General features: G+C 34.2%; 2 protein-coding genes and 2 pseudogenes across 2 annotated transcripts; 2 read left to right on the top strand and 2 right to left on the bottom strand.

Moving 5' to 3' along the window:
- Window positions 1–329: 329 nt before the first annotated feature.
- On the bottom strand, window positions 330–136,761 carry PK2-R2 (Pyrokinin 2 receptor 2). Its single transcript, XM_073962533.1, has 9 exons — window positions 136,444–136,761; window positions 59,175–59,220; window positions 27,922–28,682; window positions 20,016–20,181; window positions 13,826–13,958; window positions 8,524–8,722; window positions 2,171–2,385; window positions 1,653–1,763; window positions 330–1,565 (listed from the first exon to the last, which is right to left on the bottom strand). The coding sequence occupies exons 3-9, from the start codon at window positions 28,457–28,459 to the stop codon at window positions 597–599; spliced, it is 2,331 nt and encodes a 776-aa protein (XP_073818634.1). The 5' UTR covers window positions 28,460–28,682; window positions 59,175–59,220; window positions 136,444–136,761; the 3' UTR covers window positions 330–596.
- Window positions 136,762–199,260: 62,499 nt separating this feature from the next.
- On the top strand, window positions 199,261–224,712 carry LOC141393615 (NADH-ubiquinone oxidoreductase chain 2-like; annotated as a pseudogene).
- Window positions 224,713–233,695: 8,983 nt separating this feature from the next.
- Window positions 233,696–235,241, top strand: LOC141393608 (NADH-ubiquinone oxidoreductase chain 6-like; annotated as a pseudogene).
- Window positions 235,242–236,742: 1,501 nt separating this feature from the next.
- Window positions 236,743–238,751, bottom strand: LOC141393607 (NADH-ubiquinone oxidoreductase chain 1-like). The gene is made up of 2 exons (XM_073966820.1): window positions 237,117–238,751; window positions 236,743–237,068 (listed from the first exon to the last, which is right to left on the bottom strand). The coding sequence occupies exons 1-2, from the start codon at window positions 237,374–237,376 to the stop codon at window positions 236,834–236,836; spliced, it is 495 nt and encodes a 164-aa protein (XP_073822921.1). The 5' UTR covers window positions 237,377–238,751; the 3' UTR covers window positions 236,743–236,833.
- Between the last annotated feature and the right edge of the window lie 5,042 nt (window positions 238,752–243,793).

Genomic DNA, 243,793 nt, shown 5'->3' with positions numbered 1-243,793 from the left:
TTCAATTGTTTTTATTTTGAATCAAACAAACATTTCCTACAACAACAGGAGTTTGATACTAATTCGAACGAATTTGAATTCGAATCGTCTTAGAGAAACAGACCATTAATAATCTAAAATGTTCCCAAAAATCGACCAATCATATAAGCTTATCTAGAAGTCATTTGAAATAAAATAAATGTTGAAAAGAAATACTCATTTACAAACCACTGTGCCATTGATACATCTCGCTCCCTGTACTATATACTTCCTTTCCTATGGGTATGTGTGTATCCTTTTGTTAAAATATGTATGTAGCTTTCTTTTGTGTTTTACTTTTATGCTTTACGTTTATTTTTTCTTCGTTTTTCTTCGTTTTTTTATATTTTTGTTTCTTCTTTGCAGTCTTATCTAAATTGATTCATTTCCAGGTCATCTTCTTTATTATGAACAACCGGTTCATCACCATTATCATTTATTCTTCTTCTTACTTCGATGCCATTATGAAAACCAGCCATCATAACATCCATGCTGGAGGTGTGGGTGGTGGTAGCTGCCGACGCTCTATTATGGCATTGAGACATTCTCAGGGATGAGAAATCATGCACCATCGGTCATCATAAGGCGTGCGGTGTACGATAACCTAACGAAGATTCTGAATGATGATTTAATGCAAGTTCGGATTCCAGAACTTGATGCTGTGACGGTGTTGTATTGTAGACCACTTTCATTAGAGCTGTGGCAGGTTTGTTTGCCTCATCTAGAGCTTCGATTGTATCGTAAGAGCCTTTGGTGGTGTTGTTGGTGTTGCTATTGCTACAGTAGGAAATGTGATGTTTATTTGCCGGTTTTCTTTTGGTACGCCATTTGAATTTCTCGGCCAGAGAATTGAGTGTCTTGGACGAACGATCTTTCTGATAATGATGGGCGGTGGGTTTCATGAGTTCTACCCTTGGCATGGATTGTACAACAAAGGCGTCATCATGACGCCGTGTGATGATGCGTGATAGCTTGAGTCTGGAACGACTAGGTCTGTCTATACTCAATTCGGCTATGGAATTCATCGGCTGTATGGGTTGGGTGGCCACCATTGTGGCCGCCATTATATGGGGACCCATGGGTTTGGAATACAGCTCAGTTTCATGCATGTTTGAGTTACGTTTTTTATCCTCACGCCAAAGCTGTGCATTGGATTGGGTCGATGAATCGATGGAAATACAATCATCAGCACCCCTTGATCTCTGGCGGCGCATACCTTTTAGGCGACAATTACCACCACTGGTTCCGCTACCTATATCACATTCCATAAGAGAATTGGCATCACCCACCGATGATAGTTGAGATATTTGTGTTTGCAGCATACGATGACCGGGACCTGGAGTATTGGTGGCCAATGTAGACTGCGAACCCATTGACATGCAGCGTCCTCGATATTGGGAATTCCTGGCTGTACTGCAATGATGTGTTCCCTTCATTGTGGAATTGGCGCTATCCGTCCCTGTACCTCTGGAGCCGTTTACCATGGCATTGCCTCCGCCACTGCCGCTGTTAATGGTCGTCGTAGTTGTGGTCGTCCTTATGCTATCCTGTAGAGAAAGATGATGGCTTGGGTCACGATATTGCAATTGGACAACACGATAAGAGCTATAGTGCTCAAGGGCATTATTATTCACCGTGGTATGATGTAGGCGCAGTGAGCCATTGCCGTGCCTTAGCAGTGCACTGTAGTTGTGATTTTGTGCCTGACTTTTGCCGCCCGAGAAAAATTGACGAGCCAGTGTGACCTGTAAGTGACACAAGAAAAACAAAAAAGACAAACAAGAAAACAAGCCAGAAAAAAAGAAGCGTACAAACACACAGCCATACATAGCCATTTGAAATGAATTGTAAATTGCCCAGGGCAATGGTGAAAGAGAAAGGAAAGGCAAAGTTAAGTTAAATAAAGTTGTTAGTTGCAATGGTGGTTAAGGAAATATGAAAAGTTAAAAGTAAAATTTAGAATTTAGTTGTTGTGGTGCGGGTTATTGTTGTTCGTAGTGGTGGTGGAAGTTGTGGTCAAATAGTTCAATTCCAATAGTAGGTGCCAAAGTTCAAGCCAAAGAAGAATAAAAGAAAATGAAGGAAAAAACAAGACAAGACAATTGTTAGTGTTGTACGAGCTATGAATGTTAGTATGTGCCGCTTGTTGTACCTTGAATGCTTCACGGAATTTATGACTCATTATGTTGTACAGCAGTGGATTAATGCAGGTGGACAAAAAGTACAACACTCCTGATGTATAATCCAAGATGTGAAAAATATCATTGAAAAGTTCCGACTGAATGCCAGATGTTGAGCCATACACAGCCATCAAACGTTGAGCATGAAAGGGGGCCCAACACAGAAAGAAGGCCACTGCAACAGCAACTGTAAAGGGAAATAAAACAAAAGAAAAAGAGAGATTATAAGTATTATGAAATTTCTGCGAAACTTTCCTAAGAGGATTATTTGCATAATTAGATGGAGGAGATTTTGTAAAAAAATGATATGCGGATAAAATGTGTGTATTTTAAAGGAAATTTTACGTTAAAGTACATCATTAGTAACCAGAAAAATTATTCACAGGAATACCCAAAGGAAAAAATAGCTTATTTTTACATTAGAATTTTAGGAAGCCCGAGAAGGTGCATATAACAAGTTTATGTTTATTTAATCTTTAACTTGTGAGGTGAACAAATTGGGCATCATTTGTGATGTAAAACATTACATAAAAAAACACGAATTTTGATTAATTGAGATGATACAGAATTAGGAACATTTTATATACTCTAGAAAATAAGAGATTCTTTTTAGAACATGCCGTCATTTGAGTAAAAAGCTTCGATAACTCTCAAACGGATCAACCGAATTGGTTCAAACTTTCCATTTTCTTTGATAAAAGTACAAAAATCATCGATAGTACATAAATATCGCTTAAATGCAGCTTACGATCTATTAGAGGATCGTTTAATTTTTTTACCAAATTCACTCCTTGTTGTAATGTTTATACCCTCAGCATTTACGCTAACGAGGGTATATACAATTTGATACGACCAACAAGTAAAAAAGTATCAGTCAGCTTTGCCGACAGAGATATACCCTCAGCCTACGTGAATTGAAACTTTCATCGACGGTCAGATCGAATGTATTTGTGGTCTTTTCATTATTTTGTGACCTTTTTTTGGACATTTGAACTTGCCGACGAAAATATGGATTAGGAATGGACCGACAAAGTCCATTTTCGATAGATATCGCGCCCACTAGTCATTTCAGTTGGTCATCGTATAACTTATGGATCAGTATGACAGGAAGAATGGACTTGTCAACAGAAAACATATTACCGCTGTAAGCAGGATAACAACGAACAGCATCGGTATACATTTCCAAAGGATTTTCGAACAGACCTTAAACTTCATTTGACACAATTGTTGAACTTTTGTGGAGGAGGTACCCTAAGGTACCTCCATTTTAGAAGTTAAACTAAATTTGGACCAAATATTAGGAAATCCAAATGTTAGACCAAATTTGTTCAAGAGATATCGTGCATACTATTTATGTGACATTTTTAAATATTCGAGGGAATTGGAGTATTGCCCATCTTCGAGCTGAAAGTATGACAAAATATGAGGAAACCCAAATTTTGGATCAAATCGGTTAGTTCGAGAGTTATCGTGCTCTCCAGCCACTACATATGGTGCCATATGGGGATTTTTACACCTTTCGGGCTGTTTTCTCAAGAAGTATGGACTTGCCCCTAAAAAAAAACTTTTACCGTCGTAATTGCGGCAGCACATGCAAGTTGCTTCAACAGAAATCAAAGTGATTCAGAAACGGGTCTTAAAGTGAACTTATCTTTAATTTTATGTGATAGGTGCCCGAAGGAGTGGACAAACATAGTCCATATTCGAACCTGATCTATATCTAGTATATATATTAGGATGTGTAAAGTATGGACCAAATCGGTCACTCCCTTGAAGAGTTATCATGCGAACAATTTTTCCGAACATTTTTGAACTTTTGTGGGGGAGGTACCTGAAGGAGTGGACCGATATGGATTATGTTTGAATGTGAATATGAATTTAAACTATATTTTGGCAAAATATTACGAAGGCCAAATTGTGTACCAAATCGGTTGATCCGTTCGAGAGTTATCTTGCGCTCCAACCACTACACAGAGTGTCATGGGGTTTTTTGCATCTTTCAGGCTATTTGCTCAGGAAGTATGGACTTGCCCCTGATGAGACATGTACCGTCGTAAGCGGGGCAGCGAATACAAGTTGCTACAATAAAAATCAAAGTGATTCGAGAGCAGGTATTAAAGTGAACTTTTTTTGTTTTTGTGTGGGAGGTACCCGAAGGAGTTTACGGATTGAGTTTGGATGTACAGGAAGGAGTGAACCGATATAACCCATCTTCGAACTTAAACTAAGTTTGGAAAAAATATTACGAAAGCCAAATTTTGGACAAAGTCGGTTCATCCGTTATCGTGCTCACCAGCCAGACAGACAGACAGACAGACGGACGGACATTTCTAAATCGACTCCAAATTGTCTGAAACACATTTCGTCCAAACATACTTGGGGTCTAAAACCATTATTTTGGTGAGGCACATTTTGTCCGTATGAAAGTATCGTCGTTAGCATAAATGCTGAGGGTATAAAAATCCTCGCGGACCCTATTATGGCGGTAAACTTTTTTCTGGCCCAAGTTCATAGTTCCTGAGATAATGGGACTAACTAAAATGACTGATTAGCACTTAAAGTTTCTTCCAAACATGTATCAAGATCCAAGAATGCCTATATCGGACAACATCATCGGTTACCTCTCTCAAAAAAGTTTTAACTATCGCTTAAGTACAGCTTACGGTCTATTAGAGTATAGTTTATATTTTTTTACCGAATGCATTACTTGCTGTCATGTTTATGCCACTGTGGGTTGGCACATTAACAATCGAAAGGAATGACTCAAATAAGATCCATTTCAAAGATGGACAATGTCGGTCCATTCCTCAAGTATCTCATCCGCAAAATTTAAACACTTGAGAGCTTTAGAGAGGTTAAAGTTACGTCTCGGATCGTTTTGAAATTTTAATGGCGGGTAGTTTTTGTCATCATGACAACAACATTATACGATGGTTGCACGATCTGGCTTTTCTTACGTAGTCTCCAGCAGGTGTTATACACTTTTTCAGGCGCTCCAACCATTGTCGTTTTTCGAATTTCTCAGGAGACTTCAGGCAAACAAATTGTAGTGTACCACTCATAATTTAACGTCCTACGTCCCTCAAGCCGTGTATTCGCCTGATGGTCAGTTTTGCTTCGAAGTGCTTCTTACATGAAGAACTTTCGTTGGATTTGGCTTGTCTTGACCCACACGGTCGATTGCTTCTTTGTTTCGGATTCCTAAAAGTTCGAAAATATTCGCTTAAACGGTACGCGCGTTATCTCATAAACGGAACAACCGATTTGGTCCAACCTTTGGATCTAGAGATATTGTGTCAAAACTTAGTTTATGTTCGAAAATGAGACCTATAGGTCCATTCTTTAGGGTACTACTCACACAAATGATCAACATTTTGTTTAAGTGCGGTTAAAAGTCTGTGGGAGAATCCTTTGGAAATTTTAACGAAGGTACTCATAGTAGCCCTGTTTACAGCAATATGATGTTTTTTGTGGACAAGTCCATGATTCCTGATATAATGGCCATATCGAGAGGAATAACTCCAAGACACACTTCCAAAATGGACTATGTCGGTCCATTCCTTTAGGTACCTCCCTCGCAAAACTTTTTAGATTTTATCCTAATCCGTAGACCTCATAAATAAATCCCTTTTTGGGAAAAAGGTGTTTCAATTCACATTGGCTGATTGTATATCTCTGTTGCCAGTCGCCATTTGAATCTATTTTTTGGACAGTTTGACCGTCTATAGCCTATACATACTCAGGATATAGCACTATAAAAACTGTTTTAATGAATTCAATCGTGGCCGACACTAGCCAAGAAACAAAGGTCGAGGGGCACGCCCACAAACGGCCGTTGTGTCAGAAAAAAAGTAAGATAGAGACGTCCTTGGGCATTTCTTCCTTCAACTTACATTTGATATTGTATGAACACCTGGCCGCAATAATGGATTTTCCTCGTTAGATCCAGCAAAATTAGACAATCGCTCAAAAAGAGGCTCTTGTGGATTGGTGCAAAGAAATAGTGAATAAAAACGATAGTTGTGCTTCAAACGACGTTTATAAGATCATCACAGACGACGAATCTTGGATCTATGCTTAGAAGCCCGAAACAAACCAGGAATCGACCATTTAGGTCTTTGAAAGCGAGCCAAATCCAACGAAAGTTCTTCATGTAAGAAGCACATCGAAGCAAATTGTCGCCTGTTTCTTCGACAAACCTGACCGTGTGGCGACAGTACGGCTTCAGAAATGCAGGACGTTAATTCTAAGTGGTACACTACAATTTGTTTGCCAGAAGTCTCCTGAGGATTTCGAAAAACGAACAAGAAAAGACGAATCTTGAAGGGGCGAGCTCCCACACATCGATTCAAACAAGCGTATGTTACACCGGACAAAACGTGGAATTGATGGGTCATCCGCCGTACAGCCCTGTCTGGGGATCCAATGACTTTATTTGATTCCAGCATATCAAGAAAAAAGGCGTGGTTAACGATTTTCGATGCTGTAAAAGCGTTTAAAAACCATGTTTTGGAGTTGTCTAAATCGGATGGAAAAAGGGTTTAAAACCAGAATGGTAAATCTTGTAGAGAATTTTCACAGCTATAATATTTTCTATAGTTCCATTTCGATAGAACTTGCGGTTTCCAAGCAAAATCGTAAAAACCTAAAAACCCTCTAAAAATGTCAAGTTGAATTACGATTTATTTAAAAAGCGCTCCGGCGATTTTGTTTTTGTTTTGTTTTTATCTTTGAGCATTGTAGTTTCCGATTTCGCAAAAACTTCAAAGGTGTAAGCACCTTCCATTTAAAGTTGGTTCAAGAGCACCGTGAGCATACATACTAAATTTATGATTGAAATTCAAAAATCTCTTTCATATCTCCAATTTTGGAAAACAAATAAAAAGTATACAAATAGTTTTCTTTTCATCTAAACTCGATGTAAAATGCCATTCTCTTTCAATAGCACAACTATCAAAAACACTCGGTTGACATTCAAAAATTGTTGTGTCGATAACTTTAACTACTTGGTTGGCTTCAACTTGTCTAAAATAGTTTAAAAATATTATAACTGAAAGTTTACATACTTTTTCTGAGGCTTATATTCTCTCACCAAGTTTGACTGCCTCTAGTTTTGTGCAATAAAAGAACAAAACCAACATGTGTTGATATTGTGTATCCTTTCAAAACTTTGCTGCTATCACTTGTTTCCTACCAAGATTTTCTTTCCGTACTTTGTTAAGCAAATACGAAAGTTTTGCACATCTTCTTCACAATAGTTTTGGTGTTAAACTGCTTGGGAGTGGTTTATGCTGTTCTTTTGTTTGCACAGTCACGCAACGACAAAATGTTACGGTCCATAAAATTTGTTTGAGAATATAAATTTAAGAAAAACTGGCAAAAAGCAAGTAACTTTATGAAATCTACCTACAATCTGAAATGGAAAAAAATGGATAAACCATTGTAGGTGGTCACCCTGCAACCGCTATTTGGTTATAATACTTGGTACAGAACATTTGTCTCCCTACATTTTTCATATCGCACTGTTGTTGGAAGAGATCCTTTCGTATTTAAAGGTAAATGGAATTTTTAAATGCTGTATGAGCTTTGTGGAAATCTTAAATTTCAACATGTCTTGTAAAATTTTTAAACGTGTAGAGTTATCAAGGTAGCAATATAGTCAATAAAAAAGGTTTCTCCTGTGTCTTCTCCAGAATTTGTTGCAAGGTTAAGATCGGGCCTATCTATAGTGGATTTGCCAGGTTTAAAGGTACATTGATAAGGCCCAATCTGTTAATTGACCACATGCTTCAGTTGTTCACATATTTCGGGAAATTATGCTTTGTAACAGAAATTTGATCAGGAATATGTGATGCCGAGTTAATAAATACAACACGTGTCTTCATTTTTATGTGAAAACTTTAACGAAGAATATCCATTTATTATTTATGGAAAATAAATTGCACTCAGTCACTTTACTTTATTATCGAAGAAAAAGGAAACTACATCAAACTATGTACCACACTAAAAGGGAAGTACATAAAATGAAACAAGGTTCCGGGTCACCAAGTCACATAAAATTGAACATAAAAAAGGAGTTTCTTAAAAGCAATGCTTGTGAGCATTCCAGATACACATGTATGGCTGCCTATTCATATACGGGACATATAGGGGTTACACGTGTGGGATGTAAATATGTGACACATATTGATTTATCCACAGTTCATTCGTTTGCTAGTTCATACTTCATCCATATCTTGCCACACATATTCGTATAGCAAGAAATGCATAAAACAATTTACGTTTTTTATTTATTTTCTGTTTTTTCTTTTTTTCCATTACTTACTTAACATTCTTATAACACGCGTTTGAGCACTGATGCCACGATTCACAACATAGTAACGTTGGGGAGCTGTTTGCAATAAACGGCTGCGTTTTAATTTTACACCAATCAAAACGTAGAGCACGCAGATGGCAGTCATGGGTCCACCAAAAAATATAAAGCCCGACACGGCAAATACATGGGCGAAGAAGTCATTGTTTATCTGGAAATAAAGAAAAGGGATACGATATGAAATCTATAGGAGGGGCATATAATGTTGGGTTTGGATAATTTTTTTTTCAACAAAAACCGTACACCATGCAATTATGTTAAAGGAAAACAGAGTAGTAAACATACATTGGGATGGAGAAGAATAAAATACAAATTGATCAAGGAAATAAATAAAACAAGTAAAAATACGTTAAGTTCGGCCGGAATGAACATTTTATACCCTCCACCATAAACTATTCTTAATTAAAATGGAATAATTAGTTTCTTTTCCTGTCCAAAATTTTAGGTGCAAATATTTTTCGACCACGGATAACGCAGATGCCTAAATTTTCTAATGTAAAAAAAATTGTTCACTCAAATGATACCTTTATATGTGGGCTATATCAAAGTGTTTGCCTATGTTAAAAATGTTTGGTGAAAAAGTCTTTTGACTGCAGGAAACGGTTAGTTCGGTCAATAAATGCACCAAATATTGGGAGGTACTGTTTTATGGGTCTATACCCAAATATAGACCTATGTTGACTGCGGAGAAGTTTCGTGACTGCATGGAACATCAAATATCAAATTACGGGTAGTTCAGTCCAAAAGTGTGGGCAAAGCCGTTAAACTAACGAAACTCGAGAGGTACCTTTATATGGGGCTACACCTAAGCATGAACCTATTATGAAAATTTTTGGTAAATATGTGTTAAGACCCCTAAGATTCTCAAATGTCAAATAACAGCTACTTCGGTTAAAAACTTTAGCTAAAACCCTAAAATACCGAAATCGGGAGGTACCGTTATATTCGGGCTATACTTAAACTAGAACATATGTTAACAGTTGTTGGTGGAATAATATTGTGACCCCTAAGAACCTTAAATTCCAAATTACAGTTCGGTTATTTTAATATTTTATCCAAAATACCAAAAAACGGGAGGTACCGTTATATGGGGGCTATATCTAAACATAGACTTTTGTTGACAGTTTTTGGTGGAGTAGTGTTGTGACACCTAAGAACCTCGATTGCCAAATTACAGTTTGTTCGGTTACAAATTGTAGCGAGCTATACCAAAAAATGGGCCGATATAGCCCATTTACGAAATTTGCGGACGCTAGAGTGATTACAACAGATGGACTCAGAATTGTATCCTGAACAAGAATATATCGCTCATTTACTCAAAGAGTGGCATAACTCAATGTGTTTCAGACGAAATGTGTTTCAGACAATTTGGAGTTGATTTAGCCATGTCCGTCCGTCTGTCTGTCTGGCTGGCTGGAGCGCACAATAACTCTGGAACGGATTACACGTTTCGGTCCAAAATTTGGCTTTCGTAATATTTTGTCCAAACTTAGTTTTAGTTCGAAGATAAGCCATATCGGTCCACTCCTTCAGTTACCTCCCCCACAAAAATTCAAAAATGTTCGGAAAAATTGTGGGCACGATAACTCTTGAAGTAAGTGACCAATTTGATCAATACTTTACACATCCTAATATATCTACCAGATATAGATCAGGTTCAAATATGGACTATATTTGTCCACTCCTTCAGGTACCTCCCACATAAAATTTCGGATAAGTTCACTTTAATACCTGCTCTCGAATCACTTTGATTTTTGTTGAAGTAACTTGCATTCGCTGCCTCAATTACGACGGTAATAGTTTTTTTCAGGTGCAAGTCCATACTTCTTGATAAAACAGTCCGAAAGGTGTAAAAAATTCCTATGACACCATATGTAGTGGATGGAGAGCACTATAACTCTCGAACTGATCAACTGATTTGGCCAAAAACATAGTTTCAGTTCGAACAGACCCAACTTAGGATCTTTTAATATTTTATCCAAATTTAGTTTTATTTCAAAAATGACCCATATCGGCCCTCTCCTTAGGGTACCTCCCGCAAAAAGTTCAACATTCGTCCTTAAGTGCAGTTTAGGATCTGTTCGAAGATCCTATGGAAATGTATACCAATACTGTTCGTTGTGGTCCTGTTGAAAGCGATATTATGTTTTTCGTGGACAAGTCCACGCTTCCTGATATACTGGTCAAAATTATATACGAAGACCCACTGAAATGACTAGTGGGTGCGACATCTGTTGAAATGATATGACTCTCAAAATAAAATTCACTTCCATAATGGACTATGTTCGGCAAGTTCAAATGTCACGCATGCTGAGGGTATATCTCTGTCGGCAAAGCCGACTGATACTCTTTTACTTGTTTCTACGACATTCACTTTATCTTATGTCAAATTTTCATTCTCATACCTTTAAAACTCATCGAGTTATTCACTACGAGTTTGACGTAATTCAACAAAAAGTTTTTTGAGTTTATGGAGCACTAAACACTTCAAATCATGCTTGATCTTGCACAGAAATTTAGCCCTGATATCTGGCTAGCTGTTTACAAATATGGTCGGAGTAGAGATTTTCGTTTTTGTGTAATAATCTTTTTATGTTGGGAAGTCCAATTTCAGTCGCCAACTTACAACGCATTTTTCTCAAAACTGCATTTTTTGAGATGGTGGAGGGCAAGGCGAATTTAACAAGGTAATCCAAAAGGCGAATTCGGGCGCATTCAGGCCCTAATCTTCCTCCCAAGATCATAGGTTTTGTGAGGGATTTTTGGCCGCCGTAAATACTTTCAAACCCACTTTCTTCCCCATTATTTTTACAAGGGCATGTCGCACTTAGTTTCTAGTTATTTTATGACCACTAGAATAACTAGTTATTCTGTGGCCACTAGAAGTTGAAAAGTAAGGTGACAAAATTCTATTTTTAGAACAGTTGATGTAGAGAAAATTGTTTTTGATTTCACCACACTTCTTACTTTTATTTTACTTTATTTTATTTCGCTGTCTGCCCGAGTTGAAACCACGAATCCTCTTATTTCTAGCCAAAGACACTACACTCTGTGCCACGCACACGAATATTAAGGGTTGCTTAAGAACTTAAATGTGCAGTGCACATGTGCACCACGAACTGTTGTTTTTTAATTAACAAAAACTCGCGTGCCGACGATGAGCGTTGAACACACAAAGCTAGGATTTATAGTCGGACACACACACTGCACAGTGGTCCCACCTGTATGAGAAGGTGCGACAAAAATATTTATAATCGACGGATCAATCTGATTTTTTCAGTATATGTTAAAAATAAGTAAAAAATACTTTAGCCGAAAAAAACATCAATATGGGTCCAGTTTTTCCTATAGCCCCCATGTAGCGGTAACACCCGATTTCATGTATTTCGAAGATTTTATCAATATTTTCGGCTCGAATTGGTTGTAATTTGCCATTTGGAGTTCTCAATGATCAGTAACCTTCTGCGCCAAATATTGTGGTCTTAAGTCCAGGTTTCGGTATAGCCCTCATATTACGGTACCTCGCGATTTCAGGTATTTTGAAGATTTTATCAACATTTTCGGTCCGAATTGGTTGTAATTTGCCATTTGGAGTTCTCAATGATCAAAAACCTTCTGCGCCAAAAATTGTGGTCTTAGCTCCAGGTTTCGGTATAGCCTTCATATTACGGTACCTCCCTTTTTAGTTATTTCGAGGTTTTTATCTACATTTTTGGTTCGAATTGGTCGTAATTTGCTATTTGGAGTTCATAGTGGTCAAAAAACGTCTCCGGCTGGTATCGTGGACACGAAAGGAAACAAATTATTCCATTTGAGGTCAGAATATTTCATGGTAGGGGATATAATAAAATTCGGTGCGACCGAACTTTACATTTTTACTTGCTTTTCATATTATATGTAGCATCATACACATATCAAAAATATACACATGTAAAAAATACTCTCATGAGTAGATCCCAAAACAAAAATGTCTAAATCTTTAAAGAAAAAACCAAAACAAAGAAGAAACTGAGAATACAGTGATACGGCACATTCATTGAAACGACCAGAGCCTTCGTCAGTATTTTTAATGTCACACACGGCATGCAAATATATACAGCTGCAACTAAATTTTTTGTAAACTAGACTCTATTTCGAGATTTGCGAACGATGGCGAAGTTAGTAAAACTCAACTCCAATTTTAAGGGCTTGGAGAAAAAGTCCACAAAAAAAGTATTATAAAAAATGTGATTTCCAGAACGTTTTATGCGAATAATGTGTACAAATTTTTATGTAAATGTAATTAAAAAACCTTGTACTAAAACATCCATTTCGGAAAAAATTATTTTATCCTTTCAATTTTGAGTTACTTGCCTTGTAAGAAGTCACAGCCTTTCTGATGTTTTTAAAGTTTTTAAGATATCATACGTAAATGTCAACTTTTTCTGTTTTGCTTTATTAAATACCGTTAGAAATTACAAAAACAGTATTGGAATATTAAAATATGATATGTTTAGAGACAATTTGCTGAATTGTCGCAGAGTTTTGCTGATATCGATTTTTCGATTTTCGTCGCAGGTTGGGACCAGTGTGCACTGTACCACCGTCCTCATTACTTAGTGAATAGTAAAGTAAGTAGGTTTGCCTTGTAATTTGTTTAAGAAGTAACCCATTACTTTTCAGATTACTTGTAATGCGAAAAGAAGCTTGTTTACATTACTTTATAATAGGTTACGTAATTACTAACGGAACCGAATTTTTGTTGGGAAGACATAAGTTGGTATTATTGTATTACCTTCTTTCTTTTACCATGGTGGAGGGTATAATAAAAATTTTGACATTTGGAAGATATCGAATAAACAATCCGTTATTAATTTCATTGCATTACCCAAAGACTGCGCATCAATCACATTGATAGCAATATTCCTTCACCAATGTTTGAGTAAACCTTAAAATAGATTTTATGCTTTACATTGTCATATTTTTACAAAAATATATGAGTAATAACTACATCCATGTTTATATATTTTCGTAAAGTTTTCCACTTGTTACCTTATTAAATATAAAATATTTAATGTAATATGTTATAAAGATAAAATTCTAATGGGAAATTTAAACAAAATATCGAATAATCGACCCATTTATTATATATGTATGTTTCTTGCTCCACCCTAGTGTATGCTTTTTCACTGTTTTCTTTCCATCAACATATGTATCTATGTATTATTGTTGTCTCTAATTTCGAATGATGGTTAGAGTTTAGTAGCTTACTTACCGTACACTCTGTGCCGCCATAGGATGCCACAACGGAAAATTGCATTGCTTGTGGCATTGCCAGTACAAACGCGGTCAGCCAGATGGCAAATATAAATTTAACAGCCCGTGATAATTTCGACATGGTGTGTTGGCTGAAAAGAACAACAACATCAACAAAAGTGGTTTAAATAAATATTAAATCTATGGTAAATGAAATAAAAACACTTCAGAGAGGGAGGCGTTGTAGGTTGGGAAATAGTGTTTGTTTAGTACATATGTATGTTTTGCTAATTTAATTATGGTTTTAAAAAGTTTGCTTGGGAAAGAGGTACAAATTGCAAAATTTAAATTGTTATGTGTTTTTTGTTGTTTTAGTATAATTTATTTTGTAATAAAATATTTATTCATGTGTTGAACAATATTTAATTTACAATAAAATTTTAATTGGCTATTTTACACCTCGTGTTTAGTTTTTAATAATATACACACATATATGTGTTAGATACATTATGATTAAATTTTAAATTAGAAACCTATTAAATATTTTTGTAATAACAATACATTTTCGACGAGTTTTAAATAATGGTTAAATAAACTACCAATTATATCAAAACGCAATAACAAATTAATTTGAACCTCATTTTGGTATGTATTTTATATTCGTAGTTCAGCTCTGCTAAATGTGTAGATGAATTAAAATATTATTTTTTCACAATAGAAGTTCTCAAGAAAAAAACTGTAAAGATATGTAACCAATAAAATATGTTTTTTTTTTGGCCACAGTCAGGGACTGTCGACATTAGACAGACATACTGCTTTATTCAGAAAACCAGTCCTATTACACTGTGCAACACTGAAAATGCAAACAACTTTTAATATGCATTATTTGAAAACGCATATTGAGACTATAAAAACGCTAGCAGGGTTTTGTCTCATTGATCTCATCTATACCGGGCTAAAACTAGAGTTTTTTGCATTTTTCGGGTTTATATCTCAGAAACGATTAGGAATTTGGCCTTGCTGTCTTTGGAAATACTGTAGCCCTAAGCTAGTGGCACGCATCTTTTGAACAGACTACATAAGAAAAACTCCATCTAGGCTATCAAAATCGATCAAATATAGACAATTTTACATAATTGCTGAAATTTTGGTCAGTATCCGCTAAACTAGTGAGAGTTGAAACGAGTAGCCTTTTGCAAAAATCCTCCAAATGAAGTTCTCAGCAATTCGTCAGAACATTCTGAAGCTCTAAAAAGCTTTCTTCATGTTATTTTCACTGTATTTTGCATCATATCCCTGGTTACAAAAAATACGAAGAAATGCAAAAGGGAGAGCATGAGCGAGTTTAACTCGTTTTAGGTGGTGTATTTGTATTTTTGAAATATATATAAGAATGTGAATACTTTTTCTTATATGTATTTTCAATAAAATGTTGTTTGTGTTTATATATTGTAATAATTATACTATGGACCCTTTTAGGGATTTTGTTTATCATGGTAACTTGGAACCGCGCCGAAAACTCGTTGATAGGAAAAGGTAATGATTTTGATTTTTCGGGACACCCTAATTTTGAACCACACCAAAACGTGAATAATTTCCTTAATGCGTGGAAAAATAAATTATTTCAGGCAATTCTGCAGAAAAAGTTTTTGTTTTAAATCCTATAAAGTATAGAAAGCGGATGGTAACCCTATATAAGTCAGTTCGATATATTTTCTAGAAGTATTTTTTCCCCGCCTTCCCATGTAAGTCCAACAACTTTGCGTCGGCGCTCTTTTTAGAATCCTACAGTATCGTGACTGCAGCATTTATTGAGGTCCATCGGAGACTTTCTACTTAATCTGATCCCTAGTGAATGTTTCTATATCCTTGTACCAATTTGAGTACCATTGCACAGCAGCTCTGCTTATCTTAAGTCAGTTCAGTATAACGAACTAAATAAAGTTAATATTCCCTAGATCTAAATTATTTTGAACTCCTGCATTTGTGAACAAAGGAGATATCAAAGTGTATGCATTTGACCTTCTCTTTCTCTCTCACTCAAATAAAAGTTCTGCTATGAATCCTTGGACCCCGAAGAGCTAAAACGCAAAACTTGTCGTTACATTATTTCCGTTTGGCAATGTCATTGGGTACTTAAATACGATATGTCCATAGGTCACAAAGCCCGCTACCGAGTATTACATTTTTGACAGTACCTATTTTCAGATCGCTTGATAGGTTGTTGATTGATTCTCACAGAATTTCAACTACGTCTTAAAACAACGTTTCAGAACTCAAATAAGCTGACAGTAACTCGATTCCCTAAGGGAGGAAGGGAGAGTCAATCTTGTACTGGTTACCAAAAAAAATTGTGACCGTATCATAGACTAATGAATTTATAGACCACGGATTACCCAATTTTTCCGCGGTCAAGTAACTCAAACCCGAAAACTCAAAATAGTTCGAAGACGATTTTTGGGGAAAATGGCAATATTTATACCCTCAGCATTTATGCTAACGAGGGTGGGTATATACACTTTCATACGGGCAAAATGTGCCACATCGAAATAATGATTTTAGACCCCAAGTATGTTTGGACGAAATGTGTTTCAGACAATTTGGAGTTGATTTAGCCATGTCCGTCGGTCTGTCTGGCTGGAGCGCACGATAACTCTCGAGCGGATCAACCGATTAGGTCCAAAATTTGGCTTTCGTAATATTTTGTCCAAACTTAGTTTAAGTTCGAAGATGGGTTATATCGGTCCACTCCTTCCGGTACCTACCCCCCCAAAAGTTCGGAAATGTTGTGCGCACGATAACTCTGAAAGGAAGTAACCGATTTGGTCCATGCTTTGCACATCGTGAAATTTCTACCAGACTTAGATGAGTTTCTAATATGGACTCAATCGGTCCACTCCTTCGGGTACCTCCCACACACAATTTCGGAAAAGTTCAGTTTAGGGCCTGCTCTCGAATCGCTTTGATTTTTGTTGTAGCAACTTATATTCACTGCCCCCCATACGACGGTACAAGTTTCATCAGGGGCAAGTCCATACTTCCTGAGAAAATAGCCTGAATGGTGCAAAAAACCCCTATGACACCGTGTGTAGCGGTAGGAGCGCAAATAACTCTCGAACGGCACAAAAAGTTGGCCTTAGTAATATTTTGTGCAAACTTAGTTTAAGTTCGTAGATGAGCCATATTAGTACACTCCTTCAGGTACCTCCCCACTAAAGTTCAAAAATGTTCGAAAAAATTGTGCGTACGATAACTCTTTATGGGAGTGACGAATTTGGTCCATACTTTACACATCCTAATATATCTACCAGGTATATGTCAGGTTCGAATATGGACTATAATTGTCCACTCCGTCGGGTACCACCCACACACATTTTTGGATAAATTCACTTTAAGACCTGAACTCGGATTTGATTTTTGTTGAAGCAACTTGCATTCACTGCCTCAATTACGACAGTAAAGTTTTTTCAAGGGCAAGTCCATATTTCTTGAGAAAAAAAGCCCGAAAGTTGTAAAAACCCCCTATGACACCATATTCACTACTGGAGAGTTCGAACCGAATACTGTGTTCGTCCACACTTTAGATATCGTAATATTTCATCGAATATTAGATGAAATTCGAAGGTGGAAGTAGTGGACCTTCCGATACCTCCCCCACAAAAGTTCGAAAATATTCGCTAAAATGGTACTCTAAATATTGTCGAAACTCAGTTTAAAAAAAGCCCTATCAATCGATGTCCCCGCAAATTTTTGCGCTTTAACCCTATCCATATTATTTTGAAAACCCCCCCTAAATACGTAAGTTTTTTGGAAAAAGAAGTATTTCAATCCACACAGGCTGAGGGTACATCTCTGTCGGCAATGTCGACTGATACTTTTTACTTGTTCTTTATACTCGTAAATTCGCGAATTGTATGTTTATATTTACTGTACCTATCGGTCGAGAGAATATGTGGTCATTAGCGAATTCGCGAAAGTTACAGACTGTTTTTTAATGAATTTGTCTGTGAGAATTGTATTTGTTTGCTAAAAGTATTTATTCAAACAAAGCAAATTTAACTATTAAATAGAAAAGTATCAAAAGGGCTTTAGTAATCGAAGTCGGTGCGGAAATTTTTTTCACCGAATCGAACTAAAACACGCTTTTTCGTTATCAGGATAATATTCCGCGCATGGTACTGGCGTGGTATTTTTTGGTTGTACCCCCAGTGTGTATAGTATAGACGAAAGCGGTCACTCCTTTCGAGAGTTATCGTGCGCACAATTTTTCCGAATATTTTTGAACTTTTATGGGGGACGCACCTGAAGGAGTGGACCGATATGGTTTATCTTCGAACTTAAACTAAGTTTGGACAAAATATTACAAAGGCCAAATTTTGGATCGAATCGGCAGATCCGATCGAGAGTATTCCAAGCACTAGCCTTTCAGGCTATTTTCTCTGGAAGTATGGACATTTCTCAGATGAAACCGTCGAATGGGGGCGGTGAACACAAGTTGTTACAACAAAAATCAAAACTATTTGAGAGCATATCCTAAACTGAATTGTTTCGAAATTTTTTGTGGGAGGTACCCGAAGAAGTGGACCGATTGAGTCCATATTGGAATCTCATTTATGTCTGGTACAAATTTCACGATGTGCAAAGTATGGACCAAACCGGTTACTCCCTTCAAGATTTACCGTGCGCACAACGAACTTTCGTGGGGAAAGTACCGAAGGAGTGGACCGATATGGCCCATATTCGAACTTAAGCTATGTTTGGACAAAATATTACGAAGGCCAAATTTGGACCAAATCGGCTAATCCGTTCGACGGACATTGCTAAATCTACTCCAAATTATCTGAAACGGAATTCGTCCAAACATACTTGGGGTCTAAAACCATTATTTCGATGAGGCACATTTTTCGCGTATGAAAGTGTATATACCCTCGTTAGCATAAATGCTGAGGGTATAATAATTGGTCGTACCGCCCCAAAAAGCTCATAAAACTTAAATTGAAGTAAATTAAGTTCAATTAGTCACAGATTATAAATTCGGTAGTACCTCACAGAACTATTTGAAATTTATATTGCTATAGGTTGAAGTTAGGTAATTAGATAAAATATTTTTACATTAATTACACTGTGCAACAAAGTTCATTTTTTCAAAATGATGTGAAAGACCGTATAGATTATGAAAGTAGAGCTAAAAGTATGAGAAATGCGTGTCGGCGTTTTTAAAGTTTACATCGGAAAGTAACCTTAGTAGGCAAGGAAAATTCCGCACATTTCTATTTGTTTGCGAAATATTAGAGTTAAGATATCTTGAAATTCTTGCATTTAAGGTATATAGTGTCTTTGGTAACTTTACTTAGGAATATATCGCACCTGTTCAACAAAAGAGTAGTAACTCAAAATTTAGATATTTCACTTTTCATCAAAAACATAATAATCAACTCCACCTACTGTAAAAATTTCTCATTTTTTGTCTACTCCTTCGCAAAAAAAGTTATGTGTCAACAAAAGAGACTTATTTCTAGTTGCGCCTTCGTGTTTCAGGGATTTTCATTGCGATTTTTTTAACAAAAGAGTAGTATTTCGAATTGTCTTTATGTTATCAAAATATGAGCTTTTATGTCTTCCTATCAGTTAAATAGGTCAAACACCAGGAAAAAAAACTAGAAAAATTAAAAAATATTGTTTTTTAACTGTTTTTTTTTTAATTTAATATTTTGAAAAGTGAATTTTTCTTGGTAATTCTTTATGATATTTTTTCATTTTTCTAGTGCTTCTCTTTTTAAGAACCTCCAAAGTTTAAGAATTTATTATGCCACAAATTTTCATTTTCATACTCCCAAACCTTTCATCAAATTGTGAGAATTTCCTCATTAGGGCTTGTCTATGGTGGTTTGTTAGTAAAGTTCTTTTTTTTTAGATTTTTGTTTCTGTTCACAAATTGAGGTTGATTACAGTTTATAAACGAAGTTTAATGAAATGTTATGGGACTTTTGGCATGAACAGTTCTTTGATGTGTGCAACAACAAGAATATGTTGTTGTTGTAGTTGATGACGCTTGCAGACCACCAAACTTTAGTAAATCCCTTATAAATATAAATTATAAATCCCTTTCATATTACCTACAATCATTGTCATCAGCATCAATATTAGTAGATTATGGCACAACATTTCTAGGAAATAATTTCTTATTTTTTATGTCATTTTGCACTTACCGAAATGGATGACAAATTGCTATATAACGTTCCACTGTAAATGCTGTTATGGTCAAGACAGTTGCATTGGCAGCTGTCTCCGATAGAACACCTTCCATGACACACAGCACATCATCGAATGGATACGAATATGGATACCATAGATTGTATAAATCCTGGGGCATACCTGCAAATGAAAGGTAACGAAAGATGAGCTCACAATTCAACATATGTACATATATCTTAAATGCAATTAACTTGTATTTGAGATTTCAAATATTATGGAAATAAATACTGAATCAGAGGAAAGAATATTGTTATTATCAATGGTAAGTAGAGAAAGGAGAAAAAAGTTTTTAATATATATTAAGTTTTTTTCAGTTTCTAACGCATTGAAATAATCATTTGCGACAAATATAATACATAGTCTTGATTAGTATAAAATTCTGAGTCCGTCTAGCCGTGTTCGGCGGTCCGTCTCTTGTAATCACTCTAGCGTCCACAAAATTAAACTAGATTGCAAAATTTTTATATTCGAGTGTCTCTTTTTCATATGTAGGTCTAGTTCGAAGTTGTGCTATATCGGTCCTTGTTTTGGTATAGCTCTAGATCTAGATTTTAGGTATTTTGATGATTATACCTAAATTCTACAACCGAACTAACCTTACAGTGAACCAAAATAACTTCCCTAGAGATTCTCATCCTAACCTAATCCATTGAGAGAGAGGAAATTCATTATCTGTTGAGAGACCGCAGCCAATAATGTATTTTGAATTTTCCATAAGCCATATGCCTTATGGCCTTTCAAAATAGATTTCACGAAATTTGCCGATGTAGTTTAAATCCAGCAAAGTTTATGATATTTTGTATCAAGGATACCTCATATAATCGGTTACACCCCCTCCTCTGTTATTAGTTTTCCTCACGGAACTTTCTCATAAGCGCGAATTAATGTTTCTACATTCCAGCATATCATCAATACATTCAACCAAGATGGAAGAAATTCCTGTGTTGCGGAGAGCGTTTTTATACCCTACACCACACTGTGGTAAGGGATATTATGTCTTTGTGCATTTGTATGTAACATACGAAAGGAAGCGAGATAGACCCATACTTTCTTTTGGAGATATACTAGAATCACTTTCTGAGTCGATTTATGTATGTATGTCCGTCCGCTCGTTCGCAACGTACAGGTCGCATTTATTGTCCGATTCAGCTAAAATTATGAAATATCATTTTTTAGCCGTCGGAAACGCTTTCTTTGAAAATCAATTCAGATTTGGATATAGCTCCCATATATATTTTCTGCCGATTTCATGCTGCACTAAAAGCGCTATATACGCTATATTCGTTTCATTTCAATGGCACATTTCAAATGTTTACTTGTTACTTCATTTTATTTGACATTCTTCGAATATCCTGGGATATGTTTGTATATCCTGTTTTGTACACTTATAAGGTATCTTTCAAAATGTTGCTTCAATGAAGTCCCGTTATATTTTTTATAATTTTCTTTCTAAAAGCTTAAAAGAGATAATTCTTTTTGGAAATGAAAGCCCTTGGTGAGTATATTAAGAATCCCAAAGGACAGATCCGCCGTGAGTCGAACTTCCGCGTTATGGCGTGATGGAGTTTTCGCTAGCGACCCTGTAAGGTATCAGGAATTTGCATTATATCTTTGTTCACTGTTGTTTTTGCTTATTTTTGAGATGATTGTTGTCAATGAGAGCCGCATCTAACATTTTCTGAGCGACATTTTCAGAACATTTCGAAGCTGAAAAATGTCACCTTGTGGTACTTTTATAACGGCTCTTAAAATAAAGGACGAAAAGGACATTGAAGGAAGCTAGTTAGAAGGTCGAAGTGCTCTACGAAAATACTCCTCATTCGATTTGACTGCAGAACAAAGATATAACGCTAATTCCTGATGGCTTACAGGGTCTCTAGCAAAAACTTCATCACGCCATAACGCGGAAGTTCTACTCACGGCGGATCTTTTCTTCGGGGTTCTTAATATACTCACCAAGGGCTTTCATCTCCAAAAGGAATTTTTAGGTGTTTCGGTTGAATTCGCATTTAAACGAATTCATCCGTCACACTTATTCTTGAGCTCGAGTCGTCATAAAATTGGGGAAGGGTTCTTTGTTTCAATACAAAGAACTAAGAGAACTGATGAGTCCAAGTAATCAATTTTAACTACATCACACTTTAAACTTGTTGTTTTTAAATTTGAAAGCAACAAATATGGGATTAAGTTTGACTTACATGCAAATAGTAAGAACAAAGTATATATTTTAAGGGTGGGTGCCACCGTCCAATGGTATGCACAACCTCCTTGCACGCTGAAGGTCGTGGGTTCGATTCCCCGGCCAGTCAACATCAAAATTTTCAAGTATGCGATGTTTGTGGAACAATTATATATATTATATATATTTAAAGGGTTTTGAAATTTTTTGGGTGTATGAACCGACAAAAATATGGATTTGGATAGAAGCTCAAAAAGGCGGGGAAGGTATCGAAAGGAATGGGCCGACATATTCCATTTCGAAAGTGGATCTTATTTATGTTTGGATCTAAACATAAATATGTTTGCAACAGTCCCTAACATTATATGTTTGCTGCAGTTTTCAAAATATATTTTTCTGCGTGTATATACCCTCGTTAGCATAAATGCTGAGGGTATAATTATCGAAGCAACACTTTTTGTTGAAAGATACTTCATAAGTGTACAGAACAAGATATAAAAACATATCCCAGTATATACGACGAATGTCAACTAAATTGAAGTAACAAATAAAAATTTGAAATGTGGTATTGAAATGAATCTGTATCTGTAGTGTATGTCCGATTTCTTATTTGGTACACCAAACACGCTATATTTTGATGAAATTTGGAATGCGTGACGCGATTTCGTCTAGAAATAAGTGTCCCGAATTAAATTTAAATTGTAGAGATTTGTATAGATCTATTTGACTTATTGACAGTGGTGTAGGATATCATATAGTCGGCCCCTTTCATCTTTGATTCTATTATTACCGGTTTTGGGTGGTTTCTAAACCGAGAAAGAGCACTAAGGTAAAGTTTGGATGTCCCATATTCTTCTCAACGTATCCAACCACCTCGTGTAAGGCGGCAGTTTATACAGATTTGCCTGAGATCGGATTTTTAGGATTCTTCTTGTAACCCAATAACATTTCTATCGTTTTTAATATAAAGGAATTAAGAATAGTTTTTAGGTAGACCGTATGACTGGATTTTTCGGTTCAGGGTATGTGCGAAAAGCGCAGACAAGACTTAAATTTCTCTGTGGCAGTATCTTTAACAAAGGCTGGTCCCGCCGACTTTTACCTCTGAAAGCTGTTTATCAACTTTTGAAGTCGTGACAGACTTGTTAATCTATCAGATGTTCATTCTCTACAGTGCGGGTTTGATTATGGCTTGCTGTTGGCAAAACACCATCAATGTACGAGAAACTGGTGAAATGCATTTCTGATAGCATATCCAAAGTTGCTAGTCTACGAATAGTCGCTTACGGATATCTTGCAAAAGGTGTCCGCTTCTTTTACTCCCTCAATAGACTGACTAAAGCTGACCCAAGACTTGAAATTAACCTTATTCCGTCCGTCAGTCTGGCTGGCGCACACGATAAATCTCCATTGGTCTCAACCTACATCAAGTTCGAAGATGGACCATATCGGTCCATTTTTGATCTACTCCTTTGCAAAATCGTAGCATAAAGTCATGTCTCGTATCGTGTTGAACTTTTCTGCAGCTGGTTATACTTGCGACAGCATGTTCATATTTCTTGATATAATGACCAAAAAGCTCAAAACAAAAACCTTGCAGGTACCAAATAAAATGTCCGATGACCGCGATAACTTAGGAATTGAATACCCGCTTTGGCCGAATTGTAAAATTACTTTCAAACGATCATCAAGTTAAAAGTCCATTTCGAAAAACACCCAGCAAAAATTCAGATCCGTTAGCCATTATGTTGTCCATTACAAAGTAATGAAATAAGCTACTTTCTGCATTACTAAAAAAGTAATGGGTTATTTCTTGAAAATTGTACAAAACAAAACTACGTATTTTACTTTTTACGAAGTAATGAGTACGGTGGCACAGAGCGTGTGTGTCCCACTACAAATCCTAGGGTTGTGTGTTCAACGCTCACCGGCGACACGCGAATTTTTTGTTGACAAAATAAAGAACAGATGGTGGTGCACATGTAAGAGTTTAAACCACAGCCGACCAAGAAGAGGGCACACAAAATTCTCAATATTTGCAAATTTTGACAGTGTGTTAGTAACGTTGTATGCACGCATGCTGCAAAACAAAAACAAATCAAAACATTTGTGTGCTCTTTCGTTGTGTTCGGGCCGTGTGTGTGTGAATTGCCGAAAAACTTCGTAACTTTAACAATACCAAAGCACGACATTGGTTTAAACAACACTTAATTACAAATCAAATGTTCTCACGATTAGCTCCAGCAGAGAGCAAAATAAAATAAAATAAAATAAAATAAAATAAAATAAAATAAAATAAAATAAAATAAAATAAAATAAAATAAAATAAAATAAAATAAAATAAAATAAAATAAAATAAAATAAAATAAAATAAAATAAAATAAAATAAAATAAAATAAAATAAAATAAAATAAAATAAAATAAAATAAAATAAAATAAAATAAAATAAAATAAAATAAAATAAAATAAAATAAAATAAAATAAAATAAAATAAAATAAAATAAAATAAAATAAAATAAAATAAAATAAAATAAAATAAAATAAAATAAAATAAAATAAAATAAAATAAAATAAAATAAAATAAAATAAAATAAAATAAAATAAAATAAAATAAAATAAAATAAAATAAAATAAAATAAAATAAAATAAAATAAAATAAAATAAAATAAAATAAAATAAAATAAAATAAAATAAAATAAAATAAAATAAAATAAAATAAAATAAAATAAAATAAAATAAAATAAAATAAAATAAAATAAAATAAAATAAAATAAAATAAAAAAATAAAATAAAATAAAATAAAACAAAAGAAAAATATCAAGTGTATTGAAATTGAAAACAAATTCCAAATTAAGTGTTCTAAAAGTGGAACATATGTTTTTTGACATTTAAATTTGTGGTTCCCAGAGCTCATAAAACATCTTCACCAAAAATTGTCAACATAGGTTCAGGATTGCGCCCATATAACGGTATCTTCCTATTATTGGAATTTCGAGAATTTTAGATACTGTTTTACCGAACTACCTCTTGTTTGACAAAAAAACTAAAATTGTCAACAAAGGTCTATGTTTTGGTATAGCCTCTATGTAACGGTACTTACCAATTATTGGTATTTTTAGAATTTTAACTAATTTTGGCCGAACTACCTGTTTTTTAACATTTTACGTTCAAAGTGGTCACAACATTAATAATAATTGTTCCACAAACATTCCAGAAGGGACAAGGGAGACTTCTCTCAAAATTACTCTACCAAAAATTGCCAACTGTCAGGAGTTGCCAACTGTCAGGAGTTTCTCACATGTGTTGACCTATATATCTGTAATTTGACATTATAAAGCAGCCTTCGGCAGCCCGCTGCGTTCAAAGGTATTCCAAGCCATGTCTGAATTTGGTATCCCCGCAAAGCTCATCCGGCTTTGTAAAATGACTTTAACTGACACGAGGTCCTCAGTTAAAATAGGAAAGAACCTCTCCGAAGAGTTTGGTACCAAAAGAGGTTTCAGACAAGGAGACAGACTTTCGTGTGATCTCTTCAACGTCCTGCTGGAAAAGGTTATACGAGAGGCAAACGTCAAAAGAAGTGGCACAATCTACACCAATAGTCACATGTTACTTGCTTATGCTGATGATATAGACATCATGGGCCGTTCAGTAAAAGAAGTAACTGCTACCTTTATGAAGGTCGAAAGAGAATCTGGTAAAGTGGGTCTGGCGGTAAACGGTGAGAAGACCAATTTGATGGTGCCGACGCGCAATGCGTCCATTGAGCTCGGACCGAATGTAGAAGTTGGTTCCTATAATATTGAGGTAGTAAAAGACTTTGTCTACCTCGGCACCTCCGTAAACACAACAAACGGCATCAGTTGTGAAATAGAAAGAAGAATTGTATTGGCCAACAGATGCTACTTTGGTTTAAGTAAGCAATTTAAAAAAAAAAACTTCTCGTCAAACAAAAAAAAAAAAAAAACGCTCTACTAAACACTGATACTACCCGTGCTGATGTATGGCTCCGAAGCCTGGGTACTTGCGCAAGCAGACATGGCAGTGCTTGGTGTGTTTGAGAGAAAAATTCTTCGAAAGATCTACGGACCAATCTGCGTTGACGGTGAATATCGATGTCGCATGAACCACGAGTTGTATCTGCTGTACAACGACATCAATATTGTTAAACGTATCGAGATGCAGCGATTGCGTTGGCTAGGCCATATCATCAGAATGAACGATGATGAACCCGCTAAAAAGACGTATAAATACGGACAGCTTGGCGGTGCATGCAGGCCAAGGAATAGATGGCGCAAACAAGTGGATGACGAGATGAAAAGGCGCGGTATTCCATTGTGCGAAGCAACAAATAGAGAGAAATGGAGATCTTTTCATAGTTCGGCCTATGGAAAAAATGTTCTGTAATGGGCCAGCTAAGTAAGTAAGTAAGTTTTCGTTGGGGTCGTTCCCGTTGGGCTTTTGTTTACACATGTTGGTTAAAAGTCTATTTTTGCATAAAATTACTCTAACATGGAATAACTCTACTAAACACGCTTCGATTTTGTTGGAATTTGTTTTAAAAGATAGGTATAATTTCGCTCTTCAAGGAAACATATATTTTTAAGGGGGACAGACCCGGTTACTTCGGATATTTTAGCCGGTTCGTCTAAGTATCATGTGTTGTTTAGAACAGCTATATCTCAAGAATTGTTCCTTCTAGGAAAAAAATTATAAAGACCAAACTTGTAGATAATTTTTCTTTAGCCACTTTTTGATTATATCAACCGTTTTCAAAAAAATAAATCCGAAACCCTAAAAAACCTTAAAATTTGACCTTTGACCCCGAATAACTTTTTTGCACACAAGGGATCGATAGGGACTTTTAGGACGTTGCTTATATTGGCAAACCATAGCTCTCCACCAAAATTCAGCTTTGTGCGAATTTTTGCTATTTTATCCTGCCTTACATTTTGTTCTATTTCCGCAACATGTTGAATCTATATGACGTGTAAAAGATTCAAAATGCTGTCATTCAACAGGTTACAATTGCTCCATTTTTTGGCAAAGTTGAAAACGCACGCAACCATTAGATAATTAAAACTACATGGAAGTCTTTACGATTGTAGGTCACACGAAATTAATTAAACATTTTTGGGGGGTCATGATTAATTGCTTACGATTCGCAGAAATATATGTGTTTTTGGGTATAATTTGATGATGTCAGCTTTGAGTTAATTGATATTATCCTGGAAGCTCAAATAAGTGAAGTACTATTTGTTATTCAATGAAGATTACGGATAACAGTTATTTAGACGAAGAAGATAATTGGCTAATGGAAATATAATTGATATAAGTAATAGAAGTGAGTAATTTGTCCCCCAATTTTTTATTGCATGAATAATAAAGTAAAGCGAAATGTTGATGTGGTGTAAGGTATATAACAACTAGACAGTGGCGTTGACGTTGGCGTCTGCCTTTTGTGGTCTGATGTATTTTATTATTATGCTTTTAAGATGTTCTTCCATGGTTTTACCCCAAATTCTCCTACATCTATCGAATTGATTATTTGCTTTCAACGTTAAAGGTTTTTCTTTCAGTGAATCGACAAGCATTCTCTCACATACCGGTTATTATTAACGTATATTATTTAATTTTATTTTATATTATATTTAAAATATAAAACTGTTTTCCCCACTTACCCGACAATAATAGAATCAAATCCGACACAGCCAAATTGAAGAGATAAAAATTCGTTGCGGTATGCATTATTTTATTGCGCGATATCACAATGCACGTTATCAGATTACCAAGGACACCAGCGATAAAAATCAACGAATAGCACACAGTCAATGTGGTCAGCAGCGGCAGTGGTGCACGTTCTGGCACAATGTGTTCCCTCTGTATGGCCGTAATTAAATTCGTTAAATTATCCGCAGATATATTCAACATTTGGCTCATATTCTGTTGTAACCATTCGCTGTTTAACAGCAAAGCCTTGGGTGATGGCATTGCATCCCATTGCCAGTGAATGGATGAAGAAGCATCGCTTCCAGCAGCAGCAGCTGTTGGTAGGTAACTCATGGAGGAACTAAATGATGCAGAGGATGAAAATAGATTGGCGGGTAATTGGGAGGAGGATGCAGATGATGATGCGGCAGCCATATTTTGTAGTTCATCGTTGGCATACAAAATGGAATAACTTTGATTGACATCATTGTTCGATAGTAACATTTCCATGTTTCGTTGGAAATTGAGCAGCTGTTGATGTTGCCAATTGATGGTGGTCACCACATTAGTTTGTTTTTTTAGTTGCTTTGAACTTAAGAGAGAAATAAAATGGAAGAAAACGATATATTGCTGGTTGTTTTCAGTAGTAGTTGATAGAGTTGGTTGGGAAGCCTTAAAGGCCGTTTTTCAATTTACATTCATTTTTATTGCTGCAGTTGAAAGAGTTGTGTTCCTGCAATGAAGAAAAGAAGGAAATGATAAATTATTATTAACATCATGTCGCTAATTTACTCAGAGAGTGGCATAACTCAGAAAACTCGTTTTCGGAGTTAGCAAATTATATTTTTTCTACGACTTCTACTTTATTTTCTGTCAAGTTTTCATGCTGATCGAGCTCATCGAGTTACAGCTCATTTACTACGAGTTTGGCATTGGAAATTGAAAATATCTTTGGTCCCACGGTCGGAAAATTCAGCCTTCATAATGTAATATTCGACAACGGAATAAGGCTGATCGGCAATAAACGTGTTAATTAGCAGCATCAGGTTCTAACACTTCGACATGGTACAGTAGTGACACTTACAAGGGAAGGTATCACAAAAATACTAATATGTGGAACTAAAATTTTTATCAATAGGTCCTAGTGACCTAATAACTCTATAACAAAAATGTTGCAGTCCTAGGTCCACAAAAATAGTAAAAATAAACTGAGTTTTGAAAACGTTGGCATGTTTTGAAGCTATTTGCATCTTTAAATTCTTAAAATGATGACATGCATTTTTGAGTGCATCCACTGTTCGTGGATGTCTCCAGATGAAAGAACAGAAAACAGATCGATCATGTTGTGAAAGACGGAAGACACTCTTCCAGTCTATGCCTCTCAACTCTTATCCTCTGCTGGAAGGTGGTACTACCACCACCTCGTACCATGTCCCGATAATGTGAAAGGGCAGCAAAAGGTACACGAGAGTACCAAAAACCACCACTTAGAATCCATGGTACCATTTGAGGTGTCATAGAGATTCTGAAGAGAAGAATCCTACAGTCAGCGCCAAGGAAAATATCGAAAGAAGAGGATAGAGTAGCTGGAAAACACCAGCGTCAGAAAGCCGGGGTATTCAGAGTCAGAATAAAATCCAAACATTTCAGTAGGGTGTAAAACATCAGACTAATGATTATGATGCAGGCACATTCTGCTGCAAGGATGATGAAGAGAATCAGTTATCAGATTATCTTCATTATCGTTGCATACAGATAGCGTACTGAGGATCTGGAAGCAGAATTTTATCAAGATGTTGGTATCAAAAATGCAATTAATCGGCCTAAGAACAATAAGGCAGCAGTAGCTAGTGTATCAAGGGGGCCCTTCAGTAAACGGTGGTAAGACCAAGTTTATGGTATCACCACACTAGACGTCCAATTGACCAACTGTCAACGTTAAAAGTAAAATTTTGAGGTTAAGTAAATTACTTTATTTAGCTCGGACGGCAATATATAAAACAAGTGAGCAAAGGCTATAGTCGGGACGGGGCCGACCATGTGATACCCTACACCACTACCCCTGTGCATAAGCTTTTCACTGGTAAACATTTCTTTTAGGGAATATAAACCGACTACCACCAAAAATAATATGCCTCTTTGTCTCTGGGACCCCCATAAGCAACCAAAATTTCGTGACCATCCGATCAAAATTACGACCTGTAGCTTGATTGCAAAAAATGGAAGAATTGGATGCATTACCGACTATTGTGGTATCTCCCTTGTTTGACCACATTCGCCAACCTGCTTTACACCAATGTAAAGGTAATATTTTCTTCTTCCATTGACAGGCATTGTCGTTGGAATACCCCTATTAGAAGCCAATATATTCACAAAGAATAAAACTTTGAATTCGTCTCCAAATGAGTTTTTCCCCATTCCGACCCCTAAATATTATCCGGCTATCACCAAAATCAATATGCTTCTTCCTATGTGGGACCCGCATCAACTTCCAAAAAATTCGTGACGATCCGATTAAAATTGCGACCTGTAGCGTGATTACAAACAAATCGGGAAATGGGATGCATTACCGACTATTGCGATATCTTTGCTATTTGACCACCTACGACAACCTAATTTACATCGTTGTAAAGGTGATATCTTCTACTTTCCTTGCCAGGTTTTGCTTTTGATATACCTCTTAAAGAAACAGAGATATTGGCTTTGAAATAAAACGTAGACCTTTTCTCCAAATAAGTTTTTGCCCATTCCGACCCCTGAATATTATCCGACCATCATCAAAATCAATAGGCTTCTTTCTTTTTGGGACCCCCATTAACCCCCAAAATTTCGTGAACATCCGATCAAAATTGCGACCTGTAGCGTGATTACAAAAAAATCGGAAAATGGAATGCATTATCGGCTATTGCCATATCTTTGCTATTTGACCATCTACGACAACCTAATTTACATCGTTGTAAAGGTAATATTTTCTTCTTTCCTTTCCAGGGTTTGCTTTTGATATACCTCTTAAAGAAACAGAGATATTGGCTTTGAAATAAAATGTTGACTTTTCTCCAAATAAGTGTTTGCCCATTCCGACCCCTTAATATTATCCGACCATCATTAAAATCAGTAGGCTTCTTCCTCTGTGGGACCCCCATTAACCCCTAAACTTTCGTGACGATCCGATCAAAATTGCGACCTCTGGCGTGATTACAAAAAATCGGAAATGGGATGCATTATCGACTGTTGCCATATCTCTGCTATTTGACCACCTACGACAACCTACTTTACATCGTTGTAAAGGTGATATTTTCTACATTCCTTTCCAGGTTTTGCTTTTGATATACCTCTTAAAGAAACAGAGATATTGGCTTTGAAATAAAATGTTGACTTTTCTCCAAATAAGTGTTTGCCCATTCCGACCCCTAAATATTATCCGACCATCACCAAAATCAATATGCTTCTTCATCTGTGAGACCCCCATTAACCCTGAAATTTTCGTGACGATCCGATCAATATTGCGACCTGTAGCGTGATTTCCAAAAAAATAGAAAAATGGGATGTATTACCGACTATTACGATATCTCCGTTATTTGGTTACCTACGCCGACCTAGTTTGCATCATTGTAAAGACGGGATCTTTTACTTTCATAGTCAGGCTTTGCTTTTGGAAAATTTTTAACCAAAGCTGTGATATTTGTCAATATAATTAAAATCGCAAAAATGAAAATTAGGGTTTTATTTGCTACTATTGCGATATCTTCGTTGTTTGATCACCTACGTGCACCTACTTTACATCATTAGAAAGGCGATATTTTCTGCTTTCATTGTCAGGTTTTGCTTTTGGTATACCCCATATAGAAGCTGAGATATTGGCTTTGGAAAAAAACGTTGTCTTTTTATCTACCTAAGTTTTTTGCCCTTTCCGACCCCTAAATATTATCCGACCATCACCAAAATCAATAGGCTTCTTCCCCTCCGGGACCCCCATCAACATCCAAAATTTCGTGACGATCCGATCAAAATTGCGGCCTGTAGCGTGATTACAAGGTTTAGATGGACAGACGGACAGACGGACGGACGGACGGACTGACGGACGGACACACATAGCCAGATCGACTCAGCTCGTCGAGACATTTATTTTGATATATATAAGTATGGGTCTACGAACATTATTTCGATGCGTTACAAACTTTTTGGCCAAAACCAACTTATAATACCCTCCCCACATAGTGATGTAGGGTATAACAAAGAACATCAGTTTTGAAATAAAAAGAAACAAGTTACAAGTAAAAAAGTATCAGTCGGCTTTACCCTCAGCCTTTGTGGATTGAAATACTTATATGTATTTAGGGGGGTTTTCAAAATTTTGGGCGTATGAACCGACAAAAATATGGATAGAATTAGCCTACGAATAACATAATATCGCTATAAACAGGAAGGACCCTCGAACAGACCCTTAACCACACAAAAATGTTGAACATTTGTGTGGTGGTACCCCAAGGTTCGGACATATATGGCCCAAATTTGAATATAAACTTAGTTTCGACAATATTTAGAGATCCAAAGTTTGGACCAAATCGGTTGCTACGTCTGTGAGATATCGCGCGTACCATTTTAGCGAATATTTTCGAACTTTTGTGGGGGAGGTACCGGAAGGAGTGGACCTATAAGCACCACCTTCGAATAGCATCTAATATTCGAAGAAATATTACGATATCCAAAGTGTGGACGAACGTAGTATTCTGTTCGAGCTCTCCAGTCATATGGCGCCATAGGGGCTTTTTACAACTTTCGGGCTGTTTTCTCAAGAAGTATGGAGTTGCCCCCTGAAAAAACTTTTACTGTCGTAATTGAGGCTGCGAATGCAAGTTGCTTGAACAAAAATCAAAGTGATTCGAGAGCAGGTCTCAAAGTGAATTCATCCAAAAATTTGTGTGGAAGGTACCCGAATGAGTGGACAAATATAGTCCATATTCGACCTGACATATATCTGGTAGATGTATTAGAATGTGTAAAGTATGGACCAAATCGGTGTCTCCCAGCAAGAGTTATCGTTCGCACAATTTTTCCGAACATGTTTGATCTTTTGTGGGGGAGGTACCTGAAGGAGTGGACCGATATGGCTTATTTTTGAACTTAAACTAAGGTTGGATTGTCATCTCAAGCGCGATGGGGAGGTCTAGTAAGCGTGAAGATCCTAAGAGCGATACCGGCGGTAGCGTAGCTACTGGTAGGGCCACCCATGCCGGTAAGGTCGATGGTGAACGCTGAAGCTAAGAACAATCCACAACGTGGGAAGTCAACGGTACAAGTTATATGCAACTGCGGCGGATGAACTGATCACAACAATGCGACGTCTGTCTCATATTGAGCGGTCACAAACAGCGTCTGAACTCCAGGAGGAGCGGCTGGATATAGAAAAGGAAAATTCTCAACCCTTCAGAAGGCAACGGGAAACCACTGAAGTAATCTCCCTGGAAAACCATACAATTATGATCACAAACCAAAATACACGGCCCTTAGTCTCCGGCAATACAAGGGTGCTAAGAATCCCCGGAGGTAAAACTAAAACAAAACTTAATATTGGTACATGGAATGTACGCAGTCTTTACGAAGCTGGAAAACTAGCTAATACCTTAACTGAAATGCACAGACTCCAAATTGATATACTTGGAATATGCGAAACGTGGTGGCCAGATTGTGGAGAATTTATATCGCAAAACTCGAAAATGTTTTACTCAGGCAATCTCAACAAAACCCATAGGAATGGGGTTGGAATAATTGTAACAGACCGTATAGCAAAATGTGTTACAGGATTTGTACCAAAATCAGACAGAACCATGATGATAAGAATTGATGCCAAGCCAATTACAATTAATGTTATTCAAGTTTACGCGCCAACGTCGGACAAAAGTAACGAAGAAGTAGAAGCATTTTACGATGAAATCGAAGAATTGCTACAACTAACAAAACAGCATGAGATAACCATTATACAAGGCGACTTTAACGCAAAGGTTGGACGAGAAGTAGTGGCCGGTGTTACTGGACAATATGGATTAGGAGAAAGGAATGAGAGAGGCGACAGGCTAATCCAATTCTGTCAGGAATATAAAATGAAAATAACAAATACCCTGTTTTGCTTACCACCTAGAAGACTCTACACCTGGAAATCCCCCCAGGACAGAAATGGAAATATAATAAGAAACCAAATTGACTTTATTATTGTTAATAAACGCTACGCTACTTCAATTGCGAAAACATCAACATATCCTGGAGCAGACGTACCATCAGATCACAATCTTCTTATGGCAAACATATACACCAAACTTAGTGCACCAGTGAAGAAAAACCAACACCGTAAACTTGACATTGGGAAACTTGACGACCCAGCTACTAAATCAAGCATAAGAGACCTCATAAACTTAGAATTGAATAACGTTAATAGGAATGATGTGGAACATATTTGGGGCGAAGTCAAAAATACTCTTCAAACCATAGGACAAAACAATCTGGGAAATTACAAAAGATCAAAACACAAAGGCTGGATGACAAATGAAATACAAGAACTCCTTAGCGAAAGACGACGATACAAAAACTCGAATTACGAAATGTATTGGGAATTAAACAGGGAGATTCAAATGAAAATTCGAGCTGCAAAAATCAGACATATTAATAGCCAATGCCAGGAGATCGAAAAATTACAAAACTTACACGATGATTTTAATTTACACAAGAAATTGAAAGAAGCAGCTGGTATATATCATAGAACTATGTCGCCAGTTCTGTATAACAATAATAATGAACCAGCTTTTGAGAATGCAGAGAAACAAGCAATTTGGAAGAACTACATTCAAAGCCTATTTACAGACGTCAACAGATCAAGTTTTAATACCCAATCAGCACAAGCGATGACTGGAACAAACATTACTAAGAGCGAGTTAGAATCTGCGATCACATCTCTGAAAAATAGGAAAGCAACAGGACCGGATGAAATTCCTTCAGAAATGCTAAAACTCATAGATGAAAATAATATTGACCTGCTAACAAGGTTAATGAATCATGTATATAATACAGGACACTACCCTCAAGACTGGCTAAAATCAACTTTTAAAGCAATTCCTAAGAAAAGTCATGCGAAACACTGTGGTGACCACCGACTCATCAGCTTAATGAGCCACGCTCTTAAAATATTCCTTAAAATTATACACAACAGAATTTATAAAAAATGTGAACAAGCTATGGGTGTAAATCAATTCGGCTTCAAAGAAGGCATGGGGACGAGGGAAGCATTATACTGTGTTCAGGTCCTTATTCAAAAATGTCGAGAGGCTAACAAGGACATTTTTTTATGCTTCATCGACTATGAGAAAGCATTTGACACAGTGAACCATGACAAATTAATGGAAATACTTTCGTCAATTGGGATAGATGACAAAGAACTCAGGTGCATTCGGAGTCTGTACTGGCATCAAACTGCACAGATTGATGTCAACGGCAATCTTACCGACGATATACTGATATCAAGAGGGGTCAGGCAAGGCTGTATCTTATCTCCGTTGCTGTTTAACATATACTCAGAGAGAATTTTCCAAGAATCCGTCAAAAATATAAAAGAAGGAATAAAACTAAACGGTACTTATATTAACAACATCCGATATGCAGATGACACCACAGTATTAGCCGATAGTATATCCGGACTTCAAAAACTAGTAAATGCACTCACTTCACGCAGCGAATCATATGGTCTTAAAATTAACACACAGAAAACAAAACTGATGATTGTTAGTAAGAAAAATTCGCACAATGAAACAATGTTAAAAATAAACAACGCACACGTCGAAAGAGTACAAAGTTTTAAATACCTCGGGGTTCTAATTAATGACCAATGGGATCCCTCAAAGGAAATAAGATGTCGTATAGAAATGGCAAGAGATGCATTCTTCAAATATAAAAAAGTTTTGACCAACCATGATATAAACATTGAGACAAAAGTACGATTTATTAAATGTTATGTATGGTCAGTCTTATTATACGCTGCAGAAGTCTGGACCATTAAAGCTGCTGACATAAAAAGACTAGAAGCCTTCGAAATGTGGATTTATCGAAGAGTATTAAAAATACCTTGGACTGCACACGTCACAAATCTCGAAGTACTGACAAAAATGAACCAACGGAGAGAACTTGTATCTGTCATCAAAAAACGAAAAACGGCATACTTAGGACACATCATGCGACATGGAAAGTATAAGCTCCTGCAGGCAATACTTAAAATGACCATTGAAGGACGCCGTACCAGAGGCAGAAAAGAGATGACTTGGATAAAAAACATAGAAGACTGGACAAATATCAACAACACGGCTAATCTTCTCAGTATATCAAGAAATAGAAGCAGTTTTGAAAGAATTATCAATAATTTATAAATGTCATGAAAAAATATCACATTTGTAATCTATGTAATTGCAATGAAATATGCTACAATTGTATGGTCGCTTATATTCGAATACCGAATTTGCAAATAAAGAAGAAGAAACTAAGGTTGCACAAAATATTACGAAGACCAAATTTTGGACCGAATCGGCAAATCCGTTCAAGAGTTATCTTGAGCTCCAACCACTACACACGGTATAATAGGGATTTTTTGCACCTTTAAGGCTATTTTCTCAGGAAGTATGGACTTGCCCCTGATGAAACTTGTACCTTCGTATGGGAGCAGTGAATACAAATTGCTACAACAAAAATCAAAGCAATTCGAGTGCAGGCCCTAAACTGCACTTTTCCGAAATTTTGTGTGAGAGGTACCCTAAGGAGTGGACCGATTGAGTTCATATTGAAACCTTATCTCAGTCTGGTACAGTTTTCAAGATGGGCAAAGTATGGACCAAATCGGTTACTCCCTTCAAGAGTTATCGTGTGCACAAATTTTCCGAACATTTTCGAACTTTTGTGGGGGAGATACCCGAAGGAGGGGACCGATATAGCTCATCTTCGAACTTAAACTAAGTTTGGACAAAATATTACGAAAGCCAAAATTTGAACCGAATCGTTCGAGACTTATCATGCGCACCAGCCAGCCAGACAGACACGCGGACATTGCTAAATCGACTCCAAATTGTCTGAAACACATTTCGTCCAAACATACTTGGGGTCTAAATCCATTATTTCAATGAGGCACATTTTGCCCGTATGAAAGTGTATATACCCTCGTTAGCATAAATGCTGAGGGTATAAAGATCCCAGCAAAAATTCGGATCCAGTAGTCATTACGTAACCCATTACAAAGTAATGTAAACAAGCTTCTTTTCCCATTACAAGTAATCTGAAAAGTAATGGGATACTTCTTAAAAAAATTACAAGGCAAACCTACTTACTTTGCTCCTCACTAAGTAATGAGGACAGTGGCACAGTGAGTGTGTGTCCGACTATAAATCCTAGGGTTGTGTGTTCAACGCTCACTGTCGGCACGCGAGTTTTTTTTTAATTAAAAAATAACAGTTCGTGGTGCACATGTGCACTGTACATTTAAGTTCTTAAGCAACCCTTAATGTACGTGTGCGTGGCATAGTATGTAGTGTCTTTGGCTAGAAATCAGGGGGTTCGTGTGTTCAACTCGCACAGCAAGCGAAATAAAATAAAGTAAAATAAAAGTAAAAAGTGGTGTGATGAAATTAAAAAAAATCTCTACATCAACTGTTCTAAAAATAGAATTTTTTTCAACTTACTTTTCAACTTCTAGTGGCCACAGAATAACTAGTTATTCTAGTGGTCATAAAATAACTACAAACTGAGTGCGACATGCCCTTGTAAAAATAATGGGGAAGAAAGGGGGTTTGCGAGTAGTTACGGCTGCCAAAAATCCCTTACAAAACCCATGATTTTGGGAGGACTTTTTTTGCTGGGATCTTTTCTTGGAAACATTCCCGCTTTGTTATAACCTCCACCATATGGAGGGTATAATTAAATTTGTCATCCCGTTTGTAACACATCGAAATATTATTGATCAGCATAAAATTCGATGTCGATTTAACCATGTCCGTCTGTCGTCCGTCCGTCTGTCTGTCTGTTGAACTCAAGATGCAGCTCGCAATTTTAAAGATAAAGAGTCAATATTTGGTATAGAAGTTTTTATTACTTGCAGGATGCTTGGTATTGAAAAATGGTTTTGATATAGCCCCCATAGAACGGTACCTCCCGATTTTCGGTTTTTTAAGGTTGTAGCTTCATTATCCTATCAAAATGGCTGAAATTTGGTATTTAGTTATCGTTGGGTGTATAAAACTTTCCACCTGAAATTTGTTGGTATAAGTCCACGCATTCATATAGCCCCCATAGAACGGTACCTCCCGATACTCGGTATTTTGAAGGTTTTATCTTCATTATCCCACCAAAATGGTTGACATTTGGTAATTAGGCGGAGCTAAGTACTTTCGTAGATGAAAGGAAAGTAATTATTCCATACTCTTTCAATTTAATTTTGGTGGAGGGTACAAAAAGTTCGGTTCGGCCGAACTAACGTTTTCTTACTTGTTTTTTATTAAAAGTGTGGTTAAGATATCATAATTTGCAATTTTGTGGCTTCTAATATCAAATCCAGCCATTTTATCTGTGTATGTTCCCATCCATTACACCCGGAAAATTAAGTTATTTTAATATAAATCTAAAAAGTTAATCTACTAGTTTGAAAGAATAACTTTTTTCCTTAAAGGAATTTTGATCCGGCGAAAGTTAATGCCTGCATATTATCTTGATACATTAGTTTTTTACGAACATGACTTTTACAATAATGTTTTCAAATCCCCGCAAAGACTTGTTTCTTGTCTTTGTCTTCAACGGAGTTTTGGATAATTTAAATTTGAAAACATATCATCACAATTCACGCACCAATAACTACAGTTTATCACAGCAGACAAAGTACCTTCTTGCGTATGAGAAATGAGCCATTATAGCTCGCTCATACGACACAATGAAAATTTATGGAGATGGTTATTTCGGTTACAAGCCATTAACATTGCTGGCAAAATTGATAAAAAATAAACCGTTAGCCATTAGTCGCCCACACAAGCAGCTCGTAACCGACCAAACATTAAAAAGGTTATTTAGATCTGTTGCCAGTCTGAAGACACAACAAAAACAGATTTAAATGAAAAATGATATACTAATTTTGTACATAAATCATTTTCTTAAAATAAAGAAAAAAACAGAATATGTGAATGGAATTTAAGAATTTAATATTAATGCAATTCATTCTTAGAAATATTTTTTTCGTTTAATATTCACTGCTTTGGCGAATTATTTATTCTATGCAATAAAACACTAAATTTCGTATTGCACATAAATAGACTGTCTTTTGTATATAGATAATTCATTACTTCTTTATGAGGACAAAAAGCACTAACTTAGCATTGTATATTTATGGCCTGGTCTGATTCTTCTACCTGCACTGGTTACATTTAACTCACCGAGTCAATAAACTTTCCCATCATCTTCTTGTTGACATTAATTGGCTTTTCTTAAAACATATTTTCAGTTTAGTTTTATTATCCGTCAACATTAATTTGCAACACTGACGTTGGCAACGAAGTGAATGACCATTGAAAAGAAGATTTACGGGTTGAAAAACTAAATAAATAAATTCATTTGACATCTAGAAGGTTAGTTTAAGATTTTAAATGAAGTGTAAAAGAAAATAACACTCTCTGAAAAGCTAAGATACAAATATTTACACTTCATTGTTTAAGGGGCTATAGTCTTTTGTACTCAATAAAGGTATATGCTAAGATTTTTGCAGCAGGAGATTCTAAGTTTGATGGCTGATTTTTCGATGCGTAGTAACTAAATAATAACATTCACAAGTTCCTACTCTCTCTATCTCCCTTTAATTAAATGTTTTCCTTAAAGCATTCCATTTTCAATTATTTTCAAATTTTTATATAATATATATTACATATATATATATACATATTATGTATCATAAAAACAAAAACATTTGGGAAATTTGCGGTTACTGAATTTTTAGATATCTTGTCAGAGTATTTTTTTTGCTTTAAATTATGCATGGTTATTATAATCAAAATTCTTATAAAATTCTAGGCCTCTTGTTCGTTGGATATACAATCTGCTACTTCTACTCCACACCACTACAGCACATCTTTAACCTGAACATTCTATTTTACTTTGTGTGATTAAGATTTTAAATATATAATTTCTTATGATAATAATGAAAAGGTAATTCATTACAGCCATTAAAAATAATGCCTTGTGTACATAACCTCAAAACATACCAACATTGAAGACAAGGACAAAGGTTTACCAAAGTGTATCCAAGCCTACATTCTCAAGCACATTGTTGTGCATTCATGCATTTTAACATAACAATATTTGAGAAAGCCATCACAAGACACAACATGGTATTCATGGTACCCCTGTGTGCGTGTGTGTACTCGTATGTTTGTGAGTAAATGTGCAAAAATATAAATATGATAAGCATAAAGCCTAAAGAATTACAATTTCTATTTATTCAATGTTCCTAAGCTAATCTAAAAGGAGAGCCTTTTATGCCTGCTTTTAGAAGAACGTGTAGTCGAATATAATGTTTGCAAAGTATTCCATAGACAAATTCAACATAGGACTATGGCAAAATCTGTAGAAGAATGCTTAGTTTGTGAGGTTAGAAAAGTATTCAACGAATGTTTGGTGCAGCAAATACGTGAAATCGGCCGAAAATATATATGGGGGCTATATCCAAATCCGAACCAATTTCGATATAATTTGGCACATTTTCTTATACCCTCAGCCTTTAGGCTAGAAAGGGTATATATACTTTCATACGGGCAAAATGTGCCTCATCGAAATAATGCTTTTAGACCTCAAGTATGTTTGGACGAAATGTGGTTCAGACAATTTGGAGTTGATTTAGCAATGTCCGTCCGTCTGTCTGTCTGGCTGGCTGGTGCGCACGATAACTCTCGAACGGATGAACCGATTTGGTTCAAAATTTGGCTTTCGTAATAATTTGTCCAAACTTAGTTTAAGTTCGAAGATGAGATATATCGGTCCACTCCTTCCGGTACCTCCCACACAAATGTTCCAAAATGTTCGGAAAATTTGTGCGCACCATAACTCTTGAAGGGAGTAACCGATTTGGTCCATACTTTGCGCATCGTGAAATTTCTAACAGACTTAGATGAGGTTCCAATATGGACTCAATCGGCCCACTCCTTCGGGTACCTCAGACACAAAATTTCGGATAAGTTCAGTTTATGATCTGCTCTCGTATCGCTTTGATTTTTGTTGCAACAACTTGTATTCACTTCCCCCCATACGACGGTAAAAGTTTCATCAGGGGCAAGTCCATACTTCCTGAGAAAATAACCGGAAAGTTGCAAAAGATAACTCTCGAACGGATCTGTCGATTCTATCCAAAATTTGGCCTTCGTAATATTTTATCAAAATATTGTTTATATTCGAAGATGGGCTATATCGGTCCACTCCTTCAGGTACCTCCCCACAAAACTTCAAAAATGTTCGGAAAAATTTTGCGCACGATAACTCTTGAAGGTAGCGACCGATGTAATCCATACTTTGCACATCCTAATATATCTACCAGATATAGGCCAGGTTGGAATATGGTCCATACTTTGCGCATCGTGAAATTTCTAACAGACCGATTATTTTCAAATCGCTTACTACCGAACAGCGAATCACCGAGTTCCCGATCATTCTAGCAACGAATCCCCAAGCCGGTCGTTATCCCGTCTACTACTGAACACCGAATCATCCAGTTTCAGGGCATCTACGAATCGCCGCATCCGAATCTAATAATGAGCCGTTGGGTCCTACCACTCCACCAGCCATATATCTCACGACACTTCCAACCACCAATACTCAATTCAAGTTGCCGATAACCAGCTTCAATTCAATTAATCGAAGAACGCACTGTTCTCGGTACTCTAAACTCGTATATTCCTTCCACGCCCTCACGATACCTAGCATTTCAGTCTGCACCTCCTAATCTAATTAATATCAAGTTGTGGTTATATATACAAAAGTTAGCTACTTATGTGGCACAATTCATTCAGTTGCCAACATACATTTCTAACCTCATTCCTAACTTAATTTATTTTTTACATAATGTTTTCTTTTCTTTGTTACTTTTCTTTTGACAGCATTCAAGAAAGAGCTTCCGAAAACAACCGAACTTTTACAAAACCAATGAAACCTACAAACACCATTTGTAGCCATGGATAGCGTTTCAGATATTTCACAATACATTTGTTTTATAGGTAATCCTGCAATTCGACTTCAAAACATCGATTACAGTGTTGGCTGGGGAATTTAAGGTCAAAGAAGTTTTTTTTTTTTAATTTCCCAATAAACAATTAAGCCAAAAATATTAACTTTCATGATCTTTAATAATTGTCACTAATTAAACTTTTCACAACTTAAACAATATTTTCTTTTGTTTTCCCCTCGCTGAAAATTCCACATAATTCCATCATTGTCATGATGCTGCATAATTAATTAATTAGTTTGCATTTCCCATTTATTGTTGTTAATTTTGCACATTGTTCGTCGTGTTCATGCGTATCCTTCAATTGACTTATAAAAGTCTCTGTTATTATTGTTTTAGTTTGGACTATTAATATCAGCTACGCATTATGCGGAAAAGGAGTGGCTTAAAAGTTAATTAAGGTAAACACTTGAAAAAATCAATTAAAGGGGATTTCCGTAATTTATTGCCGTCGCTGTTCATGAAGTTGAATAAACAAATCTATTATCCTTAATTTTAAAGTGGGCGTAATTGTGGGGAAAGTAAACTGTTCATTGTGGACTTAAATTATAACATTAAACTATGTAGTTTGGTTATTTTGGCGCGAATTTATCCACTGGATAGTTGTATTATGCAGTGTTAAATACTGTGAATTTATTTAAATGATAAATTTCATGCACTGTCGAAAAACTGCGTAGTTTTTGCTTTCATAAAGACCGGAAAGTTGTTTTACTTTTTTTATACCCTCAGCCTTTAGGCTATGGAGGGTATATACACTTTGATACGATGAAAATGTGCCTTATCGAAATAATGGTTTTAGACCCCAAGTATGTTTGGACGAAATGTGTTTCAGACAATTTGGAGTCGATCTAGCCATGTCCGTCCGTCTGTCTGTCTGTTTGTCCTGCTGGCTGGAGCGCACGATAACTCTCGAACGGATGAACCAATTCGGTTCAAATTTTGGCTTTCGTAATATTTTGCCCAAACTTAGTTTAAGTTCGAAGATGGGCTATATCGGTCCACTCCTTCCGGTACCTCCCCCACAAAAGTTCGAAAATGTTCGGAAAGTTTGTGCGCACGATAACTCTTGAAGGGAGTGACCGATGTAGTCCATACTTTGTATATCGTAAACTTTCTACCAGGGTAATATGATGTTCCAATATGGTCTCAATAGGTCCACTCCTTCGGGTACCTCCCACACAAAATTTCGGAAAAGTTCAGCTTAGGGTCATCTCTCGAATCGGTTTGATTTTTGTTTTAGCAACTTGTATTCACTGCCCTCCATACGACGGTACAAGTACCATCAGAGGCAAGTCCATACTTCCTGAGAAAATATCATGAAAGTTGCAAAAAACCCCTATGACACCGTGTGAGGTGGTTGGAGCTCAAGATAACTCTCGAACGGATCTGCCGATTCCAAAATATGGCCTTAGTAATATTTTGTCCAAACATAGTTTAAGTTTGAAGATAAGCCATATCGGTCCACTCCTTCAGGTACCTCCCCCACAAAAGTTCAAAAATGTTTGGAAAAATTGTTTGTACGGTAACTATTGAAGGGAGTGGCCGAATTGGTCTATACGTTACACATCCTAATATATCTACCAGATATAGATCAGGTTCAAATATGGACTATATTTGTCCACTCCATCCGGTACCTCCAAACACAAAATTTCGGATAAGTTCACTTTAAGACCTAATATCGAATCACTTTGATTTTTGTTGAAGCAACTTGCATTCGCTGCCTCAATTATGAAGGGAAAAGTTTTTTTAAGGGCAAGTCCATACTTCTTGAGCAAACAGCCCGAAGAGTGTTATAACCCCCTATGGCACCATATGTTGTGGCTAGAGATCCACTTCCATAAAGGTCAATGTCGATCCATTCCTTTTAGTATCTCCTCCGCAAAACTTTTGATCTTTAATCCTAATCAACATTGTTGTCGGTTCAAACGACCACAACTTTTAAAACCCACTAAATACATACGTATTTTGGGAAAAAATTGTTTCAATATACACAGGCTGATGGTATATCTCTGTCGGCAAAGCCGACTGATACATTTTTACTTGTTTTTTGTTGCTTTTAAACAATTATATTCAGAATAAAAATATAAAATATCTGCAAGGAGTGAATATGAGAATATCTCAGCCTACCCTGGTGCAAGGTAAGTGGAAACATTGAAATTTTGTTCATAGTAAAGTTTACTTTTCGACTGTATATCTTTGCAGTTCTCATATGCTGTCGAAACGAAATTTTATATTTATTTACAAGAAGAACGAAAGTTTTTAATTAAATTGAATTCTGAGATACTACGGCTGGACTTTACCATTGCTTCATCATTTACATTTTGCAAATAAAATAAAAACTTTAAATAACTGCAATTTGGTTGAAGAGTAGATGAAAGTAAGTGAGCCATATATCAATACAAATTGTTTCTTCTTTACAAAATGGAAATGGAAGAAAAACTTTTGGCAGGATACAAATATTGGTGTAATTTACGCAATCAGTTGTTCTTAATCGACAATAGAACACTGTAACGTTGTAAGAAAGGGAAGGCATATGTATTCTCATATTTGTATCTGTAGTGGAATTCTATAACAAATTTGTTTTTTGTGTATCGACGAAAATCAGTAAAACTAAAACGTCATAAATTGAAAAGTACAAATAATTGTTGACAACACTTTTACAAGCGGTAGGATGGTAGCAAAAACTTTATTTTGGTAGCTAACTTAGTCTTGTGTCAGACATTGAAAAAAGCATAAGAAAATATTTTAGCTTTTAGGAGATAGCGGAGGTGAATGAGCTCCTTTCTTACCCAAAAGCTCAAAACATGTTTATGCAAATTGTCATAGTCTGGCACAAGACTTACTAAAGTTTATTACTGAAATTATAAGCATGCTACATCTTAGCGTCCAAATTATACTTCGAAAAATATACATATTTAAAGATATGGGTTTGATGTAATTGAAAATCAACTGCGGACAAAATGATTTTGATAATTACGATATGTGTATATTTTAAAAATACAAATAAATTAAAACTGATTACATAAAGAAGCCTAATGATTCAATCAACAACCCGATCGTTTTCCTCGATGGAAAACCTTCTATGTGTATATAATATGTTTTTTTCTTAAAAGCAGAACACGGTGTGCCTTAACCAAATTTAAATGGAAGGTGCTTACACCTGTGACATTTTTGCATATTCTGAAACTACAATCCTCATAGATGAGAAATATCAAGAAACAAAAAAATCGCCGGAGAGATTTTCAAACAAATCGCGATTTAAGTTCACATTGTTAGGGTTTCTTTAGGTTTTCTCGAGTTTGCTTGGAAACCGCGAAATCTATGTAAATAGGCCTAAAGAAAATGTTGTAGCTGTGAAAATTCTCCACAAGACTAATCTTTATGATATTTTCGTAGGTTTAACTGTTTTTGAGATATAGAAGTTCAAATTGAGACAATGCACTGCAGTTGTGTTCATAGATAAGAAAAAAAAACAGAAAAAATCGCCTGAGGGAATTTTAAATAAATCGCGATCAAATTCACAATTTTAGGTTTTTTTTTAGGTTTTCACGATTTTGCTTGGAAACCGTAGCTGTGAATTCTCTACAAGACTGACCTTTCGGTTTTTTCGTAGGTTTTACCATGTTTGAGATATAGGGGTTCAGTTTAAATTTTTAGGTTTTTATCTTAAGTCTTCAAGATTTTGCTTGGAAACCGCTAATCATATAAAAATGGAACTAAAATAATGTTGAAGCTGTGAAAATTCTCTACAAGATTGGATGATTTAGTTTTTCCTAGGTTGTACCATTTTCAAGATATATAAGTTTAATTTGGAAATTGAAGTAATGACATTTTTTTTAAGAAGGCGATACAGTCAATGCATTTTCTCAATTTGAACTTATATATCTCAAGAACGGTAAAACATACGAAAATATCATATAGGTCAATCTTGTGGAAAATTTTCACAGCTATATGAAGGCGTGAACCTATATCGACAAAATTCTTGTGAAAAGTTGTATAGCCCCACCGGAGGAATATTGAGGCCACAACTTTCAAAATACCGAAAATCGGGAAGTACATTTCTATGGGGGCTATACGAAGGCGTGGACCTATACCGACAAAATTCTAGGGGAAAGTTGTATAGCCCCAACGAAGACTAAATATCAAATTTCAGCCATTTCGGAGGAATATTGAGGCCACAACCTTCAAAATACCGAAAATCGGGAGGTACTGTTCTATGGGAGCTATATGAAGGCGTGGACCTATACCGACAAAATTCTAGGGGAAAGTTGTATAGCCCCAACGAAGACTAAATACAAAATTTCAGCCATTTCGGAGGAATATTGACGCCACAACCTTCAAAATACCGAAAATCGGGAGGTACTGTGGTGTGGACCTATGCCGCCAAAATTCTAGGGGAAAGTTGTATAGCTCCAACGAAGGCTAAATACCAAATTTCAGCCATTTCGGAGGAATATTGAGGACACAACGTTCAAAATACCGAAAATCTGGAGGTATCGTTCTATGGGGGCTATATGAAGGCGTGGACCTATACCGATAAAATTCTGGGGGAAAGTTGTGTACCCCCAACGAAGACTATGTACCAAATTTTAGCCATTTCGGTGTGATAATGAAGCTAAAACCTTAAAATACCGAAAATCGGGTGGTACCGTTCTATAGGGCCTATATCAATCGATATAGCCCATTTGCAATACCAAACATCCTAGGAGTAATAGAAACTTCTATACCAAATTACAAAGCTCTATCATAAAAATTGCGAGCTGTATCTTGATTTCAACCGACTGACGGACATGGTTATACCGACTTAGAATTTTACCCTGATAGGGTGTCCGATGAATATTTCGATGTGTTACAAACGGAATGACAAATTTAATTATACCCTCCATATTATGATGGAGGGTATAAACATGACATAAACGCATGTTTATATTCAGAGTATAATAAAGCGGACTTCACGGTGGTAAGAATGGAATTGGAAAATGGTAAACAGTTCTTTATCGCCTCTTGATACATTCCCCCATCCAATACCTTCATCATTAGCAGCAATGCAAACGCAAGACATACCCTGTAGGGTAGCACAGAAATCAACGACAGGGGGAGAGTCAGTTCTAGACTTAATTAATACTAACAATGTTACCACATGTATTGGAGGTACTAACCCAACTTTTGCTTTTCCAAGCTCGCATAATTTTAGGGGGTGGCAGGAGGTCATTGACCCACTTTGGTATCCGATAAACGTCAACTCGAAATAGCTAACAGGATAGTATCCGATAACATTTTTTTTCAAAGATCACAATTGAATACTATTCATGATATCTGAAAAAGCAACGCCAATTAAATGTTTTCGCAATCTTAAAAAAAGAACGAACACACCAAACTCAATAGGATTTTTTGTCGACAGTCAAGCGGCGCTCTTTGTTTTGATATAGTCTTCTAAAAAATTACACTTTGATCTTATTCGATGATACTTATTAGTTTTTTCGAGAAATGATAAGATATGGCTTTTTGGAAGACTATTTTATAAGCAGGGGCTGGATTCTTGTTCTATGAAAATTCGAAATGAAAAATATTTTCTTTTTTTTCATTTGACATTTTTCTCCTTTATAAAATTTTTCATTTCAAATTTTCATAGAACAAGAATGGAGCCCCAGTCTCCTATAGGTAAAAACAAATCCGTCCAAATTTGGTCGAGATTTTCTATAAAGAAATACTTGTTCATCAATGAAAAGCCTTGCATATGCCATAAATGGCAAAAGTCGGACAGTGTGTGTTTTGAATATTTTAAAACGTTTAAATTAGCTTTGATAATGGTACTTACCCAATATTATTCAAATTGAATTTAAGGTCTGTAGTGCGATTCTCTAACTCATTTTTTGAGTTACCGACAAATGTCGGTAAAATTAAAACGGAAAATTATAAATGAAAAGTTGAAATAAAAGTTGACAACACTGTTGCTATCGGTAGTACTTTACGACTACTTTCTTTTCGTCGCTAACTTACCGAAAAATATCGTTAATTACCGAATTATAAGCATTTTAATTTTACCGATATTTGTCGGTAAATCAAAAAATGATTTAGATAATCGCACTACTGGTCTCAGAAATATTTACCGCAGGTAGTCCTTGTGGTCTCAACTATTATTGTTGATTTAAAAAAGGACAAAGAGTAATTGGCACCTACATTAACAACATAGTTTCGTAGGGTATATGTGTTGTGTATTAGCAAGGAGAGTAAAACATAATTGTCATGCTTTTCTGATGGTTTTAGAATGTTTCCATTCTTTTATATTTGTTCACGTACACCAACTTGTTGCATATTATTCGATTATAATTCACATCCCACAAATCTATAGAAAACGTTAGTGCTAAGAGTTTGGAAAAGTCGTTCAAAATAAAGATGCCGCCGATTTTGATACGGAGGAAATTTGAAAATGCTTGATGAAGCACTTCAAAATGACTAAAATAATCATGTTTAATATCAGTTATTCAATCAGAGTAATTGATTCTTCTCACTGAAATTGTTTAAGTTATCACAGTTTCTTAGCCTCCTTCAACCATTTTGTTTATTGGAAATTTTTTAAATTACTGTGAAGACAACAAAATGACTTATTTTAAGTGATTAGCTACTAAATCACAAACTTTCACTATTCCTTTCTTCTAAATTAAATTTATTGAAATACACCAACAAAAATAATAATATTAAATTATATTGTTACAATTGTAATTCAATACAAGAAGACCAGAAAAACACATTAGAAATGGACATTTGTAATGTTAGCTTAAAGCTGTTATTGCTGATGCGAAATGACGAAAAAAAAACCCATGCAACAAATCGTTGACAATAATAAATCACTAATGAAATTTTTGGGAACAAATACCAAATACAAAGATTTGTTTGTTTGTTCAGTGTGTGAGTCCCCTACTACGATGTAATCTTCATCAGATATTGCAAAGTGTCGACTAACGCTCAAAGGCCCGATAACCATAAATAAGAAGGAAATTACCAGTAATAAAACAACATTGATTTTATTGTGTACAAAAACACACACACATACACATGTACAGAGTATGTAGTACATACGCACATAAATAAGACACGAACCAAAGAAATCCCATAACGGATAATTATTGGTCTCAGTATAAAGCCTTTGGTGCAATGAATTGAGTCAGAGAGCTTGGTAGAAAAAGTAAAAAAGAACTCTCCTAATGGACGCATAGAACAATATAAGAAAATAAAATGAGGATCAAATTAGTAAAAATATATATATTCAGTTTTCGGAAAAATATATCTCAAATTTGGTAAATAAAAAGCTTTATTAAAATACCAACACTAGCCCGGGTTGCTGACCGGTCGATTTGGTTTTTAATGGCAACTTCTTAGTTATTCATTGAGAATTTTAAATTTATCAACATATTTTATTTGTAGCCGTTCCTTTCTCTAAAGGAATTTGTCGGATTTTTCCTGTATTTATCTTAACGATATCTATTTATGAATGTAAACAAGTAAACAAGTATCAGTCGGCTTTGCCGACAAAGATATACCCTCAGCCTGTATATTGAAACAATTTTTTAGGGGTTTTTAAACATTTTGGGAATTTGGACCGACAAAAATGTTCATTAGGATTAGAGATCATACGTTTTGCGGAGGAGATACTAAAAGGAATGGATCTACATTGACCTTTATGGAAGTGTATCTCCAGCCACTACATATGGTGCCATAGGGGGTTTTTACACCCTTCGGGATGTTTGCTCAAGAAGTATGGACTTACCCCTGAAAAAAGTTTAACATCGTAATTGAGGCAGCGAATGCAAGTTGCTTCAACAAAAATCAAAGTGATTCGATAGCAGGTCTTAAAGTGAACTTTTCCGAAATTTTGTGTGGGAGGTACCGGATGGAGTGGACAAATATAGTCCATATTTGAACTTGATCTATATCTAGTAGGTATATTAGGATGTGTAAAGTATGGATCAATTCGGCCACTCCCTTCAAGAGTTACCGTATGAACAAATTTTCCGACCATTTTTGAACATTTGTGGGTGAGGTACCTGAAGGAGTGGGCCTATATGGCTCATCATCAACCCTAAACTATGTTTGGACAAAGTATTACCAAGGCCAAATTTTGGACCGTATCGGCAGATCCGTTCTAGAGTTATCTTGCACTCCAACCACCTCACACGGTGTCATAGGAACTTTAAGGCTATTTTCTCAGGAAGTATGGACTTGCCCCTAATCAAACTTGTACCGTCGTATGGAGGGTAGTGAATATAAGTTGCTAAAAGCGATGCGAGAGATGGCCCTAAACTGAACTTTTCCGAAATTTTGTGTGGGAGGTACCCGAAGGAGGGGGCCGGTTGAGTCTATATTGACACATTATCTAAGTTTGGTACGCATTTACGATGGGAAAAGTATGGACCAAATCGGTTACTCCCTTCAAGAGTTATAGTGCGCACAAATTTTCCGAACATTTTCGAACTTTTGTGGGGGAGGTACCGGAAGGAGTGGACCGATATAGTCCATCTTCGAACTTAAACTAAGTTTGGACAAAATATTGCGAAAGCCAAGTTTTGAAATGAATCGGTTTATTCGTTCGGCAGTTATCGTGCGCACCAGCTAGCCAGCCAGACAGACGGACGGGCATTGCTCATTCGTCTCCAAAGTGTCTGAAACACATTTCGTCCAAACATACCTGGGGTATAAAACCATTATTTCGATGAGGCACATTTTGCCCGTATGAAATTGTATATACCCTTGTTAGCATAAATGATGAGGGTATAAATATTCAAAATACCGAAACATTAAGAAGTGCCGTTGCATGGGGACTATCCCCAAAACGTGGAACGAACTTCCCAATTTTTTGCTCTCGACATTGTGAACTATAAATATGAACTATAAGTATTTGTACCAAAATTTATCTGAAAACGCTAACTCCTTTTATATTTGGCCACTGTTTATTTGAACTCGCAACATAGTGCAGGGTTTTTTGAGGTTATGCGCCATTATCTCGGGAACTATGGTATTGCCCTCGAAAAAATTACAATAACGTAACGGGAGCCGCACGAACATCCTGTTACAAAAAATTTCATAACGATTCGTGAGTTGGAAAGCTTTCCAATAGGAAAGCCTGTCAATGGAAGAAGAAAAGATCACCTTTGCATTGATCCATAATATATTGGTTAAGTCTTACGATTTTATCAATTTTTTGTAATTGCGCTTTAGGTCACAGTTTCGATCGGTTGGTCACAAAATTTTGGTGGTTAATGTGGGTCTCAAAGAGAAAGAAGCTTATTGATTTTAGTGAGAGTCGGATAATATTCAGAAGTCAGAATGACAAAAAAAATATATATTGCAGAAAAATTCAAAGTTTTCTCCTCTTTTAGAAGGGGTATTCGAAAAGGAAATCTTGTCAATGGAAGAAGAAATTATAGTCGGTATTACATCCCATTTTCAATTTTCTGATTTGACTTGTAATGCCGAATATCGCAGCTTTGCATCGACGTAGAGACGGAGCGGCCCTGGCTTTTTTATTATGTTGGGTCAGATAGCCCGAATTCATTTGGTATACAATAACTTTACAATCGCCCTAAAAAATGTTTACAAGTGAATAGCTTATACCCAGTGTAGTGGAGTAGGGTATCACATAGTCGACCCCGTACCGCCTATAGCCTCTGCTCACTTGTTTATACCCTCAGTCTTTGGGAGGGTATATACACTTTCATACGGATAAAATGTGCATCATCAAAATCATCGACGAAATAAGTATCAAACAATCAGTCGATTTAGCAATGTCCGTCTGTCTGGCTAGCTGAAGCGCACGATAGCTCTGGAAACTATCAGTAAATTTAGCAATGTCCGGAAAAGTTCAATTTAGAACCTGCTCTCGAATCACTTTGATTTTAGTTGTAAACATTTTTATTCACTGTCCTCTATACGGCAGTGCATGTTCCATCAGAGCAAGTCTATACTTTTTGCGAAAATAGCCTGAAAGTTGCCAAACATCTCTATTGCACCGTGTGTAGTGGTTGGTGCGCAAGATAACTCTCGAACGGATCTACCGATTAGTTCCAAAAATTCACCTTCGTAATCTTTTGCCCAAATTTAGTTAAAGTTCAAAGATAAGCCAAATCGGTCCAATCGGGAGTAACCGATTTGGTCCATACTTTTCGTATCGTAATATCTCTACAGGACTTAGATCAGGTTCGAATATGGACTATATAGGTCTATTCCTTTGAGTATTTTCCACACAAAATTTGTGAAGAGTTCTGTTTAGGGCATATTCTCAAACCGTTTTGCTTCTTTTTGTAACAACTTGTATTCGCTGCCTACATACCAACAGTACACGTTTTTGTAGGGGGAAGTCCGAAAGGTTTAAACTACCTATGGCACCATGTGTAATGGCTGTAGCACACGATAACTCTCGAACGGATCAGCCGAATCGTTCAAAATTTGGACGTCGAATTTCTTTGGTTTTTGTTGTAACAACTTGTTTTCGCTTTCCCATTACGACGGTACATGTTTTTTTTCAGAGGTAAGTAGTTACTTATTGAGATAATGGTCCAAAAAGACTGCCGGCACCAACTAGACTGGATGGTACATAATATAAAACTCGAAGGGAGAAACTGATTTGATCCAAACGTTGTACATCGTATTATATAGAGGTCAGAAGTATTGTGTGTTGCTTCGACCAAGCTTTGTTACTTGTTTATAAATATATAATCCACAAATATTGTCTTATTTCCTTTACACATTATTTAACTAACATTTGTTTATTTTCCACAGTATCACATTTCAATAACAAAGACATGTTCATTCACATACCAATGCCTGTAACAAATTTTCCTCGTAAATTTTCTATTTGTTCTTGAAATTGTTTTTCTTGGCAGTAACTGAAAATTACGAGCTGCCATTTCCCATGGCGAGAAAGAACTACAACTAACGAAAGACAAATTGCAGGAAAATAATCCATGGGTAATGTTTCGTATATATCCGTGCCTTTACCATTCCCAAAATTCTTTAACATATCCTACCATGTCATGTCATAAATGATTTTGATTTCATTTTCTTTTTGTCTCCACGTCCTCCGCAATTACATTACGAACGATGTTTTGTTTTGCTTTAAACACAAAATGTATTTGTTTTGTTAAGGCATTTTTATCTAACGGCATAAAACTGATACCTTTACTCAGCTATTGACTTTGGTATGATGAATTCTTATATTTCCATTAGTATGGTGTTTAAAGGAGCAGCCAATCAAAAATCTTTACATAGAGATTTAACGTTTGCTTAAGTTTGAAGTTAAGTAGGGTATATGAAGGTAATGTAACTTGAGATGTGTATAATATTTTCATCACTCGGAAAAAATTGTATAATAGGGAACAAAAATACATATCGTCGGTGTCATGCTTAAGCGTTCCATACGCCATTTTCCCGTTTTGAGATAATCGCATTTTAATGTTTGGCGTCATATCTGCGTGGAGCTGACTAAAGATAATATTTATATTTTTAACTTGAATTATTAATATTAGTGAAGGAATATAAAATATATAGAGAATTTTTTAAAAATAGAATTTTTGTTGATTTGTTCCATATGACACAAAAGTGAAATATTGTACACCATACGGAACAAAGTGGCAAAAACATGTTTCCATCTTTGCCTCAATAAATTAAAACCTTCTAAATCGAAAATTAAAGTTCTGATTTTTAATTGTGTTTTTAAACTTGTTAGTTTTTTAAATAATTATTTCATAACAGAAAAAATTAAGCTTTCGCGCCGAAGCGTGGATATCTCGGAAACTAGAGCAGATAGGAGAAAGCCGGGCAAAAATTCAGAAAGAGCATACCGGAAAACCCTAGAAACCACCTTAATCTCAAAAAGTCAAAAATGGCGTATGGAACACTTAAGCATGACACCGAAGACATGTATGTACATACATATGTAACCAACCAAAGTTTGCAAAGTTATTTTTCCTGGTTAACTTAAATTTTCATACTACATTAATATTTGTTTCGCTTTTGGGGAAAGCTTAGCTGAATGTTATCGGATGCGTGCTCAGGCTACGAATTGTGTAAGTAGGACCTCTAACAACAAAGCAACATCTAATCAAGCAAAAATCATATTCTAAAAGACAGGACGAATATCCGGTATTGGTATGTGCTTGTTTGCTGACACTATGGTTCAAATCGTTGTTTTTGTAGTCACATATGTACGAGTATACCGAAGCTCTCAACGTAATGAGAAATGTGGCTCAAGTTCCTCCTTCTGTTTAAAAGTGGTAAATATTTCTTTCCATAACCAGAAACTTGTCAATACGCGTTATGTGTGCTGGCAGCTTTGCTTACTTCAATATAATTGGTAATTCATTTTTGTTTCACAAAATTTGACATTTTCCTACACCGGGTAAGCATGTAGCAGCCACATTGTCACATTTTCCATTTATATTATTAAAACAACAAAGTCACATTCTACCCTAATTGCAAAAAGTCTATTAAGGATATAAAAACACGACAATATCCTTTGGCATACTCATGTCACTTTAATATTTAATAAAGTTTGCCGAAAAAACAAAACCCACACAAGTCCAACCTACACCGTTTTGGCAAACATTGGGGTTTAAGGCAATTTTAATGTTTCCATCCCACGTTAGGAAATTATGTCACCTTTTATGACACACATACATACGTACATATACACCTACTTTAGGCCTTCCTTTAACAAAATTCAGTATGGTATTGGGATATGTATGTGAAAGTGCAGTGTAAGATAATAACATTATTTCTAGGAAAATGTTTTGAAACGAAAAAAAAAAAACAAATTCCAAATACATTCCATTAACAGGTTTACCCCACAACCGATACCAATTGGTTTTTCTATTTAAGCCTAAAGCACTATGTGAATGGTTTGTTTCTGTGTTTGAACGATTTAGTACTTTTCGTATATTTATGGTACTTACATATTTCATAACGCTACACTCCAGGTCTATCCCTACATTCAATAACAAATATAAAAATATAATTACTAAACGGTAGTCAAGTTTAGTAATTATACCCTGCTCCACAATGTGGGAAGGGTATTATAAGTTTGTTTTGCTAAAAATGCATGTAACACCGCGAAATATTCGTCGTAGACCCCCAATATGGTACACCATTTTTCATATCTTGACGAGATAAAGCGATACAGTGATGTCTGTCCGTCCGTCCGTGTGTCTTTCCATTATAAATTGTAATCCAACTCCAGGCCGCAATTATGAACCGATCGTCACGAAATTTCGTATATATGTCGGCTTCAAATCAGAATAGAACGCTATTTTAATTGGTGATGATAGTGAAATATTTAGCGGGTGAAATGGACCAAAAACAAAATTTTTACCCGATTTTGTAGCTGCTCTGTAGGTCGCAATAATAGTTCAATCGAAGGGAAATTTTAAATTAGGTTTGAGTTCATGACCAAGAAAAAGCTTGCAATTTTAGATGATCAGATAATATTTAGAACGTTAAATGGACCAAAACTTTTGTGTGAAAATTGTAAATATTTTTAGTGTACAGCCTGTATTTTTATTCTCGGAAGACCCATTTCGGTCCAGTAACCGATATTTGGAAGAGGAACTCTTTACCTTTCCATTGATGTCAATTAAGTTGACGTACACTAGCGATCATCTGAATAGGTTTGAATTTTTTTCTTTTTATATGTTAAGGTATCTTCTGATGTGTTCGCATTGCAGATCCATACTATTTACTTTTTGAGAGTCCTATACTATGCCAACATTCCCAAGAAAAAACTTGACGGTGTTGCCATATTTTCGGAAAATACCCCAATTATAATAAAAATGTACAAAAAAAGTGTCCAATTTTTGCGATCATCAGAATAGGATTGAACCAAATAAAATTGAAAAATTGTACTACCCATGCAAATATTGCGCAATTTTTTGGTTTAGTTTAGTAAAATGGAACATTCTGATGAATCCTACAACAAATTTGACCTGCTTTATTAGGATCGTGGGTTCAATTCTCAACATGGAAAAGTTACCAAGAACTTTCAGATAAAATCAAGAAATGTGTTTACAAAACGTTTGCTTTAAATGACTTTTTGATTTCGTTGGAGCTCCAAGTGTAGACATATTATTAGGATCGATAAATTAGAAAGGTCATTGAAAGTAGTTGGTATTTTAGCTCAAGTTTCATTTTTTAACTATCCTTGCAGTACACATTTAAGTATTATCATGCTCACAAATCTACCGTAGTTGACCACATGTATCATAAATGTCCGAAAATTGGTCTGGAAGAATGTTTCTTTGACGACAATAACGTAGAAAATTGTAAATCAAATTTAAGTCAAAGGGGCATGATATCGCCTACTTTTATGGTTCAATGCTGACAAAATTTTCGACGAGTAAGAGTTTAGGTCAAGGAAGATGCCAATAATTTTGTATGATGATCGGATAGTATTTAGGGGGTGAAATCGAGTATAGCTATGTGTAAAAATCCAAAATTTAGTTTTGTTCCATATTTTAATTTTTAAAGGATATAAATCCGACAAAACTGCTTACATGGGAAAATAGCTCCTGAAATTTCCTTTGATGTTAATATCATTAAGATAGTCGTAAATAACTGAACTATTTCGTAGCATATACACTTCGATTCATGTCAATAGCACATTTCAAATTGCTTTTTTTACTTCAGTTTAGTCGATATCCTGGAAAAAAAAGTTTATATATCTTGGTTTGTAATTTTATGAAGTATCTTTCAACAAAAAGTTTGGCTTCTTTCAAAAAGCTCAAAATTTGTACGGTTTAAAGTGTTTCATCGGAATAGCACATTCTTTAATAACTTGAGTAAAACTGCACATATTGAATGCTACTGTAACGATTATTTAAAATTGGAATAAATAAAAGCTATTTCAAGTTTAAAACGCTAAAATTGGTCGAACTCTGACTTTAATACAGGAGAAATAAGACCTTATGAAAGCTGTGGACTTTAATTGTCTATAATATGTTAAAAATTTGGCATAAATTGACAGTTTCTTCTTAGTTTTATAAAAAAACTAAAGAAAAACGAAGGAATGCAGAGAGATGGTGCAAATAAACTTGAAATTCAAGTGAAAATTGGGTATTTTTGATCGAGAATCTTCAAATTCCTACGACTCCTATTTCATAATACGGGTCAATGTTGGCATTAAGATAAATTAATTATTAAAATATTAGGTGATTGTTATTGCTCTGGGTTTGAGCCAACATAATATAAAGAAAAAACGAGATCATTCCTATACACAGATGGAAATAGGTTAGATTTCTGACACAGACATAAACTGGAGATAAGCCTAAATTTTGTATCGCAATATTTTGTATTTTCCGATTCCATGAGGCTGCCACCTCGGCAATGCAGATGGTCTACTAAGTTCTACTCGTCCAGGAGATCCAAGAAGTGAAAGTTTCTGCCATCGAGAACCTGCAAATAATGATTTTTTTGCCTCCGGAAATGTCTACTGGCTTTTCCTTATAATACTCATCATACCTGCCGCAGAAATTCCGCCTATTTTCTTTCTGTGTATAGGAATGATCTCGTTTTTTCTTTATAGTATATTGGCTCAGATCCAGAGCAATAACAATCACCTGGTATTTTAATGATTAATTTATCTTAATGCTACAGTTTATCGCCGAGTTCGAACGGCGTGTCTTAAGACACCACTTGTAGAGAAGTTTTACATGGCTGAAATACTCAGGAAATGTCGCCAACATTACTGAGAGGTATTTTGCCACCGTTGAAAATTTGATGGTGATTAGTCGGGGAATCGGACCCACCACCTTCTGCGTGCAAGGCGGTTGTGCATACCATTACACCACGGTGGCACCCAAAAGTAGTATAGTATAAGTAGTATAAGATTAAAAATATTAATGGTTTCTTTAAAAAGATGTGAAAAAATATTTTTTTTTACCTGCTTTACTAGGGACGACCCCTTAATATAAAGTACATGCTACATGGGACTAAAATTATTTATATGTTGCTTGATATCTTAACCTGCGTTAAAATATACAGTTTTTCCCTTATACATACTTTCACGTCTCTTAAACAGTACAAAAGTAGTGGAGTAGGGTACCATAAAGTCGGCCCCGTCCGACTATAGCCTTTTCTTACTTGTTTTCGTATACTTATGGAACTTACATATTTTCACAACCACATCCCTACGCACCAACAGCGACCTTAATACCAAATTTTCTAATCCCAACTCTATTTCTTAAAACAATGTCAAAGTTAGTACCATTTGGTACTTTTCGTATACATAACCACTAATTTCCGAACTTACTTTCTTATCTCCATTCTACACACCAACACTGTTCCTAATACTAAAATTAAAAATTCCAGTTCCTTATTTTAGCAAATACCAAACGGTTCCAAATTTATTACCACTTATAACTTTTCAATTTCCGAAACTACCTCCATATATTAACTCCACTCTTAATTTCAAATTTTAGGATTCCAGCTCTACCCGATCACACAAATCAAAATATACCAAATTTAGTACCATTTATTAAAAATAAATATGAATTTCCAAAACCTCCTCCATATCTCAATCCTATACTGTAAAAGTAATCTTAATTCCAAATTTTAGGATTCGAGCTCTATCCTTTCACCCAAATTGAAATTGTACCCAAATTTAGTACCATTTGTTACTTTTCATACACATAAGATGAGCTTCCAAAACTACATCCATATCTCTATCCTACACTTCAAGCGTAATTGTAGGTCTTAATTTCACGCTTCTAGTCGTTCGCCCAACTCCAAAATGTACCAAATTTAACTCCTTTTAAGAAGTTAATTACAAAAAATTTACATTTTCGGATTTCCAGGGCTTGGAGATATTCTTTGCTGAAAAATTAACATATTTTTAAACAGTAGTGGTAATATTTCAAGGAAGATATTTCACATTAAACAAATTGCTAGCATAATATAGACACTTACTGAACATTTACAGTATTCCATAAGTAATTATTTCCACATTAAAGATCTGAAAGAAAAGGAGAAAAAATAATTTTCGCTTTTTATTATTTTAATTCATGTACATAGTTGTATGAAAAATTCAAATTAAATGGACCGCAATATTCACATGAGTAGTTTAATTACAATTTATGGTAAATTATTGATATTAAAAACCATTGTTTACCGAAAAAAATCAAAATTCCATTGATTGACATGTCATGCATCTGGTGAAAATAATAAAATAATTTTATGCATTTCATTTTTCTTATTTGTTTCTCATAAATATTATTATTAAGGACATAAATGCTTTTTATTATCATTTATTACGAAAACAGTTGCCATAAACTGCAGACTTTGTTCGAAATCCCAAAAATATTATTCTTTAAATTTTTAAAGGGTAGAAATAGAAATATGTATGAACGTATGTGTACGTATGATTGTAATATCATTTCAATGACATTATTAAAAATTCCTAACAAAAAAGTATGGTAGACGAATTTATATGGTCATTGTTTTGTTGCAATGTCCAAAGAATAAAAAAAAAGACTACAAGTGAGAGATTCGAAGACAAATGACCCTTCGATCAAAGTTGAATAAATTCATAAACATTGGCGGCAATACCCATTGGCCATGCTCGTGGCTGCAGACAATTGCTGGGATTTGAATTTGCAATTTGTGCTCAAATGAAGCAGGCAATCTAATCTAAAAAAGAGCAATAACAAAAACTGAACAGAAATTGAACAAGAAAAACTACAACTGACCACACAATGTACTTTATATTCTGATTGAACTAAACGCCAAGAATACTATCTTGTGATTTGAAGTGTTTGTTTGTGAGGAAAATGCAGAAATTCTAAGAACAAAAAATGTTTTGTTTTCTTTTAACAAAAAATTCAAACTATCGTAAAATTCCTGGAAATTACTTTCTTGTTATCCAAAGTTCAAAGAATGTTATCTGTGTTCACATGCCAACAATTGTTAAAATATGTTGCCTTAAAAACACCCACAAGAAATAGTGTGAACAATTTGTTAAAAGTTTTCAAATGTATTAAAGTTCAAGGAGGTGAATGGAAATAGTAAATAGTGTGGTGAAAATCTTACTCCCTGATTAAAACTCAAAAGTGTTGCGGAGGAGGTACCTCAAAAGAATACATCAACAAAGTCCATTTTGAAAGTGGAATAGCGCGCCCTCCAGTCATTTCAGTTTATCACTGTATAACTTAGAGGTTTTGGACCACTATGTTAGAAAGCATGGACTTGTCCACAAAAAACATAATATCGCTGTAAGCAAGACCACAAAGAGTAGCGTCGGTATAATTTTCCAAAGGTTCTTCGAACAGACACTAACGTACACTTAAAGACAAATGTCGAACTTTTTTTGAAGTTAAACTACATTTGGTAAAATTTAGGAGATCCAATTTGCGTGATATAGCGCGTACCATTTTAGTGACATTTTTTAACTTTTGGGAAGGTGTGGACCGATAGTGTCCATTTTCGAATCTAAAGTAAGTTTAAACAAAATATCACGAAGGCCAAATTTTGAATCGCATCGGTCAATCCTTTCGGTAGTTATTGTGCGCTCCAGCTTCTACATAGGGATTTTTTACGGCTCTCGGGCCATTTTATCAGGAAGTATGGGCTTGCCCCTGAAAACACTTGTACCGTCGTAATGGGGGCAGCGAATGCAATTTGATACAATAAACAAGTAAAAAAGTATCAGTCGGCTTTGCCGACAGAGATATACCCTCAGCCTATGTGAATTGGAACTTTCATCTACGGACAGATCGAATGTATTTAGGGTATTTTCAGAATTTTGTGGCACTTTTTGGACATTCGAACTTGCCGACAAAAATGTGGATTAGGATTAAAGTTCAAAAGTTTGGCGGGGAATGAAATGGACCGACATAGTGCATTACGGAAGTGGATCTTATTTTGAGAGTCATATCTTTTCAAAAGATATCGCGCCCACTAGTCATTTCAGTGCACTTGGACACAAATCTTGAAATTTTGTGGGAGAGGTATCCGAAGGAGAGGACCGATATGGGCAATTTTAGAAGTTAAACTAAGTTTGGACAAAATATGACGAAGGCCAAATTTTGGACCAAATCGGTCTATCAGTTCGAGGGTTATTGTGCTCTCCAACTACTACATATGGTGTCATAGGGGGTTTTTACAAATTTCGGGCTGTTTTCCCAAGAAGTATGGACCTGCCACTGAAAAAAACATTTACCGTTGTAATTGAGACAGCGATTGCAAGTTGCGTCAAAAGAAATCGAAGTTAGTCAAGAGTAGGTCTTAAAGTTAACTTATCCGAAAACTAGATTTTACAAACAGTTTGAAGGCAATTATTATATATGTTCTTTTACTATTGGATGGATTTGAAAACGCAAATAAATCAATTTGTTGGCATTAAAAACATAATTGTCATATTGAAAGTTAATGCTAACAAGTAAAAAAGTATCAGTCGGCTTTGCCGACAGATATATACCCTCAGCCTGTATATATTGAAACAATTTTCTCCCAAAAAACGTATGTATTTAGGGGTTTTTAAAAATGTTGGGAATTTGAACCGACAAAAATGTTCATTAGGATTAGAGATCAAAAGTTTTGCGGAGGAGATACTAAAAGGAATGGATCCACATTGACCATTATGAAAGTGGATCTCCAGCCACTACCATAGGGGGTTTTTACACCCTTCGGGATGTTTGCTCAAGAAGTATGGACGTACCCCTGAAAAAACGTATACCATCGTAATTGAGGCAGCGAATGGAATGCTTCAACAAAAATCAAAACGAATCGAGAGCAGGTCATAAACTGAACTTTTCCGAAATTTAGTATGGGAGGTACTCGAAGGCGTGGACCGATTAAGTCCATATTGGAACCTCATCTAAGTTTGGTTTGGAACTTTTGTTGAGGATGTACCGGAAGGAGTGGACCGATATTACACATATTCTTAAACTAAGTTTGGACAAAATATTTCGAAACCTATTCGAGAGTTATCTTGCGCACCAGCCAGACAGACAGACGGAAGGACGATGAGATTAGTCCCAGCAAGAGTTATCGTGCGCACAGTTGTTCCGAATATTTTTTAACTTAAACTAAGTTTGGACAAAATATTACGAAGTCCAAATTTTGGACCAAATCGATTCATTCGTTCGAGAGTTATCGTGCGCTCCAGCCATAAAAAATGATGCCATCATTTTCGTGCCAGTTTCTCAGAAAGTAGGGGCTAGCCTCTAAATAAACTGGTACCGTCGTAATGAGGCAGCGAATACAAGTTATTACAACAAAAATCATAGCTATTTGAGAGGAGCTGTTGTGTGAGAGGTACCCGAAGGGTTGACCAATAGAATGCATAATATGTCTGGTAGAAACGTTAACAATAGTCAAAGTATGTACCAGATCGTTTAGTTCCTTCATGTGTTATCGTGCGCACAATTTTACCGAGCATTTTCGAACTTTTGTGGGGGAGGTACCTGAAGGACTGGACCGATATGGCTCATTATTGAACTTTAACTAAAACGGTTTATTTGTTCGAGTGTTGTAGTGCACTTTAGCGTCTGCAAAAATTGAACTACACCGCTATATTTTTGCACCAGTGTGTATTATTTGCATAGACGGGTCGACATCGAATATGGTCTACTTCTTTGTATAGACCCCATATAACGATAATTCTGGATTTTAGGTATGTTGCGGATTTAAGCTGCATTTTTTTTGTCCGAACTAGCTGTAATTTGACAGTGTTCACTAAACTTCTTCACCAAAAATTGTCCACATAGATTTGGTATAGCCTTATTTATAACAATACCTCCCGATTTTAGATACTTCTAAGATATTAGCTAAAATTTTTTACCGAACTGTAATTGTAATTTGACATTTGAGGTTCCTAGTGGTCTGGAAGAATGTTTCTTAGACGACTGTAAAGTAGAAAATTGTAAATCAAATTTATGTCAAAGGGCCATGATATCGCCGACTTTTATAGTGCTGTATAACTTCAGTAGTCCATTCTTTTGTACTTATTCATGTTTGTTTTATGACTTGTGAACAGAAAAAAACTTTTTGACCTGACTATATAGGTATTACAGCACTATAAAAGTCGGCGATATCATGCCAATTTGACATAAATTTGAAGCATTCTTCCAGACCAATTTTCGAACATTTATGATACATGTGGTCAACTATGGTAGATTTCTGAGTTTCTGATAGTTAAAAAATGAAACTTGAACTAAAATACCAACTATTTTCAATGGCCTTTCTAATTTATCGATCCTTATAATATCTCTACACTTGGTATTTGCTTTCAGACAATTTTCGAAGCTCGGAAGAGATCTAACGAAATCAAAAAGTCATTTAAAGCAGGTTTATAAAACGTTTTTGTTGGAATGTTTCTTGATTTTATCTGAAAGTTCTTGGTAACTTTTTCAGGTTGAGAATTGAACCCACGTTCCTAAAAAAGCGGGTCAAATTTGTTGTAGGATTTATCAGAATGTTCCATTTTACTAAACTAAACCAAAAAACTGCGCAATATTTGCATGGGTAGTAAAATTTTTTAATTTTATTTGATTCAAACCTATTCGGATGATCGCAAAAATTGGACGCTTTTTTGTACATTTTTTATTATAATTGAGATATTTTCCGAAAATATGGCAACACCGTCAAGTTTTTTCTTGGGAATGTTGACATAGGATAGTACTCTCAAAAAGTAAATAGTATGGATCAGCAATACAAACACATCAGAAGATACCTTAACATATAAAAAGAAAAAAATTCAAACCTATTCAGATGATCGCTAGTGTATGTCTGAATTTGCTCTAATTTGGAAATTTAGGGTTCGAAGTAGTCAAACAAACTACTTCACCAAAATTATAAGACATAGATCCACGTTTTGGTATAGTCCCAAATTTCAGGTATTTTCAAGTTTTTAGCTGAAAACTGAAATGAGGTATTTGTGGTTCTCAATAGGAGATAGATGAGTTACGCAAACAGCCACAAAATCCATACTTATGTACAAGTGGCCTCCGCCAAGAAAAGCCCGTACCTAAGAAACAAGGTGGCAATCTTAGTTTATTATTCTATGCGCTCTCCATTGAAAGGGGGATCAGGTATCATGTGTCAATTCCATAGTCGAAATCTTTTTTCCACCGTCTTAGTCTGGTGTACCCGTTAAATTGATATATTGATTGAATGATATCAGTTAAAATACAAGCCTTTTTTGATTAAATTGATTTTCAAATATGTTCATTGTTTATCAAAATGGGAATAGTAATTTAATTGTTGTAGCCACTTTGACAAGTTGGAGAAAGGATCTGACCAAGTCATATTTATATAAGGTATTTTTACTTTCTTTGTAAATTTGGTTTTCAAAATGTAAATGAAATTTGAAACTTCGAAAGTTTTTACCTACGAGAGTTCTGAATGCATTTACATTTTGATTCAAATTTGTTATATTTTATAGGATTTTCAAAATGTATTTATGTTTTCCTGACAAAAAAATTTGGAACGACCCTATTATTCAATATTTTCTTTGACAATTAATTTCCAATAAAAACAATGTTGTTTTTGTAAATATGTTAGTTGTTGTAATTCATGCATATACCTTATATAAATTTGACTTGGGCCTGACAAAGCGAGCATGACAGTGGAGGGCTACAACCGGAAAAGGATGAAGATACATTTAAGTATCCTATCCATATAGGACAAATGTTATTGACAAATTAAAAAATATAGAAAAAATAGTAATTATTCAATTAATTAATCCTAGTTTAACATAAAAAAAACATGAAAATCGAACAGTACCATTATTGATAAAAATTGATTTTAAATATTAAATCGTGAAAATAAAATAAAATAAAATAAAATAAAATAAAATAAAATAAAATAAAATAAAATAAAATAAAATAAAATAAAATAAAATAAAATAAAATAAAATAAAATAAAATAAAATAAAATAAAATAAAATAAAATAAAATAAAATAAAATAAAATAAAATAAAATAAAATAAAATAAAATAAAATAAAATAAAATAAAATAAAATAAAATAAAATAAAATAAAATAAAATAAAATAAAATAAAATAAAATAAAATAAAATAAAATAAAATAAAATAAAATAAAATAAAATAAAATAAAATAAAATAAAATAAAATAAAATAAAATAAAATAAAATAAAATAAAATAAAATAAAATAAAATAAAATAAAATAAAATAAAATAAAATAAAATAAAATAAAATAAAATAAAATAAAATAAAATAAAATAAAATAAAATAAAATAAAATAAAATAAAATAAAATAAAATAAAATAAAATAAAATAAAATAAAATAAAATAAAATAAAATAAAATAAAATAAAATAAAATAAAATAAAATAAAATAAAATAAAATAAAATAAAATAAAATAAAATAAAATAAAATAAAATAAAATAAAATAAAATAAAATAAAATAAAATAAAATAAAATAAAATAAAATAAAATAAAATAAAATAAAATAAAATAAAATAAAATAAAATAAAATAAAATAAAATAAAATAAAATAAAATAAAATAAAATAAAATAAAATAAAATAAAATAAAATAAAATAAAATAAAATAAAATAAAATAAAATAAAATAAAATAAAATAAAATAAAATAAAATAAAATAAAATAAAATAAAATAAAATAAAATAAAATAAAATAAAATAAAATAAAATAAAATAAAATAAAATAAAATAAAATAAAATAAAATAAAATAAAATAAAATAAAATAAAATAAAATAAAATAAAATAAAATAAAATAAAATAAAATAAAATAAAATAAAATAAAATAAAATAAAATAAAATAAAATAAAATAAAATAAAATAAAATAAAATAAAATAAAATAAAATAAAATAAAATAAAATAAAATAAAATAAAATAAAATAAAATAAAATAAAATAAAATAAAATAAAATAAAATAAAATAAAATAAAATAAAATAAAATAAAATAAAATAAAATAAAATAAAATAAAATAAAATAAAATAAAATAAAATAAAATAAAATAAAATAAAATAAAATAAAATAAAATAAAATAAAATAAAATAAAATAAAATAAAATAAAATAAAATAAAATAAAATAAAATAAAATAAAATAAAATAAAATAAAATAAAATAAAATAAAATAAAATAAAATAAAATAAAATAAAATAAAATAAAATAAAATAAAATAAAATAAAATAAAATAAAATAAAATAAAATAAAATAAAATAAAATAAAATAAAATAAAATAAAATAAAATAAAATAAAATAAAATAAAATAAAATAAAATAAAATAAAATAAAATAAAATAAAATAAAATAAAATAAAATAAAATAAAATAAAATAAAATAAAATAAAATAAAATAAAATAAAATAAAATAAAATAAAATAAAATAAAATAAAATAAAATAAAATAAAATAAAATAAAATAAAATAAAATAAAATAAAATAAAATAAAATAAAATAAAATAAAATAAAATAAAATAAAATAAAATAAAATAAAATAAAATAAAATAAAATAAAATAAAATAAAATAAAATAAAATAAAATAAAATAAAATAAAATAAAATAATAAAGTAAAACAGAATAAATTAAAAAATTTATAAAATAAAACAAAATAAATTAAAAAAATTAATAAAGTAAAACAAAATAAAGCAAAATAAATTTAAAAAATTAATAAAGTAAAATAAAATAAAATTAAGTGCAATGAAATAAAATAAATATAAAAAAATAAAACAAAAAAAAAATATAATAAAAAAGTGAAATAAAATAAAATAAAATAAAATAAAATAAAATAAAATAAAATAAAATAAAATAAAATAAAATAAAATAAAATAAAATAAAATAAAATAAAATAAAATAAAATAAAATAAAAATAAACTGTCAAATAGTTTAGTCTAAGTGTAATATAGAGAAATATCGATTTGTGGGATGATTCGGAGTTTGGAAGTTCGGAATGGGGGGCTTCGCAGGGTGAAAGTTTAAAGTGTGGGAATTCGGAGTGGGGTGGTTGGTTCGAAGAAGTGTGGTTCGTAGGGTGGAAGTTAGGAAAAATTACATCGATCCTAACAATTTCTTATCATAAACGCATTTTCACTATTTCCGAACAAAATCTAGCATCGTATCGGTTTATAGACTTTACTTGTCTTAACAATGTACATTGGCAAAGACGAAGTTTACCTCGCAAATTTTAGGTAAACTTATCAAAATTTGGTCTGCAAAAAAAAAACATGCAAAATTTTCTGTGGAAAGTTAAAGCAAAATTTTGTGCAAAATCTTAGCAAAACACACTTTGCAGTTACAATTTTTCACTTAGCCGGAGATAACGTTTGTGGAACAGAAATCAAAAAGAGATCAAAATTTTTTTGAAAACTTAAGAAACTCAACTTATCATTACCAACTTATCACTAAAAAAAAATAAGGGTTCTGTGGAACAAAAAAAAAAAAAAAAAAAAAAAAATTGCGAATTTTCAAAAATATTGCCAAGTGCAAAATGAAAAGTTTATAAGTTGTTCCGTGGAAGAGGGCCCAGGCCGCAATTATGGACCGATCGCCACGAAATTTGGTATGGAGGTATGTTTCACATTAGAATAGATCGCCATTGTTATTTGTGATGATCGTGAAATATTTTAGGGGTAAAATGGACCAAAAACAAAATTGTTATCCGAATTTGTATCTGCTCTATACTCGTAAGTTGCAATCACAGCCCGATCAGCGCGAAATTTTAAATAAGGTGTGAGCTTAAGACAGAGATGAAGATTGCAATTTCGCATGATTGTGAGATAGTTTTTAGCAGGTGAAATGGACCGAAACTTTTGTGTGAAAATTGGAAAACATTTTAATATATATCTTATATCTTTATTCCTCGTAGACACATTCCGTCCACGTGAGTTATTTTTGAAAGACGATCTCTCGATCTTTAAATAGATGCCAATTATGTTGATGTACGTGCTCAGATAACAGAATTACAGCCTAATATACAGAAATTCCACAGTTTTAATTGTGTGTATAGTAACCATCCCTTGTCCCTTATGGGATGTTTGTGGAACAATTATATATATATAGTAACCATCGAAATATTGGAAGTTTTCATTGATCGATTCGAAAAAATCACCGAAAACTATTTCTAAACTTCTCAACATTATCTAAACTTTTCAACGAGATTATCGAAATAATGATTTTAGACCTCAAATATGTTTGGACGAAATCCATGTCAGACAATTTGGAGTCGACTGGCTGTTGCGCACAATAACTCTCTAAGAATCAACCTATTTGGTTCAAATTTTAGTGCTCGCAAATTTTGTCCAAACTTAGATTAAGTTCGAAGATGGACCATATCGGTTTACCACTTCCGTTAATTACCCCCACAAAAGTTAAAAATTGTTCGCTAAGATTATTCGCACCATAGTTCCAGAAGGGAAATATTACTGCCATGCATATATCAGATTCGAATATGGACTATATCGGCCAACCCCTTTGCGAAAATTGTAGTTTAAAAGCTCTTCTCGAACCGTTTTGAATTTGTTTTTTTGGCAAGTCCATACTTCCTGAGACCTCGAAGGGAGAAACCGGTTTGGTCTTAATTTTTTACATCGTATTTTTTCTTAGAGACTTGGATGACGTCCGAATATGGAACACTCCTTCGGGTGCCTCCCACACAAATTTTGGAAAGAGAGCAGTTTACGGACTCGTCTCGGATTGTTTCATTTTTTTGTCTTTATGGCCCTTGTTACGACTGTAAAATTTTTTTGGGGGTCAAAGTCCATTCTTCTTAGGAAATTGGTCCAAAATTAAAAAAACCATAGAAACGTTATAAGTTTTGATTTACTTATTTTCTTTGTGTCCGAGGCTGAGGGTATATCTCCGTCGGCAAAGCTGATACTTTCTAATTTGTTTTGATAAAAGCCCCTATTGGTCATTTTACATACGAAAATAATACCTTACGATGCCAGTAATGACGGCGTATATATGTATGTTGTATATCTCTGTTATGTTACCATGTATATCAACTAATGTATGTATGACCGCACGGCTTAAATATGTCGCAATCATATAAAAGAAATTCCTTGGAAAATAGTGCCGAGGTGTAGTGGAGTGGATATCAAATGGTCGGCTCTGTCCGACTATAACCCTCTGCACCTACCTATAATTTATGGAGACAACATGGAGCGCACGCGCAACAAAATAATATTAAAAACTGATTATAAGGCATAGGCAACAAGCAGTGTCGCAGGCGACATTTGAAATTTTTTTTTGGAAAGTTTGGCCGTTTTTAGTCTTAGCGTACTCAGGACAGTTTGACATGCGACCATGTGTTGGGTTGCTTACAGTGGCTTGATTGAGACACCTCCTACTGCTGTTTTTTTTTCGGTTTCATACGCATTGTTCCATGATTCGTCAACTGGATCCATCTTATAAACGTCTTCGAGATTTCTTGCACCGAAATTTCAACACGGGATCCAACGAGAAAAACCCCATTTTGCATTTTTGCTAAGTGTTCATGCAATATCAAATGTTAGTTGGTGGAATAAATGTCCAAAGATGTCTATATCATACGGTATATAACATGGCGATCTTACATTATCCGTTCACACACGCCTTATTTTTTTCTCGCACAATGGCCATTTTTGAACGACCTTCACGAACTTAGTTCTTTTGGCGAGTGTCAGCCACGATTGAATTCATTAAAACTGTTTTTCATATTGCTATAGGATGGTGCTTCATCGACATACAAAGATTTAATTTGATTGAGGCACAACTCCTGATTATCCACGTCGAGAATTGAAAAAAATTATACGACGAAAATGTTCGCAAGTAAATATAATTTTTTTGCAAACTGTTTTTTTCAAGTCACTTAAAACAACCCAGCACATGGGTGTATGTCAAACTGTCCTGTTCTAAAAACTATCAAACTTTCCAAAAAATTTCAAATGACGCCTGGTGACAATGCGTGTTGCCTAGGCCAGAAAGTTTTCTAGTGCCTCTCGTATATCTCATGAGCATGCCCATATAACAAAGAAGACGTTTTTAAATATTTCTTCCTTATTTGAGAATAAAAACCGATATTACGTTTGCGGATCGCCCAATTTTGTGAACGCGAACATATTTGAAACCATATTTTTTCCTAAACCCTTTTACCAATAATCGTACTTATTTCTTCGATTTTTTTTAATTTTTTCGAAGGGAAGTACAAAATAAATTTGGTTTTTACCATCTACAGTTCGGCCTGGTCGGCCTGGTCGGCCAATTTTTTACTTTTTTAAGAATCAATCTTTTTAATTACACATTACTACCTTTGGCAATAAAATAAAACGTTATTAGACTAGTTTACCATCAAATGTTTGCATAAATATGTCATATCCTTTTGAATTGGCAAGGAAAGAGAGCAGAAGCGTTTTCAATTAAAACATATTGATCAACAATCGCCTACATTTTCCGGTTTCCGAAGTGAACCATAAATATGCGGATGTATTATAATTAAAAAAATGTTATGATATATGAAAGCATTTAGTTGCATCATCTATCATGTTACAATATAAGTTTACTCTGAGTTAACTCTATATAAATAATAGTGGATTTCCAATAAGTTGGTTTCTAGCAAACAATGTACCTTCAGCCAACGATAACCTCTAAGGCGATTTTATCATCAACTTGGTGCTCATATTAAAAGGCACAATTGACAATTATGTACGCTGCAAGTTTGTTGCTCAGTCACGTTATTTGCGAATTTTAATTGGTATTGCTATGCATGCATTTGAGATTGTGTATGTATGTATATGAGTATTTGCTTGAATATTTACAAGTAAATGTAAAGGATTATGCAAAGGCCAGATTATTTGGTTTGACTGAAGAGAAATTGATTTTGCGAAGTTTAATCAACATAGCATTTCTAATTAGTGTTTGTTAATAACGCAACTGATAAACTGAATTTAAGAGTACTGTAAAATACACAAATGTACAAATACGTCGATATCGTAATGCTATTACAAGTAAAGAAGTTTTCTCGGAAATACATCAAGTACTGCGTCCTATGACAACAGCACGACACGTGTAGTGTAAGTAGAGTGTGATTTTTGTTTGGCGAGAGAGGTGACTTTGTTTTTAAGAAGCTTACTTAAACAACAGTAACAGATGTTGGTAATTCTTCTTCCTACATTAAAGGAGATGTTGTTTTGTGGAGTAACGAGGGGTACATTGGTTTCTTTGCAAGTCATTTACAATCAGACTCAATTTGACAGGCTTTGCCTCAATACACATTTTCAAATAAAACTAAAAACGTTTCTTCCCATATTTAGATTACGGTTATCACTTATTGGCATTTTTATACCTTCAGCCTTTAGACTAAATATGGTATATACAACAGGGATATAAGAAAAAAAATACCACGCCAACACCAAATATTGTCCTGAGAAGGAATATCCATTTTCAGGTCGATATTGTGAAAAAAGTTCCAGAACCGAAAGCGATTTTTAAACGACTTTAGATAATTTTAACAAGAGTATACATATATTTTATACATACATCAAGTAAGCATAAATAGAGTGATTTGGCAAAAATTGCGTATTATATTCAAGAATTTATTCAACTTCAATACAAAATGACTTATTTAAAAACTATTTTTTCCGGGCCGAACTTTTCATGAAATATTTTGAACTACTGTGGAAAAATTAGTTTTCTTTCTGTAACGAAAGTTCCCATGTCCACAATGTTGCGTGGAAGTAAATTTATATAGGGGCTATAACACAATATTGGTCTATATGTGCAATTGTTTATTCTTCTTCTTTATTTGCTTATTCGATTTTCGATTATACAATTACATCTATTCTATTTTCATTTAAAATCAGATATTCTTTTACATTTGACAGATAATAAATATTATTTATGATTTGACTAATGTATTCTCTACTTCGTAGTGTGTTGATAAGGTTATCTGCGTTGTCCATTGCTCTCTGTATATTTTTGAGCCAAGTTGTTTTTTTTCTACTACTGGAATTTCTAACTTCTATTTTTGCTAGGAGAATTTCATGAAGTTGGTTATATTTGGGATTCAAAATAATGTGTCCTAGGTATGCACTCTTTTGCTTTTTGATATTTTTTATTAGTTTTCTGGTAAGATTAATTCTTTTGAGAATCTCTTCGTTTGATATGTGAGCTGTCCAGGGTAGTTTTAGTATTCTTCTGTAGACCCATATATCAAATGCCTTGAGCCTTTTAATGTCTACATTGAGAATTGTTTATTGAAATGTTTTCAATCACTGGGAACCATAAAAATGCCACAGGACATAAAATTTTGCTCAAAAATTAAGAAAAACTTTAAATCGTTGGTACCGTTGCATATTGGTTCAGAATCATAATTCTTGTTTTTTTTTTTTTTTTTGACAGATAAACTTTCAGCTTTCCGACACATTAAAAGCCACCAAATTCGGTCTAGCGTTTGCTTTTTTATATTATGCATCAAAATATGAGTGTTTTTGAGTTTTTCATATGTTCTAACTATGAGTATATAAAAAGGTCAAACCCCAATGAACAAATCATAAAAATATAAAAAATTAACCAATTAAAAAAAATTTAAAACTTTTTCCTTGAGTTTTCATTAAACAAAAAACTCATATTGTCTGCTCCGTCTGAAAAGGTCGTAAGTCCCTTTCAATAAATTTTTCTGGAGGAAGAAAAACATTCCAACGCTTTCTGTATTAAAGATTTTATTATGGTGGTAAAGGCAGTATTTTTCGTTTATTTATTCCGCTTCAATACCTGTACTTTGTTTGATAAAATTCCGTCGCGTTTGAGAAATAAAATGGATGTCTTTGGACTTACGACCTTTTCCTTGTACAGTTTTGTATTTTTGTAGGGACTTACGACATTTTCCTACAATTTACGGACGTTTTTAAAATAAAATATTTATACTTTACAAAACAATGTGGAAAGGGTATTATAAGTTTGTTTTGCCCAATATTCGTGTAACATCGCGAAGTATTCGTCGTAGATCCCCTCCCCTTGCCATTTTTTCATATCTTGACGAGATAAAGCGATCTAGCTATGTGTGTCCGTACATCCATTAAAAATTGTAATAAAACTACAAGCCTCAATTTTGGACCGATCGCCACGAAATTTTGTGGAGAGGTCGGGTTTCGACCAGAAGTGACCCCATTAAATGTTGGTTATGATCGAAAGGTGTGAAATGGACCAACCCCTCAATTTTTACCCGACTTTGTAGCTGTCCTGTAGATCGCAGTAATATTCCGATCGGAACGAAATTTTAAGAATGATTTGAGTTTAAGACAAATTATTAGCGGGCTTAATGGACCAAAACTTTTGTGTGAAATCTTATATATAAAAGACAATGTGTGTATGTTTGTATGTTCCGCATAGACTCAAAAACGGCTGAACCATTTTTTTTTAAAAATTTCAGAGAATATACATGGAACAACCTAGGTGAAAATAAGCTTTATATTTTTTGAATTTCGGAGGGGGCGGGGGCAGGCCCCATCGGTCAGAAAATTAATATGCGAGGCAACGGTTGTTGAATCTCCAACCCTAAATACTTATTCCATGTAATTTTCAGATTATGCACAGGGATGTCCCTTGGTTTAAGTAGGCTATATATGTATTTTGTTGAATTTCGGAGTAGCGGGTTACACCTGTGCCCTATTTTTGAAATGCGCTATATATAAAACTTACGAACGATTCCGTTTCCCCAATCCTGGGTACATATTTAAGCAATAAGACCTGACCAGAGTAAAATTCTAAGTCGGTATAACCATGACCGTCTGTCCGTCTTTTGAAATTAAGATACAGCTCGCAATTTTTAAGATAGATCTTCGTGATTTGGTATAGAAGTTTCTATTACTTCTAGGATGTTTGGTATTGACGTCATCAGAGCTTTCAGAATCACCCTTAAAACCATAGGGAACTAGACCCATGACACCATCGTCTAATTCCATTCCAAATTCATACTGCTCTTTGTTAGCAAAAATCATGATGCCTTCTTAGTATAATATCATTTCAATCAATTATTATTTTAGAATCATTTAATAACCACAAATTACCATTTGATAAAGTTAAGTAAGATATACGACAGTAAAAACAGTAAAAATTTCGATTTTTTTTAAAAAAAATTTTCAATATATGAGGTATTTGAACACATACAGCATCCCAATTTGTATCAATGAAAAGGCCAGAAGTCAATCTTTCATAATCGGTTCGCTTATAGGGGAAAATAGATTTCAAATGTAAATTTTCGTTGCAATATAGAAATTATCACATTTTTGTTCAAAAGTGTGGTCCACAGGCTCCGCCAAATATCATCAGATTATCATCCATAGGTGTAGGCTAGTTCTTTACATTGTACCCCAACCATGGATGACGTTAAACATTATATCTGAACTACATTAGCTGTAGTATTCTTTTAAAGTATACATTTCCCTATGGACTTACGACCTTTTCGTACTCAAATTTGTACGTTTTGTGGACTTACGACCTTTTCCGACAAGGGCAAAACGCCACATACTACCATTTTCTTTATATCATACGACGTGTTTTGACTTGTACTATCATCCTGTAACAAAAACGCGATTTCCAAAAAAAGAGGATTTACGACCTTTTCCGACGGAGCAGACGATATATTAAAACAAATTTTCATTTGTGTCAAAAATATAATTTATATGGAAACAGTATGGGAAAACACATATTTTTACTCATGTATGCTCTGTTACAGAACCTGCAAGAAGCTACTATTTTTTACTAAGATACCCTCAGCATTTATGCTAAAGTGGGTACTTTCATACAGGCAAAATGTGCCTCATCGAAATAATGGTTTTAGACCCCAAGTATGTTTAGACGAAATGGGTTTCAGACAATTTGGAGTCGATTGAGCAATCTCTTTCCGCCTGTCTCTCTGGCTGGAGCGCACGATAACTCTCGAACGGATCAACCGATTCGATCCAAAATTTGGCTTTCGTAATATTTTTCCCTAACTTAGTTTAAGTTCGAAGATGGGCTATATCGGTCCACTCCTTTCGGCAGCTCCCCCAGAAAAGTTCGAAAATGTTCGGAAAATTTGTGCGCACGATAACTCTTGAAGAAAGTAACCGATTTGACACATACTTTGCACGTCGTGAAATTTCTACTAAACATAGAGAAGGTTCCAAAAAGGACTCAATCGATCCAATCCTTCGGGTACCTCCCACACAAAATTTCGGATATGTTCAGATTAGGACCTGCTCTCGAATCGCTTTGATATTTGTTGCAACAACTTGTATTCTTTGCTTCCATACGACGATACAAGTTTCATCAGGGGCAAGTCCATACTTCCTGAGAAAATAGCCTGAAAGATGCAAAAAGCCCGTGTGTAGTAGATGGAGCGCACGACAACTTTCGAACTGATCTGCCGATTCGGTCCAAAATTTGGCCTTCGTAATATTTGTCGTTTAAATTCGAAGATAAGCCATATCGGTCCACTCCTTCGGGTACCTCTCCCACAAAAGTTCAAAAATGTTCGGAAAAATTGTTCGGACGATAACTCTTGAAGGGAGTGACCGATGTAATCCATATCCTGCACATCCTAATATATCTACCAGATATAGATCAGGTTCGAATATGGACTATATTCGTCTCATCCTTCTGGTACCTCTCACACCAAATTTCGGAAAACTTCAGTTTAGGGCCTGTTCACGAATCGCTTTGATTTTTGTTGCAACAACTTGTACTCTTTGCCCTCCATACGACGGTATAAGTTTCATCAGGGGCAAGTCCATACTTCCTGTGAAGATAGCCTGAAAGATGCAAAAAAAACCTATAACACCGTGTGTAATGGTTGGAGCGCAAGATAAATCTCGAACGGATCTGCCAATTCGGTCAAAAATTTGACCTTCGTAATATTTGTCCAAACATAGTTTAAGTTCGAAGATAAACCATGTCGGTCCACTCCTTCAGGTACCTCCCTCACAAAATTCAAAAATCTTCGTAAAAAATATGCGCACGATAACTCTTTAAGGGAGTGACTTATATAGATCAGGTTCGAATATGGACTATATTTGTCTACTCCTTTGGGTACCTCCCACACAAAATTTCGGATAAGTTAACTTTTAGACCTGTCCTCGAATAACTTTAATTTTTGTTGAAGCGATTTGCATTCGCTACCTCCATTACGACGGTAAAAGTTTTTTCAGGGGCAAGTCCATATTTCTGAGGAAAACAGCCCGAAATGTGTAAAAAGTCCCTATGTGGCTGCCAGAGAGCACGATAACTCACGAACTGTTCTACCTATTTGGTCCAACATTTGATCTTCGTCATATCATATCCAAACTTAGTTTCATGGGCAATACCGGTCCCCAACTTCCGGTACTTCTCCCCAATATTTAAAAATGTCACTAAAATGCTAGGACGATATCACTTGAATGGGGCAACCAATTTGGTCCAAACGTTGGATCTCCTAATATTTTGTCAAAATTTTGTTTAACTTCTAAAATGGCCCATATCGGTCCTCCCTAAGGTACCTCCCCCACAAAGGTCCAACATTTGTGTCTTAGTGAAGTTAATTCCTAATCCATAATTTCGGCAAGTTAAAATGTCCAAAAAGGGCCACAAAGTTCGGAAGAGACCTTAAATACATTCGATCTGTCCGTAGGTGAAATTTTCACTTCACATTGGCTGAGGGTATATATTTGTCGGCAAAGCCGACTGACACGTTTTTACTTGTTCCGGAAAAAATTGTAAAAATTAGTAGATTCTTGCAGTTCTGGAACAGTTTTAAACGGACGGAATCGGACGGGTACACAAGTATATATAGGCGGGGCATTGTTCCATGCTGTTCCCTAAAAGTTCTAGTCCACTAAACTTGGAATTTCACTAAAATTTAGTACCTGAGGAGAAATAAAATATCTCACTTCTTAAAAACGTTACGGTAATTTGTTGAATTAAATGTTAAAGGTAACAATCATATCTACCTAACAAAAATTTGCGAAACATTTTTCGTCTTTAGGATCTAATGTTTTGCTCCTAAGCAAAGCATTCCAGTATATATTTTCAGATTTTTGTTGACTAACCGTCCCAGAGTTCGGACATACATACAACTTTTGCGTGGATCAACAACATTATTTTTACGATTTATATCTATATTTCTTTTATTGTTCATTATAAATGTTAAATTAACATACTGTCTTTGGACTATACTATTTCCATTCCCTTAAATTGTCATCGTTGGTTCCCACTTTTTAAGTAGTCAATTTAAACTATGAACGAAACTGTACGAAAACGTCGATTACTTTTAACAGTTGAGACAACAACAAAAAATATACGCATTTTTTATAAATGTTTTTACACAATATTAAATTTTTCCTATTTTAGAAAATAATTAAAGTTTAAAAAATAAAAAAAAATTAAATGAAAAGGCAACAGAAAACAGTTTGAAATATATATATATAAGGCCAAAGTCAACTGCCACTTCGATTTAAGGAATTGTAAATAAATAGACTTCGGAGTGTTGCTCTATAAATAAAGTGATATATTTTTTTCAATGATCAAACTTACAACTATTTACAAACATTATTACCTATAAATAAAGAAACGACAATTAAAGTCTATTACTTCACTTTCAATTCCTTTTTATGTGCTCCTCACTTTTATCTGACTTAAAACTTTGTGTTAATCCAAATTTGTTTACTTTTCTATCGCTCTCTCATTTTCTCTCTTCATCATTTTATTATGTCTCAGTTGTTTATTCCACATATGTTTTTATCTGTCTTTTGTTTATTATAATTTAAGGAATTGCCGGCAGAGTGCGTTAGTGTCGTTTCTTTACATCCCCCCCCCCTAAGGGAAGATGATTTTGAATGTTTATTTTGATTTGTGTTGCGAACTTTTTTCCTCCTTCTTTTTTCCATCTTGTTCGTGTTGTGTATGAGCTGGAATAAGTTTTGTAATATGGAACATATTAGACTCGGACTTTTTGTGACCAGTGTTTATTTTGTATATTGATTTTGATATCTTCTCTGTAATTTCATATGGTCCTATTCTTAATTCATCTAGTTTTTTCCTATTCAATTTGTTTCCATTTTCTACATACACAAAATCTCCAATGTTGAACTCGAAATACTTCCGGCTTTTATCAAAAAGACTTTTGTTATAATTATGGGATTTAATGGTATTTTCCAATGCTATTCTTTTATCTCTTATCCAATGGTCTTCTGTTGTTTCAAGTTTTAGTTCGCTTGGTAATATAGTTACATTTTCGCCATACAATAGATATCTGGGAGCAAAACCAGTAACTGAGTGTTCTGTATCATTATACATATTGACACATTCTTTTGCTATCGTTGACCAAGCTATCTTTCTATCTCCCTCATTTATTTTACATCTTATTTTATTTACCAATGTTTGATTAAGTCGTTCATTTAATCCGTTTGAGAACGGTGCATTAACCGCAGTAAATATGATTGGTATTGATTTCTTATTCAAAAAACTTTTGAATTCATTTGAATTTATTCCAGGATATTGGTCAGTTAGCAACATACCAATGTCCTCTGTATCTGCTATTCTATTTACTAGTTTTATAAAATCATTTGAGTTCTGAGTTTTTGATGTTAATATAAATGCATATCTCGTAAAATGGTCTACTAGGAGATGTAGATATTTCTTTGTTGACCTTGAACCTCCAAATCCTCCAATGGTATCTATAGAAATTATTGCAAAAGGTTTTTTGGCTGGGCCCAAATGAGACATGAGACCCAGTCTGTCATGTCCTCTTGATTTATTTTTTATGCAAATATCACATTTTCTGCAGATTTGGTTGATGTTTTTCATCATATTTCTCGCCGTGTATAATGGACTGATCTTCTTTTGCAGTTGGTTTACACCAATGTGGCAAAAGTGTTCATGTATTCTTTTTATAAGTTTGACACTAAAATCTTCAGACAGAATAATTTTCTCTTTTGTATTGACTCTTTTAAAATATACTTTTTGCCTCTGAATTAGCTTATTTTTTGTGTTCAAAACTTCTTCGTTGTTTTCTTGGTCTGCCCAAATTTCTTCTAATCTTATTAAATTCACTATTTTTAGTTTTTCTTCTTTATTTTCCTCAGTGTTTAAAACTGGGTTTCTGCTTAAACAGTCGGCTTCCATATTATTTTTTCCTGGAGCATATTTTATTTTAAAATCATATTGTGACAAATAAAATACCAGATCACCCAGCTCTTCATCCGTTATTGACTTCAAATTCATATGTTCAAGTGGTTTATGATCTGAATAAACTGTAAATGATTTACCTATGAGCCAATATTGCCAATATCTTACCGCTTCTTTGATGGCTAAACATTCTAAATAAATAGCTTTTTTCTTCTTTTGGACTTCATTCAGTTTTTTGGAGAAATATGCTACTGGTTTTTTCTTAACAGATTATGAAGTGGGTCTAAAATTATAGCTCTTTCCCGTATGTATTCATGATAAAAATTTATTTTCCCTAGAAATTGTCTCACATTTTTCTGATTTTTTGGGACAGGAAAATTCCTTATAGAAATCAAGTTATCTTTTATTGGTCTGATTGAATTATTTTGAATTATATGACCAAGATATCGTATCATGTTTGATGCAAATGTGCACTTTTTAAACTTCAACCTGAAGCCTTCAATTTTTATTGCTTCCAGCAATCTTCTTAAATGGTCGACGTGTTCCGAAAAAGATTTTGAAAATATAAGAATGTCATCGATGAAATTTACTGCAAAATCTGTAAGTTCATGTTTTCTTAATATGTTACTCAGTATTCGCTGAAATATTGCTGGCGATGTTTTTAGGCCAAAAGGCAACACTGTCCATTGATAATGACCCTCTTGTGTTACGAAACCAGTTTTTTGTCTGTCTTCAATTCTTAGGGGTATAGACCAAAAAGCCGAATTTATATCAAGTGTCGAATAAAATTTACAATTTCTTGTTTTTATCATTAGATCTTGTATCAATGGGAATGGCTGAGCTTGAGGCACTACAATTTTATTTAGATCTCTGAAATCAATACATAGTCTTGATTTTTTATTGTCTTCCTTTTTAAACGCTAAAGTCACTGGTGCAGCAAACGGGCTGTATGACTCTTCTATTAGATTCTTGTCCAACAACTTTGCTATTTGCTCTTCTATTTCTTTCTTATCATTTATTGTACATCTGTAAGGCCTCTTGCTACAATATTTGTCCATTATGAGGTCTATCCTTGCTTCATAGTCTTTTACTGTGCCAATATCATACTTATCTTTGGCAAAAATTGATTTATATTTTTCAATTAATTTATGTATCTCCAGTTTCTTGTTATCATCTACGTGATCTATTTTTACGACAAAATCTTCTTTTTCTGTATGTTCATTGAAGTTTATTTCAATTTTTGTTTTGTCAGACGTTTCTCCTTCTTTTCCTTTATTTTCATAATCATCGCAAAGTCTTTCAATTTTATTTTGTTCTTGTAGATATGGGAGATCTTTCTGGGATATTTTTAAGTTTTCATCTTGAATCAATTTAAATGTTTTAATCATATCTAATCCAATCAAAAATTCATATTGAAAATTTTTATCATCTATAATATAAACATTCACATTTTTCTCCATTTCAAATATTTTTATTCTCAAAGTTGTCAATCCATTTGTTTTCTTCACACCATTAATCGTTATTATTTTGTCTTGATTTGAAATATTAGCTTCATTGTTTCTTAATTTCAGCAACTTTGAATTTATCAATGAAACATTAGATCCTGAGTCGTATATTCCAAATACTTCAAGTTTATTTTCTAATAATAGTTTGACTTTTATTAATGGTGTGATTAATAGTTTTTTTCATCGGTATTATTTAATTCAGCCTCAATTACAGAATTATTCACAGTTTTAATTTGGTATTTTCTTCCTTTATCATTTTCATTTGATTTAAACCAACATGTTGATTCAGAATGGTAGCGATTTTTCTTGTTTAGGCCCTCACAAATTCTGCATGGCTGTTTATTTTCAACTTTCGGTTTATTATCAAATTTCATATTTCTTTTATAGCCAAAACCTCTATTATTTGCCAAGTGCTCCAGTCTTCCAATATTATTAAACAAATCTTTTGTTTCCAATATTTCTTCTCTATTTATTCTGTCAGAAATATAGTCTGGTAAACCAGCTGCTATTATGTCAATTAATGTTCCTTGATCTATTGAGGATCTCACTTCAAGCATAAGTTTTTCTTTTTTTAGCGCATATTCCAGTAGAGAACCTGTTTGGTATTTAAATGATAAAGCGTACTTGCTACTTGACCATCCTTTGTTAGCATATGTGGCACAAAAGTTTTCTTTCCAGGTACCCCATTCCGAGTTTAAAGTATTTTTTATGATCATTGCACTATACCAGTCTATGCAAGATCTGACCAGGAAAACCTTTAAAATTTCGATTTTCTCCTCGTTTCTTGAAATTTCTAATCTTTCACATTCTTTTTCAAAATCATCTAACCACTGATTTGCATTACCTTTTCCACTGTATTTTTCGATAACAAATTTTTCTGCCAATTTTCTTAGACATGGTCTCTCGTTACTTTTTTGGTTATTCATTATCATTTGAAAAGCCTTTGCCATTTGATCTGCTATTGTGTTCTCTGATATACTTGTATTACTCTCTCTATCGTTGTCAGTTTTTTCTTCTGGGTATGCACCCCCAATCACCAAGTTTTCATCCGCATCACAGTATTCTTTTTTCATATTTTCTGTCATCTTAATCCACACATTTCTTGTTTGATATCTTTTCTTTAATGTGTTTTTGATATTTGCGTAAACCGCCGATCCTAAAATGCTCGCATGTTGTCCTACCGGTTGCAGTTCTCTTGGTACTACGTAACTTTTACCATCTTCAGTCTTAATTGAGGTTATACAAATCACGTTTGTTTTTCCATCCTCTGCTGCCTTTACAACAAATGTAAAATGTAACTTCTCCATGTTATTTATTCCTCGACCAAAATTGTCGTTTTATAAGGCCAAAGTCAACTGCCACTTCGATTTAAGGAATTGTAAATAAATAGACTTCGGAGTGTTGCTCTATAAATAAAGTGATATATTTTTTTCAATGATCAAACTTACAACTATTTACAAACATTATTACCTATAAATAAAGAAACGACAATTAAAGTCTATTACTTCACTTTCAATTCCTTTTTATGTGCTCCTCACTTTTATCTGACTTAAAACTTTGTGTTAATCCAAATTTGTTTACTTTTCTATCGCTCTCTCATTTTCTCTCTTCATCATTTTATTATGTCTCAGTTGTTTATTCCACATATGTTTTTATCTGTCTTTTGTTTATTATAATTTAAGGAATTGCCGGCAGAGTGCGTTAGTGTCGTTTCTTTACATATATATGACACCGATTCTCTTTGTACATCCCTAATTTATGTGTTAACAAAATGTATATTTACAAGATCTCAAGCAAAGAATTCTCTCTTATAAAATTTTAAATATGCTTGTTTTGTTTTGGTTGGAGTTTCAATCTCATTTGATTGTTTTTAAGTCTGGAGTATTACCCCAATGACTTTAACTTCATCATTACTTTCTGTTACAGAGAGTATTTTTTTTCAAAACGAACTGACAGTGTTGCAAAATTTTGCTGATCGCTACCAATATCATGGTTTCATCCCGGCAAGGGAATTATCAATTGGCTTTTCAGCTTTTTGAAATAATGCATTTCTAAGCGAAAAACCGAACTCTTTAAGAGACTAGTATTCTCAAATAAATGAGAATCACACTTACTTTTTGGCTTTCCCAAAAAACATCAGAACAAAAATATTTGCAAACAACTATCGCACTTGTATCGTGCACATTATCCAATTAATTGCAAGATAATATTGTATATGTATTATATTTTTAGTGTTCGTTTCCGTAAAGCCCCCTATAAAAATGGTACTCATGTTTTACTAATTTTGATAGTCTTAAAGTTATTTCAGAAGCACCATTTGAATTTGCTGTAATTTGCCACTGTGGAATTCCAGGGAGAAGAATGCCTTATTGAACAAATAATAATAATAAAGATACACCGACCTTTTCTACTTTTTAATAGTACATACATACATACTAACAACATTTATAGTGTTAAGGTAAGTTATAATAGCTCTGGCACGTTTTTGTTTTCTTTCCATATGAAGATACATACATGGCGTGTTGTTTTAGTCACACTTCAAAAAATGTTTACAGTCGTTGTTGTTGTTGTTTAATTAACATAAAGAAACGAAATATTGATGAACCAGACACAGAAGTTGTTCGAATTAACCATTTAGGTAAACCTGTATTCAAAACGAAGCATTTGAAATAGTTTCGATGCTAGTTTAATGAATGAATTTCAGGTTCACAAATAATGCTCAATACATTTGTACATGTATATGAAAATTTAATACATGGTTTTAAACACACATCTTAATAAAGATCATGTGTACTTTTGGAGTCAAAAACAGCTGTGTTCAATTGTATTTTTTTACATCTTAAGGCTTTGTCTCAAATCCTGTAATAAATTAAATGAAAAAAATTGTCTTCGATGCTATTAAAATATATTTAATGCTAATTAAATTAATTCATTGCTTTTGATCTACTCAAGATATGCCAATGGAAGTGTTTCGTTTACGGAAACAAATAGCTGCTGAGACTAATGCCACACATAGTGAGTGATTAACATACAATGTGTCACGATGTTGAATTTATATGAAATAAATTAATATGAAACGGTTTCTGTATTTTTTGCTGACGTTTTGAATTTTGTAAGAAGAAAATTTCATTTAATACGTAATTTAATTGTGTTTGGAAATAATATTGTATATCATAAACAAGTTGTAATGTTCTTTAGAAATTTTAAATTGTAAAATCTGAAATTGGCTTTTCAAAGAGTTTTCTTATGTTTGACCCTTTTAAGTGTTTTTGTGTGGCAATTCGTATGCTAATAATATGAAAACCAAGATTTATATTTATATTGAGTGCTGTGAAATTTTATTTTGTGATAATGCCGACCTTGTTCTTAGTTAACAACAAGCATTGAGATATTTGGAAATTTACATAACACTGTATAAATATAACTTCATTAATTTATGCTGCTAAAGACAGCGACTGAATAGTGTTTGTGTTATTCTACTCATAAAAATTTATGAACTTTCATAGACTAGACATTGTGTGAAAATTGGTGTCGACATATTTTATTTGTTAAACCAAAAATATCTAAGGAATTTTTAATTTCGGGATTCAATGGAGAAGTAGTAGGCCGTTTTCCTCTTCAATAAAGTTAAGAGCGCCAGAAAAATCTCTCCATGTTCTTGTCATTGGTCAATTGTTTTGATTCGATAAAGTAAACAAAGCAGCCATATTTTGGAATAGTTTGTCTAAGGACCCTCACTATACTGATAACATTTTGCAACAGCCAATCTGGGGGTGAGAAATTCCAAAATGGGGGTGTATTCGGTTCGGCAGATCAAAAACACAAAAAAAGATAAAAACCTGATTTCGAGAATATTAACGATTTAGCCATATTTACTAACTTACTTATATCCTTATTTAGTTATAATAATATTCCTCACTATTTGTTGCAACTTTGGGGCTTTTATCTACTAACCGAATACTACCATCCCCACATGGAGTTTCCCAACCGCAGACCATTAGCCGAAAATTGTTGCGCAGTGTAATGCGAATAGAAATAATGGCTGTTTTTTTACACATCTGGTGTTAAGGCCACACGAGGTATGTAACCACCCAATAGCGCAAATTGGACATTTTCTTTAATAATATCATACTGTTGAGTATTTTTTGCCAGACAACCATATTTATTTACCACTTCTACACTGTCACCATAATTTTCATTTATGAACAAATTTGCACATTTTAATGGTCGGTCTTTGCTTTATGAAGTCAAACAAATACGTTTTTTTCGCACGAAGAAGGAGTACACAATAAATAAAAATGCTAATAATTTCAGTTATAAGTGCAATCACGACAGGCACAATCGATTACTTATAAATACGTTGATTGTCCTTTATACGAAGCCACACAACACCCACGAAGTGTGAATCTTGCAAGTGTGGCCTCTTAAGACCCTGCATAAAAAAATAAGTACCTTACTGTAATGCAAGCAAAGTAACATGCCGCAGCCTGTATAAATAAGTTGTAATTGTATGTATGTGGCTCAGTTATTCAAAAATACAAGCATGCGCTTGTGTCTGCCTGCCTGCACATAAAGATGTCAAAAGTGTTGTCGTAAATCAGACAGGATAGCCATTGGCGTTAAAAGTCGAAAAGGTAGTCTACCATTAAAGCAAGACAAGCCTTTATATCTGCAGTGGACATACATATGTACGTGTAAAGTGCATGTGCGGCATAAAAAGAACGACCATAAAGGTAAGTTATGACTTAAATATTACTAATTGACAGTTTGGTTGTGGCACTTTTTATATTTGTTGAGGGCATATATTTATTCTTAAGTTAAAATATTTCTTATGTACAAGTAAAAGAGTATCAGCCGTCTTTGTCGACAGAGATATAACCTCAGCATATGTGAATTAAAAATGTTATCAATGGTCAGATTGAATGTATTTAGGGTCTTTTCACAATTTTGTGGCCCTTTTTGGCCATTTGAACTTGCCGACAAAAATGTGGATCAGGATTAAAGTTGAAAAGTGTTGCGGAGGAAGTCAATGTGAAACACATTGAAATGTATGCTCACTTGCTCTCAGCAAGCGCTCACTGTCTATTTCTAACATGTAAACACATTTATAAATGGTGTTTTTTTATTGAAGGGCACAGAAACAAGTAAAACAGCCTGTGTATATTGAAACAATTTTTTCCCAAAAAAACGTATGTTTTTAGGGGGTTTTAAAAATTTTGGTCGTTGATGTATTCAAAAAACTCACAAAAATATATGAAGACTGAACACCAAATTTCTGTAATTTTGGGTGGATAATGTGGCTAAAACCTTAAAAACCCGAAAATCGGGAAGTACCGTTATATGGGGTCTATATCAAAACGTGGACCTATGTCCATAATTTTATCGGAAAAGTTGTTTGTAAAGTGAAAACCCCGCATATCAAAATTCAACCAATTTGGTTGATAAGTTTAGCTAAAATATTTAAAATACCGAAACATTAAGAAGTACCGTTGCATGGGGACTATCCAAAAACGTGGACCGACCTTCCCAATTTTTTGCTCTCGACATTGTTAGTGAACTATAAGTATTTATACCAAAATTCATCTGCCAACTTATTTTATATTTGGCCACCATTTATTTGAACTCGGGACATAGTGCAGCGTTTTTTGAGGTTATGCGCCATTATCTCGGGAACTATGGACCTGCCCTCGAAAAAAAATACAATTACGTAACGGGGCCCGCACGAACATCCTGTTACAATAAATTTCATAACGATTCGTGAGGTGTCACTAAACTACACTTATTTCAAATTTTGTGTGGGAGGTACCTGAAGGAGTGGACCGATAAAATCATATTCGTACCTGATGTATGCCTAGAGGTAGTATTACCACATGCAAAGTTTGGTTCAATTCGGTTACTCCATTCGAGTGTTATCGTGCGCACAAATTTTGCGACAATTTTTAAACATTTGCGGGGAGGTACCTGAAAGAGTGGACCTACATATATGGCTCATCTTTGAACTTAAATCAAATCTGGACAAAATATTTCCATACCCAAAATTTGAACGGAATCGATTGATCCGTTCGAGAGTTATCTTGCGCACCAGCCAGCCAGACAGACAGACGGACGGACATTGCTAGATCTACTCAAAATTGTCTGAAAAACATTTCGCCCAAGTCAAAGTTTGACATAAATTCAATGCAATTGACACATTATGTTACCATCAGCTGGGCTGATAATGCTACCTTCTTATTGTATCATGGCCTAAAGGCTGAGGGTATACAAAAGCAAAGCAACAAAGACACATAGGTATGGGTGTTTTTTAAGCTAGATTGAACTTTAAATTGTAAAAAGTAACACAATAAATTAAATTTTGATGAAACTTTTTTTATTTGTTTCAGTATACTCTGACAAATCATCATGAATAGACTCACGCTTGAACAACGCTACGAAATTATCCAAATTTACTTTAAAATCAGTCGTCGATTCGCGCAACTTATAGACGACTTCGTCATTTGTATGGCGTACATAATCGTCCATCTGAACAAGCGGATTTTTGGCTTAACGGGTTTGTTAATAAGCAAAATTGCCGCATATGGAGTGAGACCAATCCACAAGAGACCCTACAGACTCCATTACATCCAGAAAAATGCACCGTATGGTGCGGTTTTCACGCTGGTGGCATCATCGGACCTTATTTCTTCAAAAATGAGGCCGGAGCTCGCGTTACGGTCAATGGAGATCGTTACCGCACCATGATCAATGATTTTTTGTTTGAAAATATGGTTGACATTGATCCGGAGGAGATGTGGTTTCAACAGGATGGCGCTACGTGCCATACGGCGAACGCAACCATCGACTTATTGAAATCAAAATTTGGCGATAAGTTGATTTCGAGAAGTGGACCTGTCAATTGGCCTCCAAGGTCGTGCGATTTGACACCTCTCGATTATCTACTGTGGGGCTACGTGAAGTCACTGGTTTATGCTGATAAACCAGCAACAATTGATGCCTTGGAGGCCAGCATTGTTCGTGTTATTCGTGACATACGGCCAGCAGTGCTCGAAAAAGTGGCCAAAAATTGGACGTCCAGAATGCACTTCGTCAGCCGCCGAACAGCCGCGGTGCCCATATGCCCGAAATCATTTTCAAATGTTAATGTCACGTATTGATCTTTCGAATAAAAAAAAAATTTTTGATTACAATTAAATTTTTGTGTTATTTTTTACAATTTCAAGTTCTATCGGGCTTAAAAAAATACCCTTTACATACAAAATTCCAAGGAAGTACAAAACACACTTTAATAAAAGAAAAACTGAATGAAATAAATTATAAAAAGTCGCACTTTTAAAAAGACAAAATTATATAGAAACATCGTTGAACGCTTCTTCTTAGTTGTGAAATAAAACACATTTTCATCAAAGTTGAAATCATCAGCGGGAAATCGGCATCTCTAATAAATCTAATCACTCACTTTACCGTCTTTACTCAACGATGTTCTCTAGAACACTGATGAAAAAGACCAACATCATTAATATGTACCATTTTTTTCTTTTCCTCTTCGCTTGCTACGTTGGTGAAAAACAACAAGGCACGAAACACACGTGTTTTGGACATTACACTATGCACAGCTCTTTATTATAAACCAGCATTCCGTAGCTGCGAGAGTCCTGTTGTTACTCTCTTTGACAAAAATCCTCTCCACCCATAAAAAATATGTTGGTACCCAAACATATTAATTTGAGATATGTTACAAATTATGTTTGGATCCAAATATATATTTGTTTGCAATCAGTCTCAAACAAATATTTGTTTTGATCCAAACCTATTTCTAACATATATTTTTCTGTGTGTACGGAAACATAATGTCGCTGTAAATAGGGCCACAACGAACATCATCGGTATACATTTCCAAAGGATCTTCGAACAGAACCTAAACTGCACTTAGACACAAATGTTGAACTTTTGTGTCGGAGGTACCCTAAGGAGAGGACCAACTGGACAAAATTTGCACAAAATATTAGGACATCCAAAGGTTGGACCAAATTGGTTACCCCGATTATGAGATATGGTGCTTAAAATGGTATGAAATTTTTTTAAATATTGGAGGAAGTACCGGAATTTGTGGACGGGTATTGCCCATCTTCGAACTAAAACTATGTTTGGAGAAAATATGACGAATGCCAAATTTTGGACCAAATCGGTTGATCATATGGTTCCACACGGGCTTTTTTACACATTTCGGGCTTTTTTCTCAAAAAGTATGGACTTGTCCGTGAAAAAAAACTTTTACCGTCGTTATTTAGGCAGCGAATGCAAGTTTCTTCAACAAAAAAAAAAAAACACAGGAAAAAAGTGTTGTTACCGTGTGTTGGCTTTCAGAGCCAAACTCTTTACATTCAAAGGCAGCACTAAGCGTTTGCCATGAAAGCACAATTATATGGGAAAATCCCCATTGTTGTTGTAAAAAAAAAAACAAAAAAAAATGCATTTGAAAGAAGAAAAGTTCGAGGACAGCGAAGCCGCTCCACATCACATATGTCTGAAGAGCCTTTACCGAAGGCGAAAAATTCATGTCACATAGTGGTGGGTGTGTGAGTTCGAATTGTCGGCTTTCCTTTTTCACTTCCATTATTGATCATTAAGCTCGATTCCAATGAGAAATTAATTAAAAACAAGTTAAAAAAGTGTCAGTCGGCTTTGCCGACAGAGATATACCCTGAGCCAATGTGAATTGAAACTTTCATCTACGGACAGATCGAATGTATTTAGGGTTTCTTCACAATTTTGTGGCCCTTTTTGAACATTTGAACTTGCCGTAAAAAGGTGGATTAGGAATTAACACAAATGTTGAACTGTTGTGGGGGAAGTACCCTTAGGCAGGACCGATGGGCCATTTTAGAAGTTAACTAAATTTTGACAAAATATTAGGAGATCCAAAGTTTGGACCAAATTGGTTGCACCACTCAAGTGATATCGTCCTAACATTTTAGTTTCATTTTTTAAATATTGGGGAGAAGTACCGGAAGTTGGGGACGGGTATTGCCCCATGAAACCAAGTTTGGATAAAATATAACGAAGACCAATTGTTGCACCAAATCGGTAGAACAATTGGAGAGCCACATATGGTGACATAGGTTTTTTTACACCTTTCGGGATGTTTTCCAACCACTACACACGGCACCTTTCAGGCTATTTTCTCAGGAAGTATTGAATTGCCCCTTATGAAACTTGTACCGTCGTATGGTGGACAGCAAATACAAGTTGCTACAACAAAAATCAAAGCGATTCGAGAGCAGGTCCTAAACTGAACTTCTCGAAATTTTGTGTGGGAGGTACCGGAAGGAGTGGACCGATATAACCCATCTTCGAACTTAAACTAAGTTTGGACAAAATGTTACGAAAGCCAAATTTTGAACCGAATCGGTTGCTCCGTTCGAGAGTTATCGTGCGCACCAGCCAGACAGACAGACGGACAGACTCCAAATTGTCTGAAACACATTTCGTCCAAACATACTTGGGGTCTAAAACCATTATTTCGATGAGGCACATTTTGCCCGTATGAAAGTGTAGCATAAATGCTGAGGGTATAATTAATACTAAATATGATCTTCGCCTAAAAAGGCAAAATTTTAAAATAAAAATCAAAGTTATTCGAGAGCTGCACTTAAATTGAACTTAACCGAAATTTTGTGCCGGAGGTATCGAAAGGAGTTTACAAATATAGTCGATATTCGATCCTGATCTATATCTGGTAGATATATTATGATGTGTAATGTATGGACAAATCGGTCACTCCCTTCAAGAGTTACCGTGCGCACAATATTTCCGAACATTTTTGAACTTTTGTGGGGAAGTACCTGAAGGAGTGGACCGATATGGCTTATCTTCGAATTTAAACTAACTTAGGCCAAATTTTGGACCGAGTCGGCATATGCGTTCCACAGTTATCTTGTGCTCCAGTCTCTACACACGGTGTCATAGGGTTTTTTTTTGCACCTTTCAGGCTATTTTCTTAGGAAGTATGGACTTGCCTCTGACGAAACTTGTACCGTCGTATGGCAGGCAGTGAATACAAAATGTTACAACAAAAGTCAAAGCGATTCGAGAGCAGGTCTTAAGCTGAACTTTTCGAAATTTTGTGTGGAAGGATACCCGAAGGAGTGGACCAATTGAGTCCATATTGAAACCTTATCTATGTGTGGTACACATTTCACAATGTGCAAAGTGTGTACTAAATTGGTTACTTCCTTCAAGAGTTGTCGTGCGCACAAATTTTCCGAACATTTTTGAACTTATGTGGGGGTGGTACCTGAAGGAGTGGATTGATGTTACCCATCTTCGAACTTAAACTAAGGTTAGACAAAATATCACGAAAGCCACCGAATCGGTTGATCCGTTCCAGAGTTATCGTGTACTCCAGCCAGCTAGACATAAATGCTGAGGGTAGCATAAATGCTGAGGGTAAAAAAATATAAAAAAAGTATTGAATTGGGACAGAATAAAGAGGTGACAGCAATTGGGTCTCCATGAGCGCAGGACTTTATAATGAAATAATTTAGGAATATCGTTTAAAGCGGAATATCATTTATGTGAACGTTTTCATCTTAATGTTTTCTATTTTTAATACGAAATCTATTTTAGGAATACTTATCACCCCCACTATAATATCATTGACTGGTGATGCCTTTAAAGTTTATCCATTTTAAGATGTGAACATGTTACCCATAACAACCAAACAGATGTCATAAAACTTGTTTGTATTGGTTTTTGGCATTTGTTGATATCATATTTATTTGGCTTCCTGAATGCATGGCTTTTCTCTTTGTTTGATATATTTTTTTCGTTTCTCCCCTTCTTAACTACTGGCACATTACAATAGGATATTTCATATATCCCTACTTTTGGTGATTGTTCGTTTCATTGTTGAAACTTCTTGTGAAAAGAACTGCAAACTGCTGTCGATGCCTTGACAAAACAACAACTTGATTCGTTGAAGAGTGTAAATCTTTGACAACTTGGCAGTTACAAGTGGAGTTTAGACGAAAAAATCTTATTTTGTTCTTTTGTCACCATTGCTGTTGTTGTCGCAAACCAAGTGATTGGCAATACTGTTTTCAACAAAGCAGAACTAATTCTTTGGAAGAAAAAGTTTAGTTTTAAGTTTTTTAAATGTTATTTCAAGTTTTTCACAATATTAGACACTGATAATTGGATAAGAAAAACATGTGTTCACACATAGTGATATTATAAAAAATCTTCTGTAAATATAAACAAAGTTCTTTCCTCTTGGGAATATTAAAAATCAAACTTTTAAAAAATTGTAATTTCGACGCCTCCAAACAATAGTATGCTAAGTCGACTTAGCATGTTTTCAAGTTCTTTACATTTTTATATTTAACGTCCTTTAACTTAAATTCTGTCAAATTTTGGTAATGATCGGACAATCCGAACAGAAGTTATAAACAAATATTTCCTTAGCATAGTACTGAAGGTCAAAGAAATTTCCAAACTTTGAGAGCTTCTCCTGCAAAACTATTATTTGGAGGTGTCGAACGTCCTTTAACTTAAATTCTGTCTAATTTTGGTAATGATCGGTCAATCCGAACAGAAGTTATAAACAAATATTGACTTAGCATAGTACTGAAGTTCAAAAAAAAATTCCAAACTTGGAGAGCTTCTCCTGCAAAACTCACTTTTTAGACTTAGCATACTATTATTTGGAGGTGTCGATTTGTCAAACTGTATATTTGTCTGGGAAAAACTTTAACTAAGTAAATATATTGAGAAAAAATAGAAAATGTTTGCAATTAAAGAAGTAAAACAAAAATCAGTCAGCTTTTCCGAAAAGAAAAACAAAGCTGCCGATTTGTTTAAAATCTTTATTCTTTAAGGCTGGTTTTAAATTACAAATAGAAAAGAATATGCTTAAAAAAGTAGGCTAATATATGAGCGTTGGATGGGAAAAATTTGCTGTGTTTTGTATGTAACAGAGAAGTTTTAAACGCCGTTTTCGATATAGATATCCGTCTGTCTGTCGGGCTGGTGAGGACGATAACTCTAACAACCGATTCAAACCAAATTTTGCATTTCGTAATATCTTGCTTACACGTACTTTAAGTTCGAAGATGGACCATATCGGTCCACTCCCTCAGGTGCGGTACAATTTTTTCCGGAGTAAGTCAATACTTCCCAAAAGCTCTAAAACCCTGCCGGCACATACTAAACTGTCTGTTGTGCAAGATAACTCTAAAACTTTTTCAAAAATCTCTTCCTTATGTTAAAATTTAACATTTCGGGCCCTTTATGAACATGTTTGGAATATACGGCATAATTATTGTGCTTGCTTTGGTTTTGCTTTTTTGTCAGAGGCTGAGGGGACATCTCCGTCAGCACAGCTGACTGATACTTTCTTATTTGCTTAACCTAAAATGGCCAAAGTTTCCGCACAAAGATTTTTTTTAAAAAATCGCCCGGTGAATCGTGCTAAAGCAGTACATTTGATCGAAATGCATTCATAGTTATTGTTGAAGAACAACAGTTCCCGCGTTACAATACCCCAAACATACGCCTCACCATATGTTAAATTCTTAGTGAAATCGGACATTTTTTCAAAATGATGTTTTTGATTTCCTTTTTTTGTTGCTGTGGTGATACTGCTCATCAGCAAAACATTTGAGTATATTTTCAGATTTGTTGACTAATGGTTCCAGAGATAGTTGAATGGTTGAAAAGGTCGAATTCTGTAAAAACTCTATACCAAAAAAAAAAAAAAACAAGTAAAAAAGTTTTTATACCCTCCACCATAACAAAAATGTCGAATCACAGATAGTTCGATTAACAAATGTAGCTGTACTCCACAAAAACTCTAAAGTCGGGTAGTAAAACAATGTATCTAAAATGTCTTGAATCGGGCGGCAAATTTATATGGAGCTAAATCAAAACATGGTACAATAATTTTAGGAGAAAAGGTTCTGTGACCATTGGGAAACTCAAACGTCTGTGAAAAAATATAGATGAAATTGTCCAAATACCTAAAATCGAAAGTTGTTGTTATATAGAGCTATACAAAAGCATGGATCTTTGTTGAAAGTGTGGATGGAATACCAAAACACCTAATGTTGTACCTTTATATGGGGGCTTATACCAAAAACATAGACCTGTATTGCAAATTTTCAGTTTGCCAAACATTTTTCAAAATGCCAAAAATTGGGAGAAGCTGTTATATGAGGGCTATAACAAAACAGGGACCTATAGTGACCATTTTTGGTGGGGACGTCTTGTCATCACTTGGAACATCAAATGTCAAATTATAGATAGTTCTGTCAAAAAATCTAGCTAAAATCATCGTTATGTGGGGGCTAACCAAAATTTGGACTTATTTTGAAAATTTTTTGTGGAGGTGTTTTTTGACCACTGGGAATGTTACAGGTAATTCCTTTAAACAAAATTAGCTAAAATATTCTAAATACCGAAAATCGGGAGGTACCGTTATTTGGGCGATATACATAGGTGAACTTGGAACTATGTTGACTATGTTTGATGGAGATGTTTTGTGGTCATTGGGAATATCGAGTTTTAAATTTCAGGTGATTCGCTCAAAAAATTTAGCTAAAATCCTCAAAATACCGAAAATCGGGAGGTACCTTTATATGGGGGCTATACCAAAATTTTAACGTAAATTAACAGTTTTTGGTGGATATGTTTTGTGGCCACTGTAGCTAAAATCCCCAAAATACCGAAAATCGGGAGGTACCTTTATAAGGAGGCTGTACTAAAACATGGACCTATGTTGACGGTTTTTGGTGGAGATGTTTTGTGACCACTGGGAACCTCAAATGTAAAATTACAGGTAGTTCGGTCACATCATGTAGCTTAAATTCCCAAAATACGGAAAATCGGGAGGTACCGTTTTATTGGGCCCATATTAAAACATGGACCTGTGTTGACAGTCTTTGGTGGAGATGTTTTGTGACCACTGGGAACCTCAAATGAAAAATGCAGGTGTTTCGGTCAAATAATGTAACTAAAATCCCCAAAATACCGGAAATCGGGGGGTACCGTTATATGGGCCTATACTAAAACATGGAGCTATATTGACAGTTTTTAGTGGAGATATTTTGTGACCACTGGGAACCTCAAATGTAAAATTGCAGGTAGTTCGGTCAAATAATGTAGCTAAAATCTACAAAATACCGAAAATCCGGAGGTACCGTTATGGAGGCTATGGACATATGCCCATATCTTTTGGAATATTAGCTTGTTGATCACTAGGAACGCTGAATGTCAAATTATAGCTAACTCGGTATGAAAATGTGACTAAAAACGGCAAAATACCTGAAATCGGACGGTAACGTTATATTGGGGCTATACCAAATCGTTGACCGATATAGGTCATCATCGAACTTGACCTGCCTGCAAACAAAAGACGCATCTTCCCAAAATGTCAGCGTTCTATCTCCATTTTTGTGGATGCTACAGTGATTACCACAGACGGACGGATTGCCAAGCATAGATCGACTTAAAATTTCTACCCTGATCAAGAATATTTATACTTTATAGCATCGTCAGGCGATTAGGCGCCCGTGTGCGCTCATTTACCGTTGCTCTCTCCACACACACAAGTCAACCCATTGAAAAAGCATGCACTCACACAATGGCACCCCGTAAAGTATGCAATAGAGAAGTATGGTGCCTGACCCTTATAGGGTCGCAAATGATTATTTCAATGCGTTACAAACGGAAAAACAAACTTAATATGCCCTCCATACTATGGTGGAGGGTATAAAAATACTCATTACATCATTAGTATCCGTCCAATTTTTTTTCCATCTATACTAATAAAGACAACGGAAATGCCACAGATCCACTCCTAGAATATGGTAGACGAAGTAAAGACAGCAATAAACCGGCCAAAGCAAAAAAGACCGCTTGAGCCAATGGTTTACCATCCGAGCTTTAACAGATAGAAGTCGACTTGCTGATAAGGTATATATTGCAGGAGAAAGGTGAGCATTGGGCCGACCCCAAAAAAAAACAAAAAATTTTGGATTGGAACTCCTACCCCCTAAATTTGTTTTCCATTAACGTTAACCCGTACCATACGGGCGATCTTTGTTTCCATAGTAATTTGTATGGGCCAAAGGTACATTTTCACGAAAATTTTGTAGCCGCCTCATTTATGGTCCAATCGATAATTTTTTTTAGCAGTTTATTGTGTTGGCTAATAAACGAATCGTACATACATTTGGGCATTTTGGGTCGTATGTAGCTATATCGAAATCTGATCCGATTTTCACAATTTTTTTAGGAATTTTTTTATCAACAAAGAAGAACTGGTAAAAATTGTTCATCATTGGGCCAAGAGAATTTTCGTGATAATGCACCTTTGGTCACTTTTTCAAAACAGTGTTTCGTAAACGGCAATTTGAGACCAAACTACGTAATATTTTTATGAAATATATTACAGAAAATTTTTAAGATAACCCCTTTATATATACATTTGTAATATAAATTAAAAAAATGGTGTTTAAATAGTTAAAGTTCCACAACCTCATCTCATTAGTAATTACTTATATTTATTTTTATTGTGCTAATATTTCCTTTCATTGTAATATTTCTGGACATTTTTTTTTAACCAAAGAAAACGCCTAACGGAAATTTCCGCCATTAAAACATACCAAACATGTAATGCGTATGTGTTTTTTTTTTTTTGTTTGACAAGAGTAAAATACCTCAGTTAGCAGAACAAAAAAATAAATAATTATATTTCGTATTGTATTGACGAAATGCCATCAAAATGTAATAAATCGAAAATGATAATTACACAACAACAACGTAATGAGACAACAAAGTGAATGCGACACATTAATGTGGCGCCAAAGTTCATGAACAAACAAATCGATTTTCGGTTTAGTTTTTTTGTGGAATATTTGATTAACTTCATTTTTGTCGCAGTAATCGAAAATAGAAATAGCGTGATGCGGAATGAGAATGGGAATAGAAGTGTCCTAAAAATAAATGTTTTGGTACAAATGGTTTTGCACGAATGTTCTTATTAAATGTTTTGCTTTTGGCTTCTCAATATGGAGAAATACCGGATTCTAAGTTGGATTTGGGAGAATTTGCCAATATACCAAACCGTTTCTATTTAAATTTTCATAAATTCACACAATACTTATATATACAGTGATACCTTGTTTGAACTCTCACCTTATTTAGGCTTCAATTAAGAAACGAATTATTCCACCGTTTTGCTTAATTTGTGCTAAAGATATTCCACAGATAATGTATTTTTTCTTATCTAATTTTTCTCCTTATGTTCCACAAATTTCCTTCTCTCATCCTAAGACACGAAAAGCAATTAATGGTCATCTTTATTGGGCGTTTCTATGTCCGTCTTTTGCTAGTGCAATTAAAAGCACACACACAAGCCATGTCAATTTTCTTCATACGCCTCAAAACACACAAACAGATATTGGGTTTAAAATTAGCCATAAATTTTGGTTAATAATTCTAATTAGTTTCAGTATATGAGAAGACTTATATTGAAACCAATAAATGTCATAGCAGGCGAGTAATAGAGACAATAAGAACGAAACAATGGAAGGAGAATAAGAAGACATCAAAAAGAGAAAATTTCCTAATGAAAACGCATAAATAAATACAAACAATAACAACAACAACGACAACAGGAACGATGAAACGCAACAGAGGCACTCGATTCAACTTAGCGCTTCAAAAGGTTAAAGACTCTGACGATAATTATTTTGCGGTCTAATGTTTGCTCGAATTCCAAAATGTCAATAACTGCCGAGATTCAAATGTAAGCTGTCATTAAATTCGACCTTAAAATTTAATTCAAGTTCAAGAAACCCAAATTCTGAGCGGTTTTTTGTGTGTGTTTGCATTGTCTTGCATTTAAATTGGTTAGTCATATTTTAAATCTGATAATTGGCAGTGACTAAGTTTTATCCTCACAAAAAACAAAAAAAAAAAAAACTTGAGCTACTGGAAATACCTGGAGTAGCAATTTAAAATCACGTTTTGTTATTAGCGGAGAGAAAATTATTTTAGAAAATAACCATGTGTAAATTATGGGTAAAACCGGGTTCAAATATGAGAATTTTGAAAAATTATAATTAAAATATACTCGTATATATAATAAAACAAAAAGGTAAAATGCACCTTTTGCGGACTGGCTCAAATTGACAGTATTTAAAGTTTACAATATTTTCTTGTAGACAATTTCGTACGTTCAACTGTGAATTTAATCCAAACTTTAAAAACGTATATTAATATCTATAACTGCAGAATATACAAACCGCGCCTTGTCGTCTCTTCATCCACTTGTTTGCGCCATCTATTCTTTGGTCTGCCCATTCTGCGTGCACAGCCATGTGGCTCCAATTTATACGCCTTTTTAGCGGGTTCATCATCGCTCATTCTTATTATATGGCCTAGCCAACGCAATCGCTGCATCTCGATACGTTAACCAATATTGATGTCGTTGTATAACATATACAGCTCGTGGTTCATACGACGTCGATATTCACCGTCAACGCAGATTGGTCCGTAGATCTTTCGAAGAATTTTTCTCTCAACTACGCCAAGCACTGCCTTATCTGCTTGCGTACCCAGGCTTCGGAACCATACATCAGAACGGGTAGTATCAGTGTTTTGTAAAGCGTTATTTTTGTTTGACGAGTTGTGGCTTTTTTTTTAAAGTGCTTATTTAAGCCAAAGTAGCATCTGTTGGCCAATACAATTCTTCTTTTTATTTCACAACTGATGTCGTTTGTTGTGTTTACGGCGGTATACGAAGCCTTTTACTACCTCAAAATTATAGGAACCAACTTCAAAATTATAGGAACCAACTTCACCCACTTCCGATCTCAATGGACGCATTGCGCATCGACACCATCAGCTTGGTCTTCCCGCCGTTTACCGCCAGACCCACTTTAGCAGATTCTGCTTCGACCTTCATAAAGGTATCGGTTACTTCTTTTACTGATCGTCCCATGATGTCTATATCATCAGCATAAGCAAGTAACATGTGGCTATTGGTGTAGATTGTGCCACTTCTTTTGACGTTTGTCTCTCGTATAACCTTTTCTAGCAGGAGAGGTTCTTTCCTATTTTAACTGAAGATTTAGTGTCAGTTAGAGTCATTTTACAATGCCGAATGAGCCTTGCGGGGAGACCAAATTCAGACATTGCTTGGAATAACTTTGAACGTAGCGGGCTTTCGAAGGCTGCTTTATAATCGACAAAAAGGTGTCGATCTGCATCTCTTGGGTCTTCTCCAGGATTTGCCGCAGGGTAAATATCTGGTCAATGGTGGACTTGCCAGGTCTAAAGCCGCATTGGTATGGACCAATTACTTAGTCGTTCGCACAATATCCCTGACACTATCTTGTAGGCAATGGGGAGAGCATAAAGTCGTATCTCATTTCTTATGGACGGGTCACAGGATGGTAAGGTTCCAATCGTCAGGTACGCGTTCTTCCTGCTAGATGGAGCTAACTAGCTGATGCATAAACCTTATTAGCGTGTCTCCTCCGGCTTTAAACAGCTCGGCTGGTAGGCCATCAGCTCATGTTGCCTTATTATTCTTCTGACGGTTTATTGCTGTCTTTACCTCATCTTGGCTGGGCGGTATACATTCAATACCATCTTCGGGATTGGATCTTCGCTGGATACCAACAGATTTGAAAAATGCTCTTTCCATATCCTGAGCGCACTATATCAATCAGTTACCAAATTACCTTGCTGGTCTCCACAGGAGGAGGTGCCTGTACCAAGGCCATCAGTTTGATGCTTCACTCTTTGGTAGAATTTTCGGACTTCATTCTGGCTCCTGTACATCTCGATTTTTTGCTTTATTTGCAACGTTTAGACGGGTACGTACCTTTGCTGCAACAAGGTAGTGGTCCGAATCAATGTTTGCACCTCGGAACAATTGTACATCCAACACGCTCGATGACTGTCTTCCATCTATCACAACATGATCAATTTGATTACTTGTTCTTTGATCTGGAGACAGCCAAGTGCTCTTATGAATATCGAGATGTTGAAATCTGGTGCTGCTAACTACCATGTTTTTTGCCGCTGCGAAGTCTATCAGCCTCATACCATTGTCAGATGTTTCACTGTGGAGACTGAATTTTCCGACTGTTGGGCCAAAGATATTTTCCTTTCAAATGTTGGCATTAAAATCGCCTAGAATAATTTTAATGTCATGGGCAGGACAACGGTCATATGTTTCTTCTAAGCGCTCGTAAAATATATCTTTGGTCTATTCGTCTTCGTCTTCAGTGGGGGCATGAGCACAAATAAAGCTGAGGTTGCAGAATTTTGCTTTTATTCGAATTGTAGCAAGCCTTTCATTCACGGGTGTGAAGCTGGAGACCAGAAGTTTTAACCTCCGACCAACTACAAATCCGAACCCAAACTCATGCTCTATGTCATGGCAGCTATAATACAGTGCGTCACCTTTAGGTGTTGTTGTGACGCCATTCCCATTCCATCGTGTTTCCTGTATGGCAGTAATGTCGGCCTTGTACTTTTCAAGTACATCTGCCAATGCATAAACTGCACCTTCTCTATAAAGAGTGTGAAAATTCCAGTTGCAGATTCGCAGATCATGGTCCTTAAAACGTTTTCGGGGTTCGCCAACTTTAGAGGGATTTGTTTTTCTTTACTTTTGTTTTTTCATAGTAGGCGGCTTTTTCTAGGGGAGGGTTAGTATCGTTCTTATGAGTGAACGCGCGGTAACATGTGCCTACCTTTAACGGGTGTTAAAGGCAGCTCCCCAGGTGACACCACGGGGAGGTCAGTGTCAACTTGAGATGAGAGAGGGACCAATATAAATCCTGGACTTTGCCATGTTAAAGCCGGTCAGGACCGTTCCTTGGTATCTCTTATACCCTACGTCACCCGGAGTGGACATATGTATATAGCCCATATTCTATGTCTCGTAGAAATATTACGATTTGCAATGTATGGACTACATCCGTTACTGCCTTCAGGAATTATCATGGGCGCAAATTTTCCGAATATTTTCGAACTTTTGTGGGAGAGGTACCTAAAGGAATGGAAGGAAATGGCTCACCTTCGGACTTAAACTAAGTTTAGGCAACATATTACCATGGCCAAATTTTAGACCGAATCGGCAGATCCATTCCAGAGTTAACGTGCGCTCCAACCACTACACATTGTGCCGTAGGGAATTTTTACACCTTTCGGGCTATTTGCTCAGGAAGTGTGGACTCGCCCCTGATAAAACTTGTACCTTCGTAAAGGAGGCAGCGAATACAAGTTGCTACAACAGAAATCAAAGGAATCGGAGAGTGGGTATTCAACTGAACTTTTCCAAAATTTTGTGTGGGAGGTACCCGAAGGAGTGGACCTATAGATTCCATATTGGAACCTCATCTATGTCCGGTAGAAATTTCACGATGTGCAATGTATGGATCAAATCGGTTACTCCCTTCAAGATTTATCGTACACATTTTCGAACTTTTGTGGGGATGATACCGGAAGGAGTGGACCAATATAACTCATCTTCGAACTTAAACTAAGTTTGGACAAAATATTACGAAACCCAAATTTTGGACGGAATCGGTTGATCTGTTCGAGAGTTATCGTGCGCATCAGTCAGCAAAACAGACAGACGGACGTACGGACATGGCAAACTCAACTTCAAATTGTCTGAAACGGATTTCGTCCAAAAATACTTGGGGTTTAAGAGCATTATTTCGATGAGGCACATTTTGCCCGTATGAAAGTGTATATCGTTAGAATAAATGCTGAGGGTATAAACAATATTTGATAAATGTTTCGGAAATTCCGATGAAATAATTTCTAATCATTGGTTATTGAACGAAATGTTTAATTATTGTTATTATTACATATTATAAACCAGTTTTAAGACAAGACTGCTATAAGCACCCAAGAAATAATTAACTTATTAATAAATTATTAATATGTTTAAATGATTTTAAATATATTTTTTGTCATATTTGTGCATAATAAATATATGCAAAATAATGCAAGAATATCAGAGTTGTATATTTGAATGTTTGAAAAATAAGCAAAATCCGAAGTCTATAAACAATGAACTAATAAAATTAATAATTATAAAATTTTTAAAATTACATAGTTTAATCTCAGAAATTATATTTAAGATGATATTTAAAGATTTTTATATTTTAAAGGTCGATTTAATAAATCATCGAATAATAAGAGTAATGATTGTGCTTGGTATGTTTTTGTTGAATTCTGTGATCTGACTTCTTCCACGCAAAGAGATGTAGACAGCAATCACTTGCAACCATCACTCAACTACTTCAGTGGCATCAAACACTGGCAAGAACGGAAAGTCGGGCAAACGCATGGACTCACTCTAAAAATATCATCACAAGTAAGCATTGGCCAAATATTTTGTGTGTTCCATCCAAAAGAATTAATATTTAATACCCTGAACAACAAGTGGTGTAGGCTATTAAAAATAGAATAGAGATTTATGAAGTATTCTTTTTAAGATACTACAGAAGATATTTATGATATTTCTCCATAGAAACAGTTCTTGAAATATATTACAACAATATTTTAAGAATTGTATATTTACCAATGCCTACCAATTAGTAGAGATAAACAGCAAGTCGTGATTACTTATGATCTGTTCATCGCATAAACAATTTCGATTTCAAACAAATATCTCATTTTATTCATTAGCTGTTGTATTGATAAACACTTTGGCATATGGGTCACATGCGCAACAGAAATTTGTGCTTGCAGAGTAGCAAAGTATAAAACCAAAAACATTCAAGAAAATAGTTGCATTACAACACCCAAACGCCCACAAAACTTTTGAAACATGTAGCCGCAACTGTGTATGTTACAATTTCAGCCGGCATAGGTATAATATTGCTCCACAACCACACTTCTCATCAAATGCCTGTGAAACATTGAAGAAAAACGTTTTTTTTTTTCTATTGAGCAGGAAAATGAATGTCTGAAATACTTAATGTCTGTATTTGTGAAATGTTTATATTTTGTTAGACACACATCATTCGTCACCATCAGTACAATTATGAAAAGAGATTGAATGAGGAGGCAAATAAAATTGTTGCGTCTAGCACAATATTTCTAAACAAAAACAAGTACAAGATTGTCGCTTAAGTGCCCAGTTGCCAGAAATTCTTACTTGTTATATTTTTGACCGGAAGATTTGTATACCCTACATCACTATGAGCGTGGTTGGTTTTGGTCCAAAAGTTTGCAACGCATCGAAATAATGGTCGTAAGCTGGGTACACATTGTCAGCTTTGTTGTTGCTTGCTAGTGTGGCCGTTCATTTTTATCATTCATCATGCAAACGCAAAATGTTTTGTGGTTGCTGGATGGTTGGATAGTTATCGATACTTGAAAAATATCGACATTCAAAACTGACAATGTGTACTGCTCTTAGCACATCGAACTAATCATTTGCGACCATATAAAGTACATATATATTGGGATTTCTGAGTGATATCGAACACTTTTTCAAAATTAAGTTTTTGATTTCCAACATTCAGCAACATTTTAGTATATTTTCAGATTTTTTTAACTAAAGGTTGCAGAGGTATCGCGACTTGAAAAAGTCGAATTCTGTATAAACTATATACAGAAAATAGAATTTTTTTTTTTGTATTTTTATACCCTCAGCCTTTAGGCTAAAGAGGGTATTTACACTTTGATACGACCAAAAATGTGCCTCATCGAAATAATGGTTTTAGACCCCAAGTATGTTTGTACGATATCCGTTTCAGACATTTTTGAGTAGATCTAGCAATGTCCGTCTGTCTGTCTGTCTGGCTGGCTGGTGCGCACGATAACTCTCGAACGGATCAATCGATTCGGTTCAAATTTTGGTATCGAAATATTTTGTCCAGATTCGATTTAAGTTCGAAGATGGGCCATATAGGTCCACTCCTTCAGGTACCTCCCCCACAAATTTTCAAAAATTGCCGCCAAACTTGTGCGTACGATAACTCTTGTAGGGAATAAACGATTTGGTCCATACTTTGCACATCGTGTAATTTCTACCAAACTTAGATGAGGTTCCAATATGGACTCAATCGGTCAACTCCTTCGAGTACCTCCCACACAAAATTTCGGAAAAGTTTAGTTTAGGACCTGGTCTCGAATCGCTTTGATTTTTGTTTACACAAGTTGTATCCGCTGTCCTCTATACGACGCTGTATGTTTCATTAGGGGCAAGTCCATACTTCCTGAGAAAATAGCCTGAAAGTTACAAAAAACCCTATGACACCGTGTATAGTGGTTGGAGCGCACGATAACATTCGAACAGATCTGCCGATTTGGTCCAAAATTTGGCTTTCATAATACTTTGTCCAAACTTAGTTGAAGTTCAAAGATGGACTATATCGGTCCACTCCTTCCGGTACCTCCCCCACAAAAGTTCGAAAATGTTCGGAAATTTGTGCGTACAATAACTCTTGAAGGGAGTAACCGATTTGGTCCATACTATGCACTCTATGAAATTTCTACCAGACTTAGATGAGGTTCCAATATGGTAAACTCCTTCGAGTACCTCCCACACATAATCTCGGAAAGGTTCAGTTTAGGACCTGCTCTCGAATCGCCTTGGTTTTTGTTGTAACATCTTGTATTCACTGTCCCCTATACGAAGGTAGAAGTTTCCTCAGGGGCAAGTCCATACTTCCTGAAAAATAGCTTGAAAGTTGAAAAACAAACCTTATGTATTTAGGATGTTTCAAAATTTTGGCCGTATGAACCGAAAAAAATTTTGATTAGGATTAAGGTTCAAAAATTTTGAAGAAAAGTTACTTAAAGGAATGGACCGACATAGACCATTGGGGTGCCATAGGGAGTTTTTACACCCTACGGGCTGTTTTCAGAAGAAGTATGGACGTGCCCCTGAAACAACTTTTACCATCGTGATTGAGGCACCGATTGTAAGTTGCTTCAACAAAAATCAAAGTGATTCAATAGCAGGACTTAAGGTGAACTTATCCAAAATTTTGTGTGGGAGGTACGGGATGGAGTGGACAAATATAGTCCATATTCGAACCTGATCTATATCTGGTAGACATTATGAGAATGTGTAAAGTATGGACCAAATCGGTCACTCTCATCAAGAGTTACTGTGCGCACAATTTTTCCGAATATTTTTGAACTTTTGTGGGGTAGGTACCTGAAGGAGTGGACCGATATGGCTTATCTACGAATTTAAACTAAGTTTGGAAACAATATGACGAAGGCCAAATTTTGGCCGGAATCGGCATTCCCGTTCGAGAATTATCTTGCGCTTCCACCCATAAACATGGTGCCATAGGGTTTGTTTTTCAACTTTCAGGCTATTTTTTCAGGAAGTATGGACTTGCCCCTTTGTGTCCAAACTTAGTTTAAGTTTGAAGATAAGCCAGATCGGTCCACTTCTTCAGGTTTCTCCCCCACAAAAGTTAAAAAATGTACAGAAAAATTATGCGCACAATAACTCTTTGAAGGGAGTGACCGATTTCGTCCATTTTTTACACATCCTAAGATATCTGTCAGATATTCACTCCTTAAGGTACCTTCCACACAAAATTTCGGATAAGTTTACTTTAAGACCTGCTCACGCATCACTATGACTTTTGTTGAAGCAAAGTACATTCGCCGCCTCAATTACGATTGTAAAATTTTTTTCAGGGGCAAGTCCATACTTTTTTAGAAAACAGACCGAAAGGTGCAAAAAAACCCCTATGACACCGTGTGTCGTGGCTGGAGAACAGGATAACTGTCCATCTGATCAACCGATTTGCTCCAAAATTTGGCCTTCGTCATATTTTGTCCAAATTTATTTTCAGTTCGAAAATGGACAATACCGGTCCACAACTTCCGATACTTCTCCCCAATATCTTAAAATGTCACTGAAATGGTATGCCCGATATTCGTTGAACGTGCCAACCAATTTGGTCCAAACTTTGGATCTCCTAATATTTTGTCCAAATTTGGTTTAAATTCTAAAATGAACCATATCGGTCCTCTCCTTAGGGTAACTCCCCCGCAAAAGTTCAACATTTGTGCAGTTTAGGGTCCGTTCGAAGATCTTTTGGAAATGTATACCGATGCAGTTCGTTGGAGTCCTCTTTACAGGGATATTATGTTTTCCGTGGACAAAGCCGTTTTTCCTGGAATACTGGTCCAGAAGTTATACGATGACTAGTGGGCGCTATATTTGCCGAAAAGATATGGCTCCCAAAATAAGATACACTTCAATAAGGCACTATGTCGGTCCATACCTTCAAATACCTCCTCCGCAAAACTTTTGAATTTTTGTCCTAATCCACATATTTGTCGGAAAATTCAAACGTCCAAAAAGGGCCACAAGTATCTGAAAATAGCGTAGATAAAAGTTTCAATTCATATAGGCTGAGGATTATCTTAGATTTCTCGTATTTTCTGGACCAAACACGCTATATATGTAGGTCCATGTTTTGATATAGCCCCCACATAACGGTACCTGCCGATTTTCGGTATTTTGAGGATGTTAGGCACAATTTTTCACCAAACTGGCTGTAATTTGACATTTAAGGTTCATAGGGGTCACAACACTTCTCCACCAAAAATTGTTAACATAAGTCCATTTTTAGCGGTACCGCCTGATTAGGGGATTTAGTGGATTTTACCTAAAGTTTTTAACCGAACTGACTCTAGTTTGGCATTTGAGGTTCTTAGGGGGTCACAACACTTCTTCACCAAAAAACACACAAAATAGGCCCGTATTAAGTTAGAGCCGCCATTTAATACTAATTAATTATACTATATAAGTTCGGAATAATTTTTGGCCTGGCCGAACTTAATACCTTTTTACTTGTTTGTTTATTTTGCTATTTTTATCTCTTATTCTTATTTATCTAGAGGCTATTGAGGAGTAAAGAAGCGTCTTAAATGTCATTAACAAAAGTGTTTGTGGAATTTCATTTACAAGATATCTTCGCATCTATTGGATTATTCTAAGAGAAGAACCTGATAGTAAAAGTAGTTCGGCTGAACTTTAAATCAATACCAAATGTGGCGATTATGGTTATTGCGATAGGCGGTCAACTATCCTAATTTTAATATTTTTAAACTTTTATTTTAAAGATAATTATCTATGCTTCTTTTTGGTGTATTAGAAACACGTAACCTGCTAGTCAAGAAGACCAGTGTCTTTTTATCGTAGTATCTTTACCCGTGAAAATCCTATGCACAGGGCTTGTGGTGTAAGGTATCACATAATCGGCCTCTTCCGACTATAGCTTGTGCTCACTTCTTATTTCTACACCACTACTGGGGACTATTTTATTTATTTAAATATATATTTTATAATAAACTTTTAGCTAAAATCACTAGCGACTACGGCTATCGGCTTTATGTATATTTAAATTTGGTGTGAAATATACAAAATAATGATATATAAAAAACTACATTTTATAATGGAGACTTAAAAGACTGAGGAAATTTTAGATGTTGGTGATGTTTTGATGAGATGGATTGTTTCCAATGCATTGTCAGTTGAAGAGCACCTTGATCGAAGGTTATGAAGCGCTGGACATTCGACGATTAGATGATGCGTCGACAAGAGGGAAATTCTGTAATAACTACATAAGTATTGGTGGCGATTCTTTCTTGAAAAGTTGTGAATCCGTTAAGCAGCAATTGGATAATCTCGATCGTGTATTTTATTTATTTTGATGAATATTTGTGGTTGAGGGCACTGGGGAGACAAGTTATATCCCTGTACCTACATATATTTTTTTATGAAATATTGTTTTTTTTTTAACTAAGACTTTTTGTGAAATAATAACGAGTCATCTGCACATCGATAAAATATGCTTATGCCTCAAAACAATCCCTAGATATGGTTCTAAATATTTTATACTTTGATCTAATTTCATAATTTAAAATACTTTAGCGGGGGAATTAGAAAGTAGACTACTGAAATACAAATTATTGCATAAAAATTAAAAATATGGAGTTTTTATGTCTAACACGGGCTCGTAAAATGTTAATGTATTTTGATTTTTGCATAATACAGTGTTTTATTGCTTTTGGAATTATGGAGTCATAAAATGCAAATCATTTATTAATTCATATTTTATATAATCTTGTGATGTCTAAATATACATTTTAATTATTCTTGTCATACTGGATTTAGTAGATACAACATTCTTAAAATTAGCAATTAGTGACATGTTGTTAAGAAATTCAAAATTTGTCGCACCTTCTTTGGAAAGACTAATATTATTCTTGAACTCGTACTGAACTCATTTTTAATCAAATCCATCCAATTATGGCTTTTTATTTATTTTTTTTTTATTTTTTTTTTTTTTTTGAAAAGAATTTGCAAAATTTTACCAACGAATAAAATTCCATGGCCTTAATAAAAATCAATTTCACGGATATACTCAATGCATAAATACCTAGAATAAGAAGTTGTATTCTATGTTTTCTCATGTAACACCAACGCAGTATGAGGTACTGATCATGAGAGCGAGCACCTGCTTGTTGTTTTGTTTTTGTTTTCTTTATGATACAACAATAGAAAATTTTATTGAATTTATGTCTGATGTTTAATTTAATTAACAATCATGGACATAAATCAATCATTATTTTTCCCATGTTTTGATGGTTTTTTATGTGTTGTTGTGTGTGTGTGTGTGATAATGTTAGATCAATTTTATCCTATTAAATTTCAACAGAAGCAAATTGTACATTTTTATTCTCAATTTAAAATTTAATTAACCTTCAAAATAATTGAAATGATGAGATAATACTTTGTTGATGTTGATTATTTCAAAATTTATGGATGAAATTTTTAACAAATAAACAACAGTTAAAAATATTAAATATACATACATATATGTAATATGTTGTGGGACCGCAGAAACTACATATTATGTGTTTAATTCAGCTAAAGCCCACATTTTCCATGCTTCGAATTCATGGCTATAATTTCGGTTGTAGCCACAAATCCTCATAGATGCACTTACTCTAGCACAACAAGAAACAAATGATGACTCTGTGTAGATATGCCGCCCAGTGAGAGCAAACAGAAAACTACAATGAAAAATTGTCTGCATCTTGCTAAATCAGATGAACGCCGGAGTGAGCGATAATCATATATACTCTCCATCATAATATGGAGCGTATAATTACACTATGCAACACTCAAAATGCAAACAACTTCTAGCATAGATTTTTTGAAAGTACATATTTAGACTACAAAAACCCTAGTAGGGTTTTGTCCTGTCAGATCCAGTTCGGATTTTATGGCCTCATCTAAACCGGACTAAATCTACACTTTTTTGCATTTATCAGGCCTTTATCTCAGAAACGAATAGGAATTTGTCCTTGCTGTCTTTAGCAATATTGTAGCCCTATACTAGTAGAACTTAAACCACATAAGAAAAACTCCATCTAGGGCATCAAAATCTATAAAGTATAGGAAATTTTACATAATTTCTGAAATTCTGGTCAGTATCGGCTAAACTATTGGGAGTTGCACCAAGTAACCTTTTGCAAAAATCATCCAAATAAAGTTGTCAACAATTCCTTAGAACATTCTGAAACTCTAAAATGCTTACTTCATGTTGTTTCAGAGGTATTTTGCATCATATCTTTTACAGCACGTATTTCAAACACAGTTCACACCAATAGTTTATTCTCGCATTTCGGATTTCACTACATTATTGACATTTTTATTAAATCGTCGTTGAAAAATACATCTTTGTGTTTATTTCAGCTTGAGTCCATATTTTGTTGTAATTCAATTGTTTGAATAACAACAAAATATTTTAAAGTGGATATGAAATTGATTAGTTGCGGGCGAAGGGTAGGGAATACTATAGTTTCAGTTGTCACCAAACAACTTCATCAGTTCCCTTTTGAAAAATGTACTGAAAACAACGGCATAGAGGCATTTTACAACAATGACATGTACTGAAGAGCTGTGTATTACATTCCAGGGAATATTTTTCCAAAAGAAAATATTCAGAAAAAATTAACGGTTTTGGAGATATGGTGCGACATGTATAAAAGTTGTGGAATTTTTGCATATATTTTGAAATTTGAGGCAATAAATGTAGTTTTTCGAGTTCAATACTTCTCCAAATATTTTATTCTTGTCCTTATCTACAAATTTGCTTCAGAGGTCAGAAGAAGATTCGTATTGGTTTCAGAGATATAGCCCCGAATTTCTTTAAAAACTCAATATTTAACCGTGTGAAGATGGAGCCATAAAATCCGAGCTTGATCTGACACAACAAAACTCAACTAGGGTTTCTTGTCGTTTGGGTCTGTACTTTCAAAAAATCCTCAGTTCGAATTTTTTGCACAAGATCACCTTAAAAATGTTGCACAGTGTTATATTTGTCATTCCTTTGTAACACAAGACCCCATAACAAATCTAAGTCGAAATAGCCATGTCACTCCGTCTTTTGAAATCAAGATGCATATTGCAGTTTTTAAGATAAAACTTTATAATTTGGTATAGAAATCTATATTATTTCTAGGACATTTGGTATTGAAAATGGGCAATATCATTCCACGTTCTGATATAGCCCCCATAGAACGATACCTCCAGATTTTCCGTATTTTGTAGAATTTAGCCTCATTATCACACCGAAATGGCTGCAATTTGGTATTTAGTCTTCGTAAAGGGTATCAAATATTTCAGAAGGTCCAAGTCTTCATGTTCTTTAAGACAAATTCGACACAAACCACTCTGGCGAAGATACAAAGCGCTCTGTTAATGCTTTTGCTAACAGCACGTTAGCAGAGCACTGTTAAAACTAACAGAGCTATTCAAAAATGTCTTTCTTTGTTAAAAATATCTTTTTAGGGTCTTTTAGGACAACAGGACAACATGGGTACCATTGTAAAGCTTATAGAGACAGCTGTGCTCTGAGCTAATAAAATCTTTAAAAAATATTGCCCAATGTCGCAAAAAGTATTCCTATTGCAGGGTTTATCCCAAAAAAGGATAAAAAAAGGATAGCTGTCTCGCTAAGCTTTCCAATGGTACCCCTTAAAGGCCATAAACAGGATATTTTTTTTATAAAGAAAACAATTTTTGCTCTGTTAACGCGCTGTTAGCAAAAGCTTTAACAAAGCGCTTTGTGTCCGCTATAGTGTTTGTGTCTTCTCTAATTAAATACGAATTTATCATAATGGACATTACGTCTTCATATAAAAAATCATTAAATTCTGAGTCGATATAACCATGTCCGTCTGTCTGTTGAAATCAAGATAGAGCCCGCAATTTTTATACCCTTAGCATTTATGCTAACGAGGGTATATACACTCTCATACGGGCAAAATGTGCCTCATCGAAATAATGGTTTTAGATCCCAAGTATGTTTAGACGAAATCCGTTTCAGAAAATTTTGAGTCGATTTAGCAATATCCGTCCGTCTGTTTGTCTGTCTGTCTGGCTGGTGCGCACGATAACTCTCGAACAGATCAACCGACTCGGTCCAAAATTTGGCTTTCGTAATATTTTGTCCAAACTTAGTTTAAGTTCGAAGATGGACAGATATAACCCATCTTCGAACTTAAACTATGTTTGGACTCCTTCCGGTAACTCCCCCACAAAAGTTCGAAAATGCTCCGAAAATTTGTGTGCACGTTAACTATTGAAAGGGGTTACCGATTTGGTCCAAACTTTGCACATCACGAACTTTGTATCAGACATAGATGAGGTTCCAATATGGACTCAATCGGTCTACTCCTTCGGGTACCACTCACACAAAATTTCGGAAAAGTTCAGTTTAGAAGCTGCTCTCGAATCGCTTTGATTTTTGTTGTAACAGCTTGTATTCACTGCCCCCTATACGATGGTACAAGTTTCATCAAGGGCAAGTCCATACTTCCTGAGAAAATAGCCTTAAAGTTGCAAAAAGCCCATGTGGCACTGTGTGTAGTGGTTGAAACGCAAGATAACTCTCGAACGGTTTTGCCGATTCGGTCCAAAATTTGGCCTTCGTAATATTTTGTTCAAACTTAGTTTAAGTTCGAAGATAAGCCATATTGGTCCACTGCTTCAGGTACCTCCCCCACAAAAATTCAAAAATGTTCGGAAAAAATATGACCACGACCATGTGACCTCTTGAAGGGAGTGAGCGATTTGGTCCATACTTTACACATCCTAATATATTTACCAGATATAGATCAGGTATGAATATTGACTATATTTGTCCACTCCGTCGGGAACCTCCCACACAAAATTTAGGATAAGTTCACTTTAATACCTGTTCTCGAATCACTTTGATTTTTGTTGAAGCAACTTGAATTTGCTGCCTCAATTACGAAGGTAAAATTTTTTTTCAGTGGTATGTGGCTGGAGAGCGCGACAACTCCCGAACCGATCAACCAATTAGGTCCAAACTTTGGATCTCCTAATATTTTGTCCAAATTTCGTTTAACTTCTAATATGGCCCATATAGGTCCTCTTCTTAAGGTACCTCCCCCATAAAAGTACAACGTTTGTGCCTAAGTACAGTTTACCCCCAGTTTTTGTAAAAATTTTTATTCTTCTCACACGAATTGTCAAATTTTGTAGATCGATTTACTCGCTTTAACGCAAATGTAGAGCTCTGATTTTTAAATGAGGAATCCTTAATGATATATGGAACGGGTATACGGAAAATTAGATGTGTATGTCATCTGGGGGCTGAGCAATGAATGCCTAAATTATTACGAATATAGACGAACGAACAAAAATAAGTTACAAAAACTGGGGGTAAGTCTCTATTCGAAGATAGTTTGTAAATGCATACCGATGGCGTTCGTTGTGGTCATGTCTAGAACTATATTATGTTTTCCGTGGACAAAGCCATACTTCCTGGCATACTGGTCCAAAATTTATACGATGACCCACTGAAATGACCAGTGAGCGCGATATCTATCGTATATATCGTAAAGATATGACTCCCTAAATAAGATCCACTTCCATAATGGACTATGTCGGTCCATTCCTTCAAGTACCTCCTCCGCAACACTTGTTAACTTTAATCCTAATCATCATTTTTGTCGGCAAGTTTAAATGTCAAAAAAGGGCCACTCAATTCTGGAAAGAACCCAGACATAGACTGAGTATATCTCTGTCGACAAAGTGATACTTTTTTACTTGTTAAGATAGTATTTGTAATTTGGTACAGATGTTTCTATTGCTCCTACGTTTTGATATAGCCCACATAGAACTGTAACTCCTGATTTTCGTTATTTCGAATGGTGTACCGTCAATATCCCACCGAAATGGCTCAAATTTTGTATTTAGTCCACCGAAACGACTGAATTTTTCATTGGGGGTGCAAAACTTTCCACCTGAAATTTTCGGTATTTTGAAGGTTGTTGAAGGTTTCCAACCGAAATGTCTAAATGTCGAGGATTTTTTTTTTCGAACCGAGATTGCAAAAACTAGTTCAAGAAGATTTTCCATATCGATCCATTCTCTCGGGTACATTTCCACAACAGTAAAAAATTAAGTCCGAAGTGACGATTAATTTCAGGGATAGTTGATGAAAAACCAAATGTAGCTAAAACCTGCAAAATACCGAAAATCGGAAGTTCAAGACCGTCCGTCCGTCCGTCGGTTGAAATCGCAATTTTCAAGATAGAGCTTAGTAATTTGATATAGAAGTTTCTATTACTCCTAAGATGTTTGGTATTGAAAATGGGCTATATCGGTCCACGTTTTGATATACCCTCATAGAATGGTACCACCCGATTTTCGATATTTTGAATGTTTTAGCCTCATTATTACCCCGAAATACTGAAATTTGGTACTTATTCTTCGTTGGGGATACAAAATTTCCCCACAAAAAATGTTTCCACGTTTCGATAAAGCCCCCATAGAACGGCACCTACCGATTTTCGTAATTCTGAAGGTTGTGACGTCAATATCCCACCGAAAAACTGAAGTTTGTTATTTAGTCTTCCAAGGGGTTATAAAATATGCCAGAAGGGAATTATCAATATAGGTCCGCCAGTTTCTATATTCCCCATAGAAGCATACCTCTTGATTTTCAGTATTTTGAAGGTTTTACCGAAAGATCGGAAATTTAGTATTTAGTCTTCTTTGAGTCTACAAACTTTCCGCCAGGAATTTGTAGGAACGGTACCTCCCGAATTTCGGTATTTTAAAGTAAAACAATGTGTCTAGTTTTACCGAACTTGCTGAAATTTGTTATTTAGTCTTCTTCATAATCGGAAAGAAACTATTTGTCCCATTTTACTACAATACAACTCATGGTGGAGGGTATAATAAGTTTGACCTGGCCGAATTTAACGCCGTTCTTACAGTAAGGGTTGTTTAAATACATACATGTACAATATAATTTCTTAGTAATTTTATGAACAAAATTGTGTAAACCATTATATATGTATGTACTGGCTGATAATGCGGAGTATAACGAGCACTCATTACCCGGTAATGCATGACATGTGCTTAACAATTTATTGTTGGGAAGTAGAATTCATTGGAGGTCCAGTTTTTGGAATAGACCGCATTGGTCCAGGTTTTGGCACATCCCCATATAACTGTTCCACCCGAATTCAGGTATTTTGAATTTGTAATTAATTAAATTTTCAGACCGAGTTAGAATGTATTTAGGCTTCCTCGAGGTTAAAAACGTACCTACCAAAATATATATCTATATCTTGTCCACGTTTTGGAATAGCCCCCATATAACGGTACCACCCGATTTCAGGTATTTTGACGTTTGTAGCTATATTTTCAGACCTAATTAGCTATTATTAAACATTTTGCGGATTCTCGTATGTATCTTTCAAAAATTATGGTCCTAGGGCATCACATGTTTGGCCCGTTCTGACTATATACCTTTCTTACTCATTTAAATAAAATATTTAATACAGCTAAAATTTGAAGAAATATATAAAAAATTTATTATGCAAAAAATATCAAATTCAATGGCGTGGCAAAACAAATTAGGCATAATTGGCAATAAATTATAAAAATCAGGAAATTTGAAGATAACCATAACATTTATAACGCATTTATCGCCTTCAATTTATAAACGACGGAATGTAGTCTGATATTTATAAATCGAAATATTTATGAATATGAATATGATTTTGAAAAGATTTTGCAAAAAGGTTATGGTTTGCAAACTAGCATACAAATATGGCGAAAAAACCGGACGATAGATATTGTAAAATAAATCAAAATAAATATTATTTCACACCGATTAAAAATATTAATATTTTAAGAGATCTAAAAATAGTTTGAGGCTTTAATAATAGTTTGCCGACAAACTTTCATCTATGGACAGATCAAATGCCGGCTTTAAATCAAAATCTTTATCCCAAAGACTATGTATTTAGGGGTTTTCAGAATTTTGTGGGCCTGCTTGGACGACAACATATGGATTTGAATTAAAGCTCAAAAGCGGAGGAGGTATCTGAAGGAATGTTCCACATTGTCCAATTTGTAATTTGATCATATTTTGGTAGACATTCCTTTCGTTGGATATTGCGTTCACCAGGAGTTTCAGTTGGTTACATTACCTAAGTTTGGACAAAATATTACGAGGGACAAATTTTGGACCAAATCGGTTGATCCATTCGAGATGTATCGTGCGCTGCATCTATCCCGATAGACAAACGGACGGTCATGGTTAAATCGACAAATTATCTGAATTTCGTCCAAACCCACTTGGGGCCTAAGCTAATTTTTTGTATGAGGCACATTTTGGTCGTATGATCAGCCTAAAGGCTGAGGGTAGAAAAAAATGCATTTAACAAATGTTATTAACATAAAAACGTATATTCAGGGTTTCTCTTGAAACCAAATAGTATGCGAAACAGTAATCTTCACGATAACATTCGCTTGGACCAAGTTTTCCAATTTTATTCTGTAATAAATAAAACTTGTTTTAAACAAATGTTGAGCAGACACATAATAGATTAATTTATTGGCACATATTTTATGTAATTAAACTGAAATAGATTTATTATAATGTGAAATACCACTTTTCATTGACTCACATAATTATGTTGTGTTTGTAGAAAACAAGAAAATAATATAAGAAACGATAACCACAATATTGACATAAATGCTGATGAAATATATGCCAATTATCAACATAGACAAGATAAATTTTGATTTTGGTTAAAATGAAATATTCATATATCATTGTCTGTAGACACAAACACACACACATATCTCTTCAGCATAGACTAAATATTAAATATTTTATCAAATGTCAACCATTTGCTTGTCACTTCAACAATAACAACAACAACAACTACTAAAACATAATAACCCCGACCCTTTTGTAAGTTTACATCTTAACATAGGCAACCAACACAGTATAAATCTCAATGTCACTTGTCTATCAAAAATAGCAGAGAATAGAAATACACAAATATAAATAATGAAAAGCTATGAAACTCTTTGCTTTGTCGATATCAGCGACAGGTGATACCTTGCGATGGCGGAGAAAATTACCCCACTCACATAAGCAGAAACAGGTGGGGAATTTTATTAATGGCATTGCTGTGACAGCTTATGTGACACCGTATGACACCGAGTCAATAGTTTGTAATATACAGCAGCATAGGCAGGTGGGGTGAATGGAAATTCCAAAATTGCTCCTGTGGACATGAGTCAAGAGCTTGTAATATACACAAATATTACAAAAACTTGTGAGGTTGCGGAGAAAAATTCCAAAAACATTCTTGTGTTCTTAACTATAATAGATGTGAATTATTATATGGTCTTAATTTATTTTTTTCCCATATTTTTATAATTTAAAGCATTAACAATATTTAAGTTTGTATGTAATTTCATTTGAGAAGAACCAATTACTCTGTAAATTACATTACATTGCAGTAGATATTGCATAAATTGACATTGTCACAATTGCAACAACCGCAAACTGATTTTTTCACATGTAAAAGTCAAAATTGAAAATAAATTAAAACTGTACACTTGTTGTGGGGCATAATAAATTATTGTCGTCTGATATAGCGTTTCCTCCTCCTCTCCTGTCATGAGTGATATTTGTATTAACAATATTTATGCGGAGAAACACAAATGTTTTCATTTATAAAAAATCGAAAACGATGCGAAAAATCTTATGGTACATTTCATAGCCTTCTTTGTGCGGAAACAAGACGAAAAAAATCCATAATTCTTCCTATGCGAGTATTACAAGAACACTAATTTGGCGGGGTTTTTAGGGCTTTCGGGATATTACACTGTGCAACACTTTAAATTCCATAATTATATCACAAAACATAATCTGTTAAGGGTGTTGTGTTTCGACAATTTTGTAGTTGTTCTGTTGCTTTTGTTGCAAATCACAGTAATATAGCGGTTAGATAAATGACTACTGCCTAAAGTGGGTACAATATTTCCTTGGTTTGCGTGAAATAACCCATTTAGATTTGGGTTCATTATCAAGATTTAGCTCATTATCAGGATTTATTTGCTAAATTCGGTCATTATCCGCCAGACTTAAAATACAAAATTAAATCCTCATATTGAATGGATTTGCTCTCAATTTGGTTGACATCCTCGTATTTAACATTGTTAGTACCAGAAAATCAGCCCAATTGTAGGTGTAGGATATAAACATCATCTGACTGGGATTTAAATCTTCCAAAGGTTTGTATATCTAAATGCAGTGAACATTTTTCTTGATTTTCTACATCCAGTAAGGATTTATAGTGTAAATCAGATATAAAGTACTGCATATTCTTCCCATGACACCAAATATCGACCACAAAGACTACCTGCAATTAAAATCCGGAGTTAACTGCACCTTCGTGCGGGACGTATATGATATCTCGGGAAGCATTCGCTTCCTCTAGAAATATCTTTGGTTTAGCCATGATCACGAGGACAATCCGTTATTGAAATTTCAACACGATCATAGAAATGAAAATGAAAGCGTCATTATGTCTGGATTGCATTGAAGTAAAATGGAACAGTTATTATTATTTTGCTTATGAAGTTAAGGCGTCGACACATAAGAAGCGTGGTATACTTGCTTAAGTCATATCTGGTAAATGACTAAAGACCAAGTTCGGCCTAATTCAAATGTGATTCTGAAATCTTTTTAGGTCGAACTTGGTCTTTAGTCTTTTATCAGATATGACTTCAGCAAGAATGTCATGCTTCTAATGTGTCGAGGCCTTTACTAAGCTCTTTTGTACCGGCAAGGCTTATTCCTAGAGGAAGTTGGATATGCTAATTGAAAAATATCACATTCTTGTAAACAAAATTTAATACCAATGAGACACCCATGTTTTCTACAATTTTTTTTCCATTTAATCCAAAAACCTATATGTGATTTTTTTGGCGATCTTACTTACTTAACTGGCCCATTGCAGAACATTTGTTCTATAAGCCGTCTAAGAAAAGATCTCCAATTCTCTCTGTTTACTGCTTCGCTTTCTTGAATACCACGCCTTTTCATCTCTTCATCCACTTGACTGCTCAATCTAAGCTTAGGCTTGGTAATTCTGCGTGTACCGCCATATGGCACGTATTTATACGTCTTTTTAGCGGGTTCATCATCACTCATTCTTATGATAAGGCCTAGCCAACGCAATCTTGCATCTCGATACGTTTATCTATACTAATGTCGTTGTATAGCAGATACAGCTCGTGGTTCATACGACGTCGATATTCACCACCAACGCAGATTGGTCCATAGATCTTTCGAAGAAATTTTTTCTCAAACACACCAAGCACTACAAGATTCGCAGATAATGGTCCTTAAAACGTTTGCGGGGTTCGTCAACTTTAGATGGGTTTGTTTTTCTTTTCTTTCGTTTTTTCATAGTAGGCTGTTTTTTCTAGGGGAGGGTTACTAACCCGACGACCAAACCCAAGTTTTTAGCGTTCTTATGGGTGAACGCGCGGCACATGTTAACTCACTACATTTAACGGGTGTTAAAGGCAGCTCCCCAGGTGACACCACGGGAAGGTCAGTGTCCACTTGAGATGAAAGAGGGACCAAGATAAATCCTGGGCTTTGCCATGTTAAAGCCGGTCAGGACCGTTTCTTGGTATATTCCATCCCCTACGTTTTGGCGATCGGTTAACGTTAATCGGTGCCACCCGGACGATCTTTTTTCCATAGTAATTTGTATAGGGCCACAGATGAATTTTTACGAAAATTCTCTAAAAGCCGCATTTACAGTCCAATCGATGAACATTTTTTACCAGTTCATTGTTGGGCTAGAAAACGAATCGTACAAAACATTTTGAAAATCGGATCGGATTTTGCGGATTAAGATAGCGCTTGTGGAGACGTTTTTCATGGCTGAAATACTCAAGATATGTTGCCAATATTGCGCTAAAGGGTATATTAGAGTGGTTTTAAACAAGTAAAAAAGTATCAGTCAGCTTTGCCGACAGAGATATACCCTCAGCCCAAAAACGTATGTATTTAGGGGTTTTTAAAAATTTTGGGAATTTGAACCGACAAAAATGTTCATTAGGATTAGAGATCAAAAGTTTTGCGGAGGAGATACTAAAAGGAAGTGGATCTCCAGCTACTACATATGGTGCTATAGGGGGTTTTTACACCCTTCGGGATGTTTGCTCAAGAAGTATGGACTTGCCCCTGAAAAAACGTTTACCATCGTAATTGAGGCAGCGAATGCAATTCGCGATTCGAGAGATGGTCCTAAACTGAATTTTTCTGAAATTTTGTGTGGGAGGTACCCGAAGGAGTGGGCCGATTGAGTCTATATTGAAACATTATCTAAGTCTGGTACAATTTTTACGATGGGCAAAGTATGGACCAAATCGGTTACTTCCTTCAAGAGTTATCGTGCGCACAAATTTTCCCAACATTTTCGAACTTTTGTGGGGGAGGTACCGGAAGGAGTGGACCGATATAGACCATCTTCGAACTTAAACTAAGTTTGAGCAAAATATTACAAAAGCCAAAATTTTAACTGAATCGGTTCATCCCTTCGAGATTTATCGTGCGCTCCAGCCAGGCAGACAGACAGACGGACGGACATTGCTCAATCGACTCCAAATTGTCTGAAACACATTTCGTCCAAACATACTTGAGGTCTAAAACCATTATTTCGATGAGGCACATTTTGCCCGTATGAAAGTGTATATCACCAATATTTTTGAAAATTTAACATAGCTGAAGCCAAGGTTTACCCTTTTAGAATACGCGACTTGTGATTCTATATTATACAAATTAAATATTTTTGGATAAAATGAAATGTTTTTGGACGTTGCAAAAAATATTGGCCTTAAAAGATAATTTGCGTGGAAGCTGTGGCTATATTTATATTAAACAAGTGAGCAAAGGCTATAGTCGGGACGGGGCCAACCATGTGATACCCTACACCACTACCCCTGTGCATAAACTTTTCACTGGTAAACATTTCTTTTAGGGAATATAATCCGACTACCACCAAAAATAATATGTCTGTTTCTCTCTGGGACCCCCATAAGCAACCAAAATTTCGTGACCATCCGATTAAAATTACGACCTGTAGCTTGATTGCAAAAAATAGAAGAATTGGATGCATTACCGACTATTGTGGTATCTCCCGTGTTTGACCATCTTCGCCAACCTGCTTTACACCAATGTAAAAGTAATATTTTCTTCTTCCATTGACAGGCTTTGCCGTTGGAATACCCCTACTAGAAGCCGATATATTCACAAAGAATAAAACTTTGAATTTGTCTCCAAATGAGTTTTTCCCCATTCCGACACCTACATATTATCCGACTATCACCAAAATCAATAGGCTTCTTCCTCTGTGGGGCCCCCATCTACCGCCAAAAATTTCGTCACTATCCGATCAAAATTCCAACTTGTAGCGTGATTACAAAAAATGGAAATATTTTGTATATTACTGAATTTTGCAATATCTCGGTTTGCTCACTTACGCCAACATACTTTGCATCAATATAAACGAGATATTTTCTTCTTCCATTGACGGGTATTCCTTTTGGAATACTCCAACCAGAAGCGGAGATATTCGCATAAAAAAACGTTGACTTTTCTCCACATAAGCTTTTCGCTTAGTCCGACTCCTGAATATTATCCGACCATCACCAAACTAAATAGGCTTCTTCCTCTGTGGGACCCGCATCAACTCTCAAAAAATTCGTGACGATCCGATCAAAATTGCGACCTGTAGCGTGATTATAAAAAAATCGGAAAATGGGATGCATTATCTACTATTGCCATATCTCTGCTATTTGACCACCTACGACAACCTGCTTTACATCCTTGTAAAGGTGATATTTTCTACTTTCCTTGCAGGTTTTGCTTTAGATATACCTCTTAAAGAAACAGAGATATTGGCTTTGAAATAAAACGTTGACCTTTCCCCAAATAAGTGTTTGCCCATTCAGACCCCTGAATATTATCCGACCATCATCAAAATCAATAGGCTTCTTTCTCTTTGGGACCCCCATTAACCCCCAAAATTTCGTGACGATCCGATCAAAATTGCGACCTGTATCGTGATTACAAAAAAATCGGTAAATGGGATGCATTATCGACTATTGCCATATCTCTGCTATTTGACCACCTACGACAACCTACTTTACATCGTTGTAAAAGTGATATTTTCTACTTTCCTTGCCAGGTCTTGCTTTTGATGTACCTCTTAAAGAAACAGAGATATTGGCTTTAAAATAAAATGTTGACTTTTCTCCAAATAAGTGTTTGCCCAGTCCGACCCCTAATAATTATCCGACCATCACCAAAATCAATAGGCTTCTTCATCTATGAGACCCCCATTAACAATCAAATTTTCGTGACGATCCGATCAAAATTGCTACCTGTAGCGTGATTTCCAAAAAAATAGAAAAATGAGATGTATTATCGACTATTGCGATATCTCCGTTATTTGGTTACCTACGCCGACCTAGTTTACATCATTGTAAAGACGGGATCTTCTACTTTCAGAGTCAGATTTTGCTTTTGGAAAGTTCCCAACCAAAGCTGTGATATTCGTCAATATAATTAAAATCGCAAAAATGAAAATTGGGGTTTATTTGCTACTATTGTAATATCTTCGTTGTTTGTTCACCTACGAGCAACTGCTTTACATCATTAGAAAGGTGATTTTTTCTCCTTTCATTGTCGTGTTTTGCTTTTGGTATACCCCATATAGAAGCTGAGATATTCGCTTTGGAAAAAAACGTTGTCATTTTATCCACCTAAGTTTTTTGCCCTTTCCGACCCCTAAATATTATCCGACCATCACCAAAATCAATAGGCTTCTTCCACTCCGGGACCCCTATCAACATGCAAAATTTCGTGACGATCCGATCAAAATTGCGACCTGTAGCGTGATTACAAGGTTTAGATGGACAGACGGACAGACGGACGGACGGACGGACTGACGGACGGACACACATAGCCAGATCGACTCAGCTCGTCGAGACATTCATTTTGGTATATATAAGTATGGGTCTGCGACCATTATTTCGATGCGTTACAAACTTTTTGGCCAAAACCAACTTATAATACCCTCTCCACATAGTGGTGTAGGGTATAAAAAGGGTTAAACGATCGGATCGGGACGCGTACAAAAGTACATATGGACTGAAAGAGGACACTCTCGGGCATCTACCTGTAAATATCAAACTTTGTTTAATATTGTTCTCTAAAAGTTCTACTCCAATTAAATAGGAATTTAACTAAAATTAGTACCTGAGGAAAAATAAAATAACTCACTACATGTAAACGCCACGTTAATTTATTGCAACGGTTCTTAAAGGCAACAACCCTACCTACAGCTGTGTTCAAAATAATAGGAGTGCTCATTCACACCAAGGAAATGGTCGAATAAACATGGTTAAACTTACCCATTTTGGTTTATTTTGAATTTGTTTAACATTGTTGACATCCCAACAGTTTATTTGTTTCAGCAGAAATGTGACAATTTGTTTTAAATTATTTACGGTTTACACCAACATTATAAATCGCCTTCAAATTTGTTGTTCAAAAAAATAGGAGTTCGGAAGAAAAAGGACAATAAAAATATTTTTAGTTGAGTTTAAAATCAAAATTGTCTATATTTTAGTTGACAGTAGTGAATCCAATAGATTTTATGAGATTTGATGGCTGTTTGAAAACAAAAGTTCTTTTGGAGTAGCCTGAAAACAGGTGATTGTCCTTGCAGCGATTTTTTCCATAAATTGAGCACTTATTGGGTAACTCAATGGATTTTGTAGACAGAATTTAAGTGATTAGAGTTTTTTGATGCTCTGGCTGTTATCTCGAACAATATATAATGATCGGTATCCCGGAAATTCGTGTATTTTGACAATTGAGACAAGTTAAAGCCGGTTTCCATTAATTCTTTACGTAAGGATCGGATAAAAAAGCGTATCTATAGGCATTAATTTCTCGATCAAGTGATGTTTTGAGGTGCTTAACATCTTAACTGCACGCAGAATTCATTATATGGTTCATTTTTGAATAATTGGATGATTGGCACATATGAGACATTTTTCAAAACGCTTTGTTGATAAGGTAACTTTAAGGACAAACTTTTGAAGTTGGCCTAAGATTATTTTTATTAGGTTTCGGATCGTATAATAAACAGTTTTCTAATGAAGCTAACCTAAATAAAGTATTTTTGAGTGAAATACGTAAGTTTATATTGAAAAATATATTACGGCGTATACCAACCATAGTGCAATCCCAGCCTGCCTATCACTAAATGGTTCAAAGTACATTTCAACCGTTCACGTTTTAAACATTTTTTAAAATGAAGCAAAATTGATTGCATACACAAGGTTAGCATCCTAAAGACTTCCAAATATTATTTGGTTGGTGAATAAATTCCTTATAGATACGCTTTTTTGGCCGATCCTTACCTTAAGGACTAAGGTAAACTGTCTTAAACTTTGCTCAAGGATCAAAATACCCAAATTTATAGGATACGAATCATTATATATTGTTAGAGATAACATCCATAGCATCAAACAAATCTAATCGTTAAAGCTTTTGTCTACAAAATTCATTGAGTTGCCCAATAAGTGCTCAATTTATGGAACAAATTTCTGCAAGGACAATCGCCTGTTTTTTGGCTACCTCCAAAGGACTTTTGTTTTCAAACAGCATTCAAATCTCATAAAATCTATTGGATTTACTACTATTAACTAAAATATTGAAAATTTTGATCCTAAATTCAACTAAAACTATTTTTATCGTCATTTTTCTTCCACACTCCTATTTTTTTGAACAAAAACTTTAAACACGATTTATAATGTTGGTGTAAACAGTAAATAATTTAAAACAGATTGCCACATTTCTGCTGATGAATGAACTGTTGGGATGTCAACAATGTTAAACAAATTCAAAATAAACCAAAATGGGTAATTTTAACCATATTTTTTGACAATTTTCTTTTTTTTGTATGGGCGCTCCTATTATTTTGAACGCAACTGTATATAAAAAACAATGAACAGAATATCTGTTATAGTTTCCGAGAAATATCTATTTCTTTCTCTAGAAATTAATAAAAATGACATATTTTCTATAACTGGGCAACAATTGGCGTCTTTAGTTTCCAATAGTTTGATCTAATTTTTTGGTTTCCTTAGTTTCAATATGTTTACTATCAAACCCCATACAGAAATTAGCAATAGATGGCGACAAAAAATTTGAGTTTTGGCCAGGAAAGTCGATGCACTGTCAAAAATGTGATATTGTCTGGCAATGGAATCGAAATTTGGTATTCAGTGTACAAGGCGGTGTACCTAACATTGTACTACGATGGAATCCATAAATTATTATTGTTTTATAACTTAAAATTGAAATATCCACTGTATACTTGTTGTGTCTTCTATACGCTGGAGAACGAAAATGCCTAACTACAGCCATCTCTGAGAAACATTTGGATAAATCTACCGCTATAAAAAATAGTATATACTTTAAACAAGCGGGAGTAAAAAAGGGAAAAATAAAAGAGGGAGTAATGTTTTGTTTTAGTACGTGAAACATGAGTTAATCTTTTTTGTAAATACCTACAAGGTATGTAACTCCTTACAATGTATGTATCTTGTTTGTTTGTTTAACTGCTACAATATTCTCCTTACATTGCAATTTAAACTGTGCTGAGACGTGATACACTTTATTTTAAATTATTATACATTTGATGAATAAAATAAAAATGTAATTTAGAAATTCTGTTTTTATTTTATTTAAATTATTCACGTTTAATACGAAATTCTTTCTGAGGTGTAATTTACTAAAAAACATTGTCCAACAAAATAGCAAGAGAATAAAATAACACACAGTTTGGTGATGGTTGGTGTCCTTTTAGTGTCCAAAACTTGAGGTAATAAATTTTACTTACGTCTTTTTTGTAAGTGAAATTCGCTGTTCTAAATGTAGTTGAAAGTTTCGAAAAGAGTATCCTTGAAAAATGTTGGCCACACCAATCTTTCGCTTGTATATGGATGTGTGTGCTTTGTGTTTGTAGACACCTACACAATAATATATGAATTGCCGATGTAACTGGCAATAGGCCTAGTTTATTGCTGCTGCTGGCACTGCTGTCTAAGCCAATACCAATTCCTGAGACATTACTGGTGTGTCAGTTATTTTGGGTGGATTTTACGTTGTGTACCCCCTAGTGATTTTGTTTGTTGTTGTGAAATGGTTATTGTTGTGCTTGCTGGGACTATTATTGTGTGTTTTTGTATTAATTTAAACTTTGGTAATAAACAAAATGGTTATGTGGCACATTGAATTTAGGAGCTTTAGTTATTTATTTAATTTTTTCACTTTCCGCTTGTGTGTAGGTGGGTGGTTGTTTGAACGGGAATTGGGTGTTGTGGTGTTTAAATCACTTCGTTTATTTTGTGGTTGGATATTTTCTCAAAGTTATATTTACAACTTTTTTTGCTTTTTACAATTCTTTTAACTTTGGCACCAATTTGTTGGTAGGTTTTATAAATATTTAATGTATTTTTTCTATTGTAGATTAATTTGGGTGTCACGTTCTATTTTATTATTCTACTTCTTTCACAAGTTTTCATTGAATTTCTGTGAGGAAAAAAATAAGAAAAGAGAGAAATAAATAAATTTTTCTTGTCAGCGAGTTTCGTGTTTTTCTTTTTTTATATCAAATAAGAAGGCTTTTGTGAGGTAAAAAAACGCCTTTGTATGTTATAATATTTCAGTCAGGTTTATTATTGTTTTGCATTTTTTAATGAATTCCTTATGACTATTCCATGTTGTGAGTTTAAAAAATTAAATTCACTGCTATTTTAGAGCTGTTATTGCTGAAATTGCATTGCATTTATTTGTTGTTTTTAGTTTAATATTTTTTTTTTTTAAATAAAAGAAATTATGAAATTAATAATTAATTATTTCTATTCTAATGAATTTCGGCGAATAATTTAATGTCATGTGGTTAATTTCGGGTTTATTTATATATTTATTTGATTTTGCCAATTAACAGATAAATAATAATTGGAAAACCTGCCTCTAAAAAACCAGATATTAAAGTATATTTTTTATGCAACCAAATTGGGAATCAAAATTATTCCAGCCCGTTATTCGAGTTCGATACTTTGAAGAGTTACAATTTTTTGACATTTATTTTCCTAGAAGTTTAAATAAATCGGTGTGAACAGCAAATAATATAAGAATAACGGTACCCAGACATAACTCCCATAATGATTTTGAGAGTGAAAACTTTGAAAATATTTTTTTAAAAAATCGCGGAACTTTTTTAAAAATATTTTCGCTTGCGGCTCTTTTCGTTTTTCAGAACGTATTTGCGAATTTTAACAAAAACTTTTTATTTTCTTAATTTATATTTTCCTGTAGGCAGAATTTTTCGTTTAAAATTGGTTTGAAGGCAAATTTTGAATACAGTTCGATTTGTATTGGCTACTACTTATTTTGTACTTAATTTTCCCAAAAATTTTAAATTATAATTTATATAAATTCATTAATATTTAAAAATTATATAAAAAATCACTTAAATTTTAAAAACGGATATAACTCCCATTGGGACTTATGTCTGCTAGGGGTGGTCGGACATAGCTCCCAAAGAAGTTGGGAGTTATATAACATATAAGATGGGTTTTATTTTTTATTGCTGCTGTATATAAATCTAATCTCTCAATGATCATTAAAATAATACACCAATTTTCTTCATTTAATATGACAAATTCAAAATTAATGAATTTAAAACGTTTTAAGCCGATGCACTAAAATCACAAAACAAACACAACAACCGAACTTTTGATTTCATTTTTATTAGCTATTCATTAACCCCAAAATTAACACTTTGTATTTTTGTTTCTTTACGAATTAACATTCGCTGCTTTTGTTGTTGTTTTTCGGCGTTATAATTTACTTTTTTTGGTTGGGCTATTATTTATTTTTTGTTGCATTTATTATGAGTGTCTGCCTCAAAGTGTTGTTTTTGTCTTGTCGAGGGGCTTTTAATTACCCTCTAAATACGTGTTTAGAATTAGGCAGAGTGAAAGAGAGATGTTATGTTTCAAATGAGTAATTTATTTACAACTAAAAAGTTATTTTGTGATCTTCCCAAAAGTAGAATGATTTATATTGTTAATTAGTGTATAAGATTAAATTAAAATGTTCATGGCAATATTTTGACACATTTATCTATCTATCATTAAGTAATTTGTACACCGTTTCACTGACTGGAAATACTTAATTTTGGATCAACTATTTGCTTGAAGCAGTAAAACCCTGTTTAGAGTAGACTTTTTTACCTGGTCAACCTATTTTATATATTTTACCTATATGCAAATGAATTGCATATAGGTACCTTAATCCACTGGTTTTACTAAACCAAGAACAATATAATGTACTACGTAAAAGTGGGGTCTCTGGTAATTCAAACTAAACAAAACACTGTTATTGTGTAGATCTGAGACAAGTTTTCATGTTTTGTTTGGAGACCAACCATGTCTCCGCGATGAATATCGATATCGAATGAATGACAAACTTTATCCAAAACATATTCTACATTTGGTAAAAAAGTGACTGCTATTAAAAATACACAATATTTCCCAAAATTGTATTATTATTTGAAATTAACGAGGCTTAAACCAGTGTCGTATTTGTTAAAATGTTATTAAAGCATGTTTTATTTATTAGTACAACTGGAAAGGCAGTTATGCAATTTTAAAATTATACAACAGATATACCCAAAACATGTTGTTTTTTTTTTTGTTATGCTTATAATCGATAGTACGATTATCACCTGAGTATGAGCATTATTTGTGTTATAAATTGTACAAAAAAACTGTCAACTATATACACATATATAAACATTACTACTTTTCCACTACAACCTAATATATTAAAGTGACAAGACTTATATTAATATCAAAACAAGTAAACAAACAAGTAAAAGTGCTACATAATAACAAGGCTCCATCACGAATGACTAGGTAGAAACATTGCCCTTCCACCACAATATATATGTAGAAACTACTCAGACTTGTTACAGACAATTTTTCACGCCGTCTTAAGTATTGGGATGACGTTATATTTTCTAATGAGACTAAAATTATGTTGTACTATGACGATGGGCCTCAAAAAGTATTGCGAAAACCCCGTACAGCCATGGAAAACAAAAATTTGGCAGTGATGGTATGTGCTGTATACCAAGCAGTGACGATGGTGACATCCAGAACAATGGGGGAAACAATGGCAGAGGAACTTCATCTAGATGTTATAACAAGTAAGAACGGCGTTAAGTTCGGCCGGGCCGAACTTGTTATACCCTCCACCACAAGTTGTATTGAAGTAAAATAGAATAATTAGTTTCCTTTCGTGTATGAAGAAGACTTAATACTAAATTTCAGCAATTTCGGTAAAACAATGTGAGGCACCATTCTATGGGGGCTATTTCAAAACGTCGATTTATACCGACAAATTTCTGACGAAATGTTTTTTAGGGTCAAAGAAGAATGTGGCAAAACTAAAAAAATACCGAAAATCAAGAAGTAAGCTTCTATGGGGATATAGGAAGACGTGTACCTATACTGATATTACTCTTCTGGAATATTTTATAACTCTTGGAAGACGAAATAACGAATTTCAGCCATTTCGGTTGGATATTAACGTCACAATCTTCAGTATTACGAAAATCCGGAGGTACCGTTCTATGGGGGCTATATCGAAACATGGACCTATACCGACGAATTTTAGTCAGAAATGTGGCAATATGAAAGCTTGGTCCTGTACAGACATATTTCTGGCGAACAGTTTTATCTCACATTGAAGACTAAATACTAAATTTTAGCCATTTTGGTGGAATGTTGAAGATACAACCTTCAAAATACGAAAAATTGGGAGGTACTTTTCCATGGGGGCTATATGAAGGCGTGGACCTATACCGACAAATTTAAAGGGGAAGTTTGAGTATCCCCAACGAAGTCTTAATAACAAATTTCAGCCATTTCGGTGGAATAGTGAGACCACAACGTTCAAAATACCGAAAATCGGGAGGTACCGTTCTATGGGGGCTATATGAAGGCATTGACCGATACCGACAACGTTCTGGGGGAAAGTTTTATACCACCAACGTAGACTAAGTACCAAATTTCAGCCATTTCGGTGTGATAATGAAGCTAAACCTTTCAAAATACCGAAAATCGGGAGGTACGGTTCTATGGGGGCTATATGAAGGCACTGACCGATACCGACAAAGTTCTGGGGGAAAGTTTTATACCACAAACGTAGACTAAGTACCAAATTTCAGCCATTTCGGTGTGATAATGAAGCTAAACCTTTCAAAATACCGAAAATCGGGAGGTACCGTTCTATGGGGGCTATATGAAGGCATGGACCGATACCGACAAAGTTCTGGGGGAACGTTTTATACCACCAACGTAGACTAAGTACCAAATTTAATTCATTTCGGTGTGATAATGAAGCTAAAACCTTAAAAATACCGAAAATCGCGAGGTACCGTTCTATGGGGGCTATATGAAGGTGTGGACCGATACCGACAAAATTCTGCGGGAAAGTTTTATACCCCTAAAGAAGACTACGTACCAAATTTCAGCCATTTTGGTAGTATAATGAAGCTAAAACCTTAAAAATACCGAAAATCGGGAGGTACCGTTCTATGGGGGCTATATCAAAACGTAACCCGATATATCCCATTTTCAATACCAACCATCCTGCAAGTAATAAAAACTTCTGTACCAAATTTTGACTCTCTATCTTTAAAATTGCGAGCTGTATCTTGATTTTAACAGACAGACGGACGGACGGACAGACGGACGGACGGACGGACAGACGGACATGGTCAAATCGACATAGAATTTTATGCTGATCAATAATATATATACTTTATAGGGTCTCCGACGAATATGTCGATGTGTTACAAACGGAATGACAAATTTATATATACAAGCTGTTATTGATGGTGGGCATACTTAATATTAGAGCCAGCTTTTTGAAAAATATTGTTTAAGATTGAAAAGTTGTGAATTTTGCAATTTTTTAGTTGACAGTACAAATAATAAGTTGGTCTCCTTTTTGTTAATTTTAAGAAAGTTTTTGAGGAAATTTAGTTACTTTTTCATTTTATTTTATTAATAAACGTGTGTCTACAAACAGTAGCAACGTGTAGCGCACGTGAGAGGTATCGGGAGAAAAGGAGAGAGGAGAAACGTCTTTTCCGCTGGAAGAAGAGAGAAATTGAAAGACGGGAGTGTGAAAAAATCAAGATGTACAGGAGCCAGAATGAAGTCCGAAAATTTTACCAAAGAGTGAAAAATCAAACTGATGGCTTTGGTACAGGCACATCCTCCTGTAGAGACCAGCAAGGTAATCTGGTAACTGATACAGATAGTGTGCTAAGGATACGGAAATAACATTTTTCCAAAATTTTGGTATCCAATAGTAGCGAAGTCGACGAAGATACCACAGATCCAATCCCAGAAGATGGTACTGAATGTATACCGCCCAGCCAAGATGAGGTAAAGACAGCAATAACTCGGCTGAAGAATAATAAGGCAGCAGGAGCCGATGGCTTACAAGCCGAGCTGTTCAAATCCGGAGGCGACACGCTGATAAGGTGTATTCATCAGCTAGTTAGCACCATCTTGCAGAAAGAACGAGCACCCGACGATCGGAGCCTGAGCATCCTGTGCCCTGTCGACAAGAAAGGAAATAAGACTGTATGCTTCAACTATAGGGGCATGAGTCTTCTCCCTATTGCCTACAAGATAGTGATTGGATAATGTGCGAACGACTAAAGCCTATGGTCAATGAAATAATTGGGCCATACCAATGCAGATTTAGACCGGGTAAATCCACAATTGACAAGATATTTACCCTGCGGTAAATCCTGGAGAAGACCCAAGAGATGCAGATTGACATTTACGACCTTTTTGTTGATTATAAATCAGCCTTCGACAGCCCCCTATATTCAAAGGTATTCCAAGCCATGTCTGAATTTGGTATCCCTGCAAAGCTCATCCGGCTTTGTAGAATGACATTGACACCAAAAGAGGATTCAGTCAAGGTGATGGCCTCTCGTGTGTTCTTTTCAACATTCTGCTGGAAAAGGTTATACGAGATGCGAAGGTGAAAAGAAGTGGCACAATATATACAAACTTACTTGCTTATGCCGATGACATTGACATCATAGGTCGATCGGTAAAGGAAGCAACTGATACCTTTGAAGAAGTCGAAAGAGAATCTGCTAAAGTGGGACTGGAAAGCATACCATTCACATAAGAGTTTCTTGAAAACAAATATTTAATACAAGCCCAAGCTCTCGTAAAGTCTCACTCCAAACAAAAAAACACGACTCAAAGTGAAGCGCACGCTTAAGATTTTCTATGGGAAACCATGTAAAGTGCGGAGATAGGTTCCAGGGCAAAAACACTATTTTTCTTATGCCCACAAATTAAGGTTGATAAATTACTTGAATAACTAGGAATCCTATATGCCAAATTGTAGCTATTATGACCATAAAATGTAGCTAGAACAGGTGCAGTTAGATGAGGGCTATAATAAAACTTGGACCTACATACATTCATCATTGATGGTGGAGAAGTTTCTACACCTACACTAAATTCGGTATAAAAATGTAGCTAAAAATGTCAAAATACGTGAAATCGGGCAGTACGGTTATATGGGAGCTATACCAAAACGTAGACCGATGTAGACCATCTTCGAACTTGATCTAGGTTCAGACCAAATGCGTATACATCAAATCATTCGGAAGATAGTGAGATGACAATAAATGGACGGGCGGACATCAACTTAGAATTTTACACTGATCATTACTTCAATGCGTTACAAACGGAAAAAAATCTTTATATACCCTCCATATTATGGTGGGGGGTATAAAAAAATTAGAAACTCAAAATTAAAACAACGCAATATCGAACGAATTTACAACAAAAACAAGTGAGAAAAGGCTATAGTCGGTACGGGGCCGACTATGTGATACCCTACACCACTACCTCTGTGCATAATCTTTTCACTCGAAAACATTTCTTTTAGGGGGATACGAAAGATTTCACCTAACTGACTTTTATACCAAATGAGAAAATTTCGTGATGATCCGATCAAAATTCCGACCTGTAGTGTGATTGCAGAAAAAGTGGAAAAAAGGGATGCGTTACCGACTATTGCGATATCTCTATTATATGACCACTTACGCCAACCTTCTTTGCATAATTTTAAAGATGGGATTTTCTACTTTCTTAGTCAGGCTTTGCTTTTAGAAGGTCCCCAATGAAAGGTGTGATATCCGTCCGTTTGGGTTTTATTTGCGACTATTGTTATATCTTGTTTGTTTGATCACCTACGGGAACCTACTTTACATCATTAGAAAGGTGATATTTTCTACTTTCATTGTTAGGTTGTACTTTTGGTATACCCCTTATAGAAGCTGAGATATTCGCTTTGGAAGAAAACGTTGTCTTTTTATCCACATAAGTGTTTTGTCCATTCAGACCCCTAAATATTATCCGACCATCACCAAAATCAATAGGCTTCTTCCCCTCCGGGACCCCCATTAACATCCGAAATTTCGTGACGATCCGATCAACATTGCGACCTGTAGCGTGATTACAAGGTTTAGATGGACAGACGGACGGACGGACGGACTGACGGACGGACACACATAGCCAGATCGACTCAGCTCGTCGAGACATTCATTTTGGTATATATAAGTATGGGTCTACGACCATTATTTCGATGCGTTACAAACTTTTTGGCCAAAACCAAATTATAATACCCTCCCCACATAGTGGTGTAGGGTATAATAATATTTGCATATGCATAATTTATACATTTCGCATATTTTTGCATATGTGATATATTTCGATTGGAATTTAATTTTACAAAAATAGGTGTTGCATAAAATTCCGCTGTCTACATATCATTGAGCTGATATTAATCGGGGTGCTCTCATTGATATGAGAGAAGGTTCCCTTGTCCCTACTGGGATGTTTGTGGAACAGTTATATACAGTACATTTTAAGAAATATTCTTAAATTTGAAAATTGGCGTTGTTTAGCAATGTCTGCTACATCTTTAAATTTTGAACAATTGGACAGGTAATATGATAGAGTTCCACGCAATTTGTGAGAACTGGGAATTTGTCTGTCATGATAGAGAAAATTTGTAGCATGGGAGGAAGATGTGGTTCTCTTCACAAAACTCATTATATCATAGGTAGTAGGTCCGTTACCAAGCACACATATTATTGCAATTTTCATCAGAGGAAAGATCGGTAGTTAATTTTTCATATATAGGCGACTTTGCCGGTATATGGCCTCCAGGGATTCAAATATGGACCAAAAATAAAATGTTTTTATTTAGCATACAAAAGTAATGGTCCATTGCACCCGCTAAATAATATCAGATCATCATCAAAAATTGTAGGCATCTTCTTCGACTTAAACCCCTACCTCGTGCAAAATTTCGTGACTATTGATCTATAATTGCGACATCTAGTATGCTTTTGATTACATTACAAGCAAAACACTGGATATATTAGGCTGTAACTCTGTTATCTGACCACATAAATCAACATAATTGGCATTAATTGAAAGGGCAAGAGTTGTCCTTCCAAATATTATTTATGTGGGCGGAATGTGTGGCCCAGGAATAAAGATATTACCGGTATATTAAAAATTTTCACAATTTTCACACAAAAGTTGTGGTCCATTTAACCCTCTAAACATCATTCGATCACCATTTCATATTGCAAGCTTCTTCTTTGTCATATAATCTTACATTATTTAAAATTTCGAGGCGATCGGACTATAATTGCGACATACAGAGCCGCTACAAAATCGGATAAAAATTTTGTTTTTGGTCCATTTCACCGCTTAATATTTCTCGATCATCACCAATAAGAATAGGGATCTATTCTGATCTGAATCCGACCTCCATACAAAATTTCGTGACGATCGGTCCATAATTGCGGCCTGGAGCGTGTATACAATTTATAATGGACAGACGGACGGACGGACGGACGGACACACATCTCAAAATCGCTTTATCTCGCCGAGATATTAAGATTGGTATACCACATTGGGGGTCTCCGACGAATATTTCGCGGTGTTACATGAATTTTTACCAAAACAAACTTATAATACCCTGTCCACATAGTGGTGTAGGGTATAGTTACACCGCGGAGGCCCCCAATGCGGTATACCAATTTTCATATCTCGACGAGATAAAGCGATTTTGAGATGTGTGTCCGTCCGTCCGTCTGTCTATTATAAATTGTAATCAAACTCCATGCCGCAATTATGGACCCATCGTCACGAAATTTTGTACGGAGTTCGGGTTCAGACCAGAATAGATCGCCATTTTTATTGGTGATGATCGTGGAATATTTAGCGGGTGAAATGGATCAAAAACATAATATTTATCCAATTTTGTAGCGGCTCTGTAGGTCACAATAATAGTCCGATCAACGCGAAATTTTAAATAAAGTAAGAGGATATGGCAAATAGGAAGCGTGAAATATGAGATGGCGATCACATAATATTTAGAGGTTTGAATGGACCACAACTTTTGTGTGAACATTGTGAACATTTTTAATATACAGCTTATAATTTATTCCTGGAAGAGACATTCCGGGCAAGTAAGCTATACATGGAAGAGGAACGCTTGACCTTTCTATTGATGTGAAAGTAGCCTACATATGGAAAAAGAACTACTGGTCTTTCACCCTGATGCAAATTGCAATAACGTGTCTGCTACATAACGGGCCTATTGCCTAATATATAAAGGGTTTTGTGCAGAGAACCACTTTTCCCATTACCAGTTTTTTCATTAATGCAAATTACATGGTGCGCCAGCGTATTAATTTTCCAATTGGATTTTTATACATACATTGCAGCATGGGTCGCTTTGCCACCTTTTTCCAAAACGATTCCCCAGCCATATGATCGACCCTGTTCGACTATAGCCTTGGCTTACTTCTTTGATACCTTGGTAGTTGTGCCATGGTATTAACTAAGCAACGACGCAACTTCAAAAACAACGCAAAGTGAAACGACGCAAAGCCCGGTCTTGGTGTACTTTGAAGTTATGACCAACATTTTCCTACAGATTTATTCGTGTTACAAACATGCATATCCAATTATATGGCATCGATTTTTAAACCAGTGCATCTGTGTTGAATCGAACTGCATTCATGCTTATCAGATGTTATACATTCAGCTGTTTCACCCTCCATCCATATACTTAAGACTTTTGCAATATAAAATTTGTTAATTTTTAATTCCTCTACTTAATTTTGAATTTTTTTGTCATTAATGAAATTTCCATAAACATTTGTTTTCAATTAGTTTAAATGTAAACATATTAAATTTGCAATTTGTAATTTTCATTTTTTTTTATTTTTGTTGTTGCTGGTGGCCATTATTTTGTTTAACATAATTTTGAAATCAGAGAATATTTAGATATGTTGTCCATGAATCGGTAGTATAAAGACAACATCATAAAGACAACTATTAAATAATTTTTAATGTTTTTTTTATTCGTCGAAGAATTTTTCCACTCAAAAACTCCTTAAACACATTTGCTATGCTATGCATAAAGAATTCTCTCTTTAATTTTTTGTTTATTTATAAGCTTTAAGACACTCTTTCTGTTTTTTGCACTAATTATAATTTTATCATTTAAAATTAACGTTTCAGGTTTTTTTCACTGTGTATTTTTGTTGTTTCTTAAAAAAAATGTGGATTTCGTAGCCGTTTTCTGGTTTCATTTGAATATTGGGTTTCATTCAAAATATATGCAAAAATATTTTTAATTTTTGTTATATGGTTTGCCTATAAAAATTATTTTTTGTAAAATATATATTTTTTATCTTGTTATTTTTTTTATTTTTTATTACTGTTATATGGTTTACCAATATTTTTTTGTAATCTGAATACAATATACATATTTGTTAGAACATATTAAATGAATTTTAATTTTTATTTTAACACATCCATATAATCCACAAAATTTCAAATTGTCGTCTGGAATTCCTGACCTTTAACACTGGAATTCATTACTGTACAAAACAATCATTTTATTTTTACTTTTTTTTTTTGAATAAATATTAAATTAATTTTTTTCAACTTGACTTACTTTATTTAAATATTCTATTAATAAATTTTGTTAATTATGTATTTTTAATTTTTTCTTCACTTTTCGTTTTTATTTTTCACAAATTTAAATTCTTAATTTTGTTAACACAAATTTTATTTCTTTGTAAAATTTAAGAATTTTTATTGTTTTATTTCCGTATTTGGATATTCTTTTATTTGTTTTTATTATATTTATTTTCATTTACAAGCACTGTGGCGATTTATATGGACCGAACCGAACCGCACCGGCTTTAAACAACGACTGAAAGATTGAATCGTTATTAGCCTTCATTCACCATTGTTTTACTCGTCTGTCTGTGTTTTGTTTGTGTTTGAACAGCCTTTGCTGGTTGACATTTTGTGTTATTGATTTTTGTTTCAGACGGTCATAACAGGTCGAACCAGAACCCAAAACTTGCCACTTGCCGCAATGGCATTGCATTTGTTGGTTGGAGAACAGCATAATCAGGTATCAAACAGAAATGAAGCAGCCGTCTCATACAACACTACCAAACATTGGACGCTCTATATTCGCCGCAAAGTTCAAAGTTGAAATGAAAACACAACAGGTTTTTCTTGCCATGCCAACAACAATACACAAGCCGCCTAGATTTGGCTTCGAATTTATTTTTCTTGGCACACACAAGTTGTCTTAATGTTGTTGTTGTTGTGTACAACATTAACCATTAAAAAGAGGAGAATAATATCTCTCTCTTTGTTTAATCTATTTTTCTCAATGCAATCCACCGAAAAGAAACATCTGCGCACACAGCACTTATTTTTGTTTGTTTACACAAATAAAGGAAAAGCTTTTCATTCATAAATTTTACGTTCAGCCAGCATAGATTCGACTTGGTGGTGTTTGGTGGACCAGCATTCTGTTCGCGCCATTTTCACCTGACCTTGACTAAAATTTGTTAATGTTTTGAATATTACAGTGTTCCAAACAACTCTATGTATATGATATGTGGGGAATAAGGTAGAAAAACGGGGAAAACATTAGAACATCATTAAAAATATTTTTCTAATAAAATCTTCTTCCGCCTGGTACATTAATTTATAAAAATGGATTTCTTAACAAAATCTATGCTTTCATAATATACTGTTATACATTTCTCACGAACAAACTGTGTAATTTATTAATTAAATACAGTGGGGAAAGGATAAAAGTCGGGCGGGGCCGACTATAAGACCACCACAAATACATACATATGTATGTATGTATGGGGGCTATATTAATATCTCGACCAATTTCAATATAATTCGGAACATTTATTTCTAAACCAAATACAGACACACATTGGGCATATGTAGCATGTTTTGTGCAGCAAATATATGAAATCGGCCGAAAATATGTGTAATCTGAAATCTGAATCGATTTTTACCAAAATCAATAGAGTTCTTCATACGGCTAAATAAAGGGTCTGCTCCAAACGATGAAAATGTCTTACCAATTCATTGTTGTAGCTACAAAACGAATTCTACAAAAAATTGTGAAAATCGGATCCGATTTCCGTGTAGCTATACAGGGCCCAAAATACGTAAAGTCAGCCTATCGGATTCATTTTTTAGCCACAACAAAAAACGGGTAAATAATATTCATCGATTGGACAATAAATGCGGATTATAGAGAATTTTCGTGAAAATGCACCTTTGGCGCCATACAAATTACTATGGAAACAAAGAACCCTCTCGTGGCACGAATTAACTTTAACCGATGGCCATAAAATTTCATACATGTATAAGGTTTTTGGATTAATTGAAAAAAATAGGTGGTATGCATTAAAAATAAAACTGAGAAACATTCTAAATTAACATTAACAAGTAAAAAAGTATCAGTCGACATTTCCGAGAGATCCTTCCTATACACAGAAAGAAAATAGGTTCGATTTCTGACACAGAGATAAACTGGAGATAACCCTAATGTTTGTACCGCAATATTTTGTACTTTTCGATTCCTCGGCAATGCAAATGGTCTACTAAGTTCTTCTCTTCCAGGAGATCTAAGAAGTGAAAGTTTCTGTCATCGAGAACCTGCAAATAATGTTTTTTTGCCTCGGGAAATGTCTACTGGCTTTTTCTTACAATATACATTGTATCTGCCGCAGATCTGTCGCAATTCCACCTATTTTCTTTCTGTGTATAGGAGGATCTCGTTTTTTCTTTTAAGTATGTTGGCTCAGACCCATAGCAATAACAATCACCTGATATTTTAATGATTAACTTATCTTAATGCCAGCATTGAACCGTGTTCTGAAATAGGAGTCGTAAGAATTTGAAGTCTCTCGATCAAAAATACGCACTTTTCAGTTGAATTTCATCTTTCTTTATTTCTTTCTATAAAACTAAGAAGAAACTGTTCAGTTATGCCATATTTTTAACGTATTATAGACAAATAAAGTCCACAGCTTTCATAAGGTCTTATTTCCCCCGTATTAAAGCCATAGTTTGACCAATTTTAGCGTTTTAAACTTGAAATAGCTTTTATTTATTCCAATTTAAAAGAACGGTAACAGTAGCATTCAAAATTTGCATTTTTACTCAAGTTATTAAAGAATGTGCTATTCCGATGAAACACTTTAAACCGTACAAATTTTGGGCTTTTTGAAAGAAAATTAAAAAAATTATAACGGTACGTTATCGAAACCAAAATTTTTGTTGAAAGATACTTCATAAGATTACAAACCAAGATATATAAACGTTCCCGAGGTTATTCCACGGATATAGACTTAAATGAAGTAACAAAAAGCAATTTGAAATGTGCTTTTGACATGAAACGAAGTGTACATCGAACGACGTGGAATCGCGAGTTCTACAATCTTATAACTAGTTTGGATTATTATCTAGTTGCATCCTATAATTATAAGAAAAATTCGAAAAACACTGAAATCAAAACTTCAACATGTCAGCATCGATTTTAGGGGAATGAAGTGTATATATCGAAAAGTCATACACTAGAACCATGTTGCCCAAGAGGTATTCTTAAGTTATTTCTTTGAGCACAGGTTTGAATTTTGCGTGGTTTAACCAGAAATCAAGAAAGAACACAAGAAAAACTTGTTTACTTCAACACATTTTTTCCATTTTTTTATATTAACACCAACGTATCTTCCACGAAAATTATTCGTTATGGTCCATATTATGAGATCGTGTCTAAAACATTTCAATTAATATAAATATATTCATATTTTATAAAATATATTAACAGTTCGCGACTTATTAAATGGTGAACCTCAACTTCAACGATTGTAAAACTGTTTTGAATATTACCATATACCCTCAGCCTGTGTGGATTGAAATACTTTTTTTCCAAAAAAACTTACGTATTTAGAGGGGTTTTCAAAACAATAGGGATAGGATTAAAGTGCAAAAATTTGCGGGGATGTCGATAGATAGGGCTTTTTTAAACTGAGTTTTGACAATATTTAGAGTACCATTTTAGCGAATATTTTCGAACTTTTGTGGGGGAGGTATCGAAAGGTCCACTCCTTCCACCTTCGAATTTCTTCTAATATTCGATGAAATATTACGATGTCCAAAGTGTGAACGAACGCAGTATTCGGTTCGAGCTCACCAGACACTACATATGGTGCCAAAGGGGTTTTTACAACTTTCGGGCTTTTTTCTCAAGAAGTATGGACTTGCCCTTGGAGAAACTTTTACCGCCGTAATTGAGGCAGCGAATGCAAGTTGATTCAACAAAAATCAAAGTGATCCGAGAACAGGTCTTAAAGAGAATTTATCCAAAAATGTGTGTGGGAGGTACCCGACGGAGTGGGCAAATATAGTCCATATTCGAACCTGACCTATACCTGGTAGATATATTAGGATGTGTAAAGTATGCACCAAATCTGTCACTCCCATCATGAGTTATCGTACGCACAATTTTTCCGAACATTTTTAAACTTTTGTGGGGGAGGTACCTGAAGGAGTGGACCGATATGGCTTATCTTCGAACTTAAACTAAGTTTGAACAAAATATTACGAACGCCACATTTTGGACCGAATCCGTCCGTTGTACCGTCTTTTGACGGGGAAGGGGGGGGGGGGGGGTGGTTAGTGAATTAAAGTTGCTATAACAAAAAGCAAAGCGATTCGAGAGCAGACCCTAAACTGAACTTTTCCGAAATTTTGTGTGGGAGGTACCCGATAGAGTGGACCGATTGAGTCCCTATTGAAACCTTATCTAAGTTTGGTACACATTTCACGATGTGCAAATCGGTTACTTCCTTCAAGAGTTACCGTGCGCACAAATTTTCCGAACATTTTCGAACCTAACCTTTGGTTTTTATGTTTTTGGTTCTTATGTTTTTCCGGCCGCTGATTACATATATTATTTAACCCTCAGGCGGTCATTTAAGGGGTCTTTTTGGTCCCTCCTCCTATAAAATGTGATCTTATCGGATCAAAATATTCTACAAATTTGTTCGCCATCAATTTTTACTATGGGTCCTAGAATACATCAGAACTATATACCTTACCTAAACTCCAGAAATATGCAAAATTATAAACACATTTTAGGGTTAAGGGCGTACGTCATGTGAGTTTTGGCAAAATTGTCATACAAAGCATCATTTTAGAAAAATGCCGTCAAAGACAAAAATGTTCTCTGCTAAATTTCACAATAAGTTACCAAAGAAAAGAAATCTCTATTTGCATTACATACCAAGAAAATTTCGATATCAATTTTGCCAAAAAACCAAGAAACTAAAATAGGGTTGCAAGCTTCCACCATTTCTACAGTTTTGGAAATATTTGAGTTAAGATCCCTTGGATTCCTTGCACTTTAGATGTATAATGTCTGTGGTAACTATACTGACAAGAATGCGAGGAATATTTTTCTTAAAAAAATTAACCCTCGTGCGAGTCATAAAAGGGGTCCTTTTGGTCCCTTTTTCCACAAATCTTGAAAATCTCCTATAAAATGTGATCGGATCAGACCAAAATGTTCTAGAAATTCGTTCGCCATAAAATTTTACTATAGGTCTTAGAATATACCAAAACTCCAAATTATACCCAAACGTCAGAAAGTGACCCTATACTATATTCTGACATTCTGAATGAAAGAAAATCTGAACATACCTGCAAGACAAAATATCACATAAAAACAAAAAGTGCAAATATGTGCAGGATGTTTCGATGGAAATTGGTAAAAAACCCTTCCTTTTTTATGAAATGATAAATTACACCGCCCAACTCGATCTTACTCACAACTATTTTCATAATTTATTGTGAAAATTGATCATGAAAAAAATTAACAAGTACGGACATCAATTATTAAAGAACGCACAATTCATTGGCGACACTGAACATCTTAAATACGTTTCACATACCTTTCATTACAATTACAAAAAGAAAATATTTAATAACCGTTGTTTATTTTGCATATTATAATAGATTTATAAACAACTTAAATATTGAAAAGAAAAAACAATTCCAAATAGGGTCACTTCGACCTGCTTTTATAACCATTTATTAAACAAGAAATGTATATATTTTTTCATAACTACACGCACTATGATCCTATAAACAATATCTGACCCTTTTTAGTGTAAATTGATATTTTTTTTTCGATTTTTGGCCAGGTTTTTTGGAAAATCGGACACTGTGCGATGTTTAGATTACGTACCTAATTTTAAAATATTTTTCCGATGCATAAACAGCTGAATGACAGCAGATGAATAAAATAAATTTCATTAAAACATATTTTTGTATTTTGTTGGCAAAATTGATATAGATATTTCATTGTTATATAATGAAAATAGATAGTTAATTTCTTCGGAGAATATTTTTGTCTTCGACGTCATCCATTTTGAATGATGCTTTTGATTTTTACAGATTCTGGGCGTTCAGATAAGATTTAGAATTCTGATGTATTTTATTGTAAAATATTCGGATCCGATCCGATCTCATTTTAATGTGGATTTAAAACGTTTTTTGGAAAAAAGGGACCAAAAAGACTCGCTTGAAGGTTAACTTTTATAACTAAAAGACTTCCTGCATTGTTGCCAGTAATATTGCCAAATACTTTATATGCCTAAAGCACAAGGATTCCAAGGAATCCTAACTCGAATATTTCCAAAAATGTACAAATAGGGGGAACTTCCCCGACGCATTTGGGGTAATTTCCGACTTAAACTTTCAAAACGCCGATACACATGTCTTCAATTTTTCGGTCCTCTTTCATAATCTGCCCAATTTTAACTGTAATTATTTTTTGTGTTGTACAGTGTAATACCAATAACACATAAAACTCTTTACCACAGCGTGGTGTAGGGTATAAAAACTACATACTTTTTACATCCGAGTACGAATCTGAGAGTTGTGTTTTCAACGCTCACCGTCGGCATACAATTTTCTAAAAATAGAACATAGTTCTTTATAAACTTTGAAGTACATAAGCATAATACAAATATAAAAATTTATTTCAAAACTTTAAAATTCTCTATCGTGTTCTAAAGAACGCGACCTTTAGTTGTTTTTGAATGGTGCAAATATAAACAAAACCATTAGCATAATTATATGACATCACTTTCTATACAATTTGGACTGAAAGATTTACTTTTGATGTTGTTTGGGTCCGTATTATTTTCGCGGCATTTGTACCTAGCCTTGGCTTAGAATTGTTAAATGTTTTAAAATGCACAGTGATCTAAAAATGCTTTAAATATATGATATATGTTGAGTAATATACAGATGGGAAATGCTCTGCTGTGAAGTTTTTTTTTTTTTGTTTATTTTTGTCTTTTTAGGAAGAAGGTTATTATTAATGAAAGTTTTTGTATGTTTCTTTTTGATATTGCTACCAGATCTACCGTTTTTCCGTTCCTTTACTTTTCTGGTAAAAATGTTCATGAGAGAGCAATATTGAGCTATTTTGGCACTATTCTCTTTTACCACTTTTACCATTGATAAAGTAAAGGAACAAAGCTTATGCTATGTTATATACTGCGAAGATTTAAAGCCGTAGTATATATCGTGTGTTATGCTATTTCAATGTTTGCAGCATAGCATATGAATTACTTTTGCTATTGGAATAAAAAAAACTAGCTCAGCATAGCAACAGGATATTTTTGGTGTTTTCAGTGCTGTGCTGGTAGCAAATTCAATCTTCGCTAGGGGTGCAAAACAGTACATAAAATCCATTAAAAAAAAATAGACGTTATAGATTCACGTTTTGGAATAGCCCCCATATAAGAGTATTATTATCATCAGTTAAGATATTCTGCTCCTCCAATGGATGGAGAGTAATTGTTCCTATTTACCTCAATACACTTCGTGGTGGAGGGTATAAAAAGTGGTGGAGTATAAAAAGTTCGGCCCGGCCAAACTCAACTCCGCTCTTATTTGTTACTAGTTATACTAACTAAGTACATAATGAGAAGACAGCGGAGTTTTATGTAACCCCTAGTCTTGGTCCGATTCAAATTATGGGACTGGGTATATGTTTGGCTTCTGATTAAATTGCAATCGAAACAGATGACATAGCAAATTATGCAAAATGCATAAATTTTCTTAGGGAACCAATATTTCAATAATAGGTACAAAAATGTTTTTGTGTACAATTTTTATGTTAAAAATTCTCTTCAGACAAGTCAATAAAATATAGAAATGTATAACCACAGACACAACCTTCAAAATACCGTAAATCGGGAGGTACCGTTCTATGGGGACTATATGAAAACGTGGATCTGTACCCACAAATTTAAGGTGGAAAGTTTTATACCTTAGGCCACAAATTCAAAAGCTCGACTCACTGCGGATCTGTCCTACGAGTTTCTAAATATAACCAAGATTATCTCTGAACCTCAAAAGGAATTGTTTACCCCCAGACATAGATCATAATTTTTCCGCGTAATGAAAAGTGTCCTCATATGGGTTTCAAAAATACGGGTTTCTCGTTCCAGCACCATAACCGCGTAATCTGTATGACGCATTTAATAGCTTTTTAATGATATACGGTTAATCGGTTCATGAAAACCGAATAAGAATTCGGTTTTAGTATCAAAATAACCAAAATTCGGATATCCGGATCTGTATTCCAAAAAATAATGAAAATTAACGGGCTCGGCAAAGCGAAATCCAATTGCGCTCAATATTTGTAATGATTCGATAATTGTAGATTATCGATGGGTTAATAGGAATATATTGAAATAAATAGATATAGGGTTGTCTTAGCCAGATTCGGGTAAAAGTGAAAAAGGACCGCTTACAAGATAGTATCGATTTCATGTCTAAAGAAACCGTACCTAAAATCTTCCGAGGGACATTTTAGCAGAACATTCATCACGCCATAACTAAGAAGTTCGACTCACGGCGGATCTGTCCGTCGGGGTTCTGTATGCACTCACCAAGGGCTTTCATCCCCAAAAGAAATTTTCCACCCCACAAAATTTCGGTTCGCAATGTTATTTGAGCAAAGCTGTCATTCAAAACTGACAATGTGTAGCCAGCTTTAGGAAATACTTTTTCTCTGTCACGAATAACTATTTTTTTAAATTTATCCCAGACAAAAGTTTTGGCTGCATCCTATCAAACACTTATAGGTGATAAATTACAGTTCTATCTGTACTATAAAATCATTTTGTAAAAAATCTAATAACATTTTTTCCGGCATGCTAGTTTATTTGGTCAACTGGTATCTATGGAGTTTACACACAAACTGATACATTGTAATCACTTTACGACCCAAAACGAATGCTGCTATTGTTGTTGTCCCATGTACATACAAACATAAACAAATGCTTGGCTAAAAGGTTAATGATCGTTGTTGTAATGTTGTCTGTTTCTTTCTGAGGCACGTATGGCGATCACAGTTAAAGCGATATTGATAACACTACTAAATGCTTAGGAATGTTTGTTTTTATGTATGTATGTATAAATAACTTATGATATTAATTACTTAATTGTTGTTTTTTTATGATTTATGAAGTCGTGTTTTTATGATTCTTTAAATGGTTGTCAATATTAAATAAACTGCTTTTTAAAATGATTTAATGTTGAATTTAACAAAAATATGGATGATAAAAACAAAATTAAAGAAAAGTTATTAGTAGTAATTAAGAGATAATGGATTTGTCACAATCTGTATCTATTGAGGTATACTGCTTTATTCACATTTTCATTCTAAGTTAACGCAATTCGGAAAAAGAAAAAAATAAATGTTGTTTTATCGTTTATAAAACCCTGCGAACAAAAGAAAATTTGGTTATGTATAACTGTAAATAAGCAATACTTTTAATAAAACACCAAAACACCAAATTCCGTTAAAAATTCCAAAAAGTGAAAAAGCCCTTTCAAACTTTTAGAAAATGACGATAGTAAAACTATACTGATTTACTGTTCGCTTTGTCACAAATGCTATGGACCAATCTTAGCCCTGACAATGCTTTTTGCTAAAGACATTTAACATATCGCAACTGTTCAACAAAAGGGCAGTAACTCAAAATTTTGAAATTTTCACTTTTTTATTAAAAAACGATACATAATGATCAACTCCGCCCACTGTAAAAATCTCCAATTTTTTGGCATACTCTTTCATCATGTCTTCAGAGTTACTTTAAATGTATCAACAGTTTTTCTGTTTCTACTGAAAATTAAGAAATTTTGAGTTAATACCCTTTTGTTGAAAATGTGCGATATGCTTGTCATCCAGAAGTCAGACCATAGTGACATTGTAACTATGGCTTATAAGCGGTCATATATGAACTTTTGTAACTTTTTACTTAATTTCAAAACTTGCTGAGTAAGGCAATAAACTTGGTTTACATCTTAATAGTGTATTTTATTAAAATAAAACTATTTTATGAAATGCAAATGTGTTTGGTCATTAAAAGCATTAAAAATATCAATTTGTTCAAGGCTGGGTAAACATTTTAAGATTTTGAATTTTTTTAAAGATAAACAATTCTGGGATTGTAAATTTATTAGATACAAAACGCGAACCTTTTCTCAACAATTTTTTATGGGGAAATGTTCTCTCATCTAAAATAAAAATATTATACCTAATTCGGCCAATTAAAAGCTTCAAAATACTGTTATACCATTTTATTAAATATTAAATATTCGACCTTCCTAAAGGTATCAGTTACTTCCTTTACTGATCGTCCCATGATGTCTATGTCATCAGCATAGGCAAGTAACATGTGGCTATTGGTGTAAATTGTGCCATTTCTTTTGACATTTGCATCTCGTATTACCTTTTCCAGCAAAATGTTGAATAGGTCACACGAAAGGCTGTCTCCTTGTCTGAAACCTCTTTTGGTACAAAATTCTTCGGAGAGGTTCTTTCCAATTTTAACTGAGGACCTAGTATCAGTTAGAGTCATCTTACAAAGCCGGATGAGCTTTGCGGGAATACCAAATTCAGACATTGCATGGAATACCTTTGATCGGAGGGGACTGTCGAATGCTGCTTTATAATCGACAAAAAGGTGAAATGTGTCGATCTGCATCTCTTGGGTCTTCTCTAGGATTTGCCGCAGGGTAAATATCTGGTCAATGGTGGACTTGCCAGGTCTAAACCCACATTGGTATGGTCCAATTATCTCGTTGACCATAGGCTTTATTCGTTCGCACAGTATCCCTGACACTATCTTATAGGCAATAGGGAGTAGACTTATGCCCCTATAGTTGGAGCATACAGTCTTATCACCTTTTTTGTGGACGGGACATAGGATGCTCAGGTTCCAATCGTCGGGTACGCGTTCTTCCTGCCAGATGGTGCTAACTAGCTGATGCATACACCTTATCAGCGCGTCGCCTCCGGTTTTAAACAGCTCGGCTGGTAAGCCATCGGCTCCTGCTGCTTTATTATTCTTCAGCCGGTTGATTGCTGTTTTTACCTCATCTTGGCCGGGTGGTATACATTCTATACCATCTTCTGGGATTGGATCTGCGGTATCATCGTCTTCGCCACTATTGGATACCAGCAGATTGGAGAAATGTTCCTTCCATATCCTGAGCACGCTATCTGTATCTGTTACCAGATTACCTTGCTGGTCTCTACAGGAGGATGTGCCTGTACCAAAGCCATCTGTTTGATGTTTCACTCTTTGGTAGAATTTTCGGACTTCATTCTGGCTCCTGTACATCTCGATTTTTTCACACTCCCGCTTTTCCATTTCTCTCTTTTTCTTGCGGAAAAGACGTTTCTCTTCTCTCCTTTTCTCCCGATATCTCTCTCGTGCGCTACACGTTGCTACTAATTGTAAAGTAGCTCTATATGCCGCATTTTTATCTTCGGTAGCCGCACGACACTCCTGGTCATACCATGAATTCCTTTGTGGAGGTCTCTGGAATCCAAGTATGGATTTTGCGGCTGTTTGCATGGAGTGGGCAATATTTTGCCATTGTGTTGTTATGTTATCGGGACAAGGAGTGCTCGCGTTAAGCAATTGGGCTAGTTGAGTGGAATATGCTGTGGCTATCTGTTGTGTTTGCAGCCTATCGATGTCCAACTTCCGCGTTGTGTCTGTTCGTGCTTTATTTGCAACGTTTAGACGGGTACGTACCTTTGCTGCAACAAGATAGTGGTCCGAATCAATGTTTGCGCCTCGGAACGATCGTACATCCAACACGCTGGATGAATGTCTTCCATCTATCACAACATGATCAATTTGATTACTTGTTCTTTGATCTGGGGACAGGCAGGTGCCCTTATGAATATCGAGATGATTAAATCTGGTACTGCTAACTACCATGTTTTTTGCAGCTGCAAAGTCTATCAGCCTCATACCATTGTCAGATGTTTCACTGTGGAGACTGAATTTCCCGACTGTTGGGCCAAAGATATTCTCCTTTCCAATTTTGGCATTAAAATCGCCTAGAATGATTTTAATGTCATGGGCAGGGCAACGGTCATATGTTTCTTCTAAGCGCTCGTAAAATATATCTTTGGTCTGTTCGTCCTTTTCTTCAGTGGGAGCATGAGCGCAAATAAAGCTGATGTTGAAGAATTTAGCTTTTATTCGAATTGCAGCAAGTCTTTCATTCACTGGGGTGAAGCTGGATACCAGATGTTTTAGTCTCCGACTAACTACGAATCCGCAACCAAACTCATGCTTTACGTCATGGCAGCTATAATACAGTGCGTCACCTTTAGGTGTTGTTGTGACGCCTTTCCCAATCCATCGTATTTCCTGTATGGCAGTAATATCGGCCTTGTACTTTTCAAGTACGTCTGCCAATGCGAAGACTGCACCTTCTCTATAAAGAGTGCGAACATTCCAGGTGCAGATTCGCAGATCATGGTCCTTAAAACGTTTGCGGGGTTCGTCAACTTTAGAGGGGTTTGTTTTTCTTTTCATTCGTTTTTTCATAGTAGGCAGTTTTTTTCTAGGGGAGGGTTACTAACCCGACGCCCAAACCCAAGTTTTTAACGTTCTTATGGGTGAACGCGCGGCACATGTTAGCTCACTACCTTTAACGGGTGTTAAAGGCAGTTCCCCAGGTGACACCACGGGGAGGTCAGTGTCCACTTGAGATGAAAGAGGGACCAAGATAAATCCTGGGCTTTGCCATGTTAAAACCGGTCAGGACCGTTCCTTGGTATCTTCCATCCCCTACGTCACGCTCTTTAGTAATTCTAAATTCGATGTCACTGCTCAAACTCAACATATTGAAGCATATAAAGACTGACGTAGCTAAAAAACAAGTGATTATAGCTTTTAGTCAGGACGAGACCGATTATGTAATACCTTACTCCAATCCTTAAATTGTGAGCCAAGCTCGGTTTTATACCAAAATAATAAATAAATTTCCGTTGATGAACCATTGAAACCATTATTTAGATGAGAACAGGCGGGCTTCCGAGCGCACAGATCGTTGCTTGACCACGTGAAGATCTTGCGAGTATTTGTATGCGGGTAATTGATACACTTGTCTGCCTCATCATTGTTTCTCATTTAAAATTTCGTGCTTATACCCCGCACACATTATGGAAGGTACATTAAGTTTGTCATTACGTTTGTAACTCCTCGAAATAATCATTTTAGATCCCACAAAGTATATATTTTTTGATCGACGTGCAATTCTTCATCGATTAGCTATGCCAGTCCCTCTGTGAAAATCACTCCAGCGTTCGAACGGATTAAAGTAGGTGAATTAAATATTGGTAAAATCTATTGTAGGTCCGTAGAACATTAACAAAAAACATTATTAACAAAAAGTTTAGTTTAAATTTAGTTTTTGGAATAGCACTCATATAACGGTACCTTTCGATTTCAGGTATTTAGGAGATTTTGAAGTTTTTATCTGAATTTTTAGACATAGTTTCTATATAACGGTACCGATCAATTTCAGGTATTTTGAAATTTTAATCTACATTTTCGGCCACAAATTTCATGTAATAGGTAATTAGGATTCCCAGTTGTCACCACAAATTGTGGACATTGGTATTTTCGTGACAGAAAGAAAAGTACTTAATTTTAGGTCAGAATATTTCATTTCATGTTGAAGGGCATAAAAAGTTCTCCCAACCCGAATGTTTACTCCCTAGTTCACAATGTGGGAAGAGTATTATAAGTTTGGTTTGCTAAAAATTCATGTAACACCGCGAAATATTCCTCGTAGCTCCCCTAAGTTATAATGTGTCCGTCTATCCGTCTGTTCATTATAAAATGTAATTAAACTCCAGGTCGCAATTATGGACCGATCGTCACGAAATTTGGTATGGAGCTCGGTTTCAAATAGACCAACATGTTTATCCGAATTTGTATCTGATTTGTAGGTCGCAATCATAGTCAGCGCGATCGCATACATGGTAGAAAAGTCTTCAAATCATGAAAGAGTGATTCCCATGATTTTAAATTGTAAGAAATTACAATGCTGTATGGGGTCTTGAAGTTTTTGTGATACCTCTGGTAAAAAGTATCTCGAAATATTGTTATTTTTTCATTGATCGGTTCGAAAAAAAATCACCGAAAACTATTTCTAAAATTCTTTTAATATTTGTTTATACCCTCAACATATAGGCCAACTAGTTTATCGAAAAAAAAATATTTAGATAATTTGGTGTCGATTTGGTTAAAATTTAGGTCTCGTAAACTTATGTCTGGTTTACATTCGGCATCGTTTCGTGATGTCGAAGGCGTTTCGTGATTTCGCGCGGAATCATGCAAAATTTATCATGATTTCCCATACAAAAATGAAATCATCTTATTTCGTGATTTCAGCGAAATCAACATCGAAATCACAGTACACATGATATACAACCCTGTGTTTGCCTAAAAAAGTGCCAAAAGTTGCAACACTTTTCACGTATCACAATAAACAAGGTAGATGGTCAATTGCTGCAACAAAAAATTTTAGTATCAAAATTTGTAAACAATGTGAATAAAATATTAAATTACTTTTCCCGTACTTTTTTAATGGTATTGTTAGAAAAAAGAGCGAATTGTCAAAAATTTATTAAAAATTCCGGGAACGGAAAAATGTCGGAAATTGCAAAAACTCCAGCATAAATGTCAAAATCAACGTATTAGCAATCATATCATGATCATGCTTGCTGCTAGTTTCTACTAGGCCAAAATTGTATGGCAGAAATCAGGAGAAGAACACAACTGTTATCGATCAAAATTTATTATTATTTTTCCATTTGTTGAAACCATACACAATTAATACGATATATAGATAATTTTACGATAATTTTCGAAATAAAGTAGTAAAGTTCTATATTGTCGTATATTTTTGATGACTAATACAATTTACAATAACTTGTTTTGAAAATTCATGTTCGATCAGCTGCGCATATGCATCTACCTTGATCATTGTGATATGTTTGAAATCAACAAAAAATAAGTGTAAACACCGGGGTGTATTTCAGGATTTCGTGAAATCCAGTGGATTTTGGAGCGCAAATGTAAACTTGGCATTAGTTTGAGTTCGAAGATAGACCGGTCTACCCCGGTACCAGTTCCAGAAGGGACTAGCCGAATTGTTCTAAACTAGGAATAATACTTCCATGCATATATCAGGTTCGAATATGGACTATATCAGCCCACTCCTTTGGGAAATGTTTTGAATTTGTTTGAAACATGTTTGGCTTGCGGCCCCTTTTATGACAGTGCCTTTTATGTTTTTTTTTGGCAACCATACATCCTGAGACGACGCCAATTAAAATGACTAGTGCCTTATATAACCCTCGAAGGGAGAAACCCGTTTGGTCTTAATTTTGTACATCATATTATTTCTAAGAGGCTTGGATTAAGCCCGAATATGGACTGCGTGGGAACGCTCCTTCGGGTGCCTTCCACACACATTTTGGAAAGTGTGCCGTTTAAGGACTTGTTTCGAATGGTTTCAATTTTTTTTGCATTTTTTTGTCTTTGTGGTCCTTGTTACGACGGTACAATTTTTTGGGGGTTTGAAGGCCATTCTTCTTGGGAGATTGGCGCAAATTTAACATAAAAAATAGAGACGTTATAGGTATTGGGTTTACTTATTTTCTTTGTGTCCGAGACTGCGGGTGTATCTACGTAGGCACAGCTGGCTGATAATTTCCAACTTGTTGTAATAATATGTATCGAAAAAGTCCCGATTGGTCATTATAAAATACGGAAAAATACCTTACGTCTCCAGTAATGACGGCGTATATACATATGTATGTATGTTCTATATCTCTGGTATGTTACCATGTATATCAACTTATGTATGTATGACCGGACGGTTAAAATATGACGCAATCATATACAAGAAATTCCTTGGAAAATAGTGCCACGGTGTAGTGTAGTAGGGTATCACATGGTTGGCCTTGTCCAACTACAACTCTCTCTTACTTGTTTTTACTTGTTGTAACAAATGGTACCAAATTTATTCAACTTTCATAGCTTTCGTACAGTTATAGTTCGAATGTCCATACATTATTATAAGTATTCTTTTGTTATAGTTTGGATTTACCGTTTCGGTTAACTTAAAGTTAAAAGTGATGATTGAATTTCAGGGAGGAGCTTCTTGAAATTAACTTTCAATGCAAAAATTATATTTTTAATGCCTCCAAATTGTTTTATTTTGCGTTTTCAAACCCATCAGATAGTAATAGAACACATATATTAATGGCTTAACTGACAACTCCGTCTCAAGAGTGACCATCGTCCAAAATTTATAAATGAGTTATTCACTCAATCAACTTTTTATTTCTTTTTTATATGTTTGCGGTTTCATTTATTGAAATACTTTGTTGTTGTAAATTTTAGTTTAAAATTAATTATTAGAAAATGCAATTGTTCTTTAACATTACTTGTCGATCTAATCGTATTAATATTTTGGTGTGATTTTGTTAAATTTTTTTATAAAACAAACTAAATTTACATAGATGATAATTTTATTTCTTTTTTAACATCTTTAAGAAATTTTCAAATATTTAATTAAAATCATAGCATCAATATTGAAACTAGTTCATTTAATTTTCGTAAAAACGCAAAGTAAGAAGATTCACTTAAATTTTTTTCGATGAAAATTCTGATTTTGAAAAAAAATATTTTTTATCTATAGCTAAATATTAGGAAGAACAGCATACTTTTAGGCATTACATGTGTTTTTTTGAAATGTATCTCAAAAACTAAATCAACATTAGAACGTCAACGTGTGTTGTTGATTGGCAACATTTGTAAAGCTGGGTACACATTGTCAGTTTTGTATGACAGCTTTGCTCAAATAATCGTTTGCTTGCTACTGTGGCTTATCATTTTGTCATTCATCATGCAACCACAAAATATTTTGTGGTTGTTGGACGATTGGACAGTTATCGATAATTGCGAAATATTGACAGTCAAAACTGACAATGTCTACTATATATAAGGTCGTCTAGTATGTATGTAAATATATGGAATACAAAAATAAGTTTTTTGAGGTTTCTTATTTAGGCAAATAACACTTCTTGTTGGCAAATAACACACGTGATTTTATTGCATTACTCCCCGACGTTTCGTTACTTTTTGGGCGACTTCTTCAGGGGAGTTCCATAATATTTCTTTAAGTTGTGTTACCTAGATTTTATATCAATTAATTTTTTTTCATGTCAAATTTGTTTTTCCAATTTGATTCGATCTATTCCAATTTGAGTTGATATATATAAAAACATTGATTTTATTACGCTAATTTTACAAATTTCATCTACCTTTTTGTAAATATTATGAAAGTACTCATTAACAGCTTCCCGATTCATAATAACTTTGGTCTCACTTCTGTATATTTATGCACCGAAGCAATACAACAAAAATTGTATATTTTACAGCACAAAGTCTGTTTTATTTTTACATAAAAAAGTGTCAACTTTGGTACTGCGCCAATCAACGAATACTAACGCTATTTACAAAAACTAATTATTTTCATATGACTTGATGAGTTTTTTATTATTCTGTGCAAAAAAAAAAATCAAATTTCGAAACTTCAAAAATAGGGTTTTGGCCAAAAATTTCCTGATTGAAACCTATGTGCATTGATAGGATTTGCATTTGGAATACCCCTAATAGAAGCTGTATTGTTTGACCATCGTTATGAAGGTGGACTTTTCTTTTTCCAGTGACAGGATTTATATTATCCGACCATTAACAAAATCAATAGTCCTCTTCCCCTCTGGGATCCCCATCAACACCCAATTTCGTGAGGATCCGGTCAAAATTGGGACCTGTAACATGATTACAGGAATGGAAAATGGGATGCATTACCTACTATTACGATATTTCCGTTGTTTGACCACCTACGCCAACCTATTTTATATCATTCTGAAGGTGAGATTTTCTACTTTCATTGTCAGGCTGTGGTTTTAGAAGACCACCAGCCAATTAAATATTCAAAAATTATGACTTGAGTTGGATCAGCGACTATTGTGATATCTCCGTTGTTCGACCATCTATGGCAACCTACTTTGCATCAATGTAAAGGTGATATTTTATTCTTCCATTGACAGGGTTTGCTTTTGGAGTACCCTTACTAGAATCGAATACATTCACATAAGAATAAATATGTGTTTTGTCCATACCGACCCCTGAATATTATCCGACCATTACAAAATATTATTCAATAACAAAAAAAAAAAAAAAAAAAAAAATGGAAAATGGGATGCATTGCGACTATTGCGTTATTTCCGTTGTTAGACCACCTATACCAACCTACTTTGCATTGTTGTAAAGGTAAAGTTTTCCACATTCATTCTAAGGTTTTGCTTTTGTAATACTCTTACTATGTGGACTAGTTCTTTCACGGCATGTTTTGATGCAGTTCAAACGGATTCGTGTAAAAGACACTCCATTCCTCACATTTTAACCGCATTTGGATGCAATCCAAATAATCACTTTCATTTGTCACATTTTAACAACGTCCGCATGCAGTTCAACGGAGTCGTGAAAAAGGCACTCCAACTCCTCACAATTTAGCAGCATCCGGATGCAGTCCAAACGGGATCGTGAAAAAGGCACTCCGTTCGCTACATATTATTAGCAGTTTTTAGAGATCCCTACAAGTACATAAAATAGTTTGTACATCCCTACAGGCAGCGGCATAACATTTCCAAAAAATTGTACATTTCCAAAATGTTGTTGTAAAATAAAATTATTGCGAACATTGTTGCGGTAACTCACGATAAGAAAATTTACCAATGGAGTGCTCTTGGAGTACATGTCGAAATCTTAGCTGGTGATAGGAAGCCAATATCAAACCCATTTGGCAGATGAAGCAAAAACAGCTTAGCTTGGATTAAATGGAGAGCGGAGGAAACATGCATAGTTGCGATTGAATTCAATGGAGAATTTTCATAATTTGTTTTAATGTAATAAAGTTCTTAATATTTTTGTTTTACACAAATAATAAATGCATTTTATTTGTTGTGGGATATTTTGCAATTGTTTGCACACATTCCGCAGAATGCCTGTATCAAAACACGTGCTTTGGACTGCATCCTATTCTACCCCAAAGGGATAGTTAAAATGCAGTGCCAAAAGGTTAGTTTAAATTTAGTTCAATGGAGTGTCTCTTTCCGGGGTCACGCTCTTGTAAAAAGAATGAGTGAAAATGCATAATTTGATGCACTTCCAAATCACTTGTACACATGATTTAACTGCCTTTTTGGAGGTAAACTTTTTGCTGGGTTTGCATTAGAATAAAACCTTTACTTTTTCTCAAAATAACTTTTTTGGCCATTCCAACTCCTGAATACGATCCGACCATCACCAAAATTTGATGTTGCCGAACCCACGACCTTCTGCGTGCAAGACGGGTGTACAAACTATTGCACCACGGTGGCACCCTTAACATCGTTAGAAAGTTGATATTTTCTATTTTCATTGCCAGTTTTGCTTTGGTATACCCCTAATAGAAACTAAGATATTCGCTTTGAAAAAACTTTGACTTTTTCTCCAAATAAGTTTTTTGCCCATTCGGACCCCTAAATATTATCCGACCATCACCACACAAAATTGCAACCTGTAGCGTTATTACAAAGTTTTGATGGACATACGGACGGACGCACATAGCCAGATCGACTTAGCTCGTCAAGACATTCAATATGGTATATATAATGGTCTACGGCCATTATTTCGATGCGTTACAAACTTTATGGCTAAAACCAACGTATATACCCTCCCCACATAGTGATGTAAGGTATAGTAAAAACAGTAGGTAGTAAGACGAATAAAAACCGGGTGAAGGTGTCTGGTTCCTAAAAATAATACCAGAAATACTATAACACCTCTGTTCTGACTATGTCTTTTAAAAACCAAATATTGTGAAATGTAGACTCAGTCAAATGTAGACTCAGTCTATGGGTGACGTTGGGGATGGAAGATACCAAGCAACGGTCCTGACCGGTTTTAACATGGCAAAGCCCAGGATTTATCTTGGTCCCTCTTTCATCCCAAGTGGACACTGACCTCCCCGTGGTGTCACCTGGGGAACTGCCTTTAACACCCGTTAAAGGTAGTGAGGTAACATGTGCCGCGGGTTTGGGCGTCGGGTTAGTAACCCTCCCCTAGAAAAAACAGCCTGCTATGAAAAAACGAAAGAAAAGAAAAACAAACCTCTCTAAAGTTGACGAAGCCCGCAAACGTTTCAAGGACCATGATCTGCGAATCTGCACCTGGAATGTTCGCACTCTTTATAGAGAAGGTGCAGTCTTCGCATTGGCAGACGTACTTGAAAAGTACAAGGCCATACGGGAAGTACGATGGATTTGGAAAGGCGTCACAACAACACCTAAAGGTGACGCACTGTATTATAGCTGCCATGACGTAAAGCATGAGTTTGGTTGTGGATTCGTAGTTAGTCGGAGACTAAAACATCTGGTATCCAGCATCACCACCCCAGTGAATGAATGACTTACTGCAATTCGAATAAAAGCTAAATTCTTCAACATCAGCTTTATTTGCGCTCATGCTCCCACTGAAGAAAAGGACGAACAGACCAAAGATATATTTTACGAGCGCTTAGAAGAAACATATGACCGTTGCCCTGTCCATGACATTGAAATCATTCTAGGCGATTTTAATGCCAAAATTGGAAAGGAGAATATCTTTGGCCCAAGAGTCGGGAAATTCAGTCTCCACAGTGAAACATCTGACAATGGTATGAGACTGATAGACTTTGCAGCTGCAAAAAACATGGTAGTTGGCAGTACCAGATTTAATCATCTCGATATTCATAAGGGCACCTGGCTGCCTCCAGATCAGAAAACAAGAAACCAAATTGATCATGTTGTGATAGATGGAAGACATTCATCGAGCGTGTTGGATGTACGATCGTTCCGAGGCGCAAACATTGATTCGGACCACTACCTTGTTGCAGCAAAGGTACACACCCGCTTAAACGTAGCAAACAAAGTACGAACAGACACAACACGAAAGTTAGACATCGGTAAGCTGCAATCACAACAGCATATTCCACTCAACTAGCCAAATTGCTTAATCAAAGCACTCCTCATCCCGATAACATATCAGCGCAATGGCAAAGCATTGCCCACTCCATGCAAACAGCCGCAAAATCCATACTTGGATACCAGAGACCTCCACCAAGGAATCCATGGTATGATCAGGAGTGTCGTGCTGCCACCGAAGAGAAAAATGCGGCATATAGGGCTACTTTACAATCCGTAGCAACATGTAGCGCACGACAGAGATACAGGGAGAAAAGGAGAGAGGAGAAACGTCTTTTCCGCAGGAAAAAGAGAGAGATGGAAAAGCGGGAGTGTGGAAAAATCGAGATGTACAGGAGCCAGAATGAAGTCCGAAAATTCTACCAAAGAGTCAACCATCAAACTGATGGCTTTGGTACAGGCACATCTTCCTGTAGAGACCAGCAAGGTAATTTGGTAACTGATACAGATAGTGTACTCAGGATATGGAAAGAACATTTTTCAAATCTGTTGATATCCAATAGCAGCGAAGACGACGAAGATACAACAGTCCCAATCCCAGAAGATGGTATTGAATGTATACCGCCCAGCCAAGATGAGGTAAAGACAGCAATAAATCAGCTGAAGAATAATAAGGCAGCAGGGCCGATGGCTTACCAGCCGAGCTATTCAAAACCGGAGGCGACACGCTGATAATGTGTATTCATCAGCTAGTTAGCACCATCTAGCAGGAAGAATGCGTACCCGACGATTGGAACCCGAGTATCCTGTGCCCCGTCCACAAGAAGGGAGATAAGACTGCATGCTCTAACTATAGAGGCATAAGTCTACTCCCTATTGCCTACAAGATCGTGTCAGGGATATTGTGCGAACGACTAAAGCCTATGGTCAACGTGATAATTGGACCATACCAATGCGGCTTTAGACCTGGCAAGTCCACCATTGACCAGATATTTACGCTGCGGCAAATCCTGGAGAAGACCCAAGAGATGCAGATCGACACCTACCACCTTTTTGTCGATTATAAAGCAGCCTTCGACATCCCGCCGCGTTCAAAGGTATTCCAAGTCATGTCTGAATTTGGTATCCCCGCAAAGCTCATCCGGCTTTGTGAAATGACTCTAACTGACACTAGGTCCTCAGTTAAAATAGGAAAGAACCTCTCCGAAGAGTTTGGTACCAAAAGAGGTTTCAGAAAAGGAGACAGCCTTTCGTGTGACCTCTTCAACATCCTGCTAGAAAAGGTTATATGAGAGGCAAACGTCAAAAGAAGTGGCACAATCTACATCAATAGTCACATGTTACTTGCTTATATAGATATCATGGGCCGATCAGTAAAATAAGTAAATGATACCTTTATAAAGGTCGAAGGAGAATCTGCTAAAGTGGGTCTGGCGGTAAACGGTGAGAAGACCAAGTTGATGGTGTCGACGCGCAATGCGTCCATTGAGCTCGGACCGACTGTGGAAGTTGGTTCCTATAATATTGAGGTAGTAAAAGACTTCGTCTACCTCGGCACCTCCGTCAACACAACAAACGACATCAGTTGTGAAATAAAAAGAAGAATTGTATTGGCCAACAGATGCTACTTTGGATTAAGTAAGCAGTTTAAAAACAAAGCCACATCTCGTCAAACAAAAATAACGCTCTACAAAACACTGATACTACCCGTGCTGATGTATGGCTCCGAAGCCTGGGTACTTGTATTGGCCAACAGATGCTACTTTGGATTAAGTAAGCAGTTTAAAAACAAAGCCACATCTCGTCAAACAAAAATAACGCTCTACAAAACACTGATACTACCCGTGCTGATGTATGGCTCCGAAGCCTGGGTACTTGCGCAAGCAGACATGGCAGTGCTTGGTGTTTTTGTGAGGAAAATTCTTCGAAAGATCAACGGACCAATCTGCGTTGACGGTGAATATCGACGTCGCATGAACCACGAGCTGTATCTGCTATACAACGACATCATTATTGTTAAACGTATCGAGATGCAGCGATTGCGTTGGCTAGGCCATATCATAAGAATGAGCGATGATGAACCCGCTAAAAAGGCGTATAAATACGGACCGCTTGGCGGTGCACGCAGAATTGGCAGGCCGAGGAACAGATGGCGCAAACAAGTGGATGATGAGATGAAAAGGCGCGGTATTCCAGAGTGCGAAGCCACAAATAGAGAGGAATGGAGATCTCTTCTTAGTTCGGCCTATAGAACAAATGTTTTGTAATGGGCCAGCTAAGTAAGTAAGACTCAGTCTATTTCTTTCTATAGATAAGTGTAAGAGAACGTGTCTGTCACAAAATCAGAATACAATCATGATGGATGTACCACCACATCAGAGGACCCAACATTAATTGGCATCACATCATTGTTCTAGCAAAATTTAGCATGTGACACGTCTCGAAAGCAATTGAAAATATTGTCCAAGAGTCTCAAAATCCGTACTATGGTACTGAGACTTCCTCCAATTAACCCATGATACGATAATGGTTAACTTATTCTTCCATGCTACCAAAGTTATCTTATAATTCCAACCTTTTTTATTTTTTACAACGAAATGTTCAAAAGAAAATACCATGATTTATAACATCTAATAATTTCAAACATTATTGACACAAACAATGAACACACTTATCAATTTCGTGCGGGACAATGAACTGATTAATAGACATAATTTACAGATTAACGCCAATACTTATTGAAGTAAATCATGTCAATTAAATGATTTGCTGAAAGAAATAAACAATAAATTTTGTAAGATATTAAGATAAGTTTCTTAACTGGCAAAACAATAAACATCAATAGAATGAACTTTCGATTGTTAAGTTTGTTGTTGAAAATTATTTTTAATTGACGTGACTGACCACAATTGTTTAATGAGCCCGAACACAAAAATAAATGCTGACCATGGATGGAATTCTTCTTATTGGCCTGTGGTCAATTTCCCCCTAAGAAAGTTCATTGCAATTTGTTTGTTTGCCGTTAACTCATGTTTGAGAAAAAAATAAAAAACAAAAATAATAAAAGCAAAATAATTGCAAATCCTAACTAATCTCTTTTCTTTGCCATAAATCTCATTCACATTTTCCATGGAAACATCCTTTAAAGAAATAAGTATTTATAAAAAATTATATGTCAAGACAACCAAGAAAAAAAAAATGTACCATCACATTGTGATTTACAGTGATTAGTGGCCTATGCTTTTACAGTTAATCCCTAGTTTATTTTTGTGCTATTTATCAGGAAAGACCATAATGTGTGTTGAGTAATTGTCGTCGTCAGCAGTACTCATGGGTGTATCACCTACTGGGAGTTCACATCAATGCCACTGATCTCTCACAAAAAATAAACACATGGACGCATGGATAATCTGCTTTTGACATGTCCGGATTAAAAGTAATGGTTTTTAATGACACGAGTTGACGAGAGATTTTAACATTTCGTATTTTTAATAATAAAAACATTGAAGGCGTCTAAACCAACAACAGAAAATTCTTATGATGTGAGAAGGAACTGCTTAAAAGAAATATTTGATTTTTTAAATCAAATCAAACTAAATTTGATTAAGAAAACAAGTAAAAAGTCGTTAAGTTCGGCCGGGCCGAACTTTTTATACCCTCCACCATAAAATAGTCTTAATTAAAATGGAATAATTAGGGTCCTTTCACAATTTTAGGTGGAACAACTTTTCGGCAATGGATAGACGCCTACTGCATCCCACTATTGCTTAAATTACACTGTGAATACAAATGTTGGTGCAGAGATAATTCCTTTTGGAGATGAAGGCCATTGGTGTGTATATTAAAAACCCCGAAGGACAGATGCGCCGTGAGTCGAACTTCCGTGTTATGGCGTGATGAAGTATTTGCAAGAGACCCTGTAAGCCATCATGAATTAGCATTATATCTTTGTTTGTTGTTTTTGTAGAGCACTTAAGCAACAGTGAACAAAGATATAACGCTAATTCCTGATGGCCCACAGGGTCTCTAACAAAAATTTCATCACGCCATAAAGCGGAAGTTCGACTCACGGCGGATCTGTCCTTCGGGGTTCATAATATACACACCAAGGCCTTTCTTCCCCAGAGGAATTTTCCGTGCCCCAGACTTTCACCTCCATTTTGTTGCACAGTGTTATCTAATCTAAACTAAAAAAATGCGTTCAGCTAGGTGAAAGGTACCACCTACGGGGCTATATCAAAGAGTCAACCTATCTTTAAATTTGTTGGCGGAAAAGTTTTATAGCTGCAGGGAACTTCAAGAGTCAAATTGAGGGTAGTTTCATCAAAACAATGTAGACTCTCAAAAATGGACCCATGTTGACGAATTTTAGTGAAGAAATTTCGTGACCACTGAAAATTCCCGAAAATCGGGAGGTACAGTTATGTGGGGGATAAACCAATTTTAGCTACAATTTTGTCTATTCAAAAATAATCGTCAATTATTATTTTTGAATAGAAAAAATTGTAGCTAAAATTCTCAAAATACCGATCATTACAGCTAGTACGGTTAAAAATTGCAGCTAAAATTCTCAAAATACCGAAAATCGGGCAATACAGTTATATGATGGCTATACCAAAACATGGACCTATGTTGACGATGTTTCGTTGGACATGTTTTATGACCACTGAGAACTTCAAATGTCAAATTACAGCTATTTCGGTTAAAAACTGTAGCTAAAATTCTCAAAATACTGAAAATCGGGAGGTACCGTTATATGGGGGCTATACCAAGACATGGACTTATGTTGACGATGTTTGGTGGAGATGTTTCATGACCACTGAGAACCTCAAATGGAAAATTACAGCTAGTTCGGTTAAAAATTGTAGCTAAAAATCACAAAATACTGAAAATCGGGAGGTACCGATATGTGGGGGCTATACCAAAACATTGACCTATGTTGACGATGTTTCGTGGAGATGTTTCATGACCACTGAGAACCTCAAATGGAAAATTACAGCTAGTTCGGTTACAAATTGTGGCTAAAATTTTCAAAATACAGAAATTCGGGAGGTACCGTTATATGGGGGCTATACCAAAACATGGACCTATGTTGACGATGTTTAGTGGAGATGTTTAATGACCACTGAGAACCTCAAATGTCAAATTGCAGATAGTTCGGTTACAAATTGTGGCTAAAATTTTCAAAATACAGAAATTCGGGAGGTACCGTTATATGGGGGCTATACCAAAACATGGACCTATGTTGACGATGTTTGGTGGAGATATTTCATGACCACTGAGAACCTCAAATGGCAAATTACAGATAGTTCAGTTAAAAATTGTGGTTAAAAATTGTGGGGTATAAGTTTGTTGATCACTAGGAACCCTAAGTGCCAAATTATAGCTAATTCGGTCTGCAAATGTGGCGAAGAACGTCAAAATACATCAAATCCGGAGGTACCGTTATATGGGGGCTATACCAAAGAGTGGACCGATATAGCCCATCTTCGAACTTGACCTGCCTATGGAAAAAAGACCCTTGCGTGCAAAATTTCAGCACTCTATCTCAATTATTGCGGACGCTAGAGTGATTACAACAGACGGACGGACAGACAGACGGACAGACGGACATGGCTAGATCCTCTTAGAATTTTATCCTGATCAAGAATATATATACTTTATAGGGTCGCAAATGATTAGTTCGATGTGTTACAAACGGAATGACAAACTTAATATACCCTCCATACTATAGTGGAGGGTATAAAAAACTGTCAATGTAGGTCCACCTTTGGGTATATCTATATATATAAAAGAGCTTAGTGATAAGTGAGTGAGTGAGTGAGGGAGTGACATGTATATCATCGCCCAGACGAAACCGCTGAAGCTAGAAAGCTGAAATTTTGACTGTGGGTTGCTTTCGTTCGCCCTAGAAAGGTACGAAAAGTACCGAAAGGTACTAAATATGCTACCCATTGTATTAGGCAAACGGCAAGAGCTAGAGTTCTGAAATTTGGAATGGATATCACTGATGGATAGTTAGAAAGATGTACCAAAGGGTTTTTGGAAATTCGACCTCTAAGTGTACGAAAAGTACTAAATTTAGTAGCAATTGTATATTTTGAACGGATTTAGCTAGAAACTTCGGATTTGGTAAGGTTGGCAAGTGGTGTTTATAAAAGGAAATGGTTTGTGAAATTAGTACTCATGTGTACGAAAAGTACTAAATGGTTCTAAATATAGTACAATTTCGATTTGGGTGAAATGATAGAGCTGGAAACCTGAAATTTGGAATTAAGATTACTGACGGAGTATTGGATTGAGATATGGGAGTAGTTTTAGAAATTCGTACTTATGTATACGAAAAGTACTAAATGATACTAAATTTAGTACAACTTGGATTTGGTTGATCGGAAAGAGCTAGAATCCTGAATTTTGGAATTTGAAATTAAGGTTACTGTTGGAGTGTAGGATTGAGGTAGTTTTGGAAATTCGTACTTAAGGGTACGAAAATTACTACATTTGGTAAAATTTAGATTTAGATGAACGGATAGTGCTGGAATCCTGAAATTTGGAATTAAGGTTACTGTTGGAGTGTAGGATTGAAGAGGATTTGGAAATTGGTAATTATGGGTACGAAAAGTACTAAATTTGGTACAATTAGGAAGTGATTGAACGGGTAGGCCTGGAAGCGAGAAATTTTGAAATAAGGTTACTGTTGGAGTGTAGGATTGAGGAAGTTTTGAAAATTAGTACTTATGGGTACGGAAAGTTTTAAGTGGCACTAAATTTTGTACAATTTCGATTCGGGTGAACGGATAGAGCTGAAATCCTGAAATTAAAATTACTCTTGGACTGTAGGATTGAGGTAGTTTGTGAAATTAGTACTCATGTCTACGAAAAGTACTAAATGGTTCTAAATTTGGTACAATTTAGATTTGGATGAACGGACATAGCTGGAATCCTGAAATTTGGAATTAAGATTACTGTTGGACTGTAGGATTGAGTAAGTTTGGGAAAATTATACTATGGGTACGAAAAGTACTAAAAGGTATTAAATTTGGTACAATTTGTGTTTGGGTGAACGGATAGCGCTGTAATCCTGAAATTTTGAATTAAGATTACTGTTGGAGTGTAAGATTGATGTAGTTTTGGAAATTCGTAATTATGGGTACGAAGAGTACTAAATTTGGTACAATTTAGACTTGGTTGAAATTTGGAGTTAGGTTACTGTTGGAGTGTAGGATTGAAGAAGATTTGGAAATTCGTAATTATGGGTACGGAAAGTACTAAATGGCTCCACATTTCATACAATTAAATTTGAGTGAACGGATAGAGCTGGAATTCTGAAATTTGGAATTAAGATTACAGTTGGATTGAGGAAATTTTGAAAATTCGTACTTATTGGTACGAAAAGCATTAAGTTTCGTACAATTTAGACTTGGTTGAACAGTTAGAGCTGGAATCCTGCAATTTGGAATTAAAATTACTGTTAAAGTGAAGAATTGAGGTAGTTTTGAAAAATCGTACTTATGGGTACGAACAGATACTGCTGGAATCCTGAGATTTGGATTTAAGATTTTTGTTGTTATTGTGTATAATCGTCAGTGTAGGGTTGAGAGATGTGGTTGTCAAAATACGTACCATGGTACTCAATTTGTTGTTGGGTGTAGGGAAAGAGCTGGAATTTGTATTTTAAGAGTTAGAGTGAGTATTGCTGTGTAACGTTGGTATATTTACGAAAAGAACTAAAGAAGTCTAAATGTTGTATCGGGTGTAGGAACGGGTGGAATTCTAAAATTTGTTCTTAGAGTCACTGTTGGTATGTGGGGTTAAGATATGGAGATGTTTTTTTTTTTTTTTTTGAATTTTTGAAATTTTAGGAGGAGGTTTCGGTAATTCGTTCTTATGAATTTATATGTAAATTGCTATAATTGGGTTTGGGGGAACTGTAGAGCTGGAAAATAGAATCTCGGTTGGTATAAATGGTTGATAAAAGAATGTAATTTTTTGAGGTTATACCCAGGGGTACGAAAAGTACTAAATTTAGTACGATTTTGTTATTGCATGAACGATAATATAAGGATTTTTTGTTAATGCGTACAAATTATGTAATTTGGTATGAGGGTCGTTGATGGCTGAAATGATATTGGAAATACCTACTATTAGTTAACGAAAAAGTTCTAAATGGTATTGAAATTTGGAATTAAGATTGGAGTGGACGATTTAAGTAGCCTTATATTTACGAAAAGTACTAAATTGTACTTAATGTGATAAAATTTGGATTTGGTGAACGCATCGAGCTAAAATCCTGAAATATATAATTAAGATTACTGCCAGAGTGGAGTCATTGAAATTCGTACTTTCGTACGAAAATTATTAAATGGTACTAAATTTGGTATGTGGAATTCGGAAATTTGGTATAATATTTGCTGTTATGAATGTCATTGTGGATATATGTACGTACCATATTAGGTAGAGCCGAAATTGTGAAATTCGGTATTAGGATAACAGTTGGGGTATATTGTGGAGATAAGGGGGATGTTTTTGAAATTCATACAGATTTGGTTTTGGAAGAATATATAGAACTGTAAATGTGTATCGCTGTAGCGATATAGTTTTTGATATAGGGATGTAATTTTTAAAACTATTATCTATTTTAAGTACTAAATTTGGTACCGTTTTGGTGTTGCATAGAGGGATTTAGCTGGAATTTAGAATTTTTGTATTAGGTTCTGTGTTAGTGTTTAGATATTGAGCTGGTGTTGGAAACACGGAAATACATTTTGATATCACAAATTCCGAAATTACAAATTCTTCGGTTGGAAAACGTGGATACAATTTTTAAACTACCCATACCGTTGTAGTGAAACGTAGGATGCGATAAGGTATTTCTTTTTTGTTTTGAAATTCGAACTAAAGGTGTACGAACGGTATTTAAGTGAAATTAAACATCAATTAAAGTAGGTATTAGTACATCAAAATTTTTAGTGTTCACCATATTAAATATTGTTTATTTGTATATTCTTCCCTTTCCGCATACGAAGTAGCGGGTATTTTGCTAGTCCCCCATATAAAGTTACCGACCCATTTCTGGTATTTTATATATTTTATCTACAGCTTTGCGTTTGTGATTGCAATTTGGCATTTATGGTTTTCAGTTGTTAAAAACTTCTCCACCAACAATTGTGCAATATGTACACATTTTGATACAGCTTCCACTGAACGGTACTTTCCGGTTTGCGGTATTTTTAATTGTTTATCCTCATTATTCCATCGAAATGGGTGAAACTTGGTGTTTAATCTTCGCTGGGCTACACAATTTTCTCCAGAAATTTGTAGGAGCAGGTCAAGTTTTTGCCATAGCGCTCCTATAGAATGGTACTCTCTGATTTTGAACATTTTTAAAGTATGTAGTTGGTATTTAGTCCACGTTTGGGTTATAAAACTTGTCGGCAGAAATTTTTCGGTACAAGTCAACGTTGTACGGTACCTTTCATTTCTGTAATTTTAAAGCCTTAGCCACAGTATCCAACCGATATAGGTGAATTCTGTTATAAAGTCTTCGTTGTCGGATTAAAACATTACCGTCGCCATAGAAAAAATAAACACAAAAAAATTTCAAAAACATTTTTTGATGTTCTTTATTTTTATTCCTACACGATAGTGTGGATGATACACAGAAAAAAAATTGTAGCCATTTGATAAAGAAATTCAAAGATTCAACCAAAAATTTATCGATTTTCCGGCAGTAAAAAAAATTTTCCTATTGACAAAATTCGATAAAATTTTGTGATCACAAAGTAAAAATACATGTTGATAAAATAAAATTGTAATATTGATTAAAATATTTATCGATTTTTTTTATTTTGAAGTGATAAAACATTTCACATATTCTTCTGCCACATTGAAAATCATTAGGGTTTCTGTAATGTGAGAAATAGCACATCCATATATATTTCAAATATATAAAATGTTTTGATGTTATTACCAATATCACATGCCGTTGCTTCTTTGTCCAATAAAATATTCTTATTATCCTTTTTCATATTCGTGAATTCAATTATAAAATGTATTGGCCATTTAATTTACTTGAAAAGCACGTTTACTTTAAGAAAACACACAAACACATGCACTACCGATGCACATACAACGACTGCTTTAAAGGAACTGCCAAAATAAACCAAACTGATGGTTAAAAAATGTTATCTGCCTTCCTAAACCACCAAGCGGAAAAAAACATGAGAACTCGTACCGTTTTTTTCTTTCCCTCTTCGTTTGTTAGGTTCATAAAAATCAGCAACAAAAAACAGTAACAAACTTACATACAAGCCTTCACCCGAGCGCAAATAAATAAACAAGCCAAATGCCACACAAACGCTCCATCCTTCATGCCGCAAAAATTCCATGACAATGCTTTGAAACAAATGTAGGCATTGTGACTCACAAGAGAGCCCATGTGGTCTAAGTGAGCGTAAATTTGTTATCGCTCACAGCCTGTGTAGATCATAGCCGACCAAGAAGAGCGAGCGCTTAAATTGTTTATGTGTGGGTAAAATTACACTGACAAAACAGGGTGATGATTTTCATATTGAGTGTGAAATGAAAAATATATTATTGGCGCGTTCGCTTTGTATGACTTAAATTAAAAATAATATAAATAACTTCATAATTTGAAAAGTATTTTTCTTCATATGTTAATTTTTTTGAGAGAAAAAACAAATTGTATATAAAAATGATTTTTTAAGACTTTCTAAGCATACATACATTTTTTATTGTTGCATTGCAGACGAGGCATTCTGCGTCATTAAAAATATTAATACAAAACAAAAATCATTTTCAAATTCTTCCCTCCACATATTTGCTGTACAACTGCAAAATCTTTTCTGTGTACCAAAAAATAAACAAATAAAGCGGCATCAACCTGCTTGCATGAAATTCAGTACAAGACTGAAGTAAAAAAATCAAAACATTTGCTCTCTTACTTTGCCTTCGGGTCGCGTGTGTGTGATTTGCCGAAAAACTTCGTAACCAAATCAATACCCACGAACGGATTTGGTGTAGATGCAAACCACGGTTGCCACAGTTGGTAGAATATTACCAAAATTGGTAACTTTTTATAGGGTTGGTAACTTGGTAACTTCGTTTTTTGTTTGGTAACTTTTATAGGGTTTGATTGTGCAAACTATAAATGCTCTGTTCCAGAACCTTTAAAAAGCGATAACATTTTTTTTTCTTTATTTTATCGAAAAATAGTAAAAATTAGTAGATTCTTGCAGTACTGGAACATACCAAATATGTTTGCTTTTCTTTTTTTATTTTCCGCATGTAAATGTGCGTCAAATTGGTCAACGGCGAGAAATGCAAATATCATAGTAAGGGTCTTTCTTCACATCGGTTATGCACCTATTCTACCTGTTTGTTGCAAGATGTTTCCTACTATCCGACTAAAACCTTAAGAATAGCTAAAATAGTGAAGTTATACAATTCCCTGTAACGAAGAGAAACGACCAAAATGTAAGCCATGTGGGTTCGATAATTGGTAACATTCTTCAAAATATATACCGAAAGTCGGGCGGTATCCTTCTAAGGGTGCAATATCAAACGATTTTCGAAAGAAATGTTTTATACACAGTAACTACCAACTTTGAGCATCTTCAGTTGGATAATGTGGCTAAAACCTTCAATATTTTAAACAATTGAGAGGTACCGTTCTATGGTGGTAGACAGTAGAAATAATTTAAAACAACAGCGAAAACTAATTACCAATCAACAGGACATGAGTTCCTTTTCTAAATATAACTTTCGGGCGAACATATCTTCCAGTAATAAAGATATAGTCATTATACTAAAAATTTTACCAATTTTCCCGCAAAACTGTTGGTTCATTTCACCCACTAAATATTATCTGATCATCATGTTAAGGCAGGCTTCTTCTACGTCGTCATCTCAAACTATACTTAAACTTTCGCGTCAATCAGACCATCATTGCGACCTACATAGCCGCTACAAAATCGGATTAAAAGCTTGTTTTGGTCCCTAAATAGTTCATGATAATCCACTAATCGTTTTTATTCTGGTGGGAGTCCGACGTGACGATTGCGGCCTGCAGTTTGATTAAAATTTTTAGTGGACGGACACACATCTCAAAATCGGCGAGATATGAGTTTTGGTTTACTACATATTTCGCGGAGTTACATGCATTTTCCGAAATTCTGGATCTAAAAATGTTTTGTTTGTGTACCCAACAGAGACCAAATACTAAATTTCAGCCATTTCGTATAGATACTATGGCTATAACTTTAAAATGTCGAAAAACGGGAGGTTACAGTCAAAAATATTACAAAAATATTCGATTTACAATTTTAAAATTTTTGTTGCCGTGGCATTTAAAAAAATGTATATATTGGATCCATGCAACCCTATAAGAGAGCAAAATAAGTCCCAATTTACATTAGGCGAGTTTACTTGCGGCAATTGTCAGTTTGTAGGTGAGAGAGGGTGCTGGGAGGCAAAGGGTTACCATATGCCTCACCTCTCTCTCCTACAAAATGACAATTGCCGCAAGTAAACTCGCCCAATGTAAATTGGGACTAAATATCTATTTTATATTAGAACAAGGCACATTTATATAAGGTAGAAGTGACAATCAGCTGTATCTTTTTTTTTTTTGTAAATTTGTGCTCTGTTCCAGAACCTGCAATAAGCTACTATTTTTATCAAAAACACCCACCACATTAATTGTTCACCGATGCACGAAGATGGCCCTTTTCGGCAAATGTCTGTCACTGCCAGAAGCTACTATTTTTTTACTACGATAACATTTTGTCGTTTATGTTATCGACAAAAAATAGGAAAAATTAGTAGATTCTTGCAGTACTGGAACATACCATTGTTTTTCAAAATGTAATAGGATTTGAAACATCGAAATTTGCTACCATAAAATACAATGACCTGCGACAGTTCTGTATGCATTTTGATTAAAATTTTTTCTATTTTAAAGGATTTTTTAAATGTAATTATGTTTTTCCTGAGAAAATTTTTAGAACGACCCCATTATTCAATATTTTCTTTGACATTAAATTTTCAATGACAACAATGTTGTTTTTGTAAATTTGTTTGAAAAAATATTTGTCCTTCTTTAAGATATCTATTTAATATTAAATAATATTATTTTCATTCATCTTTCCTATTTTTTCTCACAATTTTTGTGTTTTCAGCAAATTTTTTAATTTTTCTATTTTCAAAATTATCGAGAGAGAGACCTGCCAAAACAACTTTTTGGTATACAGACTTTCAGGCAGGCATTTGATTTTTGTTTCTAAATTTGTACGCAAATTTAAAACGATGGACAAGAAATGCAGCTGTAGTAAAATATAAGAGAAAATTTGCTATGATTTGAATGTATACTAGTCGTTAAACCGTTTACTTTTCATTCACGTTTTGCAGTTTATCTAAAAATATTTGGGTTTTTAATAAATTTTTAAATTTTATATTTTTTCTGTCATAATTAATTTATTTCGATAAATTCTCTCATTTGTTAGAAATGGAACAAATTTTATCGTCAATCTGAGAGTAATTTAAATTGAACAATGTACAAAAATCGTTGTTCGTTCTCAAAATTTTGTATGGGAAATGAAGAATTTATATCGTAATTTGGGGTCGAACAACGAATAGAGAGCGAAACACCGTCAGTCTGAACAAGGCATTACAGGGTTTCAGATGCATAGTTCGATGTGTAACAAACGAAATGGCAAATTTAATTTGTTGGTAACTTTTTGGTAATATTTTCGGAAAATTTTGGTAGACAATTTTTTTGTCCGGTGGCAACCGTGATGCTAACACGTTGTGAATAACACATAGGTGTGCACGGGCATCCACTGGTGGCTGCTGTAAAATACTCTTAATTTTATTAATTCATCAAAACTCAGACGTTTAAGAATTATTTGTAATTATTATTTAATAAATAATTTCATCCACGATTTTAGATTAAAATTGTGTTTTCACAATTAAAAAACAATTTAGAAAAACCATGAAAAACGACAAATGTTAAATTCTCTTATACTCTCTTAAATTCTATTTTGCTCACCATTGGAATAACAACAAATTTACGCTCATTGCTTTGAAATATACATAGCAACGACACTCACATATCAAGAAAAAAACACAGCACACTGTTGTAGCGCTCTCTTTATGCCCTAAAAATGTTGTTTCTCTCGCTCTTGAGACAAACGTTGAAAACCATTTTAACTACAGAAATTTATTAATAACCATAAACAAATTTCAATAAATTATTTGTTTGAAATCGTTAATTGATCGGTTTTTAGTAACATTTTCATGTTTGATAAACATTTTTCCTATATATTCGTAATATTTTATCGCCATTCGACAAAAAAATGGTCATAAAGCTTTTAATCAAAATTTTCTGGGTGGCTTTTTTTGTGTATATTTAGTTTGTTTCTCTGCATTTGAATTATCATTAGCGACAAAGTATATATATTCTTTATCAGGATAAAATTCTGAATTGATCTAACCCCGTCTGTCCGTTTGTTTTAATACCGTCCACAATAATTGATCTAGAACGCTATATTTTTGCACCGAAGTGTCGTTCATCCATAGACAGGTCTAGTTCGAAAATTTGCTATATCGGCCCATGTTTTGGTGCAGATCCCATGTAACGGTACGTCCTGATTTTCAGTATTTTAGGTATCATTTTTAACCGAACCAGCAGTAATTTGACAATTGGGGTTAACAGTGATCACGAAATTTCGCCACCAAAAATTGTCAACACGTGGGTCCACGTTTTGGTATACCCCCATACAAGTTGTATGGGACCAAAGGCGAATTTTCACAAAATCACTCTACAGACCACATTTATTGTCCAATCGATGAAAACAGTTTACCAGTTCTTTGTAGTGGCTAAACAAGTAATCCTACAAAAAATTTTGAAAATCGGGTCAGATTTTATTATTAGCTGTATAAAGGGCCCATGGAAACTTTAAGCCCCCAGTGGGACGTGTTAACATATTCCGATTGAGCTCAAACTTTGGCTAACCTAATTACTTACTTACTTAGCTGGCCCATTACAGAACAGAGATCTCCATTCCTCTCTATTTGTTGCTTTGCACTCTGGAATACCGCGCCTTTTCATCTTATCATCCACTTGTTTGCGCCATCTATTCCTTGGCCTGCCAATTCTGCGTGCACCGCCATGTGGCATGTATTCATACGCCTTTTTAGCGGGTTCATCATCGCTCATTCTTATGATATGGCCTAGCCAACGCAATCGCTGCATCTCGATACGTTTAACTATATTGATGTCGTTGTATAGCAGATACAGCTCGTGGTTCATGCGACGTCGATATTCACCGTCAACGCAGATTGGTTCGTAGATCTTTCGAAGAATTTTTCTCTCAAACACACCAAGCACTGCCATGTCTGCTTGCGCAAGTACCCAGGCTTCGGAGCCATACATCAGCACGGGTAGTATCAGTGTTTTGTAGAGCGTTATTTTTGTTTGACGAGATGTGGCTTTGTTTTTAAACTGCTTACTTAAACCAAAGTAGCATCTGTTGGCCAATACAATTCTTCTTTTTATTTCACAACTGATGTCGTTTGTTGTGTTTACGGAGCAGATTCTCCTTCGACCTTTATAAAGGTATCAGTTACTTCTTTTACTGATCGGCCCATGATGTCTATATCATCAGCATAAGCAAGTAACATGTGACTATTAGTGTAGATTGTGCCACATCTTTTGACGTTTGCCTCTCGTATAACCTTTTCTAGCAGGATGTTGAAGAGGTCACACGAAAGGCTGTCTCCTTGTCTGAAACCTCTTTTGGTACCAAACTCTTCGGAGAGGTTCTTTCCTATTTTAACTGAGGACCTCGTGTCAGTTAAAGTCATTTTACAAAGCCGGATGAGCTTTGCGGGAATACCAAATTCAGACATGGCTTGGAATACCTTTGAACGCAGCGGGCTGTCGAAGGCTGCTTTATAATCGACAAAAAGGTGGTAGGTGTCGATCTGCACCTCTTGGGTCTTCGCCAGGATTTGCCGCAGGGTAAATATCTGGTCAATGGTGGACTTGCTAGGTCTAAAGCCGCATTGGTATGGTCCAATTATCTCGTTGACCATAGGCTTTAGACGTTCGCACAATATCCCTGACACGATCTTGTAGGCAATAGGGAGTAGACTTATGCCCCTATAGTTAGATCATACAGTCTTATCTCCCTTCTTGTGGACGGGGCACAGGATACTGAGGTTCCAATCGTCGGGTACTCGTTCTTCCTGCAAGATGGTGCTAACTAGCTGATGAATACACCTTATCAGCGTGTCGCCTCCGGTTTTGAACAGCTCGGCTGTTAAGCAATCGGCCCCTGCTGCCTTATTATTCTTCAGCCGATTTATTGCTGTCTTTACCTCATCTTGGCTGGGCGGTATACATTCAATACCATCTTCTGCGATTGGGACTGTGGTATTGTAAAGTAGCCTTATATGCCGCATTTTTCTCTTCGGTGGCAGCATGACACTCCTCATCATACCATGGATTCCTTGGTGGAGGTCTCTGGTATCCAAGTATGGATTTTGCGGCTGTTTGCATGGAGTGAGCAATGCTTTGCCATTGCGCTGATATGTTATCGGGATGAGGAGTGCTTTGATTAAGCAATTGGGCTAGTTGAGTGGAATATGCTGTGGCTATCTGTTGTGATTGCAGCTTACCGATGTCTAACTTTCGTGTTGTGTCTGTTCGTACTTAGTTTGCTACGTTTAAGCGGGTGCGTACCTTTGCTGCAACAAGGTAGTGGTCCGAATCAATGTTTGCGCCTCGGAACGATCGTACATCCAACACGCTCGATGAATGTCTTCCATCTATCACAACATGATCAATTTGGTTTCTTGTTTTCTGATCTGGAGACAGCCAGGTGCCCTTATGAATATCGAGATGATTAAATCTGGTACTGCTAACTACCATGTTTTTTGCAGCTGCAAAGTCTATCAGCCTCATACCATTGTCAGATGTTTCACTGTGGAGACTGAATTTCCCGACTGTTGGGCCAAAAATATTCTCCTTTCCAATTTTGGCATTAAAATCGCCTAGAATGATTTCAATGTCATGGGCAGGGCAACGGTCATTTGTTTCTTCTAAGCGCTCGTAAAATATATCTTTGGTCTGTTCGTCATTTTCTTCAGTGGGAGCATGAGCGCTAATAAAGCTGATGTTGAAGAATTTAGCTTTTATTCGAATTGCAGCAAGTCTTTCATTCACTGGGGTGAAGCTGGATACCAGATGTTTTAGTCTCCGACTAACTACGAATCCACAACCAAACTCATGCTTTACGTCATGGCAGCTATAATACAGTGCGTCACCTTTAGGTGTTGTTGTGACGCCTTTCCCAATCCATCGTATTTCCTGTATGGCAGTAATATCGGTCTTGTACTTTTCAAGTACGTCTGCCAATGCGAAGACTACACCTTCTCTATAAAGAGTGCGAACATTCCAGGTGCAGATTCGCAGATCATGGTCCTTAAAACGTTTGCGGGGTTCGTCAACTTTAGAGGGGTTTGTTTTTCTTTTCTTTCGTTTTTTCATAGTAGGCTGTTTTTTCTAGGGGAGGGTTACTAACCCGACGCCCAAACCCAAGATTTTAACGTTCTTATGGGTGAACGCGCGGCACATGTTAGCTCACTACCTTTAACGGGTGTTAAAGGCAGTTCCCCAGGTGATACCACGGGGAGGTCAGTGTCCACTTGAGATGAAAGAGGGACCAAGATAAATCCTGGGCTTTGCCATGTTAAAACCGGTCAGGACCGTTGCTTGGTATCTTCCATCCCCTACGTCACCCTGGCTAACCTAATTGCCGCATAAAAAAATCCGACATCGATTTTTTAAGACCACTCTAATGTATAACTGTCGGGAAAGTTGATACTATTTTATTTGGTCTTGTTGTTTTATGCACAAATTCATTGAAGGCTATTAACATATTTAGCTATTCCCAAAGAGCTTTTCATATGGAGAAAGATAATGGTGATCAACCCGAATGTTTTTCAAATGTAGTAGCTACACAGATTAAGCATTGATTGTGACACTGATTAGCAAAAATATTATCATATTATTTCCATATGTGGAAACTCTTTCTAAATTATTTTGTTAACAAGGCAATCAGATTTTAACGTATTCGTTATTATCAAATATGCTATTTACTCTCTTTAGGCAAATACCTCGAACAAAAACTCATAAATAAATTTTGATGTGTGGCATAAAAAAGATAATACGACCTGACAATAATGTAATAAACCTTTCAGCCAGATGGTTCAATTTTTGAGATGGTAACCTTTTGAATATCTATAGTATAAGTAAATAAGTTATCCAGTTATAATTCAAATAATACAAATTAAATGTAACTATAGACACAAATATACATTCGTATGTGTATAAATTTTAAAACCATTTGTAGCTATTGGAAAATGTTGCAAAAATATAAACACCAATTTAAAGAAATTTTATTGTAAAAAATAATTTTGTATTTATTTCTTATAATATTAACATACAACATTGTTTTTTTTTACTTTTGATTCTGGTTTCTCATTGTGGTTTTTAGTGATTTTCTGTTATAGCCAAAATGCCAACATTTACAAATCGAGTTGCTTGACACTACTATCGTTACAGTAAATAGCAGCCACAAAGTCTTTTCCATTTAACCAGACAAAATATTCACCAAGTTCAAGGCAATTCATATTTTGATTTTTCCACATATCAGTTTTTCACATTCACTTTTTATGGGCTTAAGTCAGCCGTATATTAAAGATTTCCATGACACGATACTTTTGTGTCATGTTATTTTTAAGGCATCAACTTGGATTTGTCACATCCACACGCGATACAAATTTAAAGATGTGTCATTGTGTAGAGTAAATATTTTGTGTGTGCTTTATTGACATTTGGCGGATTATATTCTGCCACTTGAAAACATCCAGTAAAAATGGCAGTAAATGTGAAAGTGAAAAAATTAAATATTTAGATGTTGTGTGTGTTACCATATATAAAACTTATATAAGGAGAAATTTGTAGATTCTAGTTATTTATCATATCTCTGTTATATAGCAATTTCAAAATGCAACTTGTCTAGTCTGTAAAATTGTATGTCTTTGTAGTGGTGTATAATATAAAAACGCCAAGACTACACTATATTTTTAGTCTTTATTATCCTTTATACAAAATATCCCCCTTTTTGTGTTCTTTATACAGTTTGTCAAGTAATTTTTTTCACACTAAGAAATAGAATACTTTTAATGCATTAATTAGTGAAAATGACAAATAGTTATAATAAAAATGTCGAGTTTTTTTTTTGCAAAAATTAGTTGGACGACTTGTTTAACACCATATTTAATGTATAAAAAATAATAAATAAACCCATATGTTAACCCTCTTTGTAGGGATATTCTATGCCAAATATTGTTGATACTTGTTAGCAGTTAATCCTTATTAAGAATTAAATTCATAAAATGTCAGGAGTTTTAAGTTCCAAGTTTTATGTCCACATCTTGTGTTTCGGTCTAGCCACTGTGGAATCAGTTATACTGTCAATATGGAATTAACTATCTAAATCTGTCGAATGATTTTTCTACCGGTCAACCATTTTAAACCCAGTGTTGGGTAGTTCCTTTAAACATCGATGTTAGGCGTTCCTTTACTCTAAAGGAATTAGTTCATTAGCCTTCTGATTAGTGAGAAAGTAAGTCCCTTGGGAGCATGTAATGCATTCCAAGGATATTTTCTATAGAAATGTTTAAAACATTCAAGCGTTGAGATTAATAACATAGTTTTTAGATTAAGATTTTTAGATTCTATAAATAATTTTTTGAGTTATTCTATGTGCAGATATGACTCTTATCATACATTCCCTTTGCACTCTCTCTAGACGATCATGCATTTGTTTGCTTCTTGGAGCCGCATATGTCACTTGTACATAAACTACCCTAGCTATTCACCTCATTACCTCAATTGGGCCCTTCAAAAATGTCGATCTATATAATTTAGCATTTCTGTCCTTTTGCTAGAGGGAATCCTCCATGCGGTATTTTCTCGGTATGCAAAAGAGTCCCACTTTTTTAAAAAGGGCCCAGCAAAATGTTCGATGCCAAAGATGCTATTCAAGAATGGGTGCAAGTGAAATGGAATGTCATTTTTCAGCATATTCACTCATTCTTTTTACAAGAGCGTGACCCCCAAAAGATGCAATTCATTTTCAGATCCTAAGCATGTCATCTTTACTAACTCGATGGAATGGCATCTTCAACAATTCTTTGGCATGGCATCTATACCAATCCTTTGGCATGCCATTTTAACCAATACCCAATAATAGCATTTTCACTAATCTTTGGCATGTCATTTTCACCAACCCTTTGGCATGTAATATTCACGTCTTGTTCGGAAAATGGAAAATGCTGTATTGAAAAATGATTTTCATTTTTTTTTTTATTTTATTAACTCAAAGTAATTAATGAAAGAACTATAATTTATTTATCATCATAAAGTTTACATCCGTAGTTAATATGTTTGTATTCTCATTTTTCTGCTTAATCTGACTCTGGGTCTATCAGTCGTAAGAATGTGGCTATTTCGCTATTTATATGGTTTGTAACCACAAAGCTGCAAACTTAAGTTTCTTACCAGGATTGGTAGAGCAATTGAAAAGGAGCAGTGTGTCGTTGTTGTAGCAGCATGAATCCCACGTAGAAGCATAGGTTTAATGTGTGTTTCGTGGGGGCCTGTGCTGTATGCTGGGCAGATGTTTTCCGCGGTGTCATGAGTACTTGCCCTGTAGGAATTTTGACGGCTGCACCATCCCGAGCGTATTGACCCAAAACTACTCTGGTTTGTCCTGACAGCTGGCGCTTCTCAGCTGCGATAGATGGTGGATGTTCTCCAAGGACCGCATTCACACGATAACTGTTTACTGCATGCGACTGCATTCGTGTGAATGCTACTTAAACCTGGTTGAAAGGCTTGTTGATCTAGAGGTTCTCTCTTGTAACGTTAGACTTCTCTTTCTAGATTATGAGCACGGCTTGCTCTGAGTGATTCCTCTGCTAATATGGAGATGGCCTTCAGCGCAGTTGTTGTGCTGGTTACGGATCCTATGCTATTGATCGGCAACTGGAAAGTTTTTCATTCACCTTCGCTGGCATCTTTTTCGGGCTTCAGTAGCTGGCCTATTTTCCAGACTTCGGGAACGATGTGTTTGGCAAGAGACAGGTTGTAAATTTAAGTGATAAACTTGACTTCCGGCCAGCTGGGACTGTTGCAGTCTAAACACCGCCGCTGCACGCAACAGAGTTTACTTCCTCCGCAACAGGTTTTGATTCATCTTACAAAAGGATTTTACTTTCCATCAGTGCAGTGCAGATTTCGACATTGACTCCAACTGCAGATTACTATTTCGTGAATTTTATTTTACAACGTTTTGGAAATGTTTGTTGTTTTATAGGGATCTACAATTCGACTTGTTGCGCAGGGTTCTCAAGAGCAGGCAAAGAACTTTTATAATTGGTCTGTTCCTTTACTTTTAAAAATGGTAATTGTTGCAAAAATGGTAAAAGTGGTGAACTGCTCTCATATAAATTGTATGCTTTTAAAAGTAAGGAAATACTTTGCGGGTAAAAACTTGTAACCTCAGGCACGTAAAGGAACACGACTAATACCAAGGAGTGCAGTCCGACTCTACTTTTAGCTCAATGATTGGGACTTCCTAGCATAATAAATCTTACATTGTTTTAAACGTACATATTTAGATAAATAAAAGAATATATCACCAATATTTTTGAAAATTTAACATAGCTGAAGCCAAGGTTTACCCTTTTAGAATACGCGACTTGTGGTTCTATACTATACAAATTAAACATTTTTGGATAAAATGAAATGTTGTTGGACGTGGCAAAAATGTCGATCTATATAATTTAGCATTTCTGTCCTTTTGCTAGAGGGAATCCTCCATGCGGTATTTTCTCGGTATGCAAAAGAGTCCCACTTTTTTAAAAAGGGCCCAGCAAAATGTTCGATGCCAAAGATGCTATTCAAGAATGGGTGCAAGTGAAATGGAATGTCATTTTTCAGCATATTCACTCATTCTTTTTACAAGAGCGTGACCCCCAAAAGATGCAATTCATTTTCAGATCCTAAGCATGTCATCTTTACTAACTCGATGGAATGGCATCTTCAACAATTCTTTGGCATGGCATCTATACCAATCCTTTGGCATGCCATTTTAACCAATTCCCAATAATAGCATTTTCACTAATCTTTGGCATGTCATTTTCACCAACCCTTTGGCATGTAATATTCACGTCTTGTTCGGAAAATGGAAAATGCTGTATTGAAAAATGATTTTCATTTTTTTTTTATTTTATTAATTCAAAGTAATTAATGAAAGAACTATAATTTATTTATCATCATAAAGTTTACATCCGTAGTTAATATGTTTGTATTCTCATTTTTCTGCTTAATCTGACTCTGGGTCTATCAGTCGTAAGAATGTGGCTATTTCGCTATTTATATGGTTTGTAACCACAAAGCTGCAAACTTAAGTTTCTTAGCAGGATTGGTAGAGCAATTGAAAAGGAGCAGTGTGTCGTTGTTGTAGCAGCATGAAACCTACGTTGAAGCATAGGTTTAATGTGTGTGTCGTGGGGGCCTGTGCTGTATGTTGGGCAGATGTTTTCCACGGTGTCATGAGTACTTGCCCTATAGGAATTTTGACGGCTGCACCATCCCGAACGTATTGACCCAAAATTACTCTGGTTTGTCCTGACAGCTGGCGCTTCTCAGCTGCGATAGATGGTGGATGTTCTCCAAGGACCGCATTCACACGATAACTGTTTACTGCATGCGACTGCATTCGTGTGAATGCTACTTAAACCTGGTTGAAAGGCTTGTAGATCTAGAGGTTCTCTCTTGTAACGTTAGACTTCTCTTTCTAGATTATGAGCACGGCCTGCTCTGAGTGAGTCCTCTGCTAATATGGAGATGGAGATGGCCTTCAGCGCAGTTGTTGTGCTGCTTACGGATCCTATGCTATTGATCGGCAACTGGAAAGTTATTTCTGATCCTGGAAGAACTATAGCCACAAGGGTCCTTGCTACGGGCGACAAAAGCGAAATCGGTTTGTAAGATTCACCTTTGCTGGCATCCTTTTCGGGCTTCAGTAGCTGGCCTATTTTCCAGACTTCGGGAACGATGTGTTTGGCAAGAGACAGGTTGTAAATTTAAGTGAGAAACTTGACTTGGCTTTCCCAGCTGTTGCAGTCTAAACACCGCCGCTGCACGCAACAGAGTTTACTTCCTCCGCAACAGGTTTTGATTCATCTTACAAAAGGATTTTACTTCCCATCAGTGCAGTGCAGATTTCGACATTGACTCCAACTGCAGATTACTATTTCGTGAATTTTATTTTACAACGTTTTGGAAATGTTTTTTGTTTTATAGGGATCTACAATTCGACTTGTTGAGCAGGGTTCTCAAGAGCAGGCAAGGAAACTTTTATAATTGGTATGTTCCTTTACTTTTAAAAATGGTAATTGTTGCAAAAATGGTAAAAGTGGTGAACTGCTCTCATATAAATTGTATGCTTTTAAAAGTAAGGAAACACTTTGCGGGTAAAAACTTGTAACCTCAGGCACGTTAAGGAACACGACTAATACCAAGGAGTGCAGTCCGACTCTACTTTTAGCTCAATGATTGGGACTTCCTAGCATAATAAATCTTACATTGCTTTAAACGTATATATTTAGATAAATAAAAGAATATATACACGTGTAAAAATAAAAACACAAATTCATCTCTATTGGATCGATGGAATGGGTTCAAATGCTAAGGAAAAGATCGGATCTATCACGACTTCCTATGAATTGGTTCAAATGCTGATGAAACTATCGGATCTTTCACGACTTCCTTCGAATGGGTTCAAATGCTGATGAAAAGATCGGATCTTTCACGATTTCATTTGAACCAATGCAAAAGATCCAGTGAAATCATGGCATCTCATGGAACCACTTCCATAAAATTTTGCTGGGGGCCTAAGTATTGATACTTTCAAAATTTATTTATTTTTAATTTCGAACCAAATTTACCAAAACTAAGTACCTAGGCATAATATCATGCATTCATGTCTCCAGATTTATGATATACACTTTAATAAATATTGTTTCTCGTTTGGGACACCCTAATTTTGCAACACACCAGAACGTGGAAATTTTCCCCGCACTGAGAAACAAAAATACTTTATTACAGGTAATTCTGCAGAAAAGGGTGATTAAATCGTATAAAGTACCGAAAAATGCATGGTAACCCTATATGGAGGCGGCGATCAAAACGGAACTCTGAGTTCATTATTAAAACCCATTGGGTTTAAGCATTTGGTTAACATCTGCCGAAATAAATGGAGACATAAATAAATCATATAGGAGTATACCAAATCATGGACCAATACTGACAATTTTTCGCGGGAGGTTTAATGAAATAAGAACTCCTGGTACCGGATCACAGCAAATTCGATTGAACAATGTGTTGATAACAGTAAAATACTTCAATTCAGGTTTATTCGTTACAAGGGAACCACTCGAAAACTTAACCTAGGCATATAATATTTGTGTTAGAGTGTTTTTAGGCCACTAGGGCCCATTGATAAAAAAAAATCAGTTTGATATATTATCTTTTTTTTTTTTTTTTTTTTTAATTCAGTTTATTAATGCGATCTATCTTATAATCGATATTTACATTATTCTTAAGTGTATAACATATTTACATACAATTCTATATGGATCACCCAGTGGTTAACCCATAATATTTGTTTTTTGGGATATTTTCTACTATTTTATTAGAATATAAGATACAGTTTTATTGATTATTATTAATTTAAGAGTTAAATGATATCTTGTGGAGCTCTTCTGCGGAGTCGGACGAAAGTTTCTGGATTGTTCATCAAATTTGCTGCCAGAGGATTCGGATGTGTTTCAATCCTTAATTTGTAATTTTGTAATTGGCATGAAATTTCTTCTTTGACAGTTTTTATGTTTAAATCCTTATGTAGTTGTGTGTTTCTTATGTATTGGGGTGCACCAGTAATTTTTCTTAGCGTTTTTGATTGGAATTGTTGGAGAATTTTGATTGTGGTATTGGAGGCGGTGCCCCACAGCTGGATGCCAAATGTCCAAATTGGCTTAATGATACATTTGTAAATAAGTAATTTATTTTCAAGTGACATTTTGGATTTGGAGCAAAGAAGGAAGTTCATTTTGCGAGCTTGAATATCTAGAGCTTTTCTCTTGGTTTTTATATGGGTATTCCAGTTCAGTTTTTTGTCTAGATAAAGTCCAAGATACTTAACTTCTGTTTCTTGGGGAAGTTGTATTTGGTTCATCTGAACGTGTGGACAGGTTCCGTGTTTGAGCGTGAAAGTAATGTGGGTAGATTTGGATTCATTCGCTTTTATACGCCAGCACTTTAGCCATGTACAAAGAGTATTCAAATAGTTTTGTAGTTTGTTACTAGCATTAGGAGCATTTTTGTCGGTGGCCAAAATAGCAGTATCATCTGCAAATGTGCCAATTATAGCATTATCAGTTTGAGGAAGATCAGATGTGAACAGTAGGTACAATATTGGGCCCATTACGCTGCCTTGAGGGACACCAGCTCTTATGGTTTTAAGGTTACTCATTTCATTTGTTTCGTACACATAAAACAGCCTGTTTTGTATATAAGACTTAATAAACAAATAATAGTTTACTGGAAGAAGACTTTTGACTTTGTATAGTAACCCATCATGCCATACTTTGTCGAAAGCTTGGGAAATGTCTAGAAACGCAGAGGTACAGTATTTCTTTGATTCAAATGCATCATTTATTGTTTCAACTAAGCGATGAATCTGCTCAATCGTTCCATGTTTTTTTCTGAACCCAAACTGATGGGTTGGAATTAAATTTCTAGCCTCAATAATAGGCATTAGTCTTTTAAGGAACAGAGTTTCTAATACTTTTGAAAGAATTGGTAATAGGCTTATGGGTCGATAAGATTTCACTTGATCGACCGGTTTTCCAGGTTTTTGAATCATAGAAATTTGTGCCACTTTCCATTGTGGCGGAACAAAATTACGAATTAGACATGCATTGAAAATATAAGTAATGAGACTTATACCTTCTTGCGGGAGCTCCTTCAGAATCTTAGGAGTAATCAATTCGTAGCCAGGAGCTTTAGAAAGTTTTAAGGACTTTATCGCTTGTGAGATTTCAGCTTTAGTGAATTTCTTTATCGGCAGGTCCAGCTGATGAGTTTGGTCTAAGAAAGTTTTGATGTAGGGTGGTGTATCTTCATTGCAATTTGGTGTAAAAACGTCATATAAATAACTTGAGAATGTTGTGGCCTTTTCTAAATTGCTTCTAGTCCAGCTGTTGTCTGCCTTACGGATTGGATAATTTGTTTTTGTCTGATGTTTGACCTTCTTTGTTATCTTCCATAGAGAATAATCTGTTGACTTTGTCGGCGCAATGTTTTGGATCTCGCGCTCAATTTCTTTATCGTTAATATCTTTCAAAAGTTTTTGGAGTTCAGAGGTTACTTTGTTAAGTACCCGTTTGTCCTCTGGAGATTTAGTCTGTTGCCAACGCTTTCTGGCCTTTCTTTTTTCGGATATCTTTTTTCGCACTTGATTAGGTACAGAGTTTGGGGTTTGGAAACTTGTTTTAGGCGTAGAATTCCATGAAGCGTTTTGTATAACTTGGACTAAGTGTTCCACACTCTCTGTGATTTCATTTTCTGTTTTCAGAGATACCTTAAGATTGAGTGAATTACTTATTTGGTATCGAAAGTATTGCCAGTTGGTTTTTTTGTTGTGCAGTTTACATTTTTCATCAGTCATGATGTGTTTAGAATGCAGCGTTAAGCAAACTGGAGAATGATCAGATGACAAGTCATGAGTAGTAAAACAAGCTTCAGAAGATACTGGGATCCCCTTTGCTACACAGAAATCAATAAGATCCGGTGCTTTGTTCAGGTCCGACGGCCAGTAGGTGGGGGAATGTGGAGATATTGTTCTTAATTTTAATTCCTTTATAGCATTGTACAACTGTCTGCCCTTTGGGGTAGTAAGCCGCGAACCCCAATGTGTGTGTTTGGCGTTGTAATCTCCGCACGCTATGAATTTATTCCCAAGAATTTTAAAGTAACTAATATATTGGTCCTTTTTAATATTATGTCTTGGAGGGCTGTATAGTGAAGACACAGTAAGTGGGCCATGGGAACTTTCCACAATAATATTTGTGGCCTGAATTTCATCTGTACAATATGGGATGCCTTGGTGATGCTTTATAGATTCACTTATTAGGATTGCTGATCCACCACGTGCTTTTCCACCTGGATGCATGACGTGATAGAAATTGAACTTTGGAATGGAAAAATGGTGTTTATGCGTAAAATGTGTCTCAGATATGAGTAGAATGTCAACTTGATTTGATATAAGAAAATTTTTTACTTCTAAGGAATGCTGTAGCAAACCGTTAGCATTCCAGAAAACTATTTTTAGTAACTCCATTTAAATATCAGAAAGTTTTTGAGTGATGCTTACATATATATTATCTAGAAGTATTTTTGTCACACCTTCCCACTATGCACTGTGACAGGAACATTTTATATATACATATATAGTTCGTTTTTATAGAACACTAGCAGACCCCGGTCCGCGTTGCTGGCCCGTCGTAATGAGTTTTAATTCAAAAGTAGGTATTTTCTACCTCACTTCTTCGGTCTATTGTCAAACCGAGAAGGATTTTAAATTTATCAACAGATTTTGTCTGTAACCTTTCTTTTCTCTTACGGACTTTGTCGGATTTTTCGCCAATTTGTGCCTTTTAGGATTTATTATCGTCCATGTCACTGTCTTTATCCAAAAGCGATCTAATAATAAAAGTTAAAAAAAATGATTAAATCGAATTCTCCCGCTTATTTAGACCTATATGTTTTAGCTTTTCATGGCTGATGGACCGTTGAACCTCACCATTTAAGTACATTAGTAAATATATAATTTTTCTTGATCGGGGGACAACCACCATTGTCTCGAAAACTAATTTGCAACCTGATGCACTCATAAGTTTAACAAATACACCGATTATAAAATAATAGGCCCCGAAATTCGTCTACAAATATATTGCATTTTGGACCACGGGACATTCCTGAATATTTTCTGAAAATTAGGTTCAGTAGTTTTGGAAAAATAATGTTTTGAAAAGAGATATAACATATTAAAAAATGTGGTCCTGGTCCGGTCCTAGGGGGCACACAACTTGATTGCCTACCAAAATGTATGCTGAAACCGATATAATCATAAGGTGGCTTATACATATAGCGTTTAACAGAAAGGCATGGGGAAGGTACCCCACATAACAACGGCAAACATTGAGCTTTTGCTGCAAATTTTATGGAAATCCCTTCAGTAGTATTGGAGTTATGACATACTAAAAAAACAGGCTTGGTCGGGCCTATAGGCCCCAAAGAAGTACCTAGATTGTAGATTAATCCGTAAATTTTTATTCCGATACATATATAATTTCTGCAAATATAACGTTTTTTTTTAAATATCGCATAGGGGAGGTACCCCGCCCCCTCTGGAATTCAATAAAATATGTAACCTGTTTTCGGGGGCGTGGTAAACTTTTCTTTCCAAAAAACCTAAGTTGGGTTATGACAGCATTTGATTTTTATTCATAAAGGTAAGGCGTTTTTTAAATATGCCCTCTTCAAAATTCAAGAAAATATGCCGGTACATTCCCTGACAATTTCACGAATATCGGTTCAGTAGTTTTGTAGATGTAACATATTTTAAAAAGTGGGTATAGTCAAGTCTGTGGTTCCTAAAAAAGTAGGTAAGGTCGGATACACAACCACAATTGTCTCGCAAATGAACTTCCAAATAGATACATTCGTAATTATTGTAAATATAACATTTTTAAAAAAGTAGGGTATAGGGGAAGTTCCCCGCCCTATCCAAAATTCAACTGAATTTGTAGCCTACTTTAAGCGGGGACCATCTCTGTACATTCCCTGGCAATTTCAGGAAAATCGGTTCAGTAGTATTTGTAGAAATGATAAAAATAGAAAATTGAAAAATGTGGGCGTAAAAGTGGGCATGGTCAAATTTTCTTTGCATAAAAACCCAAGTCGAAAATCGGTCCAGCCGTTTTTTCTTGAAAATCCCCTGTAGATATAACCTAATTAGAAAGTGAACGTGGTCGGATCTTAAGTCACAAAATAAGTACGTAAGTTTGGAGACACAATCGCCATTGACTCGCAAATAAATTCCCAAACCGATACATTCCTATTTGTTGCAAATATTGCTTTTTAAAAAAATTGGGCATAGGGGAGGTACCCGCCCGATCCGAAAGTCAAAAAATATGTAGCCTATTTTTATCGGGGACCAACCCTGTACATTCGCTGAAAGTTTCAGGAAAATCGATTTAGTAGTTTCGTAGATATAATATATTTAAAAAAAGTGGGCGTTGTCCAGTCTTAATGCCCCAAATAAGCACGTAAGGTCGGAAACACAATCGCCATTGACTCGGAAATTCATTTCCAAGGCGATACATTTGTAATTGTTGCAAATATTGCATTTTTACAAAAATAGGGCATAGGGGAGGTACCCCGCCCAATCCGAAATTCAACCAAATATGTAGCCTATTTCAACCGGGGGCCATCACTCTACGTTCCCTGCAAATTTCAGGAAAATCTATTGAGTAGTTCCGTAGATATGACATATTTATAAAAGTGGGCGGAAAAGTGGGCGTGGCCAATTTTTCTTTGCATAAAAACCTAAACTTGACTATGACTAACATTTCCACAAAAAATTATCCAAATCGCTCTAGCCGTTTTCAACTGATTCAATTACCAACAAACGACAATTGAGTTTTATATATATAGATTAAAATATGAACATATTGTCATAGATATTTGTGCAAAGTAAGCAAAATAAAAAAATTTATAACAGCTCACTTTGTTTTTACGACGCTTTAAAATTTTATGTATTTTCAAGGATTTTGCAAAAAAACTGTTTTCCAAAGAAAAATGAATCAAAAATAATTTTCCTAAGTACTTGAAAAAAAAAAAACAAAACAGAATGATTTGTGGCCACATTTTTTATCATAAATATACATCATAATTTCTAAGAAATTTATCCTGCTGAAAGTAATGAAGCTTATTGACCATAAAATGAAAAAAAATGTTTCTAAAAAATCATTTAGCAAATATGACTCTAAGTGATAACTTTTTAATTTGCCACCAACTGAATATTGAATTATTTATCACAACGAACCAATAAATCATAAATTTCGCAGAAAAAAACGACTTCTTAACTACTTTTCTACGAATACTCAGAGTACTAAGCATATCAGCAAATCAATACCTCATAAATCATAACCATTTTCGTATCCAATAACGGATGAATGGTTGCATTTTATTGGTAAGCGCTTCAATGCAAAGCCTTTGTGTGGCGGATTAACTTGAATGTCAAAAGAAAAATTGATTTTTTAGAAGTCAATGAAATCTAGTATACAAATAAGACAGTTCATTCGTCAAAAATTATTTTCATCTCCAGAAGAAAGAATTTTCATGACAAACATTCCATTATTAGTATGTATTTTCAATTTTTGTTTTTGCAAACCTATAAAAACTTATAGAAATATTTAATATTCTAAAAAAATCCTAAGGAAATAGGAAGCAGACTTTACATCATGGTTATCGTATATTGTGCACATTACACACTTCACACTTTATGACTACAGGGAACCTCAAATGTCAAATTACGCTTAGATCAAGACTGTAGATAAAACCATGAAAATACCATAAATCGGGAGGTAGGGGTCTGGAGATGTGTTGTGACCACTAAGAATCTCAAATGTCATGTTACTGCAAATTCGGTTAAAAAATGTATCTGAAATCCTCAAAATATCGAAAATCGGGTGGTAACGTCATATGGGGTTTATACCAAAATGTGGACTAATATAGCCCATTTTCGAACTTTGAACCTCCCTATGGCAAAAAACTTCGGGTGCAAAAATATAGAATTCTAGTCAATCATTGTAGACTAGAATGGGCTCTTCGCGTTTCTGATTCCTGGGATTGCGCTGAGCAAAAAAGTCCACTAAGTCATATGAGTAGCTCAGTACAAAGGCGACCTAAAAAAAATCTGACTATAAAGATCTAAACGGAACCTTTCTAAATAAATACTAAAAACAAATTCCATATTGCATTCTCTAGCACTAGATTGGACTACCTGCTAAAATAATGCAATATGCAGCTTTTCATTATTTATTTCAAAAGTTTCCAGTTAAATTTTTATTTCGATATAGATTTTGCTTTCGATATACCTCTTACAGAAGAGAGATATTCGCTTTAAAATAAACGTTGGCCTTTTCTTCAAATATGTTTTTTTTTCGATTCCGACCCCTGAATAATATCCGTCCATCACCAAAAGCAATAAGTTTTTTCCTATGTGGAACCCTATTAATACCCCAAAATTTCGTGACGATCCAATCAAAATTGCGAAATAAACAAAATAACAAATTAACAGGATTTGCTTTTGATATACCCCTGATATATTTGCTTTGGAAAAAACGTTGACTGTTTCTCCAAATAAGTTTTTTTGCCCATTACGACCCCTAAATATTATCCGACCATCGACAAAATCAATAGGCTTCTTTCCCTCCGTGACCCTCATTAACACCCAAAATTTGGTGACGATCCGATCAAAATTGCGACCTGTAGCGTGATTACAAGGTTTAGATGGACAGACGGAAGGGCGGACGATCGACTCAGCTCGTCGAGACAATCATTTTGGTATATATAAGTATGGGTCTACGATCAATATTTCGATGCGTTAACCACCTTCACCAACCTACTTTACACCAATGTACAGGTAATATTTTCTTCTTCCATGTGCAGACTTTACCGTTGAAATACCCCTACTAGAAATCGATATATTCACAAAGAATAACATTTTGAATTTGTCTCCATATGAGTTTTTCCCCATTCCGATCCCTAAATATTATCCGACTTTCACCAAAACCAATAGCCTTCTTCATCTGTGGGGCCCCACCAACCCCCAAAATTTCCTGACTATCCGATGAAAATTCCAAACTGTAGCGTGATTACTAAAAATGATTACAAATTACTGACTTTTGCGATATCACGGTTGTTTGTCCACTTACGCCAACATTTATATAAAGGAGATCTTTTCTTCTTCCATTGGCGGGCTTTCCTTTTGGAATACTCCTACTAGAAGCGGAGATATTCGCATAAGAAAAAAACGTTGACTTTTCTCCACATAAGCTGAATAATATCGGAACTCCTGAATAATATCGGAACATCGCCAAACTTCATAGGCTTTCTTCTCCGTGGGACCCGCATCAACTCTCAAAAAATTCGTAACGAACTGATCAAAATTGCGACCTGTGCCGTGATTACAAAAAAATCGAAAAATGGGATGCATTACCGACTATTGCTATATCCCTGCTGTTTGACCACCTACGACAGCCTACTTCACATCGTTGTAAAGGTGATATTTTTTACTTTTTTCCGGGTTTTGCTTTTGATATACCTCTTAAAGAAACAGAGCTATTGGCTTTGAAATAAAACGTTGACCTTTTCTCCAAATAAGTTTTTGCCCATTCCGACCCCTGAATAATATTCGACCATCATCAAACTCAATAGGCTTCTTCGTCTGTGGGATCTTCATTAACTTTCAACATTTCGTGACGATCCGATCAAAATTGCGACCTGTAGCGCGATTTCGAAAAAAATTGAAAAATGGGTTGTTAAATAGTCGGTAATATTGGTATATCTCCGTTATTTGGCCACCTGTGCCAACCTACTTTGCATAATTGTAAATGTGGGATATTCTACTTTCATAACCAGGCTTTGCCTTTGGAAGCTCCTAAACCAAAGCTGTGATATTCGTCATTACATATTATTAAAATCGCAAAAATGAAAAGTTGGGTTGTATTAGCGACTATTGCGATATCTTCGTTGTTTGACCACCTACGACAACCTACTATACATCTTTGTAAAAGTGGTATTTTCTGCATTCATCAGCAGGTTTTGCTTTTGATATACTTCTTACAGATGCGGAGATATTCGCTATGAAATAAAACGTTGTTTTTTCCCCAAATAAGTTTTTTTGCCCATTCAGACCCCTGAATATTATCGACCATCACCAAAATCTTTCCCTCCGGGACCCTCATTAACACCCAAAATTTGGTGATGATCCCATTCCGACCCCTGAATATTATCGACCATCACCAAAATCTTCCCCTCCGGGACCCTCATTAACACCCAAAATTTGGTGAAGATCCGATCAAAATTGCGACCTCTAGCGTGATTACAAGGTTTAGATGGACAGACGAACAGACGCACGGACGGACACACATAGCCAGATCGACTCACTTCGTCGAGACATTCATTTTGGTATATTTAAGTATGGGTCTACGACCATTATTTCGATGCGTTACAAACTTTTTGGCCAAAACCAATACTCTCCTCATAATACCCTCCCCACATATATATATAAATCGGTGATGACAAAAATTTGGGGTTGAGTTCCTTTTTACCAAGTATATAAAAGAACTTAATCCAATCCACTTAATCCAAAAGTATTTAATCTGTATTCATTCATTTACTTTGTTTTGCTATTTACTTTTCTGGGCTATGTTTTGTTTCGACTGTTTTGTGCCTTCTTTGGTTTTTTTGTTTACCATGAAGTAGTTCATGTGAATGTTCCATACATTGAACTTTACTTCTACACTTTGGTAAGGTAATTGGCCTTTTCTGGTGTAATTGCATCGTTCAATTCGAATGTTTATTTTGTTTTGTAGAGAGAAGAAGAAAACGCAAATAAACTGTGATTTTTTACTATAGGCAAATTGGTTGCCGACAATTTTGCACTCAGCTTCGATTACTTTAAGACAACTTGAAGTGCTTACGGCGACAATTTGAAGAGATTTTCAGAACTAATTAAATGGAGCGCAAATTTCCTAATTACACTTGAAATGAAATCTCTATTCGGCAACTTGTAACATTACCTTTGTTGGTGTAAAGAAAAATCATTAACCTCAGTATTTTGGGACAATGGAATATAGGATTTTTAAAGTATTGATTGTGGAGATATGAGGTTGTCACTTCACAAAGAATATTAAGACGATTTAATATTTTCTTTCAATGATTATTTTGTTGCACTTAATTCAACCGTTGTGTGTCAATTAGGCAAACTAGAAATTTTAATGACCAATTAATGGGGCCATTATCACTATAATTATTGCTATGACAATCAATAACGAAATCGTTATATTTAAGCTGATTATGATATGGTATAAGAAATATTTTTTATAAGAGGCAGAAAGAACTGGGAATGTAAAATTAGACCCAATTCGGTTGGAAAATGTGATCAAGACTTTCAAAATACATTTAACCGGGAGATAAATGTGGACCTATATTGAACAATGTTGAGTAGGAGATTTTCAACTGTCTATTAGGCTAATTACGTCCAATAATACCTATATAAACATAATGATTTTGTGCAAAATTTTAGCAATAAATCTCAATTAATTTGGCGGTTCGATAACTTAGTCTTTTCTATTAAGCGGTGCAGCATTTGTATATGCTTCAAACTTTGTAAGGGTCATATGACTCTGATAACTCTTATGTTGTGTATTGTTATACATTGTCATTATACAGAGGACAGGAATAAACATTGGAAAGGAATAAACAAATTTTCATTTTGCCGAACAGGAACGTAATAGAGTTGAAATATGAATAACAAAATCCATCCTCACAGCAATGTACCGACATATTTACATACCTAGTTATCCTATTTAAAATGCATTTTTAAGGATTGTGCACTTAAAATGTCTCTTTTTAATTAAAACCAAATTTGACACGAAACAAAATTCAACAAACTCATCGCACATTTTCATCATTTGTTCACGTTCGAGGTCAGGTTCATTTAACCTGTTAGAGTTATGGCTGCAAATATGCTCAGATGCCATACGTGCGCGGCGTTGTAAATATTTTAGAGGCTGCAGTTAATTAAAAAAAAAACAAAATTGGTATGCTTCACTTTTACTATGACAGGTATTCGGCATTGTTTTCAGTGGAAAATATTCCTTTTTAAAAAAGGCAATAAATGACGTATCCTTTGTAGTTGGATATTGTCAATTTTCAATGATGGTAAGCAAAGCAAACACTTTCGAGGCATTTGACATACAGTGAATCACAGTCAAAAGTATCCACTTCAGTTTCTTTCAATAAAACTGTGATTGCTAAGAATTGGTTAATGATAGCGATTTCATACCTTTTTTATATTTTTACTTTAGTGTCTTAACTTAAATATAATAAAATAAAATTAACGAAATTCAGGTAAATTTAGATAAAAAATAAAAATGGTTAAACAACATCAATTTCTACCTCACAGTGAAAAGTATCCACTCTAAAAGTTTCATGAAACAAAAAGGATTTTTTAGGGTTTCAGCCCTTGGAATGACATCTTTTTTTATCCTTTACAGCTTTTAGCCTTTTTGGCAAAAATTTAACTAAAATTTCGGTGCAAGATATCTGAATTTTTCCCCATAATTCCTGCAAGGCATTTTTCAGGGTTCCTATACTGTAGATGTTAGGATTTTTTATATTTGTCTGCAAAATACTCCATAAATTATCTATAGGATTCAAATCCGGGGATCGGGGAGGTGTTTGAATCACTTTTGGACAGTTACATAGCATCCATTTTGGAAAAATATGTGATTTGTGCTCGGGGCCATATATTGATAAAATTGGAATGTTGTCCCAAATCCCATTTATCAGCGCCTAAATTTCAAACTATCCTTTCAGAAAGTTTAAATAATACATCTTACCTTAATTCCTTCGATAAAAACACGATTACCTACACCGGTAGCTCTCATGCAACGCCATACCACATAAAGTATAGGAACCCTGAAAAATGCCTTGCAGGAAGGATGGGGAAAAATTCAGATATCTTGCACTGAAATTTTAGTTACATTTTTGCCAAAAAGGCTAAAAGCTGTAAAGGATAACAAAGGATGTCATACCAAGGGCTGAAACCCTAAAAAATCCTTTTTGTTTCATGCAACTTTTAGAGGGGATACTTGTCACTGTGAGGTAGAAATCGATGTTGTTTAACCATTTTTTTTATCTAAATTTACCTGAATTTCGTTAATTTTATTTTATTACTACCCGACCCGGTCCACGTTGCTGGCCCTTGAAGCAGTTTTATGTTACCTTAAGTCAGCGATTGTATTTTTATTGCATCGCTAATTAGTCGGGATCTGCAAGTAATTATAAATAAAAAATCTTCAGATTTGTTTGTGTCGATATGCAATTTTAACATACCGCCAAAAAGCTGATTACTTGAGGCATGCATTTATTTCATCTGTTGGAATAGTATAACTGGAAGTGTTTGTCCGAAATCGAAAGGTGAATTGCTTCTTAAATTATTATGTGCCATTGTAAATTCGTTCCAGGTAATAACTTATATTTAATATTGCATATGTGCCCTTCATTCACATGAATGTTCAGTGCAACTTAAGGGCCAACTGTGTCGTCCTTCCACCTTCTTATAATGTACATCTTATATACCTGATGAAACTATAGCTATCAATATGTTGCTTCACTATGCATAACATCTGGTATTTCCATTGATTTGTAACATATTTAAGAAAGTAGGAGTGGTCGGGTCTTATGGTTTGTACATTTTACATATACATATAGCGCATTTAAAAAATAGAACGCAGGGTATAACCCGCACCTCCGAAATTTAACAAAATTTATAGCATTTTTCCACCAAGGACCATCCCTGTACATCATCTGAAAAGATATAACACATTTAAAAAAGTGGGCGAGGCCGGGTCTTAAAGCTACAAATAAGTCCCTCGGGTCGGAGACACAACCATCATTGTCTACCGAATTAATTTTCAAATCACGCTCCGCCGAAATTCCACAAAACATATAGATTATTTTCACCAAGCACCTGGGGACATATATGCAGCCTATTTTCACCAGGACTATCCCGGTACATTCCCTGAAATTTGTAGGAAAATCGGATCCCAAGTTTCAGAGATAGAAATTGGGCGTGGTCGGGTCTTAAGTTCCCAAAATGAATACCTAGGTTCGGAGAATCGAAGGGTGGAAGTTCGGAGCAGGGTGGTTCGTTGCAGAGTGGTTCGATATGTAGAAGTTCGGAGCGCGGTGGATGGGAGGGTGGAAATTCCGAGCGGGGTGTATCGGAGGGTGGAAGTTCAATGCGGGTTGGTTCGGAGGGTGGAAGGTCGAAGCTGGGTGGATCGGAACGGGGTGGTTCAGAGGGTGGTTGTTCGAAAGAATTAATTCAATCACTCGTTTCATTTTTGCTAAAATAGCGGTTTTATTAAATCAGACATAGTGGAGGAACCAAACCCCTCCGAAATTCAACACAATGTATAGTCTATTTTAACCATGGGTCCTCCCTGTACATTCTCTGAAATTTTCTGGAAAATCGGTTCAGTAGTTTTGGGTATGTAACGTATTTAATGGGGGAGGTACTCCGCCATCTCCGAAATTAAAAAAAAATATATATATTATATATCACCACAGGTGTTTGCTGTACATTCCCTGAAATTTTCAAGAAAATCGTTTCAGCCGATTTTGAGTTTATACGGAACATACAAACATACACACATTGTCTTTTATATATTAGATATCACTTTTAAAGAAATAGGGTGTAGGGGAAGTACCCCGCCCCTTCCGAAATCCCAAGTCGGGTTATGGCGCACATTTTACAGAAAGAATTATCGAAATCGGTCCAGCCGTTCTAAACTGATGCCAGTACCAACGAACGACATTTAATTTTTATTTATATAGATATAGAATTTTTAAAGAAATAGGGTATAGGGGAAGTACCCCGCCCCTTCCGAAATTCAACAAAATTTGAAGCCTATTTTAACCGGTAGCCATCCCCGTACATTCCCTGGCAATTTCAGGAAAATCGGTTCAGTAGTTTTGGTAGAAATGAGAAACATTTTAAATTGAAAGAAGTGGGCATAAAAGTGGGCGTGGCCAAATTTTCTTTGCTTTTAAACCCAAGTCGGGTTATGGCGTACATTTTACAGATTTTTGATTTTTATTTATATAGATATTTAAGTTAAGACACTAATGTAAAAATATAAAAAGGAGTGAAATCGCTATCATTAACCAATTCTTAGCAATCGCACTTTTAATGAAAGAAACTGAAGTGGATACTTTTGACTGTGATTCACTGTATTTTACGTTGTTGAGAAGATACATATTGACTTTACTTTGTTGATATGTACATTTTAAATATTTTGTGTACTAATATGCGGATTTTTCTTTTGGGCAATATGGAAAAAAAGTTATTTTCTAATATATATTGGTTACTATATTATTGGTAAATCTCAAATTACATTAGGCAATTTCACTAGCCACAATTCCCAGTTTATAGGTAAGAGACGGTGTTGAGAGTTAAAGGGCCATCTTCGTTTTTCATCTCGAGTGGACATTGACCTCCACGTGGTGTCACATGGGGACTTGCCTTTAATACCCGTTAAAGGAAGTGAGCTGCGCGTTCAACCATATGAACTTTAAACAATTGGGTTCGGTGTTCGGCTAGTAACGTACTCCTCCGATAAACGTCTTGCTATGAAAAAAAAAAAACAAAGAAAAACGTTTTGAGTACCATGATCTGGGTATCTGCACCCGAAACGTTCGTACTCTTTATAGATAAGGTGCATTTTACGCATTGACAGATGTACTTGTAAAGTACAAAGCCGATGTCCTGTCCATGATATTAAGATGTTTCTAGGCAATGTTAATACCAAAATTGGAAAGCAGAATATATTTGACCCAACAGTCGGAAAACACTGTGAAACCGCTGACAATGTAATGAGGATGATAGTCTTCGAAGCCGGTAGTTAGCAGTACCAGATCTCGACATTCATAAGGGCAACTCCTGTCACCATGTCAAAAAAACAAAACAAAAAAAATTAAATTAATCACGTTGTCATAGATGGATGGCATTCATCGAGCGTGTTGGATGCGCGTATGATCCGCGGAGCAAACATAAACTCGGATCACGACCTTGTTGCAGTGCCCGATTAAACTTAGCAAATAAAGTTTGAACAGACACAATACGTATGTTAGACATCGGTAAGATGCAATCACAACTGGCCCATTCCCGTTCCGACAACATATCAGCACAGTTGCAAAGTATTACCCACTCCATGCAAACAGCTGCAAAATCAATAGTTGGACATGAGAGACCAAGGAATCCATGGTATGGTCAGTGATGTTGTGCTGCTAACGCTAGAGTGGTATCGGGAGAAAAAGAGAGAAGCGAAAGAAATGAAAAAGTTGGAGTGTAAAAAATCGATCATTTTTATACCCTCAACATTTATGCTAACGAGGGTATACTTTCATACGGGCAAAATGTGCCATGTCAATCCGTCTGTATGTCTGGCCGGAGCGCACGATAACTCTAGAACGGATCAACCGATTCGCTCTAAAATGTGGGTTATATCGGTCCATTCCTTCCGGTACTCCCCACCAATGTTCGAAAATGTTCGGAAAAATTGTGCGCACGATAAATATTGAAAAGGGTAACCGATTTGGTCCATACATTGCACATCGTGAAATTTCTACCAGGCTTAGATGAGGTTCCAATGGGGTCTCAATCGGTTTACTCCTTCGGGTACGTCCCACACAAAATTTCGGAAAAGTTTAGATTAGGACCTGCTCTCGAATCGCTTTGATTTTTATTGGAAGAGCTTGTGTTCACTGCCCCCTATACGACGGTACAAGTTTCATCAGGGGTAAGTCCATTCTTCCTGAGAAAAGGCCTGAAAGCTGCAGAAAACCTCTATGACGCCATGTGTAGTTGTTGAAGCACAATAAAACATTCGAACGGATCTGCCGATTCGGCCCAAAATTTGGCATTTGCAATATTTTGTCCAAACTTAGTTTAAGTTCGAAGATAAGCCACACCTTCAAGTACCTCCCCTACAAAAGGTCAAAAATGTTCAGAAAAATTGTGCGCACGATAACTCTTGAAGGGATTGACCGATTCGGTCCATACTTAACACATCCCAATATATCTACCAGATATAGATCAGGTTCGAATTTGGACTATTTTTGTCCACTCCTCCTGGTACCTCCCACACAAAATTTCGCATAAGTTCACTTTAAGACCTGATCTCGAATCCCTTTGATTTTTGTTGAAACAACTTGCATTCACTGCCTCAATTATGACGGTAAGAGTGTAAAAACCCCTATAGCACCATGTGAAGTGGCTGGAGAGCACGATACTCTTGAACTGGTCCAACATTTGGCCTATTTTGTCCAAACTTAGTTTAAGGCCCCAGTGGCACGTGTTAACATATTCCGATGGAGCTCAAACTTTGGCAATCTTAATTTTTAACAAAACAAAACATTTTAGGAGGGTGCCGCATAAAAAATCCGACATCGATTTTTTAAAACCACTCTAATATAAACCCATTTATAAATGGTGGTGGCTTATTGAAAAGAATAGAAATACCAAACACAAAAGCTACAACAGACACATAGGTACATAAAAAATTCAAAGAAATACCGAACAGACTTTAATAGAAGAAAAACGGAACGGAATAATTTAAAAGAGTCACACTTTTAACAAGAAAAAATATATAGAAACATCATTGAACGCTACTCCTTAGTTGTGAAATAAAACACATTTTTTCAAAGTTAAATTCATCAGCGGGAAATCGGCATATGCAATCAAATGATTATATAATGTAATAAATAGGTACATCCATATTTCAAATGTACATATGTATGTATGTATATGAAAAATGTATTGATGTAACTACCAATATTAAATGCGATTTCTTCCTTGTCCAATAAAATATTTCCATTAATCGTTTTGATCAGAACTGCTCTTCTTTGAGAGCTGCTCAGCGATCCCACTGTGTTGTCTTTGCATTTGCTTTTCTCCTTCATGTACAGTTTGCGTAAACAAAAACAATCAAAAAACATCATTTGGTTACATTTACACATGCATTCTTATTGTTTCTATTCCTATGGGCGGCGCTGTTTTTGATTCAATTATAAAATGTATTGGGCATTTAATTTACTAAAAAACACAATTTCTTTAAGAAAACACAAACACTGATTTATTCACTTACTTTACCGGCTTTACTCAACGATTGTATTTAGAAAACTACTTTTCCTTGCTACGTTAGTTAACAACAAAAAAAGCACGAAACACACGTGTTTGGTCGCATACACATCACCAGAGCAAAAACAAACTTTTTTACTCTGCCGTCTTCGCTTGTGCGTCTTCTATTACATCATAAACACAGCTCTTTATTATAAAACAGCATTCCCCAGCCACGAGAGCCCTGTTGTTACTCTCTTTGACAAAAATCCTCTCTCCACCCATAACAAATATGTTCTAACATAAAAAATATGTTGGTACTCAAACAAATAAAATTGAGATATGTATGCTACAATATGTAGCAAACATATATTTGTTGGGATACAAACACATTTCTAATATTATATAATAATTTCTAACATTATATATTTTATATTTTTTTCTGCGTGTACATATAATTTTTATCATTATCTGGTTGCGCCCTCTAATTATAACAAAAAATCAAAAAAATGGCGAAATCAAAATTTCAAAATGTCAGCATCGAGTTGTACTCTGTCTTTCGTTACGAACGGTCGCAAACAATCGCAACAATCAAGAGTAATTTTAAAACTTCTTTCACCAACATACTTGTGTTTACATTTCATTAAGATAATTGATAACGCGTAAAATCTGTCAAAAAGAAAAAAGACGAACAAACTGCAAATGGGCCGAGGGCCTCCGAAAAGCGGGGCTCACCCCAAGAGCAGGTCAAGTGCGTTGAAACACCCCAAACCATTTTATCTGATATAGCATTTTATCTGATCCACATGAAATGGATACCACCCAAGAAACTAATATCATAGAGGAAGAAAAAACTCCAAAACCTCCACCAATTGTAGCTGACAGTAGCATCCCACTAAGAGAGGTTCAACATCTGCTGGGCGATGATTGTACCTATAAACGCATCTCGGTGGGTACAAAAATTTTCCCCCTAACACTCGAAAAATATGAGTTTTGTAAAAAAGCTCTTAAAGAAAACAATATCGAATTTCATTCGTATAATTCGAAAGATAATCGTCTTTTTACGGTATTCCTTCAGGGTCTGCCAAAAATCAATACCGAGGAAATAACTAATGAGCTGGTTAGTTATAATTTATCACCTACTTCAGTAACTGAAGTAAACACAAAGTACAGCACCATTCACGACGCTGTATACAAAGTACAGTTTCTTCGTAAAAAACTTCTCTCCATCGTACTTACAAGGTATAAAAACAATAAACAAGCTCTGGATCACCTGGAGAAAACAGAAACCGAAAACCAACAACAAACCCACCCAATGTTGGAACTGTATGATATACGGACACGGTGGGGAACATTGTAACAGACGACCAGCGTGCATGATATGCGCCAAATCGCATCACACGAGTGACTGTCCGTTTAACACATACATGGGCTTTCTCGCACGCCAGCGTTGCTGTAGTTTGTTTCTCTTTTTTGTTGTAACAACATAAATAAACATTTACGGGTATTTTTGCAAATTTGTTTTTAATATAATAGTTTTTTGGACTTGTTAAGATACCGTCTGTGTTTAAAAAATATTAAAAAAGCAAACAGATTTTAACAAAAACCCCGTTCTAATTTTCCCTTAAATTCTATTTAAGAGAAATTTTGCCCATCTATGGTTTAACAGCACAGACAAAAGACCTGCGGTATTTACATGCTACAATTGCAAGAAGTTCGGTAGAGAGAGAACCGATCATTCAGCCAACGACATCAACTGTCCCATTCGCGCTCATTACCTTGAGGTACGTGAGAAAGCTACATCAAAACAAAACAGAAAATCACCTGTTAAACGAAACCACACAATTGCTAAATCTCTGGAGAGAGAACAGTTTCCAGCAAACAATTTCGCTCCAGTTCAACATCAATTCAGAGAAACTTCGCGCTCCTATAGCGATCAAACGAGAAATACAAATCAAAATGATCTCTTCACAATTGATGAGCTCTTCGGTATTTTTACCTCCGCTCTTAACGAGTTGAGCAAATGCACATCTAAAGTGCAACAGATACATGTTGTTATGACGATGGTTAAGCATGCTTATTATCTTAAATAACTTAATGCACCTTAAAATTCTTCATTGGAATTCAAATGGAATTTCAAATTACTCCCTTCAAAAACAATTGGAAGTATTACTAGAGAAAAACAACATACTTATTGCTTCTCTAAATGAAACATTTCTTAATGCTAATCACAACCCGTATTTCAACAATTATGTACTCCACAGAAATGACAGAACTATGTCAAGAGGTGGCGGCGTCGCGCTCTTGGTCCATAGATCTCTAACGCACTCATTGCTTCCGCTTACAAAAACTTCGAATATCGAAAACTTATCCCTTGAAGTCACGATAAATCAAAAGGTTATAATCATAACATCCGCATACTGTCCCAGATATTCAAGAAACTTTAAAAATGATATAATTGCACTAACACCTACTGACAAAGAATTTATTTTACTAGGCGATTTAAATGCTAAGCATCAAAATTGGAATTGTCATACAAATAATACAGCCGGTATTATATTAAATGACCTTCAACAAACCCGAAATTTCTTTATATACAACCCAAATAATCCTACCTTGTTTCCGCACCAGAATAATCGTATTGCTTCAACGGTCGATTTAGTTCTAAGCAACTCAACGCTCTACATGCGAACAGAAACATTAGGATACGAAATTCCTTCCGACCATCGCCCAGTCTTATGTACGGTAGAATATTCCACAATTGGTACTAATGATCTGAGGAAAAATGTATACAAATATTGTAACTGGGAGCGGTACAAATATCATATCAGCCGTCGCATTATAATAACTAGGTCGTATTCGTCAAAATCGGCCATAGATAAGGAAATTGATAACCTTGTAAAATTGATTTTGTCAGCCAGAGACACTGCCACACCAAAAATACGACACTCAAATTCTTCAAACCTTCCTAGAGATATACTCCAATACATACGCGAGCGTAATAAATTCAAGAGGAAGCAACAAAGAGCAGTAGATGGTCGAACTGTTGCCTTTTATGACCAATGTACGAAATTTCTTAATAAGATTATAGATAGAAGAATATTTTCTGAAAGAAATAGTAAATGGTCCAATCTCTTAGAAAAAATGAAACCAGGTGACAAAAGATTTTGGAAATTAAGCAGAAGTTTAAGAGGAAAGAGAAAAAATCAGTTAACTTACTTAGAAGTTGGTACAAATAAACTAATTTCTGACGCTGAAAAAGCAGAATGTTTAGCTTCGACTTTCTCTCAATCACACTACCTTACGATGAACAATACCCATCCCTCTGAAAGCAGCATTAACCGGAGCGTGGAACAGTTTAAATCACTGCCACCTTTCACAGAAAATATCGAATTCATAACAGAAACTGAAATATCAAGTATACTATGCAACCTCAACTGCTCCAAATCACCAGGATTGGATGAAATTCCCAATCTTCTACTGAAACATCTTCCTGAAAACGGAATAAAACTTCTTGTGGCCATTTTTAATAGCTGCATTCGTTTGAATTATTTTCCCTCAGCCTTTAAGAAAGCCAAAGTCGTAGCAGTTCTCAAACCCAATAAACCAGCAACAAATCCCACCAGCTATAGACCAATTAGTCTTTTAAGTAACATTGGGAAGATTTTTGAAAGGTGTATTCAATCGAGATTAAATGATTACGTTTCCAACAATAATCTACTGGCTAAAGAACAATTTGGATTTAAAAAGGGCCATAGTACGGTCCATCAAATAAAGAGAATCCAAAACATGGTTATAACCAATAAAAGACTCAGAAAATCTACTGGTGTGATTTTATTAGACATTGAAAAGGCCTTCGATACAGTATGGCACAATGGAATCATTTATAAACTTATCAATATGAATATCCCCAAATACCTATGTAAAATTATTACTGATTTTCTGTACTAAAGATCATTTTCTGTGTATATAAACAAATCATTTTCTACAACTAAAGCTATCCCAGCTGGTCTTCCACAAGGCTCAATTTTATCTCCCATTCTCTATAATCTGTATACTGCCGACTTTAAAGCGAACAGAACTTTTGATGTAGCATATTATGCAGATGATACTGCTTTGATAAGTACAAGCAAATTAACTAGCGCTCTGCTAAAGAAAATGGAGTCAAGCTTAACAATGTGTAACAATTACTTTTCCAAATGGAAAATACGAATAAATCATCAAAAGACACAGGCCATCATATTTCCTTTTAATAACTCACCTAAGCGCTTACCACGAAGACAACTACAGTTAAATGGAAATTCCATCAATGTACAGAAGAAAATAAAATATCTTGGAGTCACATTAGACCATAAATTAATATTTCGCGATCACATCGAGGATACCTGTGCAAAAGCAATGAGATGTTTCCGAGCCCTCTGGCCTTTACTAAACAGACGTTCTAACCTTAGTTTCAAAAACAAGAACCTAATTTACAAATGTGTAATAAGACCAATAATGTCATATGCCTGCCCAATATGGCACAATGCAGCCAAAAGCCACATAAAGAAAATGCAAATAATTCAGAACAAATGTTTGAAAATGATTAATAACAAGCCTTGGAGATATTCTACCGCACGATTACATAGCGAAGCTGGATATGAGACTTTTGCAGATTTTTTAAGCATACAAAGTACAAATTTTTTCACAAATGTTCAAAACTCTCCTTATGAAATAATGAGAGAATGCTTAGAATTACTTTAAATACATAATCCCATTAAAATCATCAAACAGAAATGAAGTGATATGTAATAGATTATATAAAAATAGTCTCTTACATTCTCTTACATTTTCCAATATGTTTGAATTATTTTCTCAATACTCAATTAAGGTTTTTTCCCCATTTTTACCTACAAAACAGTATATATTAACGTTGTTAAAAATTCAAAATATTTTAAGTCCTTGTAGATCTAAGCATAATTTGTTGTAATTCTTAAAGATAAAACTCATAAAATGTCTGTATATATGTATATATAAAACGATACTTTTGGATTGAATAAATTAAATTAAAAAAAGTGTACATACATATATATCGAAAAATCATACATTAGAACCATGTTGCCCAAGGAGTACTTTTTAGTTCTTTCTTCGATCACAGGTCTGAATGTGACGTGGTTTCATCAGCAATCAAGAAAGAACACAAAAAAATTGTTTACTTCAACACATTTTCACGCATTTTTTGTGTTACCACCAGCACAGCTTGCACGTAAATTATTTTTTATGGTTCATATTATGAGATCGTGGCTAAAATGCTTCAATCAACAGTAATATATTCATATTGTATAACATATATTTACAGTTCGCTATTTATTAAATGTTAAACCCTTACCTCAACGATTGTAAAACTTTTTTGAATATTACCATAAATGTACCCCCTTTAGCTTAAAGGATAAGGGTATAAAAACGTGCAAATGAACCCAACCTACGTTTATGGTGACCATGGGGGTCTTATTTTTAACGAATGTTTTCTCCCAAAAACATTTATTTTCATTTGTTTCCGTATAACAATTTCATACCCAGAAGATAAAAATAAACCGAATATTATTCTGCTAAAAATTCCCTGAATATTTAATTTTACACAGACTTCTTATAAAAGTTAAATAAAAAGTTAAAACCATTTCGACACCAGCAATAGCTGCTGAATTCTTTCAGTTAAAAACTTTTTGTGAAATAAAATATTTTTAAAAGTTCAGCGAATATAGCCTTTGGTGTTTCTTCTTTACGAGTAATGATTGTTTTGTACACATTGCATTCTTTGAATTTCTAGCTGATAAAACGAGTTTTAACAATTGTATGCTTCAAAAGTATTCGTACCGTTTCAATTCTGTAGAAAAACGCCGCAACCTTTGTTTGAAAGTTTACAAAGAATTTTTTACGCCAAATCATTGGTTTGAAGATGCAGACACTATGTATTTAAAATAAAATAGAAAAGAAGATGAATAACACACAATACTCGATATGTGTTTCTTAAATTAAGCCATCCAGCGATTAAATATCTGCAAAATTATGTGTATAAGGCATTATATTGTCGGAAATTTAGCTGTTTCACTGTAGTATTATATTATCGGAAATTTAGCGAATTATGAATAAGTTTTTTCTTTAACATATTTTCGGAAATTTAGCTGTGAATATTAATTTTGTAACAGATGAGTCACAGACAATCTATCTCCTTGCAAATGTTGTCTATAAAATTACATAGAACTATTTTTATATCACCGTCCGGACAAGAGTTATAATCTGTTGTAGGAGCTCGTTAAATATATATTTGACCTGTTATGTGTCGTGGACTGATGTTTAAGAATTAAACTTCTTATGGCCATTGTCGCCAGATGGTATCTGAAACAAGATATTTTAACATCCATAACTAACAGCCTAGCACATGTATTGCTTCACGGTAGCCAAAGTAGAAGATTATTGGCACCTTTCTCGCTCCATCACACTTCTTGTAAGGTGATAATATGGGTCTTGTACTTTTCAAGTGAAATTGCCAGTTTCTAAAGCTAAATTTTTCGGGAACTTCTCGAGTGTTGGAGTTTGCTATCAGCATCAGAAACCTACTCCATTTGGTGTTTCACCAACACACAAATCATTAAATAGTTCGTTTATTACATAACTTTTTGCTTAAGCAACACCTCACCTTTTCTTTAACCACGATTATCTTTGAAATCTTCCGCCCTTTGTTTTTGTTTTAATTAAATGTCAAGAATTGGGTTAAACATTTGTTTGCATAAGATAATTGTTTGAAAAACATTTGGCTGGTTCTAACACCAAAATGTGTAAACAAACACCAACAAACTGATATTACACAATCCAAAGATAATTATAACAACAATAAATATAACTTATTTTACAAGCTGCGAGGTTTAATTATAATTCGCAGTTCTTAGGCTGTTGCCAAACAATCTAAACACAATTAACGTTGTTAAGCCACAAAAGTTTGTCTCATATTTCTCTCAATTGTTTGGAAAGTCACACGTTTTTGATTTTTCGTTAACAGGTGCACTGATACCATTTTAACGCCCTGGGAAAATGCTTCGCTTTCATACTTGACAAAGATGTTGTCTTGGCAAAAGCGAAAAATTTGTCTAACAACGTGAGTGGAGAAACACGCAAATGATATTTAATAGAACCACAACACATTTACACAAGGATTAATTAAATAATCTTAATTTTTACCCTCGTCGCCTCTCTATTCTGAATGCAGTGCAAATGAACAAGTAAGCAAAGACACATAGTGGTGGTTGTGTGGGTTCCTATCGTCGGCTTCCCCTTTTCACTCGCATCATTAGGTAACTAAGCTCGTTTCTAACGAAAAATTAATTAAAAAAATGAAAAATTTTTGTTGGCTTTTAAATTTCAAATTACAGAAAGTTCGTCCAAAAATAAACCTAAGGTACGGAAAATCGGGAGGTTTGTTTTGGGGCTGTACCAAAACATGGACCTACGTTCGGTTAAACATTTTAAGTAAAATCCTCAAAGTACCGAAAATCGGGAAGTATCGTTATATTGGGGCTATGTTGAAAATTGTTGATGCAGATGTGTAGTGACCACTACAATCTTCAAATGTCAGTTAGTTCGGTTAACAATTTTAGCTAAAATTGCCAATTACTGAAAATTGGGAGGTACCGTTATATGGGAGCTATATCCGAACATGGACCTATGTTGACAATTTTTAATGGAGAGGTGTTGTGACCACTAAGAACTTAAAATGTCAAATTACTGCTAGTTCGGTTTAATATTGTAGTTAAAATCATCAAATTACTGAAAATCGGAAGGTACTTTTATATGGGACCTTTATCAATATATCGACCTTTCTTGACAATTTTTGGTGGAGAGTTGTGGTGACCACTAAGAATTTCAAATGTTCAAATTACAGATAATTCGGTTAAAACTTGTAGCTAAAATTCTCAAAATACTGAAAATCCTATATATGGGGATTTCGGTATCCCCGAGGTACCGTTATATGGGGCTATACCAAAACATGTACCTATGTTCATAATTTTTTCGAATATAAGTTTTTTGGTCACTAAGAACCCTAAATATCAAATTATAGCTAATTCGGTGTAGAAATGCGACTTAAATCGTCAACATACATGAAATCTGGGGGTAACGTTATATGGGGGCTATTCCAAAACATTGATCTATGTCCACAACTTTTGTTATATAAGTTTATTGACACTTAAGAACCCTAAATGTCTAATTATAGCTAAATCGGTCTGAAAATGTTGCTAAAAACGGCAAATTACCGTAAATCGTGGGGTATCGTTATATGGGGGCTATACCAAAACGTGGACCTATGTCCACAACTTTTGTTATATAAGTTTATTGACACTTAAGAACCCTAAATGTCGAATTATAGCTAAATCGGTCTGAAAATGTAGCTAAAAACTTCAAAGTACCGTAAATCGGGGGGTACCGTTATATGGGGGCTATACCAAAACGTGGACCTATGTCCACAAGTTTTGTTATATAAGTTTTTTGACACTAAAGAACCCTAAATTTCAAATTATAGCTAAATCGGTCTGAAAATATAGCTAAAAGCGTCAAAATACCGTAAATCGGGGGTACCGTTATATGGGGGCTATACCAAAACGTGGACCGATATAGCCCATCATCGAGCTTGACCTGCCTGCAAACAAAAGACGCATTTTCCCAAAATTTCAGTGTCCTATCTACATTTTTGTGGATGCTAGAGTGATTACCACAGACGGACGGAGGGACGGACGTGCACAGATCGACTCAGAATTTTACCCTGATCAAGAATATATATACTTTATAGGGTCGCAAATGAGTATTTCAATGCGTTACAAACGGAAAAACAAACTTAATATACCCTCCATACTATGGTGGAGGGTATAAAAATAGACCCCCAGTGGAGTATTTTGAAACGATAGTATTGCAATGACTTCATTTTTACTAAATGCATTGATATTATCCTCTGCTATCATAATAAAACCCAAAAAGTGAGCCAAATCCAATAAAACCCATTAAATATGGAAATTAAGAACCTACTGAAGAAGCTGGAATACCGAATATTTGGGTACTATATTCTTTACCATACAAAATAGTATGCGAAATTGGGTTCACGGACATAATAATGATTGGGAAGACATACCCACTGACATCATCAGGAAATATTTAATAGTCATAAGTCTGAAAGTCAGTAAAATCGATCCCGTTTTGCGGTATTTTGAAGGTTGTGGCCTCAATATTCCTCCGAAATGGCTGAAATTTGGTATTTGGTCTTCATTTGCGGTATAGAACTTTCCATATGAAATTTGTCGGTATAGGTCCACACCTTCATAAAGCCCCCAATATAACTATACCTGCCGATTTTCGATATTTTGAAGGTTGTGGAAATATTTGGTATTTAGTCTTCATTTGGTGTATTAAAGATTCCATATGAAAATTTTCGGTATATGGTCATGCCTTCATATAACCCCCGTAGAACTGCATCTACAGATTTTCGGTATTTTGAAGGATGGGGACTCAATAGTCCTCCGAAATGACTGATATTTGGTATTTGGTCTTCATTTGGGGGTATAAAACTTCCCCCCAGAAATGTGTCGGTACAGGTTCACGACTTAATATAACCCCCATAGAACAGTGCCTCGCGATTTTTGGTATTTTTAAGGTTATGGCGACAATAATCCATCGAAATGGCTAAAATTTGGTATGTGGTCTTCGTTGGGGGTGCAGAACTTTCCACCTGAAATTTGTAGGTATATTTCCCCCCATAGAACTGTATCTCCCGATTTTCGGTATTTTATAGGTCATTATTTCACCGAAATAGGTGAAATTTGGTATTTAGTGTCCGTTGGTAGTATACAACTTTCCCCCAGAAATTTGTCCGTAGAGGATCACGCCTTCATATAGCGTCCGTTGAACGGTACCTCCCGAATTTCGGTATTTGAAAAATCTGCCACATTGTTTTACCGAAATTGCTCGAATTTTTATATAATCTTCTTCATTAACGAAAGGAAACTAATTGTTCAGTTTTACTTCAATACGACTCGTGGTGGAGGGCATAACAAGTTCGGCCGGGCCAAACTTAACGCCGTTCTTACTTGTTTTTACATTAAATGCCACATTTTTTATTACTTTAAAGCTACGATGCACTATAGGTAATTTGGCCTGTTTTTGAGGCAAAAATTAATAGCGGTGGACTTATGGACTTTTTAAACATTTTTCATGCTCATATGCAAAAGTAAGCTAAAACAAAGAATTACACAGTGGAATTAGGATATAGCGAAAATCAGTTATAAGAAACTATGTTTATAACGAACAAAGTTTTGTGTATAACAAAGATTTTTCTTAGTATTTTTACACATGCTTGTTTGTGTTAGATATTTTCTTCACCATATCAAAAATTAAAACAAAAAATTCTACAAGGAGGGGACCTTCAAAAAAGTCATATAACTCAAAAAACGCAACAAATTATTATGGTGAAAAATTGGATGTTTTACAGACTATTGCGATATCTCCGTTGTTTGACCACCTATGCCAACCTACTTTCTATCATTTTGAAGTCAGGATTTGCTTTTGGAAATATTAACTACTATTTCGATATCTCCGTGGTCTAATCACCTTCGAAAAAGGTAACATTTTCTAAATTTCTTGGAAATAAAACATTGACTTTTTCTCCAAATTAACTTTGTGCCCATTCCGACCCATGAATATTACCGACCATCAGAATAGTCAATAGACTTTTTCCCATCCGGAATTCCATTAACATCTTAAATTTGATGACGATCAGATCAAAATTGCGATCTGTAGCGTGATGACAAGATGTATATGGACAGACGGACGGACTGAGCTCTCGTCAAGCCATTCATTTTGCTATATATAAGAATAGGTCTACCAACATTATTTCGATGGTCTAAACCCAACTTATAATACCCTCCCCCCATAGTTGTGTAAAAATCCACAAAGTGTGAATATTCTTCTTCTTATTTGTTTGTCCTCTACATAACATTTGTCCTATAACCAGAACTAGGAAAAGATTTCCTTTCCTCTCTATTTCTTGATTTCTTATATAATCTCTAATCTCGCCTCGAAGCCTTGGCCTGCCAGTTCTGCCTGTACCGCCACAAGGCTCGTATTTATACACATATGTATATGGTGGGTTCCGCAACGCAATCGTTGTATCTCGATGCGCTTTACTATACTGATGTCGTTGTATAGCCGATACAGGCTGTGGTTCATACGACGTAGATATTGACTTTCAACTCATATTGGTCCGTGGATCTTTCGAAGTATTTTGCTCTCAAACACACCAATTAATGCCACTTATCTGCTTGCGCAAGCATCCATTAGCACGGGTAGTATCAGTGATTCCTAAAGTGATATTTTTGTTTGAGGAGATGTGGCTTTGTTTTTAAACTGCTTAAGCCAAAGTAGAATCTGTCGGTCAATATTATTCTTCTTATTGCACAACTGATTAGTTTATTGTATTTATGACGGTGCCGAGGTAGAAAAAGTCTAAACTACATCATAATTATACGACCAACTGTGAAGGTTGGTCCGAATTCTATGGTCGCATTCCGCATTGATGCCATCAGCTTGGTCTGGACGCCGTTTATTGCCTGATTTTCCTCCAATTTTCTTAAAGGTGCCAGTTACTTATTTTACTGATCGATCCATGATGTCAATATCGGCAGTACAAGCGAGTAACATGTGGTTATTATTCTTTTCGCTATTGCATCTCGTATAACCTCTTCCAGCAGGTTGTTGAAGAAATCACAAGAAAGGCTGTCTGCTTGTCTGAAATCTCTTTTGGTGCTGAACTGTTTGGTGACTGAGGATAGGGTATCAGTTAAGGGCTCCAGTTGCCTTACCAAAATCAAACATGGCTTGGAATACCTTACACCGTAAAGGACTATCGAAGGATGTTTTATAATCGACAAAATCTCTTGGGTCTTTTCTAGGATTTGCCGCAGGGTAAATATCATGCGTTACGCGTTGGTACTGATTGTAGGGTAGCCCTATATTCAACATTTTTTTTCATTGGCAGCACGACACCTCCTGGTCATACCTTGGGTTCCTTCGAGGAGGTTCCAAGTATGGATTTTGCAGCTGTTTGCACTAAGTGGCCATTACTCTGCCACTGTGCGATAACATTATCGGGACATTGAGTGCAATGTGCTGTGGCTATCCGTTGAGATTGCAGCTTACCGATGTCCAACCTACGTATTTGTCCGTTCGTACTTTATTTGCTAAGTTTAATCGGCTACATACCTTTGCTGCAACAAGGTTATGGTCTGAGCCAAAATTTGATTCTCGGAACAATCGTACGCCCAACACTCTCATCACAGCCGTTCTACTCGACAGCTACAAAGCAAGTGAGTGATTTTGACATTCTCTTTCTACAAGAGACAGTCCTTTCGAAATACATAAACCCAAATTTACAGGAAAAGTGTACGTTTACGTGTTATTTCGTATGGCTTGTCGGTCGAATAGATTTTCGTTTCGAAGGTGATTACATGAACGGAAAATGATTTTTTTCGTCTTCCGAAGCGCAAGAAACCTTTCGGTCGACATACATGAACAGGCTGTCAATAAATGTCTTCCATCTATCACAACGTGATCAATTTAATTTCTTGTTTTTTTTCGGTCTTTTGATAGCTAGGTGTGTACATAAATGTCGAGATGCTTAAATCTTTTACTGCTAACTACCATTTTTTTGCGCCGCGAAGTCTATCTGCCTCATTCCATTGTCAGATGTTTCACTGTAGAGACTGCATTTCCCGACTGTCCGGCTAAAGATATTCTCGTTTTCAATTTTGGCATTAAAATCGCCTAGAATAATTTTAATGTCATGGGCTGGGAACGATCATATGTTTCTTCTAAGCGCTCGTGGAATATGTATTTGGTTTCTTCTGATGTTGCAAAATTAAGCTTTTATCCGAATTGCGGCAAATCTTTCATTGTGCCTTATCGAAATAATGGGTTTAGACCCCAAGTGTATTTGGACATAATCTGTTTCAGACAATTTGGAGTCAATTGAGCAATGACCGCCCGTCTTTCTCTCTGGCTGGGGTGCACGATAACTCTCGAACGAAGCAACTGATCGGGTCCAAAATTTGGCATTCGTAATATTTTGTCTAAACTTAGTTCAGGGTCGAAGATGGGCCATATCGGTCCACTCCTTCCGGTACCTCCCCTCACAAAAATTCAAAAATGTTCGCTAAAATTGTGCGCACGATATCTCTCGAAGAAAGTAATAGAACTGGTCAGAGGTTTACATCAGCTAATATTCCTTTGTGGCGTAGATCGGGTTCGCTTTTTTGGGGGAAAGTCCACACTTCCTGAGATAATTGCATATGTATAAGCTCGAAGAAACCTTAACGGCACAACTATAACGGCAAATCCGCAGGATAACCCTCGAATTGAGTTTCTGATTCGTCCAACTTTTTAAATATTATTATTCCATCTAGTCAGATATCAGGTCGGAGTATGGACTATATCGGTACCGTTCGTCCTTCGGGTACCTTTCACACATCGTATTATTTCATCTAGTCAGGTAGTAGGTTGGGATATGGACTATATTGATACCTTCCGTCCTTCGGGTATCTTTCAAATTTGGAAAAGTGCAGTTTAACAGCTCATCTCGGATCCTTTGGAATTTTCTCAAAAAGTTCTTTTTGTGGGCCATGTTTTGACGGAGCATTTTTTCCAATGCGGGGCAAAATCATACTTTTCTTACAGTCTCGAACATCCGAATATCGTCTGTACCGGACAGCCCTTTCGGGTACCTCCCACACAATGTTTATAAACAGCGCAGTTTAAGGAGTAGTCTGGGATAGTTTTTAAACGCAAGATGCACCAAACACAATATTGGACAGACATTTCTATCAAATTTGGAGCATGTGACTCAGTTTGGTTTCACCAAATTGAATTGTATAGATTTTCAAATAGTCGGCCCGTCCAACTTTGATCCTTTTCTTACTGGTTCTAGGTTGGGTAGACGAGATAGTAGCCAATATAGTTGAGACAAACATCATGGGATAATTTGAACATTAATTAAAATAGGCTTTTCTTTCAGAAGATGCAATAATAATATTTTCCTCTGTCAGGTTTTACACAAACCAATACAGATATTTTCATTTTTTATATGTATGTATGTATGTATATAAACAGATGTGAAATTGTTAATCATCGTCTTCGATGATGATTGTTCTTTCGAGCAGCCGGTTGTGCTCATCACGTGTCATTCATGGTCAGTGCCTTTTTTACGATTCCCTTATGTTTCATTTCACGAGAATTGTTTATTATTAGCACGTGTTTTCTTGTTTACCATGAAAATAAACACATTTTTGTTGTGTAAATAAATTATAAATGCTTATTTTTAACCAGTTGCCATTGCTAATGACATTATGTTGCTGAGATTTATAATGAATCAATATGGCAAGTATAGCATTTCAGCATTCTGCATAATTAATGATAGGGAAACAAAATATTTCCGTCAAGTAAATTGATATACATACATATACTCGTACATATATGTACTACACTTGTATACATTGTTAGTGTTACCTCACGGTGTGTCTCTGAAGTTATTGCGGATTCAATGTTCATAGATGAGAAAATAAAAAAAATCGCAGGAGAGCTTTTAAAAAAATTGCGGTCAAAGTTAAGATTTGTAGGGTTTTTTAGTTTTTCACGATTTTGCTTGGAAACCGTAAGTCCTATCGGTATAAGGTGGCGATGCAATCAGTGCATTGAACTTTTATATCTTGAAAATGGTAAAATGGAGAATTTTCACAGCTTCAACATTTTATCTAATCAGATTTCGATAGGACTTGCGGTTTCCAAACAAAATCGTAAATACCTAAAAAAACCCTAAAAATGTGAAACGCTCCAACGATTTTTTTTCTCATCTGTGAACATTGTAGTTTCAGAATCCGCAAATACATTCCAGGGGTAAGCTCACTTCATTGGTTCAAGCGCACCGTGACCTACATATTTCCATTTATCGAAGTAATTTATCCAGTCATTCTATATTGTATTTCCAAGTAAACCTCTTCAGTATTCAGAACACGAAGAGATTCATAATTTACATGACAGAATGATAGAAAAACAAATGTAATGTTTGACATGCATTTGATTTTTCCTCTCATGAATTCTTATTAAAACTTTACAGACTTTTATTGTTTTCATTCAAGAAGTAACAATGAACAATTTTTCGTTTAATTTATGAGTATTGTTTGTCTGATTTTTGTTTGCTAAAATCACAGTTTTATCTACGACTTCTTTTGCTAAACAAATACCAATTGTGGATTGTGTTGACATACTCTAGGAATATAGAAGCATATTTATAATGTACATGTGTATGTTTGTACATGTGTCTACCTATGTGAGGGCAATTCTTTTTCTTTCATTTGTATGCATCACAATGTTCTCCACCTGTTACTGTTGTCTGCATTTTTTCGTAAAGAAAGGTGTAAACAAAATTTTGAGCATTGTTTACACAATTGTCTCAAGAGTTTTACACTTTTACATACGAGAGGCTATATGGTGATGCTATTATAAGTGGATATGGATACTAGAGTATACTCAATTATTAATTATTTCAGGCGATATTGCTTTCCGAGCTATTTTTCCGGCTTCAAATAAATCTTCTTTGGTTTTGCAATTTTTTTCGGTTGATTTTTTGAGTTAACGATCTCCACCAAGTTCCATTCGGGAGCTTAGACAAAGGGATTGGGCTGGCCAACGGGGAACTTCTGTTGAATTGTTTTGGAATCAGCCTACACCCACTTTTGATACATGTTTTGGCTCGTTATCTTCCTGGAATGTCCATTTAAGTGACATCTCTTCTTCAGCATACATCACGCCTTTTCATACGTTACGATACTTGAAACCATCCATAATTCCAATAATTTTTTTAATTGTTCCACTAGAAAAAATCCCAGACCGTTATGTTCCGCCTCCATAGTTTACAGTGCCTTTGCAATATTGAGGTTTTAACCGTTGCCCATTTGGACCACGCCTTATGCCATCTGAATATTTTAAATTAAATTTAGATTTATTAGAAAACGGCACAGTCCTACATTTTTGAATACTACAGTTCAGATGGGTCTTGGCGAAATCCAGTCTGACTTTTTCATTTATTGTCGATATGAATGGTCGTCGACTGAATAAACCGGCGTCTATCGCTCTTCTGTGAATCGTTCCTTTTCTAATTTTTAAATCTAAGCGATTTTGTATTTGACCAGAAGCATAATTTTTGGATGGATATCAACAATATCGGGATAATGTTTTGGTATATCCTCCCGGTTTTCAGTATTTTGAGGATTTATGCCACACTTTCCTACTAAATTTGCTGCAATTTGGTACTTATGGTTCCTAGTGGTCACAAAATGTTTGCAACAAAAATTGTGGACCTGGGTCCACGTTTGGGTATGGCCCCCACATAACGGTACCTTCCGATTTTCAGTATTTTTTCATGATTTAAGCTACATTTTTCGAAAATTAATTATTTCGCCTGCAATAATTAATAATTTAGTATCCTCTATGCCTATAAGATGTGATTGTGTCATCCAGAATAGAGGATACGCAACGAAGTATTGATTTCAGCAGTTTTTGTTGTACCTTAAATTGGGGGTGCTTTAGTTTGTCCGCATGTTTTACCGACCTAAAATGTTTTATTTTAATTTTTTTTATTTATTAAATTCAGAACTCCATATTTTTTGCTTGCAATAATAAAGATATACATATATAAATAAAAGAAACATAAAAAAATAAATTTATAACTTTGTTTACTTAAGAAAATTATAGTTTTAAAAAAACGTACTAAAGGGGTGCTTCAGTTTTGGCCGTCACTGTACATTTTGATTGAGAATTATTTTGATAATGCTGGGGAAGCTAAAGGGAATTAGAAAATTATGTTTTTATACCCTCAGCCTTTAGGCTAGAAAGGGTATATGAAGAAAAGACAAAATTTTTTAGTTTTCCATAAAAAAAAATTAAAATTTTGTTTTTTTAAGCTACATGAACGATTTTTGGTACATAGATTGGGAAAAAAATGCCATTCTTAAATCTGTTCGTAATACTAATTTTGGTTGTTGCGCGCAAAAGTTATGGCGGTTTCAATTCTGATAAAAAGAAAAAAATCATTAAAAGACTCTAATCATTATATTGAGAAACTTTCTTAATTAGGGGCTCCCTACATACTATATGTTTACTGAGGTCCCATAACTTTAGTGAAAAAGTTGTGCATTTTCGCGGAAATTAGGAAAGAATTCCAAACAATTGGTAGTTTGCAACTTGTTTTAATAAAATTCAAACTGCTTATGCCTCTGAAAAATATATAAAAAAATATGTACGTAATCTATACATCGCGAAGATTCAAATGAAACCAAAACTATACAAATCCGTTTAGTGGTTTTCATATTATAGCGAAAACAAAAAAATATATTGAGGAAATTTATAAAATTTTTGTAAGAGAAAATATTTATTAAAATTAATTTTGTGAGTTAGTTGAACAAAATGTAAGAAAAATAGGTCGGAGCTTTTCTTCTATTTAAGTTAAATTTCACGCAATAAATCACATTTTTTATTCTAATCACTTCTCGAAAACACGCTAACATCTAGCAGAAGATATGGATATCTTTCAAATAAATGTTGGGTTCCTTTAAATGGGGTATAATCTTGAAATAAAATTGTATCAGGTAATGTTCATTTTGAAATGCGTGTAAATCGCGAAATCCTCAAAATCACTTGATGCGCATGCGGTTTACCAATACAGCGAATTCTTCTCTTTTAATTTGTACACATTTGCCAGGATTTACTTTGGCCGCTAAGATGTAGCATCGTCTGCAGTTTAGTTTGCAACAAACTGTATAACGCTTATATTTTGCACAAAGTGCATACACTTTTTATGCGCATACGCGGTCGTAACTACCACGTAAATTAAATTTTTTTGCTAAATTTTTGAGCTTTGTACAAAAACATCTAAAATAATCCAGCAATAGTCATAGTTACTGGTAAACTACAATAGTTCGCGTATTATAATAGTGCAAACCTTGGCTTCATGGAAACTAAAAAATTTTGACTTTTCCTCATATACACATTCATACGGGCAAAATGTGCCTCATCGAAATAATGGTTTAAGACCCCAAGTATGTTTGGACGAAATGTGTTTCAGACAATTTGGAGTTGATTTAGCAATGTCCGTCCGTCCGTCTGCCTGTCTGGCTGGCTGGTGCGCACGATAACTCTCGAACAGATGAACCGATTCGGTTCAAATTTTGGCTTTCGTAATATTTTGTCCAAACTTAGTTTAAGCTTGAAGATGAGCTATTTCGGTCCACTCCTTCCGGTACCTCCCCCACAAAAGTTCCAAAATGTTCGGAAAATTTGTGGGCATGATAACTCTTGAAGAGAGTAACCGATTTGGTCCATACTTTGCACATAGTGAAATTTCTACCAGACTTAGATGAGGTTTCAATATGGACGTAATCGGCCCACCCCTTCGGGTACCTCCCACACAAAATATCCGATAAGTTCAGTTTAGGAACTGCTCTCGAATCGCTTTGATTTTTGTTACAACAACTTGTATTCACTTCCCCCCATACGACGGTACAAGTTTCATCAGGGGCAAGTCCATACTTCCTGAGAAAATGGCCGGAAGGGTGCAATAAGCCCCTATGACATCTTGTGTAGTGGCTGGAGCGCAAGATAACTCTCGAACGGATGTGTCGATTCGGTCCAAAATTTGCTTTCGTAATATTTTATCAACACATAGTTTAAATTCGAAGATGGGCTCTATCGGTCCACTCCTTCAGGTACCCCCCCCCCCACAAAACTTCAAAAATGTTCGAAATTTTGCGCACGATGTAATCTATACTTTGCACAGCCTAACATATCTACCAGATATAGATCAGGTTCGAATATGGACTATATTTGTCTACTCCTTCTGGTACCTCTCACACAAAATTTCGGATATGTTCTCTTTCTTCAGTTTTTTTCAGGGGCAAGTCGATATTTCTTGGGAAAACAGCCCGAAAGGTGTAAAAAACCCCTATGTCACCATATGTGGCGGTCGGAGAGCACGATAACTCTCGAACTGTTCAACCGATTTGGTCCAACATTTGGTCTTCGTAGTATTATAAAACAAGTAAGAAAGTATCAGTAAGCTGTGTTAGGGGCTTTCTTACCGCCTGTTCATGTATGTCGCACGGAAACCTGTACGAAAGGAAAGCAGTCACTCGCTTCCGTCTAAAAATGCGTTCATGTATTTCGCAAACCATCGTGCGACTGCTGTTACGTATCCTATGCGAAATACTACTAATTTGAATGTACATTTGTACAACTATGTTCCATAAATGAGAGCCAAATGAGAAATGAAAACAAAATCCACATATACATACAAATATTGGAATATGTGTGATTTGTTTTGTTTGAAAAATAAAATGTGTCGGTATTTTGAATTATTTTATTTAATTGATTTCTTCAAAATAATGAATGAAAGCGCCATTGAAACGTATCTGTAAAATTTTTATTTTGTTTCAAGAATGTGTTGCATAAATTTGTTTTAAGATTTTCGGTGTTATTCGCGAGTTTACGTTCTACTCGGCAGCTACAAAGCAAGTGAGTGATTTTGACATTCTCTTTCTATAAGAGACAGTCCTTTCGAAATACATAAACCCAAATTTAATGGAAAAGTGTACGTTTACGTGTTATTTCGTAGGGCTTGTCGGTCGCATAGATTTTCGTTTCGAAGGTGTTTACATGAACAGAAAATGATTTTTTTCCACTTCCGAAGCGCAAGAAACCTTTCGGTCGACATACATGAACAGGCTGTTAATCTTTGGGCTAATTTCTCAGGAAGTATGGACTTGCCCCTTAGGGGACAAAACATGTTGCCAAAAATTAAAAAAAACACGATCCCAGACGAATTGCACTTTTTTAATCGATATTTAGAAATAGTTCGACGCTGTCAGAAATAGTAATAGGTGCAACGCTTGGACTTCGGTTTCTTCCCAGCAAAATGTTCGATGCCAAAGATGTCATTCAATCATAGGTGCAAGTGATCTGGCATGTCATCTTTTTAGCATCTTCATCGATTAATTTTATATGAGCGTGGACCTCAAAAGATGTTATTCATTTTTGGATCCAAAGCATGTCATTTCCACTAATGCTTTGGCATGTCATTTTCACCAACCCTTTGCAATGACATTATTATTACGACGAGATGCCATGAAATCACGTCATCGCATGGAACCCCTTCCTTCAAATTTTGCTGTGTTCCTTTGAGGGTTATCTTACGTGCTATCCAAGTTGGTTGGTACCGGTAGGCTTTATCGGAGAAGTATTTAGCTGCAAGTAGAGCTTTTTAGAAAAAAATTCAAAACGATCCGAGATGAGCTGTTAAATTGCTCATCTCGGTTGCCTATATTTACTTATGACATATCTAAATCAAATCAAACAAGTAAAAAAGTATCAGTCGGCTTTGCCGACAGAGATATACCCTCAGCCTGTGCAAATTCAAACACTTTTTTCACAAAAAACTTATGTATTAAGGGGGTTTCAAAATTTTGAACCGACAAAAATATTGATTAGGATTATTGTTAAAAATTTTTGCGGAAAAGGTACTTAAAGGAATGGACCGACATAGACCATGGGGGTGCCATAGGGGGTTTTTATACCCTTCGGGCTGTTTCTCAAGAAGTATGGACTTGCTTAAACTAAATTTAAATTAAAATTGGAACTTAAACTAAATTTGGAAACAATATTACGAAGGCCAAATTTTGGCCGGAATCGGCATATCCGTTCGAGAATTATCTTGCGCTTCCACCCATAAACATGGTGTCATAGGGTTTGTTTATCAACTTTCAGGCTATTTTTTCAGGAAGTATGGACTTACCCCTGAGGAAACTTGTACTTTCGTATAGGGGACAGTGAATGCAAGATGTTACAACAAAAACCAAGGCGATTCGCCACCAGGTCCTAAACTGAACTTTTCCGAAATTTTGTGAGGGAGGTGTCTGAAGGAGTGGACCGATTGAGTCCATATTGGAACCTCATCTAAGTTTGGTAGAAATTACACGATGTGCAAAGTATGGAGCAAATCGGTTATTCCCTACAAGAGTTATCGTGCGCACAAGTTTAGCGACAATTTTCGAACATTTGTGGGGGAGGTACATGAAGGAGTGGACCTATATGGCCCATCTTCGAACTTAGATCGAATCTGGACAAAATATTTCGATACCCAAAATTTGAACCGAATCGATTGATCCGTTCGAGAGTTATCGTGCGCACCAGCCGGCCAGACAGACAGACAGACGGACAGACAGACAGACGGACGGACATTGCTAGATTTACTCAAAATTGTCTGAAACGGATATCGTACAAACATACTTGGGGTCTAAAACCATTATTTCGATGAGGCACATTTTTGGTCGTATCAAAGTGTAAATACCCTCTTTAGCCTAAAGGCTGAGGGTATAATTATTAAAAAATAAATTGGTTGCTGGGATGTTTCATACTTCAAATTAAACATTTTTGGCAATTGTAATACTATATCTGATAAAAAATATAATAAAAATGAAAGATAATTGATATTATTTGCAACTGCAATTGATTTGTTTAGTTTGATGTTCAAAAATGTTATTCACATTCTTGATTTAGTATTTGTCTTTTTTATTCGCTTCACTTCAAAATTCAATGGTCGTTAGTACTTTTTGTTTTTAAAGTTTAAAGGTCATGTAAATTTTACATTTATCGAGGGTTAAAGTTCTCTGATATCACAATCGACACAGAGCATATTTTCCAATTTTCTAAAGGGATTTTTAATACATTATTTGTGAAACAGTTACAATATGTAATATATTATAATATATTTGTATAAACAATTTAAATTTGAACTTTCTATATAAGTACTTTACATTGTATATGAATCTATTATACATATATTCCCTACCATATTTAGTTTAAGTGCTCATTATAAAACTCATTTATTGTTTGTGATTGAAACTTAATTGCATTCCACATATGACGACTATCCTTCCGTCTGTCTATCTGTCGAATGAGCTGTTCTATGCATTGATGGTCTCTAACAAGTGGTTTGCTGCTGCAATAACACACCAATTGTCACAAATTCTGATTGCCAAATATGTTTGTCAGCCCGTTTGCATGAATGTCGTGATCATTATCATTGTTTTAGAAAGCCAAGTTGATGAAAATAAGGCAATAATCATAACCATTAAAATTTTACTATTATTTGAATGAAAATAACAAAATTATGAAAATATTCATAGATTTTGATAGAAATGGAAATATGCTTTTACCGTAATCGGTGGTATGGTGGTACATGCTCAATATTGTGGCGATTATTTTAATGGCATTTAGATTGAAAAAATGATCCACATCACATAATGAGGAACAAACATTGTATTTGTGGTTGCGAACATAAACTTGTTGTGTTATTCTGGTTGTTTGTTGCTATTCAGTGAAGGAATGGTAGTGATAAATGTATATTGGATTTTTGAAGAATAAATCGATATACAAACTTATTTTGAAGATACATACGTATATGTATTTATTTCTTATTTGACATTTTGTTGATTTTTTTGTTTTGATTTTATTGTTATTTACTGGTCACGTGTCCTGTTCTTTGTTGACAATATCACGAACAAAATGTGTGGTTATACAAGAAATCGTTGGGACCATGATGATGATTTTATTACTTTGCTGTCTGAGTCCCCTGCATATGGTCCTAAAATGTATTGAATATGTTTATGGCATTGACCCCCTTTGAACTTGGCACGGATTTTTTTATTACCCAGAATACGTTAAATTTAAAAATCAAAAAAAAAAAAAACTTTGTGTTGAGTTTTGTAAACACGAAAAATTAACTTCAAATCAGGGCACATTTTAGCAAAATCCTATTTTTTTGTGCCAATGCTAAAATGTTAAAATATTTTTCTCAAAAGTTTCCAAAAATTTGGTACAAAGTGATAGAAAACAAGCTAGTTAAGAGAGAAACATGCAAATTTCGTTGGTTGTACTGTAATATTTGAAGTAACGGTACCTTTAACATGACATTTTTTCGTTTGTGTAGACCATATCACGAGTTATTGGTATTTTTAAAGGTTATGTTGCTATCCGTTAGTACGAAACCTAAACTACCAAAATGTGCTTAGAAGCAAATTTCTGAAAAACAACCGGATTTGCTTTGGAGCAGTTTTTACGCCAATATTTTTAATTAGTTTATTTCAGCTTTAGTCCATATTTTGTTGTATTCAAGTATATATATATAGTTTCAGTTGTCACCAAACAACTTCATCAGTTCCCTTTTCCGCCGACTCTGTATCGATAAACAGGTCAATAAGCCCATCCAGCAAATTAAACAAAATGAGAAATTTGCTATATGGCCCTAAAACTGATTACCCTACAATTTGAGTCGAACTAAAGAATTTTATATCCACCACTGTTTTTATGTCGTCTTTGCTTTGCAAAGAATGCGAACATAGGAGTGTTGCTTCAATAAGCGGGGGTAAAACAACGAGAAAGTTGTTGTTTTTGCATTACGCATTGATCAACAAGGCCGTGCTGATGCCTATTATTGTTGTTGGCGTTTTTTATTGTTGGACTGCAGAATTTTACATCTATTGACCTGTTTATCGATACAGAGTCGGCGGAAAAGGGAACTGATGAAGTTGTTTGGTGACAACTGAAACTATTGTATTTCCTACCCTCCGCCCGCAACTAATCAATTTCATATCCACTGTAAAACATTTTGTTGTTATTCAAATCATTTATATATATATACATCTATATAATATAAATAATATAGATATTATTAAATATTGTATATAGATAAATCTATATATATATATATATATATATATATATATATATATATATATATATATATATGCAAAAATTAATTATCTATATATACATATAATTTTAAAAACCCTTAAATTACATTCTTAAAAATTTTTAAAAATTGTACTAATTTTAATTCACTATAAAAAAATAAATATATAATTTTTTTTCAAAATTTCACAAAAAAATTACTATAAAGAAGAAAAAAAAAAGAGTCAAGTTTCATTGAATGAATTGCCTGATAAAAGGGTTACCTTGATAGGGTAAATTATGTAATTAATATTACATTCATTAATTATATTTAATAGAATTAAACTATTTCTAAAAGTATCAAAAACTTTTGTGCATCGTACACCAAAATATAAAAAGATAAGCTAATTAAGCTACTGGGCTCATACCCCATTTATAAAGGTTCTAATCCTTTTCTTTTTAATTTTTAATAATTCATCAAAAATTATATTTTTAGCTATTTTAATAATAGGAACTTTAATTGCTATTTCAGCTAACTCTTGAATAGGAGCCTGAATAGGGTTAGAAATTAATTTATTAGCTTTTATCCCCCTAATAAGAGGTAATAAATTAATATCTACAGAAGCATCTTTAAAGTACTTTTTAACGCAAGCATTAGCTTCTTCTGTATTTTTGTTTGCAGTAATCCTATTTTTATTAAATATAAATAGAGACTCGAATTATTTAATAGAAATAATTATTTTCTCTGCTCTTTTATTAAAAAGTGGATCTGCTCCTTTTCATTTTTGATTTCCTAATGTAATAGAAGGATTATCATGAATTAATGCATTAATTTTAATAACTTGACAAAAGATTGCTCCTTTAATATTAATTTCTTATGTAATTTTTAAGCCATTAATTATTATTAGAATTATCTTATCAAGCTTAATTGGTGCATTAGGAGGATTAAATCAAACTTCTTTACGTAAATTAATAGCTTATTCATCAATTAATCATTTAGGATGAATATTGGCAGCAATATATAACAGAAATATCTGATTAGTATATTTCTTATTTTATACATTTTTAACATTCTCAATAGTATTTATGTTTAATATATTCAAAATTTCTTATATTAATCAATTATTTACACTATTTTTCCATGAAAAAAGAATTAAATTTTTTTTATTCTTTAACCTTCTTTCATTAGGAGGATTACCACCATTTTTAGGATTTTTACCTAAAATATTTGTAATTCAATCCCTTACTATGAATAATCAATTATTTCTATTGACTTTTATAGTAATAATAACGTTAATTACTTTATATTTTTATATACGATTATGTTATAGAGCTTTCATATTGAATTATTACGAAAATAACTGAATAACATTTTCATTTTATAAAAGTTCTAATATAAAGTTATTATTGATCTTTTCTTATATTTCGACCTTTGGGCTATTTTTAACTTCTTCCTTATATTTCTTGTTTTAAGGTTTTAAGTTAAATAAACTAATAGCCTTCAAAGCTATCAATATAAGAATAATCTTTTAAGCCTTAGTAAATTTATTACTCCTTTAGAATTGCAGTCTAATGTCATTATTGACTATAAAGCTAATTGATTAAAGAGAATGATTCTCATAAATAAATTTACAATCTATTGCCTAAACTTCAGCCATTTAATCGCAACAAAGGTTATTTTCTACTAATCACAAAGATATTGGTACCTTATATTTTATCTTTGGAGCATGATCTGGTATAATTGGAACTTCATTAAGAATTTTAATTCGAGCTGAATTAGGACACCCTGGTGCACTAATTGGTGATGACCAAATTTATAATGTTATTGTAACAGCTCATGCTTTTATTATAATTTTCTTTATAGTTATACCTATTATAATTGGAGGATTTGGAAATTGATTAGTTCCTTTAATACTAGGAGCTCCTGATATAGCATTCCCTCGAATGAATAATATAAGTTTCTGACTTTTACCTCCTGCTTTAACCTTATTATTAGTTAGAAGCATAGTAGAAAAGGGAGCTGGGACAGGATGAACTGTATACCCACCTTTATCTTCAATTATTGCTCATGGAGGAGCTTCTGTTGATTTAGCTATTTTTTCATTACATTTAGTTGGAATTTCTTCAATTTTAGGAGCAGTAAATTTTATTACAACCGTAACTAATATGCGGGCTACTGGAATTACATTTGATCGAATACCTTTATTCGTTTGATCAGTTGTAATTACTGCTCTATTACTTTTACTTTCTCTTCCAGTTTTAGCCGGAGCTATCACAATATTATTAACGGATCGGAATTTAAATACTTCATTCTTTGACCCTGCGGGAGGAGGAGACCCAATTCTTTACCAACATTTATTTTGATTTTTCGGACACCCAGAAGTTTATATTTTAATTTTACCAGGATTTGGAATAATTTCTCATATTATTAGTCAAGAATCTGGAAAGAAGGAAACATTTGGGTCTCTAGGAATAATTTATGCTATACTAGCAATTGGTCTTTTAGGATTCATTGTTTGAGCTCATCATATATTTACAGTTGGAATAGATGTTGATACTCGAGCTTATTTTACTTCAGCAACAATAATTATTGCTGTTCCTACTGGAATTAAAATTTTTAGTTGACTTGCTACATTATATGGTACTCAATTAACTTATTCTCCAGCTATTTTATGAGCCTTAGGGTTTGTATTTTTATTCACTGTAGGAGGACTAACAGGAGTAGTATTAGCTAATTCTTCTGTTGATATTATTTTGCATGACACATATTATGTAGTAGCCCACTTCCATTATGTACTTTCAATAGGAGCTGTATTCGCTATTATAGCCGGTTTTGTCCACTGATACCCATTATTTACAGGATTAACCCTAAATAATAAGCTTTTAAAAAGTCAATTTGTTATAATATTCATTGGAGTAAATTTAACATTTTTCCCTCAACATTTTTTAGGATTAGCTGGAATACCTCGTCGATATTCTGACTATCCAGATGCTTACACGACATGAAATGTAATCTCAACAATTGGATCAACAATTTCATTATTAGGAATTTTATATTTATTCTATATTATCTGAGAAAGTTTAGTATCCCAACGTTAAGTAATCTTCCCAATTCAATTAAATTCATCAATTGAGTGATTACAAAATACTCCACCTGCTGAACACAGATATAATGAATTGCCTTTATTAGTTAATTTCTAATATGGCAGATTAGTGCAATGGATTTAAGCTCCATATATAAAGTATTTTACTTTTATTAGAAAACTAATGTCAACATGAGCAAATTTAGGTTTACAAGATAGTTCTTCCCCATTAATAGAACAATTAATTTTTTTTCATGATCACGCATTAATAATTTTAGTAATAATCACTGTATTAGTAGGTTATTTAATATTTACTTTATTTTTTAATAATTATGTAAATCGGTATTTATTACATGGACAAACAATTGAAATTATTTGAACTATTTTACCTGCTATTATTTTACTATTTATTGCTTTCCCTTCTTTACGATTACTATATTTATTAGATGAAATTAATGAACCTGCAGTAACTTTAAAGGCTATTGGTCATCAATGATATTGAAGTTATGAATATTCAGATTTTAATAATGTTGAATTCGATTCATATATAATCCCAACTAATGAATTACCTGTAGATGGATTCCGTTTATTAGATGTTGATAACCGAGTAGTTCTTCCTATAAATTCACAAATTCGAATTCTAGTGACAGCTGCTGATGTAATTCATTCATGAACTGTTCCTGCATTAGGTGTAAAAGTAGATTGTACCCCTGGTCGATTAAACCAAACAAATTTTTTAATTAATCGACCAGGACTATTTTATGGACAATGTTCAGAAATTTGTGGAGCAAATCATAGTTTTATACCAATTGTAATTGAAAGTGTTCCTGTAAATTATTTTATTAAATGAATTTCTAAGAATAATTCTTCATTAGATGACTGAAAGCAAGTACTGGTCTCTTAAACCATTTTATAGTAAATTAGCACTTACTTCTAATGAAAAAATTAGTTAAATATATAACATTAGTTTGTCAAACTAAAATTATTAATTCATTAATATTTTTTAATCCCTCAAATAGCACCAATTGGTTGATTAAGTTTATTTATTATTTTTTCAATTACATTTGTAATTTTTAATATAATAAATTATTACTCATATATTCCTTCAATACCTAAATCAATTTTAAGCAATAAGACTCACTCAACAAAGTCATTAAATTGAAAATGATAACAAATTTATTTTCTGTATTCGACCCATCATCAAGTATTTTTAATCTTTCCTTAAATTGACTAAGTACTTTTTTAGGAATTTTGATAATCCCATCTATATACTGACTAATACCTTCTCGATATCATATTTTTGGAAATAATATTTTATTAACTCTTCATAAAGAATTTAAAACATTATTAGGTCCTATAGGAGCTAACGGTTCTACATTTATTTTCGTTTCACTATTTTCTATAATTTTATTTAATAATTTTATAGGATTATTCCCATATATTTTTACTAGCACAAGTCATTTAACATTAACTTTAACATTAGCTCTTCCTTTATGACTATGTTTTATATTATACGGTTGAATTAACAATACTCAACATATGTTTGCCCATTTAGTACCACAAGGAACTCCAGCTATTTTAATACCATTTATAGTATGCATTGAAACAATCAGAAATGTAATTCGACCTGGGACTTTAGCTGTTCGATTAACAGCAAATATAATTGCCGGACATTTACTATTGACGCTTTTAGGAAATACAGGACCTTCTTTATCAGTTATTCTAATTAGTTTCCTAATTATCACCCAAATTGCTTTATTAGTTTTAGAATCAGCAGTTGCTATAATTCAATCTTATGTATTTGCTGTTCTAAGAACATTATATTCTAGAGAAGTAAACTAATGTCAACTCACTCAAATCACCCATTTCACTTAGTAGATTATAGTCCATGACCATTAACAGCTTCAATTGGTGCTATAACAACAGTTGCTGGAATAGTAAAGTGATTTCATCAATATGATAATTCTCTTTTCCTATTAGGTAACGTAATTACAATTTTAACTGTTTATCAATGATGACGAGATGTTTCCCGAGAAGGAACTTACCAAGGTCTTCACACTCTTTCTGTAACAACAGGATTACGATGAGGAATAATTTTATTTATTCTTTCAGAAGTTTTATTTTTTGTTTCATTTTTTTGAGCTTTTTTCCATAGTAGTTTATCTCCTTCAATTGAACTTGGAGCTATATGACCTCCTATAGGAATTACTCCATTTAACCCATTCCAAATTCCTTTATTAAATACTGTAATTTTATTAACTTCTGGGATCACTGTTACTTGAGCTCATCATAGTTTAATGGAAGGAAATCATTCTCAAACTACTCAAGGTTTATTTTTTACTGTATTATTAGGAGTCTATTTTACAATTCTTCAAGCTTATGAATATATTGAAGCCCCATTCACAATTGCTGACTCAGTTTATGGATCTACTTTTTTTATAGCAACAGGATTTCATGGTCTTCATGTATTAATTGGGACAACTTTTTTAATTGTTTGTTTAGGACGACACTTAAATAATCATTTTTCAAAGAATCATCACTTTGGATTTGAAGCTGCTGCTTGATATTGACACTTTGTTGATATTGTTTGATTATTCCTTTATGTATCAATTTATTGATGAGGAGGATAAATTATTATCTATATAGTATATAAAGTATATTTGACTTCCAATCATATGGTCTATTATTAATAGTATAGATAATTTTTTCAATTTTAACAATTAGCTTAATCCTTTTATTAATTTCTGTAGTAGTAATACTATTAGCTTCACTTTTATCAAAAAAACTATTGTTGATCGAGAAAAAGCATCTCCATTTGAATGTGGATTTGACCCAAAATCATCATCTCGACTTCCTTTCTCTTTACGATTTTTTTTAATTACTATTATTTTTTTAATTTTTGATGTAGAAATTGCATTAATTTTACCAATTATTTTAATTATTAAATTTTCAAACCTTATATACTGAACAATTACATCAATTATTTTTATTTTAATTTTATTACTAGGACTTTATCATGAATGAAATCAAGGTATATTAAATTGATCAAATTAATGATAGGGTTGTAGTTAATTATAACATTTGATTTGCATTCAAAAAGTATTGATTTTTCAATCTACCTTGAATATGAAGCGATATATTGCAATTAGTTTCGACCTAATCTTAGGTAAATTTACCCTTATTCTTTAATTGAAGCCAAAAAGCGGCTTATCACTGTTAATGATAGAATTGAGTATTAAACTCCAATTAAGGAAGTATGATGTTCAAGTAAAAGCTGCTAACTTTTTTCTTTTAATGGTTAAATTCCATTTATACTTCTATTTATATAGTTTAATAAAAACATTACATTTTCATTGTAAAATTAAATAATTTTATTTTATAAATTACTAAAAAAAATTCAGTATATTCAAAGATTAATTAATCTCCCTAACATCTTCAGTGTTATACTCTAAATATAAGCTATTTGAATAAAAACAAATTATATATAAATACAATAACAATCCAAAAAACAAAACTTAATAAATAAATTTTTAAATTATTATTTTGTAATATTTGATTTAACTGAGAATTCTTTGCTAAATTATAATAAAGTTGTTGCCCACCAAAATATTCTGATCAACCCTGATCAAATGACTTAATACTTAACTTTCCTAAAATTAAGGAATAATTAATAATTCCATAAGTAGAAATATAAGGTATAAATCATATAGAGCCTAAAAAATAAGAACTATTATAATTTATTAAAGCCTTATTTATAAAAAATAAAGAAACATTAGAAATTATATAACCTATAAATCCCCCAATAATACATACAAATAATGTTAATAATTTTAAATTTAAAGGTAAAATAATAACTTCTGGTGTAGGAAAAATTAATCAATTTAACATACTTCCTCCTACAATTCTTAAAATTAATAAACCTATTATACTCTTTAATATTACTCAACCTTCATCATTTAATATATTCAATGAAGAAAAATTAGAATCCCCAGTTATTGTATAATAAACTAAACGAAAAGAATAACAAACTGTTAAACCAGTAGAAAAAAAGTAAAGGAAAAAAGAAAATATATTAATATAAGAAAAAGATACTATTTCTAAAATTAAATCCTTAGAATAAAACCCAGCTAAAAAAGGTATCCCACATAAAGCTAAATTAGCTACATTAAAACAAGAAGATGTCAATGGTATTATTAAGCTTAATCTGCCCATTAAACGAATATCTTGATTATTATTTATATTATGAATAATAGCTCCAGCACACATAAATAATAATGCCTTAAATAAAGCATGAGTTAATAAATGAAAAAAAGCTAACTTATAAAAACCTATAGATAAAATTCTTATTATTAATCCTAATTGTCTTAAAGTAGATAAAGCAATAATCTTTTTTAAATCAAATTCATAATTAATCCAGCTATAAATATAGTTAACCCAGATAATAATAATAATAAATTTCCTATTCAACTTATTCTTAAAACAATATTAAATCGAATTAACAAATAAACACCAGCTGTAACTAAAGTAGAAGAATGAACTAAAGCTGAAACAGGTGTTGGAGCCGCCATAGCTGCGGGTAATCAAGAAGAAAAAGGAATTTGGGCACTCTTAGTTATAGCGGCTAATATAACTAATAACCCTACAATTATTATTTCATTATCAGATTGTATTACATCTAAATAAAAAATATAATTTCAACTCCCATAATTTAATATTCAAGCAATAGCTAATAAAAGAGCCACATCTCCAATTCGGTTAGACAATGCAGTTAATATACCAGCATTATATGACTTAATATTTTGAAAATAAATTACTAAACAATAAGATACTAACCCTAATCCATCTCACCCTAATAAAATTCTAATTAAATTTGGACTAATAATTAATAATATTATTGATATAACAAATATTAATACTAATATAATAAATCGATTAATTTTATAGTCACTTTCTATATATTCCTTTCTATAATAAATAACTAAAGAAGAAATCATTAATACAAATGATATTAAAATTAATCTTATTCAATCTAATAAAATTGTTATCACAATTATTAAAGAATTTATTGAAACAACTTCTCATTCAATAAAAATTGTATAATCATTTATAATAAAAATTAACCCTATCGTAAATGACAAAAGACTACAAAAAAATAGAATAACGAATCTAATAGAACAAATTGATAAATATTTCACGATTTAAAAAGATTTACTCTTATCATTGACACCACAAATCAATATTTTTATTAAACTATTTAAATTATAACCATAATATACACATATCCCCCTTTAAAATTAATAAATTTAATGGAAATCAATGTAAAAATAAAAGTAAATATTCTCGAATCTTACCTCCTCTAAAAGAATAAATACCTGAAAATAACTTTCCATGTTGTCTATAAGCATATACAGTTAGGCAAGAAATGTATTGCAAAAACCAAAATTGTAGAAATTTGCATATCAATTGTTCGTTTATGGCAACAAATTACGTAAAAACTATACGGTTTTTTGTGCAAATCTCTTGCTATAGGTCCTTACAACAATATTCCGTCGAAATATACAAAGGTTATTTGCGATTTATAACAAATACGGCCAAAAATAAGAATTAACTACTACTTGGGGGTGACAATAAAAGTATTGCAACGGGAAAATCAGTACTATAAAACTATAAAATTTTTGCAATTTTTTGCGGTCATTATGCATTTTTATGACTTTTGCGGCTAATAATAGACTAATAGTATTGAATGTAATAAAGTCCAGTGATAAAAAATGCGGTCATGGAGGGTCTTCAGACAGGTAAAAAACGCATGTGACCATACTAACAATAAACAATGACTAATCGGCCACAGGCAAGTATGCCAAGAATGAATATTTGACTCAATATGTAATGTAGGATAATGGAACGATGCAAAACAGTCCGATTTTGGCTTTACCTCTGGAATACCTCTGGAAAGTATATGGAAAAAATTGACACCAGTGTAGTATTTTGAAACGACCTACGACAGAGCACTATTTCGTCTCTCAATGGTATTGATATGATTTAATTTTTACTAAGTGGATAGATATTATCCTCTGCTATCATAATAAATCCAAAAAAAATTGCACCAAATCCAATAAAACCCATCAAATATGGAAATTAAACCGCTACTGGAGAAGCTGGAATACCGAATATTTGGGTACTATATTCTTTACCATGGAATATAGTATGCCAAATTGGGTTCACGGATATAATAATGATTGTGAAGACATCCCCACTGACATCATTAAGAAATATTTAATAGTCATTGGTCTGAAAGTCAGAAAAATCGATCCCGAAAGCTCAAACAAAGTCAACTACCACCATTCCAAAGACCAGAGCATGACATGTTAATTTTATTTGTGTAAATTGCCGATGTAATATAACAACACAAAACCCTTAAATACATCGGGCCAACATCCTGATATCAACCCTCATAAAATTGTTGGGTCAAATTTAACAAAAAACTCCAAAAACATCCTCCAACGAAGGATCAAGATTTACTAAAAATTCGGGAACCAGTATCCTTAGAGTGGAACATACCGAGCCTTAATTTTTGGTTTAACTAAGCTCATTAATGCTCCAATAAATGTCCAAAATGGATAGACAAGTCATTAAGGAACACACCTTTGGTAATTCTCGAAGAAACCATCGACTTGGTAATTTTTGCAATACTTTTATTGTCACCCCCAAATAGTAGTTAATTCTTATTTTTGACCGTATTTGTTATAAATCGCAAATAACCTTTGCATATGTTGACGGAATATTGTTGTAAGGACCTATAGCAAGAGATTTGCACAAAAAACCGTATAGTTTTTACATAATTTGTTGCCATAAACGAACATTTAATATGAAATTTTCTACAATTTTGGTTTTTGCAATACATTTCTTGCCTAACTGTAAATATAATGTATAATCAGCTCTAAAAAAAGATAACAAAGATAATATTAATATTGTTATCCAAGATCAACTAACAATTCTATTAATTAATGAAATTTCTCCTAATAATTTTAAAGTCGGAGGAGCCGCTATATTTGCTGAACTTAATAAAAATCATCATAAAGCTATAAAAGGTATAAAATTTAATAAACCCTTATTAATTAATAAACTTCGACTACCTAAACGTTCATAAGAAATATTTGCTAAACAAAATAACCCTGAAGAACATAGCCCATGAGCAATTATTAAAGTATAAGAACCACATATCCCTATATAAGTTATAGTTATTAGACCAGCTAATACAATTCCTATATGAGCAACCGAAGAATAAGCAATTAATGCCTTAAGATCAGTTTGACATAAACAAGTTAATCTCACTAATACCCCCCCCTACTAATCTAATTCTAATTCAAATAAAATTAAATTTTAAACCTAAAAGTTGTAAAAAAGGGGAAACCCGTAATAAACCATACCCTCCTAACTTTAACATAATTCCAGCTAAAATTATTGAACCTGAAACAGGAGCTTCTACATGAGCCTTAGGTAATCATAAATGAACTAAAAATATTGGTATTTTTACTAAAAATGCTATAACTAATGAAAAATATAAAATCTCATAATTAAATATATAATTATTTAATAAATAAAAATTCATAGTATTTGTAACCTTATATAAATAAAAAATACCAATTAATATTGGTAACGACACTAATAAAGTATAAAATAATAAATAAACACCAGCTTGTAAACGTTCAGGTTGATACCCCCACCCTAAAATTAAAAACAAAGTAGGAATTAATCTTCTTTCAAAAAATAAATAAAACATAAATAATCTTATTCTACTAAAAGTTAATACTAATATTAATAATAATAAAATAATATTAAATAAAAATAAATTAGTATAATTATTATATTTAAAGACAGATTCTCTAGCCATTAATATTAAAGAAACAATTCATAAACTTAATAAAATCAACCCATAAGAAATCATATCAGAACCAAATAAGTAAGAAATTGACATAAAATAATTTGAATATATATTATTTAAAATAAAAACAAAAGAAATTAAAAATAAAAATCTTTGAACCATTCAATATGACTTTTTAATAAAACATAATGGAAATAAAAATAAAACTATAAAAATAATTTTTAACATTGTAAAATATTAAATCTTTGAAAATAATCATTTCCATGTGTACGAATTATTGAAACTAAAATTGAAAGACCTAAAGCTCCTTCACAAACTCTAAAAGTTAAAAATATTATTCTAAAAAAATTCTCATAATTATATATATTTAAATATACAAATAATAAAAGAAATAATCTTAAAACAATATATTCTAATCTTAATAATATAGACAATAAATGCTTTCGATTAGAAACAAAAGTAAATACCCCTATAATAAATAAAATTCTAGGTAAACATCAATTTAAAATTATTAACATTAGTTTTAATAGTTTAACAAAAACATTGGTCTTGTAAACCAAAAATAAGATTAATTCTTTTAAAACTTCAAGAAAAAAGAAATTTCTTTATCATTAATCCCCAAAATTAATATTTTATTTAAACTATTTCTTGACATTATACAATGAATTTTAATAACTCTTCTATTTATTTTTAATTTTATTTTTATAAATATTAAACACCCACTAGCAATAGGTTTAACACTTTTAATCCAAACTATTTTAGTATCAATAATTTCAGGATTAATAACTAAAACATTTTGATTTTCATATATTTTATTTTTAGTATTCTTAGGAGGAATATTAGTTTTATTTATTTATGTAACTTCATTAGCTTCAAATGAAATATTTACTTTTTCTACAAAACTTTTAATTTCTTCAATTTCAATTTTTATAATTATAATTATCTCATTATATTTTATTGATAAAAGTATTTTACTTCAATATACTAATTTAGAAATTCAATCAATTTCAAACTTAAATTCTTACATAATAGAAAATTCTTTATCATTAAATAAATTATATAATTATCCAACCAACTTACTAACAATCTTACTAATAAATTATTTATTAATTACGCTAATTGCTGTAGTTAAAATTACTAATTTATTTAAGGGACCTCTACGACCTATATTTAACTAATGAACAAACCTTTACGACTTAAACATCCAATTTTAAGAATTGCAAATAATGCACTAGTAGATCTTCCTGCTCCAAGAAATATTTCATCTTGATGAAATTTCGGATCATTATTAGGCTTATGTTTAATTATTCAAATTTTAACAGGATTATTTCTTGCTATACATTATACAGCAGATATTAATTTAGCATTTAATAGAGTAAATCATATTTGTCGAGATGTTAATTATGGTTGATTATTACGAACTTTACATGCTAATGGTGCATCATTCTTTTTTATTTGTATTTACCTTCATGTAGGACGAGGAATTTATTATGGGTCATATTTATATACCCCTACATGATTAGTAGGAGTAATCATTTTATTTTTAGTAATAGGAACAGCTTTTATAGGATATGTTCTTCCATGAGGGCAAATATCTTTTTGAGGAGCTACTGTTATTACTAATTTATTATCAGCTATTCCTTATTTAGGAATTGATTTAGTACAATGAGTATGAGGAGGATTTGCTGTTGATAACGCTACATTAACTCGATTCTTTACATTCCATTTTATTTTACCTTTTATTGTATTAGCAATAACAATAATTCATTTATTATTTTTACATGAAACAGGTTCAAATAACCCAATTGGATTAAATTCTAATATTGATAAAATTCCTTTCCACCCTTATTTTACTTATAAGGACATTGTAGGATTTATTATTATAACAATAATTTTAATTTTATTAGTACTAATTAATCCATACTTATTAGGAGACCCTGATAATTTCATTCCAGCTAATCCTTTAGTAACACCTGTCCATATTCAACCAGAATGATACTTCTTATTTGCTTATGCAATTTTACGGTCTATTCCTAATAAGCTTGGAGGAGTAATTGCTTTAGTATTACACTGCTCAACAAAATTGAAAAAGTTGAATGTTTCAGACGAAGTTGCAGTTGTTTCTAGATGAAATCGGCGAGTTATTTTCAAATCCGGTCCCGGGTTTTCTCCATCAGCTCTTGTTTTTGAGATATAGCTCAAAATCGGTTTTTACGAGTTTTACCCAGACTTTCGTTATTTTCGGATACAAACAAATATTTTTTGTGGGTTTTTCGACATTAATATATTAAGGAGATGTTGTACGCTCGGTACAAATCGTTTTTGAAATAGTTATGGTGAGTATATATCAAAAAATATAGAAAATATACGAAGGACCTTGTAAAAATTGCTTATTTTGAGTAATTTAAGCTGTAATTACGTCAGCAGGGGAAGTCATGGGATCTTCATATGGTACTCCGGATATGCTTAGGGTGTCTACTATATAATCCAGTATTCAAATGTATAATATAAAGTTCATAGCGCCCATGATTCCGCCATAACCTAAAAACCATCATGAAGACTGCCATTGAAAAGTAAATTGCTTATGTGGTAATGATATCACTGGTAAATGATTTCCCTTTAGCAGTCTTCATGGCGATTTTTAGGTTATGGCCGAATCATGGGCGCTATGAACTTTATATTATATATTTGAATACTGGACAATATAGTAGACACCCTAAGCATATCCGCATTGCCATATGAAGATCCTATGACTTCCCCCGATGACGTAATTACAACTTAAAGTACTCAAAATATGCAATTTTTACAAGGTCCGTCGTATATTTTCTATATTTTTTGATATATACTCACCATAACTATTTCAAAAACGATTTATATCGAGCGTACAACATCTTCTTAATATATTAATGTCGAAAAACCCACAAAAAATATTTGTTTGTATCCGAAAATAACGAAAGTCTGGGTTAAACTCGTAAAAACGGATTTTGAGCTATATCTCAAAAACAAGAGCTGATGGAGAAAAACCGGGACCGGATTTGAAAATAACTCGCCTATTTCATCTAGAAACAACCGCAACTTCGGTTGAAACAAAAGTCGTGTTGACCAGTGTTATCAATTGCTATTCTAGCAATTCTTCCATTTTACCATTTAAGAAAATTCCGAGGAATTCAATTCTACCCAATTAATAAAATTTTATTTTGAGTAATAGTAGTTACAGTAATTTTATTAACATGAATTGGAGCCCGACCTGTAGAAGCACCATTTGTGCTAGTTGGACAAATTTTAACAGTAGTCTACTTTTCTTATTTCTTATTTAATCCTTTAATTACAAAATGATGAGATAACCTATTAAACTAGTTAATGAGCTTGAATTAAGCATATGTTTTGAAAACATAAGATAGAAATTTAATTTTCTATTAACTTTTACTACTAAATTTAATTCATTATAATAAATATAATAAAAAAATTTTAAATCCTAAAAAAAATAATAAAAAATTTAACGAAAAAGGTAAAAAACTTTTTCAAGCTAAATACATTAATTTATCATATCGAAACCGAGGTAAAGTCCCACGAACTCAAATAAATATAAAAGAAACAAAAGTTAACTTTAAATAAAATATAAAAGAAAATACATCACACCCCAAAAATATTACACAAAATAATATACTTATAAATAAAATTCTCGCATATTCAGCTAAAAAAATTAGTGCAAAACCCCCTCTTCTATATTCAACATTAAATCCAGAAACTAATTCAGATTCCCCATCAGCAAAATCAAATGGAGTTCGATTAGTTTCAGCTAAAGAAATACTAAATCATACTAAAGCTATAGGAAATATTAAAAATAAAAATCAAATAAATAATTGATAAACTGGTGAAAAATAATAAGAAATATAATTTGATAATAAAGGGTAAGTTTGTTCCTTAGTAAATAATTTAATTGCATCACAAAAAGGTTGAGGAATTCCTATAATTCCAACCTTATTAGGACCCTTCCGAATTTGAATATATCCTAATACCTTACGCTCAAGAAGAGTCAAAAAAGCAACTCTTACTAATACACAAATTACTAATAATAATCTACCAATAATAAATAATAAATTTTCTAAATAAAACATGTACTATTTGTAATATAAATTACATATATAAATTCTAAATTTATTGCACTAATCTGCCAAAATAGTAATATTAATTATATTCAATAACAAAAATAATAATTTATCAAATATTAGGTCCTTTCGTACTGAAATATTTTAATTTTTTAAAGATAGAAACCAACCTGGCTTACACCGGTTTGAACTCAGATCATGTAAGAATTTAAAAGTCGAACAGACTTAACATTTAAACTGCTACACCTAAATATATCTCTTAATTCAACATCGAGGTCGCAATCTTTTTTATCGATATGAACTCTCCAAAAAAATTACGCTGTTATCCCTAAAGTAACTTAAATTTTTAATCGTTAATAACGGATCAATTAATCATTAATTAATGATTTAATTAATTAAAAGTTTTTCAAATTTTAATATCACCCCAATAAAATATTATTAACAATCATAACAAAAAAAATCCAAAAAATTATAATTGCCTAAATATAAAGATTTATAGGGTCTTCTCGTCTTTTAAATATATTTTAGCTTTTTGACTAAAAAATAAAATTCTATTATAAATTTTTATGAAACAGTTAATATCTCGTCCAACCATTCATACCAGCCTTCAATTAAAAGACTAATGATTATGCTACCTTTGCACAGTTAGGATACTGCGGCCATTTAAAAATTATTCAGTGGGCAGGTTAGACTTTTTAAATAATTCAAAAAGACATGTTTTTGTTAAACAGGCGAACATTAATTTTGCCGAGTTCTTTATAAAAACTTATCATAAAAATTATTTATACAATAATAATATACTAATTTTATCATTATTACTTCATTTCTAAAATTAAAATGAATATTTTAATAAAAAATTAAAATTTAAATAAATAATTTAATTTATAAAATAAATTATAACACTTTTACTAAAAATAACTATTTCTAAATCTATATTTATTATTTTATTTAAATATTTTTAATAATTTATTTTACAGCTTATCCCATAAAATATTAAAATTAAATAATTATTTAATTAATTTAACTAACTAAATAATATAAAATTTCTAAATTAAATTTATTTCTTAAAAAACTAGATACCTTTAAAAACGAATAACATTTCATTTCTAATATATTATTAAAAATAATTTTGGCACATTAACTTTTATAATATATTAACTCTTTTAAAATCGAGAAAATTAAATTTTTAATTTTTATTTAATAAACCCTGATACACAAGGTACAATAAATTAAATTTTCTTTTAAAATAATAATTTTTCAAATTATTTCAATTTTCTTTCACAATACTAATTCACTATAATTAAATTTATTTTTTCTTTATAAAATACTAAAACCAATCACTATATAATTATTTTTAATAGAATATATGTATACAACAAAAAAATTAATAAATAAAATCTAATCAATTTATATTGATTTGCACAAACATCTTTTCAATGTAAATGAAATGCTTTACTAAATAAGCTTTAAATTGCATTCTAGATACACTTTCCAGTACATCTACTATGTTACGACTTATCTTATCTTAATAATAAGAGTGACGGGCGATGTGTACATATTTTAGAGCTAAAATCAAATTATTAATCTTTATAATTTTACTATCAAATCCACCTTCAATAAACATTTCAAATTTATATTCGTTTAAATAAATTTATTGTAACCCATTTCTACTTAAATATAAGCTACACCTTGATCTGATATATTTTCTTTTTAAAAATTTTGAAAATTAACATTCTTATAAAATATTCTAATAACGACGGTATATAAACTAAACAAATTTAAGTAAGGTCCATCGTGGATTATCGATTACAGAACAGGTTCCTCTGAATAGACTAAAATACCGCCAAATTTTTTAAGTTTCAAGAACATAACTACTACTACCTAAGTATTAATATTTACATTTTAAATAATAGGGTATCTAATCCTAGTTTATTACTAAAATTTCCAAGCTTCAATTAATTTATAATAAAATAATTAATAATTTAAAAATTTCACCTAATAAATTATATTTTATTTTAAATTAAACAATTTAACTTTAACTAACAAAATTTATTTGCATTATTCGTATAACCGCGGCTGCTGGCACAAATTTAGCCAATACTCTTTAATATTACTATTTCTAGATTTCTCTAATTAATAATACTAATTACTGCGAATATAAATTCATTTATTTATTATTTAAATAAATAAAAATTCATACAAAAATTTACATATAAATTAAACTAATAATAAATTTATAAGCTAAAATAAAACTTTATACTTAAAATTTTATTAATAATAACAAAAATTAATAATCTAAAATAATAAAAATAAGAAAATTATTAAATTTATTTAATAAATAAATAAAAATTGGTACTAGGTAATATTTTCAACTCTTAACTATAAAAATTACATATTAATTTTTACATAGAAATAAATCAATTATACCCCCTAATATAAAGATTCATTCTATTGTAATTTTATTTAATATTTTAACAAATAAATATTAAATTTATTTTACATCTTTGTGTTTATTTCAGCTTTAGTCCATATTTTGTTGTATTCAAGTATTTGAATAACAACAAAATGTTTTACAGTGGATATGAAATTGATTAGTTGCGGGCGGATGGTCGGGAATACTATAGTTTCAGTTGTCACCAAACAACTTCATCAGTTCCCTTTTCCGCCGACTCTGTATCGATAAACAGGTCAATAAGCCCATCCAGCAAATTAAACAAAATGAGAAATTTGCTATATGGCCCTAAAACTGATTACCCTACAATTTGAGTCGAACTAAAGAATTTTATATCCACCACTGTTTTTATGTCGTCTTTGCCTTGCAAAGAATACGAACATAGGAGTGTTGCTTCGATAAGCGGGGGTAAAACAACGAGAAAGTTGTTGTTTTTGCATTACGCATTGATCAACAAGGCCGTGCTGATGCCTATTATTGTTGTTGGCGTTTTTTTATTGTTGGACTGCAGAATTTTACATCTTTGTGTTTATTTCAGCTTTAGTCCATATTTTGTTGTATTCAAGTATTTGAATAACAACAAAATGTTTTACAGTGGATATGAAATTGATTAGTTGCGGGCGGAGGGTCGGGAATACTATAGTTTCAGTTGTCACCAAACAACTTCATCAGTTCCCTTTTCCGCCGACTCTGTATCGATAAACAGGTCAATAAGCCCATCCAGCAAATTAAACAAAATGAGAAATTTGCTATATGGCCCTAAAACTGATTACCCTACAATTTGAGTCGAACTAAAGAATTTTATATCCACCACTGTTTTTATGTCGTCTTTGCCTTGCAAAGAATACGAACATAGGAGTGTTGCTTCGATAAGCGGGGGTAAAACAACGAGAAAGTTGTTGTTTTTGCATTACGCATTGATCAACAAGGCCGTGCTGATGCCTATTATTGTTTTTGGCGTTTTTTTATTGTTGGACTGCAGAATTTTACATCTTTGTGTTTATTTCAGCTTTAGTCCATATTTTGTTGTATTCAAGTATTTGAATAACAACAAAATGTTTTACAGTGGATATGAAATTGATTAGTTGCGGGCGGAGGGTCGGGAATACTATAGTTTCAGTTGTCACCAAACAACTTCATCAGTTCCCTTTTCCGCCGACTCTGTATCGATAAACAGGTCAATAAGTCCATCCAGCAAATTAAACAAAATGAGAAATTTGCTATATGGTAATTTGTAGGGTAATCAGTTTTAGGGCCATATAGCAAATTTCTCATTTTGTTTAATTTGCTGGATGGGCTTATTGACCTGTTTATCGATACAGAGTCGGCGGAAAAGGGAACTGATGAAGTTGTTTGGTGACAACTGAAACTATAGTATTCCCGACCCTCCGCCCGCAACTAATCAATTTCATATCCACTGTAAAACATTTTGTTGTTATTCAAATACTTGAATACAACAAAATATGGACTAAAGCTGAAATAAACACAAAGATGTAAAATTCTGCAGTCCAACAATAAAAAAACGCCAACAACATTAAATTTATTAATTATAAAATAATTTAAATTAGTAATAAAAAAATCAAAAAGTAAAAAATGAACCATCAGAATTTTTAAAAATCCATAAATTTTATCAAAAATCCCGATTTTTTTTTTTTAAATTTTTCAAAAATTTAAAAATTTTTAGTGTTATTTTTTCATATAAAAAATTTTTATAATATATATTTAATGTTTATAATAACATTAATTTAATATTATAAGGGGTATCTATTTTTTATTTGAAGCGTGCAAAATCTGAAATTAGGTCTATATACTCTATTATATAGATAGATATATACATATATATATAAATGTTTAATTAATCACTATTTATCTATTGATCTAGAATCAAAAAAAAAATTTCTATAACAATCCAATTAATCATAATAGACAAATTAATCTTTATTATCCATCTATTTATCTATCAATAGTAATATAATGTCTAATATATAGTATACATTATATAAATAATTTATATATTAATAATCAATTAGATGAATATAGTTATATATATATAAATCATTTATATATATATATATACATCTATATAATATAAATAATATAGATATTATTAAATATTGTATATAGATAAATCTATATATATATATATATGCAAAAATTAATTATCTATATATACATATATAGATATATAATTACATTAATTTCATATTATAAAATAACTAATATATTAACTTAATAAATAAATAAAAATTGGTACTAGGTAATATTTTCAACTCTTAACTATAAAAATTATATATTAATTTTTACATAGAAATAAATCAATTATATCCCCTAATATAAAGATTCATTCTATTATAATTTTATTTAATATTTTAACAAATAAATATTAAATTTATTAATTATAAAATAATTTAAATTAGTAATAAAAAAATCAAAAAGTAAAAAATGAACCATCAGAATTTTAAAAAAATCCATAAATTTTATCAAAATCCCGAATTTTTTTTTTTTAAATTTTTCAAAAATTTAAAAATTTTTAGTGTTATTTTTTCATATAAAAAATTTTTATAATATATATTTAATGTTTTTAATAACATTAATTTAATATTATAGGGGGTATCTATTTTTTATTTGAAGCGTGCAGAATCTGAAATTAGGTCTATATACTCTATTATATAGATAGATATATATATATATATATATAAATGTTTAATTAATCACTATTTATCTATTGATCTGGAATCAAAAAAAAATTTCTATAACAATCCAATTAATCATAATAGACAAATTAATCTTTATTATCCATCTATTTATCTATCAATAGTAATATAATGTCTAATATATAGTATACATTATATAAATAATTTATATATTAATAATCAATTAGATGAATATAGTTATATATATAAATCATTTATATATATATATATATATATATATATATATATATATATATATATATATATATATACATCTATATAATATAAATAATATAGATATTATTAAATATTGTATATAGATAAATCTTATATATATATATATATATATATATATATATATATATATATGCAAAAATTAATTATCTATATATATATCTTTAATATATAACATATTTTTATTATACATATAAATATAAATATAATAAATATAACTAATATTATTTTTGTTATATATATACATATAAATATGATATATATAGCTAATATTTATAATTACATTAATTGTGTATTATAATAATTTATATAATATATATTTAATGTTTTTAATAACATTAATTTAATATTATAGGGGGTATCTATTTTTTATTTGAAGCGTGCAGAATCTGAAATTAGGTCTATATACTCTATTATATAGATAAATATATATATATAAATGTTTAATTAATCACTATTTATCTATTGATCTAGAATCAAAAAAAAATTTCTATAACAATCCAATTAATCATAATAGACAAATTAATCTTTATTATCCATCTATTTATCTATCAATAGTAATATAATGTCTAATATATAGTATACATTATATAAATAATTTATATATTAATAATCAATTAGATGATAACGACGGTATTGAATACAACAAAATATGGACTAAAGCTAAAATAAACACAAAGATGTAAAATTCTGCAGTCCAACAATAAAAAACGCCAACAACAATAATAGGCATCAGCACGGCCTTGTTGATCAATGCGTAATGCAAAAACAACAACTTTCTCGTTGTTTTACCCCCGCTTATTGAAGCAACACTCCTATGTTCGCATTCTTTGCAAAGCAAAGACGACATAAAAACAGTGGTGGATATAAAATTCTTTAGTTCGACTCAAATTGTAGGGTAATCAGTTTTAGGGCCATATAGCAAATTTCTCATTTTGTTTAATTTGCTGGATGGGCTTATTGACCTGTTTATCGATACAGAGTCGGCGGAAAAGGGAACTGATGAAGTTGTTTGGTGACAACTGAAACTATAGTATTTCCTACCCT

The sequence above is a fragment of the Musca autumnalis genome, unplaced genomic scaffold, assembly GCF_047663935.1.
Source record: "Musca autumnalis isolate F117 unplaced genomic scaffold, ASM4766393v1 scaffold_1, whole genome shotgun sequence".
Taxonomy (NCBI): Eukaryota; Metazoa; Arthropoda; class Insecta; order Diptera; family Muscidae; genus Musca; species Musca autumnalis.
The sequence above is the reverse complement of the archived record's forward strand: the minus strand, read 5'-3'. Positions and strand labels throughout refer to the sequence as shown.

Excerpts from the sequence above, each read along its gene's own strand:
- PK2-R2 (XM_073962533.1), bottom strand. The coding sequence starts at position 28,459 with ATGGAAATGTTACTATCGAACAATGATGTCAATCAAAGTTATTCCATT. Across the intron at positions 20,182-27,921 it reads TTTGATTCTATTATTGTCGG|GTATGCCCCAGGATTTATAC; the intron begins GTAAGTGGGGAA and ends TTTCATTTGCAG. Across the intron at positions 13,959-20,015 it reads GCAATTTGTCATCCATTTCG|CCAACACACCATGTCGAAAT; the intron begins GTAAGTGCAAAA and ends TGTTCTTTTCAG.
- LOC141393607 (XM_073966820.1), bottom strand. The coding sequence starts at position 237,376 with ATGTTTTATTTAGAAAATTTATTATTTATTATTGGTAGATTATTATTA. Across the intron at positions 237,069-237,116 it reads TCACCAGTTTATCAATTATT|TATTTCTTTAGCTGAAACTA; the intron begins TATTTGATTTTT and ends AGTATGATTTAG.